This window comes from Astatotilapia calliptera, chromosome 2 (genome assembly GCF_900246225.1).
Source record: "Astatotilapia calliptera chromosome 2, fAstCal1.2, whole genome shotgun sequence".
Lineage (NCBI taxonomy): Eukaryota > Metazoa > Chordata > Actinopteri > Cichliformes > Cichlidae > Astatotilapia > Astatotilapia calliptera.
Window position 1 is genome coordinate 6,702,227 of NC_039303.1, and position 288,358 is coordinate 6,990,584.

Below are 288,358 nucleotides of genomic sequence, written 5' to 3' on the forward strand. Positions count from 1 at the left end.
TGTACATTGTCATGATTTATTCATCTCTCTGGCATTCTTACTGGCCATTCTCATATATGAAAAGGTACCGTATGAAGTACAGATATTAGTGTCCCACTGAGCAAAGGATTCGTTTTTCTCTTTCCTTTTTATCAGGTCAGCAGATTGAATTGTGAGAAAGGTGCTATAACTAACAACAGAAGACCTTCTGATGTTTTCAAAGGCTAAACACAAAGAGAAGTAATACCTGTAATTATTGGTATTATTTCTCTTTATATGGTATGGTTTTCTGGGTTGAGAAGAAATTGATAAATGTCTAAACTTTCTCTTTTCTGTGGTAATATAGTTTGCACTGTCTGTCAAAGACAAAGCTTTTGTGTTTACTTTGCATGAGTAATCTTCCAGAGAACTCGACGGGTAACTCAGCATTACTCCATTTGATTGGCACATCTTACAAAAAAAATTAAACCCCAATCAGGACAAGCACAATATCTTTTTTGTCTTTAACAAAACATTTCAGCTACATGACTCTGTTCTGTCTTATGAAACAATGAAAGATATAAAAAGCCATTTGACTTCCACAGATGCTGAAATGTAACTTGTTCTTACAAATCTTAAGCTAGAGCAAACCTTCCCAAAGTGTGGGGCCCGCCCCCTAGGGGGGGCGCAGAGCCATTGCAGGGGGGGCGCGGCAGGAAAAGGGAAAAAACAAAACAACGCCTGGCCACTGCTAGCACGGGGCGCCCACACAAACGCAAAGCAGGAGATGAAGCATCTCTGAATATGTTCCCAAACCAACTTCATTCTAAGCCAAAGACTAGAAAATATGGTGAAGCAAATCTTCCCTTTGGCTTCACCTGCACAAGTGCCGAGGTAGGTCTCCCCGCAGAATTGGTTTTCCCTTCGTCGGGAGCAGCGCTGGGCTGTTTAAATCACGGACAAACAGTATCCCACATTCTTGATTTTTAGTTCACAAACACGTGTTTTCTTGTAAAATAAAGGGGGGCCCAGCAAGGCTGGACTGGGACAAAAAATCGGCCCGGGCATTTTGACTAGAGACCGGCCCACCAGGATAAAGATTGAAAATGTGACGTCATTCAGGGGTAAAACTGCAAAGGATTCTGGGAACTTGTGGCAAGAGGTACTAGCGCACGCAGGCGTTCAATTGAACTCCGTTACACAGCGATAAAAAGAAACCCAAAAAATGACAAGAAGCTGTTGTATTATTAACTGCAATAGCCGGTCGCATGACAGCCACGGGAAGCCGACGGGTAAAGAGATCGTTTTTTTTAATCGGATTACGTCGTTGAAGAGAAATTTTTAAGCCATGTTTCCGAAGTAAGAGCCGACGGATGGTCTGGATATACCAAATATAACGTCCCAGAACACTCCAGCTCACAGGTTAGTCTTCTCCAAGCATTTCCACAGAGGTCAGTCTTCTGTTGTAGTTAATACGTAATTTTTCTTAACATAATTGGTGATATAGGTTACAAGCAAGTCTGGCGCTGAACAGAAATTGTCGCGCTATGCTCCTTTGTTTATTGTGCATAAATAGTGAATTATCCTGACACAATATTGCGTTTTGCTTCTGTTATTATGATACATTGACAAAAACATATACTTTTATTCACAGGATAAAACAGTTGCTTTGTATCACTAATTGTCCAGTGCGATTACAACATACAATATTATTGTCACTGCTACATTTCTGTGATGCTACCAGAAATTATTTCCACTGCTAATTAATTACCGTTGAGCTCAAAGGTCCTATTAATAAACGGTTAACGAATGTGTATTTATGACGACGATTTGTGAGACTGGTAAACTTACCTTTGTTCGTACGATGGTCGGTAAACTGTACCTGGGCTTGTTGCAGTGACCTGAAGTTACTAAACTTCATGAGTGTATGCACTCACTCCAAGAACCGTGTAATTATAAATCTGCGCGTGGTGAAAGTTGGGCAGCACGCTAACGTCTTTGGTCCACTCTGTGTGCTCATAAGGGTCTGACCCTTTCACTCCTTTGATTTTTTCCACGTATCTTTTCTTTGTCTTTTCGTCGAGTCTGTCTTTGTACGGACCGGCATTGTTCTCCTTTTGTTTTGTACATTCCTTTTTTGTGCGGCAAAGAAAAAACAAGAAGGCATTGTAACCGGAGAATGAACGTTTTGCGGTGCTGTAAATGCTTGCATTTGATGCGGTACTTGGATTGTTTTGCCACGAGTTCCCGGCATGCAATGCGCAAAAATCACGTGATTGCTAAACAAGGGGGGGGGGGTGCATCCGGCCTCCTCGGCTGTAATTGGTCCAGCCCAGAGTCGATCATGACCAATTGGCCAATCCAACACCTTTCATTATATATACCCTTCCTAAAAAAAAAATATCCATCGGCCCATAAAAACAAAAACTCGCCAGCGGCCCACCGGGCAAATGCCCGGTATGCCCGATGGCCAGTCCAGCTATGGGGCCCAGCAAAAAAAGTTTGGGAACCACTGAGCTAGAGTGACAGACTTGCAGCCTGTCCAGGTGTTCATCCCCATTCTCACCCTATGACAGTTAGGATAGGCTCCAGCTACTTCACAACCCTGAAGTGGATGGATGGATGCATGCATCTTGGTCTACAGTGAGATAGATGAAATAATGTTATATTCCAGTTAACTAGCTGAAAAGATGCCCTTGCTTTAGCCAAGATATACTAGAACAGTATCCGACTTACCATACATCTTCTCACCTAAAATAAGAGGCGTCTTCTTTACCTCCATGGTTTCTAATCAACATCTGCTGGACTTATATATTTGAAAACTCAGATATTCATTTGATTATATATTCAACATGTATATCATCCAATTTACATGGAAATAACCCTATTTTAGCCTGAGAGTCTACCATGCTTCTGCAGTGAGCATCACTTTTTTAAGTCTTTTCTTTTCATTCTCCTCCTAACTGATCCTTACAAATGACTGCTTCTCCGCGAGTCTGGTTCTACTGGAGCTCTGCTCCAGTTAAAAGGGATTTCTTCCTCCCCACCTTTTCCAAGTTAGATTTCCGGTAGTTCCTTTGATATTGTAGGGTCATTACCTTACAAAAATCTTACCTTCTTAAGTGTTTTGAGATGGCTGTTGTTGTTAACTAGTACTATGTGAAATCCGAATGTCAGCAATGTAATACATCATCCGTCACAATTCATGATCCATAATAATTCAGAGGTTTATGTTGCTGTAAAAAACAAACATTACCTTTACTTTGAGCATGCTTTCAGTGAAGATCCATTAGGTCATTGTGTCCAAGTTTCACTAAAAACTTCTCAATACTCTACGAGGAGTAACGGTTCTTGTAAAAATAGAAATACAATCTTTTTGGCCAATTCCCAGTTCTTGATCACCTCTTCCAGAAGGGGGACTGCTGTTCTAAACATGTGTGTCTCTGTTCTTTCATCATGGATCTCAAATTTCCACTGAGAACAAACAAGGTCAAGCTGACCCACCTTTCATGTTGAGGATCTTTACTGGTGATATCAACTGGGGTTCTGACCCATAGCCCTAGAAATGGCTTCAGTTCAGTCAATCCACTATATTAGCCCCAACAACAATGATTAAATCCAGATGTGTAACCTGGAGCTGGCTGAACTGTTTTTGTTTCCTTCCAGCAAAGTTCAGTTTTACTGTAGTAACTTGGAATGTCTATGGAAGAAACATGGTGCAATTGATTTGAACTGTGGCTCACCCTCATAGCACATTTTAAAGAAAAAAAAAAACATCCACAAAGTCTTCACTCACTGACTCATTGTGACTTTATCCTGTTACCAGTATTGCCAACTCCCCAGTAAGGAAAATCGCTATTGGTTGTCTTAAAAGTCGCTAGAAGTCGCTAAATGACGTCATCGCCTAATTTGCATAATTTGGTCATGCTAATCTAATTGTAACCTATGTTGTTGGAGAGAGAAATAACATCGTGGAAGAGACATAAAGTGAGTAAAAAACGTCCTAAATGCATTTAGAGTTTATTTAGAACTACAAATTAAATTTCTTTTAGCAATTATTGTTTTTTTTAATGTCACAATTCCAACCCTGCTCCTTTACCCGGGCTTGGACCGGCAAAAGTGACCCGAAATAGGCACTCTGGTGGAGTTACTTTGTGTGTGTGTGTTTATAAGTAGTTTTAAACCTTGTGATCCACAAAACAGCATAAGAGTAAAAGAGTAAAAGAAGAACTGACTGCATTACAGCACCCGCTGCTTGTTGAGAGTAAAAGCGATACGCGCTTTCACGTCTTTTTTTAGAGAAAAAGTCGCTAAGGGGTCTGAAAACTCGCTAAATATAGCGACAAAGTCGCTAAGTTGGCAACACTGCCTGTTACCCAAATCAGAGAAAACACCAAATCACCGAAGCTCCAAACACCAGAAATACTTTTTGCAGTCTTCGAGAGGCTGACATTTTACCTGTTTATATGAACCTTTAGCATCAGTCTTCTATACCTTTATGTCAGTAACTAATGAATTAGGACTTAAGAAACCAATCATTAAGCATTTTTTTTCAAATAAGTAACGTTAGCTTGGTTAGTTTGATCGCAAGAAGCATGGTTATAATTTGTAGTGAGAACAGCTAGAAACAAGGAGTCTGAGTTATCTACCTTTGGTATTTTCCCCCCTGTTTTTTCGGACAATCTTGAACTTTTTTCCAGCTGCTTTATCTGTCTCCAGGCTTAACTCAGGGACAAATGTCATACAATTCATGTCCGTTACACTGTGTGACAAGTAAAGATATGCAGTGTTTGCATGCAAATTCCCTGACACAGCGAATGGCTGAAATTGGCTGAGGAAATAGAAAGAGCCAACATAGCAGCAGAATCTCATGCCTCAGTACACTGTAAGGTGTCAAGAGAGTTGGCAAAGCCCTGCTTTACATTCAAGGCTGAGGAGGGCCGTTCCAACCAAAGGTTATACACTTCATATTAGTTGAATGAAGTGAACAAGTCTAGATGAATGCCAAGAAAAAATTGGTGCCAAGACATGTTCTTTTTGTTTTTGTTTTTTTCATCACATACTGGCAGGAGTTTTGCCGCCGTCTGGTATCGATTCATCTGTGTCTTCATATGCTGGAGGGAAGGAACGACTTCACTTCAGTTAGATTATTTGAATGATTATGACAAATTATCAATACTAAGACATTTTTTCTTGTATCTCTAACTAAGTGATTTCCTTACTTTATAAAATCCTTCCTTTTTAAGATATTTTGAAATGAAATTTCAAGATTTGCACTTTGGATTTAGATGCTTCACAGAGAATTCAGTGTCTTTATGTAGTCTAGAAAAACTTTTACATTCATTATATCCCTTAATAACTCATATAGATTGTGATAATTGGAGTGGGTGTAAAATTGATTCAGTTGTAGCATGTCAGTGTCCTCTATTTGTGAGAAAAAAATATTGGAAATTAGGAAAACAGAAAGTCTACTAAATGAAATAAGATTATTGTATAAATTAGGTGGGTTGAATTAGGAGGCACTGATTGAGTTTTCACAGAATGACCTAAACTGCTGAAATGTGTTGTTTTTAAGATAAATAGACAAACAGGAAAAAAACTCCCAAAAAAACTAACCAAGATAGTTACTCACATATTATCCCTTTCTATTTATTGTTACTGTCAAACAGCTACAGCAATAAAAGTGTTTACACTTGTGGTGTAGCAGCTGTAGTAAAATCACAGAATGATGTACCCATTATTAAAACTCATCCATCTTATTATTTACTATATTTTGGCTCCCTCAAACTAATTGTTTGCATGAATCAAGCTCTCTATTCAAACGTAACTAGTTTACTATGACACAGTTAAGTGTCTCACAGGTTTGTGAAATAAAATATCTACTGTGAGGACCGAGGAAAGGTGATTGAAGCAAGTTTTTACAGTGCAGACCCAAAACGAATACATCTGACTTGATACAGCTTTCAGACTGTAATTTCTTCTGTTGTCACTGTTTCTTTCTATGGGAAAATGATATCTGATATACTTCAGAAGATCTTTCAAGGAATGGAGCCTGAAATATAACTTTAATTTAGCCAGATCTCTTTATATCCCCTCATTAATCCATGTCTGTGCTCTGCAATGTCCAATAAAGGCTTCTAGTGCTCAAGCAAAGAGTAATATGTGACTGTTGAGGCTTTATCTTTCTTTTTGGAGAACATATGGAAGAAAACTCAATGCGCATACTGCAGGATTTGTTTTTTATTGTATATAGTCTTTAATTCTGGAATGGGAAGCTTTCCTTGCTTTTGGTCTTCCTCTCATTATCTCTGTAAATGGGCACTCTGTGTGATAATTAAATGCAGTAGAAAAATGCAAATGAATGGGACAAACAGAGCTACAAGTCTTGGTAGCTCCCAGTGGACAAGCCAAGCCAAGAAGTGATTCAGAGGCAACAAAGGAAACAGCCCTCATTGTGATAGCAGAGGAGCATTTAATTTTTTTAGTCAGTGGAACATAATGAATTGGTTCACTTTGTTTTATACAGTGTGAGCCTTTGACATTCATGCTCTTGTTAAAAACAAAACAGACCATGCTGTTCTGCTGACAGAACACATCTGTGAATGTGACTACATGATTTAAAAAATGGCGTACATTTTAGTTTCTCAAGTGTAAATCTGTGTTGGTTTTTAATCTGACTGATTTTTAGTATCCATTGCACACTTTGCGCAGTAGGTATTATTTTTTCATATTTCGCTAACGAGCAAAGTCAAAGTAATAAAACATAAATACAGACACATCAGTGTGCATGCAAATAATAGAAATCCATCACAGTAAATATTTTTAGCTTTAGCTGGGCCTCCCTGGTGTTTGCATTTTCCCAAAAAATTCATTTAGACAGCTCAGCATGTGGAGTATGAGATGGACAGATTTTGACAGATGACTCCCATCAAGCAGACATGTCGGTTAAAGTAAGTTAGAAATGACACAGCTCATCTTCATCAAAGATCAACTGTCTACTTTGCTTTGTAAGGGTGAGACGGGGTGACATCCTACTCATCTGTTGAAGAAATTAATCATGCCATTTCTATTACTGATAATACCTTAACAAAAATAATCATGCTTTGTATGATTATTTTTGGTACTGTTCTAGTCATAAAAAAAAATCCATGGTGATGAAGAGCATTTAACCAGTAGGCTACTACCTTCTTTGATCAAGAAAAAACATGGGGTCCTCTGGTGTCAGCAGCTCCTTTCAGTTTGAGTATGCTACGATCACACTGGCTGGAAATCATCGGAAAACCAAAATTATTCTATGTGCAGTGATTTTGGCGTCTTTGATCAGGTGACCGGGTCAGCGACCACTTTTCAGAGCAACGATAGTGCTTGAAGACCGCAATAAAATGGCAACATGATAGAGATGGTCTATGATTCTGTCAACTCTGATAAATTGGAGAAAACCTCAAATATGTGCTGTCTACATGCACAATAATTCAGTCCAGGCAGAACGTTATCAATGTGAAACAAAATTTCAGAAATTCCTCCCCAACCAGTGATGGAGTTGCTGCAGAACAGTGATTCAACTACAAATTAACACAGGATCTCAACAAGCTAACTTTTATATATAAATATAACAAGCATGCAACTGGTTGGTAACCACTTAAGTTCTTTCTTGCAAAGAAATGCATCGTAGATGTGTTGCACTCATCGGCACAGACTTATACTGATTGGCTGATCAACCAGTGCAATCAATCTGTGTTTCTAAACTACCTGGCACTTATTTGCAAGCCTTCACCAATCTGTCTGACAGTGACAGCAGTCAGTCAAAGTCAGACTGTGACTGTAGTGACAGGCTGTACAGTTGCCTTGTGACTGACAATGGTTGGCCAGAACTTGGTGTGCTGCACCAGTCACTTCAAGGTTGGTAAAATTCAGCCAATGCAATGCAAACCTTTACATCTACTTTATATCTAAAGGCCACCAGACAAACTGTGGATTATCTGAAATTGCGTTACAAGTAACGCATTACTGTAATCGGATTACTTTTTTCAAGTAATGAGTAAAGTAAGGGATTACTGTTGCAAAAAAGGTAATTAGATTACTGTTACTTTCCCATAAGCACGCTGCGTTACTGCATTACTAAAACTTCTTTTTGCGAGTGTGTCTCACGACAATGACGTAAGTGAGTGCGACATTCATGGCAACAGCTGTGTGCAGATCAACTATCGAGTGCAGGAGAGCATATGACCGTGCAGCGTTTAAAGCGTGGAAGTACTGACCTTACTTTGAGTTTGATTCCGTAAAAGGTGACAAAAACATTAGTGTCCGCTGTTCACTGCGTGAGAAGAAACCTTCTTTTCACAGCGAAAAAAAACCCCCTTAACTTCTGAGTAAGCACCGAGTACGCTGCCTGTCTTTCCTCTGGTGACAGGAACGGCAGGGTTTTAAAGCGTGGGTCGAGAGCTGATGCTGTGTAGAGGGTGTTCCTCTCAACTGTGCTGGCATATCTCTTCTTAAGATCTTGACTGATACTTTGCTTGATGTTTCTGACCAGTGCTGTGTCACCAATGTTGTCTTGGGTGCGGTGGTTGGATGCATCAGCAGGGATGATGAGACAGAGTACCGGGCTGTGGTCGACTCCTTTGTCACGTGGTGTGAGCAGAATCATCTGCAGCTCAACGTGGCAAAGACCAAGGAACTGATCGTGGACTTCAGGAAGACCAGGAAACACTTGACCCCTGTTTCAATCCAGGGGGTCAGTGTTGACATTGTGGAGGACTATAAATACCTTGGAGTACACATTGACAATAAACTGGACTGGGCTAAAAACACCACAGCACTTTACAGGAAGGGCCAGAGTCGTCTCTATTTTTTGAGGCGACTGAGGTCCTTCAACATCTGCCAGAAAATGCTGAGGATTTTCTATGAGTCTGTGGTGGCCAGTGCGATCCTCTATGCTGTTGCATGCTGGGGGAGCAGGCTGAGGGTCGCAGATGCCAACAGACTTAATAAACTGATCCGTAAGGCCAGCAATGTTGTGGGGATGGAGCTGGACTCCCTCAAGGTGGTGTCGGAGAGGCGGATGCTGTCCAAGATAAAGACAATGTTGGATAACACCTCCCACCCACTCCATGACATGTTGGTCAGTCACAGGAGCTCGTTCAGTGAGAGACTGAGATTACCGAAAAGCACCACTGAACGACACAGGAAATCATTCCTGCCTGTGGCCATCTCCCTGTACAACGCATCCACTTAACACACTGTTTGCTGCTACAGCTACACATGTTTCTTTTCCAAATATTTATTTATAAGTGACTTATGTATGTATGTATGTATGTATGTATGTATATGTATATATTGTACTATTCTTAGTTAGCGTATTGTCTGTCTTGTCTTAATGTTGGTTTAAAATGGAGCACTGTAACAAAAAATAATTTCCCCCAGGGATCAATAAAGTATTCTGATTCTGATTCTGATTCTGATTCATGCAACAGATGCGCTACGAGAGACAGAGTAGGATTCTTTTCCTCAGACATCACAGTAGTCGCGACTTGCATTGACTCAAGGCCCGGACAATTTCTTGAGTGTTCCCAGTATCTGTCTCATTTAGAGTAAAGATATCTGTGCTACTCTTTTTGACTTCGGGAGACAGCAGCGCCGCACAAATTGCAGGTTGTTGTTCAAGGAAATGCTGGAGCATGTCATAAGCACTGTTCCATCTCGTGCAGACATCAGTCTTAAGCTTGTGAGTTGGGAGCTGTAATATTTTCTGTTTTTGCTCCAGAGCGTGGTTTGCCACTGTGCTTCTATTGAAAAACCCAGTTATGCGCCGCACTCTTCCCAAGACTTTGGCTATTGCAGGCAGGTTTAAGGCTCATTGTGATGCCAGATTGAGCGTATGGGCGAAACACTTCACATGCAGGTATCCCGCTAGCTGAGTGGCAATTGTCATATTAGAAGCATTGTCGGTGACAACCACCAGATTTTTGTCGGTAATCCCCCATTCCCGTGCTGGATTTTGCAGGAAATTGGCAATGTTCGCTCCGGTGTGACTTTCATGTAATGTTCGAGTTTGGAGAACGTAAGACAGCAGTCGCCAGTCCGCTGTGAGATAATGAGCTCACATATGAATCCACAGCCCGTGAGGTCCATGCGTTGCAAGTTAATGCAACCCTTTCTGCTGTGCTCAAACTTTCCTCAACTTTACGTTTCACGTCTATGTAGAGATTGGGTACGGCTGCGTCAGCGAAAAAACGTTGTGATGGTATCATATACTTGGGTTCCAGCGTCTTGAGCATGTAAGAAAAGCCCTCGTTTTCCACAATGTTGTAAGGACGCAGGTCTTTGCAGATGAAGTACATGATAGATTGTGTTATTTTCTTAGCTCGCTCTGAATTGGAAGATAGCTTTGCTAAGCTAAGAGTGTCCAGCGTTGGTTGATTTTTCAGTTGCTTTTTCAGTGCTAGCTTTGCCATCCTCGGTTAATGCTATTTTTGGATGGTGCCGTGTAAGGTGGGCCCTCATGTTAGTAGTATTCCCAGAGGACTTTATTTTCTTGCAAATCCCGTGTGTCATATCCATCTCATTTGTTCCATCCTTGTTAAAAAATCCAAAATACGTCCAGACGTTTGATTTAAACGCAGATGGCGCTTTCCTGATTTCTTTCTCTTCCTCCATCTTTGTATGATCAACTTTCCCATGTGCTGACCTAACCTCTGCTGACCTCACTAGAGAAAAAGCTCAACCGCACCATCTGGTGGACTGGAAGTTTTTGGAACAAAATATCGATATCTGCTGTCCCTGTATCGATACTTTATTAGCAAACAAAATCGCGATACTACGCAGTATCGATTTTTTTCCCCCACCCCATTGCCTACCCAGTCCCACTCTCTGTGTCTGTGAGCTCATCATACATCAGAAGGCCAACAAACACACCACTACAGCAAGACTGAGAACACTTTCCTTTTTTCTTTTTGATGCATGATTTTAATTTTTACATCTGGCAACTTTGCTTCTTTGGTTTAGATTCACTGCACTGCCAACAGCATCGCCTCTGCAGCAGGGGGCTGGTTTCAGTGAAAAAAGCTCAGATAAACTATATACTCTGCCAAACAGAAGACAGGCAAAGTTAGCATATAGCTGCTGAACGTACTGGAGCTTTGAGCAACAAAAAAAGAAATTGCCGCTATAATCTGACAGAAGTAGAGAAACGTGTGCCTTCTAAAACAGTCGACTAAAACCTTTATATGGTGATTTCATTCCTTTAGTGCAGTCATTGCTTTTTCACTTCCCTGTAAAACAAAATCATTAATTACATTCCATTAGAGATGTCTATTGGCCTGTCTTATGGCTGCAGTTGGAAACTTATGTATGACTGGTGCTGAACCAAAATGTAAATTAATGGACTGGAAAATCAAAACAATGAGCTGAAAGCTTTTAAAACTGTAGTACGTCACTCTTTATATATATATATGTGTGTGTGTGTGTGTGTGTGTGTGTGTGTGTGTGTGTGTGTTTGTATTGCATGTGTATTAATGGAATTCAAACAATAAAAATCCTTTTTTTTTACTGTCTCATGCATGTCTTTACATATTGTGAAGAGAAATACATGTAATCATGTACTCACCTTTCTTTGTATTGATCTGTAAAACCACTCACATAAAACATTGCAGCTTTTTAGTATAGCTCTATAAAATCGCCAAGACCTTTAAAATAATTTCCTCAAGTCTGGTCAGAACTGAAGGACTTTGCAGTAATAAATGATGAACGTGCAGCCTTTTGAAAAGTACTTCTGTGTTCAATATATTCCCAAGAAAAACTTTAAATTCCCAATTGAGGTAACTGCAGTGGGGGGCAGGCAGGCTGCTGAGAAATGCTGCTAGTGTTGGTTGGCTCTATATTATTTTGGGAAATATAAGCCTGCTTGCTCCATTGCATTTGAATTGCCTTCAACTCACCTGCACATGGCATTCTCCTGGTGGGAATAACTGTTTATACTTGTGCCATATGTGTGTGCTTTTTTTCCTCAAGTCCTAACAAAAACAAATATATATTGAGCACTAAAAAAGTCATGCTGTTCTCTTTCTAGTATAGGAACTATAACATTGGTCAGGGGATGTGAGAGAAAGAAGATTAAAACCTTGTTACAGTGTCAAACACCAGTGATAGATCTGACAGCTTTGGGGCAGGTAATGTAATTCAGATGTCCCCACAGATTCGAATGCCAAAGACACTCAGTTTCACCACTTTAGCATGCAGTGGATTGTTACTCTCTTTGCACTGCCAGGACTTTACTTCAGCTTAGAAGTGTTAAAAAAAGAAAATCAAATCATCAAGATCGCAATATCTAAAGCTGAGATGTGTGAGCCAAATAAAGCTCAACACACATAGAATTTTAAACACTATTTCAACATTTTGCATAGGTGGGAACCATTGTTACAGCCATTTATTATGGCTAAATAATACATTCATTTGCAGAGAGAAGCAGTTTTTTATTTTAGAGAGGACAATAAGAAATTTACATTTAGCACTTTAGTCACATATATTGCCAATGATCTGTTGCTCTCAGTTTCTGCTCTTCTAGAAGAACAACTGTTTTCTTTAATAATTAATTATACTTGTATCACTTTGTTGCATATTAGAGAGTATATGGTGGAGACACATAACCATAAGAATAGAACAGCAAACAGCATAGGCCTTTTATAAGGTGAAAGTACTACAACAGTAGTAACTCACCCTTAATAGCTCTAAATAAATATGGTTGGAGTCTTCTAAAAATACAAATATTAACAGTGTGTCGTTTTTTTTTTCAAAGTTTAAGTCTGTGTTTCCTTTTTTTAAGTTATCTAAACAATTTATTCGCTCTTGATAAAACGTTAGGCATATTAACATAAGGTCAGGAGATTGCTGTGGGGCTAAGACTGACTTGAATGATGCTGAATTTTCTGAAATCATTAATAAAATACCTACAGTATATTTGGTTCTTAGCTGTAAAGTCTGGTCCCTTTATGAATAATTCCAACATTGACTGTAATAAAAAAAGGGGGGCAAACTCAAAGTGAGTGTACTATTTTTCTAAGCATCAAAAATTCACATAATTGGACTCTTCTTTAGTTTCAGAGTCTGATCTGTTTTGTCGAGTTCATTGTTTTAGCAGTCCAGAGGGCAAAATGGTGCCCTCCCACCTGAGTTTTTTTTTGTTGTTTAGTTTTTTTTAAACCAGGTTTGTTAAGCTGAAATATTTTACAGCTGTTCAAATGCACTGATGACTAGCTGCTACAAAAGTAGCTTGTATACTACTGCATAGGACCGCACAAGCACATTGGCCAAATGGGAAACATCGCCCACTGGCTCAATCTAACCAAAATATTAGTCATGTTACTACTGCCCCGAAGCACTTACAGTAACCCTGAATCTAATGATCCACAGGTCAATGTTAGATAGCTAGCCCTTTGGCTAATTAGCATTCACCTTTGCTTTGACAATGAAGAATTTCTTACCTTTCACCAGCCAAACTGCAGCACTATTGATCCATTCAGATATAGCTGTCTGCAGCTTTTGTTGTTTCAGCCAGGCAGCAATAAAATAGAGGTGGAAGGTTTCTCCATAATTTCTTTGTAATACCTCACCAAAGTAGAGTTCAACAAGGGCTTTTAAGTGGTCTGAACACGGTTGCAGCTGCAATGTGTAATTCACAAGTGGTGGATCAAACTTGCATTTTGGTTATGATGTTATTATTTATCTGCTTTTGAGAGGTGATTAAAATATTTGTGGCGTGAATCAGATGGAGATTTGACAGGTGTGTGCTGCAGTTCGTGGGGGAAGGAAACTAAGCAAGGGTGCCCAGTACTCCCTCTCCCCAGTCACCTCTTCTAGCTTATACAGAGGAACACCAGAGTGTTCGCAGACTATCCAAAAGATATACTGTGATCTCTCCAGCCTATGCTGGGTCTGCCCCAGGCGCCCTTCCTGGTGTGACATGCCCAAAACACTTCGCCCAGGAGGCACCCTTACAAAATGCCCAAATGACCTTAGTTGGCTCTTTTCAGATAGCGATTCCAAGTGGGTGGATTCAAGGTTAAAATTTTGCCAACTTTGAGATGGATGATTGAAGCATCTGTCAATGGAAGTGACGGATAATACTAATTGACATATGAGAGGATGTTAAATGGGTCAATTAATCAGTTATCTGTCCTTTATGTAGACCAACAATCAGCACTAAAGTAATGCGCACAGAGTGAATAACTTTTTGGCCATTTAGTTTTTATTACACATCCTCCAACAGCTTGACTAATTCATAGTCAAGCTGTTAGAGGATAATTCATCTGTGCAAGAAATTTCAGAAGCTGTGTGTAGCTTCCACAACTGGGCAGCTTTCAATCAAATGAACCAGGTAAAATATTTTCAAGCCAGTAATCCATCGTTTGATTCCTCCTCACTCAGTGGTATTCACAGAGAGCTGATGGTATCATTCCTGCTCTTCTGTCAGTATGTGGTCCTTTCTGGTTTCAAATATATTTTTCTCTGACAGCTGACACTTAATGTCTCACACTCTTTTTGTATTTAATTATATCATATGGTGTTAAATGCTATTAACTTAATTGCTTGTTCCTTTAACATTGTTTACACACTATATTAATATTTGTAGTGTAGTGTCAGCCAATGTGTAGCAACAGCTGCTGCTGTAACCATCAGATATAGTAAACAAGTCAAGGGAAGACTGGGGGGAGGAGGGGATTCTTTAACTAATGGATTGAATTCATCTGTTTTTGAAAAGTGGGGAGACTTTTAAAGAAATAACTGAAAATCACAGTGGGGTGCAAGCTCAGGTCTAGGCTAATTAGAGCTAACCCACCACTGTCTCTGCCACAAATAGTCTGCTGGTCATATACAACTGCCAAGAGACGTATTCACTGTGTCTATATGAAATCAAATGAGTGACTTCACTCAAAGTATATACTATGAACAATGTATTAGACCACACCTTTTAATCTTTGAATTCATGTATTTTCATGCTTTACACCATGCTTTCATCCTTTTCATTGTGCTTCTTGATAAAAGGCTTGGCCCATGACAACCTATTCCATGAAGCTGTCTACACACTGTTCTTGAATTAGTCCAAAGGCCACATGAAGTTTTTAGATCTACATCAGCATCCTCTGACCCCACTCTGTGATTTTACGTGACCTATCACTTCATGACTGAGTTGCCGTCATTCCCAGTTGCTTCTACCTTCTGAGTAATCCTGGCAACAAAAAGAACAACAAACAAATGAGTAGATATGCCAAACAAATCACATAAAATCACAAAAGCTAATTTATTGGCTGTTCAGGAGCTTTTCATCACTTCACATCATTCTTCCTTTGCTCATCATGTTTTGCAGCATGTTAAATTGCAGATGGTAAGATTGATGTTTTGTTTTCTTTTTTCTTCTCAAGTGCACTTGGGAATTTTCATAAAATGTCTTTTTTTTCCATTACAGACTTTTGTAAAAGTGGACTTATCTGCTGTGACTTCACCTACTGGTTTGTTAACTACTATTTTGAAGCCTCAAATGTGTCATTTTAGCCATCACCGCCATTGCTTTTTTGAAGTCAGAAGTGTCCATATTTGAAAATTAGCCTGTTTTGTTGAGAGACACTTGGAACCTGACTGGGGAAACATACCTCTCTTGGAGACCTAAAATCTACTTAGTAATGTAGATACTGTTTAAAGCCCCAAAGGCACACTTAGCTGAATGACTTAATGACAGAAATCATAATTCAAACATTTCATGATTTCTGTCATTATTGTTACAATCTATAAACATGTTCAAAAAATCATTCGAATAAAAGGTCAACATTAGTACAATGCATTCCTATATGCCAAAAGCTCAGACTTTGGAAGCTCTGTTTCAGACAGTTTTTTCAATCCTTTGTTCTCCATGACATTATTGAGACCAGTTATCTCAAAAATGGTCATCTCAGACATACAGCTGCACACCAAAATGCAGTCCAGACCTCTTGTTTGGCAGCTAAATTAAAGTTTTCATAAACGAAGGGGCAAGGGAGCTAAAATAATTTGCTTTAGAAAGAGGGTGAATGGAAGTGTTGCACCAAGGCCAAATAAGCACTATTTTGAATGTTCTATGGGCTTAGCAGAAGTTGATAAAATAATTTCACTCCAAGGTCTATTTTTCTATCTGCCTGACTCTTTTCTGTACGTTTTTCACTTCTTCTTTATCTGGCTTCCTTCATTCTTCTGCTTCTTCTGTCCCTTCTTCACAGCTGTCAAGAATGAACAAGAAGTCCTTGAGGTGCTGAAAATTTTAAAGTTTACTTTTGCACAACTGCACAGAGTCCAATGGCTGATTATGCTGTGTGCCTGAAACCTTCACAGCATTGACAGATTTGACATCTAGTCTATTTGTTATGGCCATTTTAAAGAGTGAGAATAAACCTTGAACCACAGCCCCTTTTTTCTGCAGTACACAATCACTGCAAAGAAGACTAACAGCTTTGAATGACGTCTACAGTAAATTTCCAATTCTGTGCCACCAGGTCATCCCTAATAGGAAGGCTGCCATGTTACGTGTTGACAGTCTTTGTTTACTTAAACAGGACAGTAGGGTGATATTCTGATAAAGATAACAAACCTACGGTCTTTTTTATCAGTAGCTGAAGGCTGATGCAAAGTTCACCATCAGTGTGTTTGTCTTGTTCAGCTAAGTGAAACGGAGAGCCTTGAAAGGAAGTCTTGGGAAAGCAGAAATGTTATCATTTAAACAGGATTAATGACAGAGGGAAAATGTAATCAAAGACTACACTTCGCATGGGTGAGTTCTAATTGTACTGTCTTTGTCTCAGCCTTGATGATAAGTAAACCAAGGTAGAACAATTAAAAATACTCATAGTTCATGTTTGAGATTCTACTTGTATCCCAGAGGTACAGAACTGTGCAAAAGTATTGACGTCTTTATATTTTGCTTCCATCAAGCCAGATTTTGTGGTAATCTTTGAAAGTAGTCTTGTACATTAATTCTCCAGGCCAAGTCTTATAAAATTTGTGACACTGCCTGCTTTTTCACTTATTTTCTGTCCTTGTACCTGACCATTTTCAAATGAATTTTTAATTTCTTTATTTGTTAAGCCACGTAAACATGTAACTCTAACCTATGAATCACTCAAGCACAAAACTCTAGAAATGAACGATGTTGTCTACCCATAACAGACAACTAATAATCAGCAAATAATTAATTTTAAATTGTATCTTAAGGTAGTAGCAACCTGTGGCAAAACCACATAATTTCTTCCTGTTTCTTCAGGTGAATCATCAAAAATGCCAAAGATGGCACAGTTTCATGGGCATAGATGATTTCTAAAAATCAGTTAGCCAAAAGCTTGGCATATCTTGGAATGGTGTGCAGCATGCCCTTAAAAAATTTGAGGAAAATGGACAAATTGACAAATTCAGATATTTATTAGTATCTGAAATTCATGTTCTTAAGTACAAGAAAAAAATCCAGCAGACCTGACACAGAACCTAAGAGATCCATCTGAAACCTTAAGTTGTGCCATTTACTATTTGCCTCATCAGAAATGGTCTTAGTGGAAAGGAGAAGCATGGAGAAAAGGCTGAAGTAGGTCAGATTACATGAGAACTGTGCTGATAATAAGTGGTGAATCTAAAGTTCTGGTAAAATCTTTGTACAACAGCAGTCATTTGTATAACATGATGGAGGCTCTGTTATGGTTTGGAGCTGCATTTCAGCCGATGGTCTTGGGTCAAGGCTATCAAAATTGATGGAATTATGAACACAAAAACTGCAGTGAGATTTAGTTTCACCATGAAATACCATCTTTATGACATGCAGACCGATGATGTGAAACGATGCTAAAGATACATTGAGATGGAGGCACATGATTCGCTCTGTTGACCACTAAAGGAAGCAGCAAAAGAAGAAAAACACAATACCACCTGGAAAGTGTCTGATATACAAAGGCCTCAGTTTTTCAGCATGGCATGTTAAAAGCATACCTGGAAAAAAAAAAGCACACAATACAATACTATCAGTCATGAATTGGCCTCCTCAGAGGCCAGACCTCTGCATTATTGAAGCAGTGTGGGGTCATCTTCACAGAGAATGGAACAAAAGGTAGCCAACATCCAAAGAAGAGCTTTGGGATGTCCTTAAAGAAGCCTGGAGAAATATTCCTGAACCCTACTTAAAGAAATACCAAGAAAGTTTGCCTCAGAAAATTCAGGCTATGTTGAAGATGTAGGTGGTCATACCAAATATAGATTTTCAAGCTTTTTGAATTGTAGAAATTGTTTGTGCCTTAAAAACTGTATTTCCATTTATGTCTGCAAATGTTTCAAGAAATTTCTGCACCTATTTCCCCTTTTCTTTGGAAAGCGTAAAGTAATGAGGGGTGGCTCAAAACTTTTGCACAGTACTTTATTTCAGTATTGTGATTTGCTAAATGTAATTAAATCAGGCAAGGATGAAATGCATCTCAGAGCAGACACAAGTTGAGTGTCGCACTAAAAATGTTTTTTTTTTTTTTAGCTTAATGTGTCAGTGTGATAGACAAAGTTATTTATCATTTCTCCAGCAAGTGACATGCATTAAAAGGTCAGCGCCATACACATGTGTGTGTGTTTGATTGTGTGTGAGGTGACAAAATGAATTCAGTTCGAATTTCTGTGACAAATGGCAGCACATGCAGCTGCAGAGGGCAGAATGTGGCAGGCCTTTTGCCAGTTTATGACTTCCTGCTTTAGTTACACAATTATAGTGTCAGGCTAGAATTTTCCTATTTTGTTAATATTGGTGTGTCATCCATAATATGGGTATTATTTCATCAGCTGTCACTAGTAGGAAGGATGTGAATGGCGGCAACGGGGGCTCCATTCCAGATCTTAGTAATTCTGAAGGTTGAGAGTAAGACTTCAGTCATTTAGTTTGTGTATGCACATTCCCTTCATGATATGTTTGAAATATGAAAATTGTATTTAGTATGGCCATGACGTCTGTGCTTGAACCTTGTAGAACAATTAAATAGAGCAAAAAAGATCTCCAGAGATGGGCTGTGTTGTTGTCTGTCAGTAACAAGAATCTATAGCCAAGGAGCCTCAACATCACCATGCTAAAGTCATGACAGTGCTAAATGTTGTCAGTTTTGCAGGGTTTTTTTTTTTTTCGTAAACAGATGATGGTCCATCATCTTCTTCTTATCCTTATCAGGGTATAGGGCAAGAGGTGGGGTACACCCTGGACAGATCGCCAGATGCAGGGTTAACACAGAGAAACAGACAACCCTTCGCACTCACATTCATACCTATGGGTGGAATTCTGTGGGTGAAAGCCGGTGTGCATGGAAAGAACCTGCAAAGAGCACTCCATACAGAAAAACACAAGGAAAGTGGTGGAATCAAACGCAGGACCTTCTTGTTGTTAGGCAACAGTGCTGCCCAACTGATAATGGTGCTGCATGAAAAGTTAAGGTATCATCTAAGTGACTAGACTTCACACTCTGGAAATTTTACAGACATTACAAACCCGTTCTGATCTGTCCTGTGGTGAAACTGGTGAATTAACAGACAGCCAGAGTAGCTTTGTTTAAGAACAGTGGGCAATGTTTTAGCTCAGTGGGATGTGCTCGCTGGCACTCAGGAGGTGGAGCGCAGGGTCAGCGTTGGGAACACCCAGTGCATCCAACTGTGTGTGGTGTGTGTGTGCAGAATGAATGTGAGTATGTTTGAATACGTGAACGTAGTCTGTAATTTAAAGGTCCTTTTAGTACTTGTTAAAACCAGAAAAGCACTATTAATGTTCACCATTTAACTTTTTTATCCAAATCAGTCTTAGCTGTATTTACCAGTGTAATCAAAGGACACCTGTAATTAGCTCAGCATGTTACAACCTTGTTTTTGCATTCTTATGTTCAGTATTGTTCTTTTTCCATATTTCCATAACAGAAAAATAAGAAATGATCCTACCTTGTTTCAGAGGCTTGCATATCCATCATAAAGCAAACTGTTCCTTTGCGGTCTGCCACCATAGCTCAGTTAGTAGAGCATGAAACCAACGAACTGTACAAGGGCAGAGACTTTACCCGCCCCCTTCTCTTTTCCTGCCTTCCTGTCCAATCATCAACAGTTATTTCTAATAAAGACAAAAATGAATGAAAAAGGAATGAGGGGAGGGGTGGGTGAGGGGATACGGCCACTGAAAATGGTTCCAACCATAGGCTGTATATTCCAACAAGTGAAGTCCCCTCCTGCTGACCACAAAAAAGAATACAGGTTTAAGCCACTTATGAGCTGGCTTCAATTTATAAACCTGGAAGCTACGTCCATCTTTGCGTCTGCTGTGTCAGATCAAAGTGCCTCAGAGAAAAGCTTCCTGTAGGTGACACTGTTGTCAGGTCAAGGGCTGCATCGTTCCAAGGACTCGGCCGTGAAGAACACCATCTCACTTTGATGAGAACAATATTTTAGCTAAATATATATTCTGGATAAATTAAAGCATTATCAAGTTGTCTGTGGTTTCCTTTATTTGTCCTTCCCCCTGTCCTGTCCTGCAGGATAAACATCAGTGATTCACCACAAATTTATTTTTGTGATTCTCTATATGCAGCTGTTTTGTTTTGTGTTAGAGATACCTCTGCAAATACAAGAAACAAATATCTAGAAATTGTTTTAAATGATTCCACCAGTCCCTCAACTACAGAGAACAGATATCTGTTCTCCCCCTGTTCTCCTCTTCATCTCTAAGCTGCTGCTGGCTCCTCTTCCTAACACTGCCGAAATTGTCCAGGGGTGAAATGCCTCTGTCCCTTCACCTCTCAGCTCTCACCGGTGGGTTTCTCAGTCTCTCCTGACTCTACTCACAGAAGGAAAACAACCATGGCGATTAACAACAAAAGCTGAAAACTTTATCAAGTCTCTGTTAACAATCGGATGAAAACACAATTTGCTCTTAGAATCACCTGTATATATTTTTTATATTTTAATCATAATAATGGATTGCATTTATATAGCGCTTTTCGAGACCCTCAAAGCGCTTTACAATTCCACTATTCATTCATTCTCACATTCACACACTGGTGGAGGCTACAGTTGTAGCCACAGCTGCCCTGGGGCAGACTGACAGAAGCGAGTCTGCCATCGGCCCCTCTGGCCATCACCAGTAGGTGGTAGGTGAAGTGTCTTGCCCAAGGACACAACGACCAAGACAGACAGAGCTGGGGATCGAACCAGCAACCTTCCGGTTACAAGATGAGCTTCCCAACCCCCGGAAACACGGTCACCCCTCAATCAGAGACAAATTAGAGACAAAAATAAAATTAAAAAGGGGAAACGGAACATATAATCCTGCGGAAATGTTGGGCTTTACAACAAAGGCGACAGGCCCAGATTGTATGATATAAACATGCCAAAAATTGTGCATTTACTGCATGTCTTATTATTAGTTGCTCTATACAGCAGTGTTTCCCAACCACATAGATGTGCCGTGAGAAATGATCAGGTGTGCCGTGGAAGATTATCTGGTTCCACCTGATTAGTACTGTAAGTGACCGGCATGGCTGAACATTTACACTCTCTTCAGTACAACTACCTGCTCTAATTAAATGGGTTGCCAACTGCCAGTAAAACAGAAGAAGACAAGATGACATTACATAACAGTCATCTTTGGTGATGTACCCGTGATTTTTCCAACCTGAAATATGTGCCGTGGCTCCTAAAGGTCGAGAAACACTGCTATACAGGATGAGAGCTCATGTAAATATGACTTTAGCACATGATGGTTAAGTCAGTCTGTTTCCTTATCGCAGTTCATGGATCAAATGTTTGGCCCAGTAAACATACTTAGTTTAAAAAGTGAACTGTCTGCTTGTTTGTTTGTTTGTTTTTGCTAAAACGTTTAAGACAAACCGGCCCAACTTTGACAGAAAACTAAACTAAATAGCCAACCAGCCAAAGTATGTTAAGTGGCGATATCACTAATGTCACATAACTTGGCTGAAAGTTAGGTAAATTTAACTTCAATTTTCTTCCTTATGCTAACATTTGTTCCATTGGATATTTGAGAAAGATAAAACTCAGTGCTTACTTTTAAAAGTTCATTTCTGGACCGCTTCACTTCAACCATCCACCATTTTTTCCAAAAAACTTCTTCAAGCTTAGGATTGGCAATGAATCCTGGAATAGGGTGGGTGTGAGGTAACTTCACGTGTGTGTGCCATTCCTCAATCCTCTCTTTTCAGTAATGAAGTAAACTTTCATTTTGCATTGATACCCATTACCTTTTAAAGGGCACAAAATGCACCACAAAGACACCCACAAACAAAAAAATCAAGTAAAAAAAAATAAGCAGAAACATTAATAGGTAGAGTGGCCATTTATGTTGTGAAGATACTTTTACTCACATTAAAGTTACCTGGATCACTAGAGTTTAAATATCAAAACACAAAGCACTGATGAGAACCTGCATGAGCTGCGAAACCCCAAATAGCCACAGTGGATATTAATATGTTAGCGTGTTGACCCAGAAGCATATGGCTGTATTTTTTTTTTTTATGTAATTAAAATATAAACTGCCTTTGTGAGGTCAAAAGAAGCATCTCTTATTCTTAATCTTCTTATGAGTTTGATTCTAATTAACAAAGACAGAAACTGATTCTTCTAGAGGCACAAATTACCTGCTGCTCTGCTGTCAACATCTGCATCACGTAAAATCATGTAAAAGCCAGGATTAGTGCTCTGTGAGTAACATCCAGGTAAAATTAGACCATAACAAGTGAACCCGCAAAGGTTTCAGCTAACACGTCTGCCTTCAGTATACAAAGTGTCTCATTAACAACTCTGAGTAAACATCTGATCCAGAAAACCTCCATTCGCCAAAGTTGCTAGCATCATTTCAGCAAATTAAAAGTTATTTATAGTGTTTACTTTCATGATTTATGAAACCTGTATTTGTTAAAACTTGTTGTATAACTAAAAACAAGAAAAAAAAACCAGATTCATGTGACACTTGTACATTGCTACATTCCTGAAAAATATCTCCCCTCTTGCAGCTCTGTCTTTTCCCCAGTAATGGTGATATATTCCTGTTGGCCAGCTGCCCAGAATATGAAGATGTTTACACCCAATTATGCCATTTCAAAACAAAGCCACACCGACTGAGACTTTTTATGCTTGTAATGACTACTATTATTTTGGCTTATCATCCTCAACAGGTTAAGAAGGACTAACTTGTCCCAAAGTGAAGGGACACATCTTAATTTCTGTACAGGCTCTATATAAATAATAGAAGTGGACAGACAGTAGTGGGTGTGGTGTTATAAGGAATATAGCAATGTGGCTAATCCTAGGCCAGAGAAATAAACCTGTTTTAATTTTCTTTCAAAGACTTACTTGGAGTTGCACATCCTAAAAATATGTATAAACATGATAACGAGCAATACAATGCACTTGTCAACGCTTCTATGCTAAAAATACTCCTATCAGTTCATAGGTGTCACTGTTAATTAAGTGGAAACAGAAGAAAAACTCAACTGCAAAGTGAGATTTCTGACATTTTTCTCCAACAATTTGCTGTAATAATGTGTGAAGTGTGAGTTTATAAATAACAACAGAAAGGCAGAAAATCTGTTTTTTTCCTTGTAGTTTTACTGAAGTAACTTTAAATTCATGAGCCAGATTGCAGTGAAGGTCCTCCTTCAGTTCTGTAGTCTAGCTCTTCAGTTGAGAGGTTTGCATTATGGAGGAGTCCCTCTTGGCCTAAAAACCACAGGACGACTTCTTCTTTCTGTGCACTCAGATTTTCTCTCTGAACAGCTGGCTTTTTGGCTAAGAGCTGTCGAGCTGGCAAGAGCTGGATGATGTTTCCTCCTGGCAGTGATAGAGCTGCTCTCTAGAATTATTTCCCCCCGTGCAGGATGCGTCTCGCTGTGTTTAGCAACCCAGGAGACGGGCATCACATCTGGTCCTGCACTCAACAGCGACAGGCAGTGAGAGCTAAATTCTCCTAATGACGGCTGGCTGGCCAACGGCCTGATCCACCAGGGCCTGGGTGTAAAGCTGGCATCCTGCTCTAGTAGAGAGAGAAATCCAAATATGGGGACCTATATGATTTGTGAAACATTGAACACATTTGGGGGGGTTCACTGGGTGCCTGAATGGAAATGAGAAAGGTTTGAGACTGAGCCTGCTGCTGCATGTTTAGCTCTGCTAGTTTTCTCCAAGGTCACACTCTGTGGTCTGAAAGCTGTTGTGTCCAGATGGACGGTAGGTCAGCTACATGATGGATACTATATGTTCATATTGATTGATACAAGACAGCAGGGATTTAACTCAGGGCTGGTTCATACACTACAAGTATCTGCAAGGTTTTTAAGTGGAATAAAACTTAGAAACCAATGATTCTGTTGTTGCTGGATGTTCTAGTTTCTCTTTGGTCAAAGTTGTAGTAAATAATCATGCCTGCTGCATTAGCGTTCTCCACAGGGCGTAAATCTGTGTCTGACAATGTTGGAAACTGGTCATTTCATTGGTTAATTTTCTGTGAACACTGAAATCACAATTATAATAGCTCATAAACCTCCTAAGTCTCATCTCTGGTTCAAGCTCTGTTGTTGTTACTACTTCTTCAGTGACAGAAGTGATAAAGGCAGAAATACAGAGATAGAATGTAATGAAGTACAAATATTTTGTTACTGTACTTGAGTATTTATTTTTTAACACATATCTGTACTTTCTACTGATTACATCAAACTGGTTTGAGCCTGAAAAGCAACACATAAAAGGCAATCCTAATGGTGTATCAATCACCAAAGATTATCATATCCAAAGACATGAAAGAGGTAATATAATTTATGCATTATTTATAGTGTCATAGGGGTTACAGTGGGCCGTTTTTTCATTGGTTTGTTTTGTTAATTTGTGATAAGTTGTGGTAGCGGCATTTCAGCTTTACAGAAGAGAAGAGAGCATAAAGGGAGTAACTTTTTTTAGTATCAGGAAATTTCAAATGCACTGTTTCTATCAGCTCATCAAATATCAGCAATATTAGTAAGTAGTGCATTTGATAAACTGGAAATTTAAAACTTATGCATAAGTCATCATTTGTTAAATAAGATATTGAATCTGTATACACTGCAAAGTTATGTTTTAGTTTTCTTCATATCATAAAATGTCCTACAAAACAACCTGAGGTATACTTACTTTGTGTTATTTAATGGCTGCATGAAAATGCTCATTTTTGTGAACGGGTTAGTTTGGCAGACTGTGTTGGATTTAATGTAAAGAAGAACATGTTGGACTGGTGCACAGTGGTGCTCATGGCCAGAGTTGGGTTACATTAAGGGTAACAGGAATGAAAATGAATTTAAGCTGATGATTCTGAGATTCAGTCATTTAATTCCACCTTCATACAAGCTTTATATCGTCTTAAAATGTGACGGTATACTACATAAACAGTATACTGTCATTGTAGAGGATGAACATCAGCCAAGAAAACTCATGAAACATCTGCTTACATCTTGTTGAATTCAGTTGTGTGTACTCCATAAAGAGCAGTAAACCTGCAGGTCAGCTGATCATAGCTTGTACACAAAGAAAATCCACTGGCGCTCACAACAGAACTGATTATTTGAAGGCAGACTCTTCAGTAATAAAACAGAGAAAACCCCAACAATCATATGACCCCTTATGAGCAAGTGGTTGGCAACAGTGTGAAGGAAAAACTCAGTTTTAACAGGAAGAAACCTCCAGCAGAACCAGGCTTAGGGAGCAGCAGCCATCTTTTGTCTTCAAAAGAGTTTACTTTCTTACTTTGAGTACATTTCAGAGCCTGTACGTTTTCACTTTTACTTGAGTAAAGAAATTTAATCAATACTTCAACTTTTACTAGAGAATTTTTAGATAGTATATTATATCTACTGTATAGGCATATATCCTAAATATTTAAACCAAAATCCGTATCCGTATATTATCACATCTCACTTAGGAGTAAAAAGAAACCTCTAAGCTGGACAGAAAATCAAATTTGATTTATATTTTGATGTATATATTAACATCACCGATATTAAAATATAGACAATTCTGATAAGATTATTTTTCTTTTAGCATTCCTCAGCCCTAAATCTTAAGCGCCATTTCAATTAATGTCCTCAAAAAATGTTTTCGTTTCCTTAAATTAGGGAATAATTAAAGACAGCAGCAATGACAATAAGTGTATATTTTCCAAAAACTGATAAGAAACCAAAAATTAACTTAATGTGTTTATCATTTGTAATAAATATCTGTTTTTCCTTTTTTTTACTCTCACATTATCTTGTTTGCAATAACAATAATTAAAAAAAAGAAAGATTAGATAATAAAAAAAATGATGATTAGCCTTACCAGCAATATCCTCTGCTGCTGAATGAAGAAAGAGTTGCCATCTGGGAAACTTAGATTTTCTGTTGAGGAAGTTCAAACATCAAAGACTTTGCCTAAAAACATCCAAACAAATACACCCAAAGAGATTGTTAGCAGTGTACCAACATATAGACAGTTAACGCATATCAACCTCATTTCCTACAAACATCTCAGCTGGATATCACTGAGAGTGTTATAAAACTGCTGTAGTCAGAAGTCTGCTGTCATGAGATACAGAAGCACAATGAGCGCCTTGAATATACTCCAGAGTTTGCTTGCAGTAATGTGATGGTCATTTCATGCCTTTTTGGGGCTCACAGATACACACTCCTTTATCACTGTGAAGAGTTTGAAGAAATTTGTTTGGAGAAGTGCAGGGGCTGACTTGCTCTGTATGACAGTTCCGTTCAAAGATTCCTTGTTAAAAGAAGTTGGGACTGATCTTTTGAAACAGGAAATAACAGGCTTTTAATCTCCTTAAATGTCTGTGAGCCCGTCTGATGTACAGAAACAGTATGGAGACGAACATCCGACTCAGAATAGATTTTGGTAATCAAAGTTGCTTCTTCATGAGCACTGAAACAGAGTTTTACTTTTAAAAAACATAGTTGTGTGCGAGAGAGAGAGACCCAATACAATATCATCATTATACTCAGCTCACAAAGTGATATCATTGCAGCTTTAAACATTTTGCAATCTTCCAAGTGGTAAACTGAACAAAACTGAGTATGTCTAAGATATTTTTTTAGTCTTTTTGCTACAAATGGAACGACTGACCAACCCTGTGAATAAAACCCGTCAACAATATTGCATCCACATGATAAAATGACTGAGCCTTACACAGGAGTATCGTATCTTGTATCTTGTTTACTGAACCTTCTTTTCAATACATATTCAGAAAATCAGCGTCCGTTTCACTGCCTCCTACAGGACACTCTCTTCTTCCACTTTCTTACAAACATTAATGTGACACAGAGCCGATACTGCCTCTCCTGGCATTACCATTGTAACAACACACTCATTCTATCTGTTTCTTTCAGATGAATAACAGGAACTTAGGATGTATGTATCTATGAATAATAACTATTATGCATACCCATATATTTATATGAACAACTAAGTTCTTGCGATACCACAGTAGATTACTTTACTATTAAAGTATTTTGAATGTGGGACAGCAGTCGCCAGTTTTCTGTGATATAATGAGCTCTTTTGGTCTAATAATAACGTGATAGTGAAAATGTTGAAAAGTTGATGCAACCCTTTGTGCTGTACTCAAACTTTCCTCAATTATTCTTTCCTTCTACAGTATGCAGAGAGAAATCTTTAAAGGTGATAGATTTGCTGAAGTGTGATGTAGTTTTTCCATGTTCAGCGTTTCTAGTGTTGGTGAGCTTTTCATTTGAGTAGACTTAATGTTAGCTTAATCGTCCTCAGCTGATGTTAATTGGAATTATGACCCATGAGATGAGCTTTCATATTGGTTGTATTCTCAGAATATTTTCCTTTTATACAACATTTGCAAATCCCTTGTGTCATATTCATTTCCTTTGTCTTATCCATCGTAAAATAAATAAATCCCAAATAAGTCCATACAAGTGATTTAAACAAAGACAGTGCTTTTTGTTCTCCAATCCCTCCATGTTTGTTTTAGCCACTTCCTCCCGATACTGACTGTTATCTCTGCTATTTTACTGGAACCTGTTCCTCTATTATTCATCCTCCACACCGGTCGGCTCAAATGACTGCACAGTTGTGGAAACATGTGGCATGCTAGCTTTAGCTAGTGCACTTGATGATCCCGTTTTTGTCTTTGCCTGTTTATCCTTCTTTTGTACATTACCAGCTAACCTCACCGCATCTGACACATTTTATCAATCTAATAATAATAATAATGGATTGGAATTATATAGCGCTTTTCAAGGCACCCAAAGCGCTTTACAATGCCACTATTCATTCACTCTCACATTCACTCACTGGTGGAGGCAAGCTACGGTTGTAGCCACAGCTGCCCTGGGGCAGACTGACAGAAGCGAGACTGCCATATCGCGCCATCGGCCCCTCTAGCCAACACCAGTAGGCAAGTAGGGTAAAGTGTGTTGCCCAAGGACACAACGACCAGGACAGAGAGCCCGGGGATCGAACCGGCGACCTTCCGGTTACAGATACGCTTGTAATTGTAGTAAGCTAACAAACAAAAACAAAGAAACAAAAACCTAAACAGTAACAGCTGTCTCCACCCCTCTGTCAGCCTTGGTGCTGGTTTAATACCTTGTTTTCAACATGGATCCATTTTAGTGACTAGATAATAACCTTTTTTGATGGTTGAAGACTTTCAGTTGGGGAAATATTGGATCAGAGTAAACAATTCTAGATGATTTATTATCATTATGTAACACATGACTGAACAACAAATTGTAGATGCAGTCCCAAAAACAACAAAAAATGAAGAAATTATTTAGTAATTTTAAAAAAATCTGTTTTTCATGTTAAGTGCGGAGGTTTCATTGTCTTACAGCCTGAGGAAAGAACCTGCTGTGAAGTCTTGTGGGATGACAGCAGATACGTCTGCTTGTCAGACAGCAGCAGGGTGAACAGGGGTGTTGCTTTTTTTTTTTTTGTTTTTGTTTTTTTCATGTGCTTTAGGCCCTGACACCTCACTGGTATCTCAGAAGCTTGGTACAACATTGGTGCTGGTGATATTCTGGGAGATTCTGATCACCAGCTGCAGAGTCTTCTCCTGGGGTGTATATGTCCATTATCAATTGATATTTTCAGTCCGAATACAGTGTAGTAGAAGTTAACAAGAACTGAAGTTTTAAGCCTGTTGCATTAATGTTTTGGCCTCCTTTTATTTTATTTATTTGTTTATTTACCATGTTTGAGAAATGATTAGTAAACCAACCATCTATAAAACCATCTATAAACTGACAAATACAGGTACCTGCTACATGGCAGCAGCAACCGCTAAAGGCAAGCTAAGTCTAAGCTTAGTTATGGCACCTCTGGTCAGTTTTTTGGGTTCTGATCATTTACTGATAATGCAAATGCACAAAAGGACCAGCCAATTACTCCCAGTATATATGGCTGCAGCACACAGACACATGCTATCTGCTAATTAGTGCAAGAAATAGGCTCTAAAACATTGTTTTAATGGCTGATGCTTTGTGTTTTAACATCAGGGATTGAATCCCTTGGAGCCAGCCTCAAGTGGTCATTAGTGGAACTGCAATTTGATGTGTCAGTGACCGCTAGGCTTTCTTTACTATGGTGGAGATGTTTGATGATCATGAAAAGTATCAAAGACAAAGAATCTGATTAAGCATACACCATACAACACCAATGGGAAAATCTCTCTCTCTTTTTTTTACTACTTTATATCAGAAGGTTTCAGTTTTATTTTATGGTTGAGGTGATGCAGTTAGAATAAGCTAGGAGAAACCTACCATGCTCGTCCATTTGAGAGCTAGCAGTACTGATATTTTACTCAGCAATATGACAAATATGTGTCAGAAAAGATGCAGAAACTGTTGAGGAATCCTGAGTTTGACTTTGGAGCCTTTTGCTGCTAGTTTTTCTTTTTGGGTCGACCTTGAGGAGCCCTCCCTCTGCTGCCTTTTCACAGCACACTGAACAGCAAAAGGACAGACAAGGTGCATGTTAAGTGAAGGTGGTGGCTCCTGTCATAGTCGACCTGGGTGCTATCAGGACAGGATCAGTCGTCTGTGTCTGGATGACAGAACTGCCTGCGTCTCCATCACTGCAGAGTGTCCACAGGCGTCTTTCGGCCTCGGTGTCATGACAGCCAGCTCAGCATGACAATAGGACAACTAAAGGGGACAAGCCGTCTGCTGTCAGCAGTTAAAACCAAATCCTGGGCTCCTGCCATCAACATATGTCCAAAATCTGAACTATTAAAACTTCACCTCGACGCTGATATAAATTTACTTAAACAATGTTGAAATGCTTATACAAATATTCAACATCTCCTGTCAAAATTAGACATTTGGCAAAGATTTAGGAAATGACCTTTAAAAAGTTTTGCTATTTGCAGACTGGTGTGCAGATCCTCGAACTCCCCCGAAGGACTGCTGAACATTGGCTTAAGAAGCAAAACCCCTAAAACTCCCATCTGTTAAAAAGAAACGAGATGTCCTGATGATTACAAGAATCAGAATCAGAATACTTTAATAATTCATAAGGAAATTATGTATGAGGAGACAATATTTGGTTAATTTCCTAAGGAATATTATGGACTATTAAAAGGGAATATTAACAAAGCAGTTTTGCTAAATGTTGCAAACTGGCATAACATAAACATGTTGACCTGAAAAAGTGCTGATTTCGAACCACTCCAGAGATTTGATTGTTGCTGCTTCTCCAGTGTGGATTCTAGAAATTTGTATTTTGTAGACTGAACAACCATTTTTTAGCAATAAAAAAAATTATAATAATTTGTTTGCCTTACTTTAATCAGTCAGCAAATTACAAACTAAGCATTGACCATGATGGCCAACCATTCTGTAGGCCCGGCCTGTGTGACTTGGGTGGAAGTGTTTTATAGTGGAAATAGTGGATGTTAGTTCATTGGGTTCTGCAACATCTCTGACCACACTGTGATCATCACATCATATAAGAAAACATGCAGGCACATTTCTTATTTCTAACAGAGACCACAAAAAATGATATAACCCAATAGATCCTCACAATCATCACTTGCACCTTAAATCCATGTCGCAGAACTCCAGGTTTATTTTTCTGCTGGGAAGACAGCAGGGAGCCAGTGTTTGCTCAGCTAGTAAATAGACACACAGGACATGTGATGAGTGAAAGACCAGTTTTTTATAAACTTAGCCCAAATACACATCCATCCACCCATCCAAATCTGTTGTACAGTGTTTGCGCTATTTGTATGGATTTGTTGGACTGCACATATTTTGTGTTTGGTCAAAGTGCTACATTCATCCAGTTGTTTAGTGTGTACATTGTGTGATCACTAAAGTTAAGCATTAGTTTGAAGCACTAAGTGGAAATCTTATCAGCATAAACTTTGTGTTCAGTTTAAAATAAAAGCACACAAACTTGGTAGACTCTTATTGTACCTCTGTCACTATTCAAAGCTATCCTCCCAGCCTTAAGAATTTTTTTCTGCTCATTTTCTGCAACCCCACAGAAGAGAAATGTGTAATTTATTCAAAGTCCATGTTTGCTATAGTAATTAAATTCCTTCGTATGTTTACATTTTGTTTATTTCACCACTGTGACTAGTTCATTTAGCATTTTGGGAAGGCTTCTTTGTCTGAGAGAAAATCCATTTTCTAGCTCCTACCATTCACCGCCACACACAAGTACGCTGATTATTCCGGAGGCACAGAGCGGGAGCGCGGGCAGGAGAATGCAGGATGAGGACCTACAACTGACACAAGGTGCAAGCACCACCAGTGGCCTCAATCAGTCACGAGGTGCCTCAGCACGAATGGAGCAGAGAGGTTGTTGTGCTGGCAGCCCCCAGCAGCATGATTAAGGAGCCAGCGGTGTGATTACGCTGCTCGCCTTATGAATGGAGTAATAGAGGGAGGCATAGTCTGGTGCTAAATTCTCCTGATGGAGGTGAGACATGAGTATGCGGTGGGGAGGAGTCCGAGGCCCTCCCATGTGACCGAGAGAAGATAAAAGACTGACAATAGATAATTAAGGAACTGCCAGGACCTCTTTTCTATTCACATGGCTGTATTATTAAAGGGGATTCAGTCAGGAAGAATATTAATATAAACTACAGCCCGTGTGACTCAGATGAATATAAATTGGGGCCGGTGTGTGGAGGAATGCATTAGGGAGTGTTTATCAGGAGCACAGTGGAGCACGGTGATCATGAGAATGGGCTCCACACTTTGCCAATGAAGCTGTGTCGAGCTCCGGTGAATTAACAAACGCATGTCATCAGCAACAAAGGTGCTTTTGAGCAGTTTGCATGTTCACATATTTAAATCGCTGCTGCAGAAAAAAGTCACACAGCTGCAGTTTTTTTGCATATTAGTCTTCGTTCATTCAAGCTTCATCACTTTCAATGATTCAAAAAAAGAAAGAAAAAGAGTTTAAATCCCCTGTTGAAGAAAATGTATTTTTCAAGCTACATAGTACTAAAGAACATTAGGCAGAAAAGCATTTCATTCGTTAAGCATCAGTATAATCAGTTCATCACAGAGTAAATATATTTCAGGCAGTGAAAAGGTGAGACTTTTCTGTGTCGTAGTTGTGGTTGAATTTGGTAAGTTTTTCATATCTGTGGACAAAAAAGGCTTATCTGCTGTAGGGGTTGTTGAGATGGAAGTACCTCTCCACATGGATTTCACAGATAAGTATTCAACCTTGTGCAATTTGGAGGATCCTTTTATCCAAAACACCCGACTGAACCTGCAGCTGTATACATTTTAAAGATGAATAAGCCCTGAGAGAAAAATATGACAGTGCCAGAAAACATTACCTGTGCTGAAACATGAATATACTGGCTATAATATTTTTTTTTTCTTCCATAACACATATCAGTGGGAAGGAAATTTCAATGATGAACCACTGAAAAAGTCAAGGATATGACTTTAATATAGAAAAAAAATCTGAAAAAAACAAAATTCTTAAAGTTTTCTTCATCTTCCTTTGAAGATAATGACAAGTTCCAAATTAGAGTTTAGATTTGCATCCAAAAACTTCAGTTTTTCCCCCTTCATTAATCAAATGGTTGTATCCCTCCAGATATGTCCCTTACAATCTCCTAAAGGCCAAGATGACTTCTTGAAACGAGCCAGTTTGTCCATCCAACAGTCCAAACATCAAAAAATAAATGTAATCTTTGTTTGATAGATTTCTCAGTGTTTTCAAAAATTATAACCCAAGTTTCCCTTTGCAGGAAAATCCTGCAGATTACCCAGGCAGTTTTGCCGATGTGGTGGTGTTAAAAAAAAAAAAAAATCAGGAAAAGCCTTTCATTCTTATAAATTAGAACACCATAGTTTGCATAAGAATAGTTTGCCTCATCAGCGTTGATGGAGATTCACTCTGTTCTCAGGGACTTCTCAGTTTCATTTTCATTAAATGTCTTCTGCCTGCAGCACACTTTAAATGGCAGTATTTTTACCTTCACAGGTAGGTGATTCCCAAATGAAAAGCTGGCAAAACGTGACTTTATATGATTTTATAGATTAAGTTATAAAATCACCTGATACAAAATGAGCTCTAACTGGATCAACTTAAGTATGTAGTAAACACAAATACGAAGTTTTCAATAATACGTGATTTTGTAAAAAATACTAAAATGAATTTTAATGCCATTTTGAACAATTTTGAACATACTTACTGTCATGGTCCTGGGTCGTTGACCCAGCGTTTTGTGTTTTGTGACTATTTCCCTCTGTTCTAGTTATTCTGTGTCCTCCCCCCTTGTGTCCGGTTCGGGTTCTAGATTTCCTGTTTTACTTTGTAGGTCTGTGTCTCGTTATGCCCATTAAGTTCCAGCTGTGTCCCCTCCTGTGTGCCATTTCCTCATTACCTGGTGTGTGTATTTATAGTTGGTGTCTGCCTGTGCTCCTCGTCGGCTCGTCTGCACTCATCCGCGTATTTCTGCGTATCTCTGCATTCATCTGCGTTCCATGGTGTCCTGTCTCTGCGTCCCTCTGCCCCGCACCCCCTTTGTACGGTCTCAGGTTTGCTATTTAGTTTCTCCCAGTTTAGGTTTCCGTTTGTAAAGTACTCATACCTCGTTGCCTGTTTTTGTCACCACCACCTTTGTAAATAAAACATCACTCGTATCATCAGTTTGCTGCATCTTGGGTCCTCCTTTTCCTTCACACCACACGGCTCCCTCCGCCAGCCGTGACAGTACGAGCCGACCAAACATGGACCCAGCAGCATCCGCACCTTCCCAGGAGTTTCGGGAGGAATTAATTGACTCCGTTTCAAGGTTGGTCAACCTATGGCTCGAGCATGAGGGGGAAGAGTGTCTCCGCGCTGTAGAAGCCAGGCTACAGCAGCTCATCTCTGCTCACTCCTGGCTGCTCGGCTCTCTTCACCCGCTCGCACAGGACTTCATTCTTCATGAACTGCACCTTCACCCTCCAGCTGCTACCGCTTCCCAACCCAGCCCGCCGGAGGTTTTGCCCGGCCCGCCGGAGGTTTTGCCCGGCCCGCCGGAGGTTTTGCCCGGCCCACCGGAGGTTTTGCCCTCCCCTTACCCTCTATTAATCCATTGTTATTTGCTTATCTAAAGTCAGGTAATGGTGGCAATAGGCTAAGTGGGTTTTTCCAAATGTCCTTCTCCCTAGTCATACTTTCCAGTTACTCCTGGGGGATCCTGGGGCGCCTAAAGACCAGACGAGATATATAATCTCTCCAGTGGGTTCTAGGTCCAGGGTCTCCTCTGAGTTCAGTGTGCATGGAAAACCTCCAAAGGAAATTGTCCAGAAGGCATCCTAAGCAGACGCAGAAGTACCTCAATGAACATAGGTGAGGGTTGGGGTGCAGATTGACTCGTAAAATGAAAACTTTCCTTTGAGCTCCACTCTCTTCTTACCACGATAGTCTGGTACGATGGCCACATTGCTGCTGAAGCCTCATCAATCCACTAGTCCAAATCACAGCCCACCTGCTCATCACTTGTTAACAAGATAATTGAAGTCCCCTGCTTGAAGTAATAATAATAATGGATTGCATTTATATAGCGCTTTTCGGGGCCCTCAAAGCGCTTTACAATTCCACTATTCATTCACTCTCACATTCACACACTGGTGGAGGCAGCTACAGTTGTAGCCACAGCTGCCCTGGGGCAGACTGCCAGAAGCGAGGCTGCCATATCGCGCCATCGGCCCCTCACCAGTAGGTAGTAGGTGAAGTGTCTTGCCCAAGGACACAACGACTGTGTGCCGGGGCTCGAACCGGCAACCTTCCAGTTACAAGACAAACACCCAACTCTTGAGCCACGATTGCCCAGCAGAGAACCATGGCCTCAGGCACTTGGAGGCAGTGACTTTCTTGTACAAATATTTTTTTTAAGCAAACGAGTACTTGAAAAGCAAATATTGGTGCTATATCACTAAAATACACAAAGAATATACTTTCTTTACCTTCAGTTAGTCAAATACATTTCACATTTTACCTGAGAGCTAAGATCCAGTCACACAGAGACCTGTTGGCAACCACTGCTCACTAGAAGACAGGGGTTGCAATTGCAATTCTTTCTAGCTGTAAGTGTCACATTCACTTGCAGTATTCATGAAAGATGCTAACTTGTCTGCAAAGACTGTTCGCTTTCATAGTAAAAGTCATGCATTTTCAATTGTTTTGGGGGGTTTCCCCCTCCGATTCTGGTTTGGGTCGCACTTTTTCAAGTTTCACTACTTCTCAGTAAGCAGCAGGCGAGTGTTTGCAGATAAATCGTTGTCTTCCATGCACACTATGGGCAACTGCGGTAATCTGTTAGTGACCAAAGCAATCACAAGGAGGTTTTTGGTGCAGGACGCTCTTGGTGACTGATTTCAGCTGACACAGCCAGTAACCTCCAGCAATCATTCACGAACCATGGGGGAATACACATTGTTTCCCAGCAGGCTTAGGGAAGCTGATTGGTCTCTGTGTGGCTGAGGCCTGCAATAACAAAAATACACACACATTTTTGCATGAAACTAAAAAGTCTTAATTTATGTATTTTTTTCTGCTTCTTACAGTTATCTTAAGCATTCTTTGCTGCAAGATAAATGCACCCAAAGGGAAAACAGACTTGTGACCTTGTTCTTGTTGCAGAATAAATAACGGTCAGCTTGGCTCCTAAAGGAGCCTTTATTCCATAGCTGTAAAGCGGCCTCTATAGAAGGTCACTTTAACAACAAAAAGACACAACGATACACTTGGTTCATGATATATTTTTTATTGTTGGGTAAAATGACAAGCGGGTTTTCTCTATATAAATAACAATCACATGAAAGAACATACGAGACATGGCTATAGGGAAGTGGAATCAGTGTTTGTGATCACAATGTGCTGCTTGGGAACAGGATGTCCATAATGATAGCTGTGTGTTTTGTTTTTCATTCTTAAAAAGGAGTGTGCTGATTTTCTGAAATGAACAGAACCTGGCAGAATCTGTACACTGATGAGAAACGAATGGAGTCACAGCCAGCCGCTATGTACAGGACATTAACAGAGAGAAAGGTCAGAGGTCGTCATCAGCAGAGTCGGGGTTTAAAACAGGAAAATTTAAATCAAAGTATATACGCTTTAACTGGAAAGACAGAATGACTATATATAATCTGTACACATCAAAAGTTCATACTAAATTTGAGATACAGTTGCCCATTGTGATTCAGAGTCATAGAGTGCTAGGGTGAATATGCATAGAAATGTGTCCAGCTAGGAAACGGTTTCATTGACTACTGCAGTAGCATCTAGAAAGAGCTGCTTCTCATGCTCAAAGACCCTCTACACGGCACAACCACATCTACCCCAGTCCCCAGTGTGCTAGTTCATCATTACTTCACATTAAAACATTCACTTGAAACATGCTGTCAAACAGAGCAGACTACGCATGTGCTCCACATTCAGCTACACTCTAAGATGCTTTTCTTTTATTTGGTCCAGGGATATTAAAATTATGACAGAATTTTCTTCACACACGAGTGCTCTATTGACTCTTAGCTAAGGAACATTTTTGAAATATTTTAAATTTCACAATGTGTAAAGCTGGCAATATTTACCTAACATCACCACTGACTTTCATTTTTCTGCTTTAGACTATAAATGAAAAGAAGAGGAAAAAAAAAACTATATCATTCAAAACCTTCCAAAGCTGGTTATAATTTCGGATCAAAGGTTACAGAGCACACAACCATAATGAACCACTCAGTCTCCACTTCAAACAGGATGGGATCACAGCAAGGGCTCGTTTTAATTAGACAGATTTGGCTGCATTCGATGGACGAGAGCTGTAGATTTGTGAGGAACCACTCACACTCACCATGAATGAAGGGGTCAAAGAAAGAGGTATTAGTCTGCAGTCACACTGGGAATAATTATGCTAATTCCTCTGATGGAGGGGAATTTTCCTTGAAGGCACAGGAAAAAAGTTGGGAATGGGAAAATTGAAATTATAAGATTTAATCTGGGTGTATACAATATATATGTATATTTCTGCCGATTCACTTTAGTTTGTTTTTGTTAAGAGATTATCTACAGCATTCCCACACACTGAATACAACCGAATAATAATGCAAAGTTGCACATATTTATGATTTCATACCAATTTTCCTGAAAAAAATGTTACTAGCAAGCAACTTTGATGTAGAGGCAAACCCCCAGGTGAAAAGAAAACAAACAAACTTGGCTTCAAGACAATATCAATCAATTATGCCCTCACATATTTGTTCTTTTTTTTTAGCATTTTTTATTTTATTTTATTTTTTTCATTTTCGGATGACAGTCCCTCATCCGTGTGATGAAGTCAATTTGGTTTCTGAATCTGTGGTTTTCATTATCGGACTCCCACAAAACTAAAGAATCTGCAACAGAATTCAGTGCATTAGTACCTTTGAAAGGAAAAAGCTCACTGGGTCTCATCGTCATGACCTAAGACTCTCCCACCCACACCACCACGTTGCCTTTGAGGACATCGGTGATCTCACAGTTGAGCTTGTTGAGCCGTCCATCCAGGATGAAGAGGGACTCTCTGGACGGTGTCATGAGGTACTGTCCGAACAGTCCGCTGCCCGCCATGATCCTGTTCTTGCTGCTCCACGGCCACTCAAAGGACTTGGTCGGCTCCTTCAAGCTCTTGATCATCTTGACTTTGCCGGTGCTCAGCTCCACAAACAGAGCGTCAGTTTGACGGCCGGAGCTGCCGAAAACGTTATACTGGTGGACTTCGGTGAAGGAGCGCTGGAAGGCCAGATCAGATAGGTGCAAGTTGGTGTGGATATCGAAGGGTTCCTGGATTTGCCCTCGCTCTGAGATCGTCTGGATTCTCATCAAGCCATCACTGTCATCGACAGTGACCAAGTAGTGGCCGTCTGGAGACACATAGGGAGTGCCAGTGATGTCACGGTTTTGTCCAATTACGCTGTCTGTCACGCTGTCTAAGATGAGCTGAGGCTGCGTGGCACCGGTAGAGTCTGGCCTGCAGTTAACAAAGTAATAGCCACCCAGATGGGTGTAGGCTACAGACTTGGGGATGCAGCTGTACTCCCATAAACTGATGTTTTTCACATATGAAGTCGTCTCCAGGTCAATCTTGTGTAGGACAGGCTCATTTCGATGAAGGATGAGGCCAAATCTGCAGAGAATTTAAAGAGAAAAACAAAGAAAAGATTTAATCAATATCACATTTTTCTTCTGAAATCCAAATTAAGAATCAAGAAACTGCCAACCCAGTTGACTGGTTGAGCACTTTGTACAAAAGTAGGGTCAGAACATATCCAAAATATTTCGGTTTACCTGAGCATGACTTTAGCGATACATTTTTCTCATTTAAGATTGTCCAAGCAGTAATGCACAACTGCCCAAATCTGCAGTTTGTTTAATAAACTCTTGAGGCTTCCTTCGAGATCAAATGAATCCCCACAGACCCCCGTGTTAAAACAAAACACAAACGTAGAAGCAAGTTTAAATGTTGTATATTATTTCTATATACAGTTTCTGATGCATAAACTGCAAATAATGCACAATGTATTCCCTATAATCCCCATCCAGCAAACATCTCGGCTATCTGACAAAATGCCGCAACTCAGCACGTCCACACATTGCTGAGAATGAGATTTAGCGAGTCAGCAGGTGAAATTTGCCTCCTTAGTGATGCTGCAACTTTTGCATTTTTAGCCTTTATGGATTGTAATTGGTCAATGCTTTCCTTTAAACCAAGTGGAGTGAGTACCTGGAGAAAACTCACTCAAACACAGGCAGAATATGCAAACTCCACAAAAAAAGCTCAGCTGTCAGTCAATCCAAATCTAGGACCTTTTCACTGTAGGGCATGAGTGCTAGCCACTGCAACACTGTGTTGCTCTGCTAAGATTAGAAGACCATCAGGTACCATTGTAGTTCTGACCGCCGGTGGCATTTCTCCCATGACCTGCTTGGAACCAATGGGGGGGTAAAGTAAATACATTTTGGGTTTAACTTGGTTTTCATTTGAAAACCAGTTGTAAAAGGGATTTCAATGGAAACTCATCCCCATATAAATAAACATACAGTCTCCTCAGTCTGGTTGTGCTGACAAATTTGACCAAAATTACACAAAAACAGTACATTAGAACTTTGAGGGGGTTTTTAAACACCTTTTCCTTGGATTGCTGCATGACTTTTTTGAATTTTGTTTCACAGACTTGAAGAGCTTCTGACTTTGCTAATCCAGAGTTTTACCTTTAACTCTAGCACTCATACTATTAGATAAAATATCTCAACAACTGCTGATGAAATTTGAAGTATATAGTCATCGCACCCCATGTTAATTATAATAATCTTGATGATTCTTAGTTTTTCCATCCTAGACCATCATCAAATTGCATTTTTAATTTTTTGTTTTATGACCAACTACATCATCCTATCAGCTGCAGCTGTGTTTAGTTCTACACTCTTTATAATTTGTGCTCTAATACAGACTGACTAGCAATTAGTGCTTGTAAGCTGAATTTGAGGGGCAAAATCATACGTTTCTAGGCTGTCTTCTCGAGCTTCCCGGCCTTTTTGGATGATTAATGCAGAAGGACATCTTGTTAGTTCAAAGCTCAAGTCATTTGCTTTGAACAGTCATGCACTGTATTTGAAAATGTTCTGTAATTTTTGATTTTTTTTAAAGAAATCTGACAGTAAAATGCCCCCTAGAAGCTTAACCTGCAGGTGCAAAAAAAATCTTAAATCGACCAGCACAATGCAGATGATGAGGCAAGGTCAACCTGAAATAAGAAATTGATTTTTTTTTACTAGGTAATTATGAAGATTGTTGGACTGTCATAATTTTAAATAAATTTTCAGGAGCAAAACTTTAACATATCTGAGAGGTCCATTTAAAACACTAAAACGGCCATCTTCTGCCCTCTGGCAATCTTCATATTGGCTGTCTAAAATCATCTACACTTTCCCCTTTAATAGAATCATAGCAGTGTTATATGTGGGCAACAATCAGTGAAAATGCTACTCATTAGAAAAACCCAAAGAACCTCCTAATGGCACATTACACTTTAACAGCTGAACAGTTGGAATATGCAAGGAGCGGACAGGCCTCAATTAAATGCGAATACCAGGTGATTGATGCTGACAGGCGCTTCAATCTTGCCGTCATTCATCATCTTTTATGCCGTTTGAACACCACACTGTCTGTACCTGTGAACAGAAAATGGCTGTTTGAAAGCCACACAGCACATTATCATCACTGTGAAGGGAATCATTGATCCAGAGATCATTGTGTCCACTGGGGCCAGGCAGGAGATTGCACAGGGTCACAGAAACAACTAAAGCAGAGTTTTTGGTTTGTAACATGTGAGCATAAACTGATAACAACTATTTCTCACGTGTGCGAGGCTGGCTTTACTCCTTAATTAGTTATATTTCACTTATTATGTGATCAGCATTTAGTTTTGGGTTGTTTTTTTTACTTAAAAATTTCCTGCCGTTGGTTTGGAGCTGCTAACGATCGATGGCTTTTGGCATCTTAAATAGTCTTTAATTAGCTTGTCTTATTATTAATGGAGCAGTTTTTCATATTTTGTTGCCAAGTCTAGACTGTGCTACAAAACAGTTGTCTGCTTTTAGCACAAAAATTGTGGAGCAGACCATTTATTTTCATTCATTTTCACAACTAAGAATCCTTTTTTTTCCAATTTAATCAGGAAGACAGCAGATTTAATTGTTCCTTTTGTAACTCAGTGTTACTGTAAGAACTTGCAATATGAATTATTTGACCATTTTCTGTTCTGCACTCCACCCCCTTCATACAGTTAAAGAGCTACTCTCTACTCATTGTCATTTAATAAAAATACAAAAATCTATTATTATGATTTAGCCAAGTCTAAGACTGAAAGGAAACTGAGGACCACCACTGAAAAACAACTAGTTTAATCCCTGTAAGGGGAACCAAGGATTTCAGAATAAGTAAAGCAAAGACAAATGAAACAGGTCAGAGTAGGCAGGTTGCTGCAGGGAAACGGTAAGAGACTTGGACAATCTAATCCAAATTAATTACCTGGACTGGACTTTTATTTAAGGTTAGAGTCTAACACTGGACCAGTTCACTCATCCTACCAAGTTGTTATTGCTCAGATATGTGAATGTGTTACTTCCATAAGAAGCAAGCAGTGATATCAGCAGCCTTTCAGAATTTCTCTCTTAATCATTAGTTAGGCTAGCAGAGTCAATGCTAGCCTAACTAATGATTATATACAATAAACTTTTATTTGGAGTTGACATCAAACTGAAATGAACCACACTTTGCTGTTTTTTCCTGGCTCCGAACTGGTCTATACTGGTGGCTGTGTGCGCAAACCTTCTTCACTTTGTCATTATGAGGTATTTGTAGAATTTTAAGGGTGAAAAATGAATTGAATCCTAAGATTCAATAAGAAACAACCACTGTAATACGACAAATTGTGGAATGAGCGAAGCGTTGTGAATACTGCACTGTATCCTAACAAGAAGCTCTAGCATCTCTCTCAGTAAGTGCTTGTGAATACAGCCAAATTCTCAGAACAGCCAAGAATTAAAATGCCCATTCAAATGAATTAATCAGACAAAGTTTTCATTATACAATCAGGACTTATGAGTAATTTAGACTGTAAAATTTGTTGGCAGTATACACTGGTTAACTTTCATAAGTTGTATTCGATTCACTGGAGTCTTACAAAGATTTATGATCATTCAATCAATTCTGTGAAACCACCAAAGCGGTTTTATGTCAATTAAAAAGCCCTCCGTCACTAAACATGTTGGTTCTTGATTCTACTATAGTGTCCCTCACCTATATTAAAAAATAAGCTCTGAAGAAAGATGGGGGAATCTAGAAGAAAATCATCAGAAAAATGTATTGTGCAGTTTAAATCTGAAAAACCATTTTCACCCACTGGCAGGCAGAGCTGGTGATTTACAGACCAATAATACAACTCTGCCTATCAAACAACACTGAAATTGTTTTGCCATGGATTATTATCAATATTGTGGCTGATCAATGACTAGTGCACAAATGCTGTGAAATATTGGTAACATGCTTGGAAGCAAAAGGTCGATGCGATGAAACAAATACTTTTCTCAATGGTTTGACTTTTTTTTCATGTATGAAAAATTGATAATCAGACATTGTTTGGCCTTGCTGTGATGTGAACACAGCTGGGGTGCTTCACTGGCAGACCCGGATTGCTCTGTGCCAAACTGACAGCTGCTGTTTGTCGTTTGTACCAATGACTAACGCATAAAAGATTTCCCCCAATTCTGCACAAGATGGCTATGTTCAACTAGCTGCTTTGCATGCTAACTCATCTCTGTGTCAGTGTTTTCACTTTAGAAATGGCTGAGTCTAAACACTTAACCCCAGAGTAATGTTTGCTATGCAGTTCAGTAAAAGATCCTCAGGGTAAAGCTCGTGAGCAGCGACAATGGATGCTGAACAGTAAAATATATCTAAAGCACAGCAATTCTTGTTCACCCATCCTCTAGCACAAAAAGAAACATCAAATCAACATCTCGCTCGACTTGTTTTGCCAAAAGGGAGTCTGTGCAATGATTAGAAATTTGTGGAGAAAAAAAAAAAAGAAGTGTGGGTAGCTTGAGCTGCAGGGTGCTATAGATGTGGGCATAAATAAGAAACAACCACTTTTTTTCTTTCCTTTTGCTGACATGTAAATTTGCTTGGCTACAAGTCGATGGCTGTAATGAGTGACAGCCCCTGGAAGTTCCTGTTTGCTTTATAGTAGCTGCCGAGGGAATCCCCAGTCATTAAACAATCCCTGGAAGTTGCTGAATATATGTTGGCCGTTCGCACACTGCTCATGTTGCTTAATCGACTAATCGATGCTGTGTTCCTGCCAGCAGATAAATACCTGTGTGAGTACCAGATATATAAAGAAAAATCAGAGCCACGGGGTAGCAGTTAATTCCAACTTCTCTATTATCTGCAATAAAACAGTTGTCCAAATAAAAAATGTGTATAGATCCAAAGCTTTGTCCTGCTTCACATGTTGTCACACATTCTCCAGAAGAGTACTCGGCTTCAGCCTCAGGTACTGTCCGATTTTAGCCATATGAAAAACATTCATAATAGTTGCACCTCCAAAGAGAAAGCTTATTTTTAATTATGAGTAGCTGTTAAAGAGATCACTTTTCACACAACATTGTGGGGGAAAAAAAGAAAGAAAACATGGTCACACTTTCCTGCAATCTTCCCTGCAGGTCTCAGTGGATCTAATTACAGCTGTGCCAGCAACCCCACCCACACTCCCACCACACAGACACACGCCGGACTGCGTGCTCCTCCTCGGCAGGAGACCGTTAACTTCCTGAAATCCTCCAGACCTCCTGCTTGTTCCTGGCCTCTCCGTGACATTAGCCAAGCGTTCGGGAAAAGCTTTTCTCTATCCGCGTTAAGCCTGGGTGTGACAGCTGCTCGTGACATGTGAAAACCGAAGCAGCGTTTCGATGCACTCTGCACTCAGCAGGTCTATGCTTTGTTGTTGATGAACTAAAGCGATAAAGAGCAGGTGAGGTGCCAAACTGCCCCCCCACTCTCTGACTTTGTTGGGTTGTTTTTTTTTATTTGATCTCGGTGAGAACAAAGAAAATACTAATGACTCCTGTAAGTAGTGGCATTTGATGATAATACTAATTGCTGATTCATTCTTAAAACCACTCTTTAACCGTTTGACACAAAGAGTTTGGGGATATCTTTATCAGTGTAAGAGGCAGCTGCATTTAATTGTTGTTATTCTGTTTTGGTCATGATGTTTCTGAAAGGAAAATTTCAACAGCTATAAACGGCATAGCTTATTTAATTGTTTTTAAAGTTAATGCACATTATGTGGACATCCTGTACAGAACTGGAAATAAACCTAAGTCTCAGGTATTGCTGCTGATTTATCAGGTAATCACCATTTACTGGTAATGTCTAGCACCAAGCTCGGAAATTTGTTACATTATTTCCTTAAAAGAAAAAGAAAAGAGTCCGAACGGTTGAAAGGTCTATTTCAATCAAATTAGTAAAGGTAGGGCCTAGCAGGCAGCCGTCAGCTGTAGCCACTTTCCTTTGTCCCATCTGTCAGTCAAAACCTCTATACCCCTAACAGGGAGTGGGTGTTTACTATTCATAAAGGCCACAATCTTTTAGTTTTTTTGTATCCGGTTACAAAAATGCTTCCTTCAGAGATGGACTCACTTTTGGAGCCAAAGTGGCCATTAAAGAAACAAATCCTCTTTGATGTTCATTTTCAGCTCCTTATTTTTGCTGCACGATTATTTGCTTACATGTCATTTTTAATATTCACCTTAATGTTGTGACCAAGTGACGAAAATCATAATAAACTCCTAAACTTAACTAACCACTGAGTAAAAAAGCAACGCTCTAAATGGGAGATTAACTGCAACCTGCCTTAGCATCTTCTATCCTAGACCTCCACCTCGCCCTTGTGTCTCCTTTATTTGAATTTGATACACAATACTTCTTAGAGTCTAATACTGCAGGAGCCCCTGCATCAGGGCACCGATGCCTAAACACCTTTGACATGTTTAAGTCTGTCACCCCAGCGACTTCTGACCAAGAGCAGTATTTGATGGCTTGGAATGTGAACCAGTTGGATGGGCTGAGCTTCTGCCTCCCAGACACTTTAAAGTAGGCATGAAGATGCCTTACAGCTTAACATGCCCTGAGGGGTAGATTCAGAATCTATTATGATGTATTATTAAATCTACAGAATTATAAAATTATAAAAAATGAATCGGATTATAAATTTACCAGTGTGCCTATCTCGCTAGTCACTTGCATTTGTCAGTCCTCTTATTTTTTGAGCATTTGAAAAGCACTGCGTACAAGATCTACCAGAGCTACTGTGTAATATTTACAGTCTTTGCACAGGAACCTGCACAGGAACACAGCCGACAAATACTTGATTTTAAACAACCTAGCAACATTTAAGATAAAATAATAATTGATGAAATTAATTCAGTATTTGCAACTGTACTGAAATCTGGTAACTGTTCAAAAAGTTTTCAAGAAGAATGCAGATCATTTTCTGCCACTTGCTGTTTATTACTGAAAACTGAATATTTTTGGTAATCTGTTGGTTGGAAAAATTAAGATTAAGATTATTTAGTTTTTCTTTGTTTTTGGAAGTTTTTATGACCGAGTGATTTGATTAAAAAAAAAATCAGTAACTTTGGCCTTTTTCTTCGTGGCCAAACCAGAGTTTAAACAGTCAAAGGATATTTAACAGTTGTAAGGATTCTGCGACTTTCAGCAAGTGTCCTTTGAGATACTGCCAAGAAATGTAAAGCAAAGAGTACACTGACATATTTAAAATTTCTAATACTTATAATATGCTTATATTATTTATTGTTTTCTGCAACTCTTTTGTGATTTTTTATGCTGGTTCTTGTTAGTCTTTTGAATTTATTTAAAAAATAAGGAATTGTATAATCAGTTTCAGGGTGCCCAGTTTCATCAGATAACTGTGTGGCCTTGATCCAAAAACCCACTCAAGTAGCGCAAAACAATGCTCATTCAAATTATTGTATTGAGTCTTGAAGAGATTTTAAGTAAAGTGAATTAAATGCCAAAGGGGTGAACCTAATTTGCAAATCAATTTACATTAGGAATGTTGCTGGATCATGCTGGATGTACCTGATGTGGTTAATGATGAGGCTGGAGGCGGGAATGAAGAAATCGTCCACTCTGTCGAAGCGCCTGCCGACCGGTTGTGTGTGAACGGTGTGGTGGGAGACTCTTCCGCTGGCCTGATTGATCACCTGGTGAAGACCAACAGAGAAGCAGGTGGGTGTTTAAAATGAGCTTGATGAATACACTCAGTGCTGCTGGTTTCTCCTCATTAAAGTCTTTAAATCATACTTACTTGGAGCTAACAATGAACCGAAAGGGACTAATATCAGAAAGCTGCAAAGGTTTCCAGCATTTTTTAACAGATAAAACTCTTCAGCCTCTCCTCGTGCTGTTGAGTAGCTGGAGCTTCTCAGTAGGAGGTGATGTGTGCTATATTCCTTGGTGTCTAAATAATCATCATGCATGCATGGAAGCGTGTAGACATGTGGTTGTGTGTAGGCAGGGTTTGCTTTGATTGTACCACAATGCTGAAGGCAAATTGCCACAGACCAAATCCCTGCATTACAAATCTCTGTGCTCCTGATGACAAACTAGAATTTCCAATGAAACCGCTCAATTTGACTCAAAGGAAACAATTAAAAAACACACTCATTAAATATTTGTTCCATTTATAGCAAAGGCCTCAAAATTGAACATATACAAAGAGTATTTATAAGGTGCAATCAATAAGTGTAGTGAATTCCAGAATTTAAAGAAAGAAAGAAACAGCAGATTTAGTTAATACTATAATAGCGCGAGTGCTATTTTCAGTGTGTTCCCCAGAGGTCCTGTTTTACCACTTGAAGTATGCAATATGTGCTACACTGGCTCAGCAACCCTTCATCTTGAGTATCATGTTAAAAATTATTACATGAAATTTGGGTCATTTTGATGTTGACCCAACAAGTTAATGTTTGCTGTTCGCAGAGACACAAGTGGTCAGAACAGGATATCTAAAGAGCAGTGTGAATGAGATGGACCAATCCTGATGTGCAATAAAAGCACCATCTTTTGATATATATATTTTAATTTAACTTTTTAATGATACAACACTCTACCTTTGTGGTCAGAAGTTTATGTGCCTGGATTTATGTGTAGTGGTTCAGAACCAAAAACTACTACAGCCTTAATGCCTGCTGCACTCAAAGTGCATTTAATTAACTTAAAATATACTCTAAGGGAGAAGCAATGAAAGTAAAGGTGGGATGCAGATGGAAATTAGCCCAAGGCTATAATCTGGCATATTTACATTTGTTAAAATGTTCATTAATATGTATTGCCCCTCTTTCTAAAAAATAAATAAATAAATAAAAATAAAATCTTTTTTTCAACTGTCAAATAATGCACAGCTGAAGTCACTGAATTTGTTGTAGGGAGAAAAGATCTGTTTGTTTGTTTTTATCACCTGTAGCTTTCTGGATTGGCTTTGTTGGTAATGTTATGCTAATAGTTATTCCTTATTGCTGATTTTACAGCTTACACATGCCTATCTTCACACAGGGTATTTAATATAATCAGCAGGAAGATATTAAGTTCCTCTATCAGCTCCTTTTATTTATAGAATCCTGAAAGGGTTCGTTGAGTAATAGAAAATTAATGACCAGATAATTTGGCACTGTTGGTAAAGGAAAAATGAGCAGCCTTGGACTCTGAGACAACATGATTGGTATTTTTCACAATTTTCTGACAGTTGGTGAACATAATACATTTTAAAGCATGTGAACTATCCGAACTTTGCCTTGATAGTCTGAATCTCTGTGCTTGTTTATATAACTCACTGCTTTCAACCGTTTTACAAGGACGAAAATGGACAAGGACTGCAGAGGAGAGAAAAACATTGAAATATAATTAACTAGTGAACCACGGACACACCTGCAGGGTAGGAAAGTTCTTCTCCATGTCTCCCCAGCTGAGCAGCCACACCTGGTCATGAGATTTGTCATAGTGGAGCTTCACTGGATACGGGTCAGTGCTGACCGTCTGAAAGAGAACACACAACCGATCAAAAACCAAATTGAGCCCAAAGACAGCAGGGCCATGGTATAATACCGCAAGGCAAACTAGACTTGTGTTTGAAGAGATCCCTCTTTGATGTGCAATGGTAATGCTTTTGAAAGGTTTTCCTGCAGACTAATGCACCGCGGGTTGACAGGTCCAAGTCTTCTTTTAACAAGGTAGATTGGAGGTGTGCTTTTTATGTATAAGGTGTGTTTGGTGTTGAGCTGCATTTCAAATCAAGTGGTGACAGACACAATTTCTTTACCACACTGAAGTAATTGCTTTCAGTCTTTATCCGTTCTTTGACACACAGCGGCAATATTCCCAACCAGAACAATAGATGAGCCGTATGTGACAGAAAAGCGCTCCTCATGCATTATGTCCACCTGAGTGCAGAGAGACACCCGGCTCAAAGGGAATACGGAAATCTCAGGGGAAGCGAGAGCATGCAGTAGGTTTACTCCTCACAACAGCAAGAAAAAGCAATCATCTTTTTAAAAAGAATTATTGCAACCCTGTATTCCCACAACCCCCTTTGACTGCAGCTTTCCTTCTATAATATTTGTTTTGCCACAAAATCCTAATGGTATTGTTTACCTTGGCAAAATATATACTGTATTACTGAGAGAGTAAACCTCTCCTAAGAGAGTTATTGCAAATAAGATGAGAATATCTGTTGAATCCTAACTAATCTCCGAGCATGTAGTCATCAGAGAAAACAGGTGTTCGCGTTGTTCTTTTCCTCTCGACTGACAACTTCTTTCTGGCTGAGGAAGATTATAAAGATCCTCAGCCAATATGCTCTAGTAACTTCTACAGATCTGTCAGAGATGAAGCGCGGAGAACATTGCAGCTACTTGCACACAAGTATCCGCATGCACTCTGCAATTCATTAGTTATAATGCACAAAATACAGCTTGCTCATTAAAAACTGTTAACTAACAATTTAATTGGTTGCAAATTTCAAAACGCAAATCGCTTGTTATTGTTGCTTTCGGCATGTCAATCATATTAATAATCCAATGAGAACACGAAAATCTGGGAAACCAGAACTTGCGTGTATCTTACCATTCGAGACGAGTGGCGGGTTCAGGTGGGTAATTAACAACTGGTAATATAATGCAATGAAGCTAAACCTCCAGGCGACTGAATAATGAGCTTGTGACAGACTCTGGGACACCAACCTGCTTACTGGCAGGTCCCTGAGAGGCTGGCAAGCTGTAAACAGCTATCACGGTGTCAGGAACATCTGCAGGGATCTGAACAGCCCGGAATTAGTCTGACACACCCAAAAAACCCACTGACACTGATGATTCAACTCCACCACTCACTGTTATTTCCTGAGGAAGCCTTGCATTAAAAAAAATCCACCAGGAAAAGAGACGGGTGCAGCAAGGAGTGTTAAAGGGGCGGCTTCCTCACACCATCTGTGAGGAAGATGGCAGGATTTGCCATTTTAAAGCACTTCTGAAGGGTTGCCAGGCGACAGTATCCTTGAAGAGGTGGGTCTCAGGGTCACTCGGTCATCACGTTGACGCTAAGGTTAACTGTGGGTCTTGACGGTTGCAGTTTGTATGAAATGGGTCAGGTCAGGGATTAGCAGTCAAACAAAAGCTGATCTTAAAGCTGAAAAAGCAGCACTTTAGCGGTTCAAGTGGAACAGAGCCGGGCTGATGCACTGGCAAGCTTTCAAGCAAGTAAGAAACAAAACAGACTTCATCAAGTAGAAAAATTCAACACATGCAGACAAAGCCCTGCACTCTGCTGTTGACACTGACGTTGCTTATCAGAATGATTTTATAATCTCTCTGTAGTGGTGACAGTAGTGGCTGGGAACCCCTGGTCAAAATTACTGCTACTGTGAATAGTTGTGTGTAAGTAGATAATAAACTGATGTCTAAAAAGACAAATATGAAACATTACTTTGAATATTTTAAGCAAGATTAGAGCACTTTCTGTTTTATATAATTTTGGTGCAAAATAAAAGTTTGGGCACCCCAGAAGATTTGACCTCTCACATAAGTTTTGCCAAGGTTTCCAACCTTGATTACAGTTGCTTGTTAGGCCTATTTTCGTATTAGGTCAGAATTATGGAAAGGCCTGGGGATGCACATTTCACATCTTAATAAACACTCAGACTCCTAAAACCTTGTCCCAACAACTAGCAGCTGCCTACTACTCTAAAGAACAGAGAATAATTGATGCCCACAAAGCTTGACTACAAGAAAATAGCTTTTTTTTAAGTAGAAGCTTTCTTACTTTGTAATGGAATTAAGACATGGTAAACAGAAAGTAGAGGTCAGGTTGAAAGAGCTGCTTGAATAATTGCTAGAAAACCAAATAAAAATAGTTTTTTCTTAAATAGACATTTGGAGTAGGTCTCCACGATTTCATAGAAATAAACTTAATGGAATCAGAAGTTTGGCATCCAAACAACATCCAAACAAACCAGATGAATGGCAGACTGCTTTTTAAAGATGTCGGCGATATCTTTCCTCAGCAAAGCCAGCAACTCGACCTTGAGCGCCTCAATATCAGGATTAGCTTGAGATGTGGGGGGCTTTGCAGGAGACGACGGCTCACTCGAGGGTGTGGTCGCGGTTTGCAAACCAGGCCTCAGATGTGTTTGAATAGCACTGCGGGTTTTAACATTTTTTGCTGCCATTTTACGCCGGCCCGAGTAAAACTTCTCAACAAGACAATCCACAAACCGAAACAGGACTGGAAATATGCCCAAAAAGCGCAAATAAATAACAATTTAATCGCGTCCTACTCCATCAAAGCTCAACCGGAAGTCCGAATGGCAGACTGCTACACTGAACAACGATATATTTGGAGCAAAAAAGTGCAGATTTTCATGAAAAGAACTCTCAAACTGCAGCACCATTTGTAGCACCATTTTAGATTGACCATGCTTTGGGTTCTTGTTGCAGGAAAATGACCTTAAACGCACCTCAAATTCCACAATGTGCAACCTCAAGAAATGCAAGCTAAATGTTTTATTATGGCTTTCAGATTGGGGACTGGGGACAGTACATCAATGTAAGCTTGTGGATAAATCTACTGTACATGCAAAAAATCTCTGAGTATTTAGTAAACAGAATAGAACAAGTAGCAGTGATGATGTTTCACGCTGTTTTCAAGCAAGATAACAAAAATCATCCTCCCTGAAATATTAAAGAAACGTGTCTTCTTCTTTAACGTTTTCTTTTTTTTTGTGCCAGATGGGCACGATCATCTCTAGATTTTACAGAGGATGATCAGAAAAAGAGAAAAATACCAGGGAGAGGCAGTTTATAGCCAAAAATGTTTTGTTGGTGTCAGACATTGGGGAAGAAGACTGCTTCAGACAGCTTCAAGCTAATAGGAAGGCAACATTGACTCAAATAACTAGCTGTTCTGTATGCAGAACAGTATCTCTGAATGTGAAACATGTTGAACCTTGAAGCCGATGGGCTACATTGGCAGGTGTCACTAATGCTGGCTGCTATAAACATGAACCTGAGGCTATGTTTTATGCAGGCTGAAAACCAAAGGTTGTCAAACCTGATACAGCACAGTATCAGACACAATGTACGTAATACAATGTCCATTACTACAGTTTGTTACTACACTAATTTATGTGCATTTAGTTAATGAATCAGAAAATGTATTTTTATGCTTGGTGGTGTTTTACTCAGATTAATAGACCATAAACTGGAAAATTATTTAGTCTACTGGTGTTTATTACCCAGAATACTAGGTTGAAGGAAGTGTGGGATAACAAAGAAAGCTGATAACCACCATTCTGATACCTTTCACTAATGATCTGTTTTGTTGAGCCAGATGACATAAAGAAAGCCTGGCAATATTGAATTTACATTGGACTACACTCCTCATACATCGTCACACCACAGCGCTCACTTATTTGTATTAATGCTCTACTAAATAGTTACTTAAGTACAATATTCCAACACCTCTGATACAAGCGTTTCCCAAATAACAGGATACAGGTCATTTTTAGTTTAGGCCCAAAGCATTCATATATTTGAACTTCATGAAGGAGGATGATGTATGGAACTGGAAAAAAAACATGTGTGTCCTTCATTCAGCAAAATCAATCACAGAAAATACCCATATGGAGCAATGATGTATTGAAGGTTTTTGTGAAATATGTTGCGTTCAATCAACATGGGGACACCGAGCAACCTTGAAGTTTTTTGGCACAGATGGAGTCAATTACTGTAAACAACAACTTTTCACTTTTACAAAGATACAAACAGGAAAGATTATTCAATCTTTTTTTTTTCTTGACCTGTGTTATCGTCAGACCCTCTCTCTGTGTTTCTGGCAAAACTGACGAGAACTTGTTTTTTCCAGTTTAGCCCGACAATTACCTGGACGGCCTTCTGAGACTGGATGTCAACTATGAGCACTCGATCCAAGGTTGGCTGTGTCACATAAATAAACTTGTCCTTGATGTTGACCGCTGATGTCCACACACACCTCTGAACCGCCTCTCCTGGTGAGGTGGGGCACACTTCCTCCTGCAAAAACAAAGGCGCGCACACACACAGACACACACACACAGACACACACCGACAGTGAGCATATTGTTTTTCATATTACAGGGAAATACGTCTCATTAAAAAACAATTACCTTCACCTCGTCATTTTTCTGTGTTGTTTACTACCTGCAGTCTTATCACCTATGCTGATGTGAGTCGTGCTATCTTGGCAACTTGGATAAATGAGCTTTACGTGGTCCAGCGAAATCTCTGTAATCGCTCCCACTTGTCCGCACATATTCTTCAACACAAAGCCCGCGGACAGTCTACGGCTGTTCAGCTTCCACTCCTGGCAGCTCTCGCCATCCTGGCTAACGGGCAACTCAACCAGCCTTATGGCTCAGGAGATTTCCACCTCTCACCCCCTTCCCTAGTCATCCAATCCTCCAGGCAGTGACCAGTCGTCCATTTCAGACTCTGTGGGACAATTTTGGGAGCTGCAAGGATGACTCCGGCATGTCGGGATGAACTCTTTCTCTCATATTTACAACCACAGAGGCAGCCCATGATAGGTCCCTTTTCACTGGCCAAAATTTCTTGGTTCGAGGGGCATTCTTTAATGTATGAACTTGACTCAACTTTATATTAAGAATGATGGGGAAAAACAGAGAGGAGGGATCTAAACTCTACTGCCGACCTCCCCAGTGATGTCGCCCATGTCTTCTCTGTAGGTTAATTTGCAAACAAAAACATCCAGCTAAGAGGTCATTTCAAGAAGCTAAATCACTAAATCAATGACACTGCTTTGAATTTTCTGGCTTGAAAGAGCCAGAAAGACAAGGATTTCAATTCTCTGTGACTACATTGTCCAGGTGCAGCGCCATCTATTGCTGTTTATTCCAAAACAGGTTGGAGGAGTCAGTTTTAAAAGTCAGAAATCCTTCCACTTTGTGAAGTAATCGTTGAGTCATTGTTATTGAACCCTGCGACACCCCTGCAGACCTACGCTGTGGTCATTTTGTTGCTAGGGGGGCTGCCAATATCCAACTTATTGCACCTTTAAGAAGTGAGAAATCGAACATCTGATGCCCAGCCGAGGGTGTGAATGGAGGCGGCTGTAATCCTCTCTGTATATGTGTGTTGCCTATGTCAGTATATATGTGGGTGCAATCAATGTATGCAATTTATGTTGTAACTGACAGGTTTTAAAGACTGCAAACATTTGCTGTACTTCTTTATGATGGAAATGACTACAGTGTGATACAAAACAATATATATCTTTTCATCAAATACTGCAGTAGGACATTATGCTGCAGTGAATTCACACTGCGGTGTTGTATTTCTTTAAAAGATATTAAAAAAATACTAGTGTGAAGTTATATTTAGAGGATTTTTACTCTCTACACTTGTGAATGTGGATGATGACATTTAAAGAGCTGCTGTGAGAAATGTGAGGCATCTGATATTCTCCAGCTAAGCCGCCGGATGATTTGTAGAGCTAGTACATTTGTGACACATAAGTCGTCTGTGGGGAGGGAAAGTGCCGAAAACAGTGAAGCAGCAACATCCAAAAGTGTCAAAAAGAGAAACTTTGTGGTAAAGTCACGGCACAATCATGTCTAATCTCTTGAGGTGTTCCTCCAAGCTCTCAATCCAAACTTCTGTAGTCTTATAGTATGACGTGATGCAACTTTCACAATATTTTTTTTTAACATGTACTCATAACTTAGTTGGACCTAAAGCCTTTAGAGAATTCTCCAAGCAAATTTTTTCAAAAAGCTACAGGTGAGTTCCAGCTAGTATTACCCTAAAGTGTTTTGTTTTTTTCCTTTTGAACTAGCATGCTAATTATCACCCTTGAGAGTAAACAAGGTCCTCTTGGAATACATAAGACTTAGAAAACACTTCTGTTAAAATTAGAGAAATATGGAGAGAGTGTTCAAGCTGTTGACTGAGTCCCGTCAGTTTTCTAAAATAAATGTGGCGTTTCTAAAATTCCAATTACTATATTTTATTTACCCTTTGACTGTTTTATGATTAAAATTGTCATTACAAATGTGAGGTTTATATACATACAAAATGCATTTACATAAGTTAAGCATTTGGGTTCTCTATGCTCCTTCTACTCTGGAAACACCAACAGCTACTCTTCCACTCGTTGTTCAGTCCTCATGGTCACACCACACCCTCCTGGTCCAGTTCTATTACTCGGTTCTGTTACTCGGTCATCACGAGTAGGAATGAGTAAGGTGGAGTAGGAAAATAGTGGCGCAGTCTACTGCGTGGATATGGAAATTATTTGTATTGTACAAAAGACCGAGAGCATGATGGTAAAGTGCAAACTGCATCCATCTGAGCGCATCCATCCGTGTTTCTTTGATTTAACCTTTACCAACACCCAAAAATGTGGAACATTTAGTACGCATTTGAATTTTTCCTGCCTTTTTCTGTCTTAAATACTGTAACTCACTTATGGTGTGCATCCCACACTCAGCAATAGGCCATCTTTAACTGCTCTCGAAGGCAGCAGCTAGGCTGCTAACAAAAACTAGCTATATTTTTGCCTTTACAAGCTTTCAGTTCCAGTGAAATTCAGAATTCATTTGAAAATTTTATTAAATAAAGCCCTACATGGCCCAAGTTCCATCTTATACAGGGACATGTGCTGAGACATTACTGTGGCAGTTGGCCTCTCCGATAATCTGTACACACTCTTTTAACTGTTCCATGCTCTTATTTTAAAACCAGAGGGGATCATTTTGAGGTTGTAGCTCCTACATATTGGAACAGGCTAAATCTGTTGTTTGTTTTAAACAAGTGCAGAGAAAACGTTTTCTGCAGTCATTAGTTTTTAACCTTTTGTCCTTTTTCATAACTATTCTTCTTCTAATGTGCAGGGGAAAATCTAAGGCTGTATCTTTAACTCACATTTGTATATTTAGACATGTATAACTATCTTTAATTTGTGGTCTTCACCAAACTGTGAAGCACTTTGTATGTTTTAAAAGGTGCTATAAAAAATAAGCTATTGTTATTGTTTACAGTAAACATTAAGACAACCACCGCACTTAACATAACCTTGTAGCATATGTAATAAAAAACAAAACAAAACTCATAACACATCTGATTGTCCTTTGTTCCACAGGAAACCAAATAAAGATGCTTCCTGAAGCAGAATTGGACGTTATTGTGTTTTCTTCCATACGACATGTATCGCAGTTGAGCAGTCTATCTGGTGGATTTGGATAATGGATTGGCTGTGCATAAGCAATCAATCCTCTGTGATGGAGAAAACGTGAGCACTGTGCTGGGAAACGGCCTCATGTGTTCACACCGCAATCCACCAAGACAAGAGTGGAGTGCTGCAGTGATTGATATCCTAATACAAACACCTCTCAGAGGAACGCTTGGCTGATTGTTGCGCGTTCATGGCATCGCTTTATGTATAACAGCCGTCCAATCAGTGCAGAGCTCCTGGATGAAAGGCAGCTCAGAGGAAAGCTGCTATTCGAGAACACGTGTAAATCTAACAGGTATCTATCAGCTGGGTGCTCTGAATGTTTTGCTGCTTGAAAGCTTCAGTGATAAACGGTGTCTCAGTAGGGGAGGCTTGGTGTAAACAGTCCACTGCCATCTGAAACTCACTCTGACTGCATGAGTTATGTTAGTGAATTAACACCATGACTCAGTGGGTACCCTACGTGTCTAGTGGACATTGTTTTCTTCAACTGTCCATCCATTTGTCCATTTCTTACCACTTATCAGGATCCAGGTCGTAGGGCAGCAGTCCAAACACAGATGCTTAGACCAGTCACTGCTTCTAGCTCTTCTGGGGGGTAACTGAGACATTCCCAGGCCAAACAAGAGATGCATCTCTCCAGCTTTCTTGGGTATTCCCCTTGATCCCCACTTTGGTGATATGCCCAAAACACCTTACCTTGAAGGCATCTTAATTAGATGCCCTTTTCGGAGAAGCGGAGGCTTTACTCAAGAATGGCTCAACTCCTCACCCTCTGTTATGCCCAGACACCCTTTAAAAGAAGCCAATTTCTTGAATCTGCAACATTGATTTACTTTTTTCTGTCACTGAAGGTTGTAGACACAAGTGAAGCTAGGAACCCAGACTGACCAATAAATCGACAGCCTCATCTTCAAACTCAGCTCCTCAGATCAGTACTGCATCCACATCAGTACACTGCACCAGGCCTGCCTGTCAATCTCTTGCTTTACTCTTCCCCCATTAGTTATCTGACAGAAGGAAAAATAATGACATATTTATTTGAACAATGTTATAAAAATGACTGTTTGAGCCTGTTGTTTTTACAGGTTTACAGAACATGTTTGTTTTTCTTACTTCAGTGAAAACGGCTCTAATGAAATTATCTGGTAAATGGGGAGGAGATGATGGAGCGCATCATCTCATGGGTAAATTGGCTGCATGTCTCTACCTGTTAGCCCTGCCCCCATCACCCTAGCTGTTGGGATGGATTTTTCCACCATGGACGACTCTTCTTGTCTAGTCTGATCTTGATTCTCTCTGGGGTTTCTCTGAAACATGTTCAAATTAATCTATATTGCAATGGCAAGCTTTAGGTCCATTCATTTGAAAATCAGGAGAAAAAGAAGAGCATTGCTGACATAAGATAATTACACTATCATTTATCAAGTGTGTGAGAAAATGCAGATCTACATTTAAATCATATTTGGAATCACTCATATCAATATTGGACAGTTTAGTGACTATCAACTGTTGAGCGTTCGGCAGCTTAGCTGACTCTGAATCTCAGATAAATCCAACTGCTCACAGAAGCTGTCACTCCGTTGGATAGCATGGCACTTGATGTGTAGGATATAAATAGTGAATAACACATTACATCTTTTTCAGAGACATTAACAAACACTCCTGTCTGTTCACAGGACTCCACTGTAAAACACTAAGATGCAAACACTGACATTTTTGATCTATGCAAGCCAAGGGCTTACAAGACTATTCAACCACCTCTTCTCTGCTTCCAATTCATTAAATTAACTGGTCATTGACAAGATCTTCCAAAGTTAAAATAAAACATTTCACAGTGTTGCGAATTCCTGGCAGGCACAAATCATAACAGTCTTTGGACTTTAGGAAAAGAAATGGGTTTTGCGGAGAGGCATGAATTCATATTAAATAATGTCATTAAAATTATTGCAATTAAACTTGACGTATACTAGGTTAGGTGCTATTAATTTTCAACATTGGAGATCTGACACTTATACAAAGGAAGAGGAAAATACCCTGTTAAATACACCATAGAGGTCTCCTTTTATGCTGCATGTCGGCAGAGAAAGCACAATAGGGCTCACACAAGTGTTTTTCTTTTTTTTACACTTTATACTTTTGGATACATTAACAGTGTTTCTAACCAGAAACCCACTGTTGGTTCAGGTCTTCTGTAAAAATGTTTTAAAAATTATTACAATTTACAGTATTCTACACACTGCTTTAGAAATGCATTATAAACTATAATCTGTTTTAACAGCAAGGCCCAAAACTGACACTAGATATTCATTGAGAACTATTTCACTGCTCTTTGAAGACGGCAACCTTCTCCAGTCTCCCACCTTGTGGCTACATATAGCTATGGTCGACTTCTGATATGCTAGCCTTGCCTGGTTGAGTTAGACGTCTTTACACATCTTGCTGTTTTACTGGTGGCTTACGAAACACCTCTGGCAGCATTACTACCACCTTCTGACTGGACTTGGGCTTTACGTACATTTTTAATGATGGAATATAAAAAAAAGTCACTGAATCGTAAATGTTTTCTGACGACTCACCTGCAGAGCCAGCAGCTTCTCACTGGGTTTAATATGCCGTTGGATCTCACATGCAACCGGCTGAATGACTTTGATCCCGTCTTCATAGAACACATAGAACATGTTGCCAATGCCGAGACCTGCGAGAGAGTAACAACAGCGCCGTTATATACGTGAAAAAGCTTATGAGACTGCACAGTATGAACATTTGGAACGGAAATAAGCATATAACATTGTTATCTACTCTCGAAGCATCAAATCACTTAATCCTTCTCATCACAGTTCAGTAACCCTATTACAGAAATTCAATTAACTCAGTTTAATGAATGCTATAGTGGAGCAGAAGCAGTCTAGACGTACCTTCTTCCCGCCACAAAATGTTTGCCACTGCAAGGAAGGAAAAAGAGGGAAGCACAGATGAAAATAAATGCAAGAATCAATAGTGTCCCTTTGTGAGAACTAACACCCAAATACTGACTCCTGTTGAGGCAAAGAGGAAAGTAGACCACATGAAAGTTTTATGGAAGCTGTCTGTCTGACACCAAGTGCAACAAACAATCGATGGAGCCCTCTGCTTGGAAATAATTTGATTCCAAACACTGGAAAATGGAGTGCAGGCAACAACAAGTACTGTAAAACAGCTTATGATTTTTGGATGCTGCAATCTTACGAAGAGAGAGGAGAAAAAACCTTAGACCTCAGATCATCATCTATCAATATGAGCGTTATGGGTAAGCTGCCTTAGACACCCATGAGTAGTCCACAGGTTTCAGGCTCAGATGATTATCATAAGTCATTAGGAAGGATTAATGTGCTGCTTCTTCAGTGGCATGAAACCTGTTTTGGCTGCTATAACAGGTAATTTCTCATTAAATTCACTTAGAAGTGACTAATGACATGAAATGTGGGATGAAAGCCACATAACACCCTGAATGTTCACTGGCGACCTAAGACACAGACTGACAGTGGGCTTTCAAAGCAGCCGCTGGATACTCTGAGAGAAAAGATGACATCATAAGACTAAATAGTGAGAAGAAAATCTAGAGCTATTATATACTTTCCATGTAAAGATAAGAGCAAATTCTTCCACTCAATCATTCTCATCCTCCAACCCGCCACCACCACCACCACTATCATCTCACACTGGCTTTTAACTGTGACCTTCTCTCATTGTTCATGTGTCCCCCAGTCTTCTCTCTGCTTCCATTCCATCTTCCATTTTCATGCATTTTCAGTCTACAAACCAATCTCCAGGCCAATTCACATCCGATTCTAATCTCGCCTCTAGTGCAGTGCTCATTCCCGCAGCCTCTTGCTCAGGTGGACGGATGCAGAGAAAGAAAAGAGAGCTGAGACAAAGCCAACCAGACACCACTGTGCTGTTAGTCAGCCTTAATCTTTCAAAAGTGCTTTGTCAAGTCTTTCCTGTGCACTCTTGCATACCTTTTAGCTCATTAAAAGTTCCACAAAAGGAGCGGGGTGCATAGCGTGGTCTGGAGGATCGAGGAAGGAAGGAAGGCAAGGACAAAACAAAAAGGAAAACAATACAATTTATTTGAGATCTGCCAAAAATGGAAAATGGAAAAGAGGAGCTGAGATGAGATCTTGTGTGCCCCGGTCTTTTCCAATAGTCCACAGTATTGATGCTATTCATCACTTGGCAGAAACACTGTGGCTGTTCTGCGCATACAAGGAGCCCATACATCAACTTCATCATCCATATAACAAAACAAGCTGGCTGCCACTGTAGGCAGTGAGTTCACTCTTTCTGGCCGTAATAACTATGTTTCCACTGGGCTACAAACATCGGGGACGCCACGCTCACCAGCCAGTCTGGCCTCCGCAGTTCCTACCCGTCAGCAAGGTTACATAAATTCAATTTGTTTACAAGAGCACGCTGCTGCGACAGTGGGCCAAACAGCCCGTGGTGTTCACCACAGTGGCATGGCAGAAGACAGTATAATACAGCTAAAGTAATTGGGTCACAGTAGATGCAAATGTATAATGAAATTCAGGATGACTGCCTTAGGTGTTCAGCTTTTTATTGCTCTTTCCAGGTATTCTTTACGAAGTTTCTTGGAAAAACTGACCCAAGACTTATGCTTTAATTATAAGCTCTACACACATACACCTTCTCAACAGTTTGGAAGTACAAATCCTGCTCGCTGCTCTAGCATTATGTATTCAGAAAGTGAAAAAATAATGCTCGAGAAAACAGGCAGAAATATCATTCTTCCTCTTCTTTCTTTCATCATCTACACTGATACAAAAGTCTTTTGAGAACACTGATAGCATGCAGAGCAGGTACCCCACAAATCTGTGTAAAGCCAAAAAGATTTTTGCATGTGCCTGCCAACTCCCACTTGCAGTACATTGAGGCCTGGATCAAGATGTCTTAGGACTCTCTCCTTTGGCTCTTAGCCAAGCCCTGTAAACCTGGATATCAGCAGAAATTTGTCTTTAATGAACAGTGTCTAATACTACTTTTCAAATGCTCCTTAAAAAAAAAAAATGAATAGGTAAATGCATGTTCCTTTTACCTACAACCCCAAAATGTTCTCTTTTTAGAATTTTCTCTGTGCTGATTTTTAGAATTAGGTAGTTGATCAATTTTCTTGTAGGTGTTTTCAAGAAAGACTATTTTCTTAATTTGCTCTACACTATGAGTGACGCTGCCTACAAGTGAAGAATACAGTACTTTCAGCATGAATGTCTGTGAAGCTTCTCTGTCATCCAGGTCATCGTAGACGTTGAAGACGTTTCACCTCTCATCCAAGAAGCTTCTTCAGTTCAGAACTGAAGCTTCTTCTTGTATGAGAGGTGAAACGTCTTCAAGCAACTTGAAGAAGTCCAGACACTTTTCTTTCCAAGCTCCTTAGACTTTCAGCATGAATAAAAAACATTGGTTTTGCCACACGAGATATCTGGATTTTTGCCTAAATGTCTCTGATTTAAAGTGAAAAAAGCTCAGGAATTTACCTGAAACTTCATTTAGAAGTCAATTATAAATCTAGGGAGGGAGTTCAGGAGGTAGAGCAAGTCATTTACTAATCAGAAGATTGGTGGTTTGATCCTTCGCCGTGCCAGTATGCATGCCAAATGTCCTTGGGTAAAATACTAAAACCAAGTTTCCATCTATTGGATTATTGACTGTTATTGTCTCATACTGCTGCAGTTTAAGTGAAAAAAAAAAGAAAAACTCACAAAACTGCACACCATTACTGAGAACTGAGTAATTTCCAAAACGAATGCAACAACGTATGCCAAATATGTAACAATAAAGAAGAAAGTGTTCATCCACAACAAGGTGCTCATGGTAGTGACAGCCCAAAAGTATGTAAATATACACATAATATACAATATTAAATTGGATGGGATGTAATCCCAGATTTTTTTTCCTTTACTTTCAAAGCACCAAAGAGTGAGTGCCATTTAGTTCCATTAAATAAAAGAGAAGGCAGATACCGCTGCAACTGGCAGCTCACACCATAGCTATCTGACTTTAGAGTGAACTGTCCCTTTAACCCTCAGTTTATCAGACAACGCTCTGGGCGCAGGGTGGGAATCAAAAAACAGTTCGAGTTGAGACCCGCTTCCAAACTGTCCAATCTATCTCGACTGTATGCCCCCAACTGCTTCTATCATCACTCGCACATTTTTCTGACAGATGAACATGTCAAACTGATGGAAGTGGAGCTTTGACACATGAGTCACACTGAGGCTTTTTTTCCCCATACTCTGGTTCTAAATTGTGCTAAGACAAATAATTTAAAATTTTATGCTTATGCCGATCCCTACAGAAAACTAGTTAAATGCTTTTAAGTCAGCTTTCAGTATATACACGTTGGTCTTTCTACTGAGAGGTCTGACATCATTACCAATGTGCAGGCCCTTTAACACAATGAGAAGTACAGAGTATAATTTTTAGGGGGCAATTTTCATATCATGAGCCGTATGCTTTACAAAGAAAAGCCACAGCAGAAATCTTTATCCAGTTCTAGGAAATGAGAATTATAAAGCAATGCACCTTTGTGAGTCAAAGGTCAGAGAAAATGTCATGAAGCTGTAGCTCTCAGATGGTAAGCAGAGTATCTTTTTCCTGCGTGTTTTGCAAAATGTAAAAATGATGGTTGATACGGCTGAAGAAAAGTCATGAAGGGTCATTTTAAGCGCCAAGATATTTCATGTCTTATTTAAAGTGGCTATCAACTGATGGTGGCTCAGCCTCTCTGGCGTTAAAGTGAATACTGATGAAACAATATCATTTTCAGAGCCTTGTGCTTCTCACTTGGCTTCTTCTCTCTGCACTACAAATACTTATGAGTCACCTAGTGATCAAGTCCGACTTCATACAGAGAAAGTCTTTTAGCTTTTATATTTAACCCATCCATTCTTCAGTCACGAAATTCTTTAGATTTCCTAACAGCTTTTTTTTTTCTTCTTCCCCCGTTGCTTTTAGCAGCTCTGTGCTTCAACAGCAAGTTCCCAGCAGTACTATTTAAAGTCAGGTAGAGCGAGGAAGCTTTCAAAATAACAGGTCTGACGGCACTTGAATTAGAGCTGGGAGCCCGTGGACGACCGAAGACTGTATCATCTCTTTAGGATGAAAAGTATTCAAAAGACTTAATCCCTGAGAGTTTTCAGAAAGGAGAAAAAAAAAAAAACGAGTTACTGGAAAGCACTTCAAACATCCAAACTTGAAAAATAAAACTTGTTTTAACTGATTGTGCTTCATCACAAACACGGGCTGCTATGGGAGACATACACGGATGAATATCCGCTGTAGCAGTGCAGCCAATGTGATCCGTCTATAATTATGAACAAAAAAACCCTTGTGGGTTCTTATTTTTATTACATCACTAAATGAATCATGCTCTATCACATTTATAATACTTTGCAAAGTCATGGCAACTAAATCCATTCAACCTTTCAGCCAGTTTAGTTCTACAAACCAGGTTTAATGTAATCACTATAATCATTCAAGTGTAAATAGATTTTAAGTGGTGTTCGTGTTGTGTCCTCTGCTGTTCATGATTTGTACTGATTATGATCATTATCCTCATGATTAGTATTATTACATTAGCATTCAAAAGAATCATCACAAATATTCATAAGCTGTCATGTTGTAGCTGGGGCTTAAAGGTGTTAAAACTTTCCACTGGATTTACGTTATTCATTTCGGAAAGCCTTCACCGTGAAACTCAGTCGACAGGCAGTAGGCTGCTGACACTGCAGATAGCGTCACTGCCTGGTTAGAGTTCCTTGTTGCTGACAGCGTGTCCAACGCTGTGTGAAAGCCTGCTGTGATGGGGAGGGACGCTACTGATGGAAACATGGACGCTAGTTTGGCTCGAGCTGATCTTCTGTGTTCAGAGGATATGAAGCAGACAGCACGGCGAACAGCATAGCATTAAAACAGCTTTGTGAAGACTTCGGTGTGCAGCGGTGGTTCTCATCTGTGTAGCGCCGAGGCCCAGGAGATTGCAGGGCTTTGTTCCAACCAATCACTTGAGCAGCAGATTTCACTGATTAGATCTTCCCCTTCATCTGAAACTGTAAAATCAAGCAGTGGCGTGTTTGATTGGAACAAAAGCTTACAAACTGCAAGATATGATAAAATGGCCAAGAAAACGTGACAGAATAAAAACAGCTAGGTGTGCAGACAAGTGTTGAGGGAGGAAAAAAGTGGCATAGAAGAGGACATAACATGGAGCAAAGACAACAGTCTAACATAATTATCGGTTTAATAACATTAAAAAAAAGTTATGGGGTTATTAAGAAATGCACATGACCAATGATCTCAGTTTTGAATTTACTTTGGACATGTCATAATTTTTTTTTTCATGAAGTTTTGCAGTGATAAATGTTTACCTACAGGTAGATATCAGCTGTGGGGCTGTAAAAATGTCTAGTGTTCTTTTCATGGTGTATATCTGAAAGTTTAAGTTACTTTAAACAAGAATTTGTTGGAGGACCACACTGAGATCTAACATGGACGATCCTAAGACCTCATCACTCGATGGCTTAGATACAGACATCAGATGAGGACCAGCAGTAAGTGACTGTGCGAGAAGTTTTAATGGTCTATTGTTGGTCACATACCTCTCTGCTTATCTTGCAGATCAGCAGGTATCTGTAGTTATTAGTCTGTTTACTTGCACAAAATTTAAATAGCCTCTATGCCAACTGTGGTTCGCACCAACACAACATTACTATTGAGGTGGAACAGGAAAGGTTGCCTGATTATTTCTGCGTATTAAAAAGCTGATAAGCATCACAAATTGCTCTATTATGTCTGACATTAATGATTCAATCTAGATACTTAGCTGGTTGAAAAACACACTACACTAGTGGGATGAAGAACACAAGAATAAAGGGAGCTGTGGGTGTCACTTTGCAAAAAATTAACAAAATGCATTAAAATTTCTCATTCTGGAATACAAGTGCTCTAAGCAATAAACCTCAGCATAGCATCAACCTCAGAATCACATCACACCTCCTACAGTTGCACACAGTGAGTCACTATCTTTATTTTCACACATGTACAAAATTAGGAAAATTAGGTTGTGATAATTTCCACATGTGGGACATACTACAAAAAAGGCTCTGTGTGGTTTAGATGAGGACACTGTTACAATAGAGTTTAAAGGAAGAAAAACATGTGACGCCCACTCACTAGTGGTGAATGTGCAGAACAATTAGATGCTCTGTTAAAACATCGAGACAGCCTGATATTACACTGACTTTGTAGCAGGGAGCTGGCAGGTTAAACACTGGCTCAGTGTTCAGTCTCGCTGTGTTACCTGCACCTCCGCTGGTTGAGCCCTAGAAAAATTCATGGCTGCAGTGCTTATGTGGAAATGGCTCAAGATACCCAACTGCCAATTGAAGAAATAAGGACAAAATGTCACCAGTGCGAAATAAACATGAAAACAGAGCCCTAAAAATCTCAAGACTGGAGAATATCCAGACTGATTCAGACTGAAGACAGTCTGAATTTCTCCAAAACAATTTGTCTGTACCCTACAGGTGAAATAACTGTACCTTGTCTGCAGCTTTGCCACAAAATAATGGTTTTAGGACTCAATAGGTGAATCATATCTGAGTGGAGATGTTTCGCAGCGGAAATGCTTAACTCACTTTTCAGCCCACTCGAATTTCAAGACTCTCTGTTCCTGCTGGAGTATTTAAAGGTCATACATTAATTAATGAACCTTTACAGTGAGTCACGAAGCAACGAGTACAGAGGAAAGAATATAAAGCAGAGAAAATATAGTAATAATAAATAGATACTGGAATTGTGAGTCAAAACCAGAGTAAAGAGAAAAATGGGGATGTACCTGACCTGCCAGAACATTAAAAGCCATCTTTCTCTTGAGCTGCCAAAACAGCTATGACCCTTTCAGGACCTCTGTGGGTGTCATGCACTATCTGGTACCATGGTACTTGCACCAGATCTTTTGGGTCCTGTGAATGTGGGAAATGGGACTGGCTAATGTCAGATGATTAGATGTTTTTACAGTTTAGTGAGGTGCTACTGGGGAGGCTAATATCTGTGAGTAGTACGAGTCAAAGTTACATGAATGCCAGGAGCCGATGTTTTCCCAGCAGAACACTGCACTGTTATGAAACCATCAATGTTATTCACCTCATCTGCTCTTAACCATGCCACAAACAGCCATAGTATTAAAACATGTGGCTTTAGTGGGTTACCAGGGTGATATATATATATATATAAAGTATCAAAAACGTAAATGTAATTATTGTGCTAACAGAGAGACAAGTGAAAAATGCATGTTGCAATTAAACACTAAACATATCTGACAAAATACATTATCCTGTAAGTGAGTTTAAAAATATTGTAACAGTAACAAACTTACTTGTAACTTTAATAAATTATATAAAATGAAAGATTCAGATACAAAAATATTTAATGGAGATTTTAAAAATTCCATCCACCTGTTAAACAGCTGCTTCTTTCTTTGCATTAAAAAAAACTTGAATGCTTCCTTTAGTTTCTTGTTTTTCTTAAATAGTCACATATTTTAGAGGGAGGCTATACACTAAGCACAGCCACCACAAAGTAAGACAGAAAAAAGGAAAGGCGGCACAAAAGGAAACAATTGTCTTGTTATAGTAAGCAAATATTTTCACTTGGCAAGGCAATGTAAGGTGACTCATTTATTAACGGTAAAACAGCTGAAAGTTGCCACTTTAAAAGGGTCAAGGCTACAGAAGACAACTACTACCACCACGCTGTGTTCTATATGTTAATTATCTTTCTAATTAAAACTCATCAAAAATAGTAGAACTTTAGCTGCATCAAACCATAGCTGCTGAGCAGAGCAGCTACCTTGATTAACAACGTATACAAAAGCTATTCATGCACAGAAAACAGCACACCAAAACCAAACCTCTGTTCAACATTCCCACCACACTATCCAATAGTTCAGTCACTGGAGCCAAGTGGATACTTTGTGATATTTCTTGAGAAAGCCAAGATCATGTTTCCCATTTTATTTTACTTTTCAATTTCATATTAATGAAGATATGACATGAATCGTCCAGTTTTGCTCCCAAAAATTCCTGGATCCAGATCGTGAATCACTCCAAAATCCACCTGCAAACTTTTAAGTAATTTCGCTAACAAATACACAGAGACACTGAATTAATCACATATACCCCTTGGTGGGCATAAAAATAAAGTTAATATGTGGCTTGCTTTAGACGATAACGATATGATCGGCCCTTGAAACGGTGCAAGGCAGATTTTCTCACAAGATTATTTCTAGTAATAACTGCATAATTAAAAGTTCTTTATTTGGTCCACGAGTGCACTTCAATGAAGGTAAAGAAGCAGTAACTCGGGCCACTAGATTCACTGTAGAGTATTGTAAGTCCCTGATATGAGGTATGAAGTGCAGCATAATGTGGAGACATAACAAAGTGGAGAGACCAAAGCAACAAACACTCGCTTTGAGTCTCGCAGATCCTCTGACACTGCAGAAATAATTGGCACATTGTGAAGGGCAGATATTTATGCCAGTTTAGCGGCAGACTGTCAGAGATGGATGGTGCTCTGCCTGCTGGTGACAGCTTCTGTTAAAGAGATCTCAGAATAGTGACTGCTCAGGTTTTCCCAAACAACAAAGTGCTTGGATAAATCTGAGAGAAAAACAATTCAGTGCTGCGCCTGTGAAGAGAAGGTTTTGACCTCCAAGCTCCTCTGGTGGATTCATCTAAAAAAGATCACTCATGCCTTGCTCATCAAATCATGTTTTTCAATTCATCTCCTGCTTAATACCGTATTCAGCCCTTTGACAACTGCCTTAGTTAGTTATTCAGCTCTCCTCTCTCTTTTATTGAAGTGTTTGAATGAGAAGCCCAAGGCGGGTCATAAACAATGATTCCACAGAAAGAGATCATTACTTTCCACAAAAGTAATGTGGAAGGTTTCTAAAACATTTCCAAGTGTAATCTCAACGTGTCATTTAAATCTCTGTCTGTTTCAGATCAATGCTGGTAGATCAAGGGTAGTCTGCTGCCACAACATGCCCACAAGCATCTCATCCTGTGTAGGATCAGAGTATTGAGCTTTTGCTTGAAAGCGTCCTTGATTCTGGCACTTGAGGCAAATGTCGTCTGTTTTAATAATGTGCATATGTTGTCCCTGAGCATAAACACAATTAAGTCAGTACTTATGAGCATCGAAAAGTTAGAAAACCAGAAGTACTACAATTATATGTGAAAAAGTATTTTTATTTAGGGGTGTTTAAGTATTGTATGTAAATGATTCACAGTGTTTGCAGTTGGTTGTCCAATTTTTGATTAATGAAAAATATGAATTATACACACATATAGCAGGTGTTCCAAAACTTTTAATGCACATCTTCAGCTAACACAGCCCAGCTGTTATTAAATTCAGAGTCGGTGCCAGAGCCTAAAAATATGCTTTAAAAGGGTGAAAGGCTCGTCTTACTTTATTGTTTCATTTACAAAAAAAGAAAAAAAAATCTGCAATCACATAATTCTATAAGTCACAAAACAGAGACTTTAAATTAACAACACAGTGGGAAATTTGGATATTCCCAAAGTCCACACATGAATAAATAGCCCCACTACACAATGTGACAGTTGGCGTTGCAGGATCTCCATTTGTTTAGCACTTTTCAAGTGAAATCATCCTTCCAAGCTAGCAGTACAAGCTAATGGATGAGCTCTTTTTAGTAACGATGAAACATGAGCGAGTAGTTTCTGAAGTCTGACTTGCATTCTTAAGGATATCCTCTCCAAAATCATCAGGGCAGAAGTAAATCTCCATCAGTAGGATCAGTGACCTTACTCAGAGCAGTTAACTGTATCACTGCAGAAACACTAAGTTACTATGAACTGGATAATTAACTTGTTTCTGCAATGCGATCTTCCATTACCAAACAAATATGACTGAATGTCCTGCTCAAGACAGCACAAACTGATCTGGATCCAGAGACACCATTTATACACGGTATGGAGGGAATTTTCTATCTTGGCTTTGGCTTCCAGTATACTGTTTCATGCTTGTGTAGAATCACCGGTGAAGTTTTCCTCCCCATATCAAGAAGGCACTCAAAGTTCTTAACACTGCCTTCGGGTCTGGAATGTCTTCACCACGAAGCGGTCAGTGAATCTGTCTCTTACCTGCCAATGTCATTCTCTTTGTACAGTGAACTCTGATAACAGAGCAGTTAAAAGAGCCAACAATGAGTACATTTTATTAGAAATGACCATACTTCAAAGGTTATAGTTGTAATTCATTTGATAAATACATCAAAAAATGAAACACAAACTACTTGCTTTTACTGTATTCAGACTACTTGTGCTTACTGACGTGTATGTCACCTCTGAAAACATATAATAAAGTCTACTTAAAATGAGAATAATTTGTGGCCTTTAAGAAATCCTCATCCTCGGTCTGTAAAAAAGTTGAGTTGTAAGTTTACTTTGTATATTTATGGATAGGCATTATTTTAAATGGCTTTAGGGAATTGAGAATGACTAAACCTGTATGCAAATTTAAATCACAGTAAGAATTAGGATTGGTTTTGTACAGAATACTTCTTCAGTAGTTATAAAATTTCCCTTTATATTTGTCCCCATAGTGTCTCCCTGAAACTATCTTATGAAACCAGATGCTGTTTTTTGGATAGGTAATAACTGCCAATGACTTTAGAGAGCCTCTCTGGCCCAACATGATATCACATGGAGCTAATCTAGATTCACACTCCAAATGTACTACAGCATGTGGGTTTAAATGAGGAAAAAACTGAAAAGACTGTGATTTATGTGGCATAAGTGGGTGGCACAGATGGTCATTAATCATAACTTTATCTAAACAGTCTAAAATTACTTATTATTACAAACAGCTGCTGCAATTGAAAAGTAGTGAAAAGTTTGTGGCAGGTTTTTTTGCTAATAGAGAGACTGGCAGGCTGCTGATGAAGATCAAGGTGGAGAATAAGCTCAGACTCAGAAGACAATGTGACAGACCAAAAGATCTTTGAGACAAAAAGATAAAAGGGGTGAACAGGTAAAGTCTAACCAACTTGTCTAATTGCCAGTGTCTCTGCTGGCTGGAAATGAAGGGGAAAGAATCAAACTGTGTTGCCTAAGGTGGAAAGTTCCATGCTTAAGAAGAAAAGGGTGACCATGCTCTTGTAAAACGGAGACAGAGATTAAATACTGGATGGCTGAGAAGGACACCGTCAAATGAAAAATTTAAAGTTTCCACCAAACTCTACATGGAGAAACTAAGCAGACCCTTGCTGCTTCTATAGGAATTAAGAGACTGATGCTGCTACTGATTTACTGATCATCAGTAACTGTGACCACCTTTATAAAACTACAAGTTTTGGTACTTTGTTGGACTGGAGCATTCAGTTGTGTTTTAAAGGTCAGAGGAAGCAATCCTTAAAAAAATAGGCATTTTAAATTTAAAGTTAATGACAAAACAATTAGAAAAAGATTCTTCTCTGTAAAAAGAAAGTGGCAGGTTGGAAAAGTAGCATCTGAACAAACTCATAATTTCTGAAACAATGTCCTTTAGACGGACAAGACCAAAGTAGAGATATCCGGCCACACACCAACACCATAGCAACACTTCATATCAACTGTCAACATGGTTGTGGTGGAAGTATGATGATTTGAGCCAAAGGACCCTGCAGACGTGAACTAGTCTGCATACCAAAGTATTCTGTTATTCAAAAGGGATACCCGTCTGTCTGACAAAACAGGAACTATTTTCTGGGAACTATTTCTGACAGCTGTCAAGCAGTCCCTTAGCTGCATCAATTAATAATAGAGAATTAATAGTGTATCAAAGTACTATATGCTTACATTCTAATCTAATAGCTACACAAATGTAAAATAGTATCAACCTGTATGGGTTAATAGACAAATATATGCTAAATAACTTCAACCTGAAGCCTGTCAACTGAGCACGTAAGCATGAAGTGGGACTGAGAACTGCACACGTACCACCGTTTACACACACATTAGAAGTAAAATAGACAACCCTGCATGCTCCAAGCATGAATCCTGGGATTATCTGTTTGCACTAATCATTATAAAGCCGCGGTAAATCAATGATGATATTTTTTAAATAACAGCTGCTTGACAAACATTTCAATATTTACTCAGACAATTTCTCAGGTAAAACCAGGTGCAGTGTACAACGACACTAGCTAAACCTGATTAAATTTGTTGTGTTAAAGTACAAGTACATTGTAGATTACAATACACATGAGCATCTTAGACTCCTCGGTGTCTGTGTTCTGGCCTTAAACACTGATGTATTGACAACAGCTGGTAGCTTTCCTCTGAAATATCACCCGTGGCAGCCTCTGATTGGAGAGCCCAATAGGAATATCTGTCCATCTGCAGAGGCTAATCAAATACCAAGATAATGCAAATGACAACAGGGGGTCAAAACTCAAACCTGCAACCCCCTCACAGATTTAATGAGTTTTCTGTTTGTCTCACCTTTTTACACAGCTGCACAGACACAAACAAGTCTGAACTTATACTAGTCAGCCTTTCTCCTCTATGCTCAGATATTAAATTATCTGAACACAGGGACGAATTCATTTATTATTTCTTAACAGGCTGCACGTGAAACATTAAATATAATAGTTTTTTTTCTGTTTTACGTGCATATATCTTACATTTGTTGTATCAGTGTATTCTCTTTTCTTGAGTTAGTTAATTTCAGTATGCGGCTGTTTTAAAAACACATTTTAAATCTGTTTAATTAGTCAACACCTTACACGCCTTTTCCCTCAAGCCAGGAAAACCTTTAGATGGAGTGGAAACAGCTTAATAGTTTACTTTGTTTTCCACAAACACACAGTTGTCAGCTGTAAAGCACCGTGTGATGGATCTGCGTTAAAAGCACTTTAGGAATAAATCTGACTTGACATGACCTCGTGTGACCATTAAACTAATTACACTTGTAAAGCTAAAGAATCCAATACCTCTTTGTCTTTCCCTTATACCAGACTACTTGTGTTTTCTCTGTGAAGAAGACAGCGTTTTATCTACAGTGTAAATTGATGAATGATGTCTGGTTTTGATTGGTCTGCTGTATTAAGTTATGAATGGAGGAATTACCAAGATCATAGTTTATTATTGTTTCATGCATAATTCTCATGATCAGCGCGTATATATTGTCCAGTTTGCACATGCCTGTATTGTTAACCTCTTGGATCTATCCCTGAATAATGCATGAAGGTTAGTTTCCATAATTGTCACTTTTCACACAGAAGGAAATTATCAGCTTCAGATGTATTTCCACTAGTATGCAATTTAGGCGAGGGAGCTCTCTTTATAGTTTCCATATGAAGCAACAAAGAGCATCACCTTGCTACCAGTAAATCTACCGGACTATTAACTCCACTATTCTTACACTATTCTTACACTATTCTTTTGACTGTCAGATTTAAAATTGATTCATATCTGATCCTGCTGCATAAGACAGTTGCCCACTGTGCCCACTGGTCAGGTAAGGAAAAAAAAAAAGATGTGTCCTATCGCGATGTTTGTCCCTATGCAAAAAGAACCATCAAAAGCTGTTGTTGCTAAGAAAGCTGAGGTGATGTTTTAGTGTCGAACAGTCTGTATTTAATTATTTTTATTTAATGTTTTTTATATTAATTGAGTTGATTTAATTTTTTTGCAAAGATTTGTTGGCTTGACAACCTCAGCACGACTAACAAAAAAGCGGCTGGAATAAACTGTTAAACCATTAGTCATGTGAATGTGCCAGTGTTCATCACATTAGGGCCACTCAGAGAGCTTGCTGGTATTTTTATATTTGACATCATTTGTCCCCACAGTAGTGTTCTCACAGATATTAAGGTAAAACTACTACTACTACACACACACACACTTTTAAATAAGAACTGGTGGATTTTTAGGGTTTTTACAGCTCATTGCAGCTTTTATAATGATGATATTTAACCTTTGTTTCATAAGCATTGTTGCTTAACAATTTATGGTGTGCTGACTACAATGTAAATACAACCAATAAAGTCTATCCCATAAAACTAACTTGGCCATAAATGTAAAATAACTTAAACAAAAGGTACAAATGATATTAAAGGGGAGTTATATCAGAGTTGACGCCAATTAGACACATTTTTCAGCTTCTGAAATATCAACTCTTTGATATCCAAGATTTCAAAGCAACATTAGACAACTTTCACATCTCTGCAGACACTAAATCACCTGTGATCAAAACTGGAGCTACAACTGTCCAAAAGAGAAAAAAAAAGAAGCACAAAGATAATAATTTAATATAGTATGGCAATCAGTCTGGAAAATAATGGCTGCATATACTCCATAAAGCACACCATGGTGACAAAGGGAAGAGAAGCTATCAAGATGAATTTAACTAACAGGATTATGATAGGCTGTTAAAGACAAAAGGGTTGAAAAAAATCCAGTTTTACAGGTGATCTTTGAAGTTTTTGTAAGATAGTTACTTTATTTTAATGATCCTATAGTTTGCATGCATGAGGGATTTTTCTGACTTGACATGTTTCAACTGTTCTAATTACATCTGTAAGGCTGAATACCTACTATCAAGTGTTTTCTATACATTCAAAGTAATTCTGTCTTACAGTGTACATTTGTAGAATTGCCACCCCAGGATTGTATGCCTCTGTCAACTGAAGGCAAAGTTTACATCCTACCATTCCTGCGTTTTGGTGTTGAATAATAGCAAGAAAAGTATTTTTTCAGAAGTTCCTGAGAGATCACATTCAGAAGAACAGAAAGGACTTACAGTAAGCTCAGTCTTTAAACTTGAAAATCAACTCAGTTCATCCTTCAGTTGCAAGTTTCTCAATATCCGGCCTGCAGGCATGTGACAACACTTTGTAACTTCCCATATGGAAAAGATATATATAAATCTTGTATCTGAGTTTGTATCTGTCTTGTGTGAAACTTGTATGAAAAGCATACAAGAATGAAAACAGATATAAGATCCCTTGAAAAATTATATAATGAAACTTGTATGTTTTGGATACTTACTAAAACAATATATGAAAGTAATGAGAAAGTGGCCACTTTCATGAGTAAATCATATAAGTTTTTACTATTTCTTTTCCATATGAGTTGTAACAAGACCAAGACAAAAAGCACAAGGAACAAGTAGATCCATAGGTTCAAGTTCCATTTTTTTTCTTGCAGTCTGTGGTGTCAATAAAATAATATTTGCAGGACAATGGGATGGATGGATAATTGCCAATGAGGGAAAATGCTACCTGCTGCCATACTGGATGCTAGTGCAAAGGAATAAAAACCTATTAAAACAAATGAATGACTCCCTCCATTGTAATGGCTGTATAGACCCTACATAATAGGCGGACATAAAACAAGAGGTTACTCTGAAGCCTCAGCTTGGCGTTTTCCCCATTTCCATCATTTTGTTTTCATACCAGACATGACAAGCAGGGAGTAGACCTGCCTGAGAATTCGAGAGATTTGCAGCACTTAGAATGCCATAATAGGACCATGACTGACAAAATAAGCATCATGTTAGATTTAATAACACTTGTAAATAGCCACCGAGCCCATAAAGCTATTAGGAAAGTGTTTCCTGACGTCAGAATAGAAAAGGTAACAAATAGCTGAGTTCCAGCAAAACTTTACAGGTAAAAGCCACCAGTCTAAACTAGACAAGTTTTACAAACAGAAAGAGCATCTTCTTTTTAATATATTTAAAAAAAAAAAAAAATCTTCTCTAGTTGTAAAAACAGGTTTGGTTATATAGAAGTGACACTTAGCAAAGATGCAGGTTTAAGGCTATTCTTTGTGGTCTTTGACTAAATAAATAGACCATTAATATGCTGAAATCACTGATATCAATAGAATGACATTTGTGTATTTGCCACACCTTAAGTGCCAATGAAAATTGACAATCATGCATTTTAAAGCTCCCTTGTGAATTTTAATTGGGTGTCCCCTTATGTGTGAAATGGATGTGTATTTGTTTTAGAAATAGAGGTTTGTGTTTGTGGAATGAAGGCTTTGTGAGCTGACACCTCACATTAGCCTCAGGCTCATAGAGGCAGCCAGTTCAGGAAAAATAGACAGTCAGCTTCTATTTGCTCACTTAACTGGTATCTAAATAAAGGGGACAATCTCATGGGAAAAGCAGAACAGGTCAAGAATGCAGTCTTCAGATATCCAAGACAGACAACAGCATGTGTAGTAAAGTCTGTCTTTTCCCGTCTTTCTCTTTCGTAATGTAGTAGTGCAACCTTGTCTGCCTGTCAGCTGACATCCCTTTGAACTCACTCCAAAAGGGTCTGCTATATCTAACTCATAGCACCATTTTGCCCGCGGTAGAGCTTCAAAGGCTTCAAAGCATAGGAGTGACTTCTGACCTCACCAAGTATGATCCTCTGATGCATGACAGGCGGGGCGGAGGAAGTGTCGTACTGTAGGGATCGCATCTAAACGCACCGGGTCTGGCAGGTGACGGTGTGGGACAGTTTGTGCGTGATGTGTGACCGGATTGCAAAGTTGAAGCGTGTGTTGTTTGGGAACTCTAATTACCCACAGGAAAATACAACACACTAACAACTGGTCATAGACCCCAAAGACAGATTTTGACATTTCTAAGAAGGTCAACGTTAATTAGAGTGTGTGATTCCATTCACGAAGAGGAATTAGAAGAGTTTGTTTAGACTGTAAAAGCTTCCAAATACGAATACGATGATTATCAGTGTCCTCAAGTTACATGCTGACAGTTGACAGTTACCTTATCAATTAATAAAGGTATTAAAACAAAAAACCTGGTGATGTGGATAATGGTTTTAGATGTTTTCCCCTCATCAAATTTCAGGATCAAAAATTATGTTTTACATTTACATAATTGCAAATGTAATGTATTTGGTTTACGTAGTGTTTTATAGAACAAAGATTTATTTTAAGATTTTCCCTTATGCTTGTGATTATAGAATAAACAGCAACTAATTTATTCATAAATACATTACAGCTGCACTTATTACTTTCATAACCGATTAATCTACCATTTCTTCTAAGATTAATCAACTATTTATTATGCAAATGTCTCAAAATGATGAAAAATGACTACACCTGAGGTGAAATTTATCTCTTCAGAAAAAAGTGCAAGTAGAAAAGGCATGTTTGTCACTTCTGGAACTAATAATTAATCAGTTAATTAAATTATTCTTGTCAGCACTAATAGAAATTATGATTGGTTTGAACCCTAGTGTATCAAGGCAGACGCAGATGCAATATGAGGAACAAAAATGGCATGATAGTGGATGAAAGGGTAAAAGAACAACTCTCCCTGCTTTCAAGCCAAGAGACAGAGAGTAAAGATAGTATCACCATTACTCCTCTTCCTTCATCGCAGCATCACAGGATATAAACTATTAAGAGCTGACAGGATAAATTATTAAGGGCTCCATTTGCATGGCTCCATTTTCCCCCTGAATAAAAAAGAAAAAGAAAAAAGCAGACACTGACATCATGACTTATACATACAAGTTTTGCGCGCAGAGTCCTCAACAAAGAGCGAAGAGATGTCCTCGTCCACGCCGGCCTCATTTTTGGCGATGCAGGTATAGGCGCCGGTGTCCTCAAAGTGTACGTTGCTGATGTGAACCTCGCTTCCATTAGCTGCGAGGGACAACAGAACAGGAGGGAAAGACAAAAATAAAAAAGACAATTTTACTTCAGGAAAGAGATAAAAGGTGACTTCAATGTTACCATCCTCTGCTACCATTATATAACAGTTATGTGTTTGGAAGAAGGGTGAAAGGTTTGTTTCGGGGAGATTTCAAAAAGGTGGGAGTTCAAAGTTAGAATGTGGCACATGCTGTGTTTCTGTGAGATCTGGGACAGTTTTCCGCTCTGTAGTTTTTGAAAGCAACTTGAGGGGAAAAGCAATCTTCACTATTTATTCTGAGAATCAAGTGACACTTGATAACTTTACTTCTGAGCGTTCGATATAGAATTTGGACAAAAGACTTTGACGTTGTGAATCTTTTGGTGACATCAATCTAACAATGCCTCCGGTTCAAACAAACAGCTTTACAGTAAAATTAGTCACAAGAACCAACCAAGCAGCCACTGAACTAACAGGACAAATGTGTGAGAATATCAGAAAAACATGTGATCATCTATGTCACCCAGTCCTCTTTGATACATGAAGTGATGGCAACCATGGTCAGATATTAGCATAAAAAGTGTGAGAGTGGTGGTAAAAACAATTACAGAAAAAGTAAATACACAGGTGCACTTTCAGTAAACTCATTACTCCTGTTTACCTTGCAGAGTGAGCTGTTTGGACAGCTTGGTTGTGATGTCCATGCCATTCTTGAGCCAGGACAGCTGGGGGCTGGGGATGCCCTCTGCATGGCAGCGGAGGCTGGCAGTGACACCCGGCTCCCTGGCTTGGCTCTCTGGATAAACTCGGATGACAGGAGGAACTGAAAGATGGTGTAAGAGAAAAGAGACAGACAGCATACAGAAATGAATTAATGCTTCTGCATCCCTTACTGCTGTTTACATTAGAATCAGTTGAGGAGCTGAATAACCTTATTGAACAAGACGTTTTCAAGAAGACAACAAGTTCTGAACTTATGGCTCAGAATTAGCATAAACTATCAATAGGATTGAGTGCATTTGCAGCATTACCGAATGCCTTTAGATAAGGTTAATGTGCTCCACAAAGCCAAACAAATCAGATAGATAAATAAGGGAGGGAACCTCTGTTCACTTGGTAGCTATTGATTTTCTGTAACCTCCTGTCAGGAAGGAGATGAGGGGATAAAAGAAGAGAAAACAAAATGTGTACAGAAATAAAAAAAAATAAATAAAAAAGGTAAAAGCTAAATGTCGCTCTTCTCTGCAAACTGTTCCAAAAGCTGACTTGGCACATTTCTGCACACAGTGCTACTGTCATGCTGCCGTTTCCCTTGTTTACCCTACCCTGAAGCAAAGACAAACAAAAATATCTCTCCGACATATTGTACTTCCAAGAACCATAAATTAACATAAATCTATAAAACACACAAATATATTAATAATATGCATTTATGCATTGGCTGAGAATTATGTCACAAATTTTGCTCTACACCCGGGGGCCAACTTGTTAGAGCCCTGCTCCACAAAACATGGAAAATATCAGAAGAATGAATTTGAATAATCCTTTATAGACGGAAGACTTCTCTGAATAGCATAACAATGATAAATCCTTTCAGAGGCATAGCAGTATGTCTGAGGAGACTCTTTCACTGGAATGGTGACTCAAACTTGGACAGTGACAATGAACTGTTTACAGAGCATCCATAAAAATACAGCATGATTCATTCCACAACAGCCTGTCACATATAAGGATGACAACCTGGCAGCAGTTAAAGTAGAGACATCAAATCTCTCCATCTTGCCATCTTGTTTTGAGCGATCCTTTTTGAGCCTCTGTGGCCCAAATCAGCACCTCCTTTTTCCCCCCTCTCTTTTCTGAAACAGACTTCAGAGATGTGAGCGGAGGATGGAAGCAAGACTCTTGGCAGAAGCAGAGAAGGCAGACGTGCTGTAGAGACCATTTCCTGTGGGCACTGGGTTAGAGGAAGTCTTTACTCAGCCAGGTGAGTGAAAGGACTGAAGATTACTGCCATGGCCATCTGGTAACCACAGCACTCCCGGGCTTTGGAGCTCCCGTCAACCCAACTGCCAACACACTGTCCACAGTGGGCCACAAAGGTTCTTATGGCACTCAGGTTACCTTACCAATCACAGCCACACAGACACACCACTTATGCCAATGCCTCTTAGCAGTTACAATGCTGATTGCATAGAACTCTGGGAGACAATTATTTTGTACAATCATTTGAATAAAGTTTATTACTCAGGCTTAATATCCTCACAGATGCGCACACAATCCCCCAAAAGATCTGTTTCTTTCTTTTGTGTGTGTGTGTGTGTGTTTGTGTGTGTGAGAGAGAGAAAGAGTTGGGGTGGGGTGAAGAGCATACGTTTTACAATCCTCCTTGCTTATCTGTTTTTGTGCCATATGCTTACTGTAAATCACTCTGTGAGTGCCTTGTTTGGTGAAACAACTTTTTTACTCGGTAAATACAAGCTGTTTAAAAAGGAAGTTCAAATCTACACCTGTGTCCTTATATCAATCATCCTGAATACACCAACCATAAAAATCATTTTTTAAATATCACATTTTATGTGACTTTTATGTCAATTAGCACGTTACGATTGGAGTCTCACTACTACACCTCTAAAAAGCATAACAATCATATGTGATTCATATTTGGTCAGTGCTCTGGTTTATCTGACCGACGTAGGACAGTTTTCCAATTTCATTGTACTACTATACTATGTATGACTGTGCAATGACAATAAAGAGTTATCTTATCTTATCTTATCTCTTTTTGCAGCCATAAACTGTTCCTATAACTCCTGCTACATTCCAATTGCACCCTGAAAGTCCTGTTCTGACCATGTGCAGTTTTACCATGAACCTCAAAACTTGAACAAAGCACAAACATGTAAAATAGTCAGATGTCTATTCATATTAATGTACAGAATTCACCTGCTTGCTGCTACTACTGCACATTCACCCAGTGTATATACTATATGTATGTATATATATATATATATATATATATATATATAATGTTCTTCCTCTACACCCCCCCCAATTTTTGCACATGTCGAGGAGCGTGTCAGGCTACATTTCACTGTGTGTTATACTTGTATAACTATGCATGTGACAAATAAAGAACCTTGAACATCAGATTTTGTATGAAACTGACCCCATTTTTAAAATCGTCCGTGGAGACGAGTCAGCTGCAGAAAGCGTGACCATGAACATGGTTGTTATTTGTTTTCAATGTTCACAGGGCTGTTCAACGTAACTATGTACCCCACAATCAAACAGTCAATGGCAAGCTCTACGGTAATGTCCAGAAGTGCAGGAAAACAAGCTTAACTGTGACACAAACCATCATCTCAATGTGGAGCTACACCTGCAACATGTGCATGTGATGCACCTGGCAAGGAGCAAGAACGAGATATCCAACAAGCAATCCAAACAGCAGAGAGTTTGTTTTTATATATATATATATATATATATTTATTAGGGGTGCAACGATACTTGTATCGATATTGAACCTTTCGATACAGTGCTTTCGGTTCAGTACGCATATGTATCGAACAATACAAAATTTTTAATTTATTTTATCAACTTTTCTTCTGACGATGCTGTCTGTGTTGAGAGTTCAGTGGATCTGCGTTCGACTACTCCGCCTAGGCTGCACTGTCGAGCGCAGATCCACTGAGCGCAGTGCAAGCTAGCAAGACAGAAGCTAAGCTCGTTGCAACATGGCAAATTGAACCTCCCCCACCCTCATTCAGATCTGGCCTTTGGAACTATTTTGGTCTTCATGTGAAGTATGATCCTGAAGGTAAGCGCGTCATGGACAAAAGTAAAACAGTATGTCGGATGCAATGCTCAATTACATGGTGGGAACTATTGCGTTAGCGCAGTTTGCTCGTTAACGTGTTGACGCCGTCCAGCCCCATGCACGGGGCGATCCGCGGTAGCTCGTTAACGGAGATTTGCCGTGTTGTGGCGTTAACGTCATTTCAGGTTAACGCTGACAGCACTAGTGGGAACACAATGAATATGACTGCATATTTACTCCGACATCATCCTAGTGCAAAGACAAGCAGACAAAAACAACAAGCACACATGCTACAAACTTTACCCGAGTCATTTAGACCAGCGGCCCCCAACCCCCGATGTTTAATATGCTGCTGAGAATATAGCCCAGAAGAAGCGTATAGTATAGCTTTTATTTTGGAAAGAGACATTTCTCTATAATAAACTCTCTTTTCCAAAGATGAGTGATTTCTCGATCAGATAGATTTATTATTTTATCCCTTTGTTGTTTCAGCAACATTAAATTTAAAAACTGTACGTTTGAGTTCAAATGTATATTTATAATCCCATCTAGCATCAATGTAGAATTTAAGAGTCCAGCTTTGTAATACTTTGTAAAGTGTGTACAAACACACCTGCAGTGAGATTATAATTGACATTTTGAAATACCAAGTCATGTCTGGCATCATATTAGGTTTCAGAAGCTTGCAACCTTTATCTTTCTGAGTTATAATACTTCAGGTGGCATTTATTAAAATTCTTTTGATAAATTAATAAATAATTTTAAAATAATCATATGAAGGGGAATGCATTGCATAGCTAATACATCAAGCACACGAGAAGGATCTAATTAACCAGGTTTCTTTATGTACAGTGCTAATGTCATTGTCATATCATTGTCATTGCAAGTGTAAATTTAATCACTGTGAAGTATGAAATGATGATTTGAATAAATAGAATGGATTTTAGTATTGGAAAATGCAAATAAAGCCACTGTATTTCTCACAGTGCTCTTGCTGTGTTTCTGACTGTTAACCTGAATTCATTGTAGTTAAATTATAAGATGTTAAATTTCTTTATAGATTTTTCTACTGGTGCATATTAGACTGAGTGGCGGGATGTATTTTTTGTGTGGAGGTGTTAAAGAAAGAGGGTCGTGACAAAAATGGCATGTTCCTGGCCCACAACAACAACCCATTAATCAACAGCTGTATAGCGCAAGCATGGATCAGCCAGGTTCCCCTGAGTATCCCATCATTAAAAACCTCTCAGGCAGTCTGACAAAGCTGTGTTAATTAGTGTGTTGGAATTAAAAGAAGAAAAAAAGGATCATCAAGGCTTTTAAAAACCTAAGAAAATAACAGCTAACAGGGCTGTGGAAGGGGGCAGGTATGGATGTCTGAGGCAGGAGTTGCTCTGTGACATCCCGAGGTCACAGAAAGATGGACGACTAGATAGAAAAGCAGCTTACTATGACACAGAGTGCTTTTTATAAGTGGAGGACTTGTCACCTACAGAATCCCAAGTAGACATTAAGACTAGGCCATGGTGGTCTGGAGCCATGTCAGTTAAAGCCTTTGCCTCCAGCATTGGTAGGTTCTCGAGGAAAAAGCAATGATAGATAGATACCATTCTCATCCTCCCATCTGCGACTACTGCAGAGAAATGCAAGGGTCTAAAATGAAAGGATAAAGTGTGTTGAGACCTCTGGAGCCATGAAAGGCACAAGTCCAAACCCTGGCAACAAAAATGAAAAGTAAGAGAGGGGTGAAGAATAAAATGTGTAAATGCCTGTGAATCACAAGGTCTACCAGCATAAATTTGAAAACGACTGAGGTTTCACAGACTCCCACTCATGCCAGGTTTGGGGAAGTGGATCCCACACCTCTGATTTGAAGGCATTAACGCTCAATTTCTTTTACTCATAGTGCAATAATATCACTTAGTTTCAAGCGTAAGCTCTTTAAAGTACATCATAGAAGTACAAATGCAAATGTATTCTAAATGCTGCTTGCTTGATGATGCTCTCTACTGGCCCAGACCCAACAGGATGTTTCTTGTTAATTACATTTGCAAAAATTGGGGACTTGAAGAAAATTACATTAGGCACTTAGTGGTATTTTACTGATAGCTGAAAGTAGTGCTAAAGACTGTGAAGGAAAAAGGAAAAAAAAAATACAGTAATGTAGCTCCATCAGCTGCTTCACAAAGGTTTAGTGATGGTTTAATAAACAAATCCACACGTTAATACTGTAATTTATGCTTTTGGAAAATTAACCAATACTATCATTATTTCTGTCTCAGCTGGTATAAAATATATATGCTTAAACAGGTCAATAAAGCTGCTATAAGACTACTCAAACCAATAAAGATGTAATTTACAATCTCCATATAGTTTAATTTTATAGTCTCTGATAGACAGACATTTATTAGATTTACAGCATAACAATACCTTTATAAGCCTTAATACACCCTGAGATGTCCAGCAGAGATATTTTTTGAAATTCAAAGGTGGAGGCTTTGAGCCTTTAGAGGCCAGGCGCTCCAACTCAGGAACGAGCTGTCTGAGGAGATCAGACACAGTCGCTCTTTGTCTTATTTTAGGTTTTAAGTTTTGAGTCATCAAAGTGTGTCATATGTTTTATCTCTTTTTTGATACAATAAAGCTTTAACTCCACTTTTTTTTCAACTTTACAACTATTATTCCTTTATCATTATCATCATCTTTAAGAATTAAAATAGGATTATAAATAAATTTGCATTAAAAAATACTAGCAAAACTCGTTTTTGCTATTTTAATGTGATTTCAAAGATACCAAATATGATGTGATCACATTTTTTTAGTCTTCACTCTCAGTCTGAAACAGGTGTTGAAAAGTGGCAGCCAGGTTGTGATCAGGGTGGTCTTTTGCTAAGGCCAATACAGTATATAGAAATATCTTCTGATACTATTGAGACTGATGGAAAGTGGATAGGATGAGATTGCGCTCACATCTCATCCAATTTTTGAGTAAATTGCTTGTGTGATTTCAGAAGGTGGAACTGGTTGGCACTTTCAGCTGGAGGTCTCTGAACTACGATCTAATCATAGCTGGTAACAACACTACTGGAGTCCAGTAGGTTACAGTCAAAGCATACTTTCAGCATGTACAGGTGCTATTACACAGTAAGTAAGAGTGGGACTAATCAGTGCTGTGAATGGGTATACAGTGGCTTGTGCAGGCAGACCAGCAGTTCCATGTGAGTGGGTCCTCTGTTGGTTTCATGGACCTAGTTCAACTAAACATCTGCGATGGGAAGGAATCACTGCCTGCCAAAATCTTTGTAACCTAGCCTAGTTTTTCCAACTTTTTTATTCATGAAGGTGCTCAGCACAACATAAATACATAATTAACTATGTAAGAGCAGGTTGAGGTTACGTAAGGCTGAAAATTCCCCCCATGCATGAATTGTTAAGATTTGTATCCAAATTATTTTGGGATATTTTACTTGAGAACGTTGATACACTGTCTTCCAGTTTTCCTTATATTATTCCAATATGCATTTGTGAACATATGATGCAAAATGTTTCATTGTGCTATATCTAAAAATTCCCAAATCCTGAGCTGGATCAACTGCATCTGGGCTGCAGATGTTTAGGTTTTGTCTTTTCGAAAAGTCATCGTTTAAAAAGAGATTTAGTGTTTATTCTTGGTCGTGGAAACCTTGACTTTGTGGCAATGGTTTCAAATTCCAAACAGCTTCTAAAGGATGTTTGCAATAAAATTACACGTGCTGTAGTGCAGTACTTAAATAACATTTGAAAACACTGCATACTGTGACTTTGCAGCGTTGTGTCAGATTTCTAATACCAAAGTTTCTGAGGATATGTCAGTATGAATAAGTATTAATAAAAATGGGATTTCTACCTGTCATAAGTCATATTTAGCAATGGGGGATATCAGCTCTCACCTCTTCTTTAGACCAGAAAAGCTATTCAAATAGCAGAGCAGTGCATTTCCTCTTGCAAATTACACTTTCAAATATACAGCTTATGCATCAAGACTGCAAAAATCTGACTGCTGTCTATCATTTACAGCCTACAGTTGTTACTCTGAGCTAAAAAGCAGGTGTGCGGGGCTAAAACCTGCGTAGGAGGTGCCAAGTTCTATCAATGTTGCCATAATTCCCAGTGGCTGCCCACAGAGCCCAATAAAGGTCACTGCTTAGTTAAAGGCCTATTATTTGAGAAAAAGCTCATGTCAGTGAATTCCCCATGTGACTGTACGAATGTGGGGGAGAAAGCCCATCCTGCCCTACGGTCACTGGTAGCGTTCGATAAGTCCACCAAGTTATTTAATTCCCACCTGAGGTAGAATGAATTAATTAAAATGTGGTGAGCCAACCGTGCACATCTATAGAAAAAAGAGGGAAAGCTTTGTGCGGTGTTGGATAAGAGCAAATTGAAATGTTGAATTGTGGCACTGCAATAACTGAAAGTCATACTTAATGTATGTAATTAAGTTCAAAACAAATGTAGCTAATATTATCGGGAGAATTGGGATAATTGTTAGTTTAGGAGAAGCACTGTTTGCTACGAATAGCAATTAACTACAAAGTGTGTTTGTGCATGTGTGTATGTGTGTGTGGGTTTGTATGAGTTTAATGGGTGAAACTTTTAAACTAATATAATCATTTAAAGTAAAGTATTACAGCGCATTCCTTTACAGTTTAATAAGTGCCCAGGGGACTATTTTTGCATGTTGTACCCAGTTTTCTCCAAGTGTTACCATTCCAGCAAAACACCAAAGATACCTGAAAAGAGGAGTTCCCCTGATAAAAAGAGTAGAGGCATGAGAGCATATGTTGCTTCGAGCTTTTGGCTTTAAAATTGTCGTCAGGAATAATTGGATGTGCTTACAAAGCAACAGGCAATGATACCAGGTGTGCCATCTGATTGCTCAATTCCATCAATTAGGCTCTGTGTCCACACACATTGGATTTTGCATCGGACCCATTTTTTTAGAGCACTTCTACACACTTGAGTGTTTATTCTTTTCTGGTTACAAAACATTCACGTCTTGAGTATGGCCATGTTCCTAAAAATCACACTTTTCAACTCAGAGTGCCAAGAGTGCAGTGAGCTGTGCACTGGAAATGCTGAGCTTCCAAGGATTTGTACGGAACAGAAAAATAAATGCTGCCGATGCAAAAGATCGTTATGGTGACAATGTTACGTCTATTGTACTTATTATTTAAATGAATAGTTAAAACAGTGTTACAGTATCAATATCTTCTCTAGTGCAACAATTAATATTTGTTGACCGCCATCATTTCAATCTGGAGGACAAGATGAAGAAATTTATTCAGTAGGACTCAGAATCATTCTTGTGGAGCGTAAACAAAATTTCTGCTTAAGAAAGTCTCACTATACATTTGCTATATACTAGTAATGGTTAAAATGTCTCTTTTTTGTTTAAATTATGCGTGTAGAGTGATTTTCTCTCTTTCTTTAAAAAAAGAAAGAGAATATCAGAGTTGTATTTTGTTTTAAATGTAGTTTTAAATGAAATTAACACAATTTATTTGATGTTGAGAGCACTGGGTGTTTCTGAAGACACAACTTCCTGTTTGTTAGCTGTTACTTTCTGACACCTTTGTTTGTTGCCAATGATTATGTCAGCTGAAAGCCTGACAATATGCTTTGACAGTATAGCTACTCTGATAGAGTGATATTTAATGACACAAAATGTAACTTAAAGACTTTTGACAAAGCCTGCCTTCTCTCACAGTAAATCCAGCTCTTTCACCAGAGTCCCCAAAACAACAGAAAGTGTACACTCATCCTTTCGAAAATCCCTCTCTCACACAGTCCATCAATGCATATGCACGTACTTGATTCCTGCGTGCAAATCACCATTTTCTTTGCCCAGACATTCGTGAAAACGAAAAGAGCGAGGCAAGCAGGGGGATTTTTCCACTCAAAACTCAATTCAGACAAGATGTGAGAAAAGTTGCATTCTGATGTGTTTCTGAGAGTGTCAGGAGAGCCACTGCCAGGAGAATGCGACACAGCAGGGCTGACAGCTCCATCATAAAGCTCCCCAGCCAGTCGTCAATCACTCAGCAAGGCTCCCGTCGGCCATGGCGCTGCAGAAGATGAGCAGGCGTGCAGAGACACACATACACAAACAAGCGTGGAGCACACAAACACCATGGCAGGAGACCACTTCACCATCACACGACTGGGAGATTTCCAACTAAGCCTGGCAGTCTTGGTACAGAACTTCAGTCAAATTGAACTTGTGGCTCATGCTATTAAATACACACAGACACACACACTCTTAATAGCACACATGAGCCTCTGTACATCTCCCTATGACACCGACTCATACGCCACCTTGAAATACTGTCCACACACATCCACAGCCACACACCAGGACAAATATGCACACCACGATGAAAGCTTTCTCTCTCGGTTGTGATTACCCTTTCACCTGCATGCCTCCCATCGATATGTGGAAGTAATCATGCTCAGAAAACAGTTTGGTCCAGAGCCTGTATCCAGTGCACTATGTGAAAAATCACAAAGCGATTGAAAAAGTCCTTTCCAAGGGTAAAACAAAAGTAAGACTGCTAGGAGTGTTATTAAAAAAAAGATCTGGAATGGAAATTAAGTATAATGGATCTCTAAGGAATACCACGATGCTGTGTTTATATGCTTTTTCTTTTCTGTCTCAAAAACAGTAATGAGTGTACGTGTGCACAGGGGCTGGGCTACTTTTTTCTCATTCATTGTGTGTTTTCTATCTGATTCATTATTTACAACAAGGAATTTAAATAATACAATTTAAATGAGGGGAATTTGGTCCACAGGGCACCTGCTGAACATAACAATAGAAAGCAAAAACAAAGAAACTAAAAAAGAACAGATGTTTTGGGTTGTCTTTTTTTCTGTGGAAAGATACAACTAGAGTTATAATAGTTGTAATAGTTCATTGATTATAAATTCAGTTCTAGTAAAATGCAAATAGCTGATATGAATGACACCTGTTTTGCTATTTTATTTCTGTAATTTGTACCAGAAGCTTTTATTTTGAAACAAAAAATACTTAAAAGAAGCACTGAACAGTCATGTCTCAGCCCAAGATACTTAAAATTAGGCTCGTGGGAAATTTTAAACAGCCTTGGACCAGCTTGTTCCAGCCATCATTATCATAGATTTAGTGTTCAGAAATGTCACAGATAACTAAATGTGTAAGTTTATAACTTAACTTGTTCAGCGTGTGCATTTTTTCTGTACAGCTCTCATATGCTGTCTCACTAAGTTCACTAAAAGTTTGAGGTATGGCAACATCCATACATCCAGTGTCAGCTAAGAAACAAGCATATTTAAACTGTATATGGCTCAAAGTTATTGAATGCACCATAACAGTCTTACGCCTTTAAAAAGATGTCCACATATCAATTTGTTATATTACAGTAGCTATTTCCTTTTTGATTAAAGGTCTATGGTTTATGTGTTTAATGTCCACAATAAAAACATCCGTGTAATTATATAGATTTAAGAACTATGACTAAATGTCCAACATGTATAGTTCTTGGCCAAATTATTGCAGGAAAGACAAAAGACTCACACAACACGTGTATACACGAAATAGCTCATTTTTCCTAACTACACTCTCTCTCTGATATTTTGTGCATCTGGTTACTTGTGATGACAGCAGTTTCCTATGAACATCACCTAATGCTGTGTCACTATACTGTGCATACGATGACACTCTGAAGACTGCTGGGATCATAACAGCAGTAAGATAACTGGACCCAGCACCCTTTCCACAGAGGGGTTTTTCTGCAGAGCATGGACAATGGAGGAGTCATAAGTATCCCCCTCGCAGGACGAAGGCCTGAAGTGAGGTGATGGGGGTTGGTAGAGGCCATAAAACTAGAGTGCCGAAGAGGTCTGCAGCTTTGGAGATAACTGAGACCCAAACAACAAAACCAACTGGTATGTTTGAATGCTTTTTCTACATTCTCTGGTCCTATGGACAATGATGGAAACAACTGGAAGGGACATTTATGACGCCCTGAAGAACTTAAACCACTCTGCAGAGAGACATGTGATTTGCACGCCCGGAGGAAGCACCACCAAGCTGGGATGTTTTTGAAAATGTTACTTTCTTATTTTAACTATTAGGTTTGTAGCTTGAACCTATTTGCTGGAACGTTGAAGACAATATAATTACACAGCAAGCAAGACACGAAGTAGGCAAAGTTCTTCATGTTTCTCGTGCACGGGAGAGAACCGGACAAACACCGTTCCTTCGCTTGACCCCAGTCGCTCTCGTCCGCTCCCCTGTAACACTGTCCTTTTATTGAGGTTACATGAATATGCATAGGTTCATTAACATACGACGTCTACATACAAACAAAGAGTACCTTGCCTGTGTGTGTGTGTGTGTGTGTGTGTGTGTGTGTGTGTGTGTGTGTGTGTGTGTGTGTGTTGGGGGGGGGTCCAGAGTGTGACCCCATAAATGACTTCCCTAAACCCGCTGGTCTGGAAGTCCAGCAGTTCATCTAAACAAAAGGCACTTAGCCTAAAACAGATATAGATACGTTTATCCTACCATAAAACAATAAGACAAGGTACAACCTCTTCCCATAAAACTAATTATAAAACTCTAAGCATATATAAGTAGATATTTCTAAGCATAAATGACAATCAACAATACAAAACCTAACAACTTGTATCCATTTGGCAGAACCATAACTTCTACAAGTAAACCCCCCCTAAAACACCCAACCAGACACTCCAAATCTACACGTCTGTACACTCTTTCTGAACTGCTCTTCAGCACCTACGCACAGCAACACTCAGACCCTTTTCTCTCATCAAAATCCAGCAGTGTGTGGGCAACCCACTGGTTCTCTAGGAAAAACTCCAACACAGCAGCATTCAGCTAGGGGCTTGTAAGTATTCACACATCGAAAGAGCAACAGCGGAAAAACAGACAGTCCAGTTTCAGTCAAGGTTTATGCTTCCTGAGCTTCTACATAGGTAAGCTCCACCTCTAGCTCTATTTCTCAGAAATATGACTTCTTTCAGGCCCCGAGGGGCTATTTTGGAGCAAGGGATTAGCGCACCAAGATTCACACCACACCTACCACCTATAGCTAAACTCAGGGTTCATAACAAGACCCCATGGGTATATGTTAGGTTCAGCAGGTCTCTGAATCCCCATTAGTGCGCCCTCCCTTTCGTACCATACACCCTACCACGAGCTCTTAACCCCCAACAACATGACTTCCAGGGGTCACAGGGCACATAAACAACAATGTTAGATGGTATCATCAATTCATTCTTGGATAAAAGTAAAAACCATTCATACACAAAATGCACATGCCAACTTTTGACAAAAGATACTACCTTTCACATTTAACACTACATAGGTTTTGAAATTATTTTTTTTCCAGAATGAAAGCAGCTTTGTAGAGAGGGAAACAAAATGTATTTTTCCAGGAGGAAAATTGGTTGGTGTATTTGACGATTCAACCAAGACTTTCATTAATTTACCCCAAACAACAATTTGTTTTCTGCTTAAGTGCCTGGGAGAGTGGGCAAACTTTGCAGCCACAGTATAAATGAGATTCAGCTCTATTGATTCATGTGGGTAAAGTGGGGTCACCGCAAAACAGAAAGAAAGGAAGACAAAAAAAAAGGGCCTGCAACAGAGTTCCAACAACAAATAATCACGACAAAATAAACACCTCGAGGATAATAGTGTACACTGAAGATAGCATTGCAGTATCTTCATTAAGATGGGGTGAACAATAGGAGGCAGCTAGCTGTCAATAAAAGCATGCAGACAATAGATGAGATGCTTGTATAAAATCCATGAGGGACATTTTGATGAGTCAGTTTGTGTGGGTAAAAAGGGATCAAAACCAAAACTTCTTAATGATCTTCCACACTTTGCACTCAGCTTACAATATAGAAACCTCTCTGCTCTCAGACGTCTTCACTGGGAAATCAAAAAGTTCCCCTAAATGTGCGTCCAGTCTAAATTTCATTAGTTGCTCAGAATAAAACTCTAAATGTATATCTTGCCATTCTCTTGCGGCCCCAAGAGTGATGGACAGCATTCTGAATCCACTTCTCCAGGATTACCCTATTTCAGCTGTTTTTTAATTGAGTTTTAGAAAAGCTCAGTAGCCATGGCAGGATGATAGCAGGTCCTCTGAGGCTTCACCCAGACTAAGCATGTGAAACTCATAGTCTTCAGTAAAAAGGTCATGTGGAAGTTAGAGTATTAATTACAACCAAAAGTCACCAGCCTCACGAGGGTCCCCATTTTCCATATACACAATACTGGGTTTATTAGGGCCTGTGTTTCTTTGCAATTAACCTCAAAGTAATCTTTTAGAAGAATGATAATGAGCCGAGTGTCTGTCAAAAGTAATGAAGATCTTGAGCTTTCCACACTGACACATTGTGATTTTTTTTTTAATACATTCAGCTCATTAGGAGCAGTATGGAAGAAAAGTGTCTCATTCACACAAACTTGCCCTCTTCACCTTTGTCCTCTCTTTACTGCTCCCGTGTCAGTCTTTGCACTGTTATTCCCTGTACTGACTATCCCAAACCAATTAGTAAAAAGTAGATAATATACTGAACTGGTACTATTTCTAAATGAAAGTGAGGTCACATTGACTAGTGCACAAATAAAAGGAGAATACTCTGAAAAGGGTGGCAGTGCACAAAATAATAAAAAATAAATCTGTGAGAATGAAACGATCAGTTAGCCAAGCATGGCCCTACAGCCATTCCACTGGACCTGAACATGTAAATCCTCCACCGAGGTGGGGCAATCTATCAAGAGTAACGCTGCAGAGAGATATGTAGTGGAGCTCAGGACTCTACATAATGACACCTGCTGGACTGAACAATGATTTTATTGTAAAATGCTTTCTCTGAACAAGTTTAACCCTCTCGAGGCAGGCGTTGCCGATTTGCAACAGTTAAAAACTAACAACCTGATTACCCCACATACATATTTTATGAGTTTTTTTTACTCAGAAGTACCACTGCAGGACTTGGTTGTGCATTAGCAACAAAAAGTTTAATTTGAGCCCGAGAGGGTTAAAAACATAGCAACAGAGCGTACATAACAGAGCCTTGACCATCAGTAACTGTCATTAGAATTATACCACCTCGCTTCATTTTATCATTGTCACGATTCAAGAAGGCTGCTCTGTCTTTACTCATTTGTGTGGAATCCTGGGTACTGGGGCTTCTAGTCTGTTCTTTACTCAACTTCCACTTTCCCACACTGCCAAAATTAATTCCGTCATCACTCTGGTCCAGTTGTTTTTTTGTTTTTTGTTTTTTTTTTTTTTGGGGGGGGGGGGGGGGTTGCCTGCCTTCTGTGAACCAATCAGCACTTTCTTTTATTTGCACCTGCAGCAATATGCAGCTGCTCTGACTTTGCATACAATATGCACCATCCTGGGTGGATTGTACTCAGTTAACATAGAAGTAGTCTGGTTTTGCATTCTCTGCCACTCGGGAGACTAATCAGCTGATGCGGATTTTTCTTCACAATCAATTGCTAATTTTCACATTCAAAAAGCTACACTTCTATTCTATTACATAATAATAATTTTTCTATCAGGATACTACGTGACACCTGCCAACATTTAGTACATAAATGACATGACCTTCATTTTCTTTAATTTATGATGAAGGCCACTTATTTGAAACATTAGCATGCTTATCAAAATCATGAGAATTCCTTGAAGGAATAAAAATGTGTCAACTTTTCCTTAAATTTTATGTACTACTTTTCTTGTTGACACAATATTTAAAAAACATGACTTTAGTTTAGCACCATCAAAAAGCCAATACTATCATCACTACAGGGTTTCCCTGAATATGAAATATGGCTTTTATTTCGCTTTAAGTGGGGGTTAATTTACTCGAGCCCAAACACTTTTTTTCTGTATGAAATGACCAAAAGTGGCAGAAAAATACATAAACATTGAAAGACAGGAAACATAGACTCTTTGCCTTAAATATACTTGAACCAGTTGTGCTTAGGTGTACAGTCACCCCCAAAGGCCCATTGTGAGCCAAGAAAAGCCTTGTATGAGGAACACACCTGTTTCAAAGATTTATTTTTGAGAACAGACTTATAAGTCTAGCAGAGGCAGATAGAGATCTCATTAGAGTATAAACTGGATTTTAGCATTCAGTCTTTTGGACTTTTATTTGAGTGAAATGACAAAAGAAATTACAAATACACAATAACTGATTTGCATGGCCACTCGTGGCTGCAGGAAGAAGCTATAAATGCAACAGACATCTAATGAACTCATTACTGGATAAGGCAGACTTGTTTGCAAACAGTTGCTTATTTACTCATGTTAGGCATTACACCAAGAAGTAAGAAGTAAGAATGTCTTAGAATTGTAATTCTGATCAATAGTTAAATATTAATTCCAGCACTGTTTGCTGGACTGACTTCTCCTCTGGGAAGTGTCTGAATCTTTAGCTGTTCAATGCCGCCACCAGGTAGTTGCTGTTTGCTTTTTAGTCCTGAGCATATAGTGCAAACCAACTTTTAGAGAAATCGCTCAGGCTGCTAAACAATAAGATAAAAAGCTAGCTCTTTCAGTCTGCCACAGTTTTTTCCTATCAATTGGTATTAGTGTGACTACATCTTAAGACTATGTTTTACTTTTGGGATAATGCACTCATGCGGTATGAAAAACATCTGCCTTATGTTATCCTGCCATTAATTACGGAGCAAAAAGTTTTGAGATATTATAAATTTATAGAACCAGCTAAGAAAATAAGCCCCACCACAGCAGAACCTGGCATGCAGTTTTAAGCAGTAGGTATGGTGACAACTATTCCTGAGTGCAGCATGATATTTTACCACTTACCCATTTACTTACAGTCTCCATTAATAAAGAGTGCCCTACACAATGATTGTTTTGAAGTGATTTTGCAGAGGGACATTTTTCTAAAGGACGACTGTTCCAGGAAGAAATACTTAGAAAAAAAAGACAATTTTCTCAGAAATGAATTTCTACTTTTCTACTCTTTAGAGGCTGTTTTAAAAGCCCATTATTGGCTCTAAATGCACCGCTACAGTCAAGTCCACAAGTCCATTTTTGGACAATGATTTTTGTAATTTTGATTTGTACAACACTGCAGTGGATTTTAACTCAAACAATGAACATGTGATTGAATAAGAGACTTTCAGTTTTAATTCAAGTTATTAAAAAAATTATTCCTCTAGGAATTATACTTATTTTTACACATAGCCTCCCATTTTCAGGGGCTCAAAAATAGTTAGACAACTGACTGACAATCAGATTCCTAGCCAGGTACAACCTGTTCCCTTGTTATTTCATTACAAATTAATCTCTCAACATAAAGAAATGTTGATGCAAGAAAAACACCTTCACAAAATCGAATCAAGTCAAGAACACACTCAGGGAGGTGTATCATTGTCAAGGCCTTCATGAATGCAATTGCAGAGGGTTTACCAAGAGGTGCAAACCACTGGTTACACTCAACAAAAAGGCCAGATTAGAACAGCTCATGATCTAACCTACCCCTAAACCCAAACCCAAACCCTAACCCTAACCTTCCCCAGCATAATAGAGGTAGTATTATGGCATAGCTTAATGCCATATGTCATGGCTGCAACTGGAACTGGATCACTAGTGTTTATTGATGATGCGACTGGTGACAGAAAAAGGATGATTAATTCTCAAGTGTGCAGGGCTCTTTGCTTAGATTCAGCCGAAAGCTGCAAAACTGATTAGACGGCACTTGACTGTGCAAATGAATAACGACCCAAAGCATACTGGAAAAGGAACCCAGGAGTTTTTCAAGGCAAATTCCCCTTGAGTTTGAGCTGAGAGTCTGCACTTGAATCACATCTCTGTTCTTTGATTTAAAACCCACGGTGGTCGTGTACAGAGAAAAAAAAACAAGACAAAAAAACCCCAAAAAACACAAAAATGTTTGACTGTTCAAATACTTATGGTCATGACTTTTTAAGAGCAATATAAACAAAGACTGGATACAACCACAAATGTGACAAGGGACTGTGGGGACAAATACAAAGATTATAATGACCATTGTGAGATCATAACAAAACTCTAAATGTTAACAGTAAATGTAAATTTGCCTTAAACCTGGCAAGAATGTGTTTTTTCCACTTTGTTACTATTATTTACCAAATATCGATTTTCAGATGAAATCTTAGCATTAAACAGGGCTATTGTTTTACAAATAGTGTGACAAATGTATGTGTAAGCCTCTTACCGTTCACTTGAAGAGTGTGGGTCTGAAACAGTTTTTCATATCCATCAGCATAACAGGTGTAGTTGCCCATGTGGGTAGTGGTGACCTTGGTGAAGTACAGTGAACCGTCATCCCCAAAATCCTGCCACACATAGAAGGAAAATAAATAAATAACAGCTTTTATCACTTACAGAAAGCTACCAGAAGCAGCAGGTTTGGCTTTAGGCATTGAGAGCTTGAAATGAATCGTGTCAGTTGAAATGCAACAAGCCTGTGGCGTGCAGATGAGAATCGTTTATAGAACAGGAAATTAAAACTACCACATGACAACCAAAAAGGCACATTGCTGAGCTAATGGCCATCAATCTAAGTCAAAAGTTGAAGCCATTTTGTCCCACAGAACACAGTTAAGAAGAATTGTTTTCAGTTTTTCCAATCAGTGGAAGAAATCTGATGGAAAGGAGCTGAGGTGACAGATGATTACTGTAGAAATTACACATCCATCCATCGGTGGTGCGGCTATATCAGATGTCGTAGGGTAAGAAGTACACCCTGAACAGGTTATTCACGTTCACATCTACAGTCAATTTAGAATCACAAATTAACCTAACCTCGTGCATATCTGTGGACTGTGGGAGCTAGAGTACCTCCCACTGATAAACGCAATTTCCACACAGAGTGGATTCAAACCCACAAAAATTACAGTGTTTCACAAACAAAAAAAACAATGAAATATTAAAAATAACAAAAGACACTCATTTGAAATGTAACTGACCTTGAAAAAGGCAAAACATTGACACTTTGTGTCCATGCATGTTCCACAAATACACAAAGCAATGCTCATGTGGTTTATTTCAAGCGAAACAAAACCAAAACCAATCTATGAAAGCCAACTGAAACATGATTAATTCATGCTGTGTTGTGGTTATTAAGCCAGAGAACAGGAAAAGAAAATGGTGCCGGACATGGAAGCAAAGCAGGCAGAGGAATAAATTGTTCAAGCTGCAGCACAGAAAGAAGCCCCCAAAGCTAATGAGCCCGTTGATGGTGTGCTGGCAAAGAGTGAATGTCTGCCCTCTTGGTAAGATCACACTGCAATAAAAAGTCATCTTCACAAGTTACTATAATACATTTTGGTACTACGTTGAGCCCTGGAGTAATATAATAATCTACTCCTAAAAATTAATTAAAGAGGTGCTCTTTTTCTGCATTGGATTCGTATAAAGTAATAAAAAGACTTCTTCTGCTTGAAAGAAAAGTAAAAGTGTTTTTCTCGTTTTTACAACCCTAAAGGAGAAAGAAATTTAATAGTTTACTTTTGACCTAAACATGCTAATAATGCTAATGCACAGGAAGTTACCTGGGATATTATGGTTGACTATTATTTATTTATTTCCTATTTATTGACTCATTCATTAGTATTAGTGTAACTATTTATTGTGTTTGGCAATTTCACTCTTGAATTCCAAGTTGTTGACACAGTTTTTTAAGGTAGTAACTATTAAAAAGAAGACATTAATATTTAGAATCTGCTTCTATATTTGAGAGGAAAAAATAAACGTACATTGAATTATATAACAACACTCCTTTAAGCGTATCATCTAAATCAAGCGAATACATTATAAATCTTCTGGGACTACTTAAATAAGTGCTTGTTCTTACAATAACACTGTGTTGCACAGTGGCTTTTCAGAAATGAGCGTGCTGCGGCACTTTGCCTTCATTAGAGTTTTCACCATTGCCATCTAACTTGATGAGGGCCAAATGCCAAAACGTGTTCACTTCTGATTGCTGCTACGCTTAAAAAAAATCATTCAGATATCTTTTAGCAGTGTGAACATTTGCTCTTAAGGATATCCTTGATTCTGCTTCAGTGCTTCTGGTTTATTATACCTGTACACAGCATTGTCAAGACTCAGCCTTAATTACAACCCTCTATCAGAAGAGTTCATAAGAAGAAATGTACCTTTTCTCATTAAATAGCTTTTAACATTTTGATCACATCTCTGCCGGCTTTACATCTTGACATTCAGCTTACCCTTAAATGTCTGCAGATGAGCGAGGACAGGCAGTCCTCGTGTTTACAGGCAAACTGCGTGTTTATCGGTTCGTCCCGGTGTGCTCCGATCTAACGTACAAGCTTGGTAACGGGTCGGGCTGAGTGAAGCATCAGAGCTCCACAATATGAGGGGAAATCGATGGTGCGTTTTGGCCCCTTGGGCTCAGAGCATATTGTGTCACCTTCTTAAATGAAAAATGAATGGGGGGAGAAATGAAACTCACAGGGGTGGAACGAGCCACGGCGGAGGCTGTCGACAAGATTCCTCCACCTCACCTCACCACCCTAACCTCAGCTATCAGCAGCACCCAGCACCCAGCTTTGTGCACACGAAACAGGCAAGGGTAGGACTACTCGTAGGGAAAGGAGACAAGGGCAGGCAGAGGTGGATTTACAAATAGGCCATAGTCCTCAAGAAACTATAATTAATAAAGCTGTCACTGCCCAGTCACCTCTGAAAGAACATTGAAGAGCCACCTCATTGAATAGCTAACCTGTGGTATGATGAGGCATTTCAGACAATGGCCTTTGAAGACGTTTCTAGCTCAGCCTCGTGAAACTTTGTTAGAAGAACACGACATTTTGAGTAAAAATACCCTCCAGTGTAAACAAAGACGGAAATGTTTTGCAATCCAGCTAAAAATAGGCTGTTCGCCATTAAAATGTCAGTTCAATTTTATACAAAGAACCATTTTATTACTTACCTCTTTGTATTTCTATCCATGCAAATATTTTCATTTTTATGTGCCTATGTTTATAAGATTTCAGCTGTTGTAATTACTCCTGCGCCCCAGCACAATGGAGGTGAATGGTACTAATCTGTTGAGCTAACAAAACTGACATTTAAAAAAGGTGCATCTTTTCCTAGAAACACTTTTTTGTTTCAACTCCTCCTTATATAAAGTTTTGTATTTTGATTGTTTTTATGTTTGTAGGTGACTTATCTATGAATGCTTCATTGCAGATTCACTGCTTCGAATTGCCTTTTGAGAGGAAAGGAAAATGTTGGAAATGGATTGACTTAATCCACAGAGCTCACTCTCTAACTTAAGAAGACAGTTCCTGGAGAGAAATACAGCTGCTGAAGTTAATTTGTTTTGATGTTGCACCCATTGCAAACAAAATTCAAGTCACCTCTATCATAGCGGGAAAAGCTGTAAATGTCAGAGAGACATATTTCTAAATGTGACATAAAATACCTATCTGCACGGCTGACCACTACCAGGTATTTATTGGAATATATTACCCTTTAAAATAGCAATAAGGTGAAAGTATAATAGGCATGTAAAATTTGCTTTCCAACCTTACTTATGCTAATAATCCTAGTATCTTCTACTAGCTTAACACCTTTATTTAGGCAAGGTTACTTCTTTAGATTTAACTGTCCCATAAAAGTTTGCATGACAGTTCATGTGTAATATTTTCAGACTTTTTTGTCCCATCCCTGAGCTGACAGACATGATTTGTTGTCAGCACTTTACAGCTTTGTGGGCTTTTTTTGAGATGAAATAACAGAAAACGTGAATTGATGTCAGTTTGGTGAAACCAAAAACACCGTACCTGAGACGGGATCTGCTGGAAGAAAAACAGAAGTCAAAGATTTAGAGGTTCATTTCTAATCAAAGCATTTATGAAAGAGATGGATTCCAAACCAAAAAAGGGAAGCAAATAATAAAGTACCAACGTTTTCTTAGCCACTTATCCAAATGGGGTCTATAGCCTACTACCAGCTGTCAAGGGGTGGAAGTTAGGTCACCAGTCACAGAGTAACAGACAGAGAAAAATGGCTAATTTAAAATCACCAATTAACCTAACAAGCATTCCTTTGCACTGTGTGAGAAAACCGGTGCAAATCGAAGAACCCCACACATTGACAGGGAGAATATATACACACAACCAGGAGATTTGTCTTGGCACGTGCTCAGTAATTTAGGTACATTTCATCTCTTATCCATGAGACTTTTTCAGTCTCAGCTGATTGCAGGTTTCCCCAGTCTTATAAACAGTACAACTGCATAATGATCAAAATTATCATCATTATGTATCAATGAGCCACAAGCTCGGTTTCCTGATCATTGACATGCAAATTGTCATGAGCATTAATCAGTGGCCATGAGCATTACTCACAGAGAACTGGAGAATGGCTGAAATCACAGACTGCTTGAACTCTGAGATGGTCATTCCTTTTTACATAAATATCCGCTCAAACCAGAATTCCTTCCTCATCCTTTCATTTAAAGAGTGATGATTGATTGCAACCACTTAGCAGTGGTTACTTACTCAGTGCTTTTGGCACTAGTAAGTAGTAATCCTGCTGTGAACCTGATGCTTGCTTGAGGTGGACCATTTCTTGTGCATTGCATTTCGGGTTTGAAAGCCACAGAGACACAAAGTTTTAAAAAATATGCATCTCAACTCTTCCAACACTCGTGACATATATGAGATCAACAATGCTTTTCACTTGGGCAGCGAGTGTCCTCCTTTTCTCTTGGATCTCGTAACTCATCGTTATGCAGTGGTGGTAGTTTTGATCGTTATGCAACTGTACTGTTGATAAGCCTGGGGAAACCTGCAATCAGCTGAGACTGAAGAAGTCACTTGGATGAGTGATGAAACATTTGTACCACTGAAAATGTTGCATCCAAATAAATTCGATCAACTTTCTGGAAATCGGGAGTTATTAACCTGCCCTAGTGCTAACTCTTGCATCATCAAGGCTTAGTAAAAAATGATAAATGCACTTGTCTCAAATATGAACATTTGCAGTTTTTGCAATTTGTTTCTTGTTTTATAGTGTTTAACTGTGGCATCACTTTAGGAGATATCAGCTATTCTCTCAGCAAACTGTCTGTTGAATGCACACTGACACGGCAGCAAGTCACCCAGTACAGACAGTACAGAATATGAGCTAAGCTTCCAGACCATATGATTGCTTTGCTAAATTACATGTTTTTGTAGCTATTTTAAAACAGGACACTGAGTTTCAGTTATTTCATGTATTATCTGAAATGTGTTATCACAAAACTTGATTGAATCATCTGTTAGAAACAGCACAGGAGTTGCATTCAATTAAAAAAAAAAAACAGCTGCTTAAGAATTATATCAGATAAATACCGACTTCAATGCATGTGATCAGAAAGGAGAATAAGAAACATTCTGATAAGCTTGTGCTGTTTCCTGTGTTTCATCTTCTCCTATTGAAGCTTTAATGTCTGTCTTCAAAACATGTCTATTTTTAAACATATGCATGTTTTTTATGATTCAGATCAAAGATTTTGGTCCTAATGAGATATGTTTCTATTGTGAAAGCACTAGTTTAAGTAGGACGTACTACTCTGAAAGCTGCTGAGAAATACTGTATACAAATCCCTTCTAAATACTCCTTTAAATAGATGGATTTTCAAACTTTTGAAAAATTACAAAAATGTCATCATCTGAACTTTTGCCAAAACCAAAGAGTCATCATCCCCAAAAGCAAATACGAAGGTACACGCACAAACTCTTGCACAGAGACATGCACAGTACACAACTGTGTCTTTGGCTTGGCCACTCAGGGAGGATTGAAATACTGACAGCCTTGGATGATGATGCAATAGCCAGCAACTGTCAACTTCACGGAATTACAGTAAGCTGCTTTGTCAGAATTCAGAGAGGCTCTATTGAACTCCAGGATACAAGCGCCCCGCTGGGATTAATGTGCAATTCACTAAGTCTGAGGGAAAAAAAATCTAAAATAACAACGTTCTAAAATTGGGAGGGCCTGCGAGATTACACAGCATAAATCTCCCATGTGTACTCACAGGAATATAACTCCAATTAAGGCTGGCATCAGATGCTCACAAATATTAACAGACAGCAATTATACAGAAATTGTCTGCAAGGCAATTTGGGAAAGGGCTTGTGGATGCCAAATGCAGGCAAAATCCATTCTCCTCTCTGGAAAGAACAACAATGATTGACTGGATGTCTGAGGGCCAAAAATAAATCTGGAATGAGCTGCGCCTGTTCCACTGGTAGTTCCTCTTGATGCTGCGTGGCTTTCACACAGTATTCTGTTAAAAAGCAAGAGGCTGTTAGCATTCATGCTGATTGTCTTGCTGACACTGTTTAGTGTAAGTGAAGAGGTAATCTGAGCAACAGCAGAGGTTGTAAACTTGGGCGTTTTTAGGTACCAACAAAAAAAATCTAATCTGACAATCGCATACCCCGAGGATCAGACTAGATCAAGTTCTCTCAGTATGAAGTGCCAGATTAGTCCCTGTAGTTGTCCAACTCAGTTTCACTTCATGAAGCTGCACTGGCATCAACCCAACAGGCTGTGTGCACCATAGAGCGAGAGGCATAGCGAGTATAATTTATGTGTCAACATTTACCACAAGTACTATGAAGCCCTGGGGGTACCAAAGTGGGTTAGGGTTAATTAAAATGCAAACTGTTAGCTGAAGCCTTCTTTCAACTCCGCTTTCTCCATGATGTGCAACTCAAACCTTGAGTTCTGTGGACGGACATCAAATTTTGATGCTTTCTCTAAGAGTAAGACGTTTGCAAACCACAAAAGGCAGAACTCTGATTACCAGCACAGCCTGTTCTCCTCCCTGCTCTCACAATAATGGGAAAAAAATGTATGAGTAGAAAAGGTGGAGAGATTTTTTTTTCATCTAAGTTCTGATGTAAAATCATAGCAATGCCCAACAGTTTTAAAATAGGTCATTTTTATTCCTTCGTCTATATGCTGTCATTTTTCCAAGCTATTGATGAACTCCAGAGAAAGCATTTCTTCATAATGAACCTCATTCAGTAGCAGAAGCTTTCATCCCTGAGCTGACATTTGAATTGAAACTACACCTGGGCAAGATCTGATACTGGTCACTGTGGAAACGGATGACAGTGCATGAAAAGCAGACAAAGACCACCTCTCGTTGAGATGCTGAACTCTGCCGTGTCTTCAGGCAAAATAAGAAGATGAAACAAAAAATGGTTTTGTTGAATCTTGCAAAACAAAAAACAAAGCAGTAAAACAGTTCTTGAAAAAGACATATGAAAAAGATCAAAGTCCAGGTTGACCTTACAAAAACTTGCATTTCACTTTTTTTCACTTCCATAAATCCTCTCAAGCGTTCTTGAGAAAAAAATCTGACTTACGTATGGGGTTGGCACAAGTTTCTATAATAGTTGCACATCACCTCCATCCAGCACCAGCACACTAGTTTAAAGCCAGTTGATGGTGCCAAGGATGACTGGCGACAGCTGGGCGCCTCTTACTCATTTTAAGGGTCATCAAGATTTAATGGTACATTAGTGGCTTCGCTGGGTTTCCCTTTATCTTCTTCGACAGTGTTGACTTAATTATGCACAGCAGTATCACACTCATCTTGGTCAGCCCAGACACATGGAGAGGAAAAGGGTAAAGCAAAGGAGCTGCCTCTGTACCTCTCTGTGTATCTCGCTACGTTAAGTATCCGTGCTCCTTTTGATGTGGATGAAAGTGACACAGAGGGCTGTCTGGGGCCGTGCATACAGATTAAAACGCCGACACATACGCACACGCAGTCTTTCACCAAGTTGTAAAAGTAGGTCCTTCCTCTAGGGCTGAACCCCTTCGGTATCCCCCTTCATCTTTTGTCTTTGTCTGAAATCCCAGCCCCTCCCAGCAGTCTCTAAACACAGACACCAGGAACACAAACTGACATTCCGGATTACTGTCAGGCCTACAATACAAAGCCAGTGCCAACAGTCAAATAAAATGCGCTGACAATCTGAGCCACTGCCAAAAGAATAAAGCTGAAATATGATGAGAAGAAAATATAGGAGGGATTTTTTTTTGTGTAATTTTTTTTCCAAAAGGAAAAAAAAAGTGACAGCCCTGCAAAAACTGCAAATTGGTGAGACTTGCTGCTGTGAAAATGCAATAATTAGAACTATTCAAAGTTCTATGCACATCTAACTAGATTACATCTATTTAGAAACAATAAATTAAAGGCAGTTTTGACAGGTAGCTCTTACATTGATGTCTTCCAGATTCAAGGAGTTCAGATACTGATGGTTTCTCTTCCACAATATAGGAGGTCTCCGTTCACCTGTGATGGCGCAAGTCAACACAGCACTCTGGCCCACGGTTACTGTTGTCACGCTGACTTTCTGGTCCTCTGGAAGGGTGAGCAGGTACGCATCTGTTGATGAGATAAACAGAAAAGTTTGAGTGACTGTCTTTGGCTCAATTTATGATTTTTGAAACATTTAACCTTCTGAGTAAAAGTAGCCTCTCTAAACTATGAACATGAAGGCTAACAGTAAAAAATATGATTCAACTCAGTCATCCTATATTTTTTCTGCATTGAGTACTCACGGGCTTTTCATTCTTCTAATGGCTCACAATTTACCCACTGAGATGTTTCAAAATTCATGGATTTCTCACATCTTTCTTGAAGCATAAAAACGAAGCATAAAAATAAGACACACAATACAAGCGTGTCTCAATTAGTTGCTACCGTGCTATAGCGGGAGACACTTCTTTTTTTAAATATGCACCGAGGCAGCACAATTATTGCATTTTGCACAGTAATGAGAGGGAATTAAGTTTAACGTTCTGTAAACACTTTGCATAATTTATGTGAAGATACTTTAATGGAAGTTCTGCTTTATCAGCCTCTCTGCAGAGTCTGTGTCCACCACTATGTATTTCTTTTTTTAGCTAAAAGAACAAACCTGACACTCTTGGGAGGCACCAGTACTACTCGTCGGCTGACTACTAAAATCTCAACTGAAGCGTGGTGCTTTGTAACTTAAAGCTGGAATATTTTTAACATGCTCAGTGTTCTAAGAGTTTAAAACATCTCCATGCTGTTGTAAAAGCCCAGGAGTACACACTTTCTGATGAAAGTAACATTGAAATCAAAAAAGAAAAAGGAAAAGAAAAAAATTCTCTATGTTCACAGAGGTTCCCCACAGAAACACAACCCCTCACCTCAACCAGAGTTAGTTTTTTGCTCGCTTCAGTATTTCTGCAGTACACCAAAGTGTTTAAAACCTCATTCTGATGATGATGAGACCAACACAGAGAGAATACTGCAAGTAAGTCAGATCGGGTAGCTTGGCGAGAGGTCACCATGGCTGAAGTTGTTTAATGCCTTGGTGCGTCCAGTATTTTGAAGAGACAACAAGTACAATTTACAGTCCAACTTTGCTGATATTATGTAATGTGGCCTGTGAAAGAATGCCTTTTAATCTTTCTCTTGGGTAATGAGCAATGGAGCAAAAGGAAACAGAGACTCAATTTGTTCTGCTCCTAAGGGCATGAAATACAAAACCTAATGAAAGAGCAGGTCCAACAGTGTTCACTTGCCACAGCCCAGAGAATGAGGATGAGAACACCTTCAATTACAGCATGACTCCTGTGGCCCTTTTACCAATGTCTGCTGATTGCTTTTTTTAACCTTCTCACTCATTTGCTGTGTTTGGTCCACTTGTTGTGTCTTTGAACTGTGAACTTGGCTAGCGTGTTAGATCCAAGCTAATCACACTGAGACCGCGTGAAAACTCATACTTCTTTTCAGTGGGAAGCTTTGAGTTAAGACTTCTAATCTCACATTTGGCCCAATGAAACCCTGTTTAAGCCCAGGCAAATCACTGCTAGGATTACATCAAAATTAGAGGATTAATGAGAGCCCTTTCTTCTGAGTGAAGAATAACTAAGTTTAAATGATTATACTGTTAGTGAAGTGTTGAACAAACTCTGCTGTAATTTATAAGGCTGCAGTTTCTTCTAGAAATTTTTTTCTTATTCAACTGCTGAAAAAGCGATTAAAAAAAACACTGACTACCACTATAGCTCATTGGAGTGAGTCAGTGACCCGTATACCATTAGGCTATTGCATTAGTCTGTGCTTGAATAGATGCATTGGATAGATGAAAGAACAAAGACTCCTTAGCTACATCAGGAAGATGACCTATGTGCTTAGAGAATAACTCAGATAGCAAAAACCCAAGAAATAAGAGCAAGAAAATGAACCATTATGGAAGGATGGATTTCTGCACGGCATGTACCACCAGCAGATGGAAGAAGTGGCTGATATCGTAAAATCCTATCAATGGCTGGACAAAACTGGGCTGAAAGACAGCACAGAGGCCCTAATGATGCCAGTACAGGAATGAGCTCTCAACGCAAGATCAATAGAGGCTAGGGTCCACCACAGCAGCCAAGACCCGAAGTGAAGGCTGTGCAAAGATGCCCCTGACACAATTCAGCACATAACAGCAAGATGCTCAAAGTCTATATATAACCAGAACACCATAAACAAGTGGCTGGCATAGTATACGGGAACATCTGTGCGGAGCATGGCCTGGAAATTCCTCGCACAAAATGGGATACACCCCATAGGGTGGTTGTGAATGACCAAGCTAAGAGCTGGTGGGCCTTCCAGATAAAGGTAAATAAACTGGTGATGGCTAACCAACCGGTAGTGGTGGACAAACAGAAGGCCATAGTGATACATGTAGCTATAATACCCAGCTGACATGGTCAGCTAAATCTGTCATAACAACTTCAGGAAGATGGAACTCGCAAACCTAGAGGTATACCAAGGGCTGAGAGAGGAGATAGTAAAGATGTAGAAGATAAAGGCAACAGTAGTTGCTATCTATCTTCAGTAGATAAACTTGAAGGATAAACTTTAGATTTCTTAATAGTTTTTTATTTTGTTATATTCCTATGTGTGTCAGCACGACAATCCCCTAGGAGATGAAAATTAAAGTGTTTCCTTCTTAATAACAAATGATCTTGAACACAAATATTGAAGTTGAAAAGAAAAGAAAACATTCAAACTAAAACCTAAAAAGCAAACATATTTGCTCATTAGTCAGTCTCTTTTGTTGGTTAATGATAAAATGTCATGTGATGCCCAGCACAGACAGTATTTTTTCGACGGAAATAAATAATAAACCTGCCACTTGTTTTGATTTAGAAAAAGCATGGTGTAAATGATATATGAAAAGCAATAACCAGCTTCATAAACGATTGGAACATCTCCCCTGTGGACACCGTAATATGACAGTCATTTGATGGAACACATTTGATTAATTAAGAACTGCTTCAATGTAATAAAGACATGACAACAGTTGTCAGCGGGGGTGATATGAGAGCTGTCATGGATGGAAATAAATAATAATGACTGAAGGGAAATGGAAAAACATTTAGGAGCAAAAACTAGTTTTATAACAGCTCATTAGACATGTTTTTATGCAGTGTTGATGTACACGGACAACTTCAGGTCAACAAGGGAAACACTGTTTCAGGGCTTACAGATGCACTGCTCTCTTTAGCTCACCTCTTGAGTATTTTTTCATGTTTCAGCAAAGTGGATCCACTGCCACAGGTAGCATATAACGTCTGCTAACATAACAATTTATGTCGCCCCCTTTATTTTAGGATATAAGACAAAGTTGTAAGGACCCTAAGTATGGCGCAGGGTTGGTAGACAGTAAAGATTGTGTAGGAAGGCCAAAAAAACCGTTTCCATTGTGATGTTTGCGGGCACACAACGACCCAGTGGCACTGGTCGTGTTTGCCATATACTCTCTCTCAAGAGCCTGAGGACATTACAGCAGAACTCATAGTGCAAAACCCTGTAAATAAGTGCTACTGATGCAACTGTTGACCTATTGCACCCTCATTGTGTTTTCTTAAGAACACTGCAGGCTATATCAATGAAAACTGAAGCAGCAGCTCCAGCTCGTGTCACTCGCCTTAAATACTTAGAAGTTGTCAAAATGGAAGAATTGCTTCTGCTTTTAAAGCTATTAGTATCTAAGAGACAAGGTGACATTTTGCCAGGTTCACCAATTATTACTTTTCAGATGTTCCACAAGACGTTTTTTTGGGGGTGTGTGTGTCACTGTTTTTGCTTAAGAATCACACAATTTGTCCACTGGTTTTTTACCTTCCGTCATAAATTTCTTTCAAATGCTTGGCAGGCAAATTTAAGATGACTATATATGCTTAAAACAGACATTTATCAGTTCAAACATTTGATTTGTACTCTTTGTACTACTACCATTAATAATTTAAGAGATCCATCCATTCGCTTCCGCTTATCCTTTTCAGGGTCGCGGGGGGCGCTGGAGCCTATCCCAGCTGTCATAGGGCGAGAGGCAGGGTACACCCTGGACAGGTCGCCAGTCTGTCGCAGGGCTAACACACAGAGACAGACAACCATTCACACTCACATTCACTCGCACATTCACACCTAGTGACAATTTGGATTAATCAATTAACCTATCCCCACAAGCTGCATGTCTTTGGACGGTGGGAGGAAGCCGGAGTACCCGGAGAGAACCCACGCAAACACGGGGAGAACATGCAAACTCCACACAGAAAGACCCCGGCCTGATGTTGGAATTGAACTCAGGACCTTCTTGCTGTGCGGCAACAGTGCTAACCACCGTGCCACCGTGCTGCCCAATTTAAGAGATCATTGCATTCTATTTTTATTGACAATTTGGTAAGTCTGGTTTACGTTTATCCTTCCTGTAATAAATGGTTATTTATTTTACTTCAACTTTGTTTCAATCAAAGTTCATGAGAAAATAATGGGCTGAGTCTGAGTGTACTTTTACCAAATTCATGTTACATTAACTATAGTCATAGCAACCCAAAATGAAGCAATCAAGGTGTCAGGTAAAATTAACAATGTCCAGAAGAAAACATAATTGGGAAAGTAAGAAGAAAAACAAAGCAAGGAAAACAAAACACAATAACATGACCCTCATGCAGAAAGCAAAGATTTAAGGAAAGTGGATCCTCAGTCACTCGTGGCCACATACCTCCTCCTACCCTGACACTGATAACAATATAGCCAGCAGATCAAGGAGCTACTTGGTGCTCTACATGGTGCTGAGGTGGTGGTGGGTGGATACACTGACAAAAATCTCCTTCAATAATGTCCTCCCTAACCATTCAATTACAGCACCCTTGTATCGTAATGCTTTTGGAATACGCTGCAAGCAACAAACTCGATTTGCTGCTGATCCCCAGGGGGATAGAAATCTGTGAAGGTATAGGGAGAATTTTAAGAAGAAAGTGGGCAGGCAGACAGGCAGGCAAGCTTTAGCTATTGGGTGGAGCAAGGGTGGGATGGAAGGGAAGGGATCCGACCCGAATGAGAAAATCCTCAGAGAAAGGGGAGTCTGGGCAGCCAGAGCCAGCTGAAAGCCTTCAGCGTGCAGGAGCTCCTGTGTTAAAGATTTATCAGTGGAGGAAGTGGCACCGGCTCCTCTTTTTGGTCTGATTTGAGGCCTGAGGGACTCAGCCCCCAGAGAAGGATCAACCTGTAATTAGTGATTAACGGTAAGGTCCAGACTTTTGATTTACTCTCCTCTGCTCTCAGAAGGGGATGTTGGTCAGTGGCACGGCACAAGGTAAATCACCTATTGCACTGGAGGCAACAAGCTTGTCAGGGAAAATAGGCTCTGCCTAGAGGACGCTGCAAAGGACCAGCTGCATGAAGACAAATTGCACCAAGGTTGCTTAGCCAACCCTCTTACTCCATCCTCTATCATGCTCTGTCGCCCTCTTTTTCAAATACATGCTCACTCGAGTTGTCTTTCTTCACCAAGTCTTTCATTCCTTTCTAACTTACTCCCTCGCTCAATCCTAATGACATTCAATATTACCAAAGCTGAACGTCTGTGTAGCCCCAATTGCTTTTGAGTTTGACATTTTGAAGAGGAGATAAAAGTATTTTTCCCTGATGCTCAGTATTCATAGATCATATGCATAGACTCAAAGGTAAAAAACACCCCCCCAAAAAACAGAATACACATTCATCTGAATGCTCTCTGATCTTGGATGGTTGACTTGATTTGTGCAAACTTTCTCCCAAAGCAAGAAGAATCGAGTCTCTGCTTCTGTGTTTTTGATATAGCGCATGAATGACTCTGTGGACTTGGATGTTTGGCAGAAACAGAAAATAGTTTGACTGGTGAAACATTCCCATGTCCTTTGTTTTCCCAAAGAAGATTCGTAGTTTTGCTTTTCATGTTGAACTGCTGTGGCTTATTGCGCTACTTAAAGAAAATGAATCGTTCCCTGTATAATAAGAAACAAAACACTAATCAGGTGACTTTTTATGCATTTATTAAGAGAAACCCACATTGCTGACAGGGAAACATTGCGCCTTTCCTTCATTCCTTACTTGGTAATGCAGAAACAACCTAGCTGTGAAGACCAAAAAGCAGTTTTTGACATCACTGGGAAAACTTGGTGAGAGAGTACAGATGAAAGGTTTAACATAACCATAATTGTTGTTCAGGGGAGAAAAAGATGTAGTCGGAAGAAATTTACAGCTTACAAGATTACCTACAAGAAGTTGACTGCATGTTATAAAAACCAATTATTCCAAAACAATCTTACGTAAGCTCAAAAAAGGCTGAGCTTACACAGAATATTTATATTATGACACTATGAAGCATTTTTTTTACAGTTCTCTCACCAAACTGCCATAGATAGATTGGCGACCTGTCCCGAGAGTACGTTAAAACAGCTGGGATAGAGACTGCGACCCTGAATTGGATAAGTGGAAGAGAATGGATGGATGGATGGATGTGAAGTAATAATGGCTCTCTTATTTCAGTATATTCTTTATATTAATAAGTATGTGTACACAGTAGCAGTGTCTTCTTATTCCACCAGAGCTGCTTTTCATTACTGTGTCTTATGCGATGCCTTGCTTTTTCCAAAATTGCTTTTCATTGTGTTTTGTCCTTAATTCTTTATGCAAAATGGGGAAATTATTTAATAATTTTTCAAAGAATGAATAAGCAGACAGGAAAATATAAACAGATGCAGACATGGGACTTGTTAACTCATCATCACGTACTTGTAATTAAGATCTTCTGAGCAGATCTTTTGAGCTTAGACGTTGATAACTGTAATCGATATTGTCAGAGGCAGCTGTACTTAACGTTTGCACAGGTGAATTCTGCAAAATAAATAATAAATTTGGGTTTGTTTACATGGAAAACACTGCAGCTCAACTTCAGGTCAAAGAACAACGAGCTGCCTTTTATGATGAATCTGTGCTTGTAAGAGATGATTATATATATAATGCACAGCTATAGGGGCGGCATCTCAGCATCTCGTGTCACCTTTCACCATCTTGTGAAGGAGGATAAATAACTGTGCTTTTGCAGCTTGCTAAAACCATCTTAAATATGCAAAAAAAATTACAGGTATTAGGTAAAAGGTGAGAATATTATTATTATCACCTTCAACCCTCCTCCCACGAACATTCTAAACATCAGGATGGCTTTAAAACAGTCACAAATGGCCTTTGTGAGTGCATTACCTCTGGCTGATCAGCCTCTAGTCTGTTTCCAAGCTGCTGGTAGAGATCCTGAGGGACGGCCTGCATTAGTATGCTACAGAGTTTAAGAGGATGTCTAATTGGACTAATTTTATCACAGCTACCTTGTGGAAAACAAGTAATGAAAAAAATCCTCCATCTTCCTGCTATAAGTAAATCACACGGCACTTAAGCTACAGCATAAGAGAGGCTATATTTCAATGACTTCTTATTTCTTAAATATAAAAGCCACTAGGCCACTAATGCTGCTGACTCCAGTATGTGCTGATGCACTTTACTGACAAACATCAGGCACCAGTTTGTGTGTTAAAGGGGCAGTATACACTTCCACCCAACTGTCTTGGTTTCTGCTAGTTTTTCAGCAACATTACAGCCAGGCCTACACCTTCAAATAGATGACAGGAGATGTTAAATGCTGAGAGAAGCAAATGAATGCAGCAACCCGTTTATGCTGAAACATTCCTGACAGCCAGAAAAGCAAGTTGAACCTTTCTCACTCAGAGAGCTGTAGAACTTATTGTAAGAAATTTCTCCTCACTGGGAATTTAAACCTGACCCATCAGTGGCACATGAACAGTAGTGAAGAGTTAATTCATTGAAACCCCACTGTTTCCAACCTCGTTGTGCACAGGACTAGCTGCCATGGAGAAACATGTTTCACAAGTAAACTTACTGAGTACCTTGTGCCCACTGAATCAGCATAGTGAAACTGCAAAGCTCATACTGAAATTGGTAATGTATTGGGGTGGCAGGGGGGGCTGGTCTCGCTTGTCCCCCCACAGTGTTGGTTTGCAGGGTGATGAGTCATGTCAATGGGAGCGCATACACAGACAAATTATACCACACTATCCATCCATCCATTCGCTTCCGCTTATCCTTTTCAGGGTCGCGGGAGGCGCTGGAGCCTATCCCAGCTGTCATAGGGCGAGAGGCGGGGTACACCCTGGACAGGTCGCCAGTCTGTCGCAGGGCTAACACACAGGGACAGACAACCATTCACAATCACATTCACTCGCACATTCACACCTAGTGGCAATTTGGATTATCCAATTAACCTATCCCCACAAGCTGCATGTCTTTGGACGGTGGGAGGAAGCCGGAGTACCCGGAGAGAACCCACGCAGACACGGGGAGAACATGCAAACTCCACACAGAAAGATCCCGGCCTGATGGTGGAATTGAACTCAGGACCTTCTTGCTGTGCGGCAACAGTGCTAACCACCGTGCCACCGTGCTGCCTTATACCACACTAATGGACTAAAAAGTACTTTACTCGAGGATTACTTCAAATTTAAAAAGTACATCAACTTCTTCTTTTAATAAATTCTGGAGATATAGCAGAAACATGTTTGAAAATGAGCCACAAGTTATGAAACCATTTTAGCACTTGAATGAAATACTCAGCAGGGGTTTTGACAAGCAACAGTCAGACTATCCATTAACTCTCACTCTACCATGGGTGCTGACTAACAGCAAACTTGACTTAATGGACGCAGCTTTTCCTAGAAGAGGCCTGGCTGATGGTTTGGATGTCTAATTATAATCTTCAGAGAAGTAAAGGGTGTAAGTCAACTAATTTTCAAGCCTGGCAAAGTCTGTATTACACCACGCGTGGGATAACACATGATTAGAGGTGGACTAGGTTAAAAAGAAAAAGAATGTGAATAAAAACAATTATAATAAAAAAGAAACAAGAAAAGATAATTAATAAAAACCAAAAGGAAATCACAACTGTACAGCCAGAATTGTTATGCTCCTCCAAATCAATTTTAAAAAGGCTAATAAGTTTGAGCATTCACTCTAGCAGCTAATTGGAAATGGTTTCTCAAGTGAATCTAGTATTTGCTCAAACTTAGGTTAACTTTAATTGATTTATATTTTTTAAATTCACTGACAATATTTGGTTGGCAACATACAGCAAAGAAAAAAAAAGGAACATGGCATTGGGTCAAAAAAATAAAGGTATTACACAAGCAATGTTTCGTTATAACAATTAAGTGAGCGGCTTCACTGAAACACTCGTCCTTGTCACAACTATTTTTTTTAAACCAAGAAGTCCACTCTGCAATTTCCCTTTAGGTAACAAGCTTTTGGAATGCCACCAACACAACAACCAGCTTAGTTGGGTAAAGAGTTGGGTAAGGAGTAATACATGACTCAGTTAAAAAAAAAAACAAGATTATTTTTTAAATGACACTCATCTTATTAAGGATTCAAAAATAACTACACATAACAGATATTACGGAAGGCTATTCATGTTTTATGTGTCTAAAATAACAAAAATATGAGCTGATATATTTTTAAGTCACTAATTTTCTGCCTTAAAAATCTGATGTGGGTTGGACTCTACTAATGAAAGAAACACTCATCTCGATGTTTCAAACAGATAAATAAAATCCTTCTCCTCCCGCACAAAGCTTTGAATAATCAGGCCCCATCTTATCTAGACCTATTGATACTATATGACCGATATAGAGAATGTGCCTTTCACCTACTTGTGGTTCCTTTTAAAGTAGAAAGGGAGGCAGAGCTTTTAGCTTTCAGGTCCCTCTTCTGTGGAAACCGCTTTCAGTTTGGATTCAGGAGATAGACACACTCTATACTTTCAGGATTAGGTTTAAAACTTAACTCTTTGATAAATCATATAGCTAGGGCTGGATCAGGTGACCCTAAATCCTGCCTTAGGTATGCTGGAATAGACCTAGGCAGCCAGGTGCTTCCCATGATGCACTGTATATAAAGTACCTTTTGATTTGTTGTAATGTGATGCTATGTCGATAAAATTTAACTGAATTGAAAATTAGATTTCAGAAAAAATATATAACATTATGTAATTACATCTTTTATAATGTCTACGGCTGGCAAAATATTACAGTATGTGAATGACCACGGCAGACCCGGTGACATATTTATGCTTTGCAGCACACTTTATTTCAAAAACGGTTGCTGTACATCCACACACTGAGCTGCAGCTCTCCCACTGCCAGCTCAACATAACAACAACCACTATAACAGGACCCGGTGCAATACTTAAGTCGGCGAGGCATGATTGCAGATGCCATGCAGGTGCGTACGCCTTCCCTGCACGGCACTGCAGGCCACGCCCCGCCATATAGTACCACAGCATTATCTTAGAACACAACTGGATATTGCACTAATATAACAAAACGCACTCATAGCTTACTTCAGGTGTGTTAAACATGTGTCTGGATTATTCTTGCACTCGAAAAATGTATTGTTAATTTTGACCATCCCCCAAAGCACAATAACCAGGCTTGGATTCTTTTTTTAATGTTTTTATAATATAAAACGCTTTTGTTTAACAAGTGGACAGAAATAGGCTTTTGTTAAAGTAACACAGATTTATTGCCTTAACTACATACTGATCAATCGTGCTAAAATGCAGTCAGCTGCCCAAGGCTCATTTTGAACCAGGAAAAATCATGCTGTAGGTAGTTGGATATGGTGGATAACCCCTACATGAATACACATCATGTGTTTTGATGCAGACAGTAGAAATTCTTTCTGTGTGAGGATCACAAGAGTAATATATGATAGCTCACGTTACAGTCCATCTTAGCTTCCCACCAATCCCTCAGGAGGCCAGCGGGCACTCCAAGGCTTTTTAGTCTCAGCAGAAATCAAAGAGGTGGTTATATTGATATGTGTTCAATATGTTGATAACCAAGGAGACTGGAGTATGTCATTACTATGAATCAGTCAAATATTGTATATTCTATTAACTACATACTGCATCCCACATTCTTTAAATAAACCACCTATTTCTATCATGCTAACAGGATATAACCTAAAGTAGGGCAAATACAGTTTACAGTTGAAATGTAAGAAAGGGACTCAAATCTGTATAATGTCTATGGACCTGAGAGGGGGGTTTGTTAGAGATAGATTTTCAAACTAAAGTTTGCCTCAGGCTGCATTCATCCAGAGAGATCTTTCCAAATACTTTCAAATTCATTTTCACTGTTGTCTGCCAAGCAGTATGCCTCAAGATTGCATTCAGTAGGTGTTCCCAAACTAATAACATTTAAAGTGTGCGGTGCACAGGCAAAGCACATTGTGATTGTACAGCCAACTTCAAAGAGCTTAAAAAGCTCACTAACACAAGGATTCAGTCTCTGTGTGAATTGCACGCATCAGCTTTCAAAAGCCCTCAATCTAAAAGCACCCGACTTGGCTAATCTTAAACCACCCTTTAGACACTGTCCATTCTTTCAGCTTGTGGATTTGGTTCCTGAATTTAAATACAACAAAAGTTTATTTGCAAGTGCGCAAAAGAGTGTAAAAAGTCTACAGTAGTACTTTTTTCTATGTGCCTTTTGAATTGGCGTAGCACCTTCTGCTGTCCTCAGTTGCTTACTGAGGTTTTTTCTTTCTGGTAGTTGTTTAATTTGAGTAAAGCAAAGAAAGAGATGGATTTCCACAATACGGGGAATATTTATCTTCTGCTATTCCACAGAGGAAAGTATCAGACTTAGCATTAAAGCAGAAAGTATCCTACTAACTACATATATAGTAGCAAGCGTGATACATTTGCCACATGTGCAGGCAGCAGCGTCTTCTTTTAAAAATAAAATAATTCAAGTGCTGCTACTGTATACTGACTAAACATGGCATAAAATTTGCACTTTACAACAAATGCCATAGTGCAGGTATAACTACTGTATGTACTGTATTATAGATTTTGTTACAACACATTGATCTGTACATATGGTTTTTGACAATAAAGATGACTTTGACTTGACATTCGTATTTAGTGAGACATGTATATTTACCATAGTTGAGTTTATTTTCATGTTGTATTACTATAAGATTCCTTATATATTTTGCTCTACTCTAATATGACAGATGTTACTGTATATATCATTTTGCACATGTAAAAGAGCACTGCCAATGCTAAACAGTCTTCTTCTCTCAAAGGAAACATTGCTGCTGGACTAAAACAGCTCATTTGTAGTTCAGGTCTTTTTCTGTCTCCATCACTATGTGAATGAAACTATTTGCTGCAGTTGCAGCATTTTAAAACAATCAAAAAGTTGAGTTTTTTTGTAATGCCAAAATGAATCAGAGCAGACTGGGCTTTTTGGAAGACAGATATTAAAGAAACAGACTCTAAAACTGAGTGCTGCAGATAAAGGATGGCAAGATGTGGTACAGTATGTAAAAGATAACTAACATAGTTTAAGCATGTAAAACTTTTCTATGAGACCCCAAAATAAAATCAAGGTGCCTGGTAATGAGCATGATGCGGGTGCTTCAGTGTCTGTGCAATGTATTTTGTCACTCGTGCGCCAAAAGTTAATGACACTTTGTGATAGATGACACCTTATCTATTTACCCATGATGCACTGAGCCATCATTCACCAAATTATTCAACGATGACATGGTACTCACTATCAGCAGCATGGCAGACATCATTCATATCTGTAACATCATCTAATTAAAAGACATCACTTCTGCCAGACAGTTTCCTTACTGCTAGCTGAAGCAAATTGATTCTCAACCCCCTTCCAGTGTATGCAAAGCAGGAATGAATAATGCATGGACATTAGAATCTTATCTTCTGTCCTGACAAACAATGTTGCAATACTTTGAATATTCCATAAAGGTGTGCAAAGGGTCCTTATTAGCGCAGCAGTCAGACAGGTGTCGTTTTCATGGAGAGTCATTCTGCCTTTACTGCTGTTCATTTCCAAGCCACACCATAGTTCTGGATACACTGAGCCAACGGATTTACTTTATGATCGTGCTCAGTTTACGATAGCGCTTAAGGTATTTGCATAGATTTTTATAGCTGCCACTCAGATATTATGTTGGCAATGAAGTGAGAAACTATAACTTTACAGTGTAGTTTTACCCCAAGCTCTGTGACCAGGCTCTATCAGGCTACAACCTACAAGTCACTGAAATAAATGTTCAGTGCTCTGACTCAGATTTATACTGGAGATGCCTGTTATTGCAGCATTATCAGCAGCTGCGCACCAGCCCACTCAGATTAAAAAAAAAAGAAGAAGAAAAGAATTAAGTATGTTTCATTATATAGCTGCTTTCTACCTGTGCACAGACAGAACACTATCAGCAGTAATAAAATAGATTAGCCATGCTCAGTAAAACTGATTGATTTGTGTTTTTAGTAAGTTCAATATACTATAAAAAATAATGCTTTTCCAATTAGCGTTTATGTTGCATGATTGTGAGCATCAGAGCAAAATACAGTATGCAGCCTGGTGATCTACCTGAAATATATATTTTGGGGAGTCTGGGTTGTCTTCCCAGTTGAATGAACAGGTATCCCCCTCGTCTCAAGACACAGTATAATGGACATGTCCCACGTTTTGTTTTTCAAAAGTCAACAAGACTTTTTTTTTTTTTTAACCTCAAATCTGGATTTTATTAAATGGTGAAAAAGGGTGACTACTGTCACCATGACAATCTTCTACCAATCAAAGCAATTGCAAGGAGCTTTTCAGAGCTAACTCTCCAGTTACACCGGTGTAACTGGCAAGTTAGCAATCAAACCTAACTCCAGCAATCACTTGCCAACCAGTCTGGTTTTACACATTTTTCTCTCTGGTGTGAAAAGAGAGATTCTGTTTTTCTGTGAGGTTGTTTAAATATCTTACTTGTTCAGTTTGAGATGAATTTTATTTAAATATACACTTATTTATACTTATATGTTGATCTCCCCAGTTTTACTGACGCTGACTGAAAGCTAGAAGGCCACGCAACATCACCTTGAAATTACTTAGCAAACTAACAAAGTCACATTTAAGCTTAAAGAAAAAAATCTGCTGTAGTAGATCACATGTTACTTGGTTTTACATTGCAAAAAAGATGGATGTAGGTTTTCAGGTTTGAAAAGTAAAGCGCAAATGGAAGTGACTTAAAAGACTTGCAAAAAGACCAGTTGTATAAAGATCAACGTGAAAATGACCCTTGGCTCCCTTGCTCTGTGAACTCTGTAAAAAATGAGAAAGGAGGATGTCCTCATTTACCAACCACTTGATATTCACAAGTCATTACCCAATAAGCGTAAGGTTCCATAGCCAGATCCATCCTTCACTTGTCAGATCCAGCTCCAAAAGATCAAAATACCAATGTCTGATGTCACGTTTGCTACATCTATCTTTTATACTGCCTATGGTTTTAAACCTTTACTCCCTAAACACCAACTAGGAGTAGCACTTGAAGCTCTTTTCTGAATTGAGCGGTTTTTGTCATGTTTCAGGCCTGCTTACAGAACAAAACGATGGGTTTGCATCAAATGTTTGTGATTAAATATTTTAATACTAGCTCCCCTTATTGATTCCTCCATAGTTAGAAAGATGTATTTCTATAAAATTAACTACTTCGCTGCTTCTCAACTTGAAGGAATGGCAGTGGATTGGGGTGTTGGCTTTCTGGTCAGTATCTAGAAGAAAGACACTTTATACTACACTAGAGTTACTATCACCTCTCTCTACTGACTATATGATAGATAAGTACATTTACATAGAAATTAGGAGAAGTAAATTCTTCAGTCACGCTGTTAAGTCTCTAGAGATGTTGGTCTTTTTATCATCATTTCTTTCTGAGCTGTGGGCCTATCTTGAAAGGATGGAAGTATTTAGGAGAGAGAAACAGGTTTGGACATGAATAGAGTGAAGAAGCACAAGCTGAGTACTACCATGACCTCCAGGTATGTAATGCACGTCAGTAAACCAAGTATTCAATATTGAGTGTTCGGTGAAGAGAGTTGAATTCCTTTGAGCAATCTGATACTGCCCACATGGGATGGAATAAAAAAACAAAAATCTTTTTTGCTTTATATGTATTTCTATCTCACACTGAGATATACACAGGAAAATGAGTATGTTACATGAGAACTTTTACCACTGAAAGTATTGTGGATTTATTTCTGTTTGTTTTCTATATTAATATACTCAGAAATCCTGAGTTGTTGACAAAGACACATTACTTCAGCTGTGCTAAGCATATTGTTTATTGATTGCCTCTGTAACTATTAACATCAATATAGAAGCAATTTCCAGTAAAGCGTCTTAAAAAATAGCTTATCCAAAGATTAATTCTGCACTTGGATAATTATCCGCTGTCGCTAAATAGTAACATAAAGTGGCACGCAAGGATAAAAAAAATGAAAAAGTCTAAAAGAGGAGTAAGGCAGGTTGAAAGAAACTCCATCACAGAGTTTATTTACTCACATTAAATATCCTATTTCCTTGTGAGCAGTTAAGTTGGAAACTTGAGAAAAAAAGAATCCTCTGAAACCTAAAAAAGGAAGAGACAGAGCAACTCAACTCTTCAAAGAATGGGGTTCTGTGTTTCTGTGACTTGCCAGAAGGGGTTTCTCTCCCACACATTCATGTATGATGTGGAATCCAGCAGACTAGATGAGACTCTTGCACTTTGTCATTTGCTCCTGTGACTTTTTTTTCTTGGTCTCCTCTAGGAAATGCTTCAAATACAAAGGGCTGATAAGATGAAGGTTGATTATGAATTCTCTCCCTCTGCTAAATGTGTCAAGCCAGCCAAATGTCAGAAGATATTCTGTCAGAGGATATTGAGCTGACTGAAAATGTCAGACAGGGAGGAACCGTGAATAGGAAGGAAACAAAAGACAGAAACTGGTGCACATGTGTTAGTGTGACTCAGATATCACACAGCACCTGTTGTCTTTATGCTGCCTAATGATGGAGATTTGGATTGAACTACTGTTTCTAAGAAGTTGTGACCTGCTTTCTTTTGAACCATTTCCACTTTGAACTCCTTCAATAGTACAACACAGTTGGCAACAATCTGCAGGTCTCAGTGAGTAAACTTTGGCAAGACATCACATATTTCTCGAGGTTTACCACAATCCTAACTTTGTAATGGCCAAAAGAACAGGAACAGGCTGTCAGTTCAAATGTTAATAACAAGTTAGGTCCTTCTCAGATTTCAAAGAAAAACTCAAAGCCTAATTAAATGCATACATAAAACTGTTCAAAAAGAGTTATAAAAAATATGATCTTCTCGAACTATAAAGAAAAGGAAAATATTTAAATTAAGTGAATGTCTCCATTTAAAAAACAAAACAAACAAAAAAAAACTCATGATGTGATATTATAGTATATAGTATATCAGAAATCTGTTCACTATTTTTATTACAAATTATATCAGTAAGGAAGCTGACTAAATATTAACTGATAATGGGGTGGGATTAAATAAGTGTTTACTTCTTCCCACTCCCTTTCAACATGTAAATTAATCAGAACATTTTTTTTGTATGTAATTTGTATAGCATTTTTTCTTTCTTATTTTCTTTTCTAAATGTACTTGTATATTGTTCACATGTTGAAATAAATTACTGTTACGACCCGGCTCAAAAGCCGCAACATAAAAAAAGGAGATGAATAACAGAGTGTGGGTGAGAAGAGGTTTCATCCTAAAATGGAAAACCAGGTTGGCTAAAATGGCTGGTGCCACCAAGGCAAAGACTAGTGCACTGCCGGAAAGCTTGCCTCAGGTATGCTTTTATCCACACCTGACTAGGTGTGGCCAATTAGCACCAGCTGAAAACACTGAGACGATTAGAAGCTGCAGAGGGACGTAACAATTACCAATCAATCATATTTCTTTTATGAAGACCAAAGGTTTTACACACGTTAAAAAAAATTGCTTATGTCCCAGGAAAACCAGAACCATCACAGGTGACCCCGTGCGCCCTGTTCACCACCTTTTTGACCCGTTGCCCTCTGGTCAATCAGGTCCCTCACCTCCAGACTCGTAAACAGGTTCTTCCCCTTGGCCATGCAGACTTTCAATAAACACTATCCCTGACAACCCACCCCTGCCCACCCACCTCAATAATCTAAGCCATGGTCTGAGAACCCTCATCACTCAGACCCCTCACACTAGAGCTGGGCAATAGAACGATAACGATATGTATCACGATAAAACTTTTACTCGATAGAGAAATTAAGCTATCGCGATAGACCTCGCCGCTCCTGTCCTCTTAAAAAAAAAAAAAAAGGTCAGCCAATCCAAATCAAGTAGCGCAGAGCCGAACCAATCACAGCCGCAGCGTCACGTACTTGTTACGTACAGCACAAGTGCCAAGCCGCACGTGTGTTTGTTTGGGAAGCAGCCAGCGGGTAATGGAGGAAATGAGTGTGCCGACTAGAAAAATCAACCGAGCGTGACCGAAGAGAAAACAGATGATGGTTCCAATGCCGGAGAGATTGTCGAACGGAAGAGCCATAGAAGTTCCGTAGTGTGAAGGTATTTCGGCTATTTCAAGTCTGACAAAAAGCAGAGTAGCGTGCACTGTAAATGTGCCGAAAGCAAGTCTGGAAATACAATAAACTGGTGCATGCGTCACACTGTGCGCCACGTTATTGTTTCGGTGAAATGAATTTCTACAATACTGTTAATTCTACTCTCTGCAGTGTTTAAATGCTTACATATACACACAGTTACTGTCCCTCCACACATACGACTCGGTTCTGCTTCTATTCCCCAGCTTTGTTTACTTTTTCCCACCGAGGCTTCTAGACTTCTGATTGGCCAACATTTCTGCACGGTTAGGAATCTAGCGCCACCTGCTGCTTTGGCATGTTCATAGCAGCGTTTTCCTTCATTTCTGCCTTTATGTGTGGACGGGATTATTTTTTAAAACGAAAACGGAAAATCTCCGTTTTCAAAAATACCCGTGTACATGTGGACGTAGCCTCAGTGTCTGACTGGAAGCGCTAATTCGTCATTCGGCTTTTGTCAGACTAAAGTAACTGTTAAAACTGTTTGAAAAGCTCAGCTATACAACAAGGAGAGATTGAGAATTTCCTTTTAGTTCTCAGTTTATTTGATATTGACAAAAGTTAGTCAATTTTGTCTGTTCTTCTGTAAAACAAACTAAGATTTATTTTTAGAATTAATATTTTGTTTCTAAGTGGAATTGACAATTTAGTCTGTTTCGTTTGTTCTATTTTGAAACTTAAACGCTTTAGCAGCTGCCTTTTGTGTAGTTTGCAATATTTGCCTTTATTTATCTGAAAAAGTCTCATGTTCCTTAAGTACATCTACCCTGTTGAACTTATTATGGGAAATAAATATTTACATAAAAACAAGCTGCTGATTATTTCACATTTTACTTGTGAGCAACGGCACATTTAAATCTTACAAATATAGTTATTTGGCTTATATCGTGATAGATATCGTTATCGCCTGAAATGAAAAAAACATATCGTGATATGAAAAAATCTCATATCGCCCAGCTCTACCTCACACACAGACTCTATTCAGACTACGTTTTTGCTTTGCACTCATTGTTCTCTAATGTGTGCCTTTCTCCTATTTTTGTATATATTTCTTTTGTTTTGTATACATCCCTCTTGATTGTATATATTTCTCCTATTTGCCATTTATTCCTGCTGTCTACTATTTATTTTTTATTCCAGCACAGTTGTATGTGTACTTGTTGTAAGTGTGCAAGGACAAATAAAGGGCTATTCTATACTTTTATGCTATTAAAAGGAGAATAAAGAAGAAATGAGCATCAGTATCAATGAAATATGAGTATACACATTAATTATGTCGTGGCATCTGAGAGATTTTTTTTTCCAGGGTTTCAATTTACTCTCTGTTTTCTCATAATACTCATAATTACTGCACTACTTTCCAAATCAATTAACTAACAACTGGGTAAAAAGAACGCCATTGTAAACATTGTCGTAATGTTTACACACTAGGACAATATGAACCATCAACTTTAAAATATAGTTTTTTTTAAAGACTAGAGCTATTATTTAGTATTGACTAAAACTGCAAATTTAAAAATACATTTCTGTCACATCTGATATATATTTTACTGAACAATGTAAACAGACGATGGGAGTAACAAAACTGTATCCTCACCAAAGGCCGTGTAGAACTCCTCTTTTGTAAGGTGCTCATCATTGTTCACGTCGTTGTACTTCAGCAAGTCAAACAATGTGCATTCAGAGATGTCCTTGGATAGACCTTCTTGCTTGATGACCTTCAATGAGAATACATCAATCGTTGGTTAAAGAAGGTTAAGAGCATTTTTTTTAAATTCTGTTTGTGTGTGTCTGTTGGTTTTTTTCAGTACTGTTCCAGAAATTATAATAAAACAAAACCTCTATGCAATTAATGTTGCCACTAAACAAATCAGCCAGATGTTGACTAATAACATTTTTCTTTTCCACCAAAGGATTTGATGTCTCTTAAAGTAAACCACAGCAGTGATGGCACTGCTTATTCAGTCTACAGTGAGTAATCAGCACAGTTAAACCTACACAGAGAAGTGTAGGTTTAACACATATCTGTGTAGGTTTAAACTTGCTTTCTGCTCTAAGCCCACCAGACATGTATATCCTAATAAGCTGAACACAGTAGAGGGACAGATGTCCAGTTGCCTTTAAGTCCATTTTAAGTGGGATGAGGCAAACAAAGGCTAATATGGATTGTCTGTGTAGGTTCTCAATCATCCAGGTCATGGTAATTTAAGAAGCTTGGAAAGAAAAGCGACTGGACCTCTTTAAGTGTCTTAAAGACGTTTCATCCGAGAAGCTTCTTCAGTTCTAAGACCAAATGGTGGAGAGTCCCAGGTATTTAAACCCTAGTGCGAGTTGTCCCTTAAGATGGTTGTTGACCCGCTATTGATCATGTGCCTCATCACATGAGCCAAGGACATCAGCAGAGGTCCGGGTGAAACATTGCGAGACCTTGTCTCACCCTATCATGTGACCTACTGAGATCAAGTGATGCAAGATGTGAGTAGGTGGTAAGATCATTATAGATCTTTTGTCCACTGATGCAAAAAAAATTTGTTTACCCCAGGTTTAAATCTAAGAAACAATAGGTGTTGCTTGGATTACACATGTCATTACAAAATGAAAATTTGAGTACCATATATCTAATTGCCAAGAAAACGGTTTCACTAAAACTGGAATGCACTGGCTGAAATGCAAAGTCGAAACCATCGGGTACTATCTCAGGTCAATTAAGTTTTTTACGTTAACCTTATTTGCATCTACTCTTTGACAAGTTGTGTGGCTAGCATTGTCACCTCACAGTAACAAGATGATGGGTTTGAATCCACCTCTGTGCTGGAATGATGACGTGACCAGCGTGTAATTATGCGCAAAAAAGGAAGTAATGGCCCAGATATCAACTATATTCTCCAATTCTCCACTCACTATACCGAAGCCCAAACATAGGATTGTTAAGGCCAATATTGATATTTTGGTGATTTTAAAATTTTGCGCATTTTCTAATTTTGCTAGCATTTCTTATACATAGTTATTTATTTAGTGATTTACACTGGCCAAATCTGCTTAGATCATGTAGTTTTTATGCTTGCTGTGTTTCAAACATGTGTGTTGCCAAAAGCCAAGTTGCAAAGTGCCCTCTGCTGGAAAAACTACGCAATGTCAGGCCATTTCCCCCATCTTGTTTACTCAGACAAAGCCAGTTAACAATTGAAAGTTTAAATTTGAAAAACAAATACAATGGTTTTAGTATTTGTAGAACCGTACAGTCACAAAACTACAAAATAGTAGACAGTTTTGTTAATCATTGGCTTTTCAGATTAATATTTAAAAGTTCTACAGTTCCTTCAGGTAAAGTGTCAGTCTATGAAGGCTGTGGTCATGTTCGGTAACATTTGCATTGTAGCCAAACTGAAAGTCAATGAAGTTCTGTCACAACAGTGGATGAACAGGTCCAAAATACTGCAGTTTTTGTCATCATCCTGATAAAAACATGATCCTATTCCACACCTTCTGCATGGCCCTGGCAGTAAAACATCCATCATACTAGATCAGCTGTCAAAATGCTGATCACAAGGGACGGCTTTATACATCATGCATTGTCCATCGGATCAGTGCACTTCCCTTTCCCAGATGACTTGCCCAAAATTTAAGAGTTACCTGTGATGCTATGTGAGCTACACCTAACTTTAATTTGAATGTTGAATCACTGAAAAAAAAGAATTCAATGTACAAATTTTCTATTTTCATTCTTTTCATTCTTGGGCTTAGAAATTTTTTTTAAAAAGAAGATGATTTTAACTCAAAAACAGTCTTTACTCATTGCTCCTTTCTTTGCTTGCTTTTTGGTCTTTTCATCACCTGGAGTGATGTGGCATTTAAGAGACTTTTATGCGTTGGAATTGCAGGCTTTGATGCATAAACTCCATTTCTGTTTCTACAGTGTTTTTCCAGTGACTCCTCTGGAGAAAAAGAGAACAACAAAGCAGTAACATATCCTGCACATGTTCAGTGGACCATGTGAGCTAAATGATCTGAGGCAAATCATCAATAGGTTAACCAGATATATGTGTATTGAGATTGCAGCTTCTGCCTGTTTTAAATTGAACCTTAATTTACAAAGCCAATGGAACATTGGCTGGTTACCCAGACAGAACATATGTCTTACAATTAGCAGTTACACTGAGTTTTCTTTTTTTTTTTTTTACTTACACGGAACCTATTCTTGCAATACAGACATTATGTACCATAACTATACGGTTCCTGCTAGAAAGGTTGTTCAGCTGGGATGCTTAAGTTAACCCCCTGTTGCGCCTCCAGGCTTGCAATACACTGGTGGAAACCTTGCTGTATGTGAACATTTTCCAGCATTCCAGACGTGCTTTCATCTCCTTCACTCTCGACTCTGCTCTTCCCTCATAACCATAACAATTTACACATCATCTCCCTTACAATTTCAAAAGTTTTAAAGTTGCATCTGTCTCCTCTTTATCCACCTTTACTATTTTTTTACACAAACAAAATAAGATTCTGTGTTATTCATGTGAAAAGAGGGTAGTTGTAAACCCTGCATGCATGAATCTGCAAAGAAAAAACAAAAAGAAAACCTTTTGTATTGTCAAGAGGATGAATTAGGTACTGCAGTACAAAACAATACTGCAGGACTCATACTAGGATGTGTGACTTATGAAGCAAGATCTTCAGTGACTGTGCTATGAATGTTTCAAAAGATTTGCAAATTCGTTATATCTATTTTTTATATCTATTTTAGCCCCCCAAAATCCCAAAATAGGGATCAGAAGTCACCTGTTCGCACTCCTCTTAATTTGAATTCAGCTCTTTTAGAAATATTTGCAGACCTGATAACAACTCAGACTAGACTTCTGCAGAGATTTAAAAGAGCAATTTTCCATTAGTTAGAACCTTGAGATTTGTACTATATTTAAAAGTTTATAGATGCAAGTTGAAAAAAAAACTTACATAATGTTTCTTCTTACAGCAAATTCTACAGCATCTTTTATCATGCTTTTTGTAGACAATAAACGGTATATCAGGATCAACACTGGACAAGAAGCAGTGTTTTATTTTTATTTTTTCTAGTAAAAGATAAATCTTCAAATATTATCTTTGGTACAATGATAGATACGATGAATGCATGAAGAAAAAATATGTTTTGATTTGCCATTTTAAAAGGGCACTAAAAGGGCAGGAACAATTGCTCACTGTGTCACTTCATGTGCACACTCCAGCACATTGAGTAAGTCCAAGTGAGGGATTTCTGTCCTAGAATTTCAAATGAGATCAGAGAATGCTCCAATTATAAAGGGTGCTTTAGGCCATGCGGGTGGCAGCCATAATTTTGTAATTTTAAACTGATGAAAAATGTGTGAATTGCTTATGTAGTTCTTTTTGAAGGTTTGTTCAGGCCAAATTTGATTTGCATTAATCTCTTCTTTCAAAATTATAATTTCTTAATAAGATAGAACTCAGTGCCAGCTCAAGCAGATGAGGTTAAGAAAACATGCACGGCCCTGCCAGTAAAAGTTAAGAGAGCCATAACCTTACTGTGTAACTTACATCATTTAAGTTGAGTTATGAATTACTCTGAAAAAAAATTCTGAAGAACTACTCAATAAAGCAGAGAATCCATTTGAAAACAAATTATTAATTTGGTATAGGAGCCATGATGGTGAAGCGCTATTAACCCATGAGAGCCTTTGTTTGTTAACTGACTGATTAGATGGAGAAACCTATTTCGAAGCGATATTTGTCCTGCTGTCATTGTGTAGTTATTCTGATGTGAATTAAATTAATCAGAAACATTTTTATGCCTGTAAAGTAAACATGTAAATAGTCTTCACTTACTACAGGCAAACAAAGATACAGTTTGGACTGTTGCATTGATGGATTTTTTTGGACAATATTTTCTCCAAGGTAAATAACAAAACAAATGAAAAAAAGTTTCTTGGTTAACTACTGCATGCATACCCCAAAGTCAGGTAGGCTCATGAAAAAAAGCATATCTGTATGAACAAAAAAATAATAAATTCAGTTGAAACCCCCATAAGGGCCACCTGCAATTCACTGATATTTCAATTTCTGCCCTTCCCAAAAGTGCTCCCTTCTCTCCATTTTCCTGTGAATGAGGTTTATGTGGCTGGCTCTGCATGAAATATGCCAAATTTCCCATATATGTAAACAACAAAAATGGGAGGAGGGCTAAAAACAGACTTGGAGGAATCCCTGAAAACAGTTCCTCCATTTGGACGTATATTATTAGCCTGCATGATTCAAAACACCTGGTGGGGGTGGGGGTATCAACTCTGCAGAGGAAAAGATTACATCTCATTTACAAACAGGGTTAAAAACCAGGCCAAAGTAATATTCAATAGGTTGAAAGGGCATATTCAAATTAACACTTGGGGTATATTGGCAATGTTTTTCCATAAAACCCAGTCCAACACGGTCTAAGGAGCTTGGAAGGAAAAGCGTCTCTTTAAGTTGCTTGAAGATGTTTCACCTATCAACGAGAAGCTTCTTCAGCTCTAAGGTCAAATGGTAGAGAGTCCCAGATTGAAGTCCTAGGGGAGCGTCCCCCAAGAGGGTCATGAACCCCCTGGGGGGATGACTGAGAACCTTCACAGACATACCAGTCCAACATAGTTTGTTGACTATGTATTTTATTCACCGAGCATTGATTTCTCTCAAGCTGGCAAGGAGTACCATTTAATGTTAAAACATGTAAAAATATGTAAATAATATGAAAATATCACTATTTTGTGGCCATATGCCATAAACCTCCTGTGCTAAAATATTGATCTAATGAGTCAGAGGAAAGGGCACTGACAAAGCTTACCAAGGTGACCTCTGTACACGCAGGATTTCCTACTGGATCAGCAGGAAGATAACAGAAGAAAAGAAACTGATATGATGGTTTTGAAAACCACTGCGGGTTGCTTACCCCTTCAATTATTCAAATAAGCTCTATATTAACTCAATCCCGGGGTACTGGGAGACTTTATTTGATATGCACAGAATATCTTCCTTCCTTACGGCAGCCACAAAAAGGTCTTTTTTACAACATCCTGGTCAAAGGCTGTAGCCTCCCTTAAGCTTCATGGCTCCTTTGACCCACATTGCTTTTCAAAAGATTTACCTTGAGCGATGCACAACAGCTACCAGAGGGAAGGGTAAAAGGAGTAAAACGGACACAATTCTGGCACACATGAAAGAGGACAGTTTAAACACCTGAGCGCACAGATGGTTTGTTCACTTTTTATCCCCCTTTGATGAGATATTTAAATGAAATGGCTCTCAAGTTTTGACAGACATGACAGATACTGTGAAGTCTCTTGAAATGGGAAGCAAATCTTTTTATTCTGTACTTAAATGATGCTTTAAAAAATACCTTAAGACCAGTGTTAGCTTGTGAGTCGAGGTTAAGCAGTATGTTACCTTCATGCCAAACACACACTAATACCACATTCATTTTTGAAAGGGGGAATATGTAGTGGCATAGTCAAGCTCATTTTTACTCCCATATTCTTACCTGTGAGAGCTCGCTGGCATCTATTTGACCGTTATTGTCTGTATCAAAGCGTTTGAACATGACATCAACCAGTTGCTTCTTGGCCACCATGCTGTCCTTGTGTTTCCCATGGCTGGCAGGCCCCATGTATCGTTTCTCATGCAAATCCAGAATCTTGTTTTTCAGCCGTCGGTAGTCGCTCAGTCTACAGTTATCATCTGGGGGGGAAAAAGAAAAGGCAAACTGGTTGGATGATGGAGAGTTTATTTATTTATTTGTAGTAAAAAATGCAATAAGAGCTAAGGGGAAAGTACATGTTTATTTTATCCGATAACATGTTTCATAAATATCTAAATTATTCCCAAGTGCAGAACAAAGCACAATTAAAAACATTGAACTTATTATTTGTAACAATGGATGTAGTGTTTTCACATTTTTAGCCAATTAGTATCCAAGCAAAGTAGAATCCCCCTGAAGATTCACATTATTAAACATTAGCTCTTGTTTATATTCAGCAAAACCCAAATCTGTACAGGTCTCTGACTGTCTTCCTCATAATAACAAACGCTAAAGATTGTTTTCCCGAGGGGAGCACAAAGTGTGACAGACACGCTGCCTTCACTGCCTCAAACTAAGAAAGCGGGAGCCTCTTCAACACAAAGAAACTGATGAACAAATCCATCACACAGGTGTCAAACACTAACCCTGACAGCAACAGAAAACACGTTGGTTTTGTATTTACAATCCACCATCAAAGGCTCCAGATCAAAGACGTAAACTACATGAAAGATTCAGCAGAGTAGAGTGGAGCCAAAGAGAAAAATAAGGACTAAAACTAGAGGTTGACACATGTCAAATCAGCTTCTCCTTGCTAAATCTGGAAGTCTCTCTCTACTAATAACAGTTATATTAGCTGATGTCAACAAGCACATGGGAAAAACGTTGCTGTTCACTGGGAAGTCTTTTAAGTCTCTGGAGAGGACGCTGACATCTATACCACATCTTACTGCGTGATCAACATGGGACAAGTATGGAATAATAGCTTCGTTGCAGAATCTCATGTGAGACAAATGATCTTTGTTGGGGATGATCAAGCAGGAATGATTTAGTGAGTCTGGTAATGAGAATTTCACACAGTAGAACTGGGTTCTCACCGAAAGCTGATGACTAGCTAAGTAGAATCAGAGTGACCCCAGAAACCAATGACATGTCATTATGAGATACCTGGGATCTCATTTTTGTACTGTAAATGTCTTCAAGCATTCCTTTATAGAAACAAATTGAGCAATCAGTGAGCATTTAAATGAGATGATTGATGTAATCCCGACGCTCGCCATCATTTGGATATGACAGCCTTGAAGAAGTTCTCCTTAAACTCTGCCAGGGAAATAAACTGGCTTTCACCGAAACTATCATTTTCATCTCAGTTCTCTGTAACCTTGTAAAGTCCCCAAGGCGTAAAAACTCTATTCTTCGCATTCATATAATGTTTATTATTATCATGAAGAAAGTATAAAAATTAAGTATAAAAATATGGTAGCGTAAAGATTCAGTGTAAACAACAATGTACAACCGACACTTAACTTATTAGAAATGATTTACTGAGATTTGCAGTTTTCTGTGATAGCTATTATTCTCTTGGTGGAAAAAGTGAAGAAATACCTTTATCTATGAATGAAAAGAGAAAAGCAAATAACAAGAAACACGACAAATATAGATTCTTCCATACAAGCTTGTTAGATAAGATTTTCTCTTTAATACAGATGTCAATATCATGGACAACAGGTGCTATTTGGATACTAGCGCTCTTAAAAACTGCCACATTCTCTGCGCTGCAATGAAAAGGAAAAGTTAACGCCATTAGTGTCTGATCATTGCTATTCCATGCAGGGCAGAAGGGTTCAAGTGAATGTTTGATGAGTGTAAAATTGATGCGAATCACATGCGATGACCTTTACAGTTACCAACTCCAACCACGAATGTTTACTGTGGGAGATATTGGATCAACATATTGAAGATCATGCTCTCTGCTGTAGTTATGAATATTAAAAAAACTGAAAAACAAGGTTTATATTTTGTAGGAACAGTTTGGTCCCAAGACGCATAAAAAAACACATCTACCGTAGATGCTTGTGGACATATTTCACTTTAAAGATTTTTTTCCCTGTAATCTATGTGTTGTGTTTTAAGACAGTCTCTTTTGTTTTGTTTATCCAAAGACATTGTCAGCAGTGTAATTCTACTCCTATAAATGCTTTATTTTCTGATGACCTCGTGTACCAAAATTAGGAAATCATGACCTAGCCAGGTGGAGAAAATTAGGTAAGAGAAAGAAGCACTGGAACATTGTCTCTCAGTGATGGTCTGGCTTCTATAACTATCAAACTGAGGTGTTGACAGATGTTTGAGCTGCACACTCAGTCAGAAGCACTCTGTAACTAGCAGGGTGTGAACAAAAACAGTGGTGGCTGCTAAGGACTTTCTAGCAGCCGCAGCAGGTAACAAAACAACAGGAAGCTCTTTTCAATGACAAAATTTGCTTTGGCTGTCAAAATAGTGATAATGGCTGGTGAATTCTAGGGAATCAAAAAAGTAACTTGCCCTCCAAAGTGTACCAACTGCAGAATGCTGCACCTCTTGGAGCGGGTTCTGCTTTAACAAGCATCAGTGGCAGAGAAGCTGCCCTGGTCACAGATGGCTGGTAAAATGAATAAAAGATAAATGGCTGCTGGCATACCCTCGGCTAAGGTCAGCTACATAAAAGAAGCATGAACTATCACATGCATGCAGGTCCACACGTGGATGTAAATGAAACTACTTATAGACAAACTGCTACCCAAAAACATGCATTTAAACACTCCAACATATCCAAACAGTACTTGTCTACACAGGGGAGTTTAAGCAATAATTTGGCAATGGCGACTATAATCTGTCAAATTAACTATGCCAACATGCCTTAGTCAAAACAGTACTTCAGGGAACAAGTAAAAACTCAGCAAAAAGCTGTTGTGTTATTCAGTCCAATCCACTTTGTCAAACTAAGATCTACTGAATGCTGAAAGAATAACTCTCCGTTTCGTGAAATCCAAAGTTTCCTGTAAATATGGAAATGTCTCAGGCACAGAAGTGGTTTTTGAGCTCAAAGGGATGCATCAATGGGGTCTGCTTTTCCTGTGCAATTGCTGGGGTTATCCTAAAAAAAAAAAGAAAAGAAAAGAAAAAAAAGAAAAGAAAAGAAAAAAAAAAAACATTTCCCATTAAAACTTTGATCATTAAATTGATCATCACTAACTGATGAGTTCTCATCCAACATTGTCTTGTTAATTGAATCATCTGCCTTTTTTCAGTCTTACTGTAGACAAAGACACAGGAAATCAGGATGGGTTATAAAACTGTGCAAACCTCGTCTGGACTCAAAATTACTTGTAATGGAAGAACAAGGGAAGAACAGAGGTGCTTGCTTTGTTTTGTTTTGGGTTTTTTTGTTTTGTTTTTGATGGAGGATCATGTTAGATATCAGTAAAAGGCTTAAAATGGAGTTCTACTGTTCCATCAACATTACAATCTTATTTACAGTAATGATAATGATGTTAAATAATCCTTTAACCTTATCCTTTTATTTTAAAATAATTTGGTGGTAGGAGAGCAGGCTGCTTCAGTAGGAAGTTTAAGACCCTGACCATAACAGCAAGCATGCCTCCAATGACTTCCATGCCTTGGGAGACCAACACGGTAGCCACAGGGTAACTGACAGAGAGCTAACAGTCAACTGATACCGATTACTGTGAAAGTGGAGAGGCTGCAAGACTCAGAGAAATCCAGGGACAAGGACAGCTGCAGGCAACTAATAATCCTTCAACAGGTTCAACTATGAAACCCCGAGAGCTTCCTCTAGATTGATCTTACTGACCGAAGATTCTCTTTTGGTCATCTTGTGTGCGGCTGTAAACAGTGAGTCTGAGCATTTATAGCAGGGCAAATGGGTGTGCTTGATTTATAACACAACACTGTCAGCAGGCAAAGCAATGGGCAAAAAGGCAGAGTACATTCTGGACAAATACATAGTCAATCACAACACACAGAGAAAGGCAGCCATATACTCTCAGATTCACACCTTCGCCTATTTAGAATCACCAGTTAACCTAACATGCATATCTCTGGACTGTGGGAGGCAGCCAGAGCCCACGCAGGTACAGGGAGAACATGCAAATTCCACTAAATGGTCCATCTAGCTGTTACACAAGTATAGCTACTCGTGTGCATGGATAAGATGACACAAACAAAGGGACAAGGTTCAAGCAAAAGCTTAATGTGGTGTGCAAGCTTCCTGCCAGTTCAGAGTTATTCCAGCTGGTGCTGGTAATGGTCAAGTGACCTGTGCCAACAAAAAGAGCAAAGAAACAGCAAATATAAAAGAGGTAAACAACAGAGTATTGTACAATAGCTTCAAGACGAAGACCTCGAGGACACAGAGAGAGCAATTCTTGCAATAGTATCACATTAACCGAAGTTACGTTTGTTTACTAGGCGACTCACACCAAGGCCTTTAAACGATTGAGCCTTACCTACTGAATAGCAATGGCATCTTAAATGCTAAGTGTTAAAGATGAGCTGGAATGTAGTTTCATCTGTTCTTCTTATCTGTTTTATGTAAGTGGTATCGATGGACATTTTGCATTTGTGCAGCAAAAGTGATGGATGGTGATGAATAGTGATCAAACAACAAAATCTTTATGTCTAACCGCTTTATGCAGCCGACAGCTTTTTCTACATTTAGTGACATTCACAAACAAACTGAACAGCCAGTTACAGCCTTAGAAAGAACATCTAAAATTTAAACTAATGTTTGACACTGGGTTCTCCACGTGTTTGTTTTGATTTTAGTGCTTTATAATTTCATCTTCCCTTGTCCCCAGTGCAAGCTTAACTGTACCTTTCATTCACAGTCTCCTTATTAAGAACACACCCTGAAAACAACATATGATTAGTAAATAATATATTCAGGGACATGGAAAAGTGTTGTAATACAAAACTAAATATTATCCATGGATGGAATACATGACATTTTTCATGGACAGAGTTGCAGAGAAAGCAACAATTTAGTGAGAGTGACAAAAAAATTTAGCTTTTCACAGTGACTATTCATCTGTGTGCAATTGGTTAATAAGTGGCTTTTAGTCAAAATGTAGGCCATCCAGGTATTCATGGAAGCCAGTGTTAATTTTTGATAATTTGGCAATACCACGTGAAGGAAGACGCCCTTTTACTGTTTGCTGTTGACTCAATGACCCGGAGATTAGTGTATCCAAAGAACAACAACAAAACCCTACATTCAAACCATACAAAAGTGCCATTCTCATGGGGATAACAGCATGCAAGCACAGGGAAATGGTGGTACACTCTGTGGTGAGCAAATGTAATGAAGCATGAAGGCTAAAAGCAAAAAAAGTAGTTTCTGTTTTAAAGAACTTTTCCACATACAGATGACGTCAGTGTAGAAAACTTAAATATTGTACAGGTGAAAAACGTCTGCTTTCTAAGCACCTGAGAGGCACACTACTGTGCACAAGAAATTAAGAGTCTCAAACGTGTATTGTGCCAAACAGCATGGAGAAGCAGCTGCTGCATTAGCAACCAATATAAGTCCAGCTGGCACTAATGAAAAGTTACTTTTCGAGCTGAAAATACACACTAATCCTTTGCCGAACATGCAGTAGACTCAGAGAAAGAAAACAGAAATTCTACATGCTCTCCACAGAGACCGTAAAAGTGACTGAACCCCCCTCGCTACCTCAACCTGCCCCTTTAAAAGCCCTACTGTTTTATTTATAAAAAGAAAAAGGCGGCTCAGCGGAATAGCTAGAGTCAACTCCACTGAAACTGTCCCATCTTTGCCCGACTAAGCCTGCCCCCCACCAACCATCTCTTGCAGCTTTTCCATCTCCGTCTCCAGGGCCCTGGGTACTGCCGCTGCTCACAATACATCAAGACAGCACAGCATGACAACTGGGCTAACCAAATCAGAGGTCACTGATTGCAATCTTTAAGAGCAACTGGAGGTGTCAGTGCCGCAACACCTGACTGAATCTGAAATGGATATCTGGGCAGTAGAGCTGCAACCCCTCAAAGCTGCTCTGGCCAGGTCGATATGAATGCAAAACACTCACAGCAGACCTCAGGCACAGAGAAGAGACTCCTGCTAATATCTCGGAGTTCAAAATAAAAGATTTCAGTCACACTGAGGCTTTTTGCATCCATACTGAAAAGTAAAGAAATACAAAACTGAAGTTCATTCCTGCCCTTGGAAACAGCAAGTTGAAACACAGTCACACCGTAAGGTCCTTTTGTTAGATATTCTTGATCTTTTAATCACACTCCATGATCTTTATTAGCAGATTGAGTTTACCCAGCTGTCATGGAGCTGCTTTTCTTTTGTCACATGTGCCTATATGATTTGCTGCTCACATTGTGTACTGAAATTTTGTTTTCATGCTGTACTAAAAACCAATTCCATCTGTGGTCACATGGCAATTAAAGTAAAGAACAAATCTGGAAACAAGCCAGTCCAGTTTCTACAGGGAATGGGTCTCTAAATTGTTAGACTTATGTCAAAGTGGCTGCTAGAGTTGATGAACAGATTTCTTGTGTTTGGCCCGGTGGCTGAATGTTTTACAGTATCTAATAACATCTGTACAAAGAACAGGATTGATCTATTGAATTATCCTTTGGAGATAATGATTGGTTTGTTGTTTAATTATTAAAACCAGAAGTTAGTGAGAAAAAACCCACAAGCTTTCTGTTGAAGTCAATTATAGGAGCATTTTCTTATCAGTCACCTCTATTGATATTTTATTAAGTTCAGGCAATTAAAATAACTTAACAAATAACAAAAGGAAAACCGGAAAAAGTCTTGGTAAAAGACATGATATGTATTTGTTCAAATACATATCATGTAAAATTTGTTTCAAACCATTCACAGTCATCTGAAAACTAATGATTACTGATATATTTGTCAGCTACACACACACACACACCATTTGGTTGGGATTAATAGACTACATATAAAATATGGAAGTAGGTTCTGGGTATGCAATGTAAAGTCAGTCCACAAGTACCATAAACCTGTTTTCTTGCTAATGGCCAGGGGCAGAGTGCTCAGTTTGTAAAACAAACTGCTAGTTGTACAGAAGAATATAGAAAAATAGCCCTTGGCTGCTTTGCTCTGTGACCTCAGTAAAGGCTTCTCTTATGGCTTAATAGGGTAAGTAGAATTTTGTAAATTATGGCTACGATTACAGTCATAAAGGACGATTATCACAGTCATTTGCTAATGAGCATGAAGTGTTCTGCAGTTTCTGGGCCACACACACACCCTTCGAAAGCTGAGATTCAAAGCACCGAGATTTTTGATAGCAAAAACACTCACCCTGAGGATGAGCATTTTTGCTGATATGACTTCATAACCCATGGGTGCCATCCCATTTTTGTACTGTCTACATGCTTAAAGACATAAAAGAAACAACCAAGTAATTGTGTTTATAGCTAATATATCAATATATTAAAACAGTCACCAAAGGTGAACTCTGATGTCTTATATACCAAAAACCCACACTAGCCTCCTCCATGAGATGTTTTGCAAAAAATAAAAATAACAAAATGATAATAAAAATAATAAATAAGTAATTCCAACTCTGTCTTTACCAAATAACAATTGTGTATTTTTCATATAGAGGACAACTTCTATACAAAAGTTTCTTTGGAAACCTCACTTTGTTTCTTTACCACTTAGTAACTTTCTGAGCCTTTAGTAACAGCACAAGACAGATCCCCCCCTTTCATTCAGTCTCTGTCACTACTGTTTCCTCCCCAGATGCAGGTGTAATCCTCTCCTTCCAATCTTTCATCAAGACTGCTGCTCTTCCTCACGTCTTAATCTTTGATGTATTACCACCCCACCCCTCCTCTCTTACCTTGAATGGAATCATTATCATCTAGGAGACTTTACTCAAACATTACTCCATCCACCCAACTTAGCCTTACTGCTTTCCTTTTTTTTCACTCGACTGACAGAATCCCCAGGAGGTGTTCAGAGCTTCAATTCCCCTATTAAAAAAAAGCCCAACTTCTGTGCCATCTGCTACTATATACTCCAGTACACCCACACCTGAACACTCTGACTTTACTGGCCTTTTGTTCTAGCACTGCTGGATCCTGGCCATGATGGCTTTGTGGCATGTTCTGATGGATTATCTTAATTATTAATTTCAGTGAATGTGAAACATGTGACTCATCTTGACTCCTGCATTGTATAAAGCATTACAGGTTGGAGCGCCAATTTAATTAATCCAATACATGTGAGAGACTGTAAATGGAAACTGGTCAAAAATGAATAAAGAATAAGTATAATTTAAATACTTTGAAATTGTTGGTTATTGTAGGTCTTTTTTTGTTGGGGGGGGGGGGGGGCAAAAGAAACAGGCCTTTCTTTTCCCAAAAGAAATGTAGGTTGGCTTAGACTAATCTTCCAGACTGAGATGAAGCTAGACTGAAATACAAGACAAAGAAAAGAACGAGAAGAGAAGGAGATTGTGAGAACAGGAAGGCTTTGTTTTCCTCTCAAATATGATCCCAGAAGGCTTGATTACACAGAGCTTACTCCTTCAGTGGCAGGTCTTGTTGATGACATGATAGAAGGCAGTGACCCAGGGGCTGAATACACCTTGGCCAAGACATCAAATCAACACTGCTGCAGGTCTATATTTGGTCTACTGCAGACAGGCTGAGGAATATCATTTCTTCACAGTTGGGCCACAGTTTGATCAGCGAGCTTGAACAAGAATAGAAATATTTCTCAGATGTATAGCTGATGCATAAATGATGTCAATACCTGAGTTAATAATGTTAGACTGAAACCCAGTGGTGGAAGCAAAGAAATAAGGAGTAACCTCAGTAACATTTACAGTTTAAAATAGTCAGAAAGGCTTTTGGTGTTGCGAGGTTAACTATGTAGCCCCAAGTCAAGATGGATTTGGAATAGATGGGTAGATGTGTGCTGGTGTGAAAAGCCTTCTATTTGCTTCTATTTACCCTTTAGGCATGCTGACCTTACTTCAGTGGCTTTCTGCTTCAGAAAAAAGTGATCCCTGTGAGTGTCAACTACTCCAATCAGAGTTATCATATTATCAGATGAAGATGATAAATCCTTACATAACACAAACTATGACATTAAAATGCAACACTGTTGCAAATAAGGTGACTGCACCACATTAAATAATCTAGTCTAAAGGTATAGAGCTGTAAACACTAAACATTACTATCCCATAGCATAATAAAGAAGATGTGGACATTCCATTAATTTGTAGTAAGATCAAGTGAAATTATTTTGTTGACTGGGCAGGTATTTTTGGTCTGTGTTGTAGTACTGTAGCTGCGATTCCAGCAGTTTAAAGGAAACCTAGCAGCACATTATAATTTATCCGCTTCACCCGATGAATACATGCACATTCCTGTTACAATGTGATGCACTGTTTGTGCTTCATTCAGTTGTTTAAGATACGTCTTAACAACTTGCACATATCAAATATATCATCCCAGCAAATCATCTATATTGCACTTAAAACAAGCTGCAACAAAAAAAACTAAATAAAAAAACAGTGAAAACATGGTGCTTCCATGCTGAACACAAGAGAGTTTTGATGTACTTAAGAGTACACCCTCTGTGTTGTCGTGCAGTATCCTAGTAGGTGGGGTTAATTAGTACAACTGGGAGGACCTGGCCAGTGTCCCTGGAGGACTTAACAGGTGTCTGTATCAGCTCTTTCTCCATCGACCCAGGACCATGTTTTTGATTTGGTTGACTACAGCCAGATTATTTTAGGTTTTACACTACACAACATCACAGACTTAACATTCATTCATCTAAATACTGACACACTGACAATGACTGACACACCTCACAAAGTTAATTATGGGTTTTTTTGGTTAATAAATTGTGGTTCAAGTTGTGCATCTCCCATTACTTGCATGGCTCATAACTCATCGACCCTCCAACACTGTTTTCAGTATTTTTCCTAATTGTACTGTCATGAATGTTTACACTGAAGCATGTGTGTGGGAATGTATGTGAATGTTTTACTGTTATATCTTATTAGTATTTTAAGTATTCTATCTATTTTATTTATTGAATTTTATTGTTTTATTTATATTTTGATATTGCTAGGGATGATGCAATGATCGAGGACCATTCTTAATTTCGTTGTTCTCATGACAATGACAATAAAGTTTCTGATTCTGAATTCTGATTCTGACTTAACATGCTAACTGAGGACTGCAGAGTCTGAGATGTAGCTCTCAGAGTTTCTGCTTTTTCTCTGAGCATTGCACGGTCTGACCTTGGGGTGAATCTGCTGGGATTCGGACCTGTGATGGCATGCCACACATGGTAAGCTCCACACCTCACCACCCGTTGATTCACTTTAGTTTAATTTACAGTCACTACTTTAAAATATTCTATTTATTGTTCAATATCGTTTCTTTATTAAATGTATTCATTTTTCCATCACACCTTCCAATGTTTATATGGTGTGCACACATATTAACCTTGCAAGGTCAAAGTTCTGTTTTATGTTATATTAATACAGCTTTCTTTGTTTGAGTTACCTGGGTGTTGGTGTCTCCTCCTGTCTGGCAAAAGGTGTGGCAAAGGGCTGGGAGACCTGAAGTACTGCTGACAGCCTAATTGGATTGCACCACATGCTTCATTGCCTGGGGGGTGTTTCATGTTTGTTTAAATGTTTTGTATTAGTTGGTTATATGGCAGCCATCTTGTTTTCCCCGTGTGTGTCATTTGGTTTAGCTAAACCAGTATTTAAGTCCCCCTGTGTGTCATTTCAGCAGGTCAGTTTACCATATGTTTGGTTGAGGTTTTGTTAATTATTATCTTGAGTTTAGTCTATTGAGTTGACCTCTTTTATTGGTCTGCCTGTTTAAGTTTTGGCTTTGTTAAATATATTTTCATATTTTTGGGTCAATAAAACCCGTTTTTTGAATTAAAACCACCTGTGTCCTTTATGCTTTACTGCTTGGTCCCTGACAGGACCCCTGGGATGACTGCAGCATTGTGTTAACATAGACCTAACTGATCCAGCCAAGAAAACTACCAAAACATCTCTCTTACATAGAGATGGTGACACTTGCTGATTATCAATTAATAAATGCATTTCATTAACAGCACCTGGTTGGTATTTACCCTGTTAATTCCTATGGAAGTAGTAAGGTTGTACTTGTTTTTCTTATTTATTTGGTTGATTATCTTGTTTGTTGGTTTGCTTCTTTTTGTGTTCTGTTGTGTTTTTACAGGACTGTATAAGATCTCTTTAAAAGCTTTCTTTTTCACATGACTGTCATTTTAAATGCATATGTTAGGACAGTGATGAATCCAATCCATCATCAAACAACTTTTGGCCTCCACAGGATATGTCACAGGGTGCAGCCAACACTGTTCCCAGTGTATTGGTGCTCACTGCTACTCTACTGCCAAGTTCCGTCTTACTCTGAACTTGGACTAGCAGGATGAAACACTACAGGCTAGGCACGAGTACATTGCAGTACTTTGACTAAGAGTCTAAGTCATTATACAGTGGGGCAAAAAAGTATTTAGTCAGCCACCGATTGTGCAAGTTCCCCCACCTAAAATGATGACAGAGGTCAGTAATTTGCACCAGAGGTACACTTCAACTGTGAGAGACAGAATGTGAAAAAAAAAAAAATCCATGAATCCACATGGTAGGATTTGTAAAGAATTTATTCGTAAATCAGGGTGGAAAATAAGTATTTGGTCAATAACAAAAATACAACTCAATACTTTGTAACATAACCTTTGTTGGCAATAACAGAGGTCAAACGTTTACTATAGGTCTTTACCAGGTTTGCACACACAGTAGCTGGTATTTTGGCCCATTCCTCCATGCAGATCTTCTCGAGAGCAGTGATGTTTTGGGGCTGTCGCCGAGCAACACGGACTTTCAACTCCCGCCACAGATTTTCTATGGGGTTGAGGTCTGGAGACTGGCTAGGCCACTCCAGGACTTTCAAATGCTTCTTACGGAGCCACTCCTTTGTTGCCCGGGCGGTGTGTTTTGGATCATTGTCATGTTGGAAGACCCAGCCTCGTTTCATCTTCAAAGTTCTCACTGATGGAAGGAGGTTTTGGCTCAAAATCTCACGATACATGGCCCCATTCATTCTGTCCTTAACACGGATCAGTCGTCCTGTCCCCTTGGCAGAAAAACAGCCCCATAGCATGATGTTTCCACCCCCATGCTTCACAGTAGGTATGGTGTTCTTGGGATGCTACTCAGTATTCTTCTTCCTCCAAACACGACGAGTTGAGTTTATACCAAAAAGTTCTACTTTGGTTTCATCTGACCACATGACATTCTCCCAATCCTCTGCTGTATCATCCATGTGCTCTCTGGCAAACTTCAGACGGGCCTGGACATGCACTGGCTTCAGCAGCGGAACACGTCTGGCACTGCGGGATTTGATTCCCTGCCGTTGTAGTGTGTTACTGATGGTGACCTTTGTTACTTTGGTCCCAGCTCTCTGCAGGTCATTCACCAGGTCCCCCCGTGTGGTTCTGGGATCTTTGCTCACCGTTCTCATGATCATTTTGACCCCACGGGATGAGATCTTGCGTGGAGCCCCAGATCGTGGGAGATTATCAGTGGTCTTGTATGTCTTCCATTTTCTGATGATTGCTCCCACAGTTGATTTTTTCACACCAAGCTGCTTGCCTATTGTAGATTCACTCTTCCCAGTCTGGTGCAGGTCTACAATACTTTTCCTGGTGTCCTTCGAAAGCTCTTTGGTCTTGGCCATGGCGGAGTTTGGAGTCTGACTGTTTGAGGCTGTGGACAGGTGTCTTTTATATAGATAATGAGTTCAAACAGGTGCCATTCATACAGGTAACGAGTGGGGGACAGAAAAGCTTCTTACAGAAGACGTTACAGGTCTGTGAGAGCCAGAGATTTTCCTTGTTTGAGGTGACCAAATACTTATTTTCCACCCTGATTTACGAATAAATTCTTTACAAATCCTACCATGTGAATTCATGGATTTTTTTTCACATTCTGTCTCTCACAGTTGAAGTGTACCTCTGGTGCAAATTACTGACCTCTGTCATCATTTTAAGTGGGGGAACTTGCACAATCGGTGGCTGACTAAATACTTTTTTGCCCCACTGTATTATAATCACTTCATTTAATTTAATTAAAAATATCTTAAGGTCAGTTATGACCTTGTATCTATTATGCCCAAGCATGAATCTGTCTTTGGTTAGCATCACTCAAATGTAATTAACTATAGTCTAAAACTCTTGAAAAAATCCAGAAGCTGACCTCAATTTCAGATACTTTTTCGTTGTTTTCATTGTATGTGAAGCACATACCTAGAAACTCAATTTCTGACATCTAGAGACTAATGGCATTTACATTCCACCCAGCAAGAGACTTTGCACAAAGAAAATGTTTGGTTCTTTAACTCAGCATATCAGTGTTTACCTCAACCAATGAGTTTATTTTACTCTCCAGTGCAGCTCAGCCTCTGAGAAATGTTTGTGTTGCATGAATAAACTCTAGTCTGCCAGAAGTCTGCTTTGTGGTCTGAAGACATACAGTACTCTATTCAGCTTTATGTACTGGCTTGTATTATAGTGCCGACATTAACACACACACACACACACACACACACACACACACACACACACACACACACACACACACACACACACACACACACACACACACACACACACAATCTCTTACTCCTACACAGATTGTAAAGCAGCTTCTTATACTGACCTGCGGCCAACACTGATCACAATGTCTATAGATTCCTGCTTTTCATTGCACTGTGGGGTCAGCATTAGGTTAAAGGACTCTATTATCATCTATCTAGCCACTCAGCTCATAGCTGGGAACCATAAAGAGTTGAATTCCTATAGATCTGCTGCGCTGAGATACAGCGCTTTCTGTAGCCTTTATTGATCGGCTCATAAAACATTCAGTATGGATGGAAACAAGACGATTTTGTCACAACTATTCCAGCACCAACACAGATTATTTCTGAGTGAGTTATGACATCAAATGTTGTCTGATTATTTTCCATTGCACACCAGCTAAATACTAAGTAGCATTTAATAACAATAAATATTTGTGTGTTCCAACTACAGGGGGATCACACTCCTCAGCCTCCCTGGGAAAGTCTATGCCAGGGTGCTGGAAAGGAGAGTTCGTCCGCTAGTCGAACCTCGGATACAGGAGGAACAATGCGGTTTTCGTCCTGGTCGCGGAACACTGGACCAGCTCTTTATCCTCTCGAGGATACTTGAGGGTGCATGGGAGTTTGCCCAACCAGTCTACATGTGTTTTGTGGACTTGGAGAAGGCATTCGACCGTGTCCCTCGGGGTGTCCTGTGGGAGGTGTTGCGGGAGTATGGGGTGTCTGCCCCAATGTTAAGGGCCATTCAATCCCTATACAACCATTGTAAGAGCTTGGTTCGCATTGCTGGCAATAAGTCGGACTCGTTCCCGGTGGGTGATGGGCTCCGCCAGGGCTGCCCTTTGTCTCCGGTTCTGTTCATAATTTTTATGGACAGGATTTCTAGGCGCAGCCAAGTGGCGGAGGGCTTTCGCTTTGGTGGCCTCAGAATCTCATCTCTGATATTTGCGGATGATGTGGTTCTGTTGGCTTCATCGGGTGAAGGCCTCCAGCTCGCACTGGAGCGGTTCACAGCCGAGTGTGAAGCAGCGGGAATGAGGATCAGCACCTCCAAATCTGAGGCCACGGTCCTCAGCCGGAAAAAGGTGGAGTGCCCACTCCGGGTCGGGGATGAGTTCCTGCCACAAGTGGAGGAGTTCAAGTATCTCGGGGTCTTGTTCGCGAGTGATGGGAGAAGGGAGCCGGAGATCGATAGACGGATTGGGGCTGCAGCTGCAGTAATGCGGACGCTGCACCGGTCCGTCATGGTGAAGAGGGATCTGAGTGTAAAAGCGAAGCTCTCAATTTACCGGTTGATCTACATCCCTACCCTCACCTATGGCCACGAGCTGTGGGTAGTGACCGAAAGAACAAGATTGCGGATACAAGCGGCAGAAATGAGCTTCCTCCGAAGGGTGGCTGGCCTCTCCCTTAGAGATAGGGAGAGAAGTTCGGCCATCCGGGAGGGGCTCAGAGTAGAGCAGCTGCTCCTCCACATCGAAAGGAGCCAGCTGAGGTGGTTCGGGCATCTGACAAGGATGCCCCCTGGGCGCCTCCTGGGTGAGGTGTTCCAGGCATGTTGGAGAGATTATATCTCTCGGCTGGCCTGGGAACGCCTTGGTGTTCCCCCGGATAAGCTGGAGGAGGTGGCTGGGGAGAGGGAGGTCTGGGCCTCTTTGCTTAGGCTGCTGCCCCCGCGACCCGGCCTTGGATAAAGCGGATGAAGATGGATGGATGGATGGATGGATGGATGGATAATGTATTCGATTTTATCTGTGGCATGGGGCACATGTATATGAGGGCCAGCATGCTTTCTTACAATAATCATAAAATATTACTTACATAGGACACTTCCCCCCCCACACACACACACACACACAAAACATATTAAGGATTGTACATTAACAAAAAACTGTTGTACACACACACACACACACACACACACACACACACACACACACACACACACACACACACACACATGTGAAGACAGAGAGAGAGTATGCATAGTATGCAAACAGCTACCAAAACGGCATCATAATTCGTTATACAATTAGAACAGGGCAAATCAACAATTAACAATGACTAATTAATATTAAAATCTGTAATATAATGTATTGTTTGGAGTTTAGTCTGTTGCTGTTGCTATTTTTACCATTTCTTCTTGGAGCAACTGTAACTCACATAATTTCCTTAGGGATTAATAAAGTATTCTGAATCTGATTGTTTCAGGATGACCTGCCATTATCCAATGACACATCTGCTTACCTGTGTCTATTGCTCGTTTCTCCTCCTCTTCTTTTCTCTTTTTTCTAAACTGAGCACCTGATGGCTTTGAACTTTTCTTGTCCATCTTCCATTGGTTTTAATTTTGCACTCCAGTATGAACACAAATCCCCCATATCGAGGATCACCACAACATAATCTAACAGACCTAAACCTTAGTTCACAGATTCACTTTGTCTAGGGTTTATTTCAGGGATTTCACACAACCCAAGGTTCAAATCATGAATACATAATGGGCTCGGATTTATAACATTATAAATGAAATGTGCTCTATTTGGAAGCAGCAGGTCTCCCTCCCCTTTCGACGGGCTGTGTTTGAGACTTTAAATCATCAAACTGTAAATTTTAAATTTTAAATTGTTATTGATCCCTTTACCCCGAGTCCTAAAGTGTATATTTATTTTCTTACGCTTCTTATATATATTGTTTGTTTACTTGCACTGCTGTAACTAGAGCCTCGTCATCTTGTCTCTTTATATACTGCACTGTATGTAGCGGACAATAAAGTTTACTTTGACTTCAGCAGCAAGCAGGCGCACCAAGGGCTCTCACGCTCACTTTCCGTGCACAGAATTTCGAAAAAACATCAGTGCAAGTTATAAGTCTGTATTATAATGTCTGGTGTTTTCGTGTTTGTTGGTTTGTTTTTATTTTGTTTTATTTTGCGAGTTGATTATTATTAGATGCTGCTCCAGCCAGGCAGAGAATCCCCCGCCGCCACGCCCTCTCCTCCCCGTGTCAGAAGCAGCAGGAGGGCGCCCTTACTCCCAGCAAATGGGCGATAGAAAACCGATCGGTGCCTGTGCCATTCCCTGGCTGACGTCGGGGCAGCATGAGTACAAGTTTTTTGAGTACATTTTTTTTTCGCCAATGCCCGTGATGCCGCCCCCCACCACGATGCCGCCCCGGGCAACCACCCGTGTCGCCCGTATCTAAAACCGCTACAGACTGTACTCGATTGCAATGGAAAACGTCCAAAACCGAGTTGAGTCAAGCCGCCTTGAGTGGAGCTGAGTAGGTACTAGTGGAAAAGAATTATCATTCGTACTTACTGACCTTATATTAAATTTGTAAGGAGACGCCTACAACGAAAGTATGTTTTTATATTCATTTTCCACTCTCAGACCATTAAATGCTAACTGACTTATGCAGATCTAAATATTCCTTTAATGTAATAATAATAACCCAGAAGATACTCCTGAAGCTTAGTAGAGCTTTAATTTTGATAAATCTGTTAAGTTACACAGTCACAACTTGTCCATGTGTCTTGTCCTGCCTTACTGACCAAAGTGCTTAAAGCATAGGCTCATTCATACATCACTTTTAATACTAATACTGTACAGTGCTTTTGCAGTTAAATACACTCATTCCACTCATTTTTCTGCAGCAGCTGTGTCTCTTTCAGTCTGATTACTTGTTTAACCCTTTCATGTTTTTCTGAAAAGATAACATTATAGTTTTATCTTCCTGTGTAAAATCAGCTGCTCTGCTGTAGACTTATATCATCTTTGTGACTGAGCGAATGCTGCCAAACACCACCCCCTTTATGTAAATGTGCTTAAGGCTAGATTGACAAACCCCGTGTTAACCTTTCCACATACTGATATTAGGGTGCTTAAAGCCACATAACAAAAAGATAACTTGTTTTGTAGTACAAAACCCAGCCTTCCGCCTATCGCAGTTTCTGGATAGAGTGGCCATCTAACTCACATTGGATTCCCTAAGGAGATCAAGGATTTTCTGTCTGACTGCAAGATGAAAAACTCTGAAAAGAGGCAGCTAAACTGGCTAGCTCGAAGGCAAACACAGCACAGGAAGGACTGGTGGTAACTTATTAGCAGCAACTTTCAAAATACTACCCAGGATATTGTTGTCCTGTAACGTAAATACATCAGACTCTGAAGTAAGACTAAAACCGGTCTCCAAATATTACTTAGGCAGCTCTTAATATACCTGAGCAGTCAGTCTAAATAAAGTCTACATGTGGAAAACACCAGAATTTCAAATTTTAAAAATGATTTGTTTATTACACTATCCTATTGCAATTACAGTATACACTATCCCATAATAACTGTTTGGATCACTCTGTTTTGGTTATGCTAGTGAAAAAACAAGTCCTTACATTCGCATCACTTAGCAATTCTCTATTTCCTCTCTTCCTTTATAAAAAAGTAGCTTGTTCACTTTATACTGTCCAGCAGCTGAAAATCCAACACATTTGTCATGTCACTGGGTCACATGTTTTTCACTAAATATAGAATGAGGTCAATGCTTTGATATTAGAAAACACCCACAATGCTGTAACCCAGTCAACCTCCCCCCCACACTCCTCTTCTTCTGTACATCTCTGTATCTATGACTTACTCACAAACGCTGCTTCAAGCAATGTTGGCAGCTATTGTTCACTTTCATTTCAGCAAATTTTACAAAGGTCTGATATCCAGGAAGGACAAAGTAGGTGGAAACAAAAGAGGAATAAAATGCAGAGAGCAATAAAAAGAAAACTTTTCAGGATAATGGCTCATGCAGGAAAATGGCTTTTAACCAATACTTTAATGGAAAGCCATGTTGCGCAGACTGCAAAAATGGTTTTGGAACCCATTCACTTCAAGTAAACAAACCTGCAACGGGATTCAATCGGCCAATTGAATCCCGACTGAATCATCAACAGTCTGCAGAGCTTTTAAGGGGTTATTTAAGCTTGTGTTGTCATTGGAATATTTTAGAGGACAAGGGGGGGGGGGGGGGTTAGAATGAAATTTAAATTAAAAACAAATGGAAACCAACAAAAAAGCTTAAAAGTTTATATTTATATTATAAAAGGATATTAATAAATTAATAAAACCTATAGTCCAAACTGTATCTCTTGAAAATGCACAATCTAGTAAACTGTTACTGAAAAAGTCATAACCTCACTAAATTACAAATGTATAGCCCTTATGTTTTCCCTGGTTAACTCAATTCTACTATTTATAGGTAGCTAAACTTATCTCTGAAAGTCCTCCTGTAAACATTAATGAAATTATTCTGCACTGACAACCTCTTATTCTGCACTACAGGGGAGAGTAACATCAAACATGTTTAATTGGCTAATTTGTCACATGATTGTTTGGGATCTGTGGCCTAGTCCTCAGCACACGCCTTTGATGGAATAATTGGCCATTTTGGGCACATAATGACATGCAAATGACTATAAGTTCCTTTGAAGCTGGCCAAGCTAGAAATAAAGCCATCGATCAAAGACACCAGTTTCTTGTCTTGAGGTTCACAAACCTGCAGTGGTGTGTGTGCTGTGTACAGGGGAGCCAACTGTACCAAAAATGGCACTAAACAGTGCTAATTAGTGCAGCATCTAAATAGATGTGCCGCTTCTGTAGGTTTCTATACGGCTGAAAAGTACCATGAAAAGAGAGATATAGTTTCATATTCTTCTCCGTTAGCAGGGGGTACTATAATTAAAACATTTTTTTCCAAAGGCTCATGGTTTGATATCAAAGACAAACTTGTCCTTCAAATCAATGCTGCACAATGTTTCCATCTAATATTTATAAATTGCTTGTTCTTTTGACTGTGGTGATGTTTCATCAGAAAGTACATTATATACTTTCCATTTTCACTCTAATAGTTAATAATTAATGAAAAAAGAAAACATATTTCCACCAACACCATGTTCTTTGTCTTCTATGCTCAGTTTCTTCCCAAGATCCTTGTTACTGTTCAATTTAAAATTCCAGCCTACACAGACATTGCTCTCAGACTAAGACCTTTTGGAGTGGCCTAAGACTTTTTACTTATAGAGTATGATTTTATTTTCTGTTAAAACTATAATAGACTACATGTTCTGCTTTTCTTAAATATGTTTTAGCTTTTTTCTCCCAGACCTGTCTGCAAAGAAGCACTATAAACAAACACACTGCAGCAAATCAGAATTGTCTATAGCATTGCTTTTTTTATACAGTCCATAGCAGATGGTGCTAATTGTTTGTATAAATAGGGTAAATCAAGCCTCAGGTGTCTAGACTGTGTGCCGCAGGAGAACACACACACAGAGGAGAAAAAATAAATAAATAGGAAGAAATACCACTCATAAATGAACACTGTATAAATTAGAAATCTCTTTGTGGGGTAAATTCTCAAAGGCTTTTCCTTTCTGTGTCACTAAAATAGTACCCGTATAAATCATTATTTATAGATCAAGCATTAATCCAAATTAGAATTCATTTAATAACATGACATTCATGCCAACAAAATGCAAACACCTACTGTAAGTTTATTATGTTATTCACCAACACATGGCACCCTATCAGAGTTTTTCCTGGCTCAGAGTGAGCCTTTGGAGGAGGCTGACCATGCAAGTAACTACACATGCAGTAAAGGCACCAAGTATGTGCTTTTGTAGCTGACATAAATGGAGTTTGTATTATTATTCGAATACACAGTCAAAAGAAAGACAATTATGTTTAAATAAATCTTAAGGAAACTGTTTAAAAATATAATTTTAGAACAGTGCTGTTTCTTTGGATTTTATGCTGAGAAAAACTATGACTATGTATATAGCCACGACTGCAGTGAATACATATAACGAGGAATTTATTTGATCAGTGTTATATAAACACATGAAATATAGTGATGCATAGAAAAAGTACAGTGTGCATCACAGCTTCCAGCCATTGTTACATAATATATAATTTAATAGTCTAAGTAAAGTAAGTAGCTTATAACAAAGTAAGCTCGGTGTGATTCAATTACTGTGTTTATTATTTGAGCTAGATTGGCTGTTAAGTTTCCAGACTAAAAACTCTGAAAGTCCATGCAGGTGTTATTGCTCTGTCATCAAATCAACACACTCTGCAAGTGGAAATGTTCTAATAAAGAGGAAAACAAAGTGCCTACATACAAAATAAAAGAAAAAAACTGATAAACACAATACAAGGACACTTAAAACCACAGATAAAGACAGGGAGTGTGTTTGCCCTATAAAATCAAAATCACATCACAGAAACTACTGCCAGTAAAGCCTATCATGTTTACTGGATTCAAGGGCACGCTGTCAGCTATGGATCAAATTAAAATATGAGATGACATCACTAATGTCCAGTGTACTACACAGCTCTCCATCACAGTGCTGTGTTATAATCATCATCATCATCATGGCTACGCTGCAGATCATTGCTTTACGGTTGATGGAGCCTTTACATAACCAAAGGGAGGAAGAGTAAAGTGACAGATTGCTGTGCAGAAACAACCCAGAGGAAAACAGATCAAGCAAATTATTAAAGAATTTCATTAAAGCTCCCCAAGTTTCTTTCATGTTCATCTATTTTTGTGTTTGGGAACTTACAAATCATCCCTTTCATTCTACAAAAATGCAATTTTACTATCATGAACCACATGCACCAAACTGTAAAACTGCAGGAAGAAAATGTATTCTTATGTTAACATGAGAAGTTTACTGTACATAGTACAAACTCTACAGGCTCCTGCCTTACTGGGCTGGGTACAAAAGTACTCCTGATATGAAATGTAAGGACACAGCAATGTAAGGCATGTGACTTTGCTTAAAGTACTGACTTAATAACAGTGTAAAAATGAATGTGTTAATGAATCATTCTTATTTAAAAATGTACTTATTATTATTTAAATAACATCAGTACACAGACATAGCACTGTGTTCTGCAGATGCAGAGTTTCTCTTCTCTCTTTCACCACGTACACCCTTCCGTACATGGACAGTCCAGAACAGACAAGAGACAGGTGACATTAATCAAGCTGACGATAACTCATAATTTTACCTAAAGTAAATAATGAGCTTTCAGCCTAGCATAACAAAAGAGCCCAACAGTGAAAGCATAGTCACAAGTTGCTGTTTCCCATTAAATCACAATTAATTCACAGACTATTGAAAAAGAAAAAAAATCACAAACCAACAGCATTTCTGGGTGAAGTGAGCATGAAATGACTCCAGACTGTGGAGCATTTGTTGTTAAGTTCCTCCATGCTGTTTAGCTTTCCTTCTAGCAAAATATGTGAGTCTAGCATTGCACTAAAGTAGGATAACATAGCAGTATTAAATTGAATTGATACGACTTTCAAGGCCCCGCGATTGGCCGATTCTCACTGACACCTAGTCCAGGATATTTCGTCTGTATTGGACTGGTATCTCCTTTAAGTATCAGATTAACAGATCCTTTAATTAGGGGCTAAAGTGGAACATTTTTTTGCATTTAGATGAAGGGCTCATGACTTTCAGTTGCCCTTGGGGACACAGGCCTTCAACATGAGTGATTTGATCAGCTCAGGAAGCTGCTGTTGGACTGTTGATACAGCTTGTAGTGAAACCTACTTATGGCAGGAGCTGCCATCCCACCCAGCTAAATTAGCTGCTAAGTCTTAGGGTTCAATGTTTTATCACTTTGACAGGAGTCAGGGCTGTGTATAAACAAACTAAACTTGCAGCCTATAAAACTAGATCACTTCTCTTGACATGGAAGAACAGCTTTAGGCCCTGTAGCCTTCGGTAAATATTGACTGCCTTCGCCATCTCCAGTCACTCCATGCTCTTGTCTTCCCATCTTTCAGCCTTAACTGTACAAAATAACACCACAGATATTATGCCACTCAGTCCAAGACTGCAGATTTCAGTGATTGACAATGCCAGTAAAACAAATACAAGTTGATGCATTTTGCCAAACCGTACAAGGTAAGTGTTCAATATACAACCGGCGCCTTCACTCATAAAACAATACGTTTGCAGATTCCAATGTATTCTTGTTGAGGATGTTTGATTTACATTGAGGTAACATTTCTCCCTCAGCCCACTGTTTTTTAATTCTCTGCATCCAATTATTTAACATTTTTTCTACACTCCATCTTCAGTGGATCCTTCCCAACAAGTGCAGGAGAAAAGCTGTTCCTGCTAACCACAACAGAGTAATGAAACTATTGTACTCTAAATTTGCCCAATAAGTTTTCAGCAAATGGGCTAGTGCTAATCCCTACAGCTATATCATACAGCCACGCTTTTTTTCTACTGAATCTGTTTTCATTCAGTTATAATAAGGAAGGTCAGCGCTGCCATGTATTCAGTGATATGACTATCATTAGCAGATCACTGTGTCAGAGAAAAAGGCTGGGAAAAAATCAATAAAAAAGCTACATCTCTGTTTTGCTGTAATGCCTGAACTCTGATTTAGGATGACTATGTTCTGCTCTCCAAGTTGTCCAATAACAAAATTTTGTGCAGTGTCAATTTAGGGAAGTATGAATGGGCATTATCACGGCTCCAGACAGCAGACTTTCTCAGTGTCTCCTTTTAAAAGGTGGCAAAGTCATAGAGGCTACATTTATTCCTGTGGTAGAAAGTAATTTCAGTGCATTCTTTCAAGCATATTGCCTTCAACCTGGCCTTGTATTTCTCCATTCTCTGCATAATGTCAAACATTAATTCTCTTACTGACCATTTAAGAAGAAAAAGCCGGCTGGCACTGGTCTCATGCAAGGTGTGGATTGTTATGTCTCAGGATATGTTGCTCTCTTAGCTTCTTTATCTTTCAGATAATGACTTGTTTGCCCTTAATCTATATTTCCTTGACTGTGATAAGGTTTTTGTCATAAATATCCATTTTCAGTGTAAAAACTGCAGAGAAACTGTGTGACGGCACATAGACGTGTCATTTATTGTGTCAATTTACACACACAGAGGCCTTGTGGATGTGTATGTGTATATCTGTGTGTCTGTCTTCCTCTTTTTAGTGACTAAAAAGACAAATGTGATCCTGCATTGACTGATTTAATACACATCAGTTAAGCACATAATCGGGATAGATTGAACTTGAACATTAATCTCCTCTGCCCTGAGTATTGCAGAATACAACATACTGTCTCATCTATATGTCAAATATAGAATAATATGACAGAAAACTTTGAAAAGAGTATTTTTAAACATCTCAGAACTACATCCCTATGATAATTAAGTATTCCAGTGTTTTATTAAAGGGAATATTCTTCTTTTGTTTTTTTGTGACTGACTTGAATGAGTCCGTCTTATTCCGAAAACAACCTTTAATCAACAAAGCATATCAAGATGTGCACAGACTAACTTTAGAGTTGACTGGCACCAAGACCCTGCAGCTGACAATGGTTTGGACGTCCTTGCGAACTTAATGATTCACAGGTCTAGATTTTAATGAGCAGCTTGTTCTTTGGCACTGCTGCCGATGACAGTGCCAGGTCCTGTAGAGAGGTCGCAGCATTAATGGCGCCACAGAGTCATTAAAAGAAAGCAAGAACACACAGGAGGTTCTGAAACCCTGTACACAAGCTGATCTCACTGGAGTGACTCTCCAGTGGGAAAGGCGCAGACACATCATTAAGGTAGGATGTCTCTAGAGGCCGGAAGCTATGATGCTTCATGAGCATGTTTTTCTTGGTGGAGCCCGCGGGAGTTGTCCACAAAGAGTTTGTTGTACTAAGAATGCCAGGGAAGCAGCTAATAACAGAAGCACTTTACTTCTACAAGCCCTACTTTTATAGACATAACCTAATTACAGATGCTCACCATAGTTCTGCTGCCTTACATGATATTGCTGCAAAGGACAATATGTACCATTGCTCTACAACAGTGCTTCCCAAACATTTTCCAGCCACGTACCCCTTGAAACATGTCACCCTCAGCCACATACCCCCTACTACGAACGATTCTTAATTAGTGTCTATAAATACATTGCAATATCGCATGCATAAAAATAAATACTGCACAGTCGATTATTTCTCACCACCAAATGAATTTATTGATATTTTTTAGTAATGACAGAGTTTTAATAACAAACTTTACTACTTAATACTAGCAGTGTATCAAAAGATTTATTAGAATTCACTTTTTTGTCGAGAGCATAAAGGCCATGAACTTTCATTAAACAGAACTTTATTTAATGTGATGGATGTGCTTGAGCAGAGGCACACAGCTCTTCAATGTTTGGCTCAATTTGGGAAAGGCTGAGTCTTAAATCGTTTTCCACACAAAGTCTTGCTCTGTATTTTGTTTTCATGTTTGTTAAAGCAGAAAATCCCCTTTCGCATAAGTATGTGGTGGCGAAAGGCATCAGAGTCTTGACAGCGCGTTTAGCCAGCGCGGGCTGTTCAGTGCGCAGCCCTATCCAGAAATCCGCCAGGTTCTTTTGAGCGTGTTCAACTTTTAGAGATCCATCTGTGGCGATTTCAATTAGGCTCTCCTGGTCAGACGGTGATAACGAAGTAGGCATGGCGGTGAACGGGTGACGTATCCAATCATTTGAGCCGCCCGTCTCTGGGAAGTATCGGCGTAACTGCACCTCCAGCTCCTCAAGGTGCACGTTACATTCGCGCTTTACACTTTTAGATAGTGTGAGATCATTAGAGCACAGAAAATCATGCAGCACAGGAAAGACTTCAGTGTTGTTTGTATCCAAGCAGTTCTTCCAAAGGTTTAACTTCTTTATCATGGCCTCAACTTTATCTTGAACATTGAATATAGTTGCAGAAACGCCTTGTAATCTGAGATTGAGCTCGTTCAGACGAGAAAATATATCACACAGATAAGCCAGGCACGTAAGGTACTCTTCATCATGCAAATGTTCAGACAGCTCAAAGGGATGGTTATTGAAGAAAACTTTAAGTTCATCCCTCAACTCACAGAAACGGGTCAGCACTTTCCCTCTAGATAGCCAGCGAATCTCTGTGTGGAGTAATAATGTCTCATGCTCGCTGCCCATCTTATTGCACAACGCAGCAAATAAGCAGGAGTTCAGCGGTCTGGCTTTCACAAAGTTAACCATTTTTACACTCGTGTCCAAAACATGTTTCAAACGGACAGGTATTCCCTTTGCAGCAAGAGCCTCTCGGTGGATGCTGCAGTGTACCCAGGAGGCATCTGGCGCGACTGCTTGCACACGCGAAACCACACCTCCGTGTCTCCCAGTCATGGCCCGTGCGCATCAGTACAGATGTGTCCAGCTTTTGAAAAATATCTGCGGCAGTTGTCCTTTGTTCCAGTGGTTTACAGAACAGCATGTCCTCCTTGATGGTTCCTTCATGAATGTAGCGCACATATACGAGAAGATGCGCCAGGCCAGCCACATCCGTGGACTCATCTAGCTGTATTGCATAAAATTCACTGTGGTGCATGCGCAGAAGTAGCTGCTGTAAAACATTTTCTGACATTGCATTGATGCGCCGTGAGACAGTATTGTTTGATGATGGAATGGACTGTATCATCTTTTTTGCCTTTTCCCCCAACATTGTCCCTACCATATCTAAAGCAGCAGGGAGAATGAGGTCCTCCACAATAGTGTGGGGTTTGTTGTTTTTAGCCACTCTGTAACTGACCATGTAAGATGCTTGTAGTCTGTTTTTATTCATAAGATCTGGCACCTGAATGCAGGTTTTACTTGTTGAAAGTGATTTTAGCTGTCGCTCAAAATATTCCCTTGGTTTATTTTTCAAATGGGGATGATTTGTCTCTAAATGTCTGCGCAAAAGTGAAGGTTTCATTGAGTTCTGAGACAATACTTTTGCACAAATAACACACTGTGGCCGGGAAAATCCACCAATATTTATACACGTAAACCCCAGCGAAATATAATTGTCATCATATTTGCGCTTCTTTGATGAGGTTGTGTTACAGTCCGAGCTGTCATGCTTTCTCCCACTTTGACGCTCCGCATCAGACACTTCATCACTTTCCACATGGCTGGCTCCAGCTATGCTAGCCACTTGGCTAGTAACCACAGATACATCCCTGCTAGCATCCAAATCTGACGAACACATTGTTGTTGAACAATCACCTGTGCGGTCACTGGAAAATGCATCTTCAGACATGAGCTTATTGGTTGTTGTGGCCGGTGTCTCTGTGGTAGGGCCTTTTTTTCTTGTTAACCACTTGTCCATTTTCGCGCTGCACTGAATGCTTGGAGGCAACTTCAACTGTTAGGTGTCAGTCATTTGGGTCATTTGGGCAAATCACGCCCATGTATTTTGTCAGAGCTATTTTTTTGCTGAACACCAGAGGGTGGTATATAGTCATGTATTTAACAGTCAAATAAAACTTCATTAGCGCAAATTTCGGCTTTTAAAATTTTTGATCCCCACTCCAACCCCAACCCACGCGTACCACCTACAGCCACTTGCGTACCCCCGAGGGTACGCGTACGGTAGTTTGGGAACTACTGCTCTACAATATTAAGAGTTGATTTAATGTCCTTAACAATTTAGGTTTGGGGGGGGGGAATATTTGTTATTCACTGGAGTTTAAAAGCAAAAACTCTTTCTCACCTTTTGTTATAAGCCAAGCTATGCATGGATGCAAAAATACAAGGGACACCTAAAATCTTTTTGATGATCCAAATGGTGTGCTGCTCCTAATCACTCTTCTTTTTTCCTTACAAAGAAGCAGTAGATAAATTAGACCCAGTGGCAGCCAGTTTTCTCTGCTTGCACGTTCCAAGCAAGTCAGTAACATCTTCATATCAGTGCCACGTATCAGTAACATCATACATTTCTCATCCATGCAACATTCCCCTATCCTAGTCTGTTTCTTTAAGACTGTCAATCACTGCAGGTGCCAAGTCATGTGATTTTGACATCACTTTTGGGGGGCAGCCTCATTCACATTTTTTCATATACTGAAGCACAAATGATGCTAACGTAAACTTACAAACAGAGCCTAAGTGTAACTATTACAGTCCTGCATTAAATAAAATAGTAATAATAATAAAATATGATAGAATGAGTCTACTTTGGCACTCAGCAGGGCAGGAGAACAGAGTGGACATGGGAAAAAGACAGTCTTTGAGTGTCGTATCAAATTTGGCAAATGATTAATATCAAAATGCTTTTAAGGCTACACGAAACAAATATTTTTCAGACTGAATTACAAATCATTCTCATAAGCCAAGAATTTGCTTCAGAGACAAAAATTCTATCATCAGTCCCCTTACCCCAAATCTTCTTACTATCATGTATGCCTTCTGCTCTGACACATACAGTGTGCCCCTTATATATTTTATAGTTAAGATTACTCAGATCTAATTGGTTTAATTAATCTGAGCCCGTCTACCTTTCACGTTTTACTAACTGTTGACAAATATGTGCATATCACAAATCAGTCCCTCTGGGTGCTTCAAGAAGCTACTTTGTTTAACTGGGTCATGGATTTTTACAATCAGAATTTCCCATCTTTTAACAGATTTAGCGCAACGATATTTTAAACATGCAGCATTATGTCCATGTGTGTATGTATAACAATGTAGGTGCTAGAGATCAGTCAAATTTTAACCAATCTATGCACTGTATTGTCTGAAGTCTGAAGTCATGGTGTTTCAAAGTGGTCTCAAATTATACCGCAGCATGGAATCTGCTATTTCATGGCTTTTTAATGATGTTTTACGCATTGCTGATACTTTTTACTCCATTCTTGTATTGCTTGATCTCACTGCTATTGGCTGCAGACTCCCATCTCTGCAGGACCTGTACACCTCCAGGACACTGGGGCGTGCAGCTCGGATCTCAGCTGACCCTTCTCACCCTGGACACAGTCTGTTTGACCTGCTCCCCTCAGGCAGGAGGCTCCGGTCCATTCGCACCAGAACCTCTCGCCATAAGAACAGTTTCTTCCCCTCTGCTGTTGAACACATGAACAATAACCGTATGACTGTTCCCACCACTAACACATGACCCTACGCTGTGTTCACTGCATCATTCCATGTTTGGCACTGATCACCACCTGCACTCATGTATATATCATGTATATATCTATCTATCTACTTAGCACTTTTAATTCTTATTCTCATTTTTATTTTCATGTCCATTTAAGCTTAATTTATAACAGTATTTATAACAGTATGTTTGCACTGAAGCACCGCAGCAATTTCCTAATGTTGTAAACAGAGGTGTGGACTCGAGTCACATGACTTGGACTCGAGTCAGACTCGAGTCATTAATTTTATGACTTTAGACTTGACTTGAAAAAATGTTCTAAGACTTGTGACTTGACTTGGACTTTTACACCAATGACTTGGGACTTGAATTGGACTTTAACCGGTTTACTTGAAAAGACTTGATATTTTACCCCAAATATAAAATTTAACATGCATATTATATAGAGATTGAAAATGTGACGTCATTCACGGGTAGAACCGCAAAGGATTCTGGGAACTCGTGGCAAGCGGTACTAGCGCACGCAGGCTTTCAATTAAAATCAGTTACACAGCGATAAAAAGAAACACAAAAATGTCAAGAAGCTGTTGTATTATTAACTGCAATAGCCGGTCGCATGACAGCCACGAGAAGCTGACGGGTAAAGAGATCGGTTGTTATCGGATTACGTCGTTGAAGAGAAATTGTTCGAGCCATGTTTCCAAAGTAACAAAGACGCGACGGATGGTCTGGATTGCAGCCATTCAAAGATCAAATATAACGTCCCAGAACCCTCCAGCTCACAGGTTAGTCTGCTCCAAGCATTTACACGAAGGTCAGTCTGCTGTTGTAGTTAACATAATTGGTGATATAGGTTACAAGCAAGTCTGGCGCTGAACAGAAATTGTGGCGCTATGCTCCTTTATTTATTGTGCATAAATAGTGAATTGTCCTGACACAATATTGCGTTTCGCTTCTGTTATTATGGTACATTGACAAAAACATATACTTTTATTCACAGGATAAAACAGGTTTTTTGTATCACTAATTGTCCAGTACGATTACAGCATACAGTCTTATTGTCACTGCTACATTTCTGTGATGCTACCAGAAATTATTTCCACTACTAATTAATTACCATTGAGCTCAAAGGTCCTATTAATAAACGGTTAAGGAATGTGTATTTATGACGACGATTTGTGAGACTGGTAAACTTATGATACGTACGATGGTCTTTCGTTCTACACGGTGCATTTCAAGGTCCTGCACCCATCTGTCGGTAAACTGTACCTGGGCTTGTTGCAGTGACCGGAAGTTACTAAACTTCATGAGTGTATGCACTCACTCCAAGAACCGTATGATTATAAATATGCATATAAATATGCTACGATGAGATAGCGGACTTCATCTAACTAGCAAATGTTGTCCAGGCTACGTTGGTGATGCAGTTCTTTTTAATGTGTATGATATTTTTGTCATGCGATTTTAAAGCCGGTCCTACAACCGCATCCAAGAATAACATGCAGCTTATCTCAGAACTGTCGGTGAAAATTATTCTTGGAGCTAAGTTTAATTGAGCTGCATTTTAAAGAGGTGCAATTTCACAATTTGTGTATATTTTCTAAGTTCACTATTTTGTCATGTGTTGAGAAAAACACAGATTTTAAAATTACATGGTCTAATATTTACATTTAGCATAACTGCAACATTATTTTTTCGTTTTTTTTTTTTAAAGACTCGAAAGGACTTGAAATTCAAAACCCGCTCAACATTTGGCAATAAAACCCTTTCTTATTCTGATTCTGATTCTATGTTTTTAATCTGTGGACTATGAGACTGGGTATTATTGTCCATGGCCATGACCTAAATTGGTTCAACTTTCATGGAAGTCTTTTCCGACTAATGATCCTGCTTTCAGCCACTGGTTACTTCCCTTTTAAAACAGCCTCTCTGACATGGTAAATTCAGGCCTAATTCTTCTAATTCTGTTTTTATTATGTATGCCACCTCTTGGGTCTTCATTCAGAAAATATAACACAGCCTATTACTTGGTGATATACCAAATATTGAAACCTGAAACTGAAACTTGTGTGTAAAACCTTGAAGCTGACATTTTAGTCATTTTTAGACAGTTTCACTTCTGCCCGTATAAGAAGTCTCTAAAACCGTAAATCGTAAATCCTATTTAGAGAGCCTATGTTATATTAATCGTTTGGTAAAATTAAAGTTACACAAGAAATATCTGTTATAATTACTATATTACAGCAAGTTGCTTCAAAATTCAAGATTATCAGCAGAATAAAAACAATAATCACCAATCACAATACCATGGTAAGGCGATATAATAAAACAATATTAAACATCTAGAATATATTTCAATTAAAATATTTTGACACTAATTCTAGCATGAGAAGGAGTTGTGAAATTATAATGTATATCTTGTTCATTAACAAATACTGGAAAATTGTAACTCTGAAACATGGTCATGTATTTGTTCGGTTTATTTTTGTTTTGTTTTTTAATCCAGTAACCTTGAAAAAAACGCTGGACTGAACCACATGATCTTGCACATGTTCACAGGAATGGAGAATTCATTTATATTCTGAGCCTATGGCAATAATTCTAACTCTATCAAATCACAGAGAAAAAAATGTGTCTTCTTCCAAAATGCTCAAACCAATATGTTATGCAACTGCCAGAAGTCTCCAGCACACCATTTCACTTCATACAGGTATGATGTCAAGTAATAACATCAGTTCATCCCCAAAGCTGAAACACAGACAGGATCAAAGAGTAAAACTTCATCCATCTCGCAGCATGCAACAGCAAAGTAAGTGATGCAATGCAACAATACAGTTAGTAGTAAATAAAAAATTAAGAAGGACTGGTGCAGGAATTTTACTGGAAGCTGAATGTCTAAAGTTTTTCCTCAATGTATGATCTCCCACATAATTGGATGCACTTAATGCACTGTAACCACTTGCTTGATGTGGCGCAACCGTAGCCCTAATTGTCTCCACTTGTGGCAATTGCTCACTGCAGAGATTGCTCGTCTTCATGCCCACATTGCCCTCCACAGATTGGACAGGCTTTTGTGCACCACTTAATTTTCAATCAGATTCGATCCTGGTTAAGTTGCCGTGCAGTGTGAGAGGAAAATGGGGGTCATGTGTTCTCCCCGGTGCTAACGAGAAGCTTCAGTCAACACATGGCTGTCATTTTTTATCCTGTCTTTCATAATAGATAAAAGGCCCAGCAAATGTTTGGCTGACAAGCCCTGTCCATTTCCAACATAGATCCATCCAGCTAGGACCAGAACCAAGAGTGACTCAACTTTTTATGCATATGGATGTCAGTTCAAAAGCAATCATTTTCATGGCTCTATGTTAAAGCTGGCCTAGAGGGCTAATTGTCTGTCTGTCAAATTAAAATGAAGCAAAATCTCTTGCTTCAAGAGATCCTGGGCTTGTCTGCTGATGATATGTGGTCTCATTAAGACATCACAATGACATTTAAATAACTGTACAGTTTAACAGCATCTATTAATAAATCAAGGCACCATGGCATCATGGGTAACGCTGATGAACATATTCAGATCAGCATTTAGATTTTTTTTTAATTCTCAACTATCATATACCATATACAGTACTCAAGGGAAAACTGAATATATAAGTAAGCGCTATATAAATGCAATCCATTATAATTATTATTATAAGTAATATAGATAGTTAGACTAACAAATGTGTGTTGGTATGTGATTGGCAGATGACTGTTTGACAGTCATCATTTTATCAGCATCTGTATAGCCAACAGCAACAAAAATATGAACCAATTTGTCCCAGCCAACAAAGCGTTAGTAGCTCTTGCATGTCATGACAGTTATAGCATTGTGTTTTGAAGTAAACAACCAATTGTCACCTAATACAGCAAGATTAATATGTTGAACAGTATACCGCACCTTATGCTGTATAAGATAAACCTTCTGTGTATTAATTCAATATTCAACAGTAATTCAATATAGCATATCTGAATAATACCTATGATTCGCATCCAAAGAAGGACAAGGGCAGCATCAGTTTTAAAAAAGCCTTTAGAAAAATATGCGCCAAACATGTTCATCATAAACCACCTCCTCAAATTCAACACTAAGATCCTAGCAGCATGAACCCAGTAAACTTAGTTTCAATTCATTGTTTATTGATCAAATATTGGAACTGTGAACTACTTACCTTGATTTTTTTCCTTTTCACTTTAGAATGACAGATTATGCTTGAAAGTGTTAACCAAGAAGCATGAAGGGAGTGCATATCTTTGCCAATATCTATAGTTAGTCATTATTCCTTGTCTATTCAGATTTATAATCTGATTTTTTCTAAATGACTTTCTATATACTGCTTATGGTAAAAACAAACCGAATAGAGGAAAAATGTATATTGTTTCCGAGCACGGCAGGTTTATTAGCATTAGTCCCTCCAATTTTGTAAGAATTCTTTGGTTTAAACAGCTTTCTTCATTAGAGAAAAGAAGAAAAAGAAGCTTTTCACAAATGGCTTAGCTATCTTCCAAATCTAAATGAAAGCTTTATTGTATATAATAAGGTAACTTTAACTCTTTAGTCTAACATTAGATTTGTCAGATCTTCAGTCTTACATTGTGCACAATCAATAATGTCATGGGATAAGGGACTTGATTTTCCTTAGCCAAGCAATAAATATCAGCCTGAATTTATGCAATTTCAAAAAAAGAAGTACAATGTGCACCTTACTACAGTTTGCAGCACAGTGGTGCAAGTGATGCTTAAAAACTTAATTACCAATTCTAAATTTGCAATGCTGTGGTAAATAAAATGCCATATACACCAGTCCAATTCCATTCCCCAATTAACTGTTCAGTAACAATATCTGGGGATGTTTTGTTTTGTTTTTTTAAGTAAGAACTGGCCATTTAAATCATCCCTGTGACAGAGCACAACTTGACCCTCTACTAATGAAAGCTTTAATACAGCTTTAATCTCACTCATGGTTCTGATTGGTTAATTGTTAGTCAACCGACAAGTTGATGACTGTTCTTTTTTAGAAACTGCTGTTTTATGTCACAGCACCAAAAGAAACAGTCCACAGTCTCAAAGGTCTGGACCCAAGCAAGCGCTTTAGAGGCAGCTAATGCTGAAAGAAGGGAGGAAAAGTCATTATTATGCTATGATAATGAGTATATATCTTCCTGTTGCTACATAAATTGGACCCATTACCTGGAGGACAAATAATCAAGTAACATATTTAACATGCCATTGAGGGCACATTCTGCTTTACCCACTAATAATCCCTGGATCATAATTACATCTAGATCTGGCTGTAAGCCCTATTACATTTGCTCAATTATTCCTTTCCTCTCGCTGCTATGCTGCCTTTTGTACTTGCAACAAAGAACAAATTCCCTGAAGCTGTCTAACATTTAAGCAATCGCTTTGTTTTCCAATGTAAAGTTTAAAATCACAAACAATTTTTAAAAATATAATTTATGGTTTAATTTCTAAATATTTTAAAGTGCAGAGGAGAAAAATAATACTGTGATTACTAATCGCTCCAACAGGCTCCTGTGTCCTCTCCCTGGAGCTTTTATCCGATGAGAAATTGATTACATATCAGTCACAGCAGAAAGAAAAACTATCCGGACTGAACAAAGGATGCAATGTTTAAAAAAAGAAGGAAAAAAAAGAGCCTTTGTTTCCCCCCCTTCTTTTGGCTCTTGTTGATCTGATATTGATCACCTGACACTGGTCAAATATCCCACTCTGCATTCCGAACAGATGCTGATGAGTGGGGAGGGGATAGCCTGACAGGACAGGGCACATGTGGCAAGCTAGTTAGGACAGTCACTCACAGGAGGATCATTGATCTAGATGCCGTTTTGTGTTTTTAGGATAAAATGCATGCTCAAGTGTTAACACTGCCTTACCTGCATCGCTTTTTTGCTCCCTTAACGTATTCCAAGTCATGAGGCTGCAGTTTTAAGATGGTTTGTATGCCGGCTCTTGTATTGTAAAGGGAATTGATGTAAATGCTTGTTTTCCTACCTACACTTAGGCTTTGTTCATCTTTAAATTGAACATTTCAGTAGTGGAAGAAGGCATACTTGGGTAAGGAGGATGTGCTGTTTGTTTTTGTTTTGGTTTATTTTGGTTTTACATCCCGAGAATGTTGTCCTCAAAACTCTCTGTAAGGAGGACCGCAGAGAGTTTCATGTGCGACACTATATAGATCCAAGCACCATTCCTAGTCTCTTGTGAAGTTACTTTTCAAAGTTAACAAGTATGTGGAGAAACCCTGTCAAATCAATGCAGATGCAGTCTCTCATGAATATTATGCATATGCTGTATGTGAGGATTTTTCATCAATCCCCTTTGACCTGAAAGGAAAAGGTGCAGAGTGTCAGGAGCTTTTACTTCAGTGATGTCTAGCATTGTGAAGGGAGAAGAGCCTGTTTCCGGGGACTAAGAATAATTGGTATGTTTATACAATCAATGGTAGAATGCAGTCAGCCTTCTCTGGGGAAATATGAACACAACAGCACTACCACCTGCTCCTACCTCTAAAGTGTGCTTTGCAAACCAGAGAGAGCTATATGACTGGTTTCAGGTAGCGTCCTCTTTGTTAAGCTCCTTTCACTATGCGGTATTAAAACGGTAGTGTAAATGTAAATAAAATGTCATGGATGTCTGCATGTTCAGTAATGTGTTAATTTTGATTTGGTTATTCAGGCAGATTTTTTTTTAACATCATCTGCTTGAATTTTGACATGACATATCTAAATGTGAAGCAAAGCATGCATCTTTTTCACAACCATAACTGTTCTGCTGATATCTTGCTAATTACTATGCTGCTTTTGATGTTTGCTTGTATAAAACTCCCACATGAATTCAACAACATCATTATTTTCTCTATGACAAGATGAAAATGCAGATGCCATACTGGATAACTGCTTTACTGTGTACATGTTTACCTACACCAACCATGGCTCGTTAAACAGGCTCTGACTCACAGTCAATTTTTGTGAGAAAGAACATATTAATGACAACAACAAATTTCTATATGTTGTAATACCCCATAAAATCATCAGTTGAAATCTATGTGGAAATTTCCACTCCGGATCTGGGATGAGAGAGCTGAGTGTAAAAGCGAAGCTCTCAATGAGCTGTGGGTCGTGACCGAAAGAATGAGATCGTGAATACAAGCGGCGGAAATGGGTTTCCTCCAAAGGGTGGCTGGCCTCTCCCTTAGAGATAGGGTGAGAGGTTCAGCCATCCGGGAGGGGCTCAGAGTAAAGCCGCTGTTCCTCCACATCGAAAGGAGCCAGCTGAGGTGGTTCGGGCATCTGACAAGGATGCCCCCTGGGCGTCTCCTGGGCGAGGTTTTCTGGGCATGTCCCACCGGGAGGAGACCCAGCACACACTGGACAGATTATATCTCTCGGCTGGCCTGGGAACACCTTGGTGTTCTGCCGGATAAGCTGGAGGAGATGGCTGGGGAGAGGGAGGTCTGGGCTTCTCTGCTTGGGCTGCTGCCCCCGCGACCCAGCCCCGGATAAGCGGAAGAAAATGGATGGATGGAATTTCACAACAGCAAAGATAGAGACAAAATGTAAAGTTTTTCTAGACGTTTCCTACACATGCAATTTTTATCGCCAGGTAACCACCATATTTAAGCACTGCCTTTAAAAAAACATTGCCCAAATAACCTCTCAGAAGTATTACCAAGATGACTGTCAAGTGAACAGATTTGCTTAAAGAAGATTTGCTCAAATCAGGACTTTTTACTGATGTAAAACATTGTTACAATAAGCAGTGGGTGTATCCAAAGGTATTTCTAATGGCAACTTAAATATGTTAAATCCTGCAAGTGACGGGGCCATTTTGACTTCATATACTGTTCATTACTAAAGGTACAAGGTGGACTAGATAACACATCTGTCATGAGAAATATGTCACAAAGCTTCTTACCTTTGTAGAAGCACTCTTCACTGTGCATGATGGTAATCCTGTGTCCTCTGATGCACGAGGTTCGGTGGAGCTCACAATGGTTCTGGTAGAGTTTCCCATCTGAACCGCACACCGGCTTGTAGTGTGGTTTGCAGTGATCCAAGCACTTGCACTCCCCTTGGTCGGTCTCATGATTGACCACACAATGGCGTCCCAAGCCACAGTACTTGTGTTCACATGGACCCGGATAGCTGTTGTGCACCATAAAGCCTAGAAAACACACAATGGGGCGTAGAGCATTACACTTCTGTCTGACTTTAACTCGTGATCTAAACAGGTTCCTGCCAGACACAAATCGAAAGCCTGGATTTAGGCTCCTGTCAAGGGCTGGATCTAATTCAGGCTTTTTCCCTGTCCCCTAGCCCCTCGGGGAATTCCCATCAATACAGGAAGGTGTTTTTCTCAACTCAAAGTGTCAGTGAGATCCATAAATTATGCAAGTCAAGTTCACTGTAAACCATTCACAGTAGGAAAAAGCAAAGAAATACATTTCTTTTTTTTAATTCATATTTACACCCATGTGTCCTGAAAACCTCCCACTGAGTGGACTGATGAAAGAAAATGATTAACTAGACAAGCATATTTACAATAACAATCAATCAGTCAATCAATCAATCAGTTAACTTTAGTAGTTCAAAGACTCCACCCTTATGGTGAATGGATCCAGCAGCTCTTTTATTCCACTTCTCTGCTTTGAGGTTTCAAATATTTTATAAGCCTAGGAATGTGACAAGAAAACAGTGCAGTTCTATAAATTTGGGATTCACTGTCTTTGCTTCACTAATGAATATTTTCATTGTCGTCAATACAAGCTACAGAATTTCTATGGTCTTTTGATGGTTTCTATGATCTTGGTCTACTACCTAGGCTAAACCTTTTTCAGCGTGGCCTATCTAAGCTAACATCTAACATTGGCAAAAGTGCAAGAGCTACCTAAAAAAGATCAATATCCTTTACACAAACTCGTTTCAAATTTTTGATTTAAGGTTATCATAATGGGAAATTTTCCCTGTGTGCTCCCTTCTTAGGCAAAACTCAACATACATGTGCACAGAGGTTCAAGAGAGAATGTAACTATAACTGTGCAAAAGAACAGGAACAGGAACAATGAGAGTCATTCACAGTATAGTATAGTATAATATGTGACACGGTATTATTATTTCATTTCTAAATATCATTTTGTTCTGTAGAACAAAACCATGGTAACCATGAGAACATCTTTTAAAAACCTGGTGTTTCATCTCAATCGTAGCGATTATTTCCTACAAGATATAGACTAGTGATAATGTCATAATTAATCAATATATAAACTTTTCCAGTATTATTTTTGTTGGTATTCATTATATTTTTCTAACCATTTGGATCTTTTAAAATAAATTATGAACTGTTTAAGAAAAGTCCCTAAATGAATTAACAGCTCCTTACCAATTAAGTTGACAAACAAGGTTAGAAACAAGGTCAGTATACTTAAAACTAAACTAAACTTAAATGGTAAAAAAACCCAAAGAAAACTCGATTTTAAGAAAAAAGCACTGATACATTGTTGTGTTCCTAAAATGAACTAAAATGCAGACAAACTCTTGTTAGCTTTAGGTTTTGTCAGTTTGATCAAATGTGGCAACAGAACAAGGATGAGGAGGCTTTGGTCCAGATGTTTACTGGCACTTGACATGTTTACAGGACAGGTTTTTGTACTGTGAAAGCCATTACAGATGAGCATGTCAATGGCTGCATAAGAGGTGAGTCTGAAAATTATTTTTATGCACAAAATACAAGCATGACTTTTACAAGTCCAGTACGTTAAGGCATCAGTGTTTGTCTGAACGTAAAACATTTTGCCATGCCAAACACTAACCATATCATAATAAATTGAAAGCTTAAACTAAACGAACTAAAACTAAATATTTCAAACAATAAATATTAAATGGACCCACTCTTGAAACTAACAAATTAAAAATGGATGGAAAGAAAAAATTTGAAATTAAATATGAATAAAAACTCATGAAAAATACAAAACTCTAATAACTTTGATTGGAAACCACAAGGAGAGGGTTTGTTTACAAGGTCAATGTGCCCCTCAGTGTACATGTGCAGTACCTCCACCTTGCTGCAAGTGGGAACTAAATGACCAGAAGAGATGGAGCAGCTTGTATTTTGCAGTAACCAATGTATTTTCAAATAAAGTGACCCTTAAAATAGCAAGGGCTACAATGTCATTCAGTATTCATTGAATTCTAGGGTTAAGGAATTGAGGATTTAAAATGAAAAAATAACCAAAAACCGTATGTGTGAAAGGTGTCCTTGAGTAACAGATTTATTTCTGGAAGACTATAAGGTTGCAGTTCTGCAACAAACCCTGATCTCTGACCACTGTGTGGAGGAGGGGAAAATAGGAGGAAAAGACGTAATAAGAGAGCCAAACATCACAGCTTATATGGTGATTCAGCAGCAAACATAAATAAAATCATGAAGCTGTGTGATTTGTGAGGATGACTTCATTTACAAGGGGTTTTATGAGTGCAAGATTAGTGTGATTTTCTCTGTGGTCTGCCTTTTCAACCTGTATGAACACTAACACGACTTGACAGGCCACAGATCAGTCCGTACAGTAACCCATGAACCATATCAAATATATTGGCTTTCTAATAGCAGCCTGCCCGCTCTTACATTGCCCTTTGGAATAGTCCACAAGAGGCGGAGGGGTATGTTGAGCGCAGAAGGAAAAAAAAATGAAAAAAATAACCTCAATCATACCTCTCAAGGCTGCACCCTGATGAACGTAAGGGAAGTCAGGCAATGACTACACGGAAAATGATTATAGCTTTGTCCACTACCTACTCCAATAGAGAAAAGGTCACTGTATTTATAGGCCTTAGTGTACCCTTATTTAAAAACTACCAAAGTAATAACACTACCCTGCAAATATAGTTCAACCTTTTTCTTTCACATGACAAAAGGGACATCATAAAGGCTGTAATAAAATATAAAATAAAAAAAACAAAATAAATAAAAAGAACACATACATATTTAAACACACACACACCTTCATACAGACCACCAACTGGTGTTAATGAATGAAAGCCCACCATGGCAAACAGCCTTATGGAGGAGTGTCATGAATTCTGTTTTAATGAACACAATCGCAACATGCCTTGTGCATATTAAAGAGGTGGAACTGGCTTTATGACTATGAAAACACACAAACACACACAATACAGAAGAGCCAATAGCGATACAGTTGTTTGATTGATGTACTTCCCTATCGAGGCCCTTACACTATAAGAGACTATGTGTCACAACAAGCTGTATCTTCCTTATTTGTAGTTATTTATTTTCTATTTTCTCCAGCTTTATCAGAGAGCTGGAGAAATTCCTCAAATATTCAACATGAAATTAAATGGAAATTATTCTCATAACAGATGACATTTTTTTAAAATGTTTTATGTGATCGATAGAAACATTTTTCAGTTCTGAGAATCTGCTCTTGTTCTGGGTTTTTAATCATAGTTTTTAAAACTACATCTAATTTTCATTTGAGACAATTTTGTTTTTTGGCTCAGTCCTACTCAAATACAAATAAGACAGTAATCTCACTGCAACTCATAGGAAACCCCACAAAAAGAATTTGCGGATGCAAAAAAAATTTCACATTCAATGACCAAGTAGTTGCAGCGACCAACTCTTCCCCCAGATATTGAGACTGCAAGGTGATTGCACAGGTCGCTGCTGCAAAAGCAGGAGGCAACCTAAAAATTGCAGTTGAGCTAAAACTGATTGTGATCACTTAAAGTCTGATGAAAGTCTCCAAACAATTCCATCAAATTGATAAATGCGGACAGATGGCAGAATGCCAACATGCTGCAATCGATTTACGTCATTCTGCACCAATGAGTCCAACTTGACTTCACTAGTTGTCAACTGGTTGTACTCTGGTTTAATTACTTTATAAAAGCAAGGTTGTTGATCATCAATGTGATACTTTTATTAAATTCCCTAACAACTACGTTGCTATTTATGGAGATTTTTTTTCTGTTTCAGATCTATGAGGTTTTGGCTAGACTCTGAATCTATGTAGTTAATGAGAATTTCTGGATGCAGACAGTACAACAGGACCCCAATCATACACAGATGACTGATTACACCTTATTGTCATTATATGTATTAATAGACCTCTCTGCATTGAATCATATCTGTTATTAACCTCTGTCTCTCTTCCACAGCATGTCTTTATCCTGTCTTCCTTCTCTCACCCCAACCGGTCGCAGCAGATGGCCGCCCCTCCCTGAGCCTGGTTCTGCCGGAGGTTTCTTCCTGTTAAAAGGGAGTTTTTCCTTCCCACTGTCGCCAAAGTGCTTGCTCATAGGGGGTCATATGATTGTTGGGTTTTTCTCTGTATCTATGAAGCGCCTTGAGGCGACTTTTGTTGTGATTTGGCGCTATATAAATAAAATTGAATTGAATTGAATTGAATTGAATATCACCACCTATCATCAAAGTATGGCAACTCATGGCAAGTTGTCACAGACTCTGATGCCCATCTTCATAGCAACCATTTCTAAAAGGACAAGATCGTAAGTTCATTGCACAGAGTCATTATAATATTGGCCATGCAATGGTCTCCGGTTACTGTTTTGTGACTATAGCATTTAATAAAGTTTAAGTGGCTTACAACCAGCTGAAATGACTTAGCTGTGAAGCAGATTGGGGTTTCAGAAAAGATAAAAGTCAATAACAGCATCCAAAGCATTTCTTTGCTGCCGAGAAAGACACTCACCCCCCTTACATACACTCTCTTCTGTATTGGGAATAATGAGAATGCATGATAGCTATCAAGAACAACGCAAAGAAAACAAAAATGTTGGTGTTTAGCAATACTACAGTCTTTACCACTTTAGTTCCAGTTCATGTTTAAGAGTAGATTTTAGTACATACCTATACTCGAACTGACTTCTAACCCATATTTAGCTATCAACTCTTCCAAAGCATTATTAAAAAAGTAGATTAAATATTAAAATAAGAGCTACATTTTGTCTACTTTGCCTGAGAATTATCGTAACAACTAGGCTTCTACTGGTAATGTTCACATAATGTAATTTCCTCTCCGACCACTGTCACTGCAGAGCACCGAATATCTAAAAAATATATAATGTCAATGCATTTTTGTTTTCCTTCCCATTATCCACTCCTAAAGCAAGATTATTTCTTACATAGCTATTTCGGCAAGTTGCCAGTGAACATACTGCATTAAGCATTTCATTTACTCAGAACCATATTATCCAATGCAAATTAGCTGCACATGATCACAACTCGTAGATCACAAAGTTTCACTTAATTTCCTCCACATAAGGATGCCCAACTTAACTGGAAAACTGTCATGTAAAATAGAAAAATAACAAAATAAGGTGTAAGCAGACCAGCATGCACAGATTTTACTCACGCTGCACACAAGCTGTTCACTACCAACCAATAAATATTGACTACAGAGAGGTGCTTCACTGCATTAATTACAATCTATGACATATTTAGCTTTGAGCGGGACAGTATAGTGCTCGATTCATTCACAGAGAAACCAAGATCAACACCATCTATTCACAGACAACCGCAGCAGATGGTTATAGAAATGCATTAAAGAAATAGCTTTGCTTCTGAGACCGGATCCATTACATTCTTTGTCGTTAGCATCACTTTATTCTTCCATTTATTAAAAACAACTTTTACTTTTGTAAAGTCTCCTTCTACAGAGATGGATATGAGCGGAAATCACAATAGTTTCAGGCTTTTGTTTTTATGATAATAGTTTGTATAATTATATGTATTTAAAGACAATGAGTCTAGAGATGTTTAAAAAAAACATACTGCATAATTTCAAAACTTCCTAGAACATCAGAAGAATCAGCTGAAAGACTTCTACAGTTTCACTTTTGAGGCTTTCAATCAGAAGCCTTCATGAATATCTACCTTCAGTTTTAGCAGTCACACGTCAGGGTAAACAAAATGACTTAAAGTGGTGCGCCTCATTCATATCCCAAACAATCCCCCCACACATAGCCCGCATTATGCTCTATCCGTCACAGAGGATTTAGACGGGATACAAGTGTGTACACTGTGACCTGATTGGAGCCAGTCAATTTGCTAGTTTATTAATTCCCCGCGGTGCACTGGCGTAATGATTATTCAGTGAATTTGCGTCGCACAGCGAGGCATCCTCCGTCACCAGCAGGGTCAGCGAAGGGCAGAGTCATCTGTTATCAGTATGCACATCCAACTGTCTGGCCATCAGCTGACAACAGAGACAAATGAGGGATCGTACACAGCAATTCCTTTATTGATGACCTATTGTTTTTCAAAATGTGGACAGAAATCCATGATGCCAAATCTTCAATGGGACCCTTAGGGTAGAAATGTAACTTGTCTTGTATACACCCACTGAGATTATAGATCATGTTCTACCAGTGGCTGAATACAATCTGTTTACTTGAAATATAATGCATGAGTCTCGCTCTGTGAAACTTCATTGCAGCTGATGCTTCTTTTCAGAGCAGCCAGTCAATTTGGTTCTCCTCTGCTTATTGTTTTATCACGGAGTAGTACAATATTTTTATTGTAACGTGCTATGACATGAACTGTCATTTGTAAACACACCACAACTTCTGCTACAATACCTCAGCTTAGGTGGTATTCTTTTATTTCCATGCATCTACTACACTGAAAACAAGAAGAAAACAAGAGAAACTGAAAAAATCTGACCTAATGACAACAGACTCCCACACCATGCAAGTTTTGTTAAAGGACTCAATAACACTTTGAGACACTGTGGATACTGACATATGGGTGGACTTAATAGTCATGATATGTGAGTGGTGATAGCAGACTGTAAATTATATAAAAGTCACATGCTAATAAAAGTTTTTAGCAACAATTTTTGAGTTTGAAAGAGTCGTTCCTGTCAGCTGGCTCACCGGAATTTCCTTTTTTTTTTAAACTGCAGTTAGAATGAGGCTGGATAGCAGAGAAATTAATATTTGTGAAGTCAACACAGCCAAGGCTGACTAAGCAAAACCAGTGAGCACAAATTCGTTAGCAGAAAGTAGAACAAAAAGGCCAAAGTCAGCAGGTCAGAACCCAGAAATTGTCATTAACATACTCCCCAACAGAGATCATTTTTGCATAGTTTCGAGAACTGAAAGTATATTTATGCAGACTGCAACAAAACAGTGCAGCAACATGAGGTTTATAAGAAAAAGCAAAGGGATCTTAGACGCCCTATATCAAGTAGCTTCCTTTGATGATCAGGTCAAACACGCTGGGAAACAATGCCTTTGTGAGATTTATAATATTTGTTAGCTGTCTTCATCATAAAGAAAGCAAGGTACAAAGAATTTTAGGAAAAATGTAAAACTAAAACACTGGGGGGGGGGTTTGCAAAATTTGTGATCGCCAAAGTTTTTTTCAACCCACGTTCTTGATCTAAAACATCTGACTCAGCTAAGCCTTATAATTAATCCATCTTTGTTCTCCACTAAAGGAGACCCATTATCCTCACTTTCAGTTCCATCTTTTTCATTGTTGCTTTCTACTTAAGCAGCTTTTCATGAGCCACAGCTCAACATAATTCCTATTTATCTTACATTGAGGCTTTAATGCAGCCCTCAAGTTTATCTTCTGTTTGAAACAAACCATTTAGCTCTTTTTGCACTCCATTTAAACTAGCTTTTGTCTGATTGGTTACCCATTATCAACAGACGGTTTGAAAATCATGTGGGTGGGGCTTCTGTGTTCACAGCCAGAGGTTAGAGTTACTAACACACACTCTGAACTGGCGATTATTAAAAAACAAACAAAAACCCTTTGGTAACATTTATTGGGTCAAAAGTTTACATTAGTTTACAAAAAGTTTCCAAACACTTAAATTTTTTCTTTGAATTGTTCTTTTGCCTGAACAGCAAAATCTTTAATGACTTTTATAAACAGGAATTGAGTGCACAATTTTACTTTATTTTGGATTTTCTCCAATCTACTTCAAAATCAGTTTTGATGAGTTTGGCTTCATTGACTTGTTAGTGAACCCAACTGTGTTCAAGTGTCAACAGTCTAGCCATTAATTTGAGTGAAGCTGAAGAATTTAGAAATAGTCCTCCTTCGTCACTGCATCAACTTTGGACAATTTCCCAGGACCACTGGGAGTAAAACAGCCCTGGATCATGTTACATCATCATGACTGACAGTGGTTTAAAAGCCTCACCTCCTCGAAACATCTGTCTGTTTTTGGGTTATTCCTGAACATCCAAACCAATTTCCTCTCATTTCAGAGTAACACCTTGGGACCTTGGCAGAGTGGTTAATCGTTCACAGCCAAATAACATATATTTAACCTCTTAAGCACCCACGCACCCAAAGATGGGTGCAAAAGGAAGGAGACGCGGAGATCAGAAAACTACTGGGGGCTTAACAGGTTGAGTACAATTGTTTGTGCTGATGATTTTCAAATCTGCAGTTGATTAGAAATGACTCCAAGAGACCTTCCTACATAACTTATGTAAATCTAAAATTCTCATTCTCAGATCTTCACTGAGTTCCTTTAGCATTGTTCTGAATATTCAGTGCTGTCAAACAAATCGTTTTTATGCTGACACAGAGAAACTACCAGTAGCAGTAAAGCATGACTCCTAACAAGAAGTTAATAGGCATTGGCATGATCAAGTTAAAAGACACTACAGAACCTTCAACATCACTTATTCAAAATTCGAATGTAAAATCATTTCACGCTGGACAAAGAACAGTATAAAGAAATAAATAAAATTGCATTCAACTTCTGACCACAATTGGTAGTATGCACCATTGAAACATACATAAGAAAAGAAAAAAGGAAAAATATGATATCATTAGATTAAAGAAAAAATTTGGGTTAATTTTATGCAAGTCATTTATTCATTCATTAAAATATTAGGATAATGTTATGTTTTAGCCTTTTAAGTTACATTCAAATACATTCATGGTATGCAAATGAAGCATTTAGCACTGATAACAGCTGCATAATTGTCAATTAGTGACAGGTATTACAGTAACTTTAAACTGCAGAGAAGTTGTCTGAAATTGTTTGATGAGCGACAGTTATTAAGTTAAAGTTACGTTAGTGCTATTGTGGACAGCTGGACATTGTAATTGACTGAACTACTGTTTGCATCACAGACTGAAAGGACCCTGACTCTGACAGAAAGGACCCTGAAAGGAGTCTGACTGTTTAAAATGACAAGCTTTAATGTCACCTTGGAAATTACTTAACAGTTCACCAGCTGTATGCTTGCTATATGCTGAAAGAATGGCACTGACAACAGCTGTTTATGCAAAACTGCAGCTGAATATTGAAGTAATCAAAAATGTAAAAAAAAGAAAAATGAAATAAAAAAATCCCTGATTCAACATTTACCTTTAAAATCTTTCCGGGAGCTAAATAAACTTTTGTTCTTAACCTTGTTTGATAGAGTTCTGTGTTTTGAAATCTCAGTGTGGCGAATGGCTTAAGATGCAAAGACAATTAGTCAGAATTATCTCATTAAAAACCAAATGAAAATATGCCCTGTGCAGGTAAAACATTAACCTTTAGTCAGAGCGTGTAAGCAACACCAAGGTCCTGACAGATGTGACTCCAGTGTGCAGTATTTGAAGGGCATCATCCCTCCATGCATGCATAACGAGGTGAACACTGTGTAAAGGGATAACAGACGTACTTGGACATGGCCAACATAATCAGATTGTCTTTGCAGATGGATCAAAGCATTGCTATGGCACCAAAAGACAAGCTTTAAAACCACAAAAAACCCAATAGTGTTATGGAAATTGTCTTCCCCAAAGTGTAACAACCTGCACTCTTTGTAAAGCCATTCAAGCTTCTGATAACTCTGGTCCTGATGCTGACTCAAACAAACAAACAAAAAACACACACACAGACATCCATTTAAGCAATATCATTTTGAAGCATATTTTTTCCTTGGACAGGCATCTCCGTACCTCTTTTTTTTTTTTTTTTTTGCGAATGCTTTCTATTCTCTTTGTAAACTCAAACTGTTGCTGTAGTACCTGTATCTGATGTTTTCCATTACAACAGCTCCGAGTCCTGAGGGAGAGAGCGAAGCGTGGTAAACAACAGTCAGGCGCTAAGCTCACACAGTGCAGAGTTTAGCTGGCCCACAAGGCCCATGAATAAGAAAAAGGAGATGCAAATTGGAATAAACAACAACTACAACAATCTTAAAACTTTACTTGCGCATAAACAATGTCACAGTCCCTCACACCAACTGACACTTCGTGCAAATAAGTTATCTGAAATCTCAGACGGTGAGCAAGTTCTTAAGTGGAGCGCTGCGAATACTGGAAGGCACAAGCGTGCACATTAGCAGCGGCAGCAGCAAAGTGTATTTTTAGCCAACCTGTTGTCATGCAAAGAAAAGGTGTAACATATTCACGGTTAAACATCTGACATCATCCAGTCTGCCATTACCTGCCGTTTTTTCTCAAACAATGGTTGCATGTAAGTCTGACCATTAGCAGCGTCTCAGGAACAGCAATTTCCTGAATGTCACCAATTTGTTGATAATGCATTATTTGTGACATATTTATGGAGAAGGACATTTAATGGCACTAAGCATGATTTATTTTCAGCCATCCTGAGCCGGAGGCATGCATAGTCTTGGAGATTTCATTTTAAAACAACTGGTGAATAATTTTCACCTAAAGACAGGAACCTTAACCAATAGAAAGAATTTTGAATCTTATAATGGATTGACTCCAGATAAATTCATTTCAGGCTCAATTTCCGATGTGTTTGTTAAGCTCGCAAACTTGTCTCTTTATTCAAAAATGAATCTTCTGCCAGGAAAAGGTGTTAAGTCTGGTCACTGCGACCCCCTTCACATTCAGTGCTAAATGATTTACTAAAGCAGCATGGTGGTGCAGTGGTTAGCACTGTTGCCTCACAACAAGAAGGTCCTGGGTTCGACTTTGTCATCTGAGGATTCTGCATGTCCTCCTTGTGTTTGTGTGGGCTCTCTCTAGGTACTCCAGCTTCTCTCTCAGTCCAGTGACATGGACACCTGGGTTGGCTGGAAGACTGTTTACTTAGCCTGGCAGGGTGAAGGACACTGTCTCAGCTGAACTATGGACACGCACACATATACTGATACTGATAAGCACTCACTGATGCATCACCCTCCCTACCCCGGATCCAACGCCACCTCCAACGCTTACCTCCCCTCTGATGTGGACATGGGGTCAGCTGAAGGCGCAGTCGAAGATTGCAGCGGTCCCAGATCAGATGTACACACTGGAACACTTTCCCATGTTGCTTGTCTGTGTTTTATTGTGCTATGGTGTGTTGACAACTGTGCATTATCCTTTTGTGTTACACATTTCGATGTTTTTTTTCCTCGCTACCTAGCCTGACCTGTCTCCCCAATGTGATGTTTGTGTATTGTATGTACGATCGGCAAGGTCTGTCATCTCGGTTGTGGGCAAAAGACCTGCAACTGACAAATAAAGGCAATTTCATCTCTCATCATCTCTCATTTGGTTAAATGGTGACTGCCCATAGGTGTAAATGTGAATGATAGTCTTTCAATCTGTGTTAGCCCCGCAGATTGGTGACCTGTCCAGGGTGTAACCTTCCCCTTGGTAGCTGGAATAGACTCCAGTGCTCCCGTGACCCTGACAAGGATGAGTAGATGAGAATGGATCGATGGATTATCTCCACATTTCATAAGTGAACAAACATCAGTTTAAAAGGTAAAAAGAACAGGCTGGTTACACTGGCAGTCTGGGCTTCTGACAACAGTTTGTTCCAGAACAATGGACTCCAGAAGGTCCACGAGAACAGACCATAACTCACTATATATCAAGAGGGTCTCCAGTTTAAACTTCCTCAGTGTCCAACTGTCAGAGGACCTGTCCTGCAATAGACACACCTATGCTCTCAGTGGCCAGGAGTTAGCTTCGTGAGGAAGCTAAGGAAGGCTGGGTAAATAAAAATTCCCAGTACTATAAAACACATGCAGCGCAAAAAGATGCACTCTATAAGAAAATAAAGCTTGAATTATATTTTCTCCCTTCTATATTTAGCTACTTAAGGGTTTACTTAAAATACACACTATATCAATATGTTTAAAATCAGCTCTTGCAGATAATGAACAGCTTATACAGCTCAAAATTGATATGAATGTAAATGTGCATAATTATCAATTTTTCACCAGAACACTGTCAATTTAGAAAGCTCCTGGGTTTTGAAATATCAGAATCAGATTTAAAGTTGTTCTCTTGTTTTTTGTCTTCCTTCTTCCACAAACTACAAATTTGTCTAGGTGTATAGAGACAGATGCATTAACTACACTGGAAGTACATTTGGCATGGTTTCCCATTCGTTTACAAATTGTTTTCTGGTGATAAAAGGTGTCAAAAAGGCAGGCTGTTACAGCATTGTTATCTTCGGCTTTACACATGGCACGTCAAAGACTTGTTTCTGTCAGCCCCAAAGGTAACGACCTGCTCAAAGACCTATATCCATCAGCGTCGTTAAGGTGTTGTGTTATCACCTGCTGAAATGCACTTCTTCCCCTACCAAATGCTAATTGCAACATTGTGACAACACTTTTACTCCTGATGGCATAAACAACTCTTGAACTATTTATGAGTATCTATTTGAGGTATAAGAGCTTTTTCAAGCCTTTTAAGCAGAGCAACACACTATGTTTAAAACATTGATGACTTCCCTTCCACCTCGATGACTTCATTCCACAGCCCTTTCACTAAAATACAAAGACAAAGTCTTGGGGAAAGAAAAAAAAAACATTGTCACTTCTTATGTTTCCCTTTTTATCATTTTACTCACTGTGTGACTGCAGGTCAACATATAACTCTGTTTCATACTGTTACATGGTTGGACTATATATTCCTAAATTTAATTTCCCATGTTCTGTTTGATAAATTCAATCTAGTCTGACTCAACAAGGAACGGAGGACAAATCCTTAAAATCATTTATAAAGGGGAAAGCCTATTCCATTTTAATAAAAGCTGAGCTCTGCAACCTGCTGATCTGAAACCCTGCCAACCTCTGCATCTCTAAGTGTCGTATAAAAAATATATATATAACAGTTATGTTCAAGAGAAAGCGTTTGCATTCACATTTTCGACATTTAACTCTTATACGAGACAACCGAACCGAAGTGAAATCCAATTTCCTCTTTAACAGTAAAAGCAGCCAGATTAGAAAGTGCAAGGGTCAAAGCCACTACGTGCTGACAAGAATAACTGCAAAATACGCTCTAGTGTACCTTGAATTATCACATACTATGAAAACTTGTTAGATACAGAAATTCTGCAGGGGGGAAAAAGCATTACGTCTAAACAAGACAGGGACATTTTCAGTTCAGGTAAAAGGACGGAGATACAGACGGGGGTGTTTACTACTCAACATCTATCTTGTCGCCCTCTACAAACACAACTGACAGCACATGAATAGACTGTGCTTCGTGTTTATGAAATCTAAAAGAGCACCGAAGTCAACTCACGTTCAACTTATTCATAAAATGCTGTCTGACATATTCATCACAAACCACTTTGCAGAGTACAAAGGACATAGTGTAAATACAAATTAAAACTATATGACTAAACTTCACATGAAATATTCCCCAGCTTGTCAACAGTGTACAAAGGTATACATCACAGCTGCTCAGCAGAGGCTAATCAAAGAATCCCCACCCCTACAATAGATTTTTTAAAAAGACTTTCACTGCTTTGAAGGAATGTAAATTAATCAAACAACACTATCAAAAGGAAAACAGACTCTTTATGAATGAAAACATCAAATCTCCTTTTTCCCCCCGCATGGTTTTTAATTAATACAGAAAAAAACTTGCACTGTTTATGTAGAAATTACACCAGTTCATTTTGAGATTCAACACTTATAATAATTGCAAATGTTGTTCAAATATAGGGACAAATATTGTTTTATGAAAATTATGCTATTGTGCAAGATGTGCACATATTTTGTGTATAACATATCCAGTATTATCCGCAAGTATTTGGACAAATTACTCTGTCTCTGCAAACCACCACTGTGGATTTTAAAAAACTAACAGCAGTAGACTTTCAGCTTGAATCCAATCAGTTTAGCAAAATTATCGCATTAACTGTTTCAGAATCATATATTTTAGATCAGCAAATCTTCTACAAAACCTCTTTACTGATTTGCAAGGTTTCCTTGTGGATCTCTGCTCTCTTTTTCCTCAATTTTTATCCACCTTTATAGTTACTGAATGCAGCAACAGAGAGAACCAACAGACCTCCATGCTAATTGACTAGCTGCGATTACACAGCCTTTGTCGAGAACCAAGACCTTTGTGATAGGTGGGTACTCTTACCAGCGGGAAATTTCAAAAATATCTGGAAAAAAATGGTCTGTTTGTTATTCCTTGTTCTTGTGCTGTTGTTGGTTATTTAGTTTAGCATGCAGAAAAGTCCTAATTCGCTATACACACAAAAGAAATCTTTGGATTGACATGTACTGGGTGTGAAAAACAATGCTTTTAATGCTGCTTATGTGACCACTGAATATTTTATCATGTTTCTCCTTTTTCATGGTAACCTCTGTTTTCACTCCCTTCCTGTCAACACCGAAGTAAGTGCTTTCGGTGGACCAGAGGCAAGCACGTTTGCATAGGCTGCATACCCAAAATCACTCTTTACAGCCAAATAGCTACACAAACACAGAGAGACACAAATGCAGCAACCCCAGTTCCACTTATGATGATGATGCACACTTAAAAGAATAAAAAAAGAAAGAAAAGATAGATAGCCTAGATAGCCATCACTCTAATGTGCACCTGTTTTTATTCAGTGACCATACTCATTACATTTTCATTTTAGGATGTATACCTTCATCAATGTTATGCAAGTTGTGCTGTGAATGTGAAATGTGTGAAATGTGAAAAAGACCAAAAGAAAAAGCATTCAATTTCAGGGACAACACTAAGAGAAGTGTGTTACTTTTAGGCACTTATAGTATCTGTATGTGTGCTGGTTCCTGGCTGAGTGCACGTGTAAGAGTGGATGAGAGCACCTGGTAACCACTTGGCAACTTTCCGTCCCATTTCATTCCCTGGCCTAATGACTGAACGTGGGCCAGACTCCTCTCTCAGTCTGTCCACATCAGGATGCAGCACTGAGAGCGTTTCCACCAACAACCCCATTTATCAGAGATTGCCGCCTAATTGTAAGCACCCTGCGCTACTCCCATTACTACTTCACATTACAGTGGGCTGGATGGTGGGCAAACAAAAAGACAAGCAGCTTTCCTTTTCAGACCTCATTTCTCTCTCCCTCTTCCTCTCTCTCTCATGAACTTTGTATGGCTGATTCTGCATTACTATATCTCTGGGTGAAATATTGACATACAAAGATAAAAACTGTTTAAGTAAATTCAGTCCAATGTAAAATGTTCTTGCTCAAAGCATTACACGCACTCCTGACATTTAAGGTAATATTTTAGAGGAGAGAGATTAACACGTCTCTCTCATACAAAAAGAGATACAAAAAGAAATGTTTCTGTTTATATTGACTGTAATACAAACCTGACTCTTACTACTTGCACCAAATAATTTTGACATATTTTGTGAAGAAACTATCAAACCGAAAAGGCGAACTCTTCAAAATCAAGAAACAGCTTTCTATGCTGAACAATAAAACAGGAGTAAGAGTTCTTCTTTCCCAAAGCTGGATATTTCCAGCTTACTGTATGTACTACCATTCACCGAAGACCAGCGACCAGGGGGACTGAGTTGTATTTATTAGACCTAACTGTTAAGCTGAGTCTTCAGAATAGAATTTAGTTGATGTACCAACCAGAAGTAATCCTAGTCTAAACTAAAACAGGCTTTGTAATGTTAATGCATATGACTATGGCTGTTTTCTACCCCTGTCTAGCTCTGCCTTGCTAATTTATTTTGGATTTGCGGCAACAACTCACGATCAAAGGAAAGGAAAATGCAATTTCACAGACTCTGAAATAATAATAAAAGCATACAAAAAAAATCAAGAGTTAAAACATTACTGCATGAGCACACCAATTGCCAACTATTGCACTTCAGTAACAAATACTAGGAACCACTGTAAGGAAAATATGGAAAGAGCACCTGATAAAGACAAAAACTTGTTTTTTTTAGTTTGTTTGTTTTTAATACAACGAAGCAGCAGGCATGCTCACTGCAAATCACTATACAGACTGATGACTTCATGTATTTTTAAAAATTCATCTGCTTTTTTACCAACCATCTGATGAGTTGTTGTCCAGCACAAACTCTGATGACAACTCCCTTAGAAGTTAAAACAGAAAAAGAAGGCCTTTCATTGCTTGCTTCTATTCTTAACTATTCTCTTCTGCTTATCTTAAAATCCATATATGACACAGTAGTAATATAAGCTGTAGAGAAACAGCAAAGACTTTGACTTTACATCAACTCTTAAAAAGCCCCAAGATTATGGCCATTTCTAGCAGACAGTTTGTCACTGTAACAAACGCTACAGCTTTCTAGTAGGTACCTCTCCTATTTACCATCTTTACCATCTTCTGGTATGCTATAAAAACAAAACTCACTGGATTTGAGTGAATTTGCATGCACTGTAATAAGGTGCAACAAGTCAGTTTGTGAAATTTCTAGAATCAGAAGAAAAACAAATGTGGGTGTTTTTGTCAAATAAACTGCAGCTAAATCGAACTAAAATCATACAAGTCCAGTGTACTCTCACTCACATCAACTTCTTATCTCAATCTGCATGTGATGAAATTAGCAGAGAAAGACAAAATAACACCTGAAAGCTAATTTGGGAACCGAGTGTGTTAGAAGACCTTAGCTGTTTAACACAAGCACACTGTTGCATATAAAGACTGCCTGTCACTGCTCTGAGATTATGTTGAGTACAATGGAACAAAGCTGGGTGAGAACTTAAAAAAAAAAAACAATAAAAAAAAAAAAGTTATACCTAAATGGGTCAAGTATATATTTTTTTTTACATGTTTGGGCACTGTTGCAGTTATGCCATTCACATAAAAGGAACATTAAAGTTAATCTAGGCTGAAAGCCGGAACCGACCTTCAGGATAATATCTCTTCCTATGATTACTGTGTTGACCTTCAGATGGAAAAAGAAGCACCGCTATTGCCAAGCCTTCATCATTATCCGCTGTAAGTAGCATGGGTTCATGCAGATCACTAAGAATTATTGATGAATCTCAATTAGATTCGTCTCACTCCATTTAATTCTACATATTCAGGATATGGTTTGCCAAAAATTATGGGTATCAACATCCAGGGAGTCATTTATACACTCAAGATGACTTTTGATGGTAATATTGTTGATCTTGCTAAGTGTGCAGCACGTTATGCTTCCTTTGGCAGCAGCACTGATGATCGCCATGACACCCATCACTCTTTTTTTTTACCCTGTGTCTGTTATTATTTTCAAATAAGCAGTTTAACGTTCTTTGAAAGTTCATTAAGCAATTCAAAGACCAGAAAATAAATTACATGCCATAACAGTATACTAGGATATGGCTCATAAATGCTATTCTTATGGCCTAGAACAGCCAATGTGTTTTCATGGGTAGTAGCTCATTAGACGTCTGTACCTCAGCAGGAAACATTTGAGTGGTTCACACTATGCTGAGTCCTGCTGGTTTACATCTTAGTCATCTAATTAGGAACTAACTTACACCTGGAACGCCAGGTGAGCGCAATTAACAAGCATGTAGGATGAAATACCAGGGTGCTGTAAAAAGCCATTTTAAAATCAAGCTAATTTCGGATATGTTTTTTCTCCCCATGACAAAATCGACCTTTCTCATATCACACAAGTAATGTGTTTGTTCCATTTAAGATGTTCCAGTATGCTAAGCAATTTGATATGTGTAGCACAAGACAAATGCGCTTTCACAGAAAAAAAACGACACAAAACAATTAAGAAACTTTAAGAAACCTCAACTTTTACCAGATTGTTTATTCTGAGTGTGCAGCATTTAAAGATAAATCATTTGAATTAAACAAGATACCAACATAAAATAGCACTAATTTAAAGTTAAATGCAATTTACCAAAGGGCTGGACTGAAAGAAGAGGGGGAAAACTGATACTAATCTGAACTCTGTTGGCAAGACTGTATAACGGTCTACAGGTTGCAGTAGTGTAAGCTGAGTAAACACACTGTAGTTTCTAGTTTGCTCATTTGTCCCTGGCAGGAAACAAAGTGAGACTGCTCTCTGAAGATATTAGAATAGTAGTACGTTAACACAAAAAGTATACAAGTACCAGCAAGCAAACTGAGTTTATGACTTCTTACTAATGTGGATGTCTGTACCTATTGCATCACATTATTTTGAAATAAGCAGTTTTAAATTAAGAGTACATTAAACTTCTTGAAAGATGGACAATCATGAAACGTTTTGAATGCTGTGGTTTGTCTTTGTTTTTTTCACCAGTTTGTTGTTTGAGGGGTTTTTTTTGGTTAGTTTTTTATTTTGTCTTTTGTTTTTTTACATGTAGGTCTAAAATAAATGGTCAGTTTTAGTGTTGTTGCTTTTGCCCACAAAAATACAACTTATCAAATGAAACAAAACAATATTGTTAAATTATTAAATTTGCTTTAGTGTGTTTTTTTTTAATCTTGGATTGTGTGTGTGTTGGTTTAACAGTGTTGGTAAGCCCACCCGCTAAATGCTTGTGCTATAGCTTGTTTGATGCTCTTTAGCCTTTTCTGCCATCTTTGTTGTCAAGGGTCAGGACAGCAAAATTAATGTGACAAAAAAATGCAGCTTCCCCATTAATTTCACTGACATGTCTACACTGGGGTAGCAGGAGTCCTGACCCCAAGGAGGCACAGGAGGCCAGACATGCCTAGAAAAATCATTCAATATAACTTCAGCAGCCCTGGCCAATCAAACAAAACAATGACCCCATCTGATGTTAAGCACTCTGCGGCATACAAAATACTTTGACTGGTTTATAATAGGATAATCAAGTCAAATGCCACCATAACTTTACATAGTCTTTAAAAAGTCCTGCTTAATAGAAACAACTGTACAGTGATAAGCCTTCAAATGACCATATTACAGTTATTTTGTATTACACGTAATGCCAGAGGTGGTGTAACTAAAGATTAGAAGGACAGGGATAATTGTTACTCAGCTGCTAAACACTATTCCTCAGAGTATTTAATACAGACTGTATACATCAGAACAACATACCCATTATGACATTACCCATTGTTTGGAAACTTGTATTTGAAGCCTTGATTTTAGTATTTTTGCCATTTCCGTCACGATATTCTGAAGCCATTGTGAGGATAAAATTATCAGCTAACAACACTAGAAAGCTAAGTAAGGTAGCATCACAAAGACACAAAGTTATATTAATAAAACAAAAGTTTCAGTCGCCAAATCTTAAGCACAGACTTCAGGGCCAGGCTGTTAGTACAATTAGCCAAACAGCAATCCATTATATTTGTCAGTTAACTGAATTAAAATCTTCAAAAAGGCCAAGAGGTCCAAATTAGTGACTTAAATTGGCAGAGGTAAAGTCGTACAGTCAACTAGGAGTGCAATTGTTGGCATCCACCTGGCACTGAAGGCAGTCATTTATTATTTTATTTGTTTTTAATGCAGTCGTTGTCATGACAGGGAAAATTTGTTGTAACGATCAGAAACAGCTGGGACTCTACAGGAACTGACTTAGGCGGCCATTAGATGAACCGCAGTGTTTGGCTTTGTGTTATACAAATTTTAAAAAGGATTCCTTATTCAGGATATCAGGCCTCAGCTTGTTAAGACTATAAACACAGGCTCATTAGCTACGTCACTGGTTCTATAACAGGATATTGTACATGGAAAACCCATTTCAGACACCCTTAAAGTTGTTTTTTTATAGTAGGATGATGAGCCTAAAAAAAAGAACTGAATAAAAGATCTCCACTTGTAATATCATGCATTTTTTTGATGAGTGTTTCACCTGTGCCTTTAAGGTCATATTGCTATCAGACAGTCTATGAGCTATATTGAAGGATCTGGGCATCAATTTAAAACAGAGCATGAAGACCTCCAGTGCAAACACAGTCTAACGCTTTCTGAAGTGCAACGTGACCAAGCAAGGTACAGCTGGCTTTTTCCCCTGAGAAGGTGAAAGTGTTGTACCATACAGTATTTAGGGCAGACACGAGTGTCCTCTAATGGCTTAGTGGGTCAAGGAGCATAAGTGGCCTGTAAAGCTAGCCACAAGGTCCTGCGGGGATTCAAAAGGCAAATCCTATAGGGCCTTTTTTCTGTTTTTTTAAACCCAGCCACTCATCTAAGACTGACTGGGGTGCTCATAAGCAGATGGTGCAGTGTAGTCCCATAGCATCTCTTTAAAACTGCTTCCTTCCCTGCCCAGGAAAAGACAGCACTTCATGAATCTACAATAACTTGATTAAGACTTACTGTATGAAAGCCATTACAAATTCAATTGTGGCAAAACAGTGACGCTAGATGGAACAACAGGGAGTCTTCCAATAATTCTGTCTGAGAAAGGTGCAGAGGAACGCAGCATTCACCTCTCCTCAGTACAGCTGTGACGAGTTATTAAAAGTGCAACCCAGTCCCAGGGGGTGGTGTGTAATTTTAGAATTAATATACAATTTAGAGCTTGGTGTTTGCAGCTTTTGAATTATTCAAATGTACTGCTATGGGCTCGGGTTTGGTAGGAGTAAGCAGTAGGCAGTTGCCATGCATACAAATGAATAAATTACGCGAGACGACATAGATTAGAAGAACATAAACATTTGTGCCAGGAAACAAAACAAGATGTTTGCTCTTGTGCAGAGTTCAAATCTGAAAGGCTGTAACATACTAATAGGAATAGTCCACGTCTGTAAGGAAATCTTTCATCAGCAGCCAAATTCGCACGTCAGCACTTCACCTGTTCACTCAACAAAAATACATAAATCAACACATTTTCTGCAGGTATAAGATTTGACTCATCTGCTAAACTTCAATGGTATTACATGATTGGTTTTTTATTGTTTGATTTTTGTGTTTATATACATCAAGTAAGTAGCAATAACTATACAAAGTAAAGCACAAAAGTGTGGTTGTTTATATTGGACTCTGGTGACTACTCGTGTAAAATTAATATGAATAACAGAAAAGCACCGGAGAGATATTCATGATATACATTCATAGATATTCATAGTTGCTTTAAAATGCATTTATAATTAACCGGTGGGCCTGGGTTTGATTCAACTGAACTCCAAAGCTTTCCTCACAGAACAAGGCTATGGTGCCAAGTGAGAATACAGGTTCTAAACCTAGGATGTGCTCACTATAACTAGATCAATACTGACCTGTATTTTGTTTTGTGTGTTTGAGCACATGTAACGGAGTGTTCAACACAGCTGAAGGGGTGTTGATTGTGTCCGTCTGTCAGTCATCCATCTATCCATTTTCTTCTACTTATCTGGTGGGCCGGGTTGCATGGGCAATAACCTAAGCAGAGAAACCTAGACCTCCCTCTCCCCAGCCAACTCCCCGAGCTCACCTGTGGGAACACAGAGATGTTCCCGAACCAGTCGAGTGATATGTGTCCTGTGTCTACCCCAGGGCCTAATCCCTGTATGACATGACCAGAACTCCCGCAGGAGGTACCCAGGAGGCATCCTTGTCAGTTGCCCTAACCATCTCAGCTGGGTCCTTTCAAAATGGAGAAGCAACTCCACTCTACACTGACGCTCTCCCGAATGACTGAATCGAAGGAAGTGACAAGCCTCCAATCAGAGAAAGTTCATTTCTCCTGCTTGAATCCACAATCTTTCTTCAATCACTACCCAAAGCTCATGACCACAGGTAAGGGTAAGGATGTGGATCGAGAATCTGTACAGGGCTAAAAAATGTAATAAATATTTGATGTTGTGACCATTTCGTCAGCCTATACGACAGTAAACATGAAATTACAAATTGTAACCCTAAACTTATTAGGAAACGCTAAGTGAGAATTACAGTCGGGGCAGAGCATAAACAAGTAAATTAATAAATAACAACACATAACCAATTTCAGGAAAATCCATTTATGTTTTTGTGCCAGAAGGGAGGGAAGGAAAAAATTGGCTAACATAACAGAATATTAGGTTTTTATATCTCCAAATATTTGTATTAGTTTTAAAACTCCTTTATTAGTCATGCTGTAAATTTAATCTTAGAGGTTCTCATTCCCATTCTGACGAGCACTCTGTTCACCATGTGGGGCAACTTGAGTTAAGCAACTTTCCCAAGGACACTTTGGGATGTGTTAGGTGGCAAATCTCGAGAAACAAAAATACCCCAATGCAAAACATTATTCCCCTCTCTCTGACCAAGCTTTTTAATATCGGAATCATACATCTTAATATGAAAGAAAATCAATTGTTGGCTAAATAAAACAAGGTTCTCTGAACACCAGCAAGTTTATTTTACTGTGTCTTGTTTATACACTACACCAGCAAAAGTCATTAATCTTAATAGTGCTGCTACCAATGACATTTCTTACATGTAATGAGAATGGGAAGACAATCTTAAAAAGCTCAATCACATTTTTCATATGACTAAATCAGCCCATTTATTTTGTAAAATTGCATTTCACCAGCAGCCCAAGGTCTTCCTGTAGTATGCATAACAAGCTCGCTTAGTGTGGTATGTGCTCGTTCTGGGACTCCAATTACCGAGCATCCTGGAATACGTTTGGCATTTGTCTCTTCCTTGCTGACATTCAGTTCGAGTTTATAAGGCGCTTCATTCATTCCATCTATGATTTTTTTGTTTTGCTTTGGCATCCACAGTAAATGCAGGAATGTAATTTTCATCCATCCATTTCACAAACTGCTCATCTTGTTCAGGGCTGGACAGGTCGCCAGTATATCACAGGGTAAAAAAATATAACAGTCTCAGACAAGAGAACACATTCAAGTATGTATGAACATGGAAAAAGACAGAGAGAATTTCTCAATAAACCACACAACAAAACTAGTTGTGAAACTGAGGGGGAAAGCATTTTAAAATAGGATTCTTGCACCTTTATAATTCTTCTTAAAATCAAAAAATGAGAATTCATATTGAACAATGATGAGATTGTATAATACATTTTGGACATTTTATAAAATATCAGTTTATATCAGTAACGTAGTAGTTACTGATATAAACTATGAGAGAAAAGCTGTTCATCAGTGCAATAATATCTACAGCAATATTTGACAATTTCTTTATCGCACATGACAGTAAAGTCTTGTATTTTGGACTGTTGCTCAGACAAACCAAGGATTTTGAAGACACTTTTACCACTTTGATCTGTGCTTTAACTATTTGCACTATTTAGAGCTTCTACTGGTATACCTACACCAAACTGTTCGGTTTTTAAGATAAAAGCTACAACTGCAAAAAAAGTCAAATTCAACTTCTGGATCTGTATTTTTTTGTATTCTTATGATTATATTCAACATATTTTCTATACATTACAATTTGTCAGATTTACTGTGCATTACCATGACTTTATGTATTAGAACAACATCTATCAGTACAACACATTAAAGAGTCACAATTAAAAAGCATGGGGTTTTTCCTGTTATAACCATGTTTGTGGATAATATTAGACTTTGTTGTTGTATTTCAGTGGATCTGTAGAAAACCCAGAGATAAACAGTGGCATCTTTAAAATACTCTAGCATATTTATTTTCTGTGAGGGTAAAGCTGAATAATAAACACACTTTTTCATCTGTTTTAGTATACAGGAAGAGTCGGTGTGGCTTCTGTTAATTAAAGTAAGAAATATCAAGTTATATTTGTGAAGGAAACATTAATTAGGTAAGTGCCCTGCTCCAGATGTCTGCCCTGTAACTACATCTTAAAACTAATAAATGTATGTGATTGCTGGTTACCTCAAAGTTGACCAAGTGACATGAAACCACAACAGCTTTATAAACTAAATTTGGTGGGGGGGACTTTTATTCTGATCTTGACTTGCTAGATGTCTATTCAATCCGTTAATTTTGACGTAGCTTCTAAAACTGGGCCTTTTAATGCTAAATCAACCTCAGTTTCACAATAACGAGAAGGCTCCAATGTACATGGTGATACTTGAATAATTTATGATTTTCCCTACAGTTTGCTTGCCTTCTCGTTATCGCGGCTGGAAATGAGTTTGCTGAAAACTGGCCAAAGTGAGAGCTCCCCTCTCGGCTTACAGAACATGGTGCATTAAAGTGAATCACAGCAGACAGCTGGGGCCGCCCTTTATGGTAATGCACCCTCTACAATTACTGCTTCGACCTTCCCTGGCAAGGAAAAATGGGGAGATGTCCATTTAGCGCCCCTTTCAAACACTTAGTGGCAGGCATGTTGGGCAGCAGGACCACCTTTTGCCTGACATTGACTCTTGTTTAGAGGAGAAAGAGAAGACATTAGAAAGGTGACGGGTTGACAGATGAGATGTATCTGTCAACCAGCAAGAAGAGCATGGTGCATTAATGCATCACCACTGTCCAGATCCACAGAGGTAGTTGAAGCTGGTTGGAGATAATAGTGCCAAGTACTGCTGCAACTATCAGTTTTTTCCTACCATTTTATAGAAACCCAGTTCCAAAAAAGGTTGGGACACGGTGGAAAATGTACGTAAAAACAGAATGCAATATGTACAGGTTGCACCTCCATCCCATCAGAGATGCAGGTTTTTTAAGTTAGCACTGATAACAACCTGGATGGTTCCTCTCCTCGTTGGTCTTGAGAATGCAACATGCATGTTTTTCCAAAGAGAATTTCAAATTTCGATTTGTCTGACCAAGAGAAAAGTTTTGCAAATGAACAGAGCCACACATTAAACTCAAATGAACATTATCGATGCAATAACTGGTTAATATACTGTGTGTGTGTCCTGAGTACATTTTAAAAAAATTACATTTAAAGTTAAGGTTATCCAACTTTTTTTAGGTTGCTGGACCTTCACGGCACAAATTTTTTTGTTAAAGCTGAGAACGACTGCATTTGGTGTTAAAGATAAATGGCTTATTGAAAACTCTGCGCTGCATTTTTAACTTGTTCACACGGCTCCTTGTTATGGAAATATAATTCAATCACTTTCATGGACTGAGCATATCAAGAGTAACATATCTCATTGCACAAAAACACCCAGCTGAAAGTAAAGTATGAGAAAACCTCCCATTATAGACGCTGAAGGGTATAACCATTTAGTGCTCACTTAATCTGCTTTCAAGCATGCAATGCAGCACTGAACTTTTATAGATATTACTCAGCTGAGCTGTATGTAACATGTCTGATTCAAACAGTCATCTTAGCTACCCGTTGATCTGCATTCCCTTCCTTGTATTTACTACTCACCACACCACCACTTCCCTAAACCCTTCCTGACTATATACATTTGTGGACTATCCTTTTTATGTGCTACATGTGTGAAAAGGTACCCTCAGACCTAATTCTCCTGGCATTGCAGGAGGTTAAATGAGTGAAAAATGTCTATAGTATAATGTGAAAAAACCCTCTATATACTGGTGAAAAAAAAACTATTTTGAGCAGATACAAAACATGTTGGCGGAGGGTCTGCAAAATGTCTCCAAACAAAAACTTGAAAACATGTTTTCATGCAGCTGACGAAGTTTAGGTTGAGGTCTACTTTTCTTTTCAACATTTGTACAAGCTTAGTCACAATTCATAGTATTACAATTAGAGATGGCACGATACCACTTTTTTATGTCCGATACCGATACCGATATCATAAATTTGGATATCTGCCGATACCGATATGAATCCGATATAGTGTTTTTTAATCAACAAAACTGTTTTTTAAAATATCTTGCTGCATTTTGCAAGTCTGCAAGTTCATACTCAAGTTTAAAACAACAACTACACTAAAGCTATTCTGTTATACCTGTATACAAAAAAAAATATTTCATAGTTCAGCAATACTGATCAATCTAATAAACTTAAACCTACACCATCCTCCCTATTCTGGTATTTTAAAGAGTACTTAGCGTAAATATTAAGCAATCTAACTAATAGGGTTCCAACTCCCAGCAACAACATAAATAAATAAAAAATAGAGAACCACCCCTCACGCGCCACCTCATGATGCTTAATCGACGTAATCAACCTTAATTTGATGCAGTGTGAAAAAAAAAATGCACAGAAATCAATTATTTTTCAAGAAATATTAAATAGATTCAACATCTTTCTTCAACAAAATTGCAGACTGCACAGATGGTACCTTCCCAAAGTAAAAAGTACTATAGCTTACTAGGGTATATATATTAGACTTAATAGTCACTATATACAGTAATTGACTTCTATTCATTTTACATCAAATTAAAACTTTGGGTGTCAGATAATTATTTATTAAAAGCTCGACATTTTAAATGAGAATAAGAAAGAAAAGTATGTCTTTGTGCCCCCTTTTCCCTGTTCATGCCCTATCGGCCCCCCTGGCTAAACTTTGCTAGATCCGCCCCTGCACAGTTACAGCCGTCAGCTGCGTAGAAAAAGATCCTCGAGTAGAAAGTAATATTAAATACATTCTAACAACAGCTTATCAAGCTTAAACGTCCTGCTGTTGTTCAGCCGCTGGTTTCCTCTTTCTGGTGCAAAGTGGGCCAAAAACAAACAAGAGAGACGGACTCGCGACAGAAAAGCCGATCAGCTGATCAGTTTCACGATTGAAGTAGCAGCAGGAGAGCGAGAGGCAGTCGCTTGTTAAGCTTAACGCAGGAATGCTTTACAAACATTCAGAGATGGACTTACACACTTGCTTTACTTCTCTCGGGGATAACTTTGTCGGAGATGAAATGCCAGGTTGCTAGCGAAGCTCCACATGCTATCCAGACCACCGACAGGTCCGGCATGCCACAGCCGCTCTATCACGTGATGCATACTGCTCCGACGTGCTAACGTTCTGAGGTGAGTTACAGCGTGTTGCAAGTTTTGTGAGGTGCTTTCGTGATATTTAATGGATCGGATTACATTTTTTATTTTTCTCCGATATCCGATCCAGTAATTTAGGTCAGTATTGGACCGATACCGATACGTAATATCGGATCGGTCCATCTCTAATTACAATTAGACACAGGCATTTCAAGCAAAAAAATACCAACCAGATTTCTTGCACACAGACCTGATAACTTCAGTTTTTGAAGGAATCCAAACAGAACTTTTTAATTGCTGTTGTCTTTGGATTTTCGTCTTTCCTGTTTGCGTTCAGAACGACGACTTTTATCAGTTTGGTGTCTGATGATAGTTTTGTTATTTAATGGCTGCTGGCTACTGTATATTTTAGTTTAGTAACATAAAATATTCATTTAGGGTTTAAATATATCTTGATAAGTGAAAAGTCAAGCTTTGTACAAGAATGTGACCATTGCATGAAATCTTTTTGGTGTAGGAGATAAAATTTTAGAAAGAGGAGATGAGAGAGTGTTATGCTCCCAGTAGGTTTCTTATTGTGGTGTTTTTGATCAAATGTGCTCTTTTTTTGTCTTTTAGTTAAAAAAAAAGGCTACATAAATATTTTATACTACAAAAAAGCAAAAGTGCTTCACTTAGGCTGTAGCTTCAACAACCCCTCCCCTTGTACACAACATGTTGACATACAGGAAGGAAGGAGGAAGAAGAAGGAATCAAAGGCAGAAACTCACCTTTTATTCTCAGGTTCTCTGGAACGCCATCCTGTTGGAAAAGCAAAAAAGAAAACAGAGATAAGATCTATGAGATCAAAACCTACAACATTAAGGTAAATGAGTGCAGTTACATGTCCTTGTATTAGATGAATGACATTCTGCAGTCCATTCAGTATATTAACATTCTTCTGAAAAATGGTGTTTCACATCTCAATCCAATCATCACACAAAGCCTAAGGACTTCATTCTGAATGCAAGAACTCTGAATGTCTGAATGTCAAATAATATTGCATAAACAACCCAAACAACAGTGTACCTTTACACGGCAATTTGACTCACTTACACGGATAACAGACAAACCTTAAGCTCTGAGATTTTATTTACTTACATATTATTTAATACATATTATTGACTTCTTCTTGCTTTTAGTCATTAGATATGTTTCTTTAGCTTCTGATATCTATTTACATCTATTTAGATCATTGTATCCAAGTGTTTTAACTTTCTTTTTTGAACAAGTTAACCAAATTAGTAGTCCAGATGCTTCTTCAATTGACAAATAAATGTATAAATGTAGTGTAACAGAAAAAAATATGCAGTAAAAAAAAAAGAAAAAGAAAAAACATATTACAAATATACCAAAGAGCAAACAACTAGGACCTTCTGAGTAGCCGCGCTTTAACAGATTTGCATGCTTATTGAGCATAGTTGTAGAAAATGCTGCTATCAGGACTACTATTCTAAGTAACTGCTCTCCAGAAACCATGAATGCGAAAGAAAGAGGCATAAATATTTGATTTCTCTACAGTGAAATCTGCATAGCTCATCCTTCTCGTTCTTGTACAGAAAAATCAGATTCTCTTTCTAGCAGCTCGAGCTGGGTGGCGTTATGAGGAAGATGCATTATGCAACGGGTCTACAGTCAATAATGAACTGTGGTCCCTGAATGCATGAAGAAAACAGCAGTTTACCCATTTTCTCAGTTTGCACAGAAATCGACCTACTGTGCATTTTCTTCCTAATGCGCTATTAATTACCTGTCAATTAAAAAACAGGATATTATGCACTTAATGTGTTTTAAAGATATATGGGTAAGCATATCCAAGAGATGTGACTTTAAATATCAATTCTGACTGAAGGAGTAGCACAGCTTATCTTGCTTCCTGGGTACATCGTGTATACATTTGACATTGTCATATTTTTATTTAGACTATACTGGGTCTGTAGATACTGAGCCCTGCTGTTAATGAAATCCCTACCCCACACAAAAGAACATCCATATGATTGATAATCTAATAAATATTGATATAGTGATTTATTGTAAACAATATTTAAAAGAGGTTAACTGATTTTTATTAAAAAATAATAAACACATAATACAAAAAAGTGTGAAAAACAATTACATTTTCTTAGTTCTTAATTATAATGACAAAATATTAATGTATAAATATCAATAGGAACACATAACACATGTAACTGTACCAGTAATTACCAAAAATTAGTAACTTAGTGTTTAGTGGTTACTATTAACTGCACAGTTTCTTTACCATGTTTATTACAAAGCACTAGCAGTGGGTCCAAGTTTGATTTTACCCTGGTATGTTTCCAGAATTTGCAATCCATGCATTCCTAATGACAATGGTCTTCAAGACATACCACAAATGTCAGCCTTCTCTTTGTGAAAGTTGAGGATGAATACATAACTCTGACAGTCCCCAATGTGGCTATGACATTATATGGAAAATCCATCACGTGGTTTCTTCGATGCGCAGGCACATCACCCAGCAATCACTAAAGCTCAAGTTAAACATTGTGATGTGGTAACAGCTTTTTCTGCTCATCATCTTTCTGGATGTTTCAGGAAACACTGCTGACCATCAGATACAAATCAGAGAAAACACCTGTGGCTCTCTGACATTCTTTGTATAACCCTCCCACCAAACAGACACACACATACACACACACTAGAGGAGCTGACATTTAGAATTGCACTACAGGTAGGGAAGATATCAAATAGGGCTTATTTGCATATAGCAGACAATGTTCACACTTCATTCGTTTGAAGAGAGTGATTTCTCCTGAGCCACTGGCAGGCCTGTCTCTTCTGCCCCGAGACTCCGGGGACAGTGAAGCACCCAGCTGTACAACTCGTGCTTCATCTGCTCCTGTCACAGCTAGCTGGCTGACCGCCTACATCTATCTCTCTTTCTCCCCTTTTTGTGTTTCTCACTGTCTCTCAACCATCCTCACTCCACCAGCAACACCTCCCCCTTGTCTTTTCTTTCTCCCGCTTCAGATCTCACAAACCTCACTTCTCCAGACCACCAACTTCCAAATACACTCCATCTGGAAACATATGACAACAAATTGCAACATACCAGTATGACAAGTGACCAGAATACGGTACGCAGTACTATTCCTTATGAGCAAGACTGGTTTATTTGTTTGACCAATAGAGAAGAGTGACAAAACAACAGAGCTGAATCCAATTTTTGCCAGGGCTGATGTAAGGTCATCCAACAACAATGTACACAGGTGAACAAAAACAGACATGTGCATATTCCAGTAGATTATTTTAAATTCCATGAATTGAGAGTCATTCTTTTTCCTTAATATGCTGTAATGTAATGCACAGATCCAGCACCTGTACCTTGCTAGAATTATGCACAGTATCTGTATCTGCAACAGCATGCCCAGACAAATAAATACTTACATTTCTAACAAATGCTTCACACGGTCAAGAAGTTCAAGAAAACAAATGTGTAATTTTGCCTCTTTGCATCATAACACCGTTGCTGTCTTTTCATGGTTTATCCGTTTATAATTGTCTGTGGGTAGCTGTGTTCAAACTGTTTCTGACAAAGGATGGTGAGGCCAGTAGTTGTATTGCTAAGACTCATCATGTTGACAAGTAACAACTATTAATAAATAAACCAAAAGAACAGGGAAAATAACCATGTAGCAGAAAGACTTTGAAAACCACAGGTCAACACATTGTTATTGTTCTAGTAGACTGGCTCCGTACAGCATCTCTGCCTTTTCGGCCCCTGCGGAGACGATACAAAAGCTGGTTACCTCAGTTTCGGGCTGGCTGCCATTTGAAAGCAGACAGCTCATCAAGATGAGTGACAAGGGTTGGGGCTCAAACTGACCAGCTGAGGAGGAGAGGGAGGAGGAGGAAGACGAAGGGGGAAATAATACTGACAGAAGTCACGTTTAGGCCAAATGTTGCCTGTTGCAGCTTTAACTGACGCTACTGTACAACAAGCTGTTTCTTGTGAATTTTGCTGTTCAATCTTGTTGTTCCTCCCATTCCCCGTCTCTTTATCTCAATCTAATTTGCCCACCACCCCCACTCCCTCTCTCCCTCTCTCTCTCGCTCTGCTTATCCCCTGTTAATCTAGATTTGCCATGTGGCCAAGCCAGTGCAGGATGGATGGGGCTTTGCACACACAGTTGTCCTTGCTTCCATTTTGTTTGTCCTGACATAACAGCTTGATGTCAAAGCGACAAAAACTCACAGAAATTGCTGTAGTCCCTCATGCTGAGCAAGCCTGGCACTTCTACGTGATTTTCACAAATTGCACACTGAGCCCTCCATCATTCTTACAATTAAACTCTTCATGTAAGACCTTGGCTGAAAGATCTCAAAGTATCAGGAGATTAAGAGTAGCAACAACCACCACTTTAAATGGCGTATGCAATAAAACCCATAATAACTACAGGCAGGGATCCGTGTCCTATACCTGACCCCATGTAAAGGATTTCACAGTGAATTTCTGAAACAATGCCATGGGAATTACACATGGGAGTAGAACACATGACCAGCTGTTTATGACCACGTGGTGACTGAACTCTTTGTGAGGAAAGCTTATAAGGTTGTGTCCGATCACGTTACCCAAGCCAAATGCTGTCCTTCGAAGCACAGGAAAAGACATCGCATTAACCTTCCCAGCTTGAAGCAAAGCACAGTTCGCTATTTTCCATCCCTATATTTCACTGCTAGAGCTTTAGTTTTTTTTTTTAAAATGAGGCACATTAGAGAATATGAAATTGTTATTTTATCTCATTGACTTTATCATCTACTTTTAAACTGTACTTTTATTTTGAGCCGACTATGTTTTTCAACTTGATATTACTTCTCCACAATAATTCACTTTGAAACAACTGTTAACACAGCTCGCTCAGCTTTATTGACAAGAGCATGACCCGAGTCTCTCTGCAGTCCAGACAAGAGCTGAGAAATTCTCTAAGCAACAAAAAGGCCAATGACATAATTTGAAAAAGGGCTTACTTTTGGCTTTTTTTCCACCAAAGGGCTGTAAATTTCCACAGTCTCATTTGACAGGCAGATAGATGAGTGCAGTTTACCTCTGTCCTCTCGCAAGACGAATTGTAATGGTATGCAGATGCTGTAATGACATTCCTCTGAGATGTAATCACAGCGCCTGGCACATTAATTTCACTGGAGTGGAAAAGCACATATATCATTTTTGTGGCTTCTCGTCAGATTTCCGCTACATGTGGGTATACATTACCTTAATTATTAAAGTCACTGCAGTTCCAAACCACACTAGCGAAAAGAGACAAAGTCTAAACCAGTTAGTTTCAATAAGAGATAATGTACTGCTGAATACAATAAAGAAAAAAGCACCATGCAGCTTCAAAATGTACTGGTGGTTAGATTAAAAGTACTTAAAGAAAATATGTCTGCCTTATTCACATGGTGCTGCAAAACATTGGAAAGTACACTCTCTTCAGTACAAGAGAGAGTAATGGGAAAGTAGAAATACTGGACTGTGTTGCAGTGGAGAGATTAAAGAGACACTACAAGTGAAAAGGGTCATATTCATTACAACTAGATATCACTGAAACACTTGCATTTTATTACTTACATTAACATTTCTTAATATTTAAAGGAAGTGTTTACCACTGATTTATTATCTGCTTAAGACATGTGTAACTCTTTTTTTTTTTTTGCCAAAACTAGGAAAGAAACAAATTTCCAACAAGGCAAAGAAATTTGTTGTTTGCATATTGTTTTATCAGAATTAATGGAAGTGCTGAGGTAGAGCTAGATCACTATGTACATAGATTAATTCTTACTGCAGTGCTCTGGGTTGCTCTCCACCATGAGCCCTTTGCTGGCGTCATTCCTTCTTCCCTTTCCTTCCTGTCTCTCTCCTTTATTATCCAATGTTGTCAAAAAAAAAAACAAAAAACAGCCCAGTAGCACTGTTGGATTGAACTCCAGCAGATTAAATGCATCTTAACAGAGTGTATTTTTGTTTCCTCCACTCAAACTGAAAAATTATATTTTTAAAATGAAACAGCATCAAGCCATTCCCAAGGTAAGATGAGGTAACTCTGGATTATTCACAGGCCCGGATAGAAGTAAGCTCCACTTTTGGATTTTACATTCGCTGCAAAAAGAGGAATGGATTAGACAATATTTTTATTTTTTTCATTTTATTCCAAATGTAACTAGTGCATAAAATAAGCATCTTATCAAGCCCTCAAAAGTAAATCTTATAGATTTAGGCGCCTGGAAGCCACTCTGCCTACTTGTTGATATTTTTGTTCTTAACAATGAGTCTGGGAATTCAGTTCAAAAATCACCAGCTATCCCTGAAATCCTTCCTTCCCAAGTGTAAATACAAGCTAAAGCAAATGACATTACATCTGCTTTCCTGGAAACTAGTTCTTCTTGCTCTGCCTCATCCTCGGATATGTAGGATATGGAAAGATACAAATCATATAACTCGCTAGAGAGGTACGTTTTTTGGGGGGATTTTTTTTAAAGTTGCCAGGTCGTGTTAGATGGAATCCATCCCTGTCCATGCAGAGGTGGATGATGGATCATTTGCTGCGCCTCCCTTTGGTATAAAGCACTGCAGTCTGGCAGAAGTGCTATCTCTGCAGTTTACTGGCACCATATTACAAGATGTTTGGGTATTGAAGTTTAAATCGCTTCACTTTCTTAAAATACTCAATTTTCAGATTAGATGTTGCTAGAAAGAATCACAAGTCCCAAATAGCTGATATGTGTAGTCTACATGTTTAGAAAGCATCGCTGTGAAAAAATGTTCTTCAAAGGTCAAAGTGATTTTGACCATTTTGACCATTGTGTCGATTCAACAGCTTTGCATCGCTTCCAGCTCCCCACTCAACTATGATACAGCGCAATGACGTTCCTACCATCTGTTCACTCTGACTCCCGCTCTTTCTAACTACCTCTCACCCTACCCGCCCTTTAGTACCACTGTCTTTGCCATTCATTCCACACAGACGTGATTGTAACAGACCGACATAAACAAACATGAAATGTAGCCGGGAGACGAGAGATTTTCTTAAAGTAAAACAAAAAATACCCACAAAGGAAAACAACTTTTTTCTCCTATTGTTGTCACTGCTAATTCTTATCATGGACTGGACTGAAAGAAGTGTTTACTAGCAAACATAATTGCAAAAAGGGGGCTTAGGGGAAATGAGTACTGAAGGACCACAATCTGACTAATGCCTCTTGACAAAACAATTTGTTTTCCTCAACTCTCCATCTGCCAAAACAGTCAATTTCTTTCCTAGTCTGGTTCTAATTGATCCATGCCTGCTGTGTTTTGTAACTGGATCAGACGAGAAAAAATGAGCATGCTACTTATTTTAGAAACTTTTTAAAAAAATATCTTGTTCCTTAAGATGTAGCAAGAAATTAATAAAAGCGGCGGAATTTGCTTTTGGGGCCTGCCCTCTATTACTAAGTCAGTAAGCGTTCAATTACATCTTTTACTTAAAACACTCAGCTAAAATGCCATGCCAGCATCTTCTTTCAAAGCTCGTCTTCATCTTTGCTCATCTGTTCCTCACATTAATCTGATGTTGTTTTTGAAATGACAGTCTTCTGGCTCAGAGGGAGGGATAATGATTCATCAAGTGGGCAGAAAAACAACAACCGCAGGAGAGTCATATGATGTAGGAAGACGGTGCCGGTGTAATGAGCTTCATACTTGGCCAAAGCACACAGACCTGTTACGGACAGCATGAAAAAACAGAAAGGCAATCAATACCTTGTGTCGAAATCTCACGACTGGTCGATAGGGCGGTGACCCAAATCCCTCCTTGCTGGGTCTCCCGTTGGTGCCAAGCGCAGCGAGCCCCAACAGCAAAATCGCAGCAGACCACCATCTGGTCGTCTTCATTGGTCTTTTCCTGTCAAAAACCAAACAAGAATGGTGAATGCGTACTCTCCTCCAACACTCTGCAGGTTCAATACTGGTTGGCCAAGACAATACATCAAGCCCACAATAATTAGTGAAGACAATGAGAACCGCAAAACTGTCGCTGATTTAAACTAAAGCTATCAATACGTGGCCCACACTCGGCAGGGAGATTAGATCTCCTTTCAAATCAATTACGGGGAAATAGACGTCATGAGAAAATCAAGATAAAGAAGACAAAGAGCCAATATATTAAGGCAATTAAAGTGAGGGCTTTGGATTAATTAGGCTGAGTGTCTAAGTCAAGCAACTGTGATGAAGTGGAGAGATTGCATCTTAAAACAGATTCCTCACAGCTTTGCACAGATGCAGCCTGGAAATATTTTTTTTTAAAAAGTGAGAATATTCACTTTTCACCTCCAATTCGACTGCATTTTCAATTATTCATTGGACTGTGTAAAAACAAGTTTGACCTTTGCATGACATGAATTAAACAAAATCACACTTGTGGAGGAAAGGAGGGGGGGAAAAGAAAAAACAAGCCCTGTGGAAATGTCTGTGTCAGTGAAACGGATAGGTTCGAGCAAGTAGCAAGGCACAGGACATCCCCAGAGAAGACGATACGTTAACCACTCCTCTTATACCGCCTTACACGCCTTACACGCTAAACAACTGTTATGTTGAAACCTGCAGTGCATTTGTTCCTTCATATTTTTATCCCTCATCTTTATCTGCATTTACACCCTCAGGTTTTTTTATGCACCTCACTGCAAAGATCTCCTCCATCAGAAGCACTTTATAAATAAATCTGACAAGACTTGACTTGTTTTTTTTCACAGTCAAACACTGAGCTGCACTTTCTAAGACATCCAAAACCATTCTCCAGTGAAGGGAGATGAGTGACAGCAGGATGGTGACCCCGCTTCCTTGTTCTTTGGGGCTGACACTAAGTCAGACAACAATGGTGCTGCTGTGGCAGCTCTGTGGGTCCACGCGCTTTTCACTGGAGGTCAGCAGGTTGCACCAGCAGAGCAGTGTGTCACTGTGATGTGCCGGACAGAGAGGAGATACTGAAACTTTATTTTTGTGACTTTACATGTCTTCAAAAGCCTTCCTCTGTTGCCTGATGCCTGCAGGATTTCTGCTTTGAAATTACTTCCTTTTATTTCAAACCTACTTTTTTTTTGTCATGTGGAGGAGATATAAAGAACTTGGTCTTTTGGTGGAAAACACATTTAATTAAAAATATTTTCAACAGCTGTGTTGTATACTGTAATTCTCTGGCAGATTTTTCAGACTTTTTGTTTCATTGGCCTTTAGAAGAAAAAAAGATCAATGTTCTTTATCGAACTCTGAAACAGCCTTGAATCCTCCTACACAAATTACACCCATCGCCAGCGCCCCTACTAACCAATCCAGTTCTTTTCAAGGTTTGATATACACCTGCCCCCCACCCCACTCCCACCCCAAACAGAGACTTGTCTAACTACAAACAAAAAACTTCTAGACAACATATTCGTATAATCCTGTATGTTAAAGCCTTGGTCTTTAGTGTGGCTACCTTGTGAACAAAGCTTAAGCCTCTGTAAATGAAATGTCGTGCCAGGTCTTCTACCTCAGTGTGTGTCAGTGCAGTAATGAGGGACAGACATTCAAAGTGCCTCGATAATCGAGTAGGAGGTTTTGTTCGGAACAATGAGTCTAGAAATTCAAAAGATCTATGAACCTGAAAAATAATTGTTAAAATGTTGGTAATGATCAACAGCCTTACTAACCCCCTGCGGACATATTATGGTCCTTTTATGCTATAGGGCATTAATAGTCGCACTCACTTTTTTAATGCGATCATATTCATATTCATTCTCTGTGCGTCGTAACTCTCCAGATCCAGGTAGGAACCCTGCCTGCAGCAGCTGCTGCTCCACTTCTCCGCTAACACAGTCTTTATGCCACACTAGGTGGATTTCCATATTTGCTAGCACAATCAATCAACTTCTTTCCGGTATCCCAGTGTTAAATGGGTTATTAATGGACCAGCTTTTGCACAGTGCTGTGTCAGAGACAAAAACATATGCACAGTTTTAAGAAGTTTAACTGCACCATACAGCACAGTTCCTCAGAGACATTAAACTCATTATGATCAGTCACAACTGCGGCATAAGCAAGCACCTTTCCAGTCCTCCTTCTAGTGAATAATCAGTAATCTTTCTTGGAGCTCCAGACAGTTTTAAAACTGTGTTGTCCTATAATTCATTAAAATAACCAGATTTTCTTTTAAAGCCGCTATCACTACAATGAGTGCGTTGATTTAACAATTCACACACAAACAATAACAGCAGCTGAGCTATTAAACAAGTGGGGGAGCACATGTGTCCTTTTTTAAATTAATTTCAAAATAATGCAATTATAAGAACAATATATTCAGCTTCCAGTTCAGTTCAGCCTCCAGTGAGTACCAGACGAATGGGGTACACATCCATGCATTCATCCATCCAACCTGCAGTTGGCAATGTCCTTTTAATCCGTTCAGCTTTGGTGAGCTCGACATAGTGGCACACGAAGGGGTTCTCAACCTGCTGTGGGTTCTGCTTAGATTGGCCCTTCAAACTGCAGCAGCTCTCCAGAACAGAATAAGGACTACCACCATCAGTTCCACTCCAAACAGTAGTTGGAGCTTGCTCAAAGGAGGCATCTGAATAATACTGACCGACCTGGCCAACGAGCCAGGTGGTAAGAAAACCTTGAGCTTGAGAGAAAAGGGGGATTGTCCACATACAAATAGATCGCAGACTCTGTAATTCTTTGGGGAAAATGAAAAAGAAATTATGCAGCCTTCAATATACCTGGCCTGAGGGGAAAGAGTAACTAAGTATTCAGTATCTTGCCCACGAATGGACAGGAGGACCAGAGAGGAAAATATTATAACTCAAAGACGTTCAGTGTGCTAAAATTAAAAAAGCAGAACTTCCAAAACAGCCATAAGGTTGAACAAACTAACCCCTTAGAGAAATGAAAAAAGGATATTGAATAATGGTTGCAGAGGGATGACTGGAACCTCAATTTAATAAGCGGAAGATGGATGGATGGATGGATGAAGACAATGCCCTCAATGCAGGAAAATGGCTACTCCCTGCCTATATGCCTATAAGCCCTGCTCAACAAATGAGCCTTGAAGAAAGGAAAGTTCAAAGAAATTTTGAAGTATAAATCATTAATATCAGTTTAAAGATAAAATTACTAAAAACCTATTATATTCTTTATAATAAACTGATGAATTTCATTAATTTTCACTGTGCAATTTATATGTGCCTAAATTTTTCAGCTTACTCAACAATACATTAATGTGGGTTGGTCTTGGTTCAAAATGGGCCTCTGGGTGTAACGCTGCACATAAAAATGATTGTCTGGATGTAGCTCGAGGTAAAGCACCTTTATCACCTCACCTCACAGTTTCTGCATTTTCTTCTTAAAAACAAAACAAAAATCTGATTTAAGTTGGAGTAAATTAAATCTAAATTTTTCTAAATGGAAGGCATAATTTTTTTTTTGATGGAGGGCTAAAACATCTTTGGTATGTACCAATATGTTTTATGTGAAAAAAAAAAAACCCAATTAAGAATAAATTAAGAATTTTAGCTCATTTTCAAAAATAAAAAAAATAAACAAATCTCAAAATATGGCAATGAAAATTTAGCAAAATCCCCCAAATATCCCAGGCACAGCAGGGCTGATCTACAACTGTAAGTCTTAGTATGTGAGGGAAAACATGCAATCTTGAGTAAATGCTGCACGTCTTATTTATTTCTCTTGAAAGCACAAGAGACAAAAACAGTCTCAATTCTTTTTCCCAGGATGCCCGAGAGGCTGCCATCATAACTTCGGCATGTGGTTTTAAATCCCCTAGAGCACACCTAAGCTTTGGCATTGACTTTGAAATGAAGTCTACCTATCTCCCACTATGTACACAATGAATCATGCCCTGCCAAGCTCACAGACACTTTCCATCTCATTCAGTAGATTTCTGCCATTCATGCACTGGGCAAGTTACCATAAGCGCCCATACAGCTCACCTTACAGATACTTGGCTCTATGTATGCATCACACTGACTGCACCACACTGGGCACTGGCTAGATTTTAATAATGCACATTTTGAAATTTACTGTCAACTGTCATGCATGTGTGGTAACCCATAACTCTGGAAAATAGGAATATATTATTAAAGCGTGCCATACATTTTCCTGACATTATGCATGGTTTCCCCCAAAAGACCTTTTCTCAAAAACTCTCCCCATTATTATGAGTAATCTTGGACCAATTCTGACTTATTGCTGATAAGTCTTCAATTTACAGCTTTCTAATTACTGTCAGCTTGTCTCCAGTATAATTAAAGAAAGCCCTTGAGAAATGCAAAACTCTCAATATAGCTGAACATCTACTGTTACCATCCCCAACTTTCTTCTCTCACTGTTTTTAGTCAGACAGCGAAATATAAGCTGCAGTATAGCTCGTGTTACAAAACAAACAAAGAACACAAAGAACAACATAATGCAAAAGTTAAGAGTCTTTCAGTCTTTTGCAAAAGGGCACCAAACCCTGTAGCAGATTGTTTAAAATACTTTTGCACCAAAAGTCACAGCCAACGCTTCCTTCTAACATCTGTTTTGCCCTGCTAATTACAATTTCTTTTTCAATGTTTCTCAGAGCTGCTAAGATTTCTCTAAACCCACATAAAATAAGGTCTGGACCAGAATAACAACATAATGAAATACTGTACACTTGGAGACGTTTTAGGCTCAAATCTCTGAACCAACAACCACGGACAATTTCATCTTTCATCCCTCAATGTAGATCTCCACTTTATCTTTTCAAGCTGTTGTAGCATTTCCCTCTGTATGAGCTGGGATTTGCTGAGCTCTTGTACTGATATATCAGCGAAGTGGCTATAAAGATTGACCCGATATGTCTTTAACCCCATGTGCCTGGTTACAAAATTCAAGAGGTGGATGACAAGTTGAAACTACACCGAAGTGTGGTGCGTGCCAGTTCTGAAGTCACTTTTGGTTCACACAACTGTTCACTAGGGCAACAACAGAGAGAATAGCCAAGGCTTTAACCAGCCTTTACTTTAAAGACATTTTCCAGTCCTATTCTCCTCAAGGCCAAAGTCCTGATTTTATAAAAAATAACTCTGATAAAAACCCCGTTCACTCTGCTTAAAGTCTTGGCTGTTCTATGACGTTACCTTTATTCACATGTAAAAAGACCACTCAGAAAGAAAGTTGCAAATAACATCAGACTAAAGCTCCTTGTTAGCAGACATACTGATGGTAACTTTAACTTTGTATTCAAACTGCCAACTTTCTAGGCAGAGGAGACAGAAGTTAAAACAGACTGTTGCACACAGAGAAAGATAGGATATCATGTAGAGATACACATTTAAAAAATGCTTGTTTTTATCATTAAAGCACACAAGCCTTTTCTGTTAACGCCCACAAATAAAGTCAATGCAAAGGGCCACTTCACCAGATGCTAGAAAGCCCTCCATGTTCAGAAAACAAACTGAACTTGGTTGATAAGGAGGACTCACCAATTTTAATTTTTAAATACTATTGTACAGCTGTTTATTATTCCCCCATAACTTCTGTTTACTACCGACAATAATTCTTTTTTTTTTTTTGGTTAATGCTTTGTTTAGGGGTGGGTGTGACAAGGTAATAGCATCATAAACAGTTTAAGTGAAATCGCGGGGTGTGGGTTGCATTTTATTTGAATAATAGTCACAGATGCAATTCAAAGTAATAAGCAATAAAGCAACAAAAAAACAAAGATTACATAAATGTCGGTAATAAATACACATTTGTTTTGATGAAAAAATCCTATTCTGCTCTCTTCTCCTCCGGCTTAGTTTCCAAGCCTTCAGATTTATCTGTTCGCTCCTTGTTGGAAACCTGACATTCACAGGGAACCACAGTCTTAAAGCAGCAGCTGGATTCAGTGAATAGCACACAAACCTGAACTCCAGGATGTTTAATAACTTTTGGTTTCTGTTAAGAATGTGCACATGCTGTGAGCATTTTTGACATGACATGCTTTAAGGCTGTGGATTTTCAATTCATTGGTTTTCCTTTGCCATTTGAAACTTACAGCATGCAAGGTTCTGAACCTTTCAACTCCCCTCAGTTACCCGTGAGCTCTCCAAGTGGGAAACAGTAACCCCCTGTTGCACTGCACAGCTCCCAATTGTGAGTGGAGCAAACATCTATGAATAAGGAACAGGGCGATGCTGAAAGAAACATGCATGCTAAGTCAATGGACCGTGGCCAAACAACCACTGAAACACTCCATGAGACTGCTTCAAGGTCAATGTGATGGCTGCTTTTCTCACATTGCATATAAAGACAGGGGGGCAACTCTTCCTGACATTTCAACACTAAATATAAAGATATTTTTAACAGAAGGAGACTTGATAATTCAACATTTTTTCATGGGCGCTAATCAATCAGGAAGACGTTAAAGAAAGAAAATGTTTAAGAAGTTGTTAAGCTTCATGGCGGCAACATCTTTGAAGTGCTAGATATCCAATTTACAAAATACAGCTTAAATCGCACTCTTGGTTTATTTTTACCATTTTGCTGCCACAGAACAAAATGATGACAGACACAAGTGGAAGAAACAACAGAAAAGGGTGTGAGCATGCCTGGCAGATAAAAAAAAAATCTAAATCTGTTGCTGTTATATCAATATTTAAATACCATTTTTTGCAAAACGTGTTTGAAACCTGCCAAGTTTTAAAATTATGATTGAAGTTTTTCATCTTTCTTTCTGTGGCAGATACATTTTGACAGCTATGTCTTTTCTTCTATCCAAGAAGGGAAAAAAAACACTTTTTTGGACTCTTATTTTTCTACTTCGCTGGGCATGCGTGGGGTTTTTTTGGGGTTTTTTTTGCTTTATATCAAAGTCATTAAATCATGAAAATTTTAACCACAGGATTCAATAAAATCCTAGCTAAAGCTCAAATGCTTAAAAAAGTCAAAAGTGCTTTTGAATTTTCATGATCACATTTTGATTTATTTAAATGACTTGAATGCAACGTGTCACATCCACTGAAAACAGGAAAAAACACTCCACCACAAAATCCACACTAATATGTTAAAACACAGACTACGAGTGTGCCAGCAGACAGAAAGACACTAATGGGCCACATCATAAAATCAATCTAATCTGAAACAGTTGCCACCTGAATCAACTCAGAATCAACTTTTTGTTTTTGTATAGTAATGAGTATATTTGATGTAGCCATGCAACATTTCTTTAATACTATGAATATTTACCATGCCTTTGAAGTACAAAGCATTGAGTTGATATTTGCCAGTTTTTAATTCAGGTAATTTTGAGGCCTTGTAACTTCAAGTAAACAGGGATAGTTACATGAAAACCACATCGGTTAAAAACTGCAACCAAATGAATTTTAAACTCCAAGTGTCATAATTTCAAGCCGAAACAACATTTTTGTTCAGCATAACTTTTACTGTAACTGCCTTCAACATTAATGCCATAGGAGAGAAAAAACATGGGTACCCTGGATGTTTTATCTCTTTTCTCATCATTCACTTGAGAAAATTTCAGAAAGTGAATTTTGGGTGAACTATTCAAGGTTCATATCAATTTATTTTTCAACTCTGAAAATTCCAGAGTATCGCCTGTACTGAATATCTAAAGGTTCAAAGATGCTAGAAAAAGAAAGCACCTGCTCCACATGTATCCAATAGCAAGCAGAAGTCTTGAGCCACCCCTCATTTCTTTATAATTTGCTAGGAAAATGGAAAACAGGTGTAGCAATTTATTGAAACATGTGCAAACAGTCAGGCAAATAGAGTATAAAGCAAAAAACATGGTTTCTTGTAACTAACTGGAAAGCCAATATTTGGTATGACTACCTTTATTCTCCAACACAGCCTGAACTTTCTTAGGCAAACTTGACTGACAGTGTTCCCCTGTGAGTTTTTCTATCCAGGTACGCTTTTGCTGTATGGCAGTGTGTTTAGTAACATTGTCTTGCTGAAAAATTAAAATCCTGCCAATCAGATGCTTTCCAGAACGTACTGGATAGTGGGTCATTGAGGCCATTTCTGATGAGGCTTTGGTGAACAGTAAATTGATCAACTTAAGTGCCAGACACATCTCTCAGCTCCTGTTTCAGGTCTTTGATGTTTTCCTATTTCTTAAGGACATGACGTTCAGATACTGTTCATCTGCTGTACACAGAACGACTGGAAAGCCTAAAATAACTTTCATCCTCCAGTTATTCCAAATTTTCTAAGCACAGACTCCACATCATGCAAAGATATGTCTGTTTTTTGGCTACCGGTAATATCTCTGAAATTACAAGAAAGGCACGCTCCTTGGAAGTAAAATATGCGAAATTGAGGTGTGGTTCAAAAATCAAGACTGTACTATATGCTCGCACAGAACTATCTTAAACATTAAGTAATTATTTATTTTTTTTGTTAAATTACAATCAACAGTAACATCTTTTAAGAAACACCAAATGCTTTTAAGTTTAATACGTTTGAGTTGGTTACGTGTTAAGGCATTGCACAATTTCCACATATGTGGACCTCTACAGGCAGACCACAAGCTGTGTTTGCTGCACCGCTCTCACCATTAAGCATTTCAATAGAGGCAAGCTCGCCAAATCTACAAACACCTTGTACATGGGAAATGTAATGTTAAAGTTAATGCTTTGCCAAGTAATGCGAAGTATATAAGCTCAGTTCAACTTAAGTGTCCTCGGGCTGTTTTTATCAATGATAAGAACTCCGAGAGAATTAGTCTTGCACTCACAGACAGTAAGGACAAGTAGGTGAACTTCTGGGGACATGTGAAGACAGTTCACCGTCACGTTGACGCTTGCTAACAACCGCAGCGCAGTTACACCGACGTGGTTTTAATGTTATTGTGCTGTCACAGCTCAATGCTGCCTCTGCTGGTGGGAAGCAGATTAACAGCGGGCGTGGTGGGCATCGCTTCTTCTCAGAGCCCCATACTGACTGAGCCGAAGGGGCAAACATTCCACATTTATATTCAAATATGACACACATAGAGCTGAATTAATTTAAACTGTTTTAATTAGAAATGACAAGGCAGGTACTGTATGTGGCCCCATATATATGTAGACTATACTACTAGAATATGCCTGAAGAAAAATTAGGGAAATATAAATATTCACAGACACCAATTACAAATAAATGTATGGTCTTATTCATGAATATGGATTAACTCTAATTATTTTTTGTTCTATTTTTACCTGTGTATTTATCTGAAATTTTATTACCACTGCAGTACAGACCTGCCTTACTGAATTAAGACTGACTAAGAGACGGATTAGGATTAAAATAATATTTAGTATTTGTAAATAAGTTGTAAAAACCATCATTATACATGACTACTGAGACGGTCACCTCTCTGCATGATTTCAGTCATCTGATGTTAAAATATTCAGAACAAAGGACAGATGTTTAGCCATCAGCCAAATGCTGTAACATGCTGTAGTTAATAATGAAACAAGTTTTTTTCCCCCATATTTAAGCAGATCTCAAACATTTGCCTTAAAGATTTCCTGAAATAATGTTTCCCTTTCATTGATTTCAATGAGGTGGTTTACCTTTTGGAATATCAGGGGTCACACCAAACACTTTTAGAGTTTATAATGTGTCCACAGGTTTATAGTTTATGTTATGCTAATTTATTTTGTCTTTTTTTGTTTTGTTTTGAGGCTGTTTTCAATTGTACAGAATTCAAATGTGCTGTACTGGCTAGAAAAGAAGAGATTGATGAGAAATGCTTCCTTCCTTGTTAAGTACTGCTACAGTATGTAGTGAAACGTGAAATATGGATGACTGAAATTCACAGCACTCGATTCTTTTCTTGTTATATGTGAAGGCTGCATTGGCTGGCGGGCCACACTTTCAGAGGACTGGCTCTAAGTGAACAAGCTGACCAAATGGCAGCAAAATGCCCCCCACAGCAAAGCACAGTTACCGGATCACCTTTCTATAGACTTCTAAAACTCTGTTATTTTAAATTGACAGGATAGCCCAAAGTTATATCCCAAGGTCAACAAACATCTTTTTAACTGGGGCAGCATATTGAGTGGAAAACTGGACATTTCTCAACCCCCATTCTTTTTTTTATAGTTAATTTGTAGCGTCTCCTTTCTTCTCCACACAGATAACATGTTATATAACAAGAATAATTCACAGTAAAAACACCTCAAGAGGAGAAGTTTGGCTTATTTAGTAATTTCAGGTCAAATTAAGGTCTCATGTCATTGAGTTTCATTACAAACTGTACATTTTATTCAATATCTTTAACTTTTCTCTGTGTAAAAATGCAAAGCAGATCTTTTTTTTTTTAAATTTTATGTGTGTATTGTCTGCAGGGTCCTGCTCATATATTACACTCCCTAAATGATCCTGTAAATGTGAAAAACAAATGCAAACAAATGTTCTCAATATGCTTGCATTGGAATAAGCACATACATCACCACTGCTTATATTGGCTTATTTTAATTTGGCTAAGAATTATTGTTGATGTAATAGAATTTTCTCATTGGGGTTTCATATTTTGGCTTTCAGGATATAAAATGCTGCATATTATAGACAAAAACACCAAAAAACGTTTTAGACTAGATGAGTAGACTTGCCAAAACATATTGATATTTTAAGCTCCTGAGGTGCATGTTCACAGGAAAATCATTATCTTCAGCAGGGCAATTTCTAGTCAAAATAAAACCCACCTATACAGAGGAGAAATTGGATGGCAGCAGAGGTACTTGCGCCTGATTCAGCTTGCAGCTGATTGCATACTGTATACTGGGACTTGGATGCTCCCAGTTTGCTTGGCAAACCAAGGATTTCCTCCAGAGACTTGTTTGAAATTATTCAGATTGTCAGTGAGGTCACTGGAGTGTAACTTTAGTCAGCAGATAAACGGATTTTCTATCCCCCACACTACTAGACCACCAGCTCCCCTCTTCCACCATATGCTTCAGCTGACACATCCTTGACCCCTGTGAGCAGATCTCTTTAAGCACGCTCAGCAGTATTGCTATGTACAGTTCAGTTTAAGTGGAGCACTACAGTTTGTCTCTGAGATATCTGGAGAACGCTGGAGCATCTGTTGTGTGTTTGCTGCCCAAGCACATTGCCGAAGCATGTCTTATGTGGCAGAATTATCGTGCCACTTCTCATATACTCTATGCTCATACTCATACATTCCCAACACCACTGTCTACTGATAAAGGACTCCTTCAAGTTCAAAGCACGTCCAAAACCACAGGCAACACTCTTTGCCCAAGGGTAGTGCTTCTGTTTATTCCTTGTTCTTCCCTTACAAATACTGAAAATGCTCTGCCAATCTCTCAGATAGAGGACTTCCTACAACAAAGGAACAGAGGACTCATTCTGAATGTCATACATGCCTAAATGGGTATCTCATATGGTATTCATGCTATGCCCCTGCATGGTGTCTGTATGAATCTTTTTTTTTTAAAATTTCTTACATCTTTTGACTGCTTTGTTATTGTTTTGGTGCATCAAGAAAATGTTAGCCGCCTCTGTAGTCCATGCATTTATCATGTGCATGAAAATGAAACAGTTGGGGTTTGAAAGGGACATGCTGAAAATGTTTTGCATAGGGCAAAAACAAGCTTTTCACTTAGGTTTTCTAATGGTTATATGGGGGTACGAATTCTAACAACTCAAACAGACTATATTTCCTTCTGCAGGACTTGCAGTCAGTGAGTCAGTTAATAAATGGCAAAGTGGGTTCATAAAAAGGGGCAGCACTTGCCTAGAGGTTAGAGGAGCTGGCTGGTGAATATAAGTTTATATCCTGAGACGAACTTAAAGAAATGGGATTTTGAAGAAACAGGACAAAAATCTCCCCTCCAGAAAATATTGTTGAGATCCACCCCGGGCAATGTACTCAGTCCCAGCCAGGTATCTACTGTGAAACTACAAACTGGTCAGCAGAATCAACAAGAGAGTAATTTCCCTCTGTAAAAAGATGAAAATATTACATTTGACCTTTATTTTATTGGGAAAGGTTGAGATTTGTGCCTTCATATTAAGGTTTTTATTTCACAAGTCTCATATTTCCCAGCATAGGCTTGCATGCTATAACCTGAGCATGTATAGTATACTGGCTCCAAATCATAAATTAAAACTAATATATGTGTCAATGGCAAAGCGTCGGGATTTGATTTTATATGAATCTTTCAAAAATGATAACATTGCCGAAAGCTTTAAACAATCCTCAGGTCACTTCCAGCAGTGATCCCAGGACTCTGTTCACTTCCAGCCAGTGCAAATCAAAGCCTTTAATTACCACACTGATAAGAGGCTTGCGCTGGAGTTTCATTTATGGAGCGGATAAATGTGGGATTGTTTATAATTAATTTCCAGAACAGTTGCCAACCTTTTCAGTGTATTTCCTGAAATTTCCACCGAGTCCACACTAGACAAATTTCCACTTTCTTTGCAAAACATAAGTGTTATCAGCCCCCTATGAATTAGAAGTCCACAGTCATGCGCTAACTTCTATTTATTATCATTTCATGCACAGGATTCAGTCTTCAAGGGTGCTTTCATTATGCATACCAAGACAGCAAGACAGTGCCTAGTGTTTGTTTGTTTTGTTCATTTATTGTCAAATATTGCTAATTAAACGTTGACAGAATAAAGCCAATTCATGCATGGTCATCACCGTGAACATCACCATGCACATCGAGTTTGATTCATTTTCACTCAATTTTGACATCAACAGATGTTAAGATTTCCTCAACGCTAGTTTTAGGATTTTGATTTAGAAGCAGAGCTTCTTTTATTATTATTTTATTTTCATTATTATCATTAATATTTACTATTCGTTTTTAGAAAAGTGCTATGGAAAACTAAAGAAGGCAACTGAGCCTACAGGTGTAGATTTCACTAGGTACACAGGAGGAATATCTTCCTCAATGGCTACAGCACATATAACAAAAATATGGCAAAAGCAGCAACATTAGGAAATAAAAAACATAATGACATTTATCAGTGAGGCAAAAGTTAAAGGAGGAAGCTGAGAGCGCTGTGTGAGTTTGTAGTGTAGTTTGCCAAAATTGCTTGTTCTTGTTGTTGCAAATCAGCCTTAATAACATAGCTGACATGTACGTGATTCCTCAATAATCATCCCAAAACACAGACATGTGTGACATAATTGGAGTTTCGAACATCAGTGTAAATGTTGCTGGACTACAGGTGGCACATGCACATTAAAGCAAGTAGAAGCCTGATATCAAACAGAACACTCTGATGTTTGAAATCAGACAAACACAAAGGAGGACAGAAGAACAAATTATGTCTGTACGTGTGTTGACATAGAGAGGATAATAATATCAGAAAAAACAAGCATAATTGAGCATAATTGTTTGAGAGCAATACAGAATGCCAGAGAACCTTATTGTAACGTATTCTGGTATATTTCGAATTGTTAGTAAGCTTTTCGTTGTTTTTTCCTTTGAAGACATTTTCACTACTAACTAAGGTTGAAAGGGTAGAAAAAATCCGCTAGTGTGGGAAATTATGTGTCTGAAGGTCAAAATGTCCTTGGGGAGGACCCCCCCCAGAACACAGCATAATGCAGCATGAAAACCCATGCTCTTTATTGGATCTATATTAAGCTGGAATCGTTTTTCCAAACTACTTTTTCCAGCATTAAAGACCTAAAATTCCACTTTTTTTGGTTATTTTACATCTTTAGTCCTTGTAGTTGCTCACAGTCTTTTATCGCTGTGCAGTTAAACATAACTGCAGTGTTGATCTGCTTGCACAGTCTTTTGGCAGGAACCTGGAGAGCTACATAATCACAGTTGTAGAAATTTGGCACTGCAATGCCGGAGATCACTTGTCTTTTAAAATTTCTGGCCCATGCTGTTGCCTTTTTTTTATCTTTGACTTTCTCTTGATGAAGTTTTAGTTTTTGTACTTTTGTGCTCTTTTATCTATAAAGTCATGGTGAGATTTGCTGTTCATGATAACTGCTCTGCTTCTCTTTTTACTGCAAGCTGTTATAGCACCTGGAAACATAAAGCATACTTCCTGTGAGCATTTTTTATACTTGAAGAAAAGTACTAAAACAAACAGATGTTTATAAAATCAAATATGAATATGAATGGAATATCTTTTCGAATCAGCCTTCTGTGATATTAATAAGCAGCACTGTGTTAAGGAGGATCCTGTCCAAGAGTAAGGAAAGTTTCTTGAAGTTGGTCCTTCCTGCAGAAATGTTGATGCCTCTAAGGTAATACTTAGAAGGTAGAACTGGCCACATGCAAGTCTAGGGTTACAAGCTGTGTATCATACTCAGTGCTCAAAAACCACTGAGCACAGGTGAGGCAAATTATTATTCCATTGTGCTGTCTCATGCTCTAAGGGGACTATTTACAAGTGTGTATATATATAAAAAAATAATATAAAATATCTGAATAATAATATCTGGAAAAGATTCCTTAAATATATATATTATTGATTTGACAACCCATCCATGCTGTCTTGTCTCAGAAGGATGTGGCAACAAGAACCCTCTTGTCATTTATCCAGAATTAGGTGGTTAGATGCCACCTCCTGACAAAACCATCATTGTGTAATCACTGGCCATTCATCTCAAATGACATGGTGACAGATGTGTTGGTGAGAGGATATGCAGCGTCTTTTTGCTATGAGAGCACTTCCTCTGCAGATTCCCAGCTGTGCTGGCAGCTGTATCTGCTGACAGCTAACATGGATTCTGGTTTGTGTGCGGCCTCTAATTTCCCTGTGATCTCCATATTTGGAAGATAATTTTGTATTCAATATATTTAACTCATGTTTCTACACAGAGCCGGTCATGCGTGACCTTTCGTTATGCTGATGTCACTAACACTTTTTTGACTGACTGAGACTTAAAGAGTGAAAAATATGTGTCGGTGGCACCTGAGGAGTTGTAATAAGGTCCTCTGGGCTTTCTTTGTGTTTAGATTCAGGAAGAAAGAGCATTTTATGACAGATTAACTAACCCAAGCTCACCTTTAAGCCACCTCTTTGACAGCAGCCTACTGTTTAAACGGGTAAAATGCCATTGGACTTCATTAACTGTATGGTGGTTTTTGCTATTCACAGCATGATAATGAGAAGAAATACTAGCCACAATGTGAGAAAATAGTTGAAAAGGGCTCTTTTTAAAAAAAAGAAAAGAAAAAAAAGAAAAGCATGCCTCTGCTTTATTTCTTTCATTTTATCTAAGGAGCAATTTTCAGAAAGGGGGGATTTCTTTGTGGAGCTTAAATTGAGTCCTACTAGTTGAGCCAAATCTAAAAAAGGCTGAGGCCCAAACCTGGCACAGCCTTAATAATCATCCCTCAGATATTCTGGATCACGTCCAAATAGGAGGCAATTTAGCTGCCGTAATCACCATGATATATTAAATATGACCAGTTATGCTAATGGACTAATTCATTAAGCTAATTAATGCACTAATTTGTGTACATTTCATGTTAGTGTTATTGTCATTTTATAATTTGTAGGTGTTAATATCAGCTCTGTAGGCAGTGAAGAATTGAACAAATTTGACAAAAATGCAGTTTTCTATATTAATATGCAAATGTATGCAGTTATGCACTCAAAAATTAATCACATCACTCACTGATCTGCAGTTTGAATATAAGGTATGACAAACAGAAACCATGTGCATGATTACGCACCATGTGTTGGCAGGAGGTCAAAATACCCTGACAGTGAAGAAATGCAGGATGGAGTAGAGGATGGGTCAGCTTACTCAACAATTAATTAACATCACCTAGAGGATCTTTACAAAAAGCTTTCATCTTCACACATTTGGCTCGGTTGTGTGCATCAGCCTGTTATAACCTTTTTTTGCAAGAAAGGAAAATCTTTTATAAAAGGACATCCAAGCCCATTTCAAACAACTGTAACATTTAAATATGAAGCAGAAGACAGATATTTATTTGTTAAATCTCCATATACAATATACGCTACAAATCTTTTTCTTGATTTTGGAGTTAAGTGTCATGGATAGAATATCATTAGCACAGCCTTCTCTCTTGATTTGCAAAACACTCAGCTCTTACCCACAACTAAAGTAAAAGAAGTCTTCCATTTTGACTGTCCATGCTTAAGACATCCAGTGGCCTCTACTACATTGTTACGCAGCCTCCCACCTGGAAGGGGTCTAATACGACCACTACCAAACAGCATGGTGCTAACAACCAACAAGATGTGCTTAAAACAATATGTTGAATGCCCTTTAAATGTAGTTAGCATTGTCACCTCACAGCAAGATGGTCCTGGGTTCGAATGTTGCTGTAGAGAGGTGGAGTGGTCTTCCAGTGCATGCATGGGTGTTCTTTTGGTAGCCTACTTTGGCTTCCCTCCACAGTCCAAGGACATGGATATTAGGCTAATTAGTGATTCTTAACTGACATGAATATAAATGTGAATTGCTGCTTATCTTTCTGTGCACCCTCACAGGACTGGCAACCTGTCCAGGGTGTATCCTGCATGGATAACTTGTTAAGTAAATGGATGGATAATAGGGAAAACAAATCAATAATATAAGGCAAGTTGTAGCATGTAAGCCACTGAATGTGGTGTAGCATTATTGTTTTTAATAGATAGGAACCACAACATAACCTGTACACTGTAGAAAATTGATCATACATCATCAACACTGTGTGCAGTGGTTGCAAAGGTGATTACACCTTTAGGCATTTGCTGTGGTACTATCCTTGAGTTAAGCACCTTTAAATGGATATTACTGAAAAACTGTCATGTTTTCTCAATAGAGATATCAAACCTTGACCAGAGACATATAGTAGATATGAAAATGTCACTGATCCAAACATGGATTTATCACTGATATTTTTCTTTTATCAACTAAAAGGATAATTTTAATGAACTGCAAATAACATAAACACATTCTTTCAGTATGAATAACTGGCAAAATGACTTCATGGACTTGTTATCAAAGGAACAGGCAATTGCAATTCTGCAGGATGAAGAGGAGTAGGAAGAGTTTATTGGACCGTGGAACTTTATTAAATCTTGTTTGGGGTTTTTTTTTTGTTTGTTTTGTAGATATCATATCAGTGTTGGTCAAGTTACTTGAAAAAAGTAATCAGTAACTAATTACTGATTACTTCCCCAAAAAAGTAATCCCGTTACTTTACTGATTACTTATTTTCAAAAGTAATTAATTACTTAGTTACTTAGTTACTTTTTAAAAACACGATTTACAACCTGAATAGGTACTAAAGCGATAGATCTTTCAGCCCAATTCTACTTTTTCTACATAATCCATCATATAAAATGTAATCAAATGGAAAAGTATCTTTTTTTAAACTTGTTTTATCAGTTTTAATCTTTTAACTTTATGCATCAAGCAAAAATTTAATGATATGCAACATTCTCTGACTTGAATAAATTAGTTTAACATTTAAACCTATTTTCTACACATTCCAGCACATAAAATAAAATATTTTTTGTGTTTACACTCACTCTTTCAAATAGATGCAAGTAAAACACAGCAGAAAATAAATAAAGTCAAAGACTCAGCGGTCCTGTTGCTCTATTTTCACCTGTAAAGCAGGACTACGGTAGGCGGAGGTTTACCCTGGTGCAGGTGTGCCGCGGTCAGTTGAAGAATCCACGAGTTTCTCTGTGAATTTCTCATTACGTCGTTGCGCACTCGGTGCTTGCTCGGAAGTTTAGGGGTTTTTTCGCTGTAAAAAGAAGTTTTCTTCCCACGCACGATGGACACTAATGTTTTTGTCACTTTTTATGGAATCAAACTCAAAGTAAGGTCAGTACTTCCACGCTTTAAACGCTCCACGCTCATACTCTCTCCCACAATCGATATGTGATCCATTGTTGATCTGCACACAGCTGTTGTCACTAATGGCGCACTCGCTTACGTCACTGTCGTGAGACATTCTCGCAAAAAATCACGGTTTTAGTAACGCAGTAACACAGCTTTCCTACGGGAAAGTAACGGTAATCTAATTACCGTTTTTGCAATAGTAATCCCTTACTTTACTCGTTACTTGAAAAAAGTAATCAGATTACAGTAACGCGCCCATCTCTGTATCATATTGTTGAGTCTGTTTTATATTCCACTCTCATTCCTCGTTTTTTTTTCTGTTATTGTAAAGGCTGTCTATTTTTTTACTAATACAAATCTTCCAGTTAAATATGTTCAACCACAAAAAAGGAAAGAAAAACAGAAAAAGACAAAACAAGATAAAGCAAAAAACACTACAGAGTATGACTGACTGAGTGACATATTCTTACCTCATTACCCACCACTAAGGTGAACTTAACTCCCATTTTGTGCTCGCTGGGCTGATGGTGAGTAGTAGATAAAAACTGTGCTTACTCAGGGCAGCTCTCAGGTGTGACTGTGTGTTATGAAGCATGCTGCTGATTTCATGCTCAGCTCAACCTAGCTTCAAGAAGTCTACTACCAGCCTCTGACTATATATACTTGATAGAATAATTATCGAACTGGCAAACAATGTTTACGTTTTGAGCACTTAACTGCTAATAATTCCAGATAGCATGACTTGTGAATGGAACGCGGGGTTGAAAAAGCACTCAGCCACCACTACGGCAGTCATGATGGTGCCAAATAGAAATTAAACTCCCAACCTACAATTAAAACTGACAGTTGAAATCTCCCGAACAGCTAGCTGAGTGCAGCTGAGATTGTTTTGTCAAGTGCTGCTTTCAAGGTCAACAAGTGATTTTGAATCTAAACTCTTGAGTCAATGTGGAAAAGAATTCCCTACAGAATAAAAAAAAAAAAAAAATTAAACATAACATCAGTCATGACACCTGATGAAGATTTGGTCACATGATCAAAAGCTCTGTGCTCTTGTAGCTTTTGCTAATCAGCAGTCCCCCCCCCCCCCCCAAATTAACTGACTAACAATCCAGAAAAAATATGCTACTCTTAGTTGCTACAGAGAATTTTAGCAATTTAATCTAAAAACAACTTTTCTGTTATATGATTTGGTAATTTCCAGCAGCAGCTGCACTCACTGCTTAGGGCCAAACAAGAGGCTGACAAATTTAGGCGGTGAACATGGTTTCTCTTTTCACACGGTAATATCGAGTGAATAGAGAAACCATGACATCAAAAGTTGCCCTTTTTTCACATGTACAGTAGCACGCAGCAGGGGAGAATGCTCTTCACATGTTTTCTCTACTGAAAATACTTTGGTTTAGGTGATGGCTCTGCCTGTATGAAGCATGCAGGAGGCCGTGACATCCACCCACTAACTGTGAATTTATTTTACACTTGTTCTGTTCTTACATACGCGCAATCAAAAAATTGCACAAGGGAGCCGGCAGGTTAAAGGTCATTTCAATCTGACTATTTGCATTTTCACATGTGCGACTGTTAGGTTTAGAAAAGCACATGTGTGAGAATAGCTACCCCTTGTTGCTTCTTGTATACATATGAATTATTCACTAACACATTAGGTATAGCAGCCCAAGTATATGATAATAACATTTCAATTTGTTACAGTGCCCTTGGGTGAACAAAAATGAATAAATGCAAGATTAAATGCATTAAACTGCAGCACAAAAAGACTTCAAAGAGACTTGTATCATCATTCAAAACCCCTCCATCAATCAAATCTCAGTCGCTACATTTACAAGCCTCTGAGTTCGCTGCCAAACTAAGTTCAAAGCGGCTTCAAAGAAGAAACTTCCCGTCTACAGCCTTCCTTCTCAACTCCGTAGGAAGCCACTGGTCCGATATCCCCGACTCATTAGACAGGGCAATGACTCCAAATGCCAAGCAGATAACAGGAGTGTGTTCCTGTGCCACCGGATGACAGATAAAGACGGAGATGGATCCTTTTGTAAATTTGTTGGCTGCATGTTGTGATGACATAATTCATCACCCACCATCCATTTTATGAGGCTGTTATCCATTTCATTCAGATATTATCCATACACATAAACTGTGATAACACTGTGCTTTGAACTTACGCTGGCGTATTGTGTCTTCTCACTAAATCCTCCAAGCACCACACGTTTACCACGGATGGAGGAATGTCAGAAATGCTTGCGGGCTATGCTTACATTGAGCTGTGTGCAAGCGATGAGATGAGTTGATTCCTCTGCAGACCTGCGTGTGAATGCATTTCCACGCCCAAATCTCTTATTAATATTAAACTTATACTCATCATTTCACTGTCACTGTCATACAAGCAATTCATATTTTGCATGTTTGGAGTATTTAGCGAATGTGAGAACATGTGAGCCAGAGAGGATGGAGATAGAGGATGAGAAAAAGTTATTTTTCTGCCCTGGTAGTGACTGCAGAGCCTGAGAGCTAAATCACTTTCAAAGTTAATCTGCTATAAATCCTGGCAGGCAGTCCAAATCTGGGCAGAGAAACTTTTGAAATCAAATGTGGAATTTCAATGATCCTCACACTCAGAAAGTAGGTACTTCAAGAGAAAATTCAAGAGAAACATAGCAGGTAGATTCCCTCCTTGAGAACACTGGCATCTCATTTGACTCTGCTTATGAGTCTTACTTTGCATTAGGTGTATGAAAAGAGTCCTGTTGGAATCACAGAGAAGCCAAATGTGTGATATTGGTACATAGGAGAACAGATTTACAGCAGTTAAAACATTAAGGAAGTTGTGAGGGTAAGTAGAGTTCAGCTGGTCAATCACTGGAACGCTAATGAGCCTCTCATGTGCTTCTTACTTGGCTGCCTGCTTTGTTCTCTGCAGGACTGTAAATGTTTTGTGTGGGCTGTGGGCTTCCAGTGATCGCTGAGACTGACTGAGTGATCCTGCAGGCACTCAAACTGTTTTTTTTCCTTTCCTCAAACAGGGTGTGCAATTTTGCTGTCCAGATAGAGACACAAAGATTTTTCATAGATATAAAATACAGTACAAATGTATGGGAAACACTTCAATTTTCCTCTCGCTTATTCCAAAAACAGAAAACACTGGACACAAATGAACTAAGCTCACTCAATATTTTCTAAAATGTATTGTTGGGTGTTTTCACATTAAAACAAAAAACAAAAACAAGCAAACAAAAAATTGCAACTATTTTCCTCAGAAAAATTTATTATTATAAAACAGTGTTATCAGAAAGGTTGGTGGGACTGTGCAAGTAGTTCCACTAACATCCTCAGTATAAAAAGTAGTTGAGTAATTGCAGAGTAACTTGTCTAATTTCTTTAACTTAAATATTAACAATCCCATGAGTCCTTGCTCTCTCCACGTTCATATTGCCAACAGGCACTCAGGGATAAAAAGTGAAGTCATTGAGAAAGAGTTAAATACTGCATTTCTTCTAATGGCCACTTGAGGCAGTCTCTCAAAAATGTCAAACTTTACACACACACACAACCCCGTTCAGCTATCATAGTGAGGACCTTCAATGACATAATGCTTTCCCTAGCCCCTTACCCTAACCAAAAATGAATGCCTAACCCTAAACCTAAACATAACCCTGATACTAAAACCACATTTTGAGCCTCAAAAATGACTTCAAATTTGTGAGGACCGGGTTTGTGTGTCCTCACAAGTGACTGTTGGTTCTCACAAGTACAGTAGAATGCAGATTTCGGTCCTCACAAAGATAGCTAGACAGGAACACACACACACACACAGACATACACACACACATAAAAAAAAAAACCTGAATATATAGCTTCACAAATCGGTGGTGGACATCAAAGGCTACGTCCATCATTTATATATAGTTTAATTTAATATGTTTCATTAATCATAAATTAATCAAACAGAATTAAAGGCAAGAAGAACAACCTCAGTGCAATTTGCATTTACATTGCTGTCTGCCTATGCAAGCAGTTTATAGCTGTCTAACCTGATCTAACCAGATACTAGGGAGGCATTTATGATACAGACCTGGGAGTTTGGCAAAAAGTAAATAAATGTAATTCCCTAAATATCAAATAGTCCTCATTTATATTTCTTGTAATAGTAAATATTTTAATGTTTATGACTTCATCTGAAGTAGGCAAACGTTATCTGTTGATGAAGAAGAATCAAAGCCCCCTCTACTTTATAGGGAAGAAACTAAAAAACAAAACTTTTTAAATTTCTGTCAGGGCTCTGTGTGCAGGCGGATGGAGAGGAGGATCCAAATGTGAGACTTGGACACTGAATACAACTCAAAACCTCAGCTTTATTGCTGGCATGAAGACAAAACATGAAGTGAACACTGAATACTGAGAACAGAAACACACAGGCATAATCTGATGGTACGACGCAACAATGAGCAAGGACAAACACAGGGCTAAAATACACAGGGACGTAATCAGGGAATGGAAAACAGGAGGGAGAAATTAGACTAACGAGACAGGGGAGCAGTAAAACTGAACACACTGACAACAGACAGAAACATGAACCTTCAAAGTAAAACAGGAAACACGACACACTTTCCTAGGACACTGACTTGACGGAGTGAGACAGACTAGACACTGAACTAAACCGGCGATAATAACAAAATACAACCCGAACCTTAATCATAATGCAGAAACATACCAGAATAACTGATTCATCATAAAAACCAACAAAGCACCAGAGAAACATAAATAAACCAAACATAACAACTCAAAATACTGGGTCAAACTGACCCAGAACCGTGACAGTAGCGCCTCTCTAAGGGCTGGCTCCCGACAGTCCTAAACGAAAAAAAAAACAGAACAAAACCAGAGCACCAGGCCAGGACGGGCGGAGGGGGTCCAGGATGGAGGGACAGAAACCAAACAAAAGACAAGGAGCAAGAGTCCAGAACAGTCCATAAACACAAGAAAAACAGTTCAACACACGGGAGGTCAGGAAAATAGTTCAAAAACCAAAAACACTGGAGACCTAGAAACAGTCCGAGAAATCAGAAGTCCAGGAATACAGTAATGATCCAAACAAAACTAGACCGGATCCCAACACGAGTCCACAAAAACGTTCAGGGGGTCGACCCGAAGGTAGACCGCACGGGGCCAAAACAGTTCAGGGGGCCGGCCGTGCGGACAGCAGTGGCAGCAACAGAGCAGCCGGTGGCGGCGGCTACTGAGCAGGTCCGAAGGCCTCGTTCAGGAGGCCGCCCTCAATGCTCAAATAAAGGCCTGGAAGGTGGCCGGCAAAGGCGAGGCAGGGCCAGACGAGGCAGGACCAGATGAAGGCAAAGACCCAGTGGATGAAGACCCAGAGGCTGGACCAGACGAGGCAGGACCAGACGAAGGTGAAGACCCAGTGGATGAAGACCCAGAGGCCGGACCAGATGGCAGCGAGGCAGCTGCGGAACCTGACAGCAGCGAGGTGGCTGCGGAACCTGAATGTGGTGATGCTGCAGGCGACGATGCTGCAGGCGACGATGCTGCAGGCGACGATGCTGCAGGCGACGGCTGAACAGACTTCCCCAGACCGTCAGCAGACATGAGGATGTGCTGGCTGGGTTCTCCCGAACCCCAAGTGACGTGACTTGAGGCTGGACGGGCTCCTTGGGCCCTCCAGCTGACGAGACATGAGGCTGGCTGGGTTCTCCTGAACCCCCAGCTGACGAGACTTGAAGCTGGACAGGCTCCTCGGGCCCTCCAGCCAGAGCAGATGCAGGGCCAGAGGCAATTGGGACCCCTGGCTGAGGGTGAAGATGTGTGGCTGACTGAACTGATGACAAAGTTAATGATTGTTCTACCAACTGAGCTACTGACTGGGCTATGGACTGTAACAAAGTTTGTAGTAAGTCTGGTTGTGGTAGTGACTGAGCTATGGGTAGCGGGGCTGAATGTGGTGGAGGTGGAGACTGAGCTAGGGACTGCAATAGAGGTTGTAGTGACGGTGGTTGTGAAGGTGACTGAGCTAATCCTCCTGAGCCTTCTGAACACGAGAAAAACTGCTGGACGGGCTCACCTGAGCCTCCAGCGGACACAGGAACAGGTGCTGGCACCAGCTGAACACCAGCCCCTCCCACCCGAGGAACTGAAATGGGTGGAGGCGAACGCTGGGCCCGAGCTACCCTGGGAGCAGGAACAGGAGGAGAGAGAGAAGCTCAGGAACGACCTCAAAATGCACAATATTGCCAACTGGGTCTGGGCATATAGTCTTTGCAGAGTGGGCAACCTCACACACATCCAACAGGGATACAGAACAGTCCCTAGGAGGAGCCACAGTCTCAATAGATTGTAGAGAGGGGCAACTAGAGTCCTTAAATGTCCTTGGGGAGCAGACAGCCTCTTCCTTTAGAGAGCCTAAGTTACAGCCTGCAATCTCCGTCCCTACCAACTGCCTGTGCCCTTGCTGAAAAGTACATGGCTGAAAAGCTGGCTTAGAAACATTAACCACCTCCCTTTCAGCTGATTTGAAAACAGAACTTGCAGCCTCCGGAAATTTCACAGCAGTCCGAAAATTTCTCCCCCCAGATTCAAGTAAAGTGGTCTTAGTCATTTTAACACGGGGTTCAGATTGTGCAGAATGAAAACTGGTTCTTAAATCCTCAGAGAAGGAGTTTACAGGGTTAACAAACACAGACTCAACTACCTCTAAGTTAGCAGATTTAGATTCACTTGCATGGCAGGTAGCCTTCAGGGTCTTAGGTGTGGATTTATTGTTTGTTAAATTCATGAGTTCAGGGGGAGCATGAGAAAAACAGTCTTTGTTGCTCACCACTGATTGTCCAGAGGAAGCGGAGCGACGGCTGCGTGAGTGTCGCTCACTCTGGGAAGAGGGAGGTAAGCCAGACTGCAAATCCTCCTGCAGACCGGACCGAAAGTCTTTCGGTGGGCCGGGCTGGGATGAAGAAGTGGGACGTTTGTGTAGCTCCGAACGTGGAAGTCCCAAAAACAAAGCAAAGGATTGCAGTGGAGTAAGCCCAGTGTCTTCCACCACATAATCCTTCTTTCCGTGACAATTTCAATTTCTATCATAAAATTTAAAAAAAAAAACTGAAGCTCAAACATAAACTCCAAGTGATAAGAAATGCACTTCAAGTTTTTGGAGTTTCACTCTCTCAAGATGTATGAATTAAGAAATTATAGTAATTAAAAAAGATAATAAAACCCTACAAAAATAATTTTATGTAAAAAAAACAGGACTTGGTGACATTTGAAGGGGAATCGAAAGACTCTATTCTTGGTTCCTGCTAAAGAAGCTTGAGAATTTCTCAGAGTATATCGTGTGTCTTTGATCCACACAGCCAGTCCTTTAAGAAATGCCAGATAGCACACTGTGACCAGTCCCAGACTGCCAGTTTATACTATATGAAAATTTGAACTAATTCATCCACAGAGTGTGTGTCCATTATTCATCGCAGCACTGAAAAAAACCACCCAAAGCTAAAATGAAGGGGATTCTAATATATGTTTTGCACAGGCTTTCTGTTGAGTTTGGCACAGCATCTGAGAATCATAAACAGTGTAGTGTGTACTATTAGCTTCAGTTGTACCTTCCAATTAATCCAAAAACCACAGTTATTAACAATCAAGAGCACCAGGAAGCACAACAAAAATACTCCCAACGCAGCAACTCCTGAGAAAGATTTGACAAAGATTTCAACCTTATATGGCTGACATCACAATCATTTATGGTCTTGGGAGTCTTTCCATATGAGACAGAGGCAACAAAGACCTTGACTTTTCTTTTATAGCTCTTTAATTTATAGACCATTTCAAATGTCAGGAAGTACAGGCTGCCACTACAAGACTGCAGGAAAAACCGCCTGGCAGAGGCACATGGCTCTCCCATTGTTAATAATCATTACATAATCAGACCGATCTGATCTACTGTACTGTGCCCTGAACAATGTTCTCACACTTGGCCACAGAAGCAGCGAACAGCGAACTGTGACTTGTGATATCATTAAAATGCAACGCATGGCCAGACCACCCTTACTCCCAGAGCATCAGATGCTTCCAACAACCAGCAAACAACAGCATTATTATTTCAGAGACAGACTGTTATGTCTCTGGCTTTGACCAAAGCCGCCAGGTTCCTAACAGACCCACTGAAACATACAGTATTTTACAATGCCTCAAACCACACTTGTCATCACTGTGCTCGACGGGATTAGAGCCGAAACCTACAGCCTGTTGGCCTTTGCCTTGAAGGTTTGTTCTACTTCTGTTATGGTCTGGCCATCTGCAAAGAGCCTTCTCAATATATCCCCAAGCCTTGGCCTTAAAAGTAGTCACGGAACCCTTGTTCTGCCATACTGCATGAAATAGGTTATGACAATAACAATTTAACAATCCACTTGGAGTTCAATCAAGACATGGAATGTAGGAGGTCATGCTTCAGAAATCTAGAGCTGTTTGAAAAGTCAGGAGACACGGCCTCATACTGTTAGCTTATATTGATCTTCGAAGCAAGGAAAAAGAAAAATGATCCAGTGGAAATGCTGCCAGCTTGATTTCACTGCACACAGAGCAGGGATCCTCTCACATCATTACAGCAAGCTAAATGCAAATAGTAATCAAAATTACATTATAGCCGTTTTCATCTGTAAAAGCTACATGTGATAATAATAGGTTTTCTATTTGTTTGTATCTTTTCATGCAATGGTGAAGTCCTATAAAAGAGAGAGGCAACGTGCACAACGGAGGGGGAAAAAATATTTTTCACATCATCAAACAAACCGCTGCTTGCCAGGAGAAAAGAATGTCAGGAGCAGGTTGCGTCTCCTAAACATGTTAGCAGAATAACATACGTCAGTCTGTGTGGGTCTTCTGCACAATAAAGATTCCACGTATTAAAGAGGGGAACAACAAAGACAGACACAGAGACACAGATGGGAGTTGGCAGCGGTTAAAGCTTAGCTCAGAGTGGGAAGAAAAGAGATGGAAAAGGGGGGGGAGCAGTGTTACAAGTGTCATTGTTGAGATGGGTTGGGCTATTAAGTCATGAAACATAAAAACAAACAATTTTTATATGAAAATATACACTGAAAACACTTGAAATGTAGATTTAATCTCAGTTTTTTTCACCATCTTTAGTCAGTTTTTTCTCAACTGCCGCCCCTTGTATTTAAAATAGCCCACATTATGATTGTTAAAAACAGGTAGGCAGACAATACCCATACTGCTGGTCAAACCCAGACTAACAAGGGAAAAACTACTAAAGGTGATTTCTGGAAATAAACACCCTATTAACACCCAATTTAAAAGTGCTTTTACTCTCCAAACTGCTCCAGTGGAGTCACCGTGCCCGTAAAGGGTAACTCTCAGGTGAGAATCTTTAGTGCGCATGCGCCAACCAGCGTGCAGCCTGTTACATTCGCTCCTGCTTTTCTCTTAGTTTAGCTTTTTTTTTTCTACATATTCTTTTTTTTCCTGACTTGTATTTTCCTCCGTTTTCTATCTCTTACTCAATCATGTGGATTGAGAGAGTTTTTGTTCTTCTGGTGGCCGTGGAACTGTTACTTTTATCAAGGAACGGGACCGCGGCACATCTCCTACACGCACGGACTGTTTACTCCAGAGATCAGCTGATCGCCCTGATGCCGGCCGGTTCGCTGGCCAGGCCCGCAGAAGTACCAGCTGAAATTTGGAGGAAAACACATCGGGGATGCAGAGGTCAAGGACAGAAGAGAAGAAAAAAGGTGACGGTGAGACAGCGGAGGCTCGAAGCGAGGAGGAGGTTTAAACCGTGTCTGCCGTCTATCGTGATGGGTAATGTGCGATCGTTGGCAATTAAAATCGACGAGCTCTCAGCACTGGTACGGAGTCAGAGGGAATACCGAGAGTGTAGCCTGATGTGTTTCACCGAATCATGGATGCACCAGGACATTCCCGATGAGAATGCTTCCGTGGAAGGCTTCCACACTGTTCGGGCGGACAGGGACAGCATCGCTAGCGGTAAGCGGAAAGGAGGTGGGCTTGCTGTTTTAGTTAACAACCGGTGGTGTAACCCTGCCAACATAACAATCAAAGAAAGGATTTGTTGCCCGGACACTGAACTGTGTGCTGTTGGACTCAGGCCGTATTATTTACCCAGGGAATTCTCTCACGTCATCTTGGTGGCTGTTTATGTTCCCCCCTCTGCTAACCCCACAGCTGCATGTGACACTATCCACTCTGCCATAGCTCGGCTACAGACTCAGCACCCGAGTGCCTTTATTGTGATCTCGGGTGACTTCAACCATGTATCACTGGACAATACACTACCAACATTCAAACAATATGTGGACTGTCCCACCAGGGGAGAGAAAACTTTAGACTTACTGTATGCTAACGTCAAGGATGCATACAGCTCCTCCTCCCTCCCCCCACTTGGTAGGTCAGATCATAACCTGATTCACCTCACCCCCCGCTATGTGCCAATTGTGAGGAGGGAACCTGTGACCACCAGGACTGTCAGGAGGTGGTCAGAGGAGGCCTTAGCAGAACTACAGGGCTGTTTCGAGGTGACCGACTGGGAAACACTCTGTGAGCCTCACGCCGAGGACATCAATGGGCTTACTGAGTGTATCACAGACTACATAACTTTCTGCACCGACTCCATTGTTCCAGCTCAGACTGTTCATTGTTACCCAAATAACAAGCCGTGGGTGACTAAGGACATCAAAGCCCTCCTCAACAACAAGAAGAGGGCTTTCAGAGGGGGCAACAAAGAGGAGGTGAGGAAGATCCAGGTGTTACTAAAGGACAAGATCAGAGAGGCTAAGGACAATTACAGGAGGAAGCTGGAGTGGAAACTCCAGCAGAACAGCATGAGAGAGGTGTGGAGGGGCATGAAGACCATCACTGGATTCAGGCCAACCAACAGCAGGGGAACTGAGGGAGGTGAGAATAGAGCCAATGAGTTGAATCTGTTTTTCAATAGATTCGACACCACAGTGTCTGCTCCTACCCCCACAACCTCACCTGTAGTCAGCCTGGAATCCAGAGCCACACCACTGTGCCAGCCTCTCTCTTCACATGGCGCTGTTGCCTCCTGTGAGATTCCTGACACCCCTCCCCCACCCATCACCTTCACTCAATACCAGGTTGAGATGCAAATGAGGAGACTTCACTCAGGCAAGTCTGCTGGACCAGACGGAGTGAGTCCCCTTGTCCTCAAGGCCTGTGCCCCCCAGCTGTGTGGAGTCTTTCATAAACTGTTTATGCTGAGTCTGAGTCTGCAGAGGGTCCCGGTGATGTGGAAGACATCATGCCTCGTCCCTGTACCAAAGACGCCACGTCCCAGTGGCCCCCAGGATTACAGGCCCGTGGCATTGACCTCCCACATCATGAAGACCCTGGAAAGGCTCATCCTGGACCAGCTGCGACCCATAGTAAGACCACACCTGGATCCCCTTCAGTTCGCTTATCAGCCTCGTCTCGGAACTGAGGACGCCATCATCTACCTGCTCAATCGTGTCTACACCCATCTGGACCAGCCGGCGAGCACTGTGAGAGTCATGTTTTTTGACTTTTCCAGTGCTTTCAACACCATCAGGCCGACCCTCCTGGGTGATAAGTTAGCAGCGATGCAGGAGGATGCTTCTCTGGTGTCCTGGATTGTTGATTACCTGACAGGAAGACCACAATATGTACGTCTCCCACAGTGTGTGTCTGACAAGGTGATCAGCAACACAGGGGCACCACAGGGGACTGTCCTCTCCCCCTTCCTCTTCACCCTCTACACCACAGACTTCAGCCACTGCACAGAGACATGCCATCTTCAGAAGTTTTCTGATGACTCTGCGGTGGTTGGATGCATCAGCAGGGATGATGAGACAGAGTACCGGGCTGTGGTCGATTCCTTTGTCACGTGGTGTGAGCAGAATCATCTGCAGCTCAACATGGCAAAGACCAAGGAACTGATCGTGGACTTCAGGAAGACCAGGAAACACTTGACCCCTGTTTCAATTCAGGGGGTCAGTGTTGACATTGTGGAGGACTATAAATACCTTGGAGTACACATTGACAATAAACTGGACTGGGCTAAAAACACCACAGCACTTTACAGGAAGGGCCAGAGTCGTCTCTATTTTTTGAGGCGACTGAGGTCCTTCAACATCTGCCAGAAAATGCTGAGGATTTTCTATGAGTCTGTTGTGGCCAGTGCGATCCTCTATGCTGTTGCATGCTGGGGGAGCAGGCTGAGGGTCGCAGATGCCAACAGACTTAATAAACTAATCCGTAAGGCCAGCAATGTTGTGGGGATGGAGCTGGACTCCCTCAAGGTGGTGTCGGAGAGGCGGATGCTGTCCAAGATAAAGACAATGTTGGATAACACCTCCCACCCACTCCATGACATGCTGGTCAGTCACAGGAGCACGTTCAGTGAGAGACTGAGATTACCGAAAAGCACCACTGAACGACACAGGAAATCATTCCTGCCTGTGGCCATCTCCCTGTACAACGCATCCACTTAACACACTGTTTGCTGCTACAACTACACATGTTTCTTTTCCAACTATTTATTTATGAGTGACTTATGTATGTATGTATGTATGTATGTATGTATGTATGTATGTATGTATGTATATGTATATATTGTACTATTCTTAGTTAGTGTATTGTCTGTCTTGTCTTAATGTTGGTTTAAAATGGAGCACTGTAACAAAAAATAATTTCCCCCAGGGATCAATAAAGTATTCTGATTCTGATTCTGATTCAGAATATACACAGTGTCATTATGACTGTGAAACCAGGCATTACTTAGGAACAGTCTGTTGCTGATAAATTCAGTCAGTACAGGTGGCATCTTTCAACAAATAACAGAATTCAAACTGAAGGAATAGAGAGATATTTTGGGATTGTGCTTATTTTCTTGCGAAGAGTGAAATTTGAAGACTGATGCCACTATTATGTCTGCACTGTAAACATTGAGCTTGGCAGGCAGGAAGAAGCTGCTAGCTCTTTTCAAAGTTCAAAATTGCATCTGCTAGTATTGCTAAACCTCGCTAACTATCTGGCTATACTAAAATAACTCTGCAAATACTGAAAAACTAAATGAATTTTTGGTGTTGCACAGGATGTGCTAGAGACATTTCTTGGCCATCAACAGCTGTTTGCAGTGACTTCCTAGTCTTGTTGTCACAATGTGGCTGCCATTTCAGGAGTGAAGATGCACTGATAGTGACAGGCAAAATGTTGCTTCGTATATTAGATGGAAAGCCAAGGATCAGATGAACAAATTAGCTAAGAAATCTGCTGATTTGTGTTAGCAGGTACATTTTTAAGCTTTGAAAAACATCTGCTTCATGTTTTCCCTCACCTCCCGACTTTATGGTTGACTAAATTAATTTAGTCAACCATAAATTTGGTTCCACAGTCAAAACATTTCTTCAAATGGTTGTAAAAACAAAAAAGTATGAGAGTATATCTTGAGCACTGAACTTTCTTTATCTGGTTCAGCTAATTCTAAAATATATTTTCTCATTTACTTTAGCTCCACTGATTCATTTCTGTTTGCCCAAGGTGAATTAGAGTTATTTTGCAAAGCTTATGGAACTAAAATGTTTAAAGGGGATCTTTTATTCTCATTTTAAGCTCCTTAATTTTATTCTTCAACTCTGTTTAGGTAGTGTTGCTAGATTCACGGTTCAAGATCCCTGTCAGTTCGCTCTTTATCTCAGACTAGCTCAGTTTTTATTTTTATTGGCTGCCCCTCGTAAACATGAGATGTGAACAGCAGGTGGGCGGGGCTTCTGTGCTTACAGAAAGAGCTGACCGTTTAAGGATATCCTCTCAAATTGACACCATACAGGACCAAGAGCAGAAGAAACTGTCTGCGAGGCAGCGTTTAGAGCAGCTTTTGGCTTCACTTGGTAGAGCATAAAAGCTCCCCTTTAAATCAACATAAACATGTACTTCTAAGAATAATGTTCTGCCCTTTAGATGAACCAGTTTCTGCCAAAAACCAGAAACAGTCCATATAAGAGTTATAGAATGGGCTCAAACTAGCACAGATACATTCATATTTATTTATATTCATTATATTTGGGCAGAGGCAGAAGTTTAAGAGGCATTTATCTCTTAAACCTTTTCAAAAGCAAAGAAAACAATCTGCGTGACTGGATACCAAGAACATTTCTTTTGATGTCTTTTGGGTGAACAGACCTTTTAGATATCAAACGGAGCTTTGAAAAAGTGTTTATCAAGCATGGTGTTAAATTCTGAGAGTTGAAAGGTTGTGTGTACACCTCCATCTGCAAGGGACTCGAACACATCGTTCACTGTATAAACCCATTAAAGCAGCTTTACCGGCACAGCAAGTATGTTGTCTTGTGACACATGCTCAGGTCACATGTTAGAAACCTCAACACAGGAAACTGGTAGTGTTACAGTTTTTATCCCCCACATTTGATCAGTGGTCTTGTACAGTTTTCAAAAGAGGCCAGAGCAGACCATTATTGGTTTAATGGGAAAACCTACTCGAACTGACCTGGCTGCAGCATGAACAGTTGTATCTGACATGTGCACAGAAAGACACAAGAGTACTTCTCTCAGAATAAAATCTGCTTTCAAAGACCATTTACCTCTCTAAAATAGCCCATAAAGACATCTCAGAGGATAATTGCTAAAGATTTTTGAACCTGCTGCGACGCCTGGACACCTGAGATCACGGTGAAAACTCTAAAATGGTACCATTTTCAGTGGCAGCGCAATTTTCCTTCCCAACATACAGCTTTATTGTCATATCACCCCAAATCTGCCCCCTGCAACTAGCCACCATCAGTGGGTGCTCACACCTTCAGATTGTGTGCTTTTCCTCTCAAAGCTGAAATGCCTTGATCAGTTTCCTAGCATTTTATTCTTCCTTCTAGTCAAAAGCATTATTGACTCAAAAGCCTTTGCCTCCCTACTGTGCCCAAAAGAAAGTCGTTTTAATGAAAAGCAGAGCAGCTCCATTAACACTATACCTGCTCAGCTGCCACCTACAGTATATCTTTTGTTAAATGGCTTAATTGGAGTCCAAAGAAGAAATAGAAAGACTTTTCTGGTCTTAGTGTGGTGGAGAAAAAGAATGTTTTATACGGCTATTTAGCTTTGTCATCTTGAACATTATTGTGCACTGATATTATTGGCATCATTCAGTGCACAAAGTCTACAGAGTCATTCTAAAAATGAGCATTGTCTTATATCACTATCCGCTTCCCTCTACAGCTGACTCTTATTTATTAAGACTGGTTTATCAAATATCCTCACTTCATTCTGCACAGTATATATAATATATAACTTACATAAATGATACATTACTTGGTTCCTGGCTTGTATTCAAGTGGAGAATCAATTAGTGAGTGCAGCCTTGAAAACCAGATTCACAGATCCATCTAATGCACCATTGGAAATAGATTCTATCTTGCGGTTTCAAAGAGCTTCGAAAGATAAAGTGGATGCATTGCGGGAATGGAGTGTTTGAAGTTTGATCGTAGAGGCCTGCAGATGGCTGAACGTTCAAACTGCATGGCTTCTGTAGCATTTGTACTTTCTACACAAGATTTTTACTTGATGGTGCAATTAGTCAAGGAATGTGCTGGGATTGGCATCATCTGTGCACCTTATGAATTACAAAGTATGTCAACATTGTGTGGGAAGGACCAAACACCAAGAATGTAAAGTATTTATGAAGACATCCTCTGTCTTGTCCCTTTGATGTGCATACTGCACTTACTGTAACCAAGTAAAGTTGTCACTGGGTGAATCAGGATTCAGTCTTGTCCACAAATCAAAAAAGAAAAGAATAATAAAGGTAAAAATTGAAGAGTTAGCCTAGTTTTTGTATGATCTGTGCAGATAGAGGTATTTGGATCATTTAAAGGCAAGAAAACACTAAGAAAAAAAACACTAAAACTAAAACTCTTATTAAAGTGTCGAATGATGATGCATAAATGTGTTTAAAACATAAGTAAACCTGTAAGATTTCCAATTATATTGTCATCTGAAACATGAACTTCAAAAGAATGTGCTTTTATCCACAGAATATATTATTAAATTAATTTGAAACATGACAAATTCTGTTGTATATTAATGTGCACGAGTCCTACTTTTCCACACAAAAAACAAAAAAATAATGATGACGCTCCCACGTCCTGCAACAGTAACCTCGTGTAGTGGATTTAACATGTAAAATCTAAGTCGTATCGATTGAAGAACTTAATCTGGTTTTCTGCTGGGCTACTTTTAAGTCCGTCTGATGCACCGCAGCAGAGATTAAAACAATGACCCCCAAATATTTTCTTTCGCAAATCGACAGACAACACAGTTAACGGCCATCCCCGGCAGAGCCCGTAATATAGTACTGCCAAATGAGTCAGGCGCAAAGCAGAGGATGAAAAACAAAAGTATAATCCCTTCGCTGCTAACGGTGTCACTCAAGGATTAGCGTGCCAAGGGGGAAAAAAATAACACGCTAAGTACTACGCGGATAAATTAAAAGCTCTGGGCAAGGCGGCGTGCCTGCAATCGTTTCAGAAACATTGATTGTGTTACAATGGGGAATGTTTGTGCTTCAGTGCTCTCACCCCGACAGCATAACAGCAACTATAATCTCAACTTCAGATATCCGGATATCAGCTGATTTGAGTCTCCGGGACCTGGCTGAAAGTAAATTGAAAATGGTAAAAGCTTAAGGCAGTAGATTGAGAGATATTTTCTGAGTCGGGGAGACTGACCCGGTGGATTATTAGAAAAGAGTTGTGGCGCCTCACCGATGATGGGGGTTAAGCTGTGTGTCTGATAGCGAGTCACACAGAGATGAATGAGGACTTCCTCGGGAAGGCGCTCAAATCGGATGGGCTTTAACAATTAGTCCACAACAGCATATAAAACACACAAACACACATTTTCTTACCTGTGAATCCAGACGTTAACCATCCAGGAGGGTAATCCGAACAACAGTTGCGGTGAATGGATTTAAGCAACACTTCTCAACAAAGTAAGGACCAATTAATGATAATCTCGAGGTCGGGTCAAATCCACGGACGGTCTGGGGGTAATTTCCGATGTGGGCAGAGAGCTATGCTCCGTAGAAGTTTGCACCTCTAAGCAGCCAAAGGGCAGATTGTTAATCCTTTCCCAAAATAACACCAAGTACAGTAGAGCCGACGGAGGAAGGAGAAGGCGAGAGGAGGGTGTAGAGTTCAGCACCACGACAGAGTGGACAGCTCCGACGGCGCAGCGATCTCACCTCGGCCGCTTTCGGGTCTCGTGTGCGCCACTGAGGTAGGAGCCACCAGCCCCAACCTCACCTACTGGCTCAGTCCTGACCGGATTTACATACAATCACAGGGGAGGGAGGGAGGAGAGGAGGGGGTGAACCAATCACAAGTATCCCGTAGTAGGCAGTATAGGCAAGAGAACGAGCGCACACCGACAGAGTGGATGTGGAGCGGTTTAGTGCCTCCGTGCCAAGCGAAACTGTCCTTGACTAAAACGGGAGAGAAAGCGAAGCGCGCGAAAGAGAGAGAGAGAGGGGGGGGGGGGGGGGGGCAGAGAGAGTGCGAGAGAAAGAGAGCGAGAGAGACGGGTCTTATGGCTGCCCCACTCTCTCACTTACTCACACAGAGACACACACACGTATGTGTATTTATATTTATACACACGCAGACTCATATATCAACCATAAAGTAATGCATTAACGGTGCTACATATTCCATTAATTAAACTCCATTCATTATCACCTTATTGCTGCTCCATAAAATTCTGTTTATACTGAATTAAATGTGACAAACCGCAAATGAGCAGATTTGGTTATTTCTTAGTTCTTTATTTCCTTTTTTGTTTCAGACCATGTAAAGTGGGAAACAGAAAAAACATTATTATTTTTTTTTTCTTTTAGATACTTAGGTTTTAAACTAAAGTGGTTTTAAACTAAAGGGGTTTACGACACCAACTCTCTGCCATCTATAATCCAGTTTTGAGATCCCTTCCCAGACGCCTTAACGCCCACTCACATCCTGGGCCATCTGACCTCAGGAATTCGCATGATAAGGTGGGGCCAGGTTTCACAATGAACACACCCGAAACTCTGGCTGATTGGGACCCACGCCCAGTTTCCCACCTTGGCTCAGGCGATTAAAGGATCATCAGGGGGTCCTTTTGTCCCTCTGTGGGGGGTCACTCCCACTAGGTTTATATCTGGGACTCTCCACCATTTGACCTTAGAACTGAAGAAGCTTCTCGGATGAGAGGTGAAACGTCTTCAAGCAACTTAAAGAAGTCCAGACGCTTTTCTTTGCAAGCTCCTTTGACTACGATGACCTGGATGACTGAGAACCTTCACAGACATAAAGTGAAAATGTAAAGAACATGCATTCAAGTATGTATATGTGTAAAAGTCTAAACTATCCTACAATGCTTTAAATTGGTGGCACAGTAAAGAAAAGCATATATTATTACTACTAATAATGGTGATGTTCATAATATTTTAGTACATTTTTGAATTTTATATCTTGCCCTCCTACTTAAAGAACTAGTGTACATCCTTCACAACTGTCCACATTCAGTCTGTGGTGTCATGTCCTGCATCAGCTTATAAGTGAAGACACAACAATGTCAAGAGGGTTTGCCTTTGGGGTCTTATGCCAAGCCTTTCTGGCTTTAAATAACTTGATGTTGTACTGCAACTATGATACCTATATGTGTGCTATGTTTATAGGATATCCGTAGATATACAAATGCAGTGATTTGAGCTTTTCCTTGATTTGTTATTCTTATATTTTTTCTGTTTAGTCTATTGTTTAGCTTACTTTCTAGATGTTTTAAATTCCCCCTTTTTGATGCACGCTTAAAGTGAGACGACATTCCATTCTTACTTCATGTGTGTGCCACACTGCAGGCTGCTGCTGGAATATTATGATCCTAGCATACCACACCACCGTTTTTTTATCCTTTTTGTGCATCAGTGGCTACTTTTAAAATGCACTGTAGCTCATTGTGAAAGATTTTCAATGGACAGCATCTCTGCAAAATAATGTTGCAGGTAGCAATCTATGCCACTTCTACATACTCACATATCAGAGAAGCGCAACAGAAATGCAAACAATAAACAAATGTTTCCGCATTTGGCAATGTAAACATCTGGTGCATGTTTGGTGCTTCGCACACAAAAGGACTGGTGCACATTTCCTTGATACAGCAGTGGGAACAGTCAGCGAAGGAACTGTGCAGCGCTGTAACATTAGTCTTCATGACTGAACAGACAAAGAAAGAAACAGCACCAGTAGAAACCTTGGCTGTGTCTCAGACCAGTCTACAGTTCAGCACATTAGAAACTGTCCAGGGAATAAGATATTTTCTGGGTTGTTTCAGTGCAAGAAAAGTTCAGTTCTGTGGAGAAAAAATGATCTCAGGAAATGGAATGATGGCTCTCTGTCATCAGTGCCTGGAATTGCAACACTTCTATTTCACTTGAGTTTGTCTTTTCTTGTAGTAGGGAAGGACAGCTGGACCTAATAAGCAAATTATTGTTCCAGCATGTTCTTTTTGTTGGAATATTTCCATTATTAAATTGTCAGTAAACTTGCAAAGTGAACGTCATGGGTTTAAAGTTCTATTGATTTATCATCTAGCCACCTGACTACTGTATTTATTTATTCTGTTTGGCAAGCACATATTTCTGACGTATCCATGCTATTATGAGAACTGCACGTGCCTTTGAGTCACCAATCCTTCAGTCTTCAGTGAATAAGTAAGCTTATAATAAGCTAGTGATTACTTATTGAACTGAAGAATGATTTGAAATTACGGATGTACTGTAAAACACAGAAAAGAAGTCGGCACTTGCTGGTTTATTGATTTTAGTGACATCTGCTCACCCAGCATGCACACAAAAACTTTCTCACTTCCTGCTTGGGTGCTAAAAAAAATACATGGCCAGTGTCTCTCCGGTAAACTATCCTCACACACAAGTGACACATGGTCTGTTTCTGGGAGGAGGGAAAGGAATAATAATAGATTTCAATGAATAAGTCTGGTGCTACAAAACAAAACAAAAAATCAGCAGCAATTTATTAGGTTGTGACTCAGGACCAGCTATCATGTATTAAAATGAAATGTTTAATGGGCTTATCAGAGAAAGTGTACTGCATTACAAAGCAGCAGGAGACAGAAATCAATCAAAATGAAAAATGACAACAAAACGATAGCAAAGACACAAAAAGGAAGTGAAATGAGTTGCAGAAGGACCACAAGAAGAAGCAAAAACTACAAGAAACACAGGCTACAGAGTAAAACAAAGTAATAAAAAAGTAATAAGAAATAGATGATAAATTGCCGTCCTGTCCATGGTGTAAGACGTCTTTCACCCCGTGACCCAGAATTTTGTAAGTTGGAGAAAAAGCATAGATGGATTGTAGACAGAGGTGCAAAACAGCTACAAAAAACGAAATCGACATAAAATACCCACAAACACACATAATATTACTCAAAATAGCTCAGGGGGTGTAATTCTGGAGACAGACCATGATAGGTGCATAGTTTGTGGTCTGTCTCTTTTTTGGTCTGTTGGTCTTGCATTGCTGCAGAAAGAGGGTCTTATACATCTTTGCACAGGGACTCACCCATGCTAATATGTAAAGAAAAAAAAAGTTTTACTTTAAAAATAGTACTTTGACAAAAAACATTCAAAATCAACATTTACTTACCAGCTTTTGCCCAGAAGTTCACCTGTAGAGTTTATTTTACCTGACTATAGCTCCAAACGTCCCGTGATTACAACTGAGATATCTATGATATCTGAACAAAGAGAGCACATTTTGTGGAAACCTAAAAAAGAAAAAATAAGAAAATAAGAAACAGCTGTGACTGTTTTTTGTGACTGCATGATAGGAGTGTTTTCAGATCTGCCATCTGGTTTAAGGTATAGGAATTAAATAGTGTTAATGTTAGGGAATGAGTATGTTTGCTGGCTAAAAAACTTGCAAAAATCAAAAGAAAAAAACAAAAGCATGCTGACTGTTTGGAGTAAACAATGCAAGTCAAAGTCTGCCACTTTGTATTCAGAACTACCTCCCTCCTAAGTGTTGTGACATTATCAAACCTCCCATCCTTCCACTGTTGCTTGTGGCAGAGGTGAGTCACTCAAGACACAAAAGGTCACTTGTTCAGAAAATGTAAACACAGGTCATTTGAAGCATTTGAACAAAAACAATGGTGACGTTTTGTCATGAAGGCAGAGTTCTTGTGAGTGACTATCACATAGACTAAGCCTCAATATTCTTAGCTTCTTGATTACAGTGGGGCAAAAAAGTATTTAGTCAGCCACCGATTGTGCAAGTTCCCCCACTTAAAATGATGACAGAGGTCAGTAATTTGCACCAGAGGTACACTTCAACTGTGAGAGACAGAATGTGAAAAAAACATCCATGAATCCACATGGTAGGATTTGTAAAGAATTTATTCGTAAATCAGGGTGGAAAATAAGTATTTGGTCAATAACAAAAATACAACTCAATACTTTGTAACATAACCTTTGTTGGCAATAACAGAGGTCAAACGTTTACTATAGGTCTTTACCAGGTTTGCACACACAGTAGCTGGTATTTTGGCCCATTCCTCCATGCAGATCTTCTCGAGAGCAGTGATGTTTTGGGGCTGTCGCCGAGCAACACGGACTTTCAACTCCCGCCCCAGATTTTCTATGGGGTTGAGGTCTGGAGACTGGCTAGGCCACTCCAGGACTTCCAAATGCTTCTTACGGAGCCACTCCTTTGTTGCCCGGGCGGTGTGTTTTGGATCATTGTCATGTTGGAAGACCCAGCCTCGTTTCATCTTCAAAGTTCTCACTGATGGAAGGAGGTTTTGGCTCAAAATCTCACGATACATGGCCCCATTCATTCTGTCCTTAACACGGATCAGTCGTCCTGTCCCCTTGGCAGAAAAACAGCCCCATAGCATGATGTTTCCACCCCCATGCTTCACAGTAGGTATGGTGTTCTTGAGATGCAACTCAGTATTCTTCGTCCTCCAAACACGACGAGTTGAGTTTATACCAAAAAGTTCTACTTTGGTTTCATCTGACCACATGACATTCTCCCAATCCTCTGCTGTATCATCCATGTGCTCTCTGGCAAACTTCAGACGGGCCTGGACATGCACTGGCTTCAGCAGCGGAACACGTCTGGCACTGCGGGATTTGATTCCCTGCCGTTGTAGTGTGTTACTGATGGTGACCTTTGTTACTTTGGTCCCAGCTCTCTGCAGGTCATTCACCAGGTCCCCCCGTGTGGTTCTGGGATCTTTGCTCACCGTTCTCATGATCATTTTGACCCCACGGGATGAGATCTTGTGTGGAGCCCCAGATCGAGGGAGATTATCAGTGGTCTTGTATGTCTTCCATTTTCTGATGATTGCTCCCACAGTTGATTTTTTCACACCAAGCTGCTTGCCTATTGTAGATTCACTCTTCCCAGTCTGGTGCAGGTCTACAATACTTTTCCTGGTGTCCTTCGAAAGCTCTTTGGTCTTGGCCATGGCGGAGTTTGGAGTCTGACTGTTTGAGGCTGTGGACAGGTGTCTTTTATACAGATGATGAGTTCAAACAGGTGCCATTCATACAGGTAACGAGTGGGGGACAGAAAAGCTTCTTACAGTAGACGTTACAGGTCTGTGAGAGCCAGAGATTTTCCTTGTTTGAGGTGACCAAATACTTATTTTCCACCCTGATTTACGAATAAATTCTTTACAAATCCTACCATGTGAATTCATGGATTTTTTTTCACATTCTGTCTCTCACAGTTGAAGTGTACCTCTGGTGCAAATTACTGACCTCTGTCATCATTTTAAGTGGGGGAACTTGCACAATCGGTGGCTTCAGCATTCATTATCAAACTTTAAATCGTTTAATCACATGTTGTTTGTCCTGCATGCTACAGAAATGATAGAAACAAAGATGGACATAAAAACTGAAGCATATTAAACAGTAAATCTGCACAGAACATGTATTAAAATGAAAACCTTTTAAAAATCAACAAATGCTCACTTTTTGAAAAAATCTAGTTAATGTAAAGTGAGTTATTCTAATTAACTGATGGAAAAATTGTAACTGCAGTGATCTGAATATTGAGTTAAACCATAGACCTTATATAAAAGATGGATTTAGCACAGTTGTTTGTCTCAAACAACTGATAAACACTGAAAAAAATAGCTATATAAAATAAATCCCCAAACCCACATACAAAAGATAAAGTAGTAAAGTATATGTAAAATAATGACTTTACTGTGAAATTTAACAGAAATTAACAATTTGAATTTATCCATACATTAGCTTCACTTGTGAAGTGTATCCACTTCACGTCAGCAGCACGTGGCACGTAGTTGCTTAAGTGACAGAATTTAATCCACTTTCTACGGTCTCTGGTCACCAGGTTGCTTAGATGAAGTTTTAGTGATGTGAAGTTGGCAGGGCCTGGGTTAAACTTTCCTCAGCTTCAGGGCAAGGGATTCACATGGCTGCCAGTGAAGGATATTGGGGATTGACATAAGACAGGGTGGTAAATACAGCAGTATGGGTAAAAAGAGGGTTACCAAGAAGTGAAGCCTGGAATGTCTGCTAATGACCAACCATCACAAAATGATGCATAATGCGCAATTCCTGTGTGGACGCTCCTAAAGCACAGAGAAATGGTTATTCAAAGTGATTATTCAGTTTTGAATTTCCTTTATGTACTTACCATCACAAAAAATAAATAAGCGCCCGACATCATAACAATGTCTGAAAAGAGTTCTTGGAATTTTTCACACACACACAGGCCAGAGAGTTTTCTGGAGCCAGCACCTGCTGACTCTCACTGGTAGCAAATTTAAGGTACATTTATACTGGCAGTAATGTCATGAGGCTGTTTTAATTGGTAGATTCCACATGAAAGAGACACACTTTGCCTGAAACCGAAAGTCTAAATCTAAAAGACTAAAAAAAGCCCATTAAAAACTGCCAAAATGTGAAAATAGCCAGCCCTCCTCTGGCATCTTGGCCCCTGCGTTCAGATGAGATGATATAGAATAATTGGTCTCGCACAAATTCATTCCCCACTCATCAGGTAAAAGGCTAACTCAATGCTCCACCACTGCTTAATTCATGTGCACACTTTTTTTTTTTTGCTCTTTATACTTCACGAAAAAATAAAACAGCCCACATAAGGTGGAGGAGTCAAGTTCCCTCTCAGACCACTTGAATTAAAGCATGCTGAAAGGTTATTATGGATTTATTTGTCCACTGATGCCCAAAACACGCCAGCATTAAACCGCTGAAATGTTTGCCTTCATGTAAATCCCAAAAACATGTCACAGGCTTCACATCACATGTGTAAACAGTCACATCACCATAATCAAACATGATGTACGTGCTGACGCTCACTCAGCACATATGCCAAAAGTGTTGCTGCTCGTGTGAAATGAAGTTACAGCATGATTCATTAAGGCATATAAGACGGAGCTCTCCCTTGACATTCTCCACACAAATCCAGAGATTATGTTGCCACATCTGTGCTTATAAACTACCCGTGTGTATATGTCACATGGGCGCAGCTGAGATGGCTGTAATTTATCATGCAGACAATTAATGCCCTGCATGTTAAATAAGAAAGTCGAGGAAGGACTTGTCTCCACGGGTGCAATAAAGCATGCTGCTGTGCTCAAGCTGCAAATTCATCGTCTGTGTTCAGGCTTTTGCGTTGAGAGGTTGTGGGTATGTTGTGCGTAAGCCTGGTTTTGAAAGAGCCTGTATACATACACACACACGCACACACACTGAAGTGTTAGAAACTCCACTTCTGTATCTGTTCATATGTGAGCAGGCTTTTCTTTTGAAAATAATGGATGCGAGAGAATAATCAGAGAGTGTGTGTGCGCGCGTGTGTGTAGGCGTGTGGTGGAGACTGTAATAGATTGTGACACATTGTATGGGCAGCGTCAGCAAGAGCATGCGCACACAGATGTGATATGTGACCAGTTTCGCATCCCATTATCTGTTAAACTGCGCGCTGTCGTGCACGACTCCAGATTGCGATGTCAACTTGATGTACATTCACTGTGCTCGCTGCATTAGGACTGAGCATATGGCTCCCACTCGCCACTCTCTGGGCCTCTGCTCGAACCGAGGGACGTTAGCTGGGATCCATCTTTCTGAGCCGAGGCTTTGTATTCAACCTCGGTGAATTTGCAGCTGCTGTGCTGGAAGCTAAAACAAAGAATACTTATAGATCTATGCTTTAGTCAAAGTGAGAGTTCAAACACTTGAAAAGAGAGAGTGCAGTTGCCACAGTTTATAAGTAAATTTCTTTACGGAGTGATTTGTACGATGTGGTGGAAAGGACATCATTCTCTGTGGGGATCTCGAAGGAAAATGCTTCTGAAGCACAAAAAAAATTGAAAGCCAGTTTGCATGCTTCAGCCTCTCACCTGTGTGGATTTGTTGATTTTCTCTGCTTTGAACTGAGTTCTGAAGTGTGTGTCAAAAAAAGGTGTCACTTTTTACCTTGAGAAAGTATGATGGACACTTTTCACCATTTTACAACATATTTCAGAGGCCATGTTTGGATTCACAATAGCTCTTCATCAAAGAAGTTTAGCCCGGGCATTCATTTCAAGGAGACCTCTGCTTCAGTACAGCGCAATTACTGACAAAGATGACTAAAAAAGGCTCAACTTTTTAGAGCCAGTCGTTGCTTTGTGGAGTGGAATGTGTGCTTTTACCGCAAATCTTTCCATTATCTGAGAAATCATTGTACTATAAACGTTTTTTTGTCTTTTAAGAACCCTTCAGACTTGATCTAATCCAACTGGACCTCAATCATATTTCTTCTTTTCTCTGATTCCTGCACTATGTGCACAGCTCCTTGATTTGAATGCCCATTAAATAATCTATCGATTTACATCTGTTGTTTTTATAAGCATTTTTACCTGAATGCACTTACAAATGCTTTAAACATTTGTCCACAAGGTGATGACTTTATGTACAAAGTAATACTAGCCTACTGTTCAAACACCTTTGAGATCATCATCTGAAAATGCATCTGCCTTTTAGTTTAGTGTTTTGGGCTACAGACTTTTTTTCCCGCGCTCCTCGAGGCTTTCAAGAGCCTTTTCACACAGTTGTTTTGCTCTTTTCATTTATGCACAAAGTAATTCTTAGAAAATGAGTGGACGTTGTTGCTAAGTCATTCCTAATGGAACATTCTACAGCTACATTCATAATGCATGCAGCAGTCACGGCACTTTGACTGAAAGCTTTTGTGTCTGGCTGGAGGTCAGAGTCCAAACATTGCTCTGATATTTGAGACTAGAAACCCAAACAGATCTCAAACAAAGACACGGCACCATGCTGCTTTCAGGCCACTGCAACTTCAATTTGTGACTAGTGTTTGTAGCACTCAAATGATTGCATCTTGGCAAAGAATTCAGCCCAGAATTTATGTAAAACAATCTGTGCTTAACACATATTTGAATTACAAAGACTGTACTCTGATGGGAAAGACAGTTTGGATGCTGCTCAGTTATTAAGGTTATTATTTATGCATATTTTATTACTTTTGGACGTATTCATGATTGCAGAAACATTTAACAGTAGTTGCTGGATATCTCAGTACCTACTACCGCCTAATGGATGTGAACTAAAAAGTGGATCACCGCTAATCAAAATTTTGTGCACATGCTACAACCGAGTGTTGTAGCCTTTTGATGTGCTTCTTAGCTAAACATTGTTCCCCAAAGGATGTGGTATGAAATCAATCTCAGCAGGACGAAAAACATAAAACACTTCTTTTGACCTAAAGAGACATGGTCCACTTTTAAAGCAGGTCTATGAATGAGTTCAAAAAAGCTTTGATTATAATTTTTCAGTGCAAGTTTATCTTCTGGGAGATAAATTTGACTGAGATTACATGCTCAAATTCATACTTGCATTTTGACTTGACAGTAAATATACTGTGTGTGTGTGTGTGTGTGTGTGTGTGTGTGTGTGTGTGTGTGTGTGTGTGTGTGTGTGTGTGTGTGTGTGTGTGTGTGTATACACTATGTGTACACCTGCAAGAAACACATGCCAGACTTGATAAGGAATGCTGGATATACACATATGCAAAGATGAAATTTGCCTTTGACATTTTTCAAAATTATCTGCTAATGGATGGGGTGTGATTGGCAAACGCATAGCCTGTATATAAAGAGCATAAACCCATAAAATCCACAAGTAAATACCCCTCGTGATGCTATCAGTTAAGCCACATTAACATCAAGGTGTAAATCCAGCAAGCTTGAAAGCTCATCATGTGCAGCAGAAAATATAATAATAAATATACATCCTGAATTATGCAGAATGAACAGGTAACAGGCTGTCAGATTGATTGAAGATGGTGAAGCAAAGCAAGCTGTTAAATTTAATGAAGACAGGTAAGCATTTAATTCAGACAGAAGTTTTTCCAGTAGGTGCAAATCATAAAAAGCACAGAGAGGGGGGGATAAAGTATTGCTTAATCCATGTAAAAATAATCCAAGCAAAGACACAGTATGTGCCTAAAGTGTTTGTAGTTCCCAGCTGAGGGGGTCACAGCTCTGCACACGGGTTCAAGATAACTCTGAGTCCAGGAATAAGAATATTCTGCCCAACAGATCTGTTTTGTTATTTAGACTTTTGTCTAATCGTTGCTGCTTTTATGAAATACTTTTATCCATTAGTGCTTCAAACAGTTGTTTAAATAACACCACTGAATCTATTTAGAGGGGAAGTGCCTCTTTGCTTTAAATCTGAAATATGACAGGGGAATCCAACCACACACTGTTGCCTTCAAACTGCAAAGATCCACTTCTTAAATCTTCAACATACCATTGTATTTTAAAAACATATGCGCACGCAACTTTCATACAGATATATCGTATATGTGCAAAGTCCAACATTTGTCTGTGAAATATAACAAAGTCAAGTCTGATCGGTGTTCTTCTGTTCTTGTTCTTTAGACCCTTCCATGAAAAGCTTTCATGCAGTCCTGTGAAAAACTAAGACCACCCCATGATTAAATAGCTTGAAGAACCACCTTTAGAAGCAACAACTGTTATACCCCAGCCCAGGGAAAACTGCCTCCCTAACCAAAAACAGGAGAAAAGGTTCCCAAAGAAAAATGGCTTCTTACCCCTACAGCTACCGAGTAAGAAAAAGTATCGACAACTATTTACATCTATACACGACAACTATTTACATCTATACACGACAACTATTTACAACACGGGGGGAGATCGCGACCATGACAAACTGAAACACAGGGCTTAAATACATAGAGGGAGCAATCAGGGAATGGACAACAGGAGGGAAACACAGCTGGGGCAAATCAGAACTGACGAGACAAGGAAGCGTAAACTGAACACACTGAGATAAGACAGACCTTCGAAGTAAAACAGGAAACGCATAACAGTCATGCCTAACACAAAACACTAACATTGGATCGTAACATTTCCCCCCACCCAAAAATCAAACATTTAACCCCAAGTGAAATGTTTGATTCATACAGACGAAGGCCGGATGGGCCCCATGGACCCTCCAGCGAAGACAGACGAAGGCCAGACAGGCCCCTTGGACCCTCCAGCGAAGACGGAAGGCTGAAGCGGACCCTCGGACCCTCCAGCGAAGACAGATGAAGGCTGAAGCGGTCCCTCGGACCCTCCAGCGAAGACGGACGAAGGCCGGACAGGCCCCTCGGACCCTCCAGCGAAGACGGAAGGCTGAAGCGGACCCTCGGACCCTCCAGCGAAGACAGATGAAGGCTGAAGCGGTCCCTCGGACCCTCCAGCGAAGACGGACGAAGGCCGGACAGGCCCCTCGGACCCTCCAGCGAAGACGGAAGAACCAACCAAGAACACAGGTAATCCCGGACGAGCCCCCATTTATGTTACACCCCAGCCCAGGGAAAACTGCCTCGCTAACCAAAAACAGGAGAAAAGGTTCCCAAAGAAAAATGGCTTCTCACTAGTGATGTGACGTTCTGTATCGAGGCTTCGAAGCTTGTGTCGAGTAATGGAGGGGGCGTTTCCGCGATGCGCGTATCGAGGCATTGCTTCATTTATGGGAGGAGCTGAAAATGATGACGTCCGAAGCCTCGCTGCCCGGCTGTACCACGTGACTGGTTCATGAAGTGGTTCGAATTTTGCCGCGAGATATGACAGCGATATAAACCCCTCAGACTTCCTTCAAAATGTAGGTGTTTGATGGAGAGTTGCGGTTAGTGAGAGTTTGGAGGTTTATGAGAGTGAGGAGAGAAAGTCAGGAGAGAATGGAGCCAGCTAAGAAGAGGAGGATGTCCTCCCCTGTGTGGGAAGATTTTGATCTTATTCCTCCCAACAAGGTATGTAAATTTCTACAGAAGATGTATTTTCATAATACTGATGGTGCAATAGGACAAAGGATTCAAAAGATTTGTTTAATCATTAAATCCTAGCTATGTTCTCCCCACTAAAAAGGTCATAAAAGCAGTGAAAATTTAGTTTTTACAGAATAAAATGTGAACAGGCAGGACAAAGCCTCAGTGTGTAGCTGTCCATACCTCAACGTTACAAAAGCACAACTACTGTCCACACCCCACCTCACAGTAAATGATCATTTCCATTTTAAGCATTTCCAAATAATCATTTTCCATACTGCCAGTATAAATATACACAGTGTACTGCCATCACTACAATATACATGTTTTACACACTCCTTTTGTTGTTGACATTTACAGGCTGTGTGCAAAAGGCCACACTCTTCAAATTCATGCCAACTAATATTTTTACGTCCAGTAGGTGTCCTACTAGAGCAAATGAAGCTTCAAGAAGCTTTGCGCTGGGGTGAACCAATTGGATGAAAAGCTTCAGTGCTTCATGAAGCTTCATCTGCCCATCACTACTTCTCACCCCTACAGCTACCGAGTAAGAAAAAGTATGGACAACTATTTACATCTATATACGACAACTATTTACAACACGGGGGGGAGATCGCGACCATGACAAACTGAAACACAGGGCTTAAATACATGGAGGGAGCAATCAGGGAATGGACAACAGGAGGGAAACACAGCTGGGGCAAATCAGAACTGACGAGACAAGGAAGCGTAAACTGAACACACTGAGATAAGACAGACCTTCGAAGTAAAACAGGAAACACATAAAAGTCATGCCTAACACAAAACACTGACGACATTGGATCGTAACACAACCCAAAGTAACTGTTTTTTGTACGAGTGTATCAGTCTCACACTCATTGTGGTTTGTTGGCATCTATTTATGAACACCTCTCTCAAGGTCGCATCACAACATCTGAACTGGATTGCAGTCTGGATGTTGAGTGAGCCATTCCAACAACATTCTTTTCTTTTTCAGCCATTCTGTTGTAGGCTTGACTTGTGGGTTTGCTTGGGATAATTTCTGAAACATTTCTTCTTTAGATGTAGCTTTGAGAGCCATGCAATCAAAAGCTTTTTAGAGAGTAGAAGATTTTTCTAATTCTACTACCATTTACTTTAACCTTAAACATGTTAAATGAGTTCTGTAGAGCCTGAGATGTAGTTCTTGGGTTTTTTGCAGTTTCTGTGAACGCCGCATGGTCTGACCTCATGGTGAATTTGTCCAAACATCCACTCCTGGGAAGATTATGGCACAACTGAATGCTCCAGATCAGACAACTGCCAAAATTTCTCATCACACTTGCCGATGATCAGTTAATCAATGCACTTGATTTGCAGCACCTGGCTGCTGCTTGCCCTCTTAATTCCCATGGAAGTAGAAGGGTAGACTTAGTTTTTCCACAGGACTGCATTGAGTCCTATGATAATGTTCTTTTTCAAATGACTGACAGTCATTCATATAATCTTTTATACTGTTTATGACCTCAAAGTCATTCTTAATTAAATTGCCACAACTATCAAAAGGTGATTGACAGTCCAGACACTGAATGAATGTGATGTGACAATAAAAAGTGATTTGATTTGATTTGAATATCAAAGTCAAAGCTGGGAACCAGAGAATGAGATAAACTGAGGTTAGAGAAAAGAGATTTGTATCAATGCTAATTGCTGGCATGAAGGGGAAAAAGAATTAAGCATTATACATGTATATAAGATGTAGAAGTTCTTCTCTGTAGTCCACAAATAAATAAAACCAGTGAGATGGACTGAAACTCTGTATAAAAACAGACATGATGGTGTGGATGTAAAGTATAGCTTGATTAAAGTTATTTTATAACTGCGTGGATGTTAAGCTGCATATTACAAGATCTCCACCCCCAGGTGTCAGGGCCTACACATATAACAACACAAAGACATTTAAAAGAACACATATTTTAAAAGCAAAGGTTAGAAACTTCTGCCTAGTGCCAACTTATAACTGATATAGGAGCAAGGTTTAGAGTGTATTCAAAAAGACTTTGAGTCTTATGCTTCAAGGACAGCTCTTAAATTCATTCCAAAGTTTGATTTTCTGTTATTAATGAGGTTATATTGCTGTGTTTGACATGAGATTATCTTTGTGACCTGAAGGCCTGATTTTCATCTTGAATTACCGTGCAATATGTCTGGATGTGCTGTGTGGCTTATGAACACTCCAAATCAAAGCCTTATACTTACATCTATGATTTATATGCGCGCCTGCATTCTGTCCATATTGTGATCAGATCTCATTATGCAAAGCAAGCGAACATGGCAGCTCTTGCTCTACAGCTTGGACTTAATTTTGCTTTTGCTGCAGAGGTAGGTCCTCTGTCACAGCAAATGGCTTTCTGTTAAGAAGAGATAGAAGTGGCAAAAGGAAAGACTGTGTTGATAAAGGGTTTACCTGCTTATGGGAGGTTTCTCGACTGAACAATTACATTTTAAAGAATAATGTCATACCACTTATACCCCAACAAAAGACACACTGGTTTCTTTTGTTGAAGTAACCATACATTTTTCATTTTTGTGGCAAGTTTATAAGTTAAAAACACCAGAAGTAAGTGACAACAAGATTTCAGTGAGTGTTACATTTCTCTTTAGCCCATTATTGTGTTGCTTTTGCCAGTTTGTAGAGTTTTTCTCTCCTGGTATCTGGCCCAAGATTTCATTGTGCAAAATTAAACATATATTATGTACTTTCATCTGACATATTCCCAAAAATATTAAATTAGTACTGTAAAGTAGGATAAAATGTGGGACAGGTGCTGAATTTGGATCTATGGAGGCTCATGTGGCAGAAGTCCATTTTTCTGCTGTAATCCAGGAATGCTATAATTCAGAAATTTTGCTATGGTTCCACCGTTAAATGAACCTGGAAATGGTAGGCAACTGGTTTTGATGCATGTGGGAGTGACAGAAATGCTACCCCATCAACAGCAATATGTATATTGCAAAAGGCAGTGCACACAGTGGATTAGCTGCTAGGTACAAATCTGTTTAAATAAATATATGTTTTTGAGGGGCTGACAGCTCTGAGACCACTGACAGTTTTCTGACATATCTAATCAAACTATCAACAAAGTCAAGAACATCAAAAATGTCTCAGAACTCCAAATATGTACATTTACCTTACAGTGGGGCAAAAAAGTATTTAGTCAGCCACCGATTGTGCAAGTTCCCCCACCTAAAATGATGACAGAGGTCAGTAATTTGCACCAGAGGTACACTTCAACTGTGAGAGACAGAATGTGAAAAAAAAATCCATGAATCCACATGGTAGGATTTGTAAAGAATTTATTCGTAAATCAGGGTGGAAAATAAGTATTTGGTCAATAACAAAAATACAACTCAATACTTTGTAACATAACCTTTGTTGGCAATAACAGAGGTCAAACATTTACTATAGGTCTTTACCAGGTTTGCACACACAGTAGCTGGTATTTTGGCCCATTCCTCCATGCAGATCTTCTCGAGAGCAGTGATGTTTTGGGGCTGTCGCCGAGCAACACGGACTTTCAACTCCCGCCACAGATTTTCTATGGGGTTGAGGTCTGGAGACTGGCTAGGCCACTCCAGGACTTTCAAATGCTTCTTACGGAGCCACTCCTTTGTTGCCCGGGCGGTGTGTTTTGGATCATTGTCATGTTGGAAGACCCAGCCTCGTTTCATCTTCAAAGTTCTCACTGATGGAAGGAGGTTTTGGCTCAAAATCTCACGATACATGGCCCCATTCATTCTGTCCTTAACACGGATCAGTCGTCCTGTCCCCTTGGCAGAAAAACAGCCCCATAGCATGATGTTTCCACCCCCATGCTTCACAGTAGGTATGGTGTTCTTGGGATGCAACTCAGTATTCTTCTTCCTCCAAACACGACGAGTTGAGTTTATACCAAAAAGTTCTACTTTGGTTTCATCTGACCACATGACATTCTCCCAGTCCTCTGCTGTATCATCCATGTGCTCTCTGGCAAACTTCAGACGGGCCTGGACATGCACTGGCTTCAGCAGCGGAACACGTCTGGCACTGCGGGATTTGATTCCCTGCCGTTGTAGTGTGTTACTGATGGTGACCTTTGTTACTTTGGTCCCAGCTCTCTGCAGGTCATTCACCAGGTCCCCCCGTGTGGTTCTGGGATCTTTGCTCACCGTTCTCATGATCATTTTGACCCCACGGGATGAGATCTTGTGTGGAGCCCCAGATCGAGGGAGATTATCAGTGGTCTTGTATGTCTTCCATTTTCTGATGATTGCTCCCACAGTTGATTTTTTCACACCAAGCTGCTTGCCTATTGTAGATTCACTCTTCCCAGTCTGGTGCAGGTCTACAATACTTTTCCTGGTGTCCTTCGAAAGCTCTTTGGTCTTGGCCATGGCGGAGTTTGGAGTCTGACTGTTTGAGGCTGTGGACAGGTGTCTTTTATACAGATGATGAGTTCAAACAGGTGCCATTCATACAGGTAACGAGTGGGGGACAGAAAAGCTTCTTACAGAAGACGTTACAGGTCTGTGAGAGCCAGAGATTTTCCTTGTTTGAGGTGACCAAATACTTATTTTCCACCCTAATTTACGAATAAATTCTTTACAAATCCTACCATGTGAATTCATGGATTTTTTTTTCACATTCTGTCTCTCACAGTTGAAGTGTACCTCTGGTGCAAATTACTGACCTCTGTCATCATTTTAAGTGGGGGAACTTGCACAATCGGTGGCTGACTAAATACTTTCTTGCCCCACTGTATATTTCACTCAGTAGTACCTCTATGTTTTTTCTTCTTTCGTTTAACTTTAGTGCTCAATATCCAGACACTCAAAGAAATCCACTTATCCCATGTGCTGCTTTCAACATTTTCATACTAAAATAATTTAGCATAAATTGATTTTTAAGATTACAGCAATAGTGCAACGTGTAAAGGAAAAAAAAACTTAATTAACACGATACAAATAAATTTGAGTTCACATACAGTACGGGAAGTCTTCTTATGCTGTAATTAACACAACCAGAAACTGTTTTTTTTTTCTTAATTGGTGAGTCGTGTGACTGAACATGTTCATTGCCTCATCTGTCACGTTCAGGGATTTGGCTCTGGCTGAGTTTCAGCTGCTAGTGAAAAATTACTGAAAAGATAAATAATGAAGTGAACGCTACACTGAAGGGGTAAAGTGCAAATGCTGAACCTTTAATCATTTCGTCCTCACCGTCCTTATGCCCATCTGTTGTTTCATTGCAGTTAAGTACTGCAACAACTTGTTAATTAAAGACTTTTTTCTAAAGAGAAACTACGGCTTTTGTTTTGACCTCACTAATGAGACTTGCAGTATCCTTTTCAGAAAAGTCCAAGAAGTTGCACTTTGTAACTTTGCTATAAATTATTGTCAGTTATCAGCTCTACTTGGATTTTGCTGATTTTTAACAAACACTACTACCAAGTTCAGATATTAAATATTACCACCATTCATTCTATATTTATTGAATGGTGCTTTTTCTTTTCTTTACTATTGTATGTTTTGCATCTTATCTTACCATACCTTATTTGTTATTTTTTCTGTATTTTTAGTTTAAATCTGTTTTTATCTATTTTATATTTTTTCTTAATTTGTACTTAGTGTACTCTTATCCTGCTTTCATTTTCAAGTTTTACTTTACAGTTTGATTTGATTTTATTACTCCTTGTTTTATGTCTTAATATTGGCTTATTAATCTGCATTATAGCTGTGTTATAGGTGCTATGCAAATCAAGTCTGTCTGACTGACTGCACCCAGGTTTGTTATATTTAGTCGCAGTGTGGCTTAGTGTGGCTTGGAATGACATTATATATGCGTGTGAGTACCCACAGAAACAATGGGTTTGACAAGGTAAAAAGAACATTAATATAGAACTCTTGTTTGAAATCACATTGGTTTAGAAAGTAGAAAGAGCAGAAGAAGCAGTTTAGTCCCGACAACCTCTGATTTTTAAACAAATGGTGCTAACTGGTAAGTCATCATTACTGTGATATGTACAGTAAACACATTGCAAATGACTGCCTGAAGTGGAATCAAAACAGAAAGTTATTTTGTTTACATGCACAAAGCAGTCACACTTAGCAAACTCGGATGTTTGACCTTGAAAAGAATTATTTCTTTTCTTTTTTCCCACTGGGCACAGCATATTAAATGTGTAATGCCTGTCATCAGAATACTAATTAAAGCAGAAGGACACATGGTCTGTATAGCTATTATGAACATGTCATTACTTGCTTATTAATCACGAGTCATAAAGTCCATAAAGTCTTTGTGATTGCCACAGTGAACACTGTTATCACACATTTTTCTCATATAGCGCAGACATATTACCAACATATTAGTGACAAATGTCTTTGTGTGGCTTAAACTTAACATTAAATGTATAATGTTAATGTTTCCTATAAGAGGGAATTCAGTTTTTTTAAGCATTACTGTTTGATGTTGCTGTATGCAGCTACATCTCTTTTCTACTGCTCCAATTGTAGGCTGCCACAGTAAAGTCATTTTACCCTGTCCACAGCATCCTCTTGTATCAAACTAACCTCTCTATATGTCACATAATGACATATAATCAGCCTACGTATGTGAAGATAAAACCCTTGATTTATACATCTAGCAAACAAATTACAGAGATATTATACAGTCTCCAGCATTAAGGGAATTATCCATCCAGCTAGTGACTTTTGTCCTCCAGGGACCAGCATGGGAGTTTGTGGTTGTGAACTTGTCCTATGCAGACCCTTGCAAACCACTGCCCCTTCCACCAGGGGGCAGTGTGCAAGACTGTTTTTTCTGTTGCTCATTTAGCTTAACACTAGTCATGTGAAGCAAAGTGAAGTGTCGTGAAAGTGAAACTGTGATTTGGGAGAAGTATTCAACCCATACCTCCTATGCAAAGTGGGTTTTAGATGTCTACAAGCAAGGTATGCTGTGGTTGCAAAAACCTTCACTCATTGTAGGCAAAGTGAAGTGCAAATCCTATGCATTGCTAGTAAAATGCATAGACTGTATCTGAAAGATGGACTGAGCTACAGTGATGCCACACCTTTTTGGTTATTGTCCAGAGCTGTTAAATCAAGCTAAAATACTTGATTGGCAGAGTGCATCACATAGACCAATGCGCTGATTAGTGCTAATTAGCATAGCAACAAGACAGACTTCTTAAATGGTCTGCTAGCACACTTGGCTGCGCATGAAGACTATTTAGCATTAAGTGTTCCAAAAGGTGCCAGCAATGCTACAAAATCAATGTGAGTGCAGTTCCCTGTTCAACTTGAATTTACGTTGAAGCCAAGCAGGTAGGTAAGTAGTAGCTACAGCTACCAGTGTTAGAACCTGTCTTTCAGTCAAAGTGGCAATAACGCCAACTTTAAGCTTTAATTAAATGAATGAGTTATATTAAAATCCAGTTCCTGTTCAGTGTTTTATTAGCTACAGAGACAAAGATATTCATATGAACATATCTGTTGTTAAGTTTGATATTTTAAAATAAGAGTGGAGCTTAATTAGCTTAATTATTTTAACCTTGAACATTTGCTAAAAACTACCAAAAACTCTTGAGCTCAGGGGAAATACAATGATAGAGGGAGATTTGTCTCCAAGTATGACTTTTTCCTTTTTATGTCATTTATTTTTTTTCTACTGTACTTTGTGTGTGTGTTGGTTTACATACATGACACTAAACTGTACAATTAAACTAGTGATAGCTGGATTTTAACGTTTTAATGAACATTAAGGTTGCATCTTGAAAAGAAGTCTGAATCTGCAGCACACGGCACATCTGAGTCATCAAAGATGATTTCTTGTGATATCTGACCATAAATGTCAAACATCAACCAAAAGCTAGGTTTTCATCTTTTTACTGTTTCTGACTCTGAAGAGAAATAAATATAAAACTTATATTTATCAGCCAGGAAACCTTTGCGAGATGCGTCTTTTATCTTTTGTATGATAAAACTCATATCAGTGTTTACTTTCCGGTTGCGTTGTGTGGCGTCCCCATCAACACAGACACCTTTATTTCTATCCTTTCTTGCATGCTGAAATTTTAAATGCTAAATGAAAAGACAACACATGCAAACATTAGCTTTCCAAAATGAATCTGAGATGAATGGAAATAGGATGTAGAAAAATGGTGACATTTGTTACTCTCGCAAAAGACTTTTCTCTGCATGACTGAACTATACCTCTGAAAATGTCGCCTTTATCATCATATTTCCTTTTTTTCAATTCTATCTCCTATAAGCATTTAGAAAATAAGCATTTATTTGTTGTTTACATCTCAGTGCCCCCATGACTACTGGTGTGTGCAGTCACTTTGCTAATACATTTTGAAATTATCAGCGTGCAAACTTCAATTAGAGAAGTCTTTTCTTAACGTGATTATTTCAAATTAAATTAGCTTCATCAACCAGCAGACAGTGGATAAAAAAAATCTGCATTTCTGCCTTGGAAAACTTTTGAAAGTTTAAGTCTGCTTTTTTTTCTGCTTTCTAAGTTAATCAGAAGATTCAGATAAGCAGAATAATAGATGGTGATGGGATTTTTGTGATTTAAAAAATCATAACTACTTTGGACAAGAAGAAGCAGCTGCTGGTGATTTTACACTACGCTTTCCTTCCAAGCGTATTTCCTCCATCTTTAAGCCCAAAGTCCCTGGCACAGATGTATCAATCCCCTTCCTGATTCTCCCCAACTCCATTTTGATTGTTTCCCTCACACCCATAAAAGTAAGACTTCAATAAGCACCTGGACAGACACAGGAGATTCCCTGGGATTTTAACTCCAATCTCTCTCTAATCACAGCTTCACCTTGGTGTGAAAGCTCTCTTCCAGCTCTCCCCCTCACCAGTCGCTAACAGTATCACACTATCACTTTATTGCTTCTCCATGCTGATCTTACTCGAGGCAAGCTGTACTTTTATCCAGCATCAGTAGCAGATGTCTCTTTGTCTGTCTACCAACAGATTACCCTGGACCTGCTTTTCCTTCCATCTCTCACCCTCCAGTAAACTTCTGACACCAATATCAGCTTCATAATCCACTTTAGGGTGAGTTGCTGGGAGATCTGAGCCATTACACCCCTCAAGCTTCACTATCTAATCCTCCCCGTTTGGATCACCTGGTCTACAATGCACAGGGTTTTGTTTTCTGAGCTCATGCTTTGTCTGCAGGCCGCAGTGATGCTACAGACTGCCCTGCATTTAGCCAAGTTGCTTTGTCTTTTACTCTCCATTAGCACTGTCTGTACACTTGCTTCTTTGCATAATCTCTGTGTAATCTCTTAATTTGCATCTATATTACATGGTCTTGATAGAAAAAATATGTATTTATGATCCCCCAAACAGTGCTTTTTCACAGGCCGAGAGAAACACCAAGAGCTTGGGCTGAGTTTCATTTTTATTAAAGACTCATGGGGACATCTAGTGTTCACAGAGAAAAGGAAACCAAGTCTTTCTGAAATGTTTTATTTCTCATAAAAGAGAAAGAGATCTCACAACCTTATAATTCATTTTAAAAAGATTAAAATTGTTTTAAAAAAGATACACATGTTAAGAAATGTGAAGGTGGAAAAGTAATTCCATCATAACAGATTAATCTTTAATGAGTTAAACCAGAGACAGAATGTATTACCAGATGTCAAAGAATTCATCGAGCTTTGCTTTGTCAGGCTCATAGATGTTTAAATTTTAATACTTGGGTTTAAATTTTTACTTGTGAGGCTGCAGAAACATAATGATCTAATTTCCAATGTTAGAAGCATTATCCACCATGTAACCTATTTATATTTGTTTAGGTCAGTACAGATTGTTACTATTGTCTTTTTGGGATACTGGCTCAATCTAAGGCAGTCAGTTCTCTTTGCTTCTATTCTTGCATCTTTTCTTCAGTCATATATTTCTGTTTCCTTGTTGAAATTAATTCATCTTTTTGAATGGCATTGGTTATTTTGTGTGTCTCTGTAGGCAATCTATCTACATGTCTCTTTGTGGTCATTTCCCATCACATTTGAATCAGTTTGCAGTACTTTGCAGGCAATGTGCAGATATTTTGTGGTCATTGTAAAATGAGGATTCTGGCTTAGGATCCCAAATATGCTCATGTCAGCCATCCAGCCAGCCAGCCAGCCATCTGCCTATCCTGCTTCTCCCTGTTTGATTAGATCCCATTAATAAAACCACTCCAAGCAGCTCAGCTACCCAACACATTTTCAAGTCATGAATCACTGCAATCAAAAAACTCACAGCAGACCAAAACTCTCCAAGCACCTATTTACAAACCGCCAACAGTGAAGCTTGGAATTCAAATGGCCACAAAGTGGTGTTTGACACAGCCTGGGGATGACTGAAAAAGCTGGATTTATGTCTCAAAAGAATCAAAGTCCATGAGGGAGACACCCCGGTGAGAGGATGTATCTATGTTCTCTGTCAAGAGTGGCAGAATCACAACAATTTGGCTAGATGGTGCTGGCTGTCAAATTTTCAGTGGCAAAGAGGTCTACAGAAAACTGATTTTACATAGTTTTGTCCACAGCTACAAGACATTATGAGAATTGGATGCAATTTAACAAAAAACCCCAAAACAAAACACTTACCTTTTATCTGCTACAGAAGAAACTTGAAATTTGATTTCAACAAACAATTTGAGTCCTCCTCTTCAATGCACTGTGTAAGCAAGGACTTGCGGTATTATTGCTTTGTGAAGGAAGTGTTTTTAAGAAAAGGGGAAGAGATACAGACAGGTTATCAAATTAAATGGATTACATGAATAAATTGATAGAGATAACAATGCCACACCATTGCTATTGGAGAGTATACTTGTTGCTATAATTTGGGACTTCTTGACGGCTCAGACAGACAAGTTAGATAATTACTGTGCTTTTATTTTATGTAGATCACTTTACTATAACTCCCTTTCACTTGGCTTTAGGCTGGGTACCAATTAGCGAGCATTTCGAGATTCTTCCTCACTTTCTGTGTTCTGACAGGCCAGGCACCTGTCTAGATTAGAGATGGACCGATCCGATATTATGTATCGGTATCGGTCCGATACTGACCTAAATTACTGGATCGGATATCGGAGAAAAATAAAAAATGTAATCCGATCCATTAAATATCACGAAAGCACCTCACAAAACTTGCAACACGCCGTAACTCACCTCAGAAAGTTAGCACGTCGGAGCAGTAGGCATCACGTGATAGAGCGGCTGTGGCATGCGGGACCTGTCAGTGGTCTGGATAGCATTTGGAGCTTCGCTAGCAACCCGGCATTTCATCTCCGACAAAGTTATCCCCGAGAGAAGTAAAGCAAGTGTGTAAGTCCATCTCTGAATGTTTGTAAAGCATTCCTGCGTTAAGCTTAACAAGCGATATATGGAGCGACTGCCTCTTCTTGCTGCTACTTCAATCATGAAACTGCTTAATGATCAGCTGATCGGCTTTTCTGTCGCGAGTCCATCTCTCTGGTTTGTTTTTGGCCCACTTTGCACCAGAAAGAGGAAACCAGCGGCTGAACAACAGCAGCACGTTTAAGCTTGATCAGCTGTTGTTAGAATTTATTTATTATTACTTTCTACACCAGGATCTTTTTCTACGTAGCTGACGGCTGGTAACTGTGCAGGGGCGGATCTAGCAAAGTTTAGCCAGGGGGGCCGATAGGGCATTAACAGGGAAAAGGGGGCACAAAGACATACTTTTCTTTCTTATTCTCATTTAAAATGTCTAGCTTTTAATAAATAATTATCCGAATCTTACACCGAAAGTTTTAATTTGATGTAAAATGAATAGAAGTCAATTACTGTATATAGTGACTATTAAGTCTAATATATATACCCTAGTAAGCTATAGTACTTTTTCCTTTGGGAAGGTACCATCTGTACAGTCTGCAATTTTGTTGAAGAAAGATGTTGAATCTATTTAATATTTCTTGAAAAATAATTGATTTCTGTGCATTTTTTTTTCACACTGCATCAAATTAAGGTTGATTACGTTGATTAAGCATCATGAGGTGGAGCGTGAGGGGTGGTTCCCTATTTTTTATTTATTTATTTTTGTTGTTGCTGGGAGTTGGAACCCTATTAGTTAGGTTGCTTAATATTTACGCTAAGTACTCTTTAAAATACCAGAATAGGGAGGATGGTGTAGGTTTAAGTTTATTAGATTGATCAGTATTGCTGAACTATAAATATTTTTTTTTTTGCATATAGGTATAACAGAATAGCTTCAGTGTAGTTGTTGTTTTAAACTTGAGTATGAACTTATACAAAATGCAGCAAGATATTTTTAAAAAAACAGTTTTATTGATTAAAACACACTATATCGGATTCATATCGGTATCGGCAGATATCCAAATTTATGATATCGGTATCGGTATCGGACATAAAAAAGTGGTATCGTGCCATCTCTAGTCTAGATTAGAGAATTAGCGCAGCTCTGTGTCACCAGCAAGTCTCTAAGATTTTCTGATCAGAGTATCTGAGGTGTTTCTTGCTCCGGGCTCAAAAGAAGACTTTGAAGCAGTAACTTGTAGAAACTTGGGAAGTATTATACTTCACTTCACATTTGTGGATGGATTTTATGTAATACTTGTATTTCATTACCATTCCAGTATTTTGTTATTTTTTTTACGTTACTTACATAATGACAGTGAGTCACTGAACAGACTGGTAAGCGTGAAGATGATGTGAATCCCGTATAACACCATTTGCTTTCACTGGCAATGTGTTTCAGATTCTGTATTTCCACAGTATGCTTGCTATGTTGATGACGTAGGTGCATTTACACAAATAAGTCAGCACATTCACATTTCAACTGATGTACGGTCATTTTTGTCATAGCTGCTAAAACAAACCTTATTTGCCGTCTGTGGTCTGATCCAACACCGTAGTTGGTGGTAATAGTAAGAAGGTTCTGTCACTCCTATCCAGTGTTGGGGAGTAACGGAATACATGTACCGCCGTTACGTATTTAAAATACAAAATATCAGTAACTGTATTCTGTTACAGTTACCGTTTAAAAAGGTGGTATTTAGAATACAGTTACATTGTTTAAATAAATGGATTACACGGTGGTATTTCCCAGTTTCATATTGTCGCGGGTCAGGACTGTTTGGGTTTTGTTTGACAGCTATGTTCTGTTGTAACATGTAACAAACAAAAACTGTTGTGAGCTGCCACCCTTATAGCGCCTTTGGGCTTTTTGAGCCTTGACCTGACTTTTAAAAAAATAATTGGAAAAAAGCACTATGCTGCTAAAAAAAAAAAAAAAGTACTCAATTTTCCTCTACAAGGGCCTGATATCCACTTACAAGGACATTATGCTGCTACTGTTCTATCAAAATTTTAAATGAATATCCTCATATGTGGCTCTTAGTTTTCCTAAAAACAAAAATAAGGTAAAAAAATAAAATAAAATCTGGTAATTCTTTGTTTTTACATTCATCGGGTCCCAATATGCCCAAATATCAAAGAGAAATTTAAAATGCATGCCGTGGAAGAGTTCAGGTCTTAGGAGGTTGAAACTCTTGAGGAAATTGGATAAGGTGCTAACAAAAGAAGTGGCAGATCCCCAAAAATATCTACACCTGAGCAGTATCTTAAGTCTTGGCCTCAAACACCATGAAAAAAAGCCTGTTTGCAGAAGCCTCAGCAGGAATGGTCTCAGTGGAAGAGTAGCTGTCAAACTTTTGAAGGAATGGAAACTGGGAGAAAAGGCAGAAGCATTCAAAGTTATACAAGAAATTGACAGAAAATCACTGGTAACGAATTATATGGACTGAATCCAAATGTGAAACTTTTGATTCAAATTGTCATATATGTATGAAAATCAGAGCCCTGACCTCAAAACTATGGAAGCAGTGTGGGATCATCTTGACAGAGAATGGAACAAAAGACAGCCGACATCCAAAGAGCAGCTTTGAATGCCCTTGGACTTTCAACTACTCCTGAAGACTACTTGAAGAGGTTAAAGGCAAGCTTGAATAAGTGAAGTGTGCTGAAGAATAAAGGTGGTGATACCAAGAATTGACTTTCAAGCTTGTTAGAACTGTATAGATTTAGTTTTTAACTTACATAATATATTTCTTTGTACGTTTGCATGTTTCAATAAGCAACCACCCCCATTAGCAAAATAATGAGGGGTGGGTCAAGACTGCACTCTATTTTATTTGTGGTATCCTGTTTTCACTAAGGAGAGCTGAGCATTACTACTGTGCATAAAATGTTGTGGTTACTGAGGTAGATGAAGTGCTATAACTGTATTTAAGTGCTGTATGACCAAAATGTGGCTTGTAGTCTAAAGCACTTTGAGTGCTGGGTAATGCTGGAAAAGCACACTGCAAATTTTGGCATTTGATTTGAGACAATGTCACCTTTTAAATTACTCTGTTATGCAAGGAATGTACAGTGTATAACATCAGTGTCCAGACCCACAGAGATTACAGCACTTCAACACAGTTTTAAAAACACAAATATTTAACAAAAAAGTTAAACAAATGCTGCAGCAATTTAAAAATTGCATCCAAATGCTGTAGAAACCATATTTTAGTGTAAAATGCTCAATTGTTCTGACGACTGAACGTACGACTCTCTAACATGGAAAACGGGTGTCAGATTAAGAACACCAGTCTTGCTATAAGCAGCCCTTTAACATACCTGTTGTTAAATCAATAGATTGAGGTGGGCAATTCAACTTGTCACTGCAAGAAAAGCACAGGTGTTCTGTTATAACAGTCGATAGAGCCCTGCTCTATTCAAGTGTCTCAGTACGATGTGACAGTGTAACAATAAGCCAAAACACCAGTAGCCTTATTGTCTGCACCTACACTTGTTTTATCTTCACGTGTCTTCACAAGTATTTCATGTGTGTGTTTAACTTATTCAGAATTACTATCACATGCTGAAGAATAGCAAAGGCATTCAAACATTATATCGCTCTGTACTGAACATACATCAAACAACATTTTTCTTCTTTAACAAACTAACCTTCCCAAATAGAAGGTACAAGAATATATTTTCTATAACTGATTTTGCTGCATGTATAAATACTCATATTTGTACAAATTTAGCCTGCATTAGACCAATGTTTCACTCAGACAATCTAACCTTTCCTTTAAGCTCTGTTTTTTAACACGGCAGAACACGTAGGGTGTCAAGTCAAAGTATAAAATAGTTCAGCAAGAAATGTATGCATTAAAATGCATGAGTAATGGCTTTATGCATAACCACAGAATTTATATACAGTATTAATCCTCTTCTGAAGGCATCGGTGTGCTCAAACACGCACAGAATACATTCCAGAAGGTAACAGAGCACAGCCACTTATGAATGTGATCCTGTATTTTTACAGGTAGCTTCAAAAGCAAATTTCACAAAGTGCTGCACTACAACGACAAACGCACGCAATCAACATTACTCGACAAAACATGGCACGGGGATGACAAAAGACATCACAAAGTCTGAGCTTAATGTGTGAGGTTAGGAAGGTTAAAAGAGGCCAGCAGAGCTGAGCAATATTGGAAATGAAAATAAAATCACTTCTCTAAAGCAAACATGTAAATTGAGTAAAACGAAGTTAAAAAGGTAAAGACCCTGAGCTTTTTTTCACACTGTTTTTCTGTTGGTTGAACTGTGAATTGCATCCCCTTTAGGCTGTTTTGTACCGGGTTAACTTAATGGAAGATTCATGTAGTGAGAAGAATCGCTACATCAGAGACCGTAAGGACACATTTCATATATCCCGCTACGTTAGGACCAGTATATGTCTGTGGAAATTATTTTTCTTTTTATGGTCATAGAAAAAACAACCTCACCTGCTGCTTCAATCCACAGTTTAGATGTGAGGAAATCTTTAGGAACAGAGCTGTGGATTGTTGCAGAAAGTAATGCACATTGTCACGCACAGTGGGGATTGTTTTATTTCCACTGCGGACTTTTCAGAGCACTACAAGTTGATTAAGTTATCTATACAGAATAGATCAAATGAAATATTAAGCAGTACTGGGCACAGCTGAAAACACGAGAATGAAGCAGCATGATTAAAATCTTCTACTGCCGCTAACGTTATTTTCCCCCTAAAACAATGGTACTGTATAATACAAACATTAGAGGCTTGTACAATGAGGCTTAGAATTAGTTTAATTCCAGGTTTTTCCCATCAAAAAGGTATTTTGCTGCATATTTGGCATAGATGATAAAAATAAAAGTAGCTACTATGATGTCACATATTGCTTACTGAAATCCTGCTGTGAAACAGATGTGAAGAGGGAAGAGTGGAGCTCACTGAGAACGTAGAGACAATTCACGCCCATCTGGCAGTTACTTATCAATCACAAGGTAGGCCCACCCTGAAGCATGATCTCCTTTATTGTCATTCTGGATTCTAATGGAGACCATAATGCACATAATTAACATCATGCTGTATTTAAAAAGTCTCAGGAAAATGAGCTGAGTGCTGTTTTTTTCTATAGACTTCTACACAATCAGACTTCTTTTTAAAACATAGAGGTCTCATCCAGGTTTAAGGCAGCGGTGATGTCACTCCTGAGACCTGGATGTTAAGTCTATCTGTTATGTACAGCCTGCTCCAGAACAGTTTACATCCAAGATGGTGGATCAAAGAGTATAAATGAAGTGTCTCCTGAGGAGTAGAAAGTGCTATACAGACATTAAAGTGCTTTATAATTTTAGCACACTGCCTAAACATTTAGAATTTCTCTAGCCAACATCAATGGGGGATGCAGATTCTAAGCAGGGGGAACCTTATTCCTTACTTATTTTTTTCCTGCTGACTCCAAGCTATGTCAGAGCTATTTCTTTGCTCTCTAACGCTCTATGACATAAATCTAAAAATGGGGGCATAAAGCCTGGTATGCAACTTGCTGACCCTATGTTAGATTTGCAAGAAAGCTTGTTTATTTTTTTTGAGTTATTTCTGATGATATATTTGTTCTGTTCTTAAAACCAACAGGATTGTGGCTGACTGAATGGTGCTAAAATGAACGTATACACCATAACAGAGCATCTAAGTAATATAACAGGCACTGGAAAAGAATCAAAAGGTAAACATTAAAGATTATGTTACTTACACATTGTTGCCAGCTTTGGCCAATTACCATATGTTGCTAACGCAGGACTTTAACACCACTGTGTTAAGGCAATTACAACACCTACTGTGTTGTAATTGCCTGGTAGTCATTAAGTTAAGGCAGATAACATAAAAGACACTGTGGGTATATTAAACTTGCTTAGTAGTTCAGGCCCAAGGACAGACATCATTAAAGTTTAAAAGAAAAAGTTGCCATTTCATTCATTTTGGAGTTCAATTCTTATTCAGTTTTATTTATACAGCGCCCAATCACAACACCAGTCGCCTCAAGGCACAAGAGTTCTGGTCTTATTTGTCTTCCCAGTGCCGTAGTTTTTCCCCAACTCCTGTCCTTGCTCTGAAACTAGCAGCCTATCAGTTATCATCTCTCCTCTCTGGACAAGCACCACCACTGCCCCAATAAACCCCATTCTGCAACAGCCGTTGCTGCTGTTGTCATTACTGTGTCCACTTCATGCCATGAGATACCAAGCTGCTGACAAATACTCAACCTGGCACAGGTTCCTTTGATGCAGCTCTAATTCTGTTTGTTTGTCGAATGTTGGGAAGCTGCAGGATTTCTTTTTCAGGTCTGAACTAACCAGGTACTGGGTCATAATTATCATGTGTTCTTTTGTATCAGCCAGCTATTGAACTTGGTCAGCCTCACTGACTCCCATCACCCACACAGTTTCTCCTCATCTCACATTGGAGGAGATGTGTGGGTGTGCATGTTTGTTTTAATATATTTTCTCTGGAGAGAGGAAGACAGGCAGGAAAGGAAGGTGTAATTCGTTTGTTTGCAACACTGGAAAGGTGTGTATTTGCTTCTCTAACCCTCTTTTTCCTGTGTGTGTGTGTGTGTGTGTGTGTGTGTGTGTGTGTGTGTGTGTGTGTGTGTGTGTGTGTGTGTGTCTTCACACACACACCTATGTCAGACTAGACAAACCAAGCACTTATTCCCAGTAGCAGAGGTGTGTGTCATATCCAGGTGAGGTGACAGATCGGGGCTTCACTACAGTGACAAGGAAGCTAGGGCCATCTTGTTTGTATAATTCATGAGAGGCAGGGATGTCTCGTTGGCATGCCGCTTTGGCTCAGCACAGGCAGCACAGCAGCAACTAATGGAAAGACAGAGCTCAGTCCTATGTTGTAAACCTTGTAGCCTTATAGCAGCACCTAGTGCTCACTATATAAAATTAAATGGTTTAAGAGATCTGCAACATTTGCAAGTTTTTTTCTATTATACAATTTAGTGAAAATGATGCTATTTTTTTTTTCAAATGCAAAATATAAAAACATCAGCCTTTAATTGTTTCTCCCCCTTGTAACGTATCTGAAATTACTGCATTAATTTTATACAGAAAATGGAAATTACCAAAATTTTAGCATTATAGGTGAATTCACGCAGAACTGCATTACTGCACACTAGGCTTGCCTGTAATATATTCATGTATGATAAAACTCAGTAGACATTTACTTTTCCTTAATGAAAACCTATTCTCAGAGCAGCCTGGGCTATTAGATTACTTAAGCACTTGTCATTTAAAAACATCTTTGTGTCCATTATAGCTTTTGGGCACTGACATTTTCAAGCTTCAGACAAGATGAATCACTCTGTCCAACTAAGATTTTGCTATGAAGATAAAGATTAAGATGTGTATTTTTTTTCTTTTTTTTTTTTTTTTTACAAATAATCCAAACCATCTAACAACATTTTCACTTTTAACCTTGTGTGATAGACAAACTGTAGAAAAGACTTTTAAAAGTGGTTTTTGAAGCCTTGGGTTTGGTATTTTGGCCATCTACTTTTTTCAAACCAGATGTGAACATTTTTCTACAATAAAACTCAAACAATGAGACTTGAAAGTAAAATCCCATTCATATTCTCCATAGGGATTTTGGTTAAGGGCACCAATGTTGCGACTATCTAGCGTAGACTCACTATGAGCTATGAAATTTTGAAATAATGCTATGTGTGCCTGTATAGTAAAAAAACAAAGTCTTTATGTTTTTACCCTTTTCTGAACAAAAACATGTTTTATTTACACACAATGTCAAGGACAACAGCTATTCTGTTCTACCTTTTATGGCTTGCCATGTACATGTAAATAGTTTTATTGGTTACTAAGAACAGAGCTTTTGAAAATCATCTTTTTCTCTTTTTTGACACCAGAATCTCTGCTGTTGCATGCACTCTGTTGTTACTGGCTGCTGATTGGCTAACATTTCTTTACAGTTAAGGTTATATCACCACCTTTTTCCTTCTTTTTCTTTCCTTTTCTTTTCTTTTTTGCATCTTCATTGAGACAGAGATTTTTCAAATTCTAAAGAGAAAATCTCCATTTAAAACTCCCATGTGAATGTGAATGTAGTCTTTTTACAAGCAACTGCTTCATTTGGTGCAGCTATACAGTTAACCTTTTAGCATTTAAATAAGCGAGCTTTTAAAAATTCAGCCACACTCTTCTGTAATTATAAAACATGTAGCATTTGTTAATTTCCCAAAAAACAAAACAAACCTCCCAAACACAGTATTTGATTGTAGACTCACTGTAAAATAAACAAAGAACAAAAAAACAAAACAGAAAAAACCCAATGTCTATAGCTATAGTAGGTAGCGGAAAAACAGCCACTTTTCTTTCACTTAATTGTTTAAGTGATAGTTAATTACTTTGGTGTCGTATATATGGTAACAGGGTTGGGGAAAGAAGTCTGTCTCAACTGGAAAAGCTATAAATCTTGTGAAAATATAGTTAAAAGATCAAAATCTACACACTTAGTGGGCCAGATTAGAGTCTTTAATAGGCCATTTATGTCCCCCGGGCCTTGTGTTTGACACTTGTCCTCTAGAACGTCACCTGCTGGGTTCTGGACTAACATTTTGAACTCTCAGTGTTAGCTTTTTGTCCATAAAAAGGAACCACATTTGAAGACAGGGAGATTTAGCAAGGTGCATCCAGAAACTGTATGTTTTCATCCAGAGTCACTGGGTTCAATGGTAAGACACACACTTGCTAATTATTGCCAAATGACAAAGTCATATGATGATGCATGTACCCGCTGTGGTGTGACCCATCGAGTTTTCAAGTCCCTGATATGAAGCCACATGTTCATTCACTAACGTTTTTCCAGCGAGTAAGCCTAAAAAGTGTTTTGTAAAGTGTTTGATTAGGTAAAAGAACAACAAGTCAGACAACAACAAGGCCATTTTTTCATAGAGTTCAAACAGAATCCTTTTAGCAGCCTTTCACCTGCCGTCGGCCGTTAAAACAGCTCAGGTTTAAGGCACTTCTGCCTTGAATTCAATTTTAAAACCTAAATCTAAATCCATCATTCATAATAATAATATTTTTTAAAGACTTTTGCTCACAAAAATGCACCAACAGCAGATGGTCAGGTTCTGTTCAGTAACTCAAATTAGCAGAGAGTTACCAGGTACAGCTTCCTATCCTTGGAGGACAAACTTTTACCTGTAACATAAGCATGTTATTTTTTAAAGTCATTATTATTATTAAGTTTTCTATACTCCTTTTCAGTGTATTGGCATTGACCACGTGCTTTTTATTGCTGTAAAGTTTGGCTGTGGGAATTGACTCGCTCTCCAGTGCCTATTTCAAGAACTGCAATTTTTGGTTTCAGCTCTCAGCTTGTTTCGCTTCAGGATTCACTTTGGAGTGGGTGATTTCCTACAGTCGTTGAACGCAGCATTAGTTCAACCAACTTGTTGCTCATTCAGAGAAACGCCTCCTATTCCTCCTCCTTCTGCTCTTCTAAGCTCAATCCCTGTAGCTCTCTCGCTCTCACTCCTGACGGGTAACTGGAGCGTGAACATGGCTGCTAACCGGGTGATCATTTACGGTGGGAGAGGCGCTCTGGGCTCAAAGTGTGTCGAGTATTTCAAATCTAAAGGATGGGTGAGTGGTGACAGCTAACGCTAGCATGCTAGCACTGATAAACGGTGAGCTAACTATATTTCTCTTTCTCTGTGCACTAAATAGTGGGTCGCCAGCATCGACATGGTTGCAAATGAAGAGGCTAATGAAAACGTGATCGTGAAGATGACGGAGTCTTTCACCGAGCAAGCAGGACAGGTGCTCTGCAGATCTTTCTGACTCATCAGTGCAAAAACTGAAGCGTTAACAGACAGGAGTAGGGCTGTTACTGCGACAGCTAAAGTCAGACTTTTCATATGACTTTGGTATAACTCTAATGACATTTGTTTGTTGTTTTTTAAATTTATTATTGTTATTTTTATTATTATTACAACTATTTGCATTGTTCAGTAATAGTAGAGTTGCTAAAATGTGTGTAAGCTAATGCTGCGTTCAGGTCAACTGAGAAAGTGGGGATTTCGGTTTTTGTAGTAGAGAGGTTATGATAGAGTCAGATTACTGTGATGATTTTTTTTTTTTTCTTATTTGTTTAGGCAGCATTAATGGTTATCTAAACTGTACTTCTTTTTGTTGAACCCCTTAGTAGCTTTTATAGTTCAAATCTGTTCATTGAGAGCGTCTAAGGGTAGAGAGGTATAAAAACCCAAGGTAGGTAAAACTATTAAAGCTGATCTGAGCGGTCTTATTTGACACACAGAAATATATTTATCATTTGATGCATCTCTTTTTGCCCATTTTATGTGACCTTGATAAAAATCGGTAGCATCCTTTCTCTCTGTATAATTGCTTTTGGTAAAATATTTTTTGCACTTTATAAAATGAAAAGTGTGTTTTTAGAAATCTAACAGTACACTGACTGAGTGAGGATAATTTCTACAGCTATCCTCCTTTGTTTGTTTACCAGAACAAACACTCTCCAGCTGATGCTTAGTTGACATTTAAATGCCATTCAGCTCGTGCGTCTGCCCAGTGGCTTTATGTCATTGTGTTAGCAGTTAGCTCTCATTTTGTGCAGGTGACGGCAGATGTGGCCCAGTTGCTAGGGGAACAGAAAGTGGATGCCATCTTGTGCGCGGCGGGAGGATGGGCGGGAGGAAACTGTAGTTCCAAAGGTCAGAGTTCAACCTTTTTTTTTTTTTTATTATTATTTGTTTTGGTGTTAATAATCAGCCAGCTTTCCTGCAGTCTCCCATGCATAATTGTGAACTTGAAAACAATTTGCTTTGTAATTAAATAAAGTCTAAGGGATATTTGTGATTAGACTTTTTCTTGAATCTCATTTACTTAGAAGTGTTTAAATCTTGTTCTGCGGGGCCAAAAGCTTGCCAGATTTTTGTTCTGCCAGTTAGCTTTTTGGTATTTATTCCATAGCTGTACCTGGCAGCAAAGGGAAAGCAGCAGTTCTCTTGAAGTGCCAGAATTGATGTGCACTGTGCAGCTAATAAGAATTTTGTGGTTGCCGCAAATTCAGCCATTTCAAACATTTGGAGGACAAGGCACTCGCTTTCTGGCAAAGATGAAAAGGCTGGCATTATTGAAGCTACTCAAAACAGCTGGTCTACCCGGCTCAGATTAACAACTTAGTGTATTAAATCTTTACAAATACCAGTGTTTATAAACAGCAATTCGCCATTTAATAGATGAGTTACGTGCCAGCAATGATTTTTGGCAATGAAGGGTTATCAGGCAGTCTGGTAAGACTTCAGGACGTTTCTGGTCCAAGTCAAGAAATAATCTGACACAGTAATCCTGTAAAAATGGTAATTTGATCTTTTTTAATCAAGTTTTTGTACAGATCAAACAAACCTTTTAGAGGTACTCGTAGCTTTCGGCACTGCTTTGAAGAGCCAGTCTAAGATGTTGTTCTCTGTATTCTCCTACAGACTTGTACAAAAATAGTGATTTGATGTGGAAACAGAGCGTGTGGACCTCAACCATCTCCAGCCACCTTGCTGCCTTGCACCTAAAAACAGGTGGACTGCTGACTCTGGCTGGAGCTAAAGCAGCCCAGTCAGGCACTGGAGGTGAGGCACACAGTTTTTGTTGCGTGTTTACTGTTCTCATCATAGCGAACTGATGGCCCGCTCCTCAGGGTTACAGACTTTGACCAGGGTAATTGACACACTGATCAGAGGCGCACCTGCTCACAGCAGTGTGTGCGATTGGGGGCGAAATGTGTCGATAACATTGATCCAAGAAGCAAGACAGAATCGCTGATGAGCTCTGCGGCAGCAGTGGTGCTCACTGGTTAGTGAGTCTGTTTCACAAACAAAAAGTAATTGGTTTGATTGCCAAAACAGCATGTTTGTCTACTACAAACCTTCCCCTGTATTGTTGAGCAATCGACTCAACCGTGACCTGCTTAATCGTTTTAAGATATCTGGGGCAAGAGTGAATAAATAAAAAAATTAGGTTAATGAAAATAGATAAATTAGACCAAAAGTAAATTTTAATTTAATTTTTTCTTAAAACAAAAAAAAAATGGGAAATGGGTGTAGCGATTTATTGAAATGTGCAAATTTGGATTAATCGCTCCATACAACATGTTTTCACTGCAGTTTTTTTTGTAATCTGGCAAACCTTGGCTGGTTCTCGCCATTTGCCTTCCTTCACGAATAATATCTTCTTGACATCCAGCCTTCTACTGAAACAATTTCTCATGAGGCTTCAGTGAGGAGTAGATGGATTCATTGAAGGGCTAGATGCATTCTTCAGTTCCTGTGTCAGGTTTTTCAGGGATTTTTTTTTTCCTGCTTCTTAATGATATGACTGTCAGACCCTGTTCAGATGCTGTAGGTAGTATTTAAGATGTACCACTCCTGTGTTTTGGTTAATAGTTCTTCAGCATTCATCTTGTTGGTGCAAAATCACATTTTATATCTGTGAAACTGTGATATCTTTGGCTTTGTTTTTGTATATTAAATTAATGAAATTAGAACAAATTAAGTTTGTTTTTTGCGACAGGGTGTTAGGAACAAAGTGTCTAAAATTAACGATTTTATGCCTAAGTGTTTATTTACATACTAGAACAGGCCGTCCATGGGGTTGTTTAATACTCAGCCACTTAAACAACCAATTAAGACAGTCCAAAGAAATCACTTTATTCAACTTAATTAATTAAAGTCTACATCTATGATTAATTGGTATAGTCAAATACTTTGTTAGTTGCAGCCTTGTTACCATGTGATACTGGTCCAGCTCTTCAGCTCATGTAGTGTCCATAAAGGCTTAAATCCAGGGCCATGTGATTTGTAAAAACCCCTCCTGTGACCAAGCTGGCCATGTGATGGGCTATGATCCAATTCTACAGCTACACAAAGCCCTGGCTCAGCAGCCCACACAGAGCCGAAGAGCTCATTGGCTGCCGGCTTAGGAAGACAGTGACTCAGCAGTTGTTGGTCCTCACACAATGTCCCCATGCAGTGTTCTAACTTATCAGACTAAAGCATTTTAGTTGTCCTCTGTAGTGCAAGCACTTAGGTAGAGCTCTGCATAGTAAACATGTGGGGAAAAAAATCTTCAAATTCTAAATAAACACAAGGCAATAACAAGTACCAAATGTTAAGAAATGTAACAAACTGGTTTAAGAGGCACCTACACTCATCCTTTTTTTTCTTTTTTCTTTTTTTGAGTGCTTTGATCAAACAAGATGAGTGGAGAGTTAATAAGCCAAATCCAGATCATCTATGAAGAGGAAACAGGAAAGGATATTAGGATGAGTAATTGTACTGACTTTGACTTTGTTGTTGTTCATCAAAGTTTAATGGATGAAAAGGCTGTTAAATGCTGCAGGTGTGTGAGCTAACAGACCAAATGAAGGGAATCGTTTAATACACTGAAAATGTACGTTGATTTTGGGTTGGCCAAATGTTTAAAGTAGTTAAAAGTTTTTGTCATACTCGTTGTCTTTCAGAGGGATTTACGATGCAGCAGATTTTACAAACCCAGGCTTTCTTTGTGTTTGCTGTCTTGACAAAACCTAAAACCCAGTCAGAGATAACGGGCATGACCCTCATAACAGGGACCACAAAAAAATATGCATTTTCTGCATCATCTACATGAAAATTCCCTTTTTGTACATTTCCAGTTTGTGTAGTTTGCATTTCTGTAACTTTACTTTAGAGCTTCATTTTGGTGGTGTTAGTAAGGTCCAACATGTGTAAAGTGTTTTCCTTCAGTAAAGAATATATACTGCATTTGGGGCAAGTTGTGAAAAGAAACTAAAAATGTGGCACTTTCGGCCAATTTCAACCCAAAACTTGGTAAAAAAAAAAAAAACCTGCTCACGACTTGGTTCTGTGTTCAGCGTAAGTTACCAAAGTTGGGTTTAGGCTCAACATACCCCAGTAGCACATCAATCTTGTTTCTTAGCTTCTTTCTCTGAGGAGCAAACCCAATTTACTAGAAATCTGAAAGAAAAAACAAAAAGCCAGCAGGTGAAGAAAAGGTTGGAAATTTTATGACTGCCCTTTTTGAGAATTTGACCCCACAGTTAAGCTTAAGAGCAGAGTTTGAACCCCAGACAGTTCAAAAGGAATGCAGAGCTCTTTGCTTGGCCTCGTGAAATTTTCATGGTTTGTGATTATCCTCCCAGATATGCAACTTGTAGCCTTTTAAATTCCTTGGAGAACTCCATTCTGGCCTCATTTAACATTCACTAGATGATAAGTGAGTAGTCAAACCAGTCTCTCATACAGAACAGAGATGAAGACACTATGAAGAGACTTCCAGTGGATGCAGTGGTAATCCTAGAGTCAGTATATAACTGGAAAAACCTTAGTTGGCACCTATTGCATTTGTTTTTCTGCAACCAGTTGCAGCTGCTGTTAGATAGAATCACTAAATTATCAGCATGAGATTTGGAGTTTAATCATTTGGTAACTATTGAGTGTGTCTGTTACAAGACTAAATAATTAAGCTTAGTTATTGAAGAATAAAGCAGATGAGAGAGGTGATCAGCATGATGGCGCAGCGGTTATCAAACGTCTAATGCAAACTATAACAACTCAAAATTGCAAATTCGCAACATGTTTTGGAACTATTATATTGCAGATAATAATGTGAGTCTGCATAGTGTAAATTCTATTTTTTCCCTTCTTTCCAAAATGTTTTCAGGTGAATGTATATGTATTCATGCAACGGAGCCAGAAATCAGATTTTTGTTTTTTAATGATGGGCTAAACATGTCTGGTTGTCTAAATTCGCATTCTAATCTGGTCAGTATACAGTGAGTGGATGCATTTGCAAGACTGGTATTCCTTACTAGTGTTTGCTCTTGCAGGAAAAACAAAAGCTTGAGAGCAAAGTCATGCCACCACCCCTCGTTTCTATTGGTTGGGGATTTATAAGCCTCTCATAAGATCATTTAGGGGGAAGAGACGCTTACTGTTTCCAGATGCTGAAGAGTCAGAAAATTCGTTCTCCCAGGCTGGGCTCATGTACAGATTCAGTATGCAAGTAAGCAGACTGTCAAGCCTTAAGTCGATATTAACATTTACAAACCATGTAAAAGACAGGGAAGCATTTGAAAGTCTCAAGATGTTCCTCACATAGATTCACAGACGTCTGGTCTGTCCACTTGACCCCTCTCAACAAATCAGTACCGTCCACTTTCTGTGTAACGATTATATTGTGTTGTGCGTTGCCTTTTGCAAGCTGAATTTTCTCCAGGATACTAAAATAATAATGTTTCCACTGCAACCCCCAGGCATGATAGGATATGGCATGGCCAAAGCAGCCGTCCACCAGCTGTGTCAGAGTCTCGCAGCAAAAAACAGTGGGATGCCTGCCGACACTGCTGCTGTCGCTATACTACCGTGAGTACTGAAATAAAACACAATCAAGGTGTACAAAAGCAGCTCTAGCATGTGCTGTCCTTAAAGGAACAATCAACAAAAAGTCTTCTCTGCTAGATTAAAACTAGAAAAGTCTATTGCTCTCTTCTCACCCTCAGATTAGATTAGTTGTATTTACAGCAGATACAACTGGAAAGCCAGACTTACAGGAAACAAAGTTATCAGTATTGAATAATTAAAAGCAGTCCTTACCAACTTTCATCCCCAGTCTGTTTTTCAAAGATTTTAAAACTTAGTCGAGATGATCCTGAGCACACTTTATGTGTAAAATCTCTGGTTTATCCCTGCTAGCAAAAAGCAACAAACTGAAGCTAATAGAATTTAATAGCTTTATATGGCCTAGCATGATTTTATTAACCTTTTAAAATAAGAAGCTACAATAGTTTTTAATATATTTTTAAGCTTTTTTGACTGTACAATTCACACAAATGTGTTTTCCTCAAAACACAAGTTGCTCTTTTTATTATGAGAAAACAAGTGGCTTTAATTATATTATACAGTTACTGTTCATTACTGTGTGTAGTGAGTTTGTAATTAGAATTTAAATGGAAATGAAAAGGGAAACGTGGCTCCCTGGGTTTTACTCAGAAATAAATCTTACACTTGCATGTCTTACATGTCTTCTTTTTCCACACTGGGTTTTACCAAGGAATTGTCTGCAGGTGCCTCTGCACTCCTGTTCGTCCTGCTGACATGGACTAACCTTTCAGATCCCACCTGAATTGAACACAGATTTCCTGTATTAGCAAAAGCATGTACTGTATGTTATGACAAAAAAGATTTTTTTTTTCCTTGGATAGTGTGCTGGTGTTCCGCTTGCAGGGTAATACTGTATATTGCTTCTTCTAGTGTGTTTTTAATATTTTTAGGGAACAGATTTGTCTCTAATCCATATCCAGCAGCAGACTTTTATTAATAAAACAGGACTGACAAACCGGTAGGATGAATTCAAGTCATTTTTTGTGCTACAGACGCAGGTTTAAAAATGTGTTCTGTATTCACCATAACATAAAAGTCATGTATAGAGCTGCTTTAAATACACCAGCACGGCAAGCAGTCGGTGAAAGGACTGAAGATGAAAGCTATAAAATTAGCTGTGCCACGTATTCTTTGTTATGTTGGATAGATAAGTACGAGGTGAGGATAAGATGCAGGAATAAAAGATGAATAAGGGTGCCCGTTCCACGCGGTGGATCTGCACATGAATGCTTTAGATGAATGACACACAGCTGTATTTGCATCATTGCGCTCTCTCTTTAGTTATTGGATATAAAAGCAGCTTTTGCACTGTCATCATGAGAAGAAAGAAATGTCTTGTTAGGGGGTGTATCCACCCCTCGCGCTCTGTTTGGCTGCATTTTCCTCCAGTATGGGGCCAGGCTGCCTCTCCAGCATTCTGTCACATCTGTTTAACATTAGCCCCATGACTTGCATTTCTGCTGCATGCAGGTCTCTGATGCTGTGGCACCACCATATAGTAACCCGAACATTTCTGCAAAGCACAGTATAGAATAAAAATGTTGTTTACCCATTGTATGGCTTTTGCAGGAATACACAGTCTGACAATACAGGATTGCCCTGGCAGATGATAACACGCCCAATGCAAATGTCCTCACTCAAGCACATAAACTGCAAGCCTTATTGTCTGAGCGATGGCTGTTTCAAGTTTAAAATAAGCCTCCTGTGCCTTTTGCCATAATTCCTAAACATTTTTTTTCTTTAAGCTAAATGTTGATGTCTAACTTATACGGAATAATCGATTTTCCTGTAAAATGCAGTTTTAGTATGCTTATAAAATGACTTCAACCCCTCAGAAACTGCATGTGATATATAGTATGTGTGGAGATGCTGCAGTCTGCACACTCTGCTTCCTCTGTGCTGCTCAGACGCAGCTACTCACCCTGATTGTCATCTGGCTTCATTTGGCAGCGTTACCTTGGATACGCCGATGAACAGGAAGTTCATGCCTAAAGCAGATTTCAGTACCTGGACACCGCTGGAGTATATTGCAGAGTGAGTGCCAAAGCAGTCTTTTTCTCTTCTTTGTTTTTATTTAGATTGGGGGTGTGTGTATATGTTTTTATCAATTTTCAAATGGTGAAATGTTCAAGATGTTCAGTTTTATAGGAGCCCTATTATGCAAAATTCCAACTGCACTCTATTAGGGCATTCACATTTTAAATTAATATACTTCTTAAATGCTTTGATATCGTTCAACTGCTGTACAGCTCCTCTGCGTGTTTCTGTTCACAACGGCCCCCCTGCTGACTCTCAATTGTTCACACTGTTATTAAGATGGTGTGGGCAAAGAAACAGAATTTCTTTCTGATTGTTCAGCATTGGACTAAGAAGCTCTTTGATTCTCAGGGACTGACACCGTAATCGTCACATTTACCTTTGATGCTTGGGATCACAGAAACACTTCCAGCTATCAAACTACGTTACATTAAAGTGACTGGAAATACCTGAGGATGTCTAATTATGCACAAGAATGAGGAGGCATGAACACAGAATACAAAGTGTTTTGCAAGTAGCTGCTTAAAAAATCTGTTAGGACAGATTTGTTTTGTTTATATGTATGTTATGTATTCTGACATCTTCATGAACTGGAATTGGTTTCTTTTGAGGATCTGAAGGTTTGGCTGCATATGAATATCATTAACCCAAAAAGAAATAAAATTTAAAATATAGAATTGCACCACAAGATGGCAAAATAGACTTCTTCTGGGGGGTTTTAAACAGCAATGAGACAATTAAACTTCTATTAACAAATAGAACTTTGAGCTACATGAGCCACTCTGCCTTTACTTAAAGCTTTGATAAATTTGTTAATTTCTTTTAATCCTTGGTGTACAACTGAATGAATGCTTTGGCTTTGGCTTTGGCTGCGTTTATGTCTGTGTCGGCCAGTGAAGATTAGATGGGATTTGATCCACTTTGATAATCCCGTAGGAAACAGATGAGGGTCTGGAGACAGAAATAGAAACAGTCTATGTGACCCGAAATTAATGAAGGTGGCGGTTAGTTTGTTTTAGCACCTATTGTTATTCTGTGCTTACCTTTCTGGCCACTGTTCATCTATTAAACCAAACTGATTTCCAGTATAAGCTATTTTTACTTAGATTTTATGTTACTGTTTTAAGTTAACAGACTAGCTCACGTGGTATTTGAAGGCATCTTTGGTGTTGAGTTATCGGTTTATTTAACTAAAAAAAAACCCACAAATTTAGGTATGCTGATCAGTTATTTGGCGTGTAACGGGGGATAAACGGAAAGAGTTGTAAATGTATGCAAAGAATAAGGTTACAACTACAGACAGTATATTAAAGAAAAATATAGCTTTGACATCGACCACTGATCAGCGATATCCTGTAATGAAGCTCTAAGCTGACTGTTTTCAACATAAGATGCACATGTATTGAGCGAGTGGCAGATCTGAGTGAGAAACTAACTCTGTGACCATTGCGTTGTATTTAACTGCAGTTAACAGTAGGGCTGCCACGATTAGTCGACTAGTCACGATTACGTCGACTATCAAAATAATCGTTTGTGGCAGCCCTAGTTAACAGTACCATTTTAGGCTGTGAATTTGCAGTCATAGAGCAGGATGTCGCCCAGGGAATAAAACCAGCCCACCAGAGGGAAAGCAAAAGAGAACTGACGCTGCCAGCATCTTATAAAACAATCAGGGGAATATGATTGAGGTGTGGCTCATCTTCCAGACACATCTGTGCCTCCTTGACTCCAACAAATAAACTGGAAAAAGCAAACACACTTACTAAGAACCAAAAGGTTCAGCACATTGTACATATATAATATATATAAGAATGAACATGAAAAGGTATTGAAGGTTTTATTCAACTACTCAAAAAGTTCTTCCTCCTTTCTTTTTTTTTCCCTCCTCAGAATGTTCTTCAGCTGGGCCACCGGGGTGAACCGACCATCTTCAGGAAGCCTCATGGAGCTGGTGACCTCCGGAGGCGAAACCCAGGCTGTTGCTGCTCAGTAGAGGACAGAGCAGGTGGGGGGTGGGGTTTAGTAGGGAGGAAGCGATAAAGATGGATGGAAACGGATACAGAGGCTTGAGGAGAGAAGGGTGAGAGATAGATGGAAGGAGTGATGAGGTGTAGAGGTGAAGAACAGAGCTGGAGACAGAGAGGAGCTAAATAAAATGGGTAGGTGGAGCAGAGATGACCAGATGGGTTTGTTTTGGAGGAGGGGGGCTTTCTTTGCAAATACAGCCTCACAGCGCCATCTAGCTGTCAATCATTGTAACTATCTGACTGTAACAGCCAATCCAACTTTGTTCAATCTCTAGTAACTGAAATATTCTTCACGGATGGACCATCAAGGCTTACCTAGCATATTTGATTTAATCTCACTGAACAGTGATGTGAAATTGTGGTAACTGAACATTCAGAGTAAACAGTGTTATAAATATTTTAGGCTTATTTCATCGGATGCAAACAAGAGGTAATAAAATATACTAATGTAGCTTTAAACTCAAACTAAAGTGATGTCCTTCCATTTCATTGTCATAACATTTTTAATACGGGTAATTGCTGAAAATTAATGAGCAGTGGCTTATCTACCCTGTGGTTTTTTGTTTTTTACCACATTTTAAAGTTCATTCTTCTGAAAAGCACATTGGAAACTTCATAATCACCTACATTAGCCATAGCAGTTCCCTCTAAAATGTAACATGTGACAGTGACCAGTGAAATGTGTGAGCTCCATAGACCTTTTTAGTTTCCACTGTTTAGGTCCTCTACCACTGCGGAAACTCAGTCAAAGAAAGCCGCTGTCTTCTCTCAAACGGACAATAACGCTTTAAAGTGGAGTGGCCTTATTTGTTTTTTGTATGTAGCTATCAAGTCAAAGTGTCCTTGCCATCTGCAGTATGAAAAAGGTGCTCTGTTCCTGTTGTGGGTTTTCTGAGTCATGTGTTGTAACTGTCAATATTCACATTAAATCAATCCAAAAAAAATTGTCATCCTGTTTGAAAACAGCAGTTGAAGTTTAAGATGCTTTGGTGTTTGTAAAATTATATTTGTTTTTTTTTTTTTAAATCTAGTGAGACACAAATAATAAAGCTCATGTTGCAATAATTACAGTTGATACTGTATTTTCAGATGTGAGGCCCACTCGAGTAGTTTCACAGTAGTTTCTCTGGTTTTTTGTCTTATCAGTTACAGATATATAGACTTTCACATCCTGCCCTAAAGTCATATGTGAGTGTAACGTGTTTGGCAGAAAAGAGACAAGTTAGAGTAAAAAATTAATTTACTTGATTTCTTTCCTTCAAGTAGCTGTGGATTATTTTTTAAGTGACATTTGGTAAGATAAGGTAAGCTATACACCACTCTTCACAGATCTGGGGAAACTCATTAGTGATAAAAGTCTAAAATAAATTGTTTGGCTTTTAATTAGTGGGGAACTTCTTAAAAAAAAGAAGAAGAAGAAAAGAAGATAATAGAGTTATTGGTGTCCCTCAAACCAGTGGCACTCATGTATGGGGAATAATTGTAGCAAAGAAAATTAAAAACAATGCCCAAAAACCTTCCACTAAATGAATCTATGCAAGGATTTCGTGGTAGGTTTAGAAAAGTACCAAAAAGCCTTTATTTTAGCGAGTGAGCATGTATCGGGCCTTCTTAGAAGTGTGCAAACACAGTGGTGAACAAACGTATTGAAATGTAACAAAAACAAAACACAAATATTGTAGAAATCTGCCAAAAACTTGTTTAAAACTAACAGTTGTATTAATATGTATTATGTCATAAACCACAAACTTTATTCATTTCAAATTTGAGCCAGCATACTGAACTTCTCTGAGAAGTCAAAAATTAATCAAGGTTAACATTCAACCACTAAAATTTATTTTTCTTTTCAGGAAGTAAGAAAATAACTGCAATTTTTGCCTTTTTAGAAAAGTAAATTCATTGATTCAATTCAATTTTATTTATACGGTGCCAAATCACAACAACAGTCGCCTCAAGGCGCTTGTGATAATGATTGATAACACCAATTATATTTTAGCATGAAAAAGTGTGATTTCCATTAAAGAGCTCTTGCGTATTGGTGGAGTAACAATTACAGAAGCAGAAAAACTGACTTTATTGCCAGTGCTTTTAAGTTAGAGCAACTGTGTCATAAACATTACACTGGGACATGTGGTCTAATAAATTTGCACTGTACCAACTTCCAAGGTGGATTCCTTCTTATTATTATTCATATACATATTAAAAGCAGGATTATAAGTCCTTCACTACCCTGTTCACTAAAATTCTAAGGCAGAAATCAAATCTCATGGTTATATGAGGACAATTCTTGCTCTCCTTTTACATGCAGGACTCTTGTCTTCAAATAAATAAGTGAACATAAAATTGATCAATGTATAAAGTCTGATCAAGTCTTTAGTGTCAGGATCAATTCGCAGTTTTAGATTTCTCATTTGTCATTTGAATTATGAATTATTTGCCACAGAGATGCCCACTAGATGGTGCTGTTAAATAAAGAGTCCCACTGCTTTACTGCCACTCTTGTGTTTTTCAGTGGAAGTCATATTAATCAAACGGATGAGTTAACACCCAGAGCTGAATATGCAGTGCCATGCATACACAGTATAAAAATAACTTACAGAAGGACCCTTTAGCATTCACTCTCCTGCGCACAACTGATTTCTGAGCATCCAGGCCTTTCACCTTGGCAAATGCAAATCTCTACAACAGTGACATCTGGGAAGGCATCAATTTAAAACTTGGATTATGGCAAATAGATTATTTTACAGCCCCATTCCTCTTAGCGCAAAATGTTGTTGTTCAACCAACCCATATATTCACCCTCAGCGTGGACCAGACCAGAATGCACATAAATAGACTATGGGGCAGCTGCTGGGCCTTAGTCTTAAACTCTACTATTTCTCCCGGATGGCCACAGTTCCAGGGGACTATATGGCTGTTGACAAGCACGCTGCAATAAATCACCATGCTGAGGATTAATAGGAAAGAGCAAAGCGCCCCAGCTCACTGTAGCTGATATGTATTTATTCTAGGTGGCGTAGCAATTCATCTCACTGTGCACGGTGTGTGTCCGTGCATGTGTGTGAGTGTTTGTGCGAGGGGCCCAAGGCGAATTCAACACGTCTATGCATACATTACCTCCCATGATGCCAGTACTATAGAGTGATTGCCCATGGGGATCGAGTCAATGTTTATCACAGAAAGCGTTTCAGCTGATCAAAGATTACCGCTGAGACAGAGCATGTTGTTCCTGTTTCAGCTGGGGCAGATAAGTTGTCACCCAGCGCTACAGGTGCTATTGTTTTGCGCAGTGTAAACCTCTGAGAAGCAAATTATTTGTATGTCACAGGTGCCGCGGTGCTCTTCCTCTAAGCTGCGGCGGCACGCTTTTCACATCCCATCTGATAGCGCGTGTAAATGTAGGTTGACCAATGTGATTTAAGAAAGGTCTTGTTCACATAAACAGCAAACAAATTCTAATAAGGTCAGCACGACCATACAGTGGAATGGGGCAAAGCAACGTAGTGAAATGGAAATATGCATCTTCCATCACTTTTTACTATCAGTATACAACAATTCAACTGACAGGTGAAGTAAATAATGTGCCATTACAATCCAGTGTTGCGCTGGCAAATCTTTGATCCTCACATTCATGTGGGTGATACTTTGAACTATTGTTGGGAACCCAGCACACCCCTTCATGGCAACAACGCTCTCCAACAGCAGCAACCTCACCCAGCAGGCTAAAAGCTGCTCAAGAAAACAGAGAGCCCAAGGCATTGATCCAGTTTCCAAACTCCTCAGAGCCCAGTCAGACTGAGCGTCCCTGAACACCCCTAATCTGCAGCACGCGAGGGACCTACATGACATTAGGAAGATGGTTTCGATGTTGTAGAAGAATGCACTATATCATCATCTTCTTCTGTTGCTTCTGCTTTAGGGGTTGCCACGGCAGATCATCTGCCTCCATGTTACCCTGTCCCTCGCGACCTTATCTGTCAAGCCAACCCTCTTCGTATCATTCTTCACTACATCTATGAATCTTCTTTGTGGTCTTCTTTTCTTGCCGCCTGGCAGCTCAACATTCATCAGCCTTTGTCCCAACATAACCACTATCCCTCTGCACCCATCCAAACCATCCCAGCTTCACCTCTCTAGCTTTCTCTCCAAAACTCTAAACCTCAGCTGTTCTCTAATACACTAATTTCTAATCCTGTCCCTCCCAATCACTGCCAATTAAAATCTTAACATCTTCAGTTCAGCCTCCTGTCTTTTCTCTCCTGTCAGTGCCACAGTTTCGAAATCATACATCAAAGCTGGTCTCGCTACCATCTTATAAGCCTTCCTTTTCACTCTTGCCCGTATCCTTCTGTCGCAAATCAAGTTTTTAAACATCAATGGCAGTTATTCTGGGTTAATATAACTGTAGATATCATCTGGCAATAGGATCACACCAGCCTCAAACGTCCATCTTTGAACCCAACCTTCATTTTGACCTCAACTTTACACCTGCTAAGTTTTGTGACGGCATATGCATTATTGTGAAAATAATTCACTGACAAATGAAGTCCACAGACAGCCATAAAATCATCCGCCAAAGTACTCAAAGGAAGTATTTTTCCTCCTTAATTATGAATGTCTCTATTACCACTCACTGTCCACCGTGCTTAATGCTATACTTATGTGATATTAAAAGAGGGAGAGTTTCTGTTCACCGGGAGGAAACCAGGTGCAGTTTCTTGAGACCACAATGGCTGTAGTGTGTAGTATGGAAACTGAACACTGAAAAGCTTTAATCGCCATGACTAATATAGAACCGGTATTTGTAACATGAGCAGAGACAACCTGCGTATTTGAACGGATGAAGAAAAAAATCCAGAAACCAAACTACCAACTAAATGGTCAAAAAGAAATGTGTCGGCTGAAGAGTTTCCTAAAGTGTATTACAAAAACACTGACGTTTTAATGATCACAAACAAAAATCATGCTACGTAAGCAGAACGTGTGAAGCAAGCTTTGATATCAGGAAGTTTGGCGTGAAATGAAAGTGGGCACAATTTGTCAAATCAGCGAGTGAAATTAGTGACTGAAGTGACATCTTCTGCTCTAATATGTATTTTTGGTTATGGTTATGTATTTTAATTACAAAGAGAAATATTCAGTTCATTTGGATTAGATAATTTTAACATAATGTTATGTCTGTGTCTCAAAATAAAGAAATAAATAAGCACTAATAATAAACATAAACATAGCATTGTGGATTTATTAGTACTACAAGAATTAAATACTTACTGGTTTCATTTGTAAAGTTTATTACTTTGTTCTATTATGTGATCCAAACAGGCACACAATTTATTACCAGTTAAAACACATAATTGTCAATAGTAGGCCGAATTTTTGAGTGTTTATATTTTCTGTGTGTGAATTAAAACTTGCGTCTCATTAAATCTAATGTAGAATCTTTTAATTCCAACAAAATGCCTCTAAAAAGTCTAAATGACTGCATGCTTTGATTCATTCAAACAGGGAATAATGGTTGTGTCTGTCTCATATGCGGCTGAATTCAGGTCCACATGCTGCATATGAAACCATATAATAGATTACAGTGCTCACAGAAAACCTGTGATAGCATTAGCGTTATTGACAGCGGATTGAGGCTTTCAAGCACTGGCTGTCTCGGTGATTCAATTCATTGTGTTGAAGCAGGGAGAAGAGCAGCGTCCAGTCCTGCTTAGATGAAACCCCTCGAGGTGAATTTCCTGATTAAAGCCCCTCACTACCCATCCCCCTCCCCCAAACCCCTGCAGTCGTGTGAGCCTATCTGAACGTTTTTGTGCCTGTGCAAGCGTGCACACCTACATGTGCTGTATGTGGGTTATATGCACATGTCTGCGTGTGTCTGTGGGTAGTGCATGTGACATAACATGTCTGCGTACGCAGTTTTTGGATACATGCCAAAGAATTGCACACGGTGTAGTGTGTGCACATGCGTGTTTGCATAGTGTATGCATGGATTTATAAGGCTAAATTCATGCATATTTGTCTTTATTGTCAACTTATTAGTGTATTTTTACATAAAAAGTGTTGCTTCTACTTTCTGTAAGGCACTAGGGCTTTTTTATGTGTTTGTGTGTTTACATGTCGCTGTACCATATGTGCCTGGGTTTGTGTGTTTTTATGTGCACTGGTTATATAAATGTGTATTTCTGTGTGTTTGCTTGTTGTAGAGGTTATGTCTGAGATGACGGGGCGCCATGTGGAAGCCATTGAGAGCTGGAGCGGCAGTGAACATGGAAGGTAAGGCCAGATGGTAGTGGTTAGTCCTTGGCTGCTCTGGGTAACCTGACCTGCAGGGGAGGACCCCTCTGCCTCACGAGGACCAGCCGCCACATGTGTTGCGTGAGAATAAGTCACCCAAAAACCAGGAAACCGCCTCGCAGCTTCCTGACTGCCTGTTCTCAGCAGTCCGGGGATGTTTTCTTTAACTGAGGATCTAAAACAACAAACTAGAAATGGGATCAGACAGAAACAGTTCAGAGACAGGATCAGGGAGGATCTAGAGGTCTGATGGCAATGTTATTAAGAGTCTGATTCATGTTTTTATCCTGTATACAGTATACCTGCATTAACCCATTATATGAGAGTCATCTTTAACAAAATACATGCAATTGTAAAGAGAACACTACAAAGTAGAACCACACCAAAATGTCTGTCTCGCAGGTTCTGGAAAGAAGTATCGTTTAGATGTATTTGTGCTACTACTGCTACATTTCACTGACAATGCAGTATTAATAATGACTAGCATAATAATATATCATATAGACATATATGATATATTCACATATATGTCACAATACATTTATATGGGTTTTTTGTATGCTTGTTTTTATGTTGTTATTTCTTATTTATTTATTTGTTTGTTTTTTCCCCCACATTTTCAACAAAGGTATTCATATACCGATCAGCCACATTATTACAACCACATGCCCACTGCTGAGTAGGTCTCTCTCGTGCACAGATCCGAGCCACCACAGTGGGACACAGAATCTCTGGTGATGTCCTAGTGGTGTCATTGGCTCACATTGAGTCCTTTGGGTTTATGGGGTCGAGGCATCCATACATTGGGCTTGTTCTTCCACATCCCATGGATCCTTGATTGGATTGGGATCTTGGGAGTCTGGAGGCCAGGTCAAAGCCTAGGGCTGGTCCTTAAGCTATTCCAGGGCAGTTTTTGCAGTGTAGATGGCCATATTGTCCTATTCGTGGGGGGGTGGGGCTACTGGCTGGGAGATCGGGGATCTGCTTGGTCTGCAGTTAGGGTGAGCGTTAAAGGAGCATCCACATGAATGCCAAGACACAGTGATTCCCAGGAGAACTGGGATTTGCAGCAGTTTTCGCTTCACCTGGTTTTGATGTTGTGGCAGTTCAGGACACTGTGCATACTGCATATGCAAAGACCAGTCTTTAAAAATAAGAGTAAGATGAAACTGCACTAAGGTTAATAAAATGAGCACAGAATAAGGAAAAAAAATGGCAGAAAACTTAAATGCAGTGATATAATGGTATGTTTCTGGCATGGCTTTCCCACTCCAACATTTAATTACCCCAATAAATATTCCAACAAATGCATCTTATCATACTTGGCCATATTTTTTAAGTAGAATGAGTCAGTGTTTTCTCTCAATACTCTTCACTTGGTTTTTAAGCTGTCAGTCTTTTTGTGTTACTGCATAAAGAAATTTACAATCATCCAATATATTCAGTCTGAAAAAGCTGTGTGGTACGTACTGAAGACAAATGTTGCTCGCTCTTCTAAAATCAGTGTTATAGTTTCACCCAACTTAGCCTCTAGATGGCACTAAGTCATAAGTGAACCTGAGATGTATGGCAGAATAATTAAAACGTGAGTGATAAGTTTTTGATTTAATTAAATGCCCCTCAAGCCAGTAACTCACAACATAGGGTCGACGTGGATAGAGAATTTATTTTTCAACATCAGGTCCTCTGTCTTTTAAGATCAAGGCAGCTTGAGATGGTACTCAACACCTGCTCAGTGAGAGGTGAGCCACTGCTTGAAAAATCCATGTCAATGAATAAATGATAGGCTGAATGAAGACCTGCTCCAGATATTCTTTCAATGCACACAATAATGAAATCTCTGAATTACTCAACATAAAAGCAGAAGTAATCACACACGCACGTGCACACAAACAAGCACACAGACAGGAACAACAGAAGCTTTGATTTGTGATTACTCTGAAGTTATGTGGGAACATGTTTTCCTGGCCTGTCAGCGATGTCACTTTCGTAGGAATGACAGGCTGACAGGGATGGCTTGCTTTGCACATACTTTCTGTCAAACCTCTACTTCGTATTATACTACTATTTTCTGTCTCTGAATATTTCCTGACAGTATTTGACAAATTGTATCCAACTTTCTTTTCGGAGGGCTACTGTATGTTAGGAAATCTGTATTTACAAGAGCAGAATGATCAGGATTTGGAGGCGATATTTTTGGAGACATATGGGACCGAGGAAAGTAAAACCTGCTGCTAAATCTGTACATACGCTACACGCCATTACTTGTCGTCTTAGTTTTGCTGTGTTTTATGGTTTTCTGTTCACACATGTTGCTGTTATCTGGCTCCTACATACACACCAACCTGCTGCTTTTCTTCTCCTTTTTACAATTCATCTCCGTGGGTGTCATATTAACAAAGCAAGTTTTATATAATCTTGAAACTATTTTCTAAGCTAAAATTTATTCAGTATGCAGTGTTCAGCTTAAGTATACTTACTGCTCATTTTATTAGATAGCCTATACCTTGGTAGTACCAGGGTGGACCCTCCTTTAATTCTTCAAGAACTAACTTTAATATTCATGTCATAGATTCTACAAGGTACTAGAAGTATTATTTTGGGATTTTGGTTCATACTGATATGATCACATCACAACGTTGCTGCAGGTTTTTTTGGCTGCACATCCATGAACTGAATCTCCCGTTCCACCACATCCCAAAGGTTCTCTGTTGGATTGGAGGTTGGACTGGAGATCATTTAAGTACAGCGAACTCACTGTTACATTCAAGAAACCACTTTGGGATTATTTGGGCTTTGTGACATGATGCGTTGTCCTGCTGGTAACTGGCATCAGACGCTCAGTATATTTATGTTGCTGGTCATAAATGGGTGGGCATGTTCAGCGACAACCCTCAGGTAGTCTGTGGCTTCTAAACAATGCTCAGTTGGGCCAAAAAAAACAAAAACAAACTCCCCCAACAGCCAGCACCACTGGTGCTGAATTGGTCTGTGCTTTCATGTTATTTACAGCAAATTCAGACCTTATCATCCAAATGTCACAGCAGCTATCAAGTCTCGTCAGACCTGGCAACATTTTTCCATCTTCTGTTGTGCAATTTTGGTGAGCCTGTCTGACCACTTTTTACTGTCCTAGCTGACAGGAGTGGTACCTGATATGGCGTTCTACTGCTGTAGCCAATCCACTTTAAGGTTTGGCTAGTTGTGCACTCAGAGGTGCTCTTCTGCACACCTTGGTTGTAATGAGTGGCTATTTAAATTACTGTTGCCTTCCTATCAGCTAAAAGCAGTCTAGCCTTTGTTCTCATACCCCGTGTCAACAAGGCATTTCCAACCAGAGAGCTGCTGGCTGGATTTTTTTCTTTCTTTTTCAGTCCATTCTCTATAAATCCTAAATATATATTCAGAAATACAGAAAATCTGAAATACTGAGACCAAGAACGTGCCTCATATTCATTGTCACTAAAATTACCCTTCTTCTTTGATGCTTAGTTTGAACTTTAGCAGGTCCTCATGACTGTGTCTATGGCTACGTTCACACTGCAGGCGAAAGCGCATCAAATCCGATTTTTCTGACCCTATGCGACCCATATCCGATCATGCTATGACAGTGTGAACGGCGCAAATCCGATATTTTCAAATCCGATCTGGGTCACTTTCGTATGTGGTACTGAATCCGATACATATCCGATGTTTTAGAAAGCGACTGCTGTTTGAACGGTCATGTCGCATTAAATCCGTCTTTTACGTCACCAACACAAGACAGAAGCCAATTATCAGCGCCCGATAAGACATCGCGAACGCTTCCTGGCCATCCCATGTAGATGTCAGTGAAACTGTTGGGAAGACAACGTTGGAGAAACGTGAACATTTTATTTGTACTGTATAATCTGCAGATTCTGACAGAAATCTGCAACTATCCTTTGAAGCACCGCTCCTCTCTAAAACAGCAATAAGGATCATTATTAGGTTATCTACATTATTATGTAAATAACAAAATAACTCAAAGCAAAAATTGGGAAACGTGAAGTCCGAAGTCTTTATATTAAGGGCCATCTGTCAAACAATACTGTTTTGCGCATGCAGGCCGCTTTAAGCGTTCACACTAGAGCGCCTTTGCTGTCGCATTTTATTTGTAGTGTGAACAC

General features: G+C 39.1%; 2 protein-coding genes across 6 annotated transcripts; one reads left to right on the forward strand and one right to left on the reverse strand.

The window, feature by feature from the left end:
- Positions 1–36,236: 36,236 nt before the first annotated feature.
- Positions 36,237–235,083, reverse strand: fstl5 (follistatin-like 5). 4 transcript variants are annotated; one of them, XM_026182979.1, is made up of 17 exons: positions 234,503–235,083; positions 199,476–199,617; positions 192,430–192,460; positions 164,662–164,910; positions 127,974–128,170; positions 122,049–122,169; positions 102,784–102,950; positions 98,341–98,352; positions 94,743–94,863; positions 77,289–77,450; positions 76,504–76,638; positions 58,810–58,836; positions 58,471–58,589; positions 52,543–52,692; positions 48,041–48,148; positions 46,193–46,317; positions 36,237–38,653 (listed from the first exon to the last, which is right to left on the reverse strand). In XM_026182979.1, exons 1-17 carry the CDS (start codon positions 234,523–234,525, stop codon positions 37,951–37,953), a joined length of 2,592 nt encoding a protein of 863 aa, XP_026038764.1. In that variant the 5' UTR covers positions 234,526–235,083; the 3' UTR covers positions 36,237–37,950. The 4 variants fall into 4 exon arrangements, with proteins under 4 accessions (XP_026038764.1, XP_026038756.1, XP_026038772.1 ...); XM_026182971.1 differs by having other exon boundaries at positions 98,341–98,355; XM_026182987.1 differs by lacking the exon at positions 98,341–98,352 and having other exon boundaries at positions 234,503–235,082.
- Positions 235,084–264,014: 28,931 nt separating this feature from the next.
- qdpra (quinoid dihydropteridine reductase a) lies at positions 264,015–278,929 on the forward strand. Of its 2 annotated transcripts, none has more exons than XM_026183003.1 (8): positions 264,015–264,093; positions 267,762–268,036; positions 268,121–268,213; positions 269,031–269,127; positions 269,899–270,039; positions 273,723–273,831; positions 275,800–275,883; positions 277,777–278,929. In XM_026183003.1, exons 1-8 carry the CDS (start codon positions 264,030–264,032, stop codon positions 277,877–277,879), a joined length of 966 nt encoding a protein of 321 aa, XP_026038788.1. In that variant the 5' UTR covers positions 264,015–264,029; the 3' UTR covers positions 277,880–278,929. The 2 variants fall into 2 exon arrangements, with proteins under 2 accessions (XP_026038788.1, XP_026038792.1); XM_026183007.1 differs by lacking the exon at positions 264,015–264,093 and adding an exon at positions 267,075–267,120.
- The last annotated feature ends 9,429 nt before the right edge of the window (positions 278,930–288,358 follow it).

Coding starts and splice junctions, on each gene's coding strand:
- fstl5 (XM_026182971.1), bottom strand. CDS start 234,525: ATGGTTAACGTCTGGATTCACAG. Junction 58,590..58,809: donor CATTTTGTGGCGGGAAGAAG/GTACGTCTAGAC, acceptor ACTCTCTCGCAG/GTCTCGGCATTGGCAACATG. Junction 38,654..46,192: donor CTCATCATTAACCACATCAG/GTACATCCAGCA, acceptor AATTCTCTGCAG/ATTTGGCCTCATCCTTCATC.
- qdpra (XM_026183003.1), top strand. CDS start 264,030: ATGAACGTATACACCATAACAGAGCATCTAAGTAATATAACAGGCACT. Junction 269,128..269,898: donor AGGAAACTGTAGTTCCAAAG/GTCAGAGTTCAA, acceptor ATTCTCCTACAG/ACTTGTACAAAAATAGTGAT. Junction 273,832..275,799: donor GCTGCTGTCGCTATACTACC/GTGAGTACTGAA, acceptor TTCATTTGGCAG/CGTTACCTTGGATACGCCGA.